Source organism: Hyperoodon ampullatus, assembly GCF_949752795.1.
Source record: "Hyperoodon ampullatus genome assembly, chromosome: 13".
Lineage (NCBI taxonomy): Eukaryota > Metazoa > Chordata > Mammalia > Artiodactyla > Ziphiidae > Hyperoodon > Hyperoodon ampullatus.
In genome coordinates this window covers 62,411,080-62,613,000 of record NC_136926.1, presented here as the reverse complement: position 1 = coordinate 62,613,000, position 201,921 = coordinate 62,411,080, and the positions used below count along the sequence as shown (strand labels likewise).

Genomic DNA, 201,921 nt, shown 5'->3' with positions numbered 1-201,921 from the left:
CATGGTTTTCTTGATTAGACAGAAATAATCAGAAAGTATGATTTATATTTACATGTAAGTCTTTAAATTGCTTAAGAAGTGTGTTTATAATATGTAAGGAACTTTGCTGCAAAAGACAGTGGATATTGAAGACGTAAAAAACCTCATCCTCTAACTATATATACCTTTCTGACCAACAAACAAATTGTAGTCTTTACAACCAGTCATCACCCCTGCTTCATTTCCTCATGGAAAGAGGCCCAGCCCTTTTTGGAGGTAGAGCAAGAACACGGGAAATCAAGTGACTTGGTGTTCAAAGGTAGAACCTGCTCTCTAGAACACCATGCAGTGATGGCTATGTGGTGGGGCATCAGCAGCTCCAAGAGTTTCTTTTTTATTTTTTTTTTAATTTTTTAAATTAATTTCTGCTTTATAACAAAGTGAATCAGTCATACATATACATCTGTTCCCACATCCCTTCCCTCATGCATCTCCCTCCCTCCCACCCTCCCCATCCCACCCCGCCAGGCGGTCACAAAACACCGAGCTGATCTCCCTGTGCTCTGCGGCTGCTTCCCACTATCTATCTACCTTACGTTTGGTAGTGTATATATGTCCGTGCCTCTCTTTCGCTTTGTCACAGCTTACCCTTCCCCCTCCCCATATCCTCAAGTCCATTCTCAAGTAGGTCTGTGTCTTTATTCCCGTTTTACTGCTAGGTTCTTCCTGACATTTTTTTTTTTTTTAAATTCCATATATATGTGTTAGCATACGGTATTTGTCTTTCTCTTTCTGACTTACTTCACTCTGTATGACAGACTCTAGGTCTATCCACCTCGTTACAAATAGCTCAGTTTCGTTTCTTTTTATGGCTGAGTAATATTCCATTGTATATATGTGCCACATCTTCTTTATCCATTCATCCGATGATGGACACTTAGGTTGTTTCCAGCTCCGGGCTATTGTGAATAGAGCTGCAATGAACATTTTGGTACATGTCTCTTTTTGAATTATGGTTTTCTCAGGGTATATGCCTAGTAGTGGGATTGCTGGGTCATATGGTAGTTCTATTTTTAGTTTTTTAAGGAACCTCCATACTGTTCTCCATAGTGGCTGTACCAATTCACATTCCCACCAGCAGTGCAAAAGTGTTCCCTTTTCTCCACACCCTCTCCAGCATTTATTGTTTCTAGATTTCTTGATGATGGCCATTCTGACTGGTGTGAGATGATATCTCATTGTAGTTTTGATTTGCATTTCTCTAATGATTAATGATGTTGAGCATTCTTTCATGTGTTTGTTGGCAGTCTGTATATCTTCTTTGGAGAAATGCCTATTTAAGTCTTCTGCCCATTTTTGGATTGGGTTGTTTGTTTTTTTGTTATTGAGCTGCATGAGCTGCTTATAAATTTTGGAGATTAATCCTTTGTCAGTTGCTTCATTTGCAAATATTTTCTCCCATTCTGAGGGTTGTCTTTTGGTCTTGTTTATGGTTTCCTTTGCTGTGCAAAAGCTTTGAAGTTTCATTAGGTCCCATTTGTTTATCTTTGTTTTTATTTCCATTTCTCTAGGAGGTGAGTCCAAAACGATCTTGCTGTGATTTATGTCATAGAGTGTTCTGCCTATGTTTTCCTCTAAGAGTTTGATAGTTTCTGGCCTTACATTTAGGTCTTTAATCCATTTTGAGCTTATTTTTGTGTATGGTGTTAGGGAATGATCTAATCTCATACTTTTACATGTAGCTGTCCAGTTTTCCCAGCACCACTTACTGAAGAGGCTGTCCTTTCTCCACTGTACATTCCTGCCTCCTTTATCAAAGATAAGTTGACCATATGTGCGTGGGTTTATCTCTGGGCTTTCTGTCCTGTTCAATTGATCTATCTTTCTGTTTTTGTGCCAGTACCACACTGTCTTGATTACTGGAACTTTGTAGTATAGTCTGAAGTCAGGGAGCCTGATTCCTCCAGCTCCATTTTTCGTTCTCAAGATTGCTTTGGCTATTCGGGGTCTTTTTTTTTTTTTTTTTTTTTTTTTTAAATTAGTTTCTGCTTTATAACAAAGTGAATCAGTCATACATATATATCTGTTCCCACATCCCTTCCCTCATGCATCTCCCTCCCTCCCACCCTACCCATCCCACCCCTCCAGGCGGTCACAAAGCACCGAGCTGATCTCCCTGTGTTCTGCGGCTGCTTCCCACTATCTATCTACCTTACGTTTCATAGTGTATATATGTCCATGCCTCTCTTTCGCTTTGTCACAGCTTACCCTTCCCCCTCCCCATATCCTCAAGTCCATTCTCAAGTAGGTCTGTGTCTTTATTCCCGTTTTACTGCTAGGTTCTTCCTGACATTTTTTTTTTTTTAATTCCATATATATGTGTTAGCATACGGTATTTGTCTTTCTCTTTCTGACTTACTTCACTCTGTATGACAGACTCTAGGTCTATCCACCTCGTTACAAATAGCTCAGTTTCGTTTCTTTTTATGGCTGAGTAATATTCCATTGTATATATGTGCCACTATTCGGGGTCTTTTGTTTTTCCAAACAAATTTTGAAATGTTTTGTTCTAGTTCTGTGAAAAATGCCAGTGGTAGTTTGATAGGGATTGCACTGAATCTGTAGATTGCTTTGGGTAGTAGAGTCATTTTCACAATATTGATTCTTCCAATCCAGGAGCATGGTATATCTCTCCATCTATTTGTATCATCTTTAATTTCTTTCATCAGTGTCTTATAATTTTCTGCATGCAGGTCTTTTGTCTCCTTAGGTAGGTTTATTCCTAGATATTTTATTCTTTTTGTTGCAATGGTAAATGGGAGTGTTTTCTTGATTTCATTTTCAGATTTTTCATCATTAGTGTACAGGAATGCCAGAGATTTCTGTGCATTAATTTTGTATCCTGCTACTTTACCAAATTCATTGATTAGCTCTAGTAGTTTTCTGGTAGCATCTTTAGGATTCTCTATGTATAGTATCATGTCATCTGCAAACAGTGACAGCTTTACTTCTTCTTTTCCAATTTGGATTCCTTTTATTTCCTTTTCTTCTCTGATTGCTGTGGCTAAAACTTCCAAAACTAGGTTGAATAAGAGTGGTGAGAGTGGGCAGCCTTGTCTTGTTCCTGATCTTAGTGGAAATGGTTTCAGTTTTTCACCATTGAGGACAATGTTGGCTGTGGGTTTGTCATATATGGCCTTTATTATGTTGAGGAAAGTTCCCTCTATGCCTACTTTCTGCAGGGTTTTTTATCATAAATGGGTGTTGAATTTTGTCGAAAGCTTTCTCTGCATCTATTGAGATGATCATATGGTTTTTCTCCTTCAATTTGTTAATATGGTGTATCACATTGATTGATTTGCGTATATTGAAGAATCCTTGCATTCCTGGAATAAACCCCACTTGATCATGGTGTATGATCCTTTTAATGTTCTGTTGGATTCTGTTTGCTAGTATGTTGTTGAGGATTTTTGCATCTATGTTCATCAGTGATATTGGCCTGTAGTTTTCTTTCTTTGTGACATCCTTGTCTGGTTTTGGTATCAAGGTGATGGTGGCCTCGTAGAATGAGTTTGGGAGTGTTCCTTCCTCTGAAATTGTTTGGAAGAGTTTGAGAAGGATGGGTCTTAGCTCTTCTCTAAATGTTTGATAGAATTTGCCTGTGAAGCCATCTGGTCCTGGGCTTTTGTTTGTTGGAAGATTTTTAATCACAGTTTCAATTTCAGTGCTTGTGATTGGTCTATTCATATTTTCTATTTCTTCCTGATTCAGTCTTGGCAGGTTGTGCATTTCTAAGAATTTGTCCATTTCTTACAGATTGTCCATTTTATTGGCATAGAGGTTCTTGTAGTAATCTCTCATGATCTTTTGTATTTCTGCAGTGTCAGTTGTTACTTCTCCTTTTTCATTTCTAATTCTATTGATTTGAGTCTTCTCTCTTTTTTTCTTGATGAGTCTAGCTCATGGTTTGTCAATTTTGTTTATCTTCTCAAAGAACCAGCTTTTAGTTTTATTGATCTTTGCTATCGTTTCCTTCATTTCTTTTTCATTTATTTCTGATCTGATCTTTATGATTTGTTTCCTTCTGCTAACTTTGGGGTTTTTTTATTCTTCTTTCTCTAATTGCTTTAGTGCAGGGTAAGGTTGTTTACTCGAGATGTTTCCTGTTTCTTAAGGTGGGATTGTATTGCTATAAACTTCCCCCTTAGAACTGCTTTTGCTGCGTCCCATAGGTTTTGGGTCGTCGTGTCTCCATTGTCATTTGTTTCTAGGTATTTTTTAATTTCCTCTTTGATTTCTTCAGTGATCACTTCGTTATTGAGTAGTGTATTGTTTAGCCTCCATGTGTTTGTATTTTTTTACAGATCTTTTCCTGTAATTGATGTCTAGTCTCATAGCATTGTGGTCGGAAAAGATACTTGATACAATTTCAATTTTCTTAAATTTACCAAGGCTTGATTTGTGACCCAAGATATGATCTATCCTGGAGAATGTTCCATGAGCACTTGAGAAAAATGTGTATTCTGTTGTTTTTGGATGGAATGTCCTATAAATATCAATGAAGTCCATCTTGTTTAATGTATCATTTAAAGCTTGTGTTTCCTTATTTATTTTCATTTTGGATGATCTGTCCATTGGTGAAAGTGGGGTGTTAAAGTCCCCTACTATGAGTGTGTTACTGTCGATTTCCCCTTTTATGGCTGTTAGTATTTGCCTTATGTATTGAGGTGCTCCTATGTTGGGTGCATAAATATTTACAATTGTTATATCTTCTTCTTGGATCGATCCCTTTATCGTTATGTAGTGTCCTTCTTTGTCTCTTCTAATAGTCTTTATTTTAAAGTCTATTTTGTCTGATATAAGTATTGCTACTCCAGCTTTCTTTTGATTTCCATTTGCATGGAATATCTTTTTCCATCCCCTTACTTTCAATCTGTATGTGTCTCTAGGTCTGAAGTGGGTCTCTTGTTTATACATGGGTCTTGTTTTTGTATCCATTCAGCCAATCTGTGTCTTTTGGTGGGAGCATTTAGTCCATTTACATTTAAGGTAATTATTGATATGTATGTTCCTATTCCCATTTCCTTAATTGCTTTGGGTTCGTTATTGTAGGTATATTCCTTCTGTTGTGTTTCTTGCCTAGAGAAGTTCCTTTAGCATTTGTTGTAAAGCTGGTTTGGTGGTGCTGAACTCTCTCAGCTTTTGCTTTTCTGTAAAGGTTTTAATTTCTCCATCAAATCTGAATGAGATCCTTGCTGGGTAGAGTAGTCTTGGTTGCAGGTTTCTCTCCTTCATCACTTTAATTATGTCCTGCCACTCCCTTCTGGCTTGTAGAGTTTCTGCTGAGAGATCAGCTGTTAACCTGATGGGGATTCCCTTGTGTGTTATTTGTTTTTTTTCCCTTGCTGCTTTTAATATGATTTCTTTGTGTTTAATTTTTGACAGTTTGATTAATATGTGTCTTGGTGTATTTCTCTTTGGATTTATTCTGTATGGGACTCTCTTTGCCTCCTGGACTTGATTAACTATTTCCTTTCCCATATTAGGGAAGTTTTCAACTATAATCTCTTCAAATATTTTCTCAGTCCCTTTCTTTTTCTCTTCTTCTTCTGGAACCCCTATAATTCGAATGTTGGTGCGTTTAATGTTGTCCCAGAGGTCTCTGAGACTGTCCTCTGTTCTTTTCATTCTTTTTTCTTTATTTTGCTCTGCATCAGTTATTTCCACTATTTTATCTTCTACCTCACTTATCCATTCTTCTGCCTCAGTTATTCTGCTATTGATCCCATCTAGAGTATTTTTCATTTCATTTATTGTGTTTTTAATGGATGCTTGATTCATCTTTAGTTCTTCTAGGTCCTTGTTAACTGTTTCTTGCATTTTGTCTATTCTATTTCCAAGATTTTGGATCTTGGAAATAGAATCTTGGATCATCTTTACTATCATTATTCTGAATTCTTTTTCAGGTAGACTGCCTATTTCCTCTTCATTTGTTAGGTCTGGTAGGTTTTTATCTTGCTCCTTCACCTGCTGTGTGTTTTTCTGTCTTCTCATTTTGCTTATCTTACTGTGTTTGGGGTCTCCTTTTTGAAGGCTGCAGATTCGTAGTTCCCATTGTTTTTGGTGTCTGTCACCAGTGGCTAAGGTTGTTTCAGTAGGTTGTGTAGGCTTCCTGGTGGAGGGGACTAGTGCCTGTGTTCTGGTGGTTGAGGCTCGATCTTGTCTTTCTGGTGGACAGGTCCACGTCTGGTGGTGTGTTTTGGGGTGCCTGTGGCCTTATTATGTTTTTAGGCAGCCTCTCTGCTAATGGGTGGGGTTGTGTTCCTACCTTGCTAGTTGCTTGGCATAGGGTGACCAGCACTGTAGCTTGCTGGTCATTGACTGAAGCTGGGTCTTGTTGTTGAGATGGAGATCTCTGGGAGATTTTTGCCGCTTGATATTATGTGTAGCTGGGAGGTCTCTTGTGGACCCGTGTCCTGAAGTTGGCTCTCCCACTTCAGAGGCACAGCACTGACTCCTGGCTGCAGCACCAAGAGCCTTTCATCTACCCGGCTCAGAATAAAAGGGAGAAAAAGTAGAAAGAAAGAATTAGTAGAAGAAAGAAAGAGAGAGAGAAAGAAAGAAAGAAGGAAAGAAAGGAAGGAAGGAAGGCAGAAAGAAAGAAAGGAGGGAGGGAGGGAGGAAGGACGGAAAGAAAGAAAGAAAGAAAGAAAGGAGGGAGGGAGGAAGGAAAGAAAAAGAAAGAGTGAATGGAAGAAGGGAGGGAGGAAGGAAAGAAAGAAAGAAAGTCAGGAGGGAGGGAGGGAGGAAGGAAAGAGAAAGAGTGAAAGGAAGCAGGGAGGGAGGGAGGGAGGAAGGAAAGAAAGAGAAAGAAGGAAAGGAGGGGCGGAGGCAGGGAGGGAGGAAGGGAAGGTAGGAAAAAAAGAAAGAGCAGGTAAAGTAAAATAGAATAAAGTATAAAATATAGTAGCGTTATTAAAATTAAAAAGTAATTATTGAAAAAAAAAAGGACAGATAGAACCCTGGGACATATGGTGGAAGCAAAGCTATACAGAGGAAATCTCACACAGAAGCATACACATACACATTCACAAAAAGAGAGCAGGGGGAAAAATCGAAAATCTTGCTCTCCAAGTCCACCTCCTCAATTTGGGATAATTCGTTGTAAAAAGAGGAAAAGGGGGAAGAGTCTGAAATCTTGCTCTCAAAGTCCACCTCCTTAATTTGGGATGATTCGCTGTCCATTCATGCACTCCACAGACGCAGGGCACATCAAGTGGACCGTGGAGCTTTAATCCGCTGCCTCCGAGGCTGCACAGAGACATTTCCCTGTCTCTTCTCTGCTCTCACAGCTCCCGGGTCTCAGCCTTGGACCTGGCCCCGCCTCTGCGCGTAGGTCACCGCAGGGCGTCCGTTCTTCGCTCAGACAGGACGGGTTTAAAGGAGCCGCTGATTCGGGGGCTCTGATTCACTCAGGCAGAGGGGAGGGAGGGGCGTGCAGTGTGGGGCGGGCCTGCGGCGGCAGAGGCCGCTGTGACGTTGCAGCAGCCCGAGGCGCTCCTTGCGCTTTCCCGGGAAAGCCGTCCCCGGGTCCCGGGACCCCGGCAGTGGCGGGGTGCACAGGCTCCCCGGAAGGCGGGGTGGACAGTGACCTGCGCTCGCACACAGGCCTTGTGGCGGCGGCAGCAGCAGCCCCAGCGTCCCACGCCCGTCTCCGGGGTCGGTGCCTTTAGCCGCGGCTCGCGCCCGTCTCTGGTGCTTAAGCAGCTCTCTTAATGCCCTCTCCTCGCGCACCAGGAAACAAAAGGGAAGAAAAAGTCTCTTGCCTCTTCCGCAGCTCCAGACTTTTTCCCCGGACTCCCTCCGGGCTAGCCGTGGTGCACTAACCCCTTCAGGCTCTCTTCCTGCCGCCAGCCCCAGTCCTCTCCCTGCGCTCCGACTGAAACCCGTTACCCGAGCCTCAGCTCCCAGCCCCGCCCGCCCTGGCGGCCGAGCAGACAAGCCTCTCGGGCTGGTGTGTGCCTGAGGGCACCGATCCTCTGTGCCGGAATCTCTCCGCTTTGCCCTCCACACCCCTGTTGCTGTGCTCTCCTCCGCCACTCCGAAGCTCTCCCCCTCCGCCACTCCGAAGCTCTCCCCCTCCGCCACCTGCAGTCTCCGCCCGCGAAGGGGCTTGTAGTGTGTGGAAACCTTTCCTCCTTCACGGCTCCCTCCCACTGGTGCAGGTCGCGTCCCTATTCCTTTGTCTCTGTTTATTCTTTTTTTCTTTTGCCCTACCCAGGTACGTGGGGAGTTTCTTGCCTTTTGGGGGGTCTGAGGTCTTCTGCCAGCGTTCAGTAGGTGTTCTGTTGGAGTTGTTCCACGTGTAGATGAATTTCTGATGTATCTGTGGGGAGGAAGGTGATCTCCGCGTCTTACTCTTCCGCCATCTTCCTCCGGGCCCCTCTTTTTTATTTTTTACCTTCCTTTTTTCCTCTCTCTCTTCTTCCTTCCCTCCCTCCCTCCCTTCCTTTTTTCCCCTTCCTTTCTTCCTCCCTTTCTCTCTCTCTCTCTCTCTCTCTCTCTCTCTCTCTCTCTTATTCCTCCCCACCTGTCCCTCCTCTCTTTTCCCTTCTTCCCTCCCCACTTTTTTTCTTCTCTTCTCTTCTTTTCGTTTCTCTTTTCCTTCCTTTCTTTCCCTCACCCATTTGGGTAAAGCATATATTCTAGTTGCTTAATAATAGCATTTGACCCAGCAACTGTGGTTCCTCAGAGCCCAAGAATCTGCTGTTTGAATGTAAGATGCCAATGCCAACACATTTACTGAAGTTTGGTCATTTCATTGGGCCTCATTAGTGTCTGTGCCAGCTCAAGGAGTAGGAATCAAACATGTATAATTGACTGAATTTAAGAGAATTTTAAAGAGGGAGTCTACCTTTATTAGTAACTAAGTTAAGCGACATCACAACACTTAAAATAGTTTGAACCTTTGGAATTGACATTTAAATAGGAATCTTTAGGAATTTGTGACTTGTTCTGCAATTGTTGATTTTAGCTGCTATTCTTGTTTTTAATTCTAATGTGTTTAGGTAAAGATAGATTATGACTTTTGAATTAAAAAAATTTATAAAAATATAAATATATGTGTTGTTTACATAAAGCAATGTTTTTATTCCGTTTTTCATCACTTGGAATACCCATTTCTCACTGTTTGTTTTCCTTGGCCAAGCACATTGTTCTTGTTGAATAAAATCTCAATGTAGGAGCAGGGTGCTGATATGAATAGTTAATTCAAATGAAACTTCTTTATTATTTTCTTTCAGAAAACAAAGCTTTTTGTGGTTGGCGCTTCTGTGGCATGGAAGGAGGCACTTAAAGCAGCAGAATCTGTAGAAATTATGTCAATCATGAAGACTTTGAAGTGAACCCTTGCTATAATTTTTTGATATTCTAAAATTTATGGTAGACATTTAGTTCAACTTAGCCTAGTAGAGTTCTGCAGTTTTTAAAAGAAGTTTGCAAATTGCCCAACACTGAAGAATTATCCTTTTCCAATCAAGTTACTAAAGTTGTGAATGAATTGTGTTTTCTGCTTGATTCAAGAAAGTCTGTGGATTTGAAGCCTTGACTCTTGGGGGTTGGGGCAGGGATGGCTGCAGAGAAGTCTGAGCCAGCAACTCAGCAACTCAAGAAGCTCCTTTGCCTTTTGGGGGCAGCATGGCAATGGAATTTACACAGTGACACATACTCAGTGGTGTAAGATTTAAAATCACCTTCCTTTTCGGCTGGAAGATTTAGAGGCCATCTGATAGCACTTTCTCATTTTACAGATGAGGAATTTAGTCCCAGAAGTGTGAAATCGATTTCCTTACAGTTCTCCCAGCTGACTAGGGACAGACGCAGAAGGAGAGTACAAGCTCATCCCACATCACCATCCTTCTAACCCTTCCTGAGACTGTGATGCACATGTTGAAATTTAAGACGCCAAATGTTTTTGCCAGCATCTTTTCACTTGGGAAAGTTACCAGGGCTAAAATGTCAGATTTATTTTTATATGGCTCACTGTGTGTACTGAACTACAGAGCACCATATTTAATCTCATCTAAGAAACCATTCGTTGTAAAACATCCCCTTACTTTATATACCACTAAGAAAGTCAGTGGGGGAGTTGACACTTGTGACAATTAATGGCCAAGCCCATTGGAATCTGAGATGCTAAAGTGTGGGAGAAAAAGTACATCCTAGAATCAATGAAACATGGTATTTTGACTTTATCCCTGAAGAGAATTTTAGACCTCCAAAGCCAGTACTCAATCTTTGGTCTTCACAGAGAATCTTTCCCTTGCTAGATCCTGGAATTTTTAAAGTGTCAATCTTACCCTTTCACAAATATTTGGGTCTTCCTTTGGTCACTCACAAACAGCAGGGAGATTGGTCTAATATTCGCACACTGAGCAAATGGTACATTTTAGTTAATGACAAGTTAAAATAGCACTGGCATTTATTTGGGATGTTGTGAAATTCTGGTACCACAAAGAGCAGATACCTTCCTTTTCTGCTCTGTGCATAGCTTCCCCAGAACTATGGACAAAGTGATTGAAGGAAGATCGATTGTTTCCCCTTTTCATATAAGGTGCTGCTGAAAGTGGCAGCTTCTTGTCATGACCAGAAGCTTGCATCAGTTGGATAGCCTTTTGAAAAACTGAAGTTTGCAAAGGGTCATTGACTTCCCCAGATTGAACAAGCTCAGGAAATTTTCCTTTGAACTCAGAACATTCTATTTTTAAGTATTTTATTTATTGTTAGCAATTCCATAGGGATTTTAATTTTCTCTCTACTGGTCAGTGTAACTGATGTAAAAATGTCTTAAGAATTGAAAATATTTTTATTTTATTGCTCTTCCAGTTCAATATGAAGTAAAATAAAGGTTCTTGGTGATTTCGGATTTATTTTGCATTTTTGTGTTAATTGTACCTCTCTTCCAAGCTCTATTTGACCCCTTGTCACATTTGCTATCATTAGACCACCATAGAAGGACAAATTGCCGGTCAGGGAAGCCAGGAGGAGACTGGCACCAAGCCACTTCCTACTAACCCTTCAGGTGCCAGATGCAGGGTCCCTTCAGCGGGGAAGCATGTTCCCTGCCTCCAGGCTTGGTGGGATCCCACTGCTGTCTCCTTCACCACTCTCACATTTTCCTTGTTATTACAGGATTCACTCTTGAAATTAATTGTTCAAAGTCTGGCTTCCCTCCTAGACTGTAATCTCCATGAGAGCAGGGTCCCTCTTATCGTTTTTCCTGCTACATCCCCAGAACTTGACACATAGTAGTAAATATGAAAGAAATAGTGGCCTAGAAGAAGATAACGTAGCTAGAGAAACGACCAGTTGAGAGAGAAGTAGGAGTGTAAAGGGAAGCCAGTCAAATAAGTTTACATGATGAATTTAGTAAGTATGAGCTGTTCTGCAGACTGTCAGAACCTTAATTTGGGTTCCAGCAGAAGCAGACCCTGGGATGAAGATTTGAATGCAGGTACTTTTTCTGGGGGGTGATCCCAGAATGCACCAGTATGGAAGTGGGGAAGTAAGACAGCGAAGGGAAGGAAAGCAAAAAAAAATGTTCATTATCAAGCAAGTTACCACTGTGGGCAATGAACTTCAGCTACTGGGACTCTTGGGTGACAGTGTGGGACCCACACCTCAGAAATAGCTCACCTGAGGGGAGGGAGCTAGGATAGTCATTCACCAACTCCCACCAGCAGTAGAGGGCTGCTCCTAGAAGGTGTTGGTTCCCTGGTATTTCCTTCTTGCCGTGAACACCAGCAGAGTGGGTTCCAGCAGGCCGAGTCCTCACGAGGTTCCTGGAAGTTGGAAGTTGGGCTGACATGTGAGGAAGTGATGGGTACTGAGGGGAAGTAGATGGGGTGCTGGCAGTGCTGACCCCTGCACGGCTCAGGTCCACCCATGCCCATCTGCACTTTACTGCATCCTGTCACCACTTGTCCCAGTTTCCAAAAGACACACACACACACACACGCACACACCCCAGGAAGTTTAGTAGGACGAGCTCTAGTCCCTGCTGCTACAAATGGTCCTGAGTCTGTAACTGATATTCATCATCTCCTTCCTCTACCACCCTGTTATGGAGTGAGTTGTATTCCCCCAAATTCATATGTTCAAGTCCTAGCCCTCAGCACCCCAGTGACCGTTTTAGAGATAGGGCCTTTAAAGAGGTGATTAAGTTGAAGTAAGGCCGTTGGGGTGGGGCTCTGATCCAGTGTGATTGGTGTCCTTGTAGGAAAAGAAGAGACACCGGGAGTGAGTGTGCACAAAGGGACAACCGTGTGAAGAGGGAGCAAGAGGGTGAACACCTGCAACCCAAAGAGAGAGGCCTTAGAGGAAACCAACTCTGCTGGCACTGTCATCTTGGACTTCCAGCCTCCAGAACTGCAGGAAAATTAATTTCTATTGTTTAAGCCACTCAGTCTGTAGTATTTTGCTATGGCAGCCTCATCAAACTAATACACACATATTCTATAGTCCCTTCACAATTGGCTAGTCTTCTGCTTGTCTAGGTTGCTTGACTGGTGGGGTAACCCAGACCCTCATCCCTAAGGGATCTTAGCCCCTGGTTAACAGGCTCTTGTCAGACTCTGCTGAAATTGGCAATTTATGTTTATTACCAGGCATGGCAACACCAAGAGGCATCTCATTGAAACTGCTAAGTTACAGATACATTCTTCCTTGCCCACCTTTCCTCATGGTAATCACCTTCTCCTGCCGAGATAGTTACTCCTTTCCTTGCTTGCTGGTCTACTGGCACGAGGACCCCCGAATGACCAGTTATCAGCCATAGTTTTGGTGGAACTCTTTTTATGACCATTGATAGATGTATCCCCTGCCAACCACCTAGAGCCAGGTGCTCTAGTCCACCAGAGCGTAATGTTGAAAGGATGGGGAAACAAATTCCCCAAGTGGGTCAGTGTAAGCTATGGTGACAGAGGCCAGTCTTACCTCTTGGTTCCCAGGCCTGTGTTTTCTACCTTTTGGAGTCAAAACATGTAGTACCATATTGTGACAATATAAACACCATATAAAACCATACCTCACAATAAAAATAAATGTAAAAATAAACAAATGAGACCTAATCAAACTTATGGGCTTTTGCAGAGCAAAGGAAACAATAAACAAAACAAAGGGACAACCTACAGACTAGGAGAAAATATTTGCAAATGATGCGACTGACAAGGCCTTAATTTCCAAAGCACAGAAACAACTCTTACAATTCAATAACAAAAAAAAACCCAATCAAAAAATGGGCAGAAGACCTAAATAAACATTTCTCCAAAGAAGACATACAGATGGCCAATAGGAACATGAAAAGACGCTCATCATTGCTAATTATTAGAGAAAAACAAACCAAAACAACAATGAGGTACCACCTCACACCAGTTAGAATGGCCATCATTAAAAAGTCTACAAATAGAGGGCAGACAGCAGAAGCAAGAAGAACTACAATCCTGCTGCCTGTGAAATGAAAACCACATTCATAGAAAGATAGACAAAATGAAAAGGCAGAGGACTATGTACCAGTTGAAGGAACAAGATAAAACCCCAGAAAAACAACTAAATGAAGTGGAGATAGGCAACCTTCCAGAAAAAGAAGTCAGAATAATGATAGTGAAGATGATCCAGGACCTCTGAAAAAGAATGGAGGCAAAGATTGAGAAGATGTAAAAAATGTTTAACAAAGACCTAGAAGAATGAAAGAACAAACACCTGGAAGAATTAAAGAACAAACAAACAGAGATAAACAATATAATAACTGAAATGAAAAATAGACTAGAGGGAAGCAATAGCAGAATAACTGAGGCAGAAGAACAGATAAGTGAGCTGGAAGACAGAATGGTGGAATTCACTGCCATGGAACAGAATAAAGAAAAAAGAATGAAAAGAAATGAAGACAGCCTAAGAGACCTCTGGGACAACATTAAACGCAACAACATTCGCATTATAGGGGTCCCAGAAGGAGAAGAGAGAGAGAAAGGACCAGAGAAAATATTTGAAGAGATTATAGTCGAAAACTTCCCTAGCATGGGAAAGGAAATAGCCACCCAAGTCCAGGAAGCACAGTGAGTCCCATACAGGATAAACCCAAGGAGAAACATGCTGAGACACGTATTAATCAAATTGGCAAAAATGAAAGACAAAGAAAAATTATTGAAAGCAGCAAGGGAAAAATGACAAATAACATACAAGGGAACTCCCAAAAGGTTAACAGCTGATTTCTCAGCAGAAACTCTACAAGCCAGAAGGGAGTGGCATGATATATTTAAAGTGATGAAAGGGAAGAAACTACAACCAAGATTACTCTACCCAGCAAGAATCTCATTCAGATTTGACAGAGAAATCAAAAGCTTTACAGACAAGCAAAAACTAAGAGAATTCTGCACCACCAAACCAGCTCTACAACAAATGCTAAAGGAATTTCTCTGAGTGGGAAACACAAGAGAAGAAAAGGACCTACAAAAACAACCCAAAACAATCAAGAAAATGGTAATAGGAACATACATATCAATAATTAACTTAAATATGAATGGATTAAATGCTGCAACCAAAAGACACAGGCTTGCTGAATGGATACAGAAACAAGACCCATATATATGCTGTCTACAAGAGACCCACTTCAGACCTAGGGACACATACAGACTGAAAGTGATGGGATGGAAAAAGATATTCCATGCAGATGGAAATCAAAAGAAATCTAGAGTAGCAATACTTATATCAGATAAAATAGACTTTAAAATAAAGAATGTTACAAGAGACAAGGAAGGACACTACATAATGATCAAGGGATCAATCCAAGAAGAAGATATAACAATTATAAATATATATGCACCCAAAATAGGAACACCTCAATACATAAGGCAAATGCTAACAACTATAAAAGAGGAAATCGACAGTAACACAAAAATAGTGGGAGACTTTAACACCTTACTTACACAAATGGACAGATCATCCAGACAGAATATTAATAAGGAAACACAAGCTTCAAATGACACAATAGAACAGATAGATTTAATTGATATTTATGGGACATTCCATCCGAAAATAGCACATTCTCCAGGATAGATGACATCTTGGGTCACAAATCAAGCCTCAGTAAATTTAAGAAAATTGAAATCATATCAAGCATCCTTTCCAACCACAATGCTATGAGATTAGAATGAATTACAGGGAAAAAAATGTAAAAAAACACAAACACATGGAGGCTAAACAATACGTTACTAAATAACCAATAAATCACTGAAGAAAACAAAGAGGAAATCAAAAAATACTTAGAGACAAATGACAACGAAAACATGACAATCCAAAACCTATGGGATGCAGCAAAAGCAGTTGTAAGAGGGAAGTTTGTAGCAATAAATCCTACCTCAAGAAACAAGAAAAATCTCAAATGAACTAGAGATAGAAGAACAAACAAAACCCAAAGTTCGTAGAAAGAAAGAAATCATAAAGATCAGAGTAGAAATAAATGAAAGAAAAACAAAGAAAACGATAGCAAAGATCAGTAAAACTAAAAGCTGGTTCTTTGAGAAGATAAATAAAATTGATAAACCTTCAGCCAGACTCATCAAGAAAAAGAGGGAGAGAACTCAAATCAATACAATTAGAAATGAAAAATGAGAAGTTACAACAGACACTGCAGAAATACAAAGCATCCTAAGAGACTACTACAAGCAACTCTATGCCAATAAAATGGAGAACCTGGAAGAAATGGACAAATTCTTAGAAAGGTATAACCTTCCAAGACTGAACCAGGAAGTAAAAGAAAATCTGAACAGACCAATCACAAGTAATGAAATTGAAACTGTGATTGAAAATCTTCCAACAAACAAAAGTCCAGGACCAGATGGCTTCACAGGTGAATTCTATCAAACATTTAGAGAAGAGCTAACACCCATCCTTCTCAAACTCTTCCAAAAAATTGCAGAGGAAGGAACACTCCCAAACTCATTCAATGAGGCCACCATCACCCTGATACCAAAACCAGACAAAGATACTGCAGAAAAAGAAAATTACAAACCAATATCGCTGATGAATATAGATGCAAAAATCCTCAACAAAATACTAGCAAACAGAATCCAAGAACACATTAAAAGGATCATACACCATGATCAAGTGGGATTTATACCAGGGATGCAAGGATCCTTCAATATACTCAAATCAATCAATGTGATACACCATATTAACAAATTGAAGAATAAAAAAAAACATATGATCATCTCAGTAGATGCAGAAAAATCTTTTGACAAAATTCAACACCGATTTATGATAAAAACTCTCCAAAAAGTGGACATAGAGGGAACCTACCTCAACGTAATAAAGGCCATATATGACAAACCCACAGCAAATAAAAAGAAAAAAAGTCTACAAATAATAAGACTGTCATACAGAGTGAAGTAAGTCATAAAGAGAAAAACAAGTACTGTATATTAACACATATATGTGGAATCTAGAAAAATGGTACAGATGAACCAGTTTGCAAGGCAGAAATAGAGACACAGATGTAGGGAACAAACATATGGACACCGAGGGGGGAAAGGGGGAGTGGGATGAATTGGGAGATTGGGATCAACATATATACACAAATATGTATAAAATAGATAACTAATGAGGACCTGCTGTATAGCACAGGGAACTCTACTTCGCCCGTAGAAACTAACACAACATTGTAAAAAAACTATACCCCAATTAAAAAACAAGTTTACAAATAATAAATGCTGGAGAGGGTGTGGAGAAAAAGTGGGAATGTAAATTGGTGCAGCCACTATGCAAAACAATAAGGAGGTTCCTCAAAAAGCTAAAAATAGAGTTGCCATATGATCCATCAATTCCACTCCTGGTCATATACAGAGACAAAACTATAATTCAAAAAGATACATGCACCCCTATGTTTATAGGAACAGTATTTGCTATAGCCAAGACATAGAAACAACCTAAATGGCCATCAGCAGACGAACGGATAAGGAAAATGTGATACACACACACACACACACACACACACACAGTGGAATATTACTCAGCCGTTAAAGAGAATGAAATAATGCCATCTGCAGCAACATGGATGGACCTAGAGGTTATCATACTAAGCAAAGTAAGTCAGAAAGAGAAAGACAAATACCATATGTGGAAGCACTTATATGTGGAATCTAAGATATGACACAAATGAACATATCTACAAAACAAAAACAGACTCACAGATATAGAGAACAGACTTTTGGTTGTCAAGGGGGGAGGGGGGTGTCGGGGAGGGAAGGACTGGGAGTTTGGGATTAGCAGATGTAAACTATTATGTATAGGATGGATAAGCAACATGGTTCTACTGTATAGCACAGGGAACTGTATTCAATATCCTGCGATAAACCATCATGAAAAATAATATATATATGTATAACTGAGTCACTTTGCTGTACAACAGAAATTAAACACAACATTGTAAATCAACTATACTTTAATAAAATAAAAACAAACCAAAAAAACACCCCATACCTCATTTTTAAGGCCAGCACCCCAACGCTGCAAGTTATCTTCAAGCTGCCACACCTTTAAAATGCCATTCTGACATTTTATCAGGACTGCAGCTTCTAGGTGATATGGTGTATAGTAGGCAAAGTGGAGCACATGGACATTTGCTCACTGTTGTACCACCTTCACTATAAAGTGAAGCTCTTAGTGTAAGGCATGCATTCTCAACAGGGGCAGTATTGCTCCCAAGCGGGTGAAAATTGGCTCTTGATGGGCAAAACAAATGTTATTCTTCTTATGTATAAAGCACAGCTATACGTAAAGCACATAAACAGAAATACAGTTTATCTGTGGTATTAAAACTTCACGGGAGCAGCAGTCAGGAAAAAAAATGTTTCAAAAGGCTCCTTAGGGGAGTGGTATTGAAAAGTGATTTGATAAACACTGGTCCAAGGTGATGTTATGTGGAATTTCATAATGGTACTCATATACTGTTAGCCCTGGGATGATGTTACTGGCCAAGGCACTGCTGGCAAAAAAAAAGGATAGTCTCTTCTTGGAATCAATTCCACTAGAGATGAATCTCTGCTCCTTCCAGAGTGGAAGGAGTTCAGTAGAATCAGCTTGCCACCAAGGGGCCGGTTGATCTCCTTGGGGGCAATAGCATATTTAGGGCCCAGATTCAGCCTCTAGGGATAACTGGTCAGACACCGAGCTGTGGGGGCCCCTGTAGAGTCTCCACCCCTGCCACCATGGCTACTCTGTTCATGAGTCCATAGAGTAAGCACTGGGTGGCCTAGGACAGAGGCTGGCTGGAAGCCACCGGACGTGTCATCCGAGCCACCTTGTTGTTCTGCATCTCCTCTTTAATGGGTACTCTCTTGCAGGCACTAATGTAAGACACGTACATTTACACATTTTGTTGCCCATTCCTTTATCTTCAGTCTTCTAATCTTGTTCCCTGATCAACTAGTCAAGTCATGCACCACTGCCCAGGAGTCTATTAATACACTTACCTTGGGCTACAGCTCCCTTCACGCCAAGTTGATGACCAGCTGTGTTACTTGATGTGCTATCCACTGGGAGTATTTTTCTTCACCATTGGTTTTCACAGTCACTTCTAAGTGGGGCAGTAGTGTGGCAGCAATCTACATAAAGACTAACAAAAATTAACATATAGAGCTGACCTATTTTTGAATCAGATCTGAATTTTTTTGCTCTTCTTCACCAACTGGGTTGAAGCAAACTTCCTCTGAGGCCACAGATCTGAGCTGAAGGAGAGGCATAGGTGCAATGAGGGAGGTGATGGAGATGTCTGCATTGCCTTTTTGTGTGATATATTTGGCTCTCTGGCTTTGCCCCATTTTTTCCAGAATGTACCAGTTCCATTGTATGATGGATTGCTGATGTGCCTGTCTGATTCAGGGGGTCTGAAGAAAGCTAAAATAGTTTAGTAGTAACGTTGTCTTTTGTTCATGTTTCCTTTATAATTTTACAAAATGTATCTTGTCGGAAGCCATCCTGGAGCCATTGTACCATGACAAAGTCATGAAGCAACGGAAGGCGAAACTGCAAGGCAGCGCCATGCCAGGAAGGTGGACTACAGCTCTGTTGTTATGTTTTATGATAATAAATTTACATATAGGGCCAGTTTTGGGGGGATGTTGCTCCACATGAAAGAAAAATTCCGCTAAGGACTCCCCCTCCTGAAACTACCACAGAATGGGAAGTACCCACTAAAGCCCTGGGGAAATGGGTAAAGAATTAAGAGCCTGGAACTAAGGGGATGTTTTTATGAAAAACACTCTCTAGTATGGAGTTATGGCCATGGGCCGGAGTTCCTGATGACATAGGAAATTTATGGTTCTATTATAAAGGAAGATTAATTATAGAAAAGCAAATGCCTAGAGCAGAATTGGTTGCTAGGATAGGGAGAAAACACTGTCTCAGTTGGAGGAAACAACAAGAAAGGGCATACAGAGTATATTGTAAATATTTTCATGGAACCATTGTAAAAGGTTGCCCATGCAAGAAGAGAAATAGGAACAAGTAGCTCCAACTTTTACAATTAAAATAATCATATAACTGCTTGGCTTGATTACTAAGAAATAACCTGTGATTAATGGGAACTTGGGGAAATATTTTCATAGGACATCCAGAAACTATGGGATATTTAAAAAAAAATCTTTATAGGACATTTTGAGGTTTGATTGTGCTAAGATTGTTTGGTCACATACCTGGTAATGTAATCAACTACAATATATAAACCTGTGATTGTAAACAATAAAGGTGAGAGAAACATGCAATGCTGATACTTTAAGAAGTGTAATAGATTTATTTCCTTCGCCGACGCTATCCATCCCTTGGGTATCCCTGGACTCGCTGGAGCTGGACTCCGGCAGTATCTCTTGAAATGCTACTACCATAGAGGCCTTTTGGCTTTCTTATTAGTCCCTACTGACCTGAGTTTATAATTTTTCTCAGTGTGACAGCAGCAGTCATAACAACCAACCTACTCTATGGCCCTTGTAACTACCTTTGACCCCATATCCCTCAAATTTACCTGAATTCATCCTAATTCACCACAGATGAGGCCTCCAATAATTGTGATGCTTCAGCTCAGAGGTTATCACCTTTCTGCTTCCACAAGTGGTGAGATCCTTGTTGCCATCTGGCTGGGAAGGGCTTTAATTCTAAAATCCCATCCTGACATCTGAATACCCTTTCTGATACTGTCATAGTTTGGGTTTCCCCAAAAGGAGGCCAGAGACAGGTATTTGAGATCAAGTAGTTTATGCAGGAGGTGAACCCAGGAAACACACCAGTAAAATTGGAAGTGAAAAAGGCAAGAGAAGGAAGTGAATAAAGAGTGTGTTATCAAGCCAGTTGCCATAGTGGGAAACGAGCTGAAACCCACTGGGTACTCTAGGAAATAGCACCGAACATGTATCTCAGAGTTATTCCACCCGAGAGGTGAGGGAGCTGGGTCTTTGTATTAGTTTGCTGAAATTGCTATAATAAAGTACCATAAACGGAGTGGCTCAAATAACAGAAATGTATTGTCTCACAGCTATGGAGGCCACAAGACAAGAGTCAAGGTGCCAGCCTGGTTGATTCCTTCTGAGGGTTGTGAAGGAAGGAGGTGTTCTAGGCCTCTCTCCTTGTCTTGTAGATGTGTGTCTCTGTGTCCAAATACCCCCATTTTATAAGGACACCAGTCATATTGGGTGAGGGCCCACCCTTATGACCTCATTTTACCTTAATTACCTCTGTAAACATCCTATCTCCAAATAGGGTCACATTCTGAATTACTGGGCCTTAGGACTTCAACATGTGAATTTTGGGGGATATAATTCAATCTGTGTATTTATATGCCAATTTATATATCTGTTCCTGGTTGAGGGTTGCTTTTGGTTTAGGAAAATATGTTATTTCCCTGGTACTTTCAGCCTGTCATACATGTGGTTAAAGGGATGTCTGAGGCAAAGAGGTGATAGTAGTTGGAATTTGGGTCTGCACAGTCAGAAATGTTAAGAGCCAAGGGGATTTGAGTGGGACACCTGCAGTGTCTGATACTTTGGGGGTGCAAGTAACTGTTTCTATGACTTATTTAAACTTTTTTTTTTTTTTTAGTGAGAAAGATCATGAGAGGGTAAATAATAGAAAAAAAAGATGTTTTATATGTTTTGCTTCCTGTGGAAGCAAAAGTCTGTTAACAGAAGAGACCTCATCTATACAAGAGTCTTTTGAAAAAATGTGGCTGGGAAAAAAGATGTGGCTGGATAGTTTTGGTATTTATTTGCACTGCCGGCTAATTGTCTCAAAAAACTGAAATAATTTAGAAGTAACATGATTTATTTATTTCTTAAATTTATTTTTAATTATTTAATTTTTAAAATTTTTATTTATTTTTGGCTGTGTTGGGTCTTCGTTGCTGCGCAGGCTTTAGCTGTGGCGAGCAAGGGCTACTCTTTGCTGCAGCGAGTGGGCTTCTCACTGCGGTGGCTTCTCTTGTTGTGGAGCACAGGCTCTAGGTGCACGGGCTTCAGTAGTTGTGCCTCACTGGCTCTAGAGCGCAGGCTCAGTAGTTGTTGCGCATGGGCTTAGTTGCTCCTCGGCATGTGGGCTCTTCCTGGACCAGGGATCGAACCCATGTCCCCTGCATTGGCAGGCGGATTCTTATCCACTGTGCCACCAGGGAAGTCCAACATGATTTATTTATAATAAAAATGCATTTAGTAATCATGAATGATGAAATAATTAATGTCTTGTACAGAGTGACATACAGGAAGTAATTGTTTTAGAAAGAACCACTTCTCTGAAATCTTGTCAGAGGAGGGGTCCCCAATAGAGAATTGCCACCAGATGGCAACAGAGACTCTGGAATCTAATTTTGTAAGGAAGTTTAAGAAAGGTTTACCCAAGGGGTTTTTACCCCTGTTATGGCAAACACTGTTCTAGATTCTGACTGATTTAGGAATGACAGTCATATTAAATTTTGGAATGCCATAATATAATACGTGAATTATACTCTTTTTATGAATGCCTGGTTCTTGTTTTTAATTTATTTTGATTTTTCTTAGGAGATTAAAAATTATTTTAAATTCTTAAAGCTGCAGTGAAAATTAATAACCCATTGGAGGGAAATTTGGTAAATATTTAATAAAATTTTAAATGAGAATGTCTTTCTGATCAGCAATTTCTCACCTAGGCATCCATCTTATAGATGTACTGATGCACAAAAATGTGTAAGTATGGTCACTTGTAAGCATTGTTTTCAAATAGTGAAGAACTGGAAAAAATTTATTGGCCTCAGAAGTCTGTTTAAATAAAGTTATGGAATATTTAATTAATTAAGGGAAAAATGAAGTTAGAGTTATCTGTCTTTACAAGGAACTCTCTCCAAGATTTTACGAATTAAAAGGACACAGGCAGGGACTTCCCTGGTGGTGCAATGGTTAAGAATCTGCCTGCCAATGCAGGGGACACAGGTTCGAGCCTTGGTCTGGGAAGATCCCACATGCTGCGGAGCAACAAAGCCTGTGTACCCCAAATACTGAGCCCACGCACCACAACTACTGAAGCCTGCGCGCCTAGAGCCCGTGCTCTGCAACAAGAGAGGCCACTGCAATGAGAAGCCTGCGCGCTGCAAAGGAGTAGCCCCCGCTCACTGTAACAAGACAAAGCCCGCGTGCAGCAATGAAGACACAACGCAGCAAAATAAATAAATTAATTAAAAAAAAAAGGACACAGGCAATCTATACATAGACACTGAGTATGTAAGCGTGTGATATTTGTACATGGGTAGGAAAAGTCTGAAAGGGTGCACACTGAACTGTTAACAATGGCTAACAGTAGGGAGAGAAGTTTTAACTTTTTATCATGTGTACTTCTATGTTGTTTGCAGACACACTTAAGAATATTATAAAAAGTATCATAGAAATGTTTGAAGGAAAGAAAAATTATGTAAACCAAATCCCCAAAAGTCGGCACTGTGATTTTTATGAATAATCCAGTAACTATAAAAAATATTTATTTATTTAGCTGCATCAGGTCTTAGTTGCGGCATGCAGGATCGTTCGTTGGGGCGTGTGGGCTTCTCTCTAGTTGTGGTGTGCAGGCTTCAGAGCGCATGGGCTCAGTAGTTGTGGCGTGTGGGCTCTAAAGTGCATGGGCTTAGTTGCCCTGCAGCATATGGGATCTTAGTGCCCCGACCAGGGATCGAACTCATGTCCCCTGCATTGGAAGGTGGATTCTTAACCATTGGACCACCAGGGAAGTCCCAATCCAGTAACTTTTAAATGAAATATTTCTGATATTCATCTTGGCCCCAGTGTATGAGTATAAAGTATTGTAAACATGGAGAAAGTAAACATGGCCTTCCTATCTTAAAAGCCCATTTATACTGTACAACTGCATTGGTTCAAATCCTGGCTCCACCATTTATTGTCTGTGTGAGCTTAGGCAAATAATTCAACCTCTCTGAGTCTTTGTCCTGGTCTGTAATATGAGAACAATGAAATTATTGACCTTGTAGGGTTGTTATGAGAATCAAATTAGTCATTATGTGAAAAGTACTCAGAACAGTTTTTGGCTGATAGTGAGGGCTCAGGAAATGCTGACTATTACTGCCCAGGGCTCAGTAGTAGCAAGCCCTTCACTGCTAATTAGCCAGTGCTTAACCCTGCTTGCTGACACTGTGAATTTTTTTAGAGTTTCTGCAGATAGAATTTATGTATAGAAAAGACATCTGTCATTACTTTGTTTTTCTGAAATTAATCTTTTGAATTATTTTAAAATTAATCTTCAATTTATTAAAGTCATACACATTTTAAAATTTAGCTTTTCTTAAGTCTTCAACTTTATAAATCTCAACATTCTATTTATAAATTTAAATAACCACTTTCGAGGGGGATCTTTAACATTTGGTCAACTCAAATTCAATAGACCAAACCTCCTTAAACAATCGATTCCATTTACAACTTAGATTCCATCAAATGTTTTAAACTACAGTATTAAATTTAATATATTTAAATTTCTTCTTTTCCCCAAACTGAACAATAAACCTAACTATTTACACTATTCTGCTAAGGTTTAACAATTTCTGTTTATAAAGTATGCCTCCTTTTCCCCATAGGCTGTGATATTTATTGCAACTTATCTATCCATTGTGTCTGCATCTCAACTAAGCTGTAAACCATGGGAAGTGGAGGTAGGGCCAATTCTGTTTTGCTAAGTAGTGACTGGCACATGAAGAACTTTGAAGGCCAAAAAGGATTTGAATTGGTATAGGCCCGAGAGAGTATTCCAGACTGGGAAAAATACCAGGAAAGGTTATGGATAGTAATGGTGGTATAAAGACTTTGTTCATATTTGCCAAGTCTTGCTCATGATAATCTTATATACATTTATATGCACACACATACCAGGGTATACAAAATGCAGGTACATTCTGAGTGAAATCAAGGAGAACCCTGTGGGGTTTTCCTGGGAACAGAACCTCCTCCTTCCCCCCTTCCCCAGTGTCTCCTGCCTTTGTTTGTAGAAAAACTTTAGCCTCCTAAGCCTTCCCTGAGTTTCAAAGAGCAAATTTAATCAGAGAAGTGAAAAACTGTAAAAACAAAGGGAAGCAGCCTAGCAAGACAAGGCTGAGGCCATATCCTTGAGTTGTTTTACAGACACTAAAACCCCCACCAGATGGAAGATGGTGACTGCATGCTGACCACCAGCATGGAGACCCCAGACCAGCTGGAACCAGAAAACTGATAATTAAGATGCCTGAGACAACATCACCTTGTTACCTCACCATCAACCAATCAGAGAATTGAGCATGTACTGATCATGTACCCTCACACTGTTTTAAAAAACCCTCCCCTAGGACTTCCCTGGTGGCACAGTGGTTAGGAATCTGCCTGCCAGTGCAGGGGACAGGGGTTCGAGCCCTGGTCTGGGAAGATCCCACATGCTGCGGAGCAACTAAGCCTGTGTGCCACAACTACTGAACCTGTGCTCTAGAGCCCACGAGCCACAACTACTGAAGCCTGCACGCCTAGAGCCCATGCTCCACAACAAAAGAAGCCATCTCAATGAGAAGCCCGTGCACTGCAACCAAGAGTAGCCCTGCTTGCCACAACTAGAGAGAGCCTGCGTGTGGCAACGAAGACCCAACATAGCCAAAATAAATAAATAAATAAAATAAATTTATATTAAAAAAAAAACCCTCCCCTAAAAGTCATTGGGGATTTTGGGTCTTTTGAGCATGAGCTGCCTGTTCTCCTTGTTTGGCCCTGCAATAAACACTGTACCTACCTTCACCACAACTGGGTGTCAGTAGATTGGCTTTGCTGTGTGTTGGGTGAGCAGACCCAAGTTTGGTTCAGTAACCTGAGTAGCTGGATAACTATTTTGTTGTTGTTGAGGATTTGGGATCAAAATACGTGAAACTGTGTTACTGGAAAACTGGGTTTGCCTCTTGGTGGGTGTCGAGCCAAAAGACACGCAAGCCAGAGATCAGGAGACAGAAGGATTTATTACTTGCAGCCAGTAAGGAGAACACTGGGGAACTTTCCCAAAGCAGTGTCTCCCCAAACAGAAAAACTGTGGAAATTTTAAGCTAAGGGATATTCAGGAAGGGGCTTGAGGAGAATTCAACATTAAATTGGGGCAAAAGTAAACAGATTCCAAGCTTTAGGTGACTGAAGTGAGAAGGGTCAGAAAACGTCAACATCATCATCACTTAGGTTCCAGTTGAACTGGTTGTTGAGCGCTGGGGCCCGGGTTGGGGGGTGTTTAAATTCTGCAAAACAGCTGAAGAAAGTGCTTCAGGCTTATCTTTACCTTTGAAACAGAACTGGGAGTCTTTACAGCTGATTTGTTACCTGTGCTATTGTTACTTTTCTTGCCTGATAACAGTCCTTTGTTCTTTTGTTCCCTTAGATCATTACTACTGAGACCTGATCAAAGGCAAGCACTGTGGCCAGGCTTACATTACAAAATGGGTTAGGCCTAAAATAGGTTCTCTAAAAAACGTGAATAAAGTATAATGCTGATTAAGTTACCCCCCCGCCCCCCCCCGCGCAAAAAGAAGTTGATATAAAAGTTTAAAAAAATAAAATGGCTCTGTCAAGTAAGCCATGCCTGGTTCTCTTTCTCTGGGGGACGCCCCCTACCCTATCTGCTTACAGCTGTATTTTATATGCTCAGTTAGCTCATAAATAAGGCACCGTGAAGACTCCATCTCTGAAGTCCTTTCCATTTTTCATGTCTTATTCTTGGATAGTCTCCCTGCTGGCCCCCCTCCATCTCAACTATTTTATCCCACCATCAGACAAAACTCACATACATTTGATTCATCAAAAATTTATTGAGCCTACCACTTACAGGCTAGTGTTCTAGAAGGCTCTTGGGATGCCTCAGGGAACAAAACAAAGACCCCTGCCCTTAAGGATCTCACATTCTGGCCAGATTGACAGACAAAAACATAAAAGCAAATTATAATAGTATTTTAAGAGGTACTAAGTGTTTTGGAAAAAAAAATTGTAGAGCTGGGAAAGGGAGATGGAGCCAAGTTTTCACATCTGGAATTTTTAAATGAAGGTGTGTAAAATCTACATGAAAAATACTTTTATTGGTCTTGCCTTTTTGCTTCTTTGTCTGCCCTCTTGGGCGCAGATGTCTCTTTGCTGCCTGGGAATTTGGACAGTATGAAAGTAACTACCATTTACAGATACGCTCGCGGCTACCAGGCACCTTTGACGATTAGTCCATTTAATCTTCATTATACTGGAAAAGGCAAGTATCATCTTTCCCCTTTACACAGGATGAAACTGAAGCGCATAACTGTATAGGCATCAAAGCTCTTGAGCGCAAAACAGAGATTGAGGTTGACTGGTCCTGGTGATCTAAGGGTCAAAACAAGACTGACAAGCACTCTCCCCGGACTCCTTTAAGTCAACGTGGGTGAGGTGTGCGAGCGCTCCCGGAGCCTAGACCGAGTGCAGCTCGGCGGAGCCAGCGAGAAGGAAGTGATCCCAGCTCGGGAAGTAACGCCGAGAACCAAGACGACCCCAAGCCATTGGCGAGCGTGGCCGGAGCCAGTCGCGCCTGCCGGGTCAGGGGGTGGGGCCTGGATGTAAGGGGGCGGGGCCACCATCCTCCAGTGGAAAAGGCTCCCGGAGTGGTTTGTCCTACTTTGCTGCCGGTAGAGGCTCCGAGTTGCCGCCCCTCCCCCGGGAGTGGTGGAGATTCGATCACGTGACAGTACGGAGGCCGGAACTGGGCAGGTTGTGGAAAGCGCAGAGTTTTGACAAAAACAAGCGGCGACGTTGCCAGCGCAGGGTCTATGGCCGAGGCGGTGAGGCCCCCGCGCCGGGCCAGGGCCAAGGCCAAGGCCAGCCGGACTAAAACCAAGGTGAGGGAACCCGCCCATCCTATCCTCCCCAGGCCCTGGCAGGTGCGCTCTCTTTTTTCTTCTCTTCGGCCTCTCCAGCCCACTCTGCCCGTCCCCTGAGCCCCTCTCATCCCCTGTCCCCACCTCCCCGTATTTGACCCCCCCACCCGTTGACACCAGGCTTGTTCCTCTGTTCCTCCTTCACGTTCCTCTACCGGACTTTGTCAGGAGCCCCTTTTTTTTTCTTTTTCCTCCTGTGACCTCACTAGGCTCTTCCTTTTCTGCTCCTTTCTTGACTTTCCTCACCCGGGTCTAGATTCCTATCGTGAAGTAGCTTTTCTCTTCCCAGTCTCATCTTTAACTCTCTTTTTCTCCTTTATAATCTGTGAACGTTTTCAGTCCCTCTTCCCATAAAGAGGAAAGGGACCCCTCCTCCACTCAAGAATGTATCCTTTGGAAGAGCTTTACAGATAGAGACAGAAAGCAGACTGTAGTGATGTGCCTTTTCAATTTAAAAATTCAAGATGACAGTGGTGCTGCTGCTGTTTATTTCTCATTATCCTGGTTGTTTATGATGGGGCATGAATGACCAGAAATTAAACCAGAGCGGGACTCATACAGCAGGGACAGATCTGAATTTTCTGGGTTTCCTGGATTATACTAACGTGTGGTATTGGTGTGATTTAAAGTTGATTTGTCTTGTTTTCAGGCGCAGTCTGGGCTTTCATTTCGTTCCCTTATGTTTTCTGAAATGACATTTATTTTACAGTGAACAGATTAAATGCTGCCCGTGGATAGCTGGACATATATAATTTTGGCTTACCGGAAACTGAATTTATATTAAGGAAATAATGAAGGTGGTATTAAAGATACAGGAAATTTCCTTTCCTACAAGTAGGTGATGTTCCAGAGCAGGTGTAACTTAAAAATGATCCGAAAATAGGATTTTCTCATGAGAACAAGATTTTAGCAGGAGACTGGTGTTCAAAGCTACCATATTTAATAAGCTGTAAATGACTTATGTAGATCCCTTTCATTATGATGCCTTAAAAAAAAACTGTAGTGGAGTTATGTGCATCCGTGTACCCAGGTCTGTGAGGAATTACTCTGGGGAGAAAGCCATTTTGCTACTAATTTCAGAAACATTTTTTTTTTTTGCGGTACGCAGGCCTCTCACCGTTGTGGCTCCTCCCGCTGCGGAGCACCGGCTCCGGACGCGCAGGCCCAGCGGCCATGGCTCACGGGCCCAGCCGCTCCGCGGCACGTGGGATCCTCCCGGACCGGGGCACGAACCCGTGTCCCTTGCATCAGCAGGCGGACTCTCAACCACTGTGCCACCAGGGAAGCCCCAGAAACATTTTTAAGAGGAGTAATTTTGCATTGTATTGGGCTGGTAAAGGACTATCTAAATAGAGGAGGAAGTAAAAAGCCATTGGTTAGCCATGCATAAGGTCCCTGAACCTAGAATACAGTAGTGTATAACATGTAAACATCCATCTATAGAGAGCAGAATCTTTTTTTTTTTTTTTTTGCGGTACGCGGGCCTCTCACTGCTGTGGCCTCTCCCGTTGCAGAGCACAGGCTCCGGACGCGCAGGCTTAGCGGCCATGGCTCACGGGCCCAGCCGCTCCGCGGCACGTGGGATCTTCCCGGACCGGGGCACAAACCCGTGTCCCCTGCATCAGCAGGCGGACTCTCAACCACTGCGCCACCAGGGAAGCCCGAGAGCAGAATCTTAATTCTCAATCTGTAGGGTTTTTTTTTTTTTCAAAATGAATGATGAAACTAAATCCTAGATAAATTAAATGATAAGCCAGAGTCATGCAGTTAGTAAGAGACTCAAGTTAAAGCCCAAAATCTTAATTCTCGGTCCAGTAGCTTAATAATTGTTCTACATATCTATGGGTATCTATAGATAGAATGTTATAAATACTTAAAAATGGTCAGTTAAGAGGATTCTCTGTTATTTGTTTAGAACAGATTTTCTAAAATAAAAAATTAAAGATCAAACTTAAATCCATCATGAAAAACCAATTGCTCATTTTATTTTATTTTTTTTAAAAGATTTATTTATTATTTATTTTTTGGCTGTGTCAGGTCTTAGTTGCGACACGTGGGATCTTTGCTGAGGCGTGTGGAATCTTTTCGTTGCGGCGCGCAGGCTTCTCTCTAGTTGTGGCATGTGGGTTTTCTCTCTTCTAGTTGTGGTTGTGGTGTGCAGGCTCCAGGGCGTGTGGGCTCTAGTTGAGGCCTGCGAGCTCAGTAGTTGTGGCGCACGGGCTTAGTTGCCCCGTGGCATGTGGGATCTTAGTTCCTTGACCAGGGATGGAACCCGCATCCCCTGTATTGTAAGGCGGATTCTTTACCACTGCGCCACCAGGGAAGTCCCCAATTGCTCATTTTATTGACACATTGTGGGCAACCTCCCTACACAAACATAAATTTATTTTTTGTCTTTTAAAATTTATAAAGAGGTCTTAATTCCAGAGGTATTTGATCAAACCAGAAACCCTTGACATACTTTTAGTCACCTTTCAAATCTAGTCAGTCACTAAGGCTTGCCAATTGTATTTTGTAACTATTCTCTTGATTCTGCCCATTTCTCTCCATCCTGACTAACTCAACCATCCTCCAAGGAAGATTTCTTGGATTTTTGCTAAAATGGCCTTTCCAAGTTCATTCTTGCTGCCCATTCTCTAAACTAAAGCTGGATTGATATTTTTATAAACAGACCCCCAAAATGATTGCTCTCCTACTTAAGGCCTTTCAAAGATTTCCCATTGCCCAGAGTCCAAGAGTCCAAAGTGTGGACTCAAGGCCCTAAACTGTCTGGATTCTGTCTTTCTCCTCAGCCTCTGGTCTTCACTACTGTCTCTTGATTCTCAGCCGTATACATCCTTTCCTGCTTTAGGGCCTTTGCTCATACTCTTTGCTCTGTGCTGACACCTCTTCCTGTCCCTGTTCACCTGCTCATTCATGAGGTCTCTGCTTAAACCTCATCACCCTCATCACCCACATTACCCCCCCAGCCCCCACCAGTAGCGCTCTACACCGCTTTGTGTCACTCATCTCACTTGCAGTTAGTTTGTTAACATCTCTCTTCTCCCTTAGACTGTGAACTCAGTGAGGGAGGGACCTGTCTTTTTCCTAATACCCTTTACAGCCCTTGTAGGCATTTGCTAATGTTTGTTAAATGAAGGAAAAAATACCAGTATTGAAGAATATTTCCAAGCTTTGTCACTCAGAAGAATTTACTCTGGTAAATTTCCTCTAAATAGTATGAGAAAACAAATGGAAAAAGTCCACGACATCATCAAGGCCCTCATACTTGTCAGTTTAGAAAATTGATTCTTCTCTTAGAGTAAATAGATATATTACTTAGAGCTGGTTATGGTTTGGTTATGATCATGAAGTCCTACATTAATGAAACCTTTACCATTGTGGTGTAACTTGGTTACTGTTAATGGAACCATAAAGTAGTTCCAAGGCTTATTTCAGGAAGTGAGGAGTGTCATGTGCTTTTGCCTTTAGATAGTTTGACCCAGCAGCTGACCTGTATTCCTTAATATTAATCATTTGGAAGATGAGCTCACATTGCTAGTTTTTGGTTTTCTGGTGCTTATCACTTGATACCTAAGAGATAGTCCTGATTAGTTTCACCTACCTTGGAGGACCCTGACTTCATTGATCATGGTAGATTATGAGTTAAGAACAGTAGATTTTTAGATTGGATGTACTCTGCAGAAGCAGTATATTTTATAGTCATGGAAACTATTTTTGCAGTTAATACTAAATTCTGAATGCCGACAACTCATTAATAGTAAGAGTATATTGTAATTGCTAAAGATAGACTGAGATGTGTCCCAGAAAACTGATAACAGAAACAGAGACCTTTAAATCCCCATCGCCTCTTGCTTCTTGGCCTAGATGATTTCTACCTCTTAGTCCCTCCTTCCCGTGAGTGATTATAGGAGTGAAGTTGGGGGATGTTCTATGTTATTTAGCTCCTGTTGTGCCTCCTAAGATGCATTTATTTGTTGAATAAACACTCATCGATCACCCACTATGTCCCAGAAACTGTTCTAAGCACTTGGGATGTAAACAGAGGAAAAATAAAAAATAAAAAAAAGAACCTGGCCTTAACGTAGCTTGCATTCTAGAAGGAGAAGACAAACAAACAGAAAACTCCATAAAAAAATAAATAAAATGTATAATATATTAGAAGATGACAAGTGCTATGGAAAAAGGAAAAGAGGAACAGGGTAAGGAGCTGAGTACTGGTGATTAGGATGGGTTGTGATTTTTTTTTTTTAAATAAGTTTATTTATTTATTTATTTTTGGCTGTGTTGGGTCTTTGTTGCTGCGCGTGGGCTTTCTCTAGTTGTGGCGAGTGGGGGCTACTCTTCCTTGTGGTGCATGGGCTTCTCATTGCGGTGGCTTCTCTTGTTGCAGAGCACGGGCTCTAGGTGTGCAGGCTTCAGTAGTTGTGGCTCGTGGGCTCTAGAGCGCAGCCTCAGTAGTTGTGGTGCACGGGCTTAGTTGCTCCGCAGCATGTGGAATCTTCCCGGGCCAGGGCTTGAACCTGTGTCCCCTGCATTGGCAGGTGGGTTCTAACCACTGCTCCACCAGGAAGTCCGGGTTGTGATTTTTATATAGGCAGTCAAGGTAGTCCTTACTGAAGGTGAAATTTAAATAAAGACATGAAAGAGATGAGGGAGTTAGCCATTTGGATTTTGGGAACACCTGGGGCAAATGCCTTAAGGCAGTAGCAGTGTCCTTAGGGTGGAGTGCGTGAGGGGCGAGTATTTGGGATGAAGTCAGAAGGTGACACAGGGCCAGGTCGTGTAGGGCCTTGTAGGCCATTGTAAGGATTCGTACTTTGAGTTAAACATGGAATCACCTCAGGGTTTCAAGCCGAGGAGTGATATGATCTAAGTTATTTTAAAGGGTCACTGTGCTTGCTTTGTTGAGAACAGACTGTAAGGGAGCAAGAGTATGAGCAGAGAGACCATCTAAGAGATTTTTGCTGTGATCCAGGCAGGAGGTGATGGTGGCTTGGACCAGAGTTGTAAAGCAGAGGTGGTGAGAAGTGTTTGCAGTTTGGGAATTTCTGAAGATCTAGCCAAGACTATTTGTTGGTGGTTTGGTTGGGATATGAGAAAACAGTCAGGGGTGACTCTGAGATGGGGGAGGCAGTGAGTAGGACAGCTTTTGGGGGGCAGATCAGGAATTCAGTTTAGGACATGCTAATTTTGAAATAAATGTCTGTCAGACATCCAAATGGATTGGCTATGTGGATCTAGAGTTTGGGAGAGAGAAAAGATTTGGGGTCATCAACATATAGGTAGTTATTTAAAACCAGAGACTGAACTAGGTTACCTTAGGAGCGAGTGTAATATAAACAGGTGACAAGAACAGGACCCAAGGGCACTCCAGTTTTGCGGGGAGAGGCGCAGGAATCAACAAAGGAGCTTGAGGAGTGACCGGTGAGGTAGGATATGTTTGGGGTCCTAGAAGTTGAGAGAAAAAAGCGTATGAAAGGAAGAGGAAGAGATCAAGCATGGAAAGTGCTGCTGATACGTGAAGCAAGACTGTTAAGAGCAACACAGAAGTGGCAGCCAGGAGGAGATGTATTCTCAGCAAAATATATAATCCCCATCCTTCTCCTTTTTACTTGTAAAGCATTCTTGTACATCCCAGGGAGAGTGGGTAAAATTGCCCTGAGAGCTCTTGAGCTGATAGTTGGACTCATGTGTCCAAGCCCTTTTTATCTGTTCTGTGCCAGGCAGTGTGCTAAGTGCCGTGGATACAGACATTCATGATAAACAGACCCTGCATTTAAAGTAATCCCATGGCCAAGGAGCTTTGCCTGTTTGGTTCACTTCATGTACCCCATGTACTAGAACTATGCCTGACATACAGTAGTAGTTACCTAATAAATACTTTCAGAATAATGAAAGAAAATAAAGTAATCCCACAAAAGTATTCTATGTAGTGTGTAAAATTGAACCTTTATCATTTATGAAGAAGTAGCTCATTAATATTTTTAAGGATGGAAAGGAGTTGTAATTTTTTTACTTAGTACAGTTTAAAGAGGAAGAACTGCAAGTGATGAATGGAAAGTGACCATTTATTTTCCAGAACTTAAAAAAAAAACAACTTTTTTTTCTGATTACAGAAGTGCTCATTGCTTAAAAAAAGTGTGTATGTATGAGTATATACACACACACAGAGAGAAGTATACAACACAGAAATGAAATGCCCTGAATTCCATCTCTTGGAGATAACTGTTGGTAGCAGTTTGTCATGTGCTCTTTAGGTTTTTTCCCCACACATACACCAACACTCTAGGGCATATTTACTGTAATGTATGGTTAAGTAAGTCTTTCTATGTTTATTAATAACTCTTCTGTTTCTGTATAACTTCTTGATTATTTTTTCTCCTGTGGAATTATTTTAAAATTGGTTCTCTACCTGTACATAACTTAGGTAGAGATAAAAAATAAAGAAATGTTAATCACGAGGCCATTTTCAGTTGTAAGAAACATGTCTTTTGGTCAAAATAAAATTATGTAAGCACTAATTTTTGCACACACAACTCGATACACATGGAGTTCTGTTTGAATTTTATTTTGTGATCTGTAATGATTGTTATATATACAGTAGGTTCTAATCTTTATCTCTGGTTAACTCAAGTAGGCAAAGTAATTGGAAGTTGGCTTTCTTTTTTGTTTTTAAATGAAATTTTGTTTCTTAAGTGTAAAATTTGATTCAGATTTTGGCATAAAAGTTCAGTTTCCTCTGAATTCATTGGATAGTCCCTTTGCTTTCTGCAAGGCATATAAAAATAAACTTCTGAATGTGCCAGATCACATTTGTTGGATAATTCAATAATTTCTTCATTTTAGGATGCTAGTACCTAGGAGCTCAGCATACAGTTGGTACTCAATAAATTCTTGTGAACTATAAGTCATCATTATTGTTTCAAGAGATGTTTATTGAACAGAGTGTTGAAAATCAGAGGCAGATCAGATCCCAAAAGGCATAAGATATATTCTCTGGTCTCAAGATATTTGTGGTCATTTGGGGGACACAACATAAAGATAAATAACCATATGTGGTAGCACGTGACCAGGGCCAGATGGCAAGTACACACCGCAGAGTTCAGAGTAAAGCATGTGCTGTGGAAGGGTTGATGTGGTCATTGAAGATTTTGTCTTGGGACAGGATCATAACTGAGTCATCAAAGGCACTGAGTGCCGAAGTTAAGAGTCAGACTTTCATTAAGTGGAGAGCTGTGATTGTTTTTGTGGTGTTCAGGGTAGTGTTTTAGGGGGACCAGTCTTATGGTGGTGTTTGGGATGAATTGGTGGGAGGGCAGAGGCTGGAGGCTAGGAGACCTTTCAGGACCTGCTCCCCTATTCTGTGCTTTGGAGAAGTGAATTGAGCCACAGGGAGCTCATCACTGTTCAGAGGCCATGCGTTGGTGATGAACACAGTGAACCCCTTCTCCTTCCGCATGTGCACCCCAGACGTCCTGTCCTATCCAGGGATCTGTGAGGGGCAGGGTCAGGCCTTTGCTACCCTCTCAAACAGTTGTGTGTCTCGCGGTTGTTCATCCTTTCCTTCTGCCTTCCTTCTCTGATCTGGCCAGTCCATTCTTTGAATCAAATTACCAGCTTTCCTCTCCTTTCCCCCACCTCCTTTCCTGGGGCAACCCCAGGTTAATTCCTCTTTGGACCTAACTTCTGTAACAACACAGGTGGAGAATTAAACAGAGAAGCACTGGGTTCCACCCCCAAGGGAAATAAAACCCGAAGTCTTATGTGTTCTTCTCTGGGAGCATTAGGAAGGTTTAAAAAATTCTTTAATTGGTTACCTAACCACATTATCTGTTGCTGTTATGGTTGTGATTATTCTCAGGAAGGTAGATCTGCTGGATGTGGGCCTGCAAGTTTGATAGTAGCAGCTGGAGACTTCATTTTGTTTAGCTGAGGGGAGGAATTTGAAATTGCAAGGGCAGTCATGGATTGGGAAAGAGAAAGTGGTTTGGTGGGGTCAGAGTTGGGCAACAACTTCCCTTGGCAAAGGGAAGTTAAAAACTATGTGAGGGACAGGCTGGAGAGGAAGCCTGAGGTGGCCTGTGGGTTGCAGGAGGTGTGTTTATTTGCTGTGCCCTTGATCTTGTGGCCCCTCTTGGCCTACTTCCAGCTCCCTATCTTCTCTTCCAGTTAACATTTAACACCCCCAGATGTCTCTTACAGTTTAAGAAAAGACGACTAAAATGTTCTCCCTCTATTTCACATTCCCGTCTCTGCTTCCTTACTTTTCATTTATTTCTCAACTCTCTGAGTTTTTAAAATCTCCTATCTTTGCATCTAACAGCTTTATTGAGCTATAATTCACACACTATACTTATTTAAAGTGTGTAATACAGTGGTTTTTGGTATGATCCAAGATTGTGTCACCATCACCATGGTTTGGAATGCCTAACTCTTTTGCATAGAGAAGCATCATGTTAGCTTCCCACCAGCAGTGTTTGAGGATACTAATTTTTCTACATCCTTGTCAACACTTATTATTATCTGACTTTAGTAATCTTAGTGGGTGTGATATGTTACCTCATTGTGATTTTGATTCGCATTTCTGTGATGACTAATAATGTTAGGCATCTTTTTATGTGCCATTTGTATTATCTTTGGAGAAATGTCTGTTCAGATCCTTTGCCCATTTTTTTTTTTTTTTTAATTTTTTTGCGGTACGCGGGCCTCTCACTGCTGTGGCCTCTCCCGTTGCGGAGCACAGGCTCCGGACGCGCAGGCCCAGCGGCCATGGCCCACGGACCCAGCCGCTCCGCGGCATGTGGGATCCTCCCAGACGGGGGCACGAACCCGTGTCCCCTGCATCGGCAGGCGGACTCTCAACCACTGCGCCACCAGGGAAGCCCTGCCCATTTTTAAATTGGATTGTTCATCTTTTTATTCTTGAGTTACAAGAGTTCTTTTTTTTTTTATTCTGTATATAAGCCCCTTATACGATAATTGATTTGAAGACATTTTCTTCCATTCTGTGGGGTTGTCTTTCCATTTTCTTCGTATTTTGATTTTCAGCACAAAATCTTAAAATTTTTATGAAGTCCAATTTATCTACTTTTTTCTTTTGTTGCTGTGCTTTCGGTGTCATGTCTAACAAGGCTTTGCCTAACCCAAGGTCACTAAGATTTACTCCTGTGTTTTTTTTGAAAAGTTTAAAAGTTTTAGATCTTATGTTAGGTCTATGATCCTTTTTGTTAATTTTTGTACATGATATAAGATAGGGGTACAATTTTATTCTTTGGATATCCAGTTGTTTAGCACCATTTGTTGAAGGCTGTTCTTTCCCCATTGAATTGTCGTGGCATCCTTGTTGAAAATCAGTTGACCTTAAATATAAGAGTTTATTTCTGCTTTATAACAAAGTGAATCAGTTATACATATATGTATACATATATCCCCAAATCTCTTCCCTCTTGTGTCTCCCTCCCTCCCACCCTCCCTATCCCACCCCTCTAGGTGGTCACAAAGCACCGAGCTGATCTCCCTGTGCTATGCGGCTGCTTCCCACTAGCTATCTGTTTTACATTTGGTAGTGTATATATGTCCATGCCACTCTCTCACTTTGTGCCAGCTTACCCTTCCCCCTCCCCGTATCCTCAAGTCCATTCTCTAGTAGGTCTGCGTCTTTATTCCCGTCTTGCCCCTAGGTTCTTCATGACCATTTTTTTTTTGCTTTTTTAGATTCCATATATATGTGTTAGCATACGATATTTGTTTTTCTCTTTCTGACTTACTTCACTCTGTATGTACAGACTGTAGGGCCATCCACCTCACTACAAATAACTCAATTTCGTTTCTTTTTATGGCTGAGTAATATTCCATTGTATATATGTGCCACATCTTCTTTATCCATTCATCTGTTGATGGACACTTAGGTTGCTTCCATGTACTGGCTATTGTAAATAGAGCTGCAGTGAACATTGTGGTACATGATAAAGCAGAAACTAACACACCATTGTAAAGCAATTATACTCCAATAAAGATGTTAAAAAAAAAAAGAACCTAGGGGCAGGACAGGAATAAAGACGGTGATGTAGAGAATGGACTTGTGGTTATGGGGCGGGGGAGAGGTAAGCTGGGACGAAGTGAGAGAGTGGCATGGACATATATACACTACCAAATGTAAAACAGATAGCTATTGGAAGCAGCTGCATAGTGCAGGGAAATCTGCTTGTTGCTTTGTGTCCACCTAGAGGGGTGGGATAGGGAAGGTGGGAGGGAGACGCAAGAGGGAGGAGATATGGGGATATATGTATACATATAGCTGATTCACTTTGTTTTACAGCAGAAACTAACACACCATTGTAAAGCAATTATACTCCAATAAAGACGTTAAAAAAATAAATAAAAAGCTCCCAACAACTTGAAAAAAAAAAGACAAGAAATAAAAAATGTTGATTAAAAAAAGAGTTTATTTCTGGATTCTCAGTTCTGTTTCATTGATCTGTTTGTCCATGTGCTAGAACCACACTGTCTTTATTACTGTAATTTTGTAGTAGATTTTGAAATTGCGAAGCGGGAGATCTCCAACTTCGTTCTTCTTTTTCAAGATTGTTTCATCTATTCTGGGTTCCTTGCATTTCCTTATGAGATTAAGGATCAGCTTGTCATTTTCTGCAAAAAAGGCAGCTGGGATTTTGATAGAGATGGTGTTGAATTTGTATATCAATTTGAGGAGTATTGCCATATTAACAATATTGCGATCTGTTCCATGAAAATGGAATGTGTTTTCACTTACTAGTCTTTAATTTCTTTCAAATTTTGTTTTGTAATATTCAGAGTATAAATTTTACACTTCTTTTGTTAAGCTTATCCCTAAGTATTTTGTTCTCTGTTCATTATAAATGAAACTGTTTTCTTAATTTCATTTCATCATTGTTCAGCTCAGTAAAATTTGGCCTCTGCCCTGACCAGTACACCAGCATTTCTCCCACTGTAGTAACCATTGGCCTCCCTCTCCTCATTTTCTTTTTTCTGACCTCTCAATCTGACAGACCTATTTATTATAGCTAGTGTGCTAAACATCATTGCAGTGTAATTGGACCCACTTTTTCATTTTCTTATAAATACTCATGTAATGCTTTCCTGGTATTCATGATTTTAGGCAGTTTGACAAAGTGGTTTGTATGCATTGTGTGGCTGTTCTCTGAATCTGATATCCACGGTGCAGATTAAAGTAATTTTGGAGGGACACGTTGCTTCTTGCATCACTACCATTTGTAAACATTTGGTAGTTCATTACCAACAAGCTGAGCTCAAATTCCATTTGAAAAACATTCATCTTTTCTTCCTAATACTAGGTGCATATAAATGTTTTACTTTTTTGGCTATTTACTTGTCAGCTTTTTGTTGCTGGACATTTGCTGGACAACATAATCCAAAATCACTGATAACTTTGTAACCATCATTTTGCCTTCATTAAAATTTCACAGTGGGAACTTCCCCGGTGGCACAGTGGTTAAGAATCCGCCTGCCAATGCAGGGGACACGGGTTCGAGCCCTGGTCTGGGAAGATCCCACAGGCCGCGGAGCAACTAAGCCCGTGCGCCACAACTGAGCCTGTGCTCTAGAGCCTGCGAGACACAACTACTGAGCCCGCGTGCTGCAACTACTGAAGCCCGCGCACCTAGAGCCCGTGCTTCTCAACAAGAGAAACCACCACAATGAGAAGCCCTCGCACCACAGCGAAGAGTAGCCCCCGCTCGCAGCAACTAGAGAAAGCCTACATGAAGCAACGAAAACCCAACACAGCCAAAAAACAGCCCACATTTAAAAAAAAAATTTTATAGTGAGGGAAGTATTTGAGTGAGTCAGTCATTTTTTAGTTTCTTTGGATGTAACAATTTTATTTAAATAAATAAATAATAAATATTTCCATATTTTTTCTTCTTTTTTATCCAGGCTTCTTTCCTGTGTGTCTAGTTTGTGTGTTAATGCCAGAGATACTTCATTAAAAAACCATAATTTATTTTATCTTATTTTTTAAATGGTTAACTTTTTTTGGTTTTTGGTTTTTTTGGAGTTCATTTTGGATTTAATAAGTTGCAGGTATAATACAGAGAGTTCCATATGCCTTTCATCCAGCATCTTCTTGTGTTACGTAACTGTAAATTCTATGTTGTAGAACATTTATCACAACCAACAAATTAACATTGGTACAATGCTATTAACTAAAATATAGAACTTTTTTGAATTTCACCAGTTTTCTTGCTAATGTCCTTTTTCTGTTCCAGTGTCCAATCCAGGATCCTACATTGCTTTCAGTTGTCATGTCTCTAATAGTTTTCTCCAGTCTTTTGATAGTTCCTCAGTCTTGTCTTTTCTTTGATGATCATAACACTTCAGTTATTTTGTAGACTTTCCCTTAATTTGGGTTTTCGTCTGGTGTTTTCTCATGCTTAGATTGAGGTTATACATTATTAGAAAGGGTACTGAAGAGGGGATAAGCCTTCTCAGAGCATCGTATGGGGATGTATTGCTGGTTATAGTAACCCTGATCACTTGGTTAAGGTGTTGACTGCCAGGATTCTCCACTGAAACTTACAATTTTTCCCTTTATAATTACTAAATATTTAGGGGATACTTTGGGACTATACAAATATTCTGCTTCTGCTTAAATTTTCACTCACTTTCATTACTTAGTAGATCTTGCCTCTTGCCTGTGGCAGTTAGTACCATGGTGTTCTAATTGTGATTTTCTGTTTTTCTCATACCATCTACATTTATTAATTGGACTTCTATAAGGAAGAGTGCCACTTCTTGTCCATTAAGAAAAAAAAGATACATATAACATATGTATATGTTTATATATTTAGTTATGTGAGTATGGACTCATGGATATTTATTTTATTCTGAGGTTATAATCCAGTACTATAGTTATTTATTTCATTGCTCAAGTTGTCCTGACTTTTTCTGCCTGAAATTTGAATAGATATGTTTGTCAGGATGCAAACCTGTTGAAGCCTAAGATACTTGGAGACTGTTCTCTCTTACTTAACCTCTAGCAGAATGAAGAACAGCCTAATTAAGACTTTCCTTCTCCATTCTTGAATCATAATTTGTTGCTTATTCTCATGTCTTCCTCTGTAGGGATTAGACTAGTGAATCTCCCAAATTCAGCATTCTCAAAATTGAATAATATGAAATATGAAACACACTGCTTATGAAGTGAACTTAGATTTTTTTATACAATTTAAAAATTCCTCATGTTGAAAGCATCAGTTATTGTTACATTATAAATTATTTCACTTTATAAATCTTGTTTTTAGGAAAAGAAGAAATATGAAACCCTTCAGAGGGAAGAGTCTGATGAAGTCTCCCTTCCAAAAACCTCCAGAGAGCTGGAAATCCCTACCCCACCTTGTGAATTCAAAGGAGACCATCTAAAGGAGTTAACCAATTCCCAGCTCCAGAATGATGCTAGTCGACAAGACGAGAGTGAAATGTTTGATGTACCACTCACCTCCTTAACTCTAAGCAATGAAGAGTCCCTGACATGTAAAACAGAGAGTCTAAAGAAGGGAGAGGAGATCAGAGCCTGTGCTGGGGATGATGCAGTCAAGCCGAAGGTCGATCCTGGAGGCAATGTCGGAACCACAGTAGAACCCCCCGAGAACATTACAGAAATGGAGGAAGATAAACTGGTACAATGTGGACCTTTGGAAAGCACACTGCAATCTAATGTTTCTTATATTCAGCAGGAAGTGGAAAATTTGAAGGTCGGAGATACTCAGAATAGGAGAGAAGACAAAGAAGCCTTGGGTCTCTCTTCAGAGGTGCTACAAAATGTTGGCTTGCAGAGTTCTTGTGAAGCCAAAGACATTTTTCAGCCACCTAGAGTGAAAAAACTGTATCCCCAGTTGCCAGCTGAAACTGCTGGGGATATACCAGCTTTGGTGGCAGTGAAACCCTTGCTACGTAATGAGCGACTCTACCCGGAGCTCCCATCTGAACCAGAAATAGTACCATTTACTGAAGAACAGCTAAAAGTCTTTGAGCCTGGTTCATGGCTGGAAAATGTTGAGTCATATTTAGAAGAATTTGACAGCATGGCTCATCAGGACAGGCATGAATTTTATGAGTTGCTTTTGAACTACTCACGCTGTAGGAAGCAGCTGCTGCTGGCTGAAGCTGAGCTCCTTGCTCTGATGTCTGATTGCCAAAATGCCAAAAGTCGACTATGGCACTTCAAGGAGGAACAGTTGCCTGTACAGGTATATTGACTGGTGTTTTGTAAAGCTTGCAGGAGCCTGGGGAATTTGCAGTGGAGCTGCTCTTCCTGTGATGCCATTGAGGTCTGGAGTCTGCTCCGTTTACCCGCACTGACCCTGTCTTAGCCCATAGTAATTGAGTGCAGGAGTCACAGTGTCATGTGCCCACAGGGGCCAGGCAGGTGACCTGGAGAAGTGAAACGGGTTGAGTGGGACGGTGATCACTGGGTAAGCTCATGCCTGGTCCATCATGGGGAGCTGCTCTTGTGTTATAGTTGATTGTTGCTGTGAGGTTATATTGGTTCAGCATTGCCACATCTTATGTTTTTCTACGAGAAGCTAGAAATCTGGATTTTTATGTGAGGGATCCTGATTTGTAAATGTTGGCAACTAAATACACACACACGCGCACGCGCACACACACATACATTCTCTCACTCACTCATGCACAGTAGATGCCAAAGCAGGTCATGTCTCCAGGTCAGATTCAGCCCGTGGGCCATTTAGCTTGTGACCTTGGGCATAAAGCCAGGAACATCTAATGGGTAGAGAGTGTCAAGGGGAGGATGATCCATGGAACAAGGTCAAGAGGAAATGAGAAAATAGGGAAGGCAATAAGATGTGACCCTATGGAGGCCAAGGTGCCATCAGGAAAGCCATTGCATAGTGGCCTGGGAGGGATGGCGAGGAAGAGAAGGCCACTCTTGACAAGTTTAGCAGTGAAGGGAAGACGGAGGAGATGTCAGGGAGAAACGTGTGATTTCCCCCAACCCTAATCCTCATTCCTTGGAGACCTGTGTATCTCTTTGTAGACAGGAAGGAGCCTGTGGAGAGGGAAACTTGAAAATACTGAAAAAGAGAGAATAGAATCAAGAAAACAGTTGGAGGGTTAATATTGGAAAGGAGGGGTTTGTTTTGAGCAGAATCACAAAGAATGGTGAGGGTCAGTACAGAGATGTTTTGAGGTCTCTTGAAGTTGAGGGGATATCACATTGACCTCAGTGTTTATAAAGTAGTAGGTAAGGTCATCTATCATGAGGGTCTTAGAGACAAGCTCTATTGTTTTCTTGCACCTTTCCCCACCTACTGCATTTTAGGGTTTCTCTTCTCGTCTCTGAACTTGTGATGCTTTTGTGATTGGTACCTGGTTGTATAGTAGCTTTATTGTTTTCTATGTGGTAGTATTGTTCCCTCACTGTGATTTGTAAGCTCTTTGAAGATGGTACTGAAGCCTGTGTATTGTATACAGGCTTCAAGAGCAAAGAGTAACTGGCTTCATATCTTACCTTTTGCCCACTGCTAGGGTATCTGTGCTGATCAAGTGAAAGTTTCAGGCCATCATCGCTACCAGAGAGTGGAGATGAATGAAAATGCACTGGGAGAGCTAAAAAAACTGTTTGATGCCAAATCTGAGCACCTCCACCAGACCTTGGCGCTGCATTCTTACACTTCTGTGCTCTCACGGTTGCAAGTGGAGTCTTACATCTACACGTTACTCAATAGTGTGGCTGTTCTGAGATCTTTAGCAATTCATCAGGAAGGCCAAGGTGTGTAAGTAATGAAAGTCTCACTCTTTCTTGTGGTCTAAAACATAAAAAGCATTGAGGGGTACAATCTGGTTGAATCTATTGTGTGCTGATATTATAAGGGATAATTTGTGCTTGCTGTTTTACCTTACCTCCCCCAGTACAGGACTGAGATCTGCCTTAATAACATTTCTTGGGAGCAGTGCCAGGTCTCCCTACCCCATGGGTTGTCATTCTCTCCTTCTCTAGGAAGCCAAAAGTTTGCTTTTTATCATTAATGTCTTACTGTCCTAATTTATGTGCTCGTTACCAATTCAAGTCCAAATATAGTTTTTGATTCTAAAACTAATAATCACAATACTTTTTCATTCTCTGTCTATTGCACTTTATTTTTGCTTGTCCATTTTGTTGGGGTGTTTAATTTTCATCAGAGCATTTATAATGTTCTGAATTTTTCATCGTATTTTGGGTTTTAATAAATTAGCCTTGGGCTTTCTTGGTGGCTCGGTGATTAAGAATCCTCCTGCCAATGCAGGAGACACAGGTTCTAGCCCTGGTCCGGGAAGATCCCACATGCCACGGAGTAGCTAAGCCCATGTGCCACAACTACTGAGCCTGCTCTCTAGACCCCATGAGCCACAACTACTCAGGCCTGCATGCCACAACTACTGAAGCCCATGCGCCTAGAGCCCGTGCTCCACAAGAGAAGCCACCGCAATGAGAAGCCCAGGCACCGCAATGAAGAGCAGCCCCCACTTGCTGCAACTAGAGAGAGCCCATGCGCAGCAACAAAGACCCAACGCAGCCAAAAATAAATAAATAAATAAATTTATTTATTAAAAAAAAAAAGAAATTAGCCTTTACTATATGATAAGTATTACTTATGCAATTTTTATTTCTTGGAGAAATATTAGGATCATTTAAAATAAAAAAATCCTTCTCCCTTATCGTTTTCGTAACTAATCAGAGAGCTGGGGCTAGGCCAGAGATTTGCTGATTTTTAAATAAAAAATTTTGATGAAGTTAATTTTTTCTTGCTTTGAAATACTTCACGAAGTTAAATACTTTTTTCGGTTTACATATTTAGTAGAAACTCAGATATTTTGATGTAACTTTTCTCCTTGGGTTTTCATCTGAATTAAATATTTTAAATAGTTTATTTATTTATTTATTTTAAGTAGAGACACTAAAAATTCTCCCACAAATACCATTTATATGGGACTCATTTAATCCTCTTTTTAATTTATAGCTTCTAAACAGGTAGAAAGCATTCCCTCTGATCTGTGTCAGCTAAAGGAGTGCATTAGTGTCTTATTCATGTTCACCAGGAGAGTTAATGAAGATACTCAGTTCCATGATGATATTCTTCTCTGGCTGCAGAAATTGGTAAGGAAATAGATATAGTATACTGTCCTGTATTTCCCTGATAATTTAAGAATTATCTCCTGTTTCCTTATAGGTTTTTCTTTAATAGCTTCTTCAGCTAATTTGTTTAATATGTTAGTGACGTTTTCTTTGCTCTTGACATGTGGAAATAAGTTATCCGTATCTAGTGCATTATTAAGCACACAGTGCTTTTCTCTCTGATAAAGTTTATGTTAAATGATCTTTGGCCTTCGACTTAGAAGGAAATGGAAATGTGGGAAGCATGCTAAATTTAAGACTAGATGTATATTCAGAATATAGGTATGTGAGCTAAAAGTTGTTCATATCACTTTTTTATCATCTTATGTTTAATGCTGTACTTAGTTATACTTTAAAAAAAATTTTAAGGGAAAAATAAGGAAGGAATCAGGATGTGGGAACTTTAGGAAAGATATCAGGTGTGTTACTGGGGGAGAGGTTGTTCATTTACTGGTTATGTTTCTCAATGGAGCTGCCTTGGGTGCTTTTTTTAGGTTCATGCTAGCATTCTTAGATATGGGCTGAGGTTCTAAGCATACTTACTTGGATTTGAGAAACTATTACAAACTGGGAATAGATTAAATTACTTGACTTATATCTATTCACGTGTGGCCAGGAACATTAGTGATTTGTAATTTGCCAGATAATAAAAATTGGGTTTGCAGAGAAACTACTTACGATATTTTTATCAGAGTGCTCTTAGGTTCATAGGCCTCTGTGTACCTCTGTGGTAGAAACTCAACCAGTCAGTGGTATATCTTATGTCTGGTTACTCTTTTGAAAGATCACATGTATTTAAATAGCAGATAAGTGATTTCATTAGACCCTTAAAAACATTCGTCTTTGTAAATAGTAAAACTATACATCCTTTATTGTTTAGGTATCAGTGTTACAAAGAGTTGGCTGTCCTGGAGATCACCTCTTCCTTCTAAACCATATTCTTCGATGCCCAGCTGGTGTTAGTAAATGGGCTGTTCCTTTCATCCAGGTATGATGAATGGCCTTCTAATGTTGAAGAGAATGGGAGGTGATTTTGTTAAACATTTTTCCTGAAGAAGTTGCTTTAAAAAATAAGCCTACTTTAAAAATATTGATATTTAAAATAAAATTATTGGGATATATCCAGTCTGTATTCGTAGGAGTTATTATGCTGCAACTTCTTGGACCACCCAAAACTGATGAAAACTGATGGAATTGCAAAAGTTCAGTTGTAGTCTGGCTTGGTAGGTTTAGTAGTATTTAATTCTGTAAAATTTCTGTGCAGTAAGGCTTGCTAGGACTTTTTTCTGTAATATTCAACACAACGTCCTAAATTAATCCATCTCACACTACAGTTGGTACAGATAAAAAAGAAGCCACAAGCATCTCAAAGTTCTTTAATACTAGCAGAGATCTCAGGTCTCTGTGATCAATTTAGGCATCTCTGCTGCTTGCCTTTGGGTTGTGTTGTTACTCATAGCAACCCCTCAGATGGGTGGGTAAGAGCTAGATGTATGCCAGGTCATTCTCCATGTTACCTTTTCTTTAGTATTTCTGGTGGCAAGAAATTTGAATCTTTCTAGGTAGAAGGAAGATTTTTTGTTTTTATTTATCTTTGGATTAAGATAGCAGTATACTCCTCCCGCCCATATTGTTTCAGGTAATTGATATAAATGGCTCAGCTACCTCTGTTCTCTGAGTACAGCCCAGTCAGTACTGCCAGGTGACCCACAGGTGTTCTCACTCTTGTGGATGAGGTGCCAGTTCCATCTTTGTTTTCTTAACAGCTCCCTTTTGTCAAAATTCTGGTGAACTAAGATTATGGATACTTGGGTTGTTCCTTGTTGGTTTTCTACAGTATGCCTTTTCCTTTTCTGATTTCAGATCAAAGTGTTGAATAACCCATCAGGGGTCTTTCATTTTATGCAGTCCCTTGCCCTGCTAATGTCTCCTGTCAAGTAAGTGTGGAAGAGCTTCGTGAAGTAGAAATGAAAATGTTCTATCAAACAATTGGCTTCCTAAACTACCCCGATCCAAACAATTGCTAAGGGAAGAGTCAGCATTCCAAAATTTAACATTGCAGGTTTTCTTTGGGTTTAATACCCTTTGTCCCAAAGTGACCCTTTTAACTGCTTTTTTTTTTAACTGATTAACTTTTTTGGGTCCTCCTTTTTAGTGGATTTGCGACTCCTGTCATGTATGTCATTGTGGTGCTGTGGGGAGAAAAAAAGGATGATCTCTTCCTTAGAAGGAGAGATTTAGTGGCAGAGGGAAAAAAAGCACAGTCAAAGAGATTCGAGTGCTAAATTGTGTGAAGCTATGATTGATGCAATAGAAATGAAGAGAGTAAAGAGGGTAGAGTGGAGTAGTCAGAGGGTTCCAGGTGGATGAGCTGGGTTTGAAGAATGGAACTGATTTCAGCAGGAGAGGAGTAGGGAGGGCACTGTAGGTGGGAGAACAGTGAGCAGTGGCCCACAGTACAGGGAAGGATAGCTGTGCGGGGGGCAGTTCGGAGAGCAGCTTGGCTGGAGTGAAGGGGTGTGTGTGGGGGTGATAATAAAGATGACCAACTAGGGTGAGTCTGATTATGAAGACCTTGAAATTAAGACGAATATTTGAGATGGTCTGGCCTGTGTAGCGATTGAGGGTTTTTGAAGAAGGGTAAAAGTTGTATTTAAGGAAGATTAGGATGGACTGGAGGCAGAAGGAGATGCGCTTTTGCTTCATTTCTTGCATTGAATTGTCTACGGTTGCAGACATCTGGCTCTCCTGGCTCTGGAACCGAATCCAGCATCAAGGGGGCACATCCTTAAGTGGGGGGAGAAGGCAGAGGTGTGTATAGGTGACCTTGAACTGTGTTACTACCACTGGCTCTTGATCTAGGAAAGCCTGTCTGCCCCCAGCCTGAATTGGTGTCGGTAGTGGGAAGGAGAAAGTGGGGAACGGGAAGGTCATCTTCCCAGGAGAGGATTAAGTAGCTGATTAAATAAGAAAATGTGGCCAAGGGTGGCTCAGACCGAACTCTGTAGACTCTGAGTCTGAGTGACTGAGAGGGTGTTGGCAGCCCCAACAGACCGAAAAGACAGAAAGGAGAGCCGTTGGGTAAGGAGGAAAATTTGAGGTCATTGGGGTTTGCAGGTGGACACATACGAGTGAGAGCTATCAGTGGACATGTGGAGCTGCAGGACTGGAGCCCCTCAGGTTGGAAATGGGAAGTCTTGGAGGAGAGCTTCTGGTGAAAGGAGGGAATGGATGAATTTTCAGGGTTAGGCCAGAGAGGAAGGAGCAGAGAGCTGAGAACGGGGTGGTGGTCTGAGAGGAGAAACGTCTCTGGTTACACTGACTCGTCAGGTCCAGCCAGCACCTTGTGAAAGCCTGGCTGGCAGGAATTCCCCCAGATTCCTCCCTCTCACCGCCTGGATATAGGGGCTGCTCCTACCCGTGGTGTTTAGGTGTACTTTTCCCCCTAAACCAGCTTCTCCATTACCTGCAGATTATCCTTTTTAATTCAGTAAAGCATGTTTCCTGAACACTTTGTGAGCCGGTTAGAGTTCAGGTACTGTGTGGTCCTGGGTGTACCGAGGCCCCGCTGTGGGCGGGCACTGTGCTGGCATAACTGCTTCTCTGCGGTTCCTCATCATTATTGGCCCAGAATGGCTGTGGTCTCTACACCACGATTAGCGAAGCTTTGGTCTCCTTGAGTTTTAGCCAGTTATTATTTCTTATTTACTAATTCAAACCATTTGAAGATTGAGTTGATGTCTGACTCTTCCTCAGCACGAGTAGATGATCCAGAATGCACGCAGTGGGCTTCCTGTGTTTACGTTTAGGTGATTGGAGTGATTTCCCTCGTCCTTTAGAAATCGAGCCGAGTTCCTGTGCCACATGAAGCCCAGTGAGCGGAATCCATCCTCCTCGGGGCCTGCATCCGGGACGTGGACACTAGTAGATGAGGGAGGAGAAGAGGTAAGTTGTCATGTCGACAGCATTTTGATTAATCATTTCTGAGCTCTTTTTACGTGCCAAGTATCGTTCTAAGCACTTCTTACGTATTAGCCCATTTAATTCTCCCAACAGCCCCACGAGGCAAGTACTGTTTTCATCCCCCTTTTAGAGATGAGGAAACAGGCGCGGGTGGGGTTGAGGGAATTTGTCCCAAATCACACGTCATTAAACGCAGAGCCTGTGCTCTGAGCCAGTGTCTCTGCTGCCACCCTTCTCTAGACCATCTCCCTGTGCAGCTGGGAGAGTCTGGAACCTGGAAGTGTTTACATATTACGTACACTTTCTATTAGGATTTTATTTTATGCAGCAACAGTTTTCTGGGCTTGAGGTCTCACCTACAGATACTCTGAGTCTGCATAACAAAGAGCTGTATCTTACCAAGGTTCTGCCTTAACGCTTACAAACTTCTTATCTAGATCTTCTCATTTGAAAGATGGAAGATAATTTTCTGTTTCTGGTGAGAATTTAATGATCAAAACCCAGTTCCTTGGGAATTCCCTGGCGGTCCAGTGGTTGGGACTCTGCGCTTCCACTGCAGGGGGCCCGGGTTCGATCCCTGGTCAGGGAGCTAAGATCCCACATGCTGCACAACATTGGCCAAAACAAACAAATGAAAAAGCCCCACAAAACAAACAAAAAACCCCCCAGTTTCTCAAGATAACATTTATTGACTTTTCTTTTTACTATATACGTGGTTAGTGTATTGGTAAGGCATTTTTTTTTCCAGCTAGTTATCAGCCCTATCTAATGCGTTTTTATGGTCCAAATCCTGATTTGATATGTTTGTCCAAGGTTGGCCAGGGACTAAATTTACTGAAACCCCTTCTCTTCAAAAGGAGTTGAAAGTTTGCAGTGGACACTCCTTAGAATGACAGCATGGCAGCTGTGGGATCATGTCTGTGTATTTACCCAGGTGTTCATTCAGAAGTAGGAGCCCCTTCCCACTCATTGTGCTCTTCCTGGGACTTGCAGGAGGTGGTGAGATGATGGTGAATGACGTGGCCATGCAGACTTCTTTGCTAGAGATTGAACAGTCATCTGGAGGCAGCTTCTCAGGAGCTGGTGCAAATTGGTTTTTTTTTGGCCTTGCCACACGGCATGTGGGATCTTAGTTCCCCGACCAAGGATTGAACCTGTGTCCTCTGCATCACTGCATTGGAAGTGCCAAGTCTTAACCCCTGGGTTGCCAGGGAAGTCCCAAATTGCTCTTTAAAGATTGTGATGGAGCAGGTTTTTTTTTTTTTTTTTCTTCCAAGACTGGTTTCTCCTAAGAGAGGAGTCTTTTTTTCTGGTAGGTTTCCTGCGTTTAATCCTAAAGACAGGTAATCGTTAAGGACTCTGGAATTGTGTCTGGCTCCTGGTTAGCACTCACTGGATGTTGAGTGGATTCAAGAGCCTGGGGAGGGAATGCTGGGAGTGCTGTTGACTCAGAAAAGGCCATGGGTGGAAGGCACTGTGAATCGTCCATGTCAGTGGTTTCTTGACACCGGCTGTATATCAGAACCACCTGGGCAACTTAAAAACCTCGCCCCGGCCCACACCCAGATGTACAGCTGGAGCTGAGGACTGCTCAAGGTAGAATTTCTGAGGCTCTTGTTTGCTAGCCATTTAGGACATGTAAGAGGGTAAAAATGAGTGGCTTCAGGAAATTATGAATGAATTGCATTAGTCCCTTGTTGAAACTGAGGTGATAATTCTTTAGAATCTCTGCGTCTTTTTATGGTATTCCCTTTTGAATGTAGCATATCTTAGGACACAAATCAGTTTGGTTTCTAAGGAGACTTCAGTGCTCTGTATCAAACAGAAAACTCCAGCTGTTTCCCTTATGTGATCCCTGTGTATGACCACTGTCATTTTTATCCTGGTTTCAGCAACACTAATTGACAACAGAACTTTGGTTATCCATAGCAAATGCTAATTGCTTCTTGGTAAGTCAGTTGAGTATGGCAGTAGACCTTAATTTGGGGGCAAGAAGAGCCTTGTAGATAAAATAACTTGGACTCTTAGTGAATGGTTCTTTAATTGATGTTGTCAAATCACTGAGATTTATAGTAAGATCCCTATTCTAGAGGAATTATTTTTCATCTTCTTTGGGATGGAAATTTAATTGAGAGCAGTTTCAGCCACTGAAGAATGGATATGACTCAGATACACATAAAATTATGCTTGCCATTTTAAGGGATTCACAGGTTATCTAATAGAACTGACAGTATAAATCTCTGTCCTGGAGGAGAAGTCCATGAGGACTCATGAGAATACCACACGTGTACCACTGAGATCTGTGGTAATTCAGCTCCTGTAACTCTAGACCATGGTGTCATCTGGTCAAATCAGCTGACATGATTCTGCATCTTCTCCCTTAGGATGAAGACCCTGAGACTAGTTGGATTCTCCTTAATGAAGATGACTTGGTTATTCTTCTATCACAGTTCCCGTTTCATGAACTCTTTCAACATCTCCTTGGGTTTAAAGCAAAAGGTAGACTAATTCGTTTTGTCATATGTAAAATGTGGTAGGGGCAAGCTCAAACACAGGAACTTAGCATTAAGTCTTGTCTCGTGCAGGCTCCTGATTCAGGTTCCCCATGCCTGGCTGTACTATACAGAGATGATTACGTCACCGTGGCGAGGCTTCCTTCCTTTCTCTTGTGATTGTAGTTTCCTCCCTGGTTCTTACATGCATAAGGTTGACCAGCTTGCACATAGCCCAGCTTTAATAAATGGTTTTAATTTTGCACTTTGTCTCAAGTTTCCCATTTTATATTGACATAGGAGCCAGAGCAATGGGGATTCTCTATCTTGACTTTCTTTCCTCATTAATGTACTGACATCCACATCTTTCAGTGTTTTTCCATAGTAATTATAATTTTTTTCCTTTTCTTTGATTAACTTCTAGGTGATTATTTACCTGAAACAACAATACCTCAAGAGATGATGAAAATTTTTGCCTTTGCTAACTCCTTAGTGGAACTTCTGGCTGTGGGGTTAGAAACCTTCAATAGAGCACGCTATAGGCAGTTTGTCAAGCGAATTGGTTATATGATCAGGTAATACTGCTCTTGATTCGTCTGTTTCTGTTAACTTTCACCCTGGTCAGTCACAGACACTGTATAATTGGGATGATGGGCATTGTAGTGGTATAGTTCAGGTCTTATTTCTCATAAAAGTAAGAATTTTTTTTCTTCACCATCTACCTCTTGGGAATTTTAAATAAATACTTCCAGTCAGAATATTTGGTTAATTACCTCAAATCTCAAACTGGTTTGCTAGACAGTTGTTCTTGGAATCAAGATCCTCAGAGCAGCTGGGTTGAACTTGGCCAGAGAGAAGGGGTCAAAGAAGGGGTCAAAGAAAATACAGGGTCTTTCCCCTTCCTTTACTCTCTTCTATCTCCTAGCTTTTGCCTGGGAATTGTCGTGTAGCTGTGGAAAATTGGCAGTAGCTCTTTTGCATTATTATTTCTCTGTTTTCTCTCTTATTTACTGTAATTGTAATTTCTATAAAATACCATTTAAAGAAAATTGCAAAGATTTCATCAGTGGCCACTGTATTTGAATTGGGAAAGCATTATCATTTATTTGCATGAAAGGTAGGTTTATGTTTTTACTATCAAATATGAGTAAATTCTGAGAAATGCACTGCTTTTCATTGAATTAATTTTGTCTCCTCTTTTCTGTATCATCAATTTTTCTGTCTTTACAGTGTATATAAATACACTGCTATTTCTTCCAACCTCCCTTACCTTGAAAGAAAACTTCCAAAAAACTGTAAAACTTCTCCCACTCCCATACTTTTGTTTCCAAAACATAATTGACTTTAATTATTTTAGATACGTATCCTTCAGCTTCATAAAGCCAGGTAAATGATATAGGATGCCCTGAAATTCTTGAACTCTCCACAGTCAGGCTTTCGCCCCCAACACTACTCAAATAGCTCTGAAGAATGAAGGTTGCTAATGAACTTTGTGCTACTAACTAATCCAGTGGCCGCCTCTCAGTCTTCATCTTGCTTTACCTCTCACACAGTTCACACAGAAGCCTTTGTCATGACTGGTCACTTTTCCTTAAAGCATTTTCTTTGCTTGACTTCCAGGATACCATGTTCTCCTGGTTTCTCCTCAGTTTCACTGGCTGTTCTTTTCTGCCTCCTTGGTTGTTTCATTCTCACCTCCCAGACTTCTTAATGTTGGAATGCCTCAGGGCTTCGTCCCTGGACCTCTTTATCCAAACTTGCTTCTTGGGATTCCATCTATTCTAATGTCTTTAAATATCATCTAAATACAGTTAAAATTCCCGGTTCTATTTCCAGCCTATGCCTTTCTTGTAAGCTTGTATATCCAGCTGCCCACTCAGCACCTCCACTTGGATGACTCATGATCATCATTATAGTTTAATAATCCCCAAATGGGCCCTCTTTCCCCACCTCTCAAACTGCTTCTCTCACAGTCTTCTCAGTCTCAGTAAGTGGCCACTTTATTCTTCAGTTGCTCGGGCCAGAGCACTGGCATCATCCCTGGCTTTTCTTTTTACACCCCACACCCAATCTGATGGTCAATTCTGTCATCTCTACCTTCAAAACACCATCTTTCATCAAACCTAAGGTATATTTTGTGCACCACCAAGAAGGAAAAAATGCTGCCAAATGATGGCATGTCATCAATTTTAATGACATTCCAGTTGTAGAGATTAAAGCATGAAAGGTGTGCATCCTTTGAGGCAATGAAACATGCTATTTCTAGAATCCAGCCTCTTCTCACCATGTTCACTGCTATCACCATAGTTCATCTTTAGTTATTTCTCACCGATTAGCACAACAGCCACCTGACTTGTTTTCCTGCTTTTGCCCTTGCTCCCTTGCGCACCCCACCCCCAGCTTATTCTCAGAACAGCCGCCAGTGTTTCTTGTAAATCACTCCTCTGCTCAAACCCTGCTGCTCCCAGGCTCATTCCAAGTAAAAGCCAGAGTGTTCACAGTGGCGTACAGGACCCTTCATGGTCTGCTTTCATGTCACGTTTTCGATTTCCTCTCCAGCCATTCTCTCCCTTACTTACTTTGCATTAGCACATTGGCTGCCTTGCTGTTCCTCCAACATACCGACCAGCCCTCGGAGCCTTCGCACTGGTTGCTTCTTCTACCTGGATGCTCTTCCCTTAGGTAGTCCTGAGACTGCGTTCAGTCTTTACTCACGTGTCCCTCTTCAGTGAGGCCCCTCCTCCCCAGCACTCCAGAGAAACTTCATTTCCCTCTCCTACTGATTTTTCTCAGTGTCATTTATAACCGTGTGACATACTGCATATTTTACTTTATTTGGTTTATTGTCTGTTTGCCCTCCACTAAATGTAAGCTCCATGAGGGTAGGGTTTTTTCCTTCCATTACATCCCCTTTAGAGCCTAGAAGATAGTGAGTGCTCAATAAATATGTGTTGAATAAAGTAATGCTGCAAATGTAATGTAAAGATGCTGGTGTTGAGTGCCTTCATGCAAAGTGCTGCATTGTCTTTCCTCATGCTCAGGATGATCCTTGGTTATGTGAGTGACCACTGGGCCCAGTATGTGAGCCACAACCAAGGCTTGGGATTGGCCCTGCAGCCCTACTCTGTGGAGAAACTACAGGTTGAGTTTGATGAGCTCTTTTTGAGAGCTGTACTACATGTGCTGAAAGCCAAAAGGTAAGAAGTTTGATGATAATTGTTGAGAAATAGCTCCCTGGCTAGTAAGAAAGATTGGAGTGAAAGTCATTGACTGAAATAGAACTCTTACAATAGTGTCAATGTATTTTATCTATTTCTTATCTTGGCTGAATTCTTGGGCTTTAGTTTCCTTTTGTGTAGTATTGCCTGAAATGATCTCTCTTTCAGGTTTCTTTCAGTTTCTCCTGAACTTTTGAGGTAACTTTGACCAGGGGATGAATTGTATTTCATGCCCAACTCTAGTGCCCCCAGTGAGGCAGAGTAGGCACTCAGTACATTGTGCAAGTTGTCTTACTCTGTGGGTTTTAAGGTCTAGGACTATCTTGGGTCCGGGTCCCCTGTCTTGGCTGTGTTCTGATCATGCCGTCTCTGCTGCTGCTTACAGCCTAGGATACATTTGAGGCAGAGGTGGGGGCATGGCTGCTCATCCTGCACTATCTTCCCTGAGCTCCTGGCCAAGTGTGGGAGCAGGTTCTGCTGCAGCACTGTGCCCTCCGAGAGGAGATGAGTGGCCTCCCGCCCCACCCGGCTCCACCCATGAACTGCTGCCCACCCCCACCCCCCACTTCTGCTGCCTTCTGAGCTGTTGACACTCTTGCCATGGGCCTCATAGTCTCAGCCCCTTATTTTTATTTATTTATTTTTTGCATCTTTAATATATCTTTATTGGAGTATGATTGCTTCACAGTACTGTGTTAGTTTCTGTTGTACACCAGAGTGAATCAGCCATGTGCATACATATGTCCCCATATCCCCTCCCTCTTGAGCCTCCCTCCCATCCTCCCTATCCCACCCCTCTAGGTCATCGCAAAGCACCGAGCCGATCTTCCTGTGCTATGCGGCTGCTTCCTACCAGCCAACTGTTTTACATTCGGTAGTGTATATATGTCGATGCTACTCTCACTTTGCCCCAGCTTCGCCCTCCCACCCCATGTCCTCAAGTCCATTCTCTATGTCCACCTCTTTATTCCTGCCCTGCAACTAGGTTCATCAGTACCATTTTTTTTTTTTTAGATTCCATATATATGCGTTAGCATACGGTATTTGTTTTTCTCTTTCTCACTTACTGCACTCTGTATGACAGACTCTAGGTCCATCCACCTCACTACAAATAACCCAATTTCGTTTCTTTTTATGGCTGAGTAATATTCCATTGTATATATTTGCCACATCTTCTTTATCCATTCATCTGTCGATGGACACTTAGGTTGCTTCCATGTCCTGGCTATTGTAAATAGAGCTGCAGTGAACATTGTGGTACATGTCTCTTTTTGAATTATGGTTTTCTCAGGGTATATTCCCAGTAGTGGAATTGCTGGGTCGTATGGTAGTTCTATTTTTAGTTTTTTAAGGAACCTCCATACTGTTCTCCATAGTGGCTGTATCAATTTACATTCCCACCCACAGTGCAGGAGGGTCCCCTTTTCACCACACCCTTTCCAGCATTTATTGTTTCTAGATTTTTTGATACTGGCCATTTTGACTGGCGTGAGCTGATACCTCACTGTAGTTTTGATTTGCATTTCTCTAATAATTAGTGATGTTGAGCATGTTTTCATGTGCCTCTTGGCCATCTGTATGTCTTCCTTGGTGAAATGTCTATTTAGGCTTCCGCCCATTTTTTAATTGGATTGTTTGTTTTTTGATATTGAGCTCCATGAGCTGTTGGTATATTTTGGAGATTAACCCTTTGTTGTTTCACTTGCAGATATTTTCTCCCATTCTGAGGGTTGTCTTTTTGTTTCGTTTATGGTTTCCTTTGCTGTGCAAAAGCTTTTAAGTTTCATTAAGTCCCATTTGTTTATTTTTGTTTTTATTTCCGTTACTCTAGGAGTTGGGTCAAAAAGGATGTTGCTGTGGTTTATGTCAAAGAGTGTTTTTCCTATGTTTTCCTCTAAGAGTTTTATAGTGTCTGGTCTTACATTTAGGTCTTTCATCCATTTGGAATTTATTTTTGTGTATGGTGTTAGGTAGTATTCTAATTTCATTCTTTTACATGTAGTTGTCCAGTTTTCCCAGCACCACTTATCGAAGAGGCTGTCTTTTCTCCATTGTATGTTCTTGCCTCCTTTGTCGTAAATTAGGTGACCATATGTGAGTGGGTTTATCTCTGGGCTTTCTATCCTGTACCATTGATCTATATTTCTGTTTTTGTGCCAGTACCATATTGTCTTGATTACAGTAGCTTTGTGGTATAGTTTGAAGTCCTCCAGCTCTGTTTTTCTTTCTCAAGATTGCTTTGGCTATTTGGGGTCTTTTGTGTTTCCATACGAATTGTAAAATTTTTAGTTTTAATCCTGTGAAGAATGCCATTGGTAGTTTGATAGAGATTGCATTGAATCTGTTGATTGCTTTAGGTAGTATAGTCATTTTCACATGAAAGACTTGTACTCAGAAAACTATAAAACACTGATGAAAGAAATCAAAGATGACCTAAAAAGATGGAAAAATATACCATGTTCTTGGATTGGAAGAATCAGCCCCTTATTTATGTGTGTTGTGTAGTGGGTTCGAGTACTGGTCTGCCAAGACTGTTACTGTTACTTTGGGCAAGTCACTTAATATTTGTGGTCTCACTTTGTTCATCTATAAATTGGAGATGATGGTGGCGATCCTACCCATAGACCTCATGGGTGTAAGGATGAAATGCAGTCATATGTGGAAAGACTTTTTAAACCATAAAGGATTTCTCAAATGTAGGTGGTGGTTGTTTTTGTGTAGTTTCAGATGAGGAACAGAAAAACTGCTGATTTAGAGAAAAGTCAGGACTCTAAGTCTTAAAGCTACTCTTAGGCACTCAGAAGGTATGGGTCTAAGATAAAGAGAACTTGGGCTTAGAAATTTATCTTTAGATTATTCTTGTCCATAATTTTGTGGTCTCACAAGGTGTACCAAATCCTGTGCAGAACTCTGCCAGGGGTTCAGCGCAGTAGCACCTGCTCACTGAAGCTGGCCTGGTGCTTGGGAAAAGTCTTCCATTTCTGATCTCCTGTCACCCGATCTTGTGTTTGTTTAGCTGAGAAGCAAAGCTTTTCTAGAGGAAATTCTCTGGTTCCTTACTAGGTCCTATACGCTGAGTTGTGAGCCCCTCCTGTAATATTATATATGTAATTCACACAGATAATTGTTTTAAATTTGAAAATGCTGAGAGCTATTGTTCTTGAGTATAGTTTATTTTAGAAATACGTCATATGAGAACCAGGTATTTAAAGCCATGAAATTTAAATTTATTTGGCACTCCAGTGGAAATTTCTGACAGTAGCTATTCCCCCAACCTAAAACAAAACAAACCCAAACCAAAAGATAGACAACAAAGACCTAAGCCAGACTTACTTCATGTCTGCCATATAGGAAATTTTGTAGCTGGAAATATTTACTGTCTTATGACACTGCTTTTAAGGCCTCATTATTTTGGGATCCTTTATACAAGAACATCAAGTCCCATGTGAGGTGTTGGGATAATTATTTAATAAGACAGAAGCCTGACCCACTTGAACTTAGAGAAGTTTCTTTAACTCTGGCTCAGTTATTTAGCTGTTGCTTTTCAGAGTCGAGGTCAGTGGTGGTTCGGACCACTAGTGGCCTGGTGGACCGCAGACATGGGTTAAGCATGCACTATTTAATTTCCTTTTTTCTTAATAAACATTATTTATAATTGGTTAAATTATAGTATTGCCCAAAATACAGCAACAGTTTTGAGAACCTCCCTTTTTTTCTTTTTTAGATTTTTTTATTGAGATAAAATTCATATAACAAAATATTATTAAGCATTTATTGAGTATTGATTGTTTTTGAGATACTGGTTTAGGTACTGGATAATGAAAACAAAGATTCAGGGTTACACACTGGTTTATGCAAAGACTTGGTTTCTGCTCTCAAATTGCTGTACACTAGTATGTGTACATAAATTACACATTTATGTTTCTCACTGTGTGGTTTAAGGACCACTTGAGTCCGAGTCATCTGCGGTGACTAAAAAAGTTCAGATTCTTGGGCCCCAGCTGTGATCTGCAAACTCAGAATCTCTTAGGTGGGCCTTAGGATTCTGCATTTTCCACAAAGTCTCAGGGGATTTTTCTGCCCACTGTGGTGTGAGAAACACTGATAAAAGGGTAATGCCATAGTCAAGTATGGTTAGAATTTCATCATAGTGCTGAGAAGGACATCACGGGAGGGCTTCACAAATGGAGGGATGGCAGCTTGGAGTTGGGGAGTTCTCTCCAGGCTTGTCCAGGAGTGGTCTGTATGAATGCAGAGAGGGCTGTGGTTGGGAATATGGGTCTGAGCTATTTTGTGGAAGCCTTTGAACTTGGAGCTTGAAGGAGTTTGAACTTCATTTAGTGATGAGTGAGGAGTCATGGAGGGCTTTTGATTCCCCTTCTCCCCCCAGCCCCCAACTGCACGTGTCTCTCTGTGTACACATGTACCTGTGCGCATGCTCAGACACATACATACATCCAGTCTCAGCAGCCTCTCTGTTGCCCAGATCTTAAAAGGATCTTTGGTTCAACACCCAATTCTGCCTCTTATTAGCCTCTGTGTGTTCTAGTAGCCTCATGTGTAAATTGGGGATAATGTTAATAATAGTGCTTGCCTTGGTTATAGTGAGGATGGAATGAGCTGATAAATAGATGATGTGGGGATAGAACAGTGCCTGGCACAGACTAAGCGCTTTATGTGTATTTGCTGTTATTGTTATCCATTCTTAGGTGTTTATGACTGAAGCATGGTAGAAAAATTGCTGTAGTGTGATTTAAGAATTTAAGAATTTTTTTGTCTACTTTCTCAGTATGGTGAAGTTGACTGATACATAAAATTATTCCTGCTTTTCTGAAAACATGCAGACTTGGCATTTGGCTGTTTATGTCGGAAATGCCCTTCGGGACACTGTCTGTTCAGATGCTCTGGAAGCTCTTCTACCTCATGCACCAGGTGGGGAGCGGGAATCTGGAAAAGCTCTGTACTGCCCTCCTGCCTGCTGAGTGTAAGAAGCGCCTCCAAGGTACAGCCAAAATATGCAGCATCCACCTTTCCTACCTTGTGTGCCTTTTCTCTTCATGGCTTTATTCTTTTTGCTTTCAGAAGGACTGAGAGAGAATGTTTTACTCTGTACTCATGTGTAATCATTTTGAAATTTAAGACTGCTCTGTCGTTTGACTTACTAGAATGATGATTCCAATTTCCATTATTCTTCAAATGCTCTGGATAGTAAATTCTATTATAAACCCAATTTGGGGATAGGAAATGAAAATTGGGTTGGTAAATGCCCCATGGAGTTATTTTGAAAATACTGGAAATTTGATGAACTACCTTTGATTTCTCAAATGTGTAAACATATGAAAGGAATTGTTGGCTTGTTGCCTTCTTTCTGTGAAAAGTTCCATTGGGAATATATTTTTTAAACAGACCATTTTCTTCCCTCTACACAACTTTGCCTTTGCAGCATTTAGTTTTCTGTCACATATAGCAAAGCTGATAATCAAGACTGCCCTCTAGTGACAAAATGTAGTATTGCTTACAGAGCATTCTCTGAGGAATAGGCAAAACATAGATATTGTTAATCATATTCATCAGTATTTCAGTCATGATTATAGCTAATATCATGCCCCGAATTTCCATTTATAAGCAAATATTTTTTGAGTGGAATGCCATGTTAGTACTGAGTAGTTTGCTAGTCTTAGCAGTTTCCATTAATAGGGTTGTCATTCATTTGGCTGACAGTTACCAAGTGGCTTTAAGTGTGCTGTTGAGGATGTCTCGCCTAGTGATAGTAGCAGTGCTTTGCAGTTGACAAAGCACTTCACCAGTCACATAGCATCTGATCTTAAATAAACTTTTGAGACAGATGAGGAAACAGAAGCTTGTTAAATATTCCCGAGGCAACATTATATTAGAGTTGGAATGTCATCTGGCCCAGCCTTCTTCCTGATGCCTATAGAAATCCATTCTGGAACAAAGATGTTTGGTATCTTTAAATATTTCTCAATGTCTTTTAATTTTACATCTTCTTCCTCTCTGGAGGAGTAGTTAAAGTGATATATGTTTATTCTCTCCCCACTTTAATTTTCTTGAACTTACAGACCCAGAACATTTTGTGAACTTTGAGCAGTGTCTTTCTTCCATGAATAGCTCGGAAGAGATTTGCCTTCTAACTACTTTTGCTCAGATGGCTCAGGCCAGGAGAACCAATGTGGATGAAGACTTTATAAAAATTATTGTTCTGGAGATATATGAGGTTAGAATATTAAGTTTTAGAAATCAGCTAAAAACATTTTCTTTTGGATTGTCTATCCATTGATTCCTTTGGGATTGCTTTTAAAAAAAAATGTGACAATCTTGTATTGTCTGCACTTGGGCAAGGGGATCGTCTCTAAGGAATACTGAAAATATGAATCATACCCGTTCCACTTCCCCCTGCTATCGCTCGTCATTTGATGTATGAGTTTTGGTAAGGAACAGACAGTCTGGCACTGCCTCACATTTGTAGTTTCTATACTTTTCTCTCCCCCTGCACCGGACCCGCCCCCCTCATTTCCACTCCTCTGACCCTGCGAGGAACATGGAAACCTAGCTTCCCAGACAATTTAAATGAGATGGTGGAAATAGTACTGAACCTAGAGTTAAACGATCTGGCTTTGTTTTAGCTCTGCTGCTCATCGTCTGTCTCACATCAGAAAAGACACCTTACCTCTCTGGGCTTCAGTTTCTTCATCTGTAAAATGATAGGCTGGGATGAGATCCTTGCTTTCTTCACTTTTTCGCTGAGCCATCCCTAACGGTGGAAGAGAGTGAACTTTGGACCCCATGAGTTGAGGGACATAACTCACGTGGTTACCAAAACATTATTTGGAGTTTTATATATATATATATTTAAATACACATTTTCACTGTAGGCTGTCATTTATCTGTTTATCTTCGTAAAAAAATTTCCTCCAAATTTAAGTAAAATTATGTTTGAAGATTTATCATCATCCCCCTCAATACTCCAGTTTGAGAATGACAGAACTGGGTAATCTAAAGTTCTTTACCAGGATCAAATATCCTATTAAGCTGTTCCTATTCTTGTACTTTGTAACCATGCATGAGATTAAGGCCTAGATGGATCTGGAATTCCAAACTATCTTCATTGTCTGTAAAAACTGAGAGGAGGATGTATATTTTCACGTATGCTGAATGGCATTCTCAAGATCCATTGCTAAAGTAATATTTATGCTCTTGAATGATATTTCAAGTGTTTTGACCAGTCCTCACAGTAAAAACTACATTCTGATCCTCTATGTGTGTGTGTACACACATATGTGAAATTGAAGCAATATTTAATCTTACTGTGATGCACTCTCATATTTTTCTGTTCTATTTTATTCTACTCTCTTATTTTTCTGTTACCTTCCATTGTATTAAAAAAAACCAAAAACTGCTGGCCATTGGCATGATTGGATTGTAACCTGTAGTTTCGAACCCATTGTTTAAGAAGAGTTGGTAAACATTGATATTTTAGAAGCTCTTGTAATTGAGGATCTCTTTTTTTTTTTTTTTTTTGGAGAGAATAGATATTTCCATGAAATGCATTCTGATTTTCATCATGTTATTGGTTTCCTCAAATTTAGAAAAGTTTTAATATAGAGGGATTACTTAATTGCTCTGAGGACTCTGGGAGCGCTTTCTGAATCCAGCACTTAAAGTCATTGTTAAACAGTTGCTTTTCCCCTCCATGCCCTCTTCCCCCACCTTCCAGACAGTCTGCTCTCTGCAGTTGTGCTCTCTGAAGTTTTGACATCTTTTTGTACATGGTGTGAGCCAAGGCTTCATCTGAGCTTCTTTCTACTTTACTTGAAAACCTCCTAAATAAAGTATGGAAAGGTTTTTTACTGATAAATTGGTATTAAAAATGCCATCTTCACCCCTTCCCACTTTAGGTATCTTATGTCACCCTGTCCACCAGAGAAACTTTTTCGAAGGTTGGTCGAGAGCTTTTAGGGGCCATCACAGCTGTTCACCCTGAGATAATTTCTGTCCTTCTGGATAGAGTTCAAGACACCATTGACCAGGTTGGAATGGTAAGAACACTGATTTTGTTTGTTTTGTTTCCATTTTTGTTTGTTTGTTTGTTTGTTCATTTAAACCCTGGAGTATTGGAGCAGTGGGAAAAATAGTAAGGTCGTTGGGATGACTGAGTCACACGGGCACAACAGGGTGAAGAAAACATTTATTGTGTCTCAGGTTCACTGTGCCTGCTTGGGGTTGGCCGCTGCTTATAAAAAACTGTGGGTTGTTTCTCTTAATCTCCTCAAAGTGACTTTCCCACCTCCTTCAGTAACAGGTTTTACTTTAATTATAGCTTATAGTTAATTCATAGTTTTTATTTCATAATTTTGTTTTGCCTTCATAATTCTTATGTTTTTTTCTTGGAAGAAACAACTCTGATTGAGAAAGAAGGCTTGCTTTAAATCAATCAAAAACAAAATTAGAAGTAATTTAAGCTGAGCTGGATGTATATCGTTTAGTTCTGTCATTTGTCACAATCCCTTTTGTAATCTTTGTATAGTTTTTAAAAACAGCTTTACTGTGATATAATTCACATACCATACAATTCATCTCTTTAAAGTGTACAAGTCAGTGGTTTTTAGTATATTCACACATATGTGTAACTGTCACCACAGTTATTTTTAGAACATTTTCATCACCTCAGAAAGAAACCACATACCATTTAGCTGTCAGACTTCCATCCCTTCCAGCCCTGAGCAACCACAGTCTACTTTGTCTCTATAGATTTACCTATTCTGGACATTTTACGTAAATGGAATCACAAAATATGTGGTCATTTGTGACTGGCTTCTTTCACTTAGCATAATGTTTTCCAGGTTCATCCATGGCCAAATAGTACTGTATGAGTGTATCATTTTAAAAAACATACACTTACTGAAGATTTTCTTCATCATCTATAATGCTGTAATGAATGAATTTTTCTAATGGCAGGTGGTCATGTGTCATAACTTCAGGAGGAATGTTTAAAGTTATAGTGTCTTTCTCTGGGCTTATGTTTGCACAGGGCCTTTCCATCTTACAGTCACTGCATCATCCCTGTAGGATAGATGACTGATAACTACTAATACTTCATCACATTCATGAGTGAGCAGATTCAGTGACAGATTGGTTTATGAGACATATTTTTTTCTAAATGAAGAATACATGATATATAATGCTTTACTTGGCAAAGTATATATATATATATATTTACATTAAATGAAATTTAATTGTGGTAAATTATACACAACGTGAAACACACGGTATTAACCATTTTTCAGTTAAGTGGCATTAAGTACGCTCATATTGTTTTGTTACCTACTATCACCACCATCCATCCACAGAACTCTTTCATCTTGTAAAACTGAAACTCTGTACCCATTAAAAACTAACTCCGCATTCCCTCCCAGCTCCTGGCAGCCAGTACTCTACTTTCTGTCTCTTTGAGTTTGACTACTCTAGGTACCTCATAGAAGTGGAATCATACAGTATTTGTTCCTTTCTGTATGGCTTATTTCACTTAGTATTATGACCTCAAGGTTCATGCATGTTATAACATGTGTCAGAATTTCTTCCCTTTTAAAGCCTGAATAATATTCTGTTGTATGTATATACCACATTTTGTTTATCCATTCATCTGCTGATGGAACTTGGGTTGCTTCTATCTTTTGGCTATTTGAATTATGCTGCAATGAACATGAGTGTACAAATGTCTCTTTGAGACTCTGCTTTAAATTCTTTTGGGTAGGTACTCAGAAGTAGAATTGGTGGTTCATATGTTAATTCTATTTTTAATTTTTTGAGGAAGCACCATACTGTTTTCCATAGCAGCAGTACATGGTACTTTTTCTATTTAAGTAAACATTGTATCCCACTGGGATACAATTATATTGAGATGAAGGGGTTTTCATTTGCAAACAGCAAGTTTTTGGTTGCTCCTTTTTTAGTGATCATCTAATGGAATGATTTCCAAAGAAGTCTGCAGTGGGTCATATGATTCTTTCAGTTTGATTGAGTTCATGACCTTTTTCTGACAAGTGTTTTTCTGGGTTTGGCTACACTTACATTTTTAATTAGGTCGTAATACTTTTAGTAATAAATTGTGCCCAGAAATATTCTTAACAGTGAGTGTACAAATTAGAACCATAATGTTTTTTAGAGCACATCTTTTAAAAGATGCGCCCACTCTCTGTTTAAATATATGGTTCCTTTGTGTTCTGTGAACTTGCTGACATTTTTGGAGGAACTTATTCAAGCCCCCTTGCCTTCAGATGAACATGATGGCTTTGAATATTTTTGCTGTGACCTTGGGCTAGTCTGAAATCAGCTCCTAGCTCCAGAGCCTGGGAATGAGCTGTGGCTGTGGACCTAAATTTTCATTGACACACCTGGGGTGTGTCTGAAGGTAACTTTTTCTGGAGGCCCAGCAGGAGAGGAACAGTCCTTTATGCTGTATGTAGATGTGTGGGTATTGCTCTGGGTTAGGAATAGTTGTTGATAAGGACCAAGCTTTTGGGGACATCTCAAAGTAAAGAACTCAGATAAGTTTTGATGACAACCTGCAAATGGATAACATATTTTCCTATTGGTCTTTTTTATAATTTGAAACATGGGTTCACTTCAGAGGACATTCTACTTTTGTTAGTGAAATTCATGCATCTTCCTAACATCCTCTTCAGGTAAAATTAGTGATCTGACTTTCAGTGAAAGCATAAATATATTTTAAAATATACTCTTTAAATTCTGTTTTGTTGGGAATTCTTATTAGGATTCTTTCTTTTTAATCATTTCTTTTTTTTGCCTTATTGAATGCACTAGGCTTTTCATTACAATATGGAATAGAGTTAGTAAAAGTGGACATCCTTGTCGTGTTCCTTATCGTAGTAGAAAGGGTTCCAAAGTTCACCATTAAGTATAATGCTAGCTGTAGGTTTTTCATTTATACTCTCTGGTAGGCTGAGAAATTTCTACTTCCAGTTTGCTGAATTTTTTTTTTCATGAATGGGTATTTACTTGTTTTTTCTTCATCCATTGAGGTGGTCATATGGCTTTTATCTTTTTTTCTGTTAACGTGGTGAATTACATTGACTGGTTTTCACATGTTGAATCATCATTGTTTCCTGAAATAAAAACCACCTGATCATGGTATATTATTCTTTTTATGTATTGTTAGGTTCAATTTGATAATATTTTTTCTTGAGTATTTTTGCATATATATTCATGACAAATATTGAGCTGTAATTTTATTTTCTTGTTATATCTTTGTTAGGTTTTGGATTTAGGGTCATGTTGGCCTTGTAACACGAGTTGGGAAGCATTTCCTCCTCCTCTGTTTTTTGAAAGAATTTTTTTAAGATTGCTATAATTCTTCCTTGAATGTTTGATAGAGTTTACCAGTGAAATCATCTGGGCCTAGGGTTTTCTTTGTGTTTTGATAACGAATTCAAAATTTTAAACAGATACAGATTTTTATTTTTTTCTGAGTCAGTTTTATTAAGTTATGTTTTTTTTTAAAAAACATCTTTATTGGAGTATAATTGCTTTACAATGGTGTGTTAGTTTCTGCTTTATAACGAAGTGAATCAGCTATACATATACATATATTTATGTTTTTAAAAGAATTTTTCCATTTCATCTAACTAGTTGAATTTACTGGCAAAGAGTTTTTGTAATGTTCCCTTTTTAATGTCCCTGAGATCTTTCTTGGTAGCTTCACTTTTATTCTTGATGTGTAGATATATGCTATACCATTATTTTGTGTAGCTGGGGATAGTTGGTTTTCTGGACAGATCTCATTGCTATACTCATTGTTCTAGTTCCATTATTTTGTTCATTTTGTCAGATGCTTACAGGCTAAAGAAGTATTTTTCTATTTGTTAGATTGCTAGTTTACCATTTTATTCAGCATATTCAAGACCTTTATTAACAAATCCTTGTGAAAATTTAGCTGACTGCACACACACACTACACATGCAAAGGAAAGAAAGGGTCTTTTTAAAATTCATTCGTTCTACTCGTCTTTCAAATTTTTTTTCCCGTTCTTTCAAATTTTGTTTTGCCTCCAACTTGGAGTAGTGCAGGAACCAGAAAAATGCTTGGTTTTATGTTCTGGAGCTGAATTGTCCAATACAGTAACCACCAGGCATATGTGACTATAGACCCTTGTAATGTGGCTCATCCAAATTATGATGTGCTGTAAGTGTAAAATACTCACTGGGTTTCCAAGACTTAGTATGAACAAAAGAATAACGTATCTCGGTAATCTTTTGTGATGACTACATGTTGGAATACTATTTTGGACATACTGGATTGAATGATATATATTGTTAAAATTAATTTTACCTGTTTCTTTTGACTTTTAAAAATGGCTATTAGAAAAATAAAAATTACATGTGTGGCTTGCATTAGATTTCCATTGGACAGCACTATTCTAGACATTATTTATGAACTGCTCTTCTGATTAGTCTTACTTAAACCAAACTGTATTAAGTGAACCCAGATTTATCTTAATTTGCACATGGATATGTTATTTAAAAGTGGTGCTATGGACTTTTTGTACAGGATTTTAAAAAGCTTTTATTATATAATCTTTCAAATATATAAAAAGTAGAGAACAGTATAATGAATTGCTATGTACCTATCATCCAGTTTCAACAAATACCAACTCTTGGTTGATCTTCTTTCATCTTTACCCCCATGCACTCCTTGTATCTTCTTCCTAGAGTGCTTTGAAGCTAATAGAAATAATTTTTTAAATGACGTAGAAGAAATAATTATTTAAAGTGCTAAGTCTTTTTGTAAAATGAATGACTTTCCACTGATTTATCATGACTTTAAATTTGGATCTTACTATGGTGATTTTTTTTTAATGGAAGTGTACCAGTTTACATACGAAAGAAAGCTTGACCTTTACAAAGGATTGCAAAATGTGCTTTTGGTGTATCATTAAATATTCATTTGATTTGGTTGTTCATTTCACTGTCTAAAAAACAAAACCCCACTTCCTTTTGGAGAAAAATTTTGTAAGCACTTTAATAACATAGTATTGTAGTAATACAGGATTGTCCTTAAGTCTTGATTTTAATTATTATCATTCTCTTTTAAATAAGGTTTCTTTATACTTGTTTAAAGAACTACCTTTGTATCTTTGGCGACCTTCTGCCTCCGAGATAGCTGTGATTCGGGATTGGTTACTGAATTATAACCTGACAACGGTGAAGAATAAATTGGCCTGTGTTATTCTAGAAGGACTAAATTGGGGATTTGGTGAGCAGGTATGTATTAAAACCGTTCCCTAGAGACTGGAGGGTCCACACACACATCAGTTTCAAAGAAACATTTTCTCAAAACATTAACATTTGAGTATCATTTGTGAGGTCTGCACATTCTTCTAGCTGCGTCAGAGTTTAGGATCTTCTCTAATTAGTTCTGTCTTGCAGAGTGGAGCATCCTCTAAGTGAAGATAAATTGCTCCACACTGAAAATTCTTCCCTTTTTCCTTGGATCATTTGTTTCTGTTGTTTTATTTCTGGATATTTACTGCAGTTCCTCCTAATTGCCACTCTTACCTCTGGTCCTTTTTCCTTGTACATTTTGTATTGTGTGTCATTGCCAGACTTGTCTTCCGAAACACTGTGCACTGGTTAAGAGCCTGAGCTCTGAGCCAGCCTGCCTGGGTTCTGATCCCAGCTCTGCCACCTCCTGGCTGTGTGACCCTGAGCAAGCTTCCTGAACTCTCTGGGCCTCAGTTGCTCATCTGTAAGCATTCACATTAACAGGCTTACCTCAGAGGGCTGTTGTAAGGTTTCAGCAAGCTAGGACATGTAAAACATTGAGGACAGTTCTAGGCACATGTTAAGGTCTTAGTGGTGGTAGTTTTTGTTCATAATAGTTTATTGTTATTAAGAGTTTGCTACCTATCATATGTCTCCAAAGATGCAATATCAAGGCATTTTGACTGTTAAGATCTTTCTGCCTTTTTACCCTAGGCCTTATTAGTTAGCTTCTTGATCAAAATATTTAAACATTTTAAAGGGAAAATGGAAGAGAACTCAGCCCTCTCTAACTATCTGCCAGCTTTTGTTCTGAGCGAGTCATCTAGCCCTCTCAGCCGTCTTGTGTGCTTGGCGTGAACATGACCCCTGTTGTATAGATGAGGAAACTGAAACCAGGGAGCTTTTCCTCCAGGGTGTCCCTGATCACCTGGTCTGCTCATGGGCTCATCTGGGTCTTTTCTCACTCAAGTGCTGGTGGGTGAGAGCTGCAGGGGGCTCTTCTCCACGTTCGCCTTCTCTGACTTGTGAACAGAAGCCCCAGCCCCCCTCTTCCAGAGAGCTGCATGCACAGTCTCCTCGAGTGTCTCCTTGTTCATTTCAAGTAGCAACTCTTTTTTTTTCAAAATAAATTTATTTATTTTATTTATTTATTTTGGGCTGCCTTTGGTCTTCGTTGCTGCACACGGGCTTTCTCTAGTTGTGGCGAGTGGGGACTACTCTTCGTTGCTGTGTGCAGGCTTCTCATTGCAGTGGCTTCTCTTGTTGCGGAGCACGGGCTCTAGGTGTGCAGGCTTCAGTAGTTGTGGCACACGGGCTCAGTAGTTGTGGCACGCGGGCTCTAGAGCGCAGGCTCAGTAGTTGTGGCGCGTGGGCTTAGTTGCTCCGTGACTTGTGGGATCTTCCCAGACCAGGGCTCGAACCCGTGTCCCCTGTGTTGGCAGGCGTATTCTTAACCACTGTACCACCAGGGAAGCCCTCTCCTTGTTCTTTTGTTAGTGTACGGAAAGTGCTCTTCTCTGGGAGGCTTAGGGAATGTATTTCTTCAGGCTGTAAAGGAAGATTGGGTGGGAAATTTGGCAGGCAACTTCAAGCTCCTGAAGGAGTATTTGTAGGAATACTGTGCTGTTGAGTATTTTTTATATTTTCACTGATGACAGAACAAGAAAAGGGAATGTAGACTTAAATTATTAAGTATCTTTCTGTTTAGTTAATAATAATTCAACATCTTCCTGGTTCTTAACAATGTCCTTAAACTTGTAACCCAAAGTATTTATGGAGATTTTAGGGTGGGGGTTGGGGGTTGAATTCAAAGATACCTTTTATGACTGGGATTGGGGACGACTCGGGCTCACACCTAGCTGGTGCAGTGTAGTGGTTCTTTAAAGATTTCAATTATTTTTCCTATTGTCATTTTATAATTTCATTGTTAGGGGGTGTGAGCTTTGGAAAATTAAACTTCTGCATCCAAGGTTCTTTTTTACTATCCTGACTAATCTTTTAGTTCAAAGGTATAACCAAAAAAAATCAAGATGACATGTTTGTGATGATTTTTCTCTTTAAAAGGGGACTCTTCATCTGGATCAAGCAGTCCATGCTGAAGTAGCTTTAATGATTCTTGAGGCGTACCAGAAGTACCTTGCACAGAAGCCGTATGCTGGGTTTCTTTCTGAAAGTATGAAGCAGGTATTTCCTTCTTTTATGTATTGAGGACGTAAACCTTTATTATAAATGACCTGGGTGGATAAAGTTACAATATTTACCCTTAGGTTTCCTAAGAACATTTCTGGCAATTTAAGATATTGAAATTGAGTTCTATGGTTGGAGAAAGATTTTTCTTTAAGAAGTAGGCGCCATATGACCATTTTAGTATTATGGAATTTGAGTTGAGCTATAGCAGTGTGCTGGTGCTGGCTCATACCGGCTTGGAGAACTGATTGTTACATTTTTAGGAACTTTGCAGGTCTGGTTGTTAACCTGCTGGTGGCTTGAAGTTGACCATGGTGGGAGTTTTTATGCTACCAAAGTGGGGAAACCCTTATAAATCAGCCCCCATGCTCCAACTGGTTGTTAAATTTTTTTACCAGCACACGATTTGTTGCATACCAACTTTCATATTATTACTCTTGCTTGAGCTGGCCCAGATCAGGTTCACAGAGTGACTAGCAAATAATCAGAAGTGGTCAGTTGTGAGTGAGAAACTGCTTTAATTTAGCACTGTAAACACTGAGTACCAGTAAGCATTATGTCCTTTCTTTTGATGGCATTGTTGATCACAAAAAGAGATGGGTGGGTGAGCTTACTGATTTAATGTGTATGTGACTAATGTGGTTTAAAATAAATAATTGTTTTAGGTTTCATATTTGGCCAGTATTGTTCGATATGGAGAGACACCTGAGACCTCATTTAACCAATGGGCGTGGAACTTGATCTTGAGGTTAAAACTGCACAAAAATGATTATGGAATACAACAGAATTGCGCAGCCGTTCCGTTCTCCAGCACTGTGCCTGAAGTGACAGAGTCACCCACGTTTCATCCTCTCTTGAAGGCTGTTAAGGCAGGCATGCCCATTGGCTGTTATCTGGCCTTAGCTATGACGGCCGTGGGCCACAGGTACAGTGTTTGTGTTGAACTTCTAGGGTTGCTGAACCTTGTAGTCAGTGATTCTGGAATCTCATCTTTCACATCCCAAGGTCTGAGGCCTCCATCAAATCTATCTAGGGGTAATCAGGGCCAAATAATAAGCCTCGATTAATAGCTCATCATGGGGAAGTGCTGCCTAAATTCATATAACATGGATTTGCAACAGAAAATCACCTTGTTGCATTATCAAGAGAGTTATACCTATCATCCAGCGTGGAATTTTTATGTCAACAGTAGACAGGGTCTCTTCCTCAGAATAGTGATCAAATAAAAATAATTGGTCACCTGTACTGAATTTTGTTTAAAGTGATGGCAGCCCAACCCAGCCTTCCCAGGTATAAAGGAAGCTAACCCTAAACCTACCCAAGGGGATGAAATGCCTTATCAGGTCACGTGCCTCTCTTGTATGAGCCCATAGCTGTGTCTGTTTCTTCCACTGTAGCATTTATCACACTATAATGTAGTTGTCTGTTTAATTTTATCAGAGACATTCTATGAGGTTAGGACTCAGGAACCATATTTGTCTTGTGGTATTTTATCCCTAGTGATGAAGACTGAATCTGGTGCAGTAAGTAACTGAATGCATGAATTCTCAGTTGGTTAAAAATCCTTTTCATTAAGGATCATTTTCCTACAATGTATTAATTTTATTTAGCCTATCCAGTTTCCTAAAACATCTTTGGCCGATACCTTCTCATTCTTGTGTTTTAGATTCACTGTAACACCTTTTTAGCAACCTGATTTCAACATCTTCTTCCACATTCAGTATGTTTTCAGTGGGATGCCAGTTGTCCTGTGAGCTATTAGTGTTCAGCCTGTGCTGTGAAGTGGGAGAGGTATGGAATTGTTAGATAGCCGTCCTCAGGTTGTTGACAGCTTAGTGGACACGGGAGACATAAAACAATTGGCAGCACTGAAGAATATAATCATGGGCTGGATGATATGAATAGAGCTCTGGTTCTTAATCCTGACCACCATTTAGAATCACTTTTGCAGTGATTCTAAAAATACCAATACAGGGAAGAGAGTGAGAATCCTGATCTAACTGATCTAGGGGGCCAGTTCTCCAGGTGATTCTAATGTACAGCCTAGATTGAGAACCTCTCAAGAGTATGGGCAGAAAAAATTTAAAGTAAGGAGAGATCACTAGAGCAGGATACCCTCATGGAGGAGCTAACCTTTGGAGAGGAGTCTTATTTTTTTTTTGCTGTACACGGGCCTCTCACTGTTGTGGCCTCTCCTTTGTGGAGCACAGGCTCCGGACACGCAGGCTCAGCAGCCGTGGCTCACGGGCCCAGCTGCTCTGCGGCATGTGGGATCCTCCCGGACCGGGGCACGAACCCGTGTCCCCTGCATCGGCAGGCGGACTCTCAACCACTGCGCCACCAAGGAAGCCCTGGAAGGCACGCTTTACATCATTTCTAGTAGCTCTAGTGTCATTCACAGTTTCCTGTACCTCAGGTTCCTCATCTATGAAATGGGAATAATAATAGTATTAGACTTACTTTATGAGGCTTAAGTGAGTTATAAGACGTTTAACATGCTAGAACAGTGTCTGGTATGTGGATTCTTTGAGTGTAGTACTCTGAACTTAATCGTTTCATGATTTCTCTATATTTATTCTGGAACTGTATGTAGCTCTTTATTCACTAATACTGCTGTGAGTCCTCTCTAAAATAAATACTGGTTTAGTGCTGATTCCTGAATCCTGAGTGGGTGTGAGGGTGAGAGTGTTTCTTTTTGGGGCTGAACTCCACTGTGGTCATCTGGGATGATTCTAGAACTAACTTAAAACAATCTTATGAATGGGCTTATGATTGGGGGCAGAGTGTGAAGGACATAAGTTGTACATGAATATAAAGTCATAGATAATACAGAGAACAATAGTCAAAAAAAGTCACCCAGAATCTTTCTCGTTGTAATAAAACATTGCTTATTTTTCTGTTTATTTTTATTCAATATGTTTTCCTTGGATCTTTTTTAGAGCTGTACTATATGCATAATTTTATATATCCTTTGTTTTTTACTTCTAATATTGTAAATGTTTCCCTTAGGGCGTAATCTTTGCATTATTACTTTTATTTTTTGAAAAGATTTTTCCCCCCAGAATTAAAGCAGTGTAACCAAACTATAGAATTAGGAAAATGGAGAAAAAAACCACTCTTTTTTACCACTCCAACACAATGAGCATTTTAATGTGATATTATCCCTGTTTTTTCCCTGTCTGTACAGTATAACTCTTCTTTACTAGTAGTTATAATTAGAAGTATAAAGTTTTATTTTTTCCTAGTACCATTTTAGCAGAAATATTTTTCCATATTGCCCTTAGCCATCATATGCATACTTTTAAGGTGATTCCGTAATATCCCCATTGAATGGACTTTTCCAGAATTTACATTAAGTCATTTATGCCTCTGAGTTTACAATTATGAATAATTCTGAAAAGTACATTTTTACATGGATCATCTGTCATATTTTCTTCCATATTTGAGATTATTTCTTAAGGATAGATTCTCTGAAGAGTGAAAAAAATAAGTAAATTTCTAGGCCACATTGATTTCAGAAAAATTCTGCCAGATTATACAGACAGATTGAGCTCACTTTTGAATCTTTGCTATAATACCTTGTGGGACTACGTAGACAATGAGAGCCCCGTGACTCTTAGAAGAAGCACCATTTGAGAAGCAAAGTGACCAGGGCTCTGGACTAGAAATTTGCAAACCTGGGTCCTCAATTTGACCCTATACCAGGAAACTGTGTGAATTGGGCCATGATACTTCACCTGTCTTTCATATAAAATGATAATAATAGATGAACTTTTAAGTTCCTTTGTACTTCTAGAGTTCTGACTCTAGCATTTCTGTGTGAAGTTTGGGTATGCATAAATGTGTTGGAGACCTGAGATAATCTGGGTAGTGTGTAGGATGATGGTGCATTGGAAGAACATCAGTTTATGACCTGGCTACCTCGTATGCTCATTGCCTTTTTCTTTTTCCATAGCATTGAGAAGTTCTGTGCAGAAGGCATCCCACTCTTGGGAATTCTGGTCCAGTCGAGGCATTTGAAAACAGTGGTCCATGTCCTGGATAAGATTCTGCCTTTATTCTACCCTTGCCAGTATTATCTTCTAAAGAATGAGCAGTAAGTGGAGAGCGGCCCAGCGAGTACAAAATGACTGTGTTCTCTGGTTTCTCAAGTATAATATAGGGAATGATATTTCAATAGTGTATTTTTTTTTTTTTTTTTTTTTTTTTTGCGGTATGCGGGCCTCTCACTGTTATGGCCTCTCCCGCTGCAGAGCACAGGCTCCGGACGCGCAGGCCCAGCGGCCATGGCTCACGGGCCCAGCCGCTCCGCGGCACGTGGGATCCTCCCAGACCGGGGCACGAACCCGCGTCCCCTGCATCGGCAGGCGGACTCTCAACCACTGCGCCACCAGGGAAGCCCTCAATAGTGTATTTTTTATGAGGCAGAAAACTTCCTGCCTATTTTAGAATGCAGAGTGATGAACAGTGACTCTAATAATGATTCTAGTTTTATTGTCATGAAAGATACTTCCCTTTGTTGTTTAATTTTGGATTGCTTATAGCTTTTTAGTATTGAGAAGGGTGGTGGTTTCCATGAAACTGGGAATAGTGCTTCTGACCTTGAGCAGCAAATGGCTTTGCTGTTGTAGCAGTAGCGAAACACGTTGCTTTTAGTTGCAGTGTGCATGGGGCAGTATTATAAACAGAGAAGATACACAGGGAGGTGCTCAGCACATGAGACACTGATAATCTTGTGGAGAAAATAAGACTTCTGAGGTAATCACAAAGTTATGAAGCAAAATATTGGCAAGGCCATGCTAGGGTGTATAGATTGCATTTGCATTACAGTTGACCCTTGAACCACACGGGTTTGAACTGTGCAGGTCCACTTATACGAGGATATATTTTAATAAATACACCGGAAATTTTTTTTGGAGATTTGTGACAATTTGAAAAAAACTCACAGATGAACTAATGTAGCCTATAAATATTGAAAAAAATTAAGAAAAAAGTATGTCATGAATGTATAAAATAAATGTAGATACTAGTCTATTCTATCATCTACTACCATAAAGTGTACACAAATCTATTATAAAAAGTTAAAATTTATCAAAACTTTCACACACAAACACAGACCATACATGATGCCATTCATGGTTGAGAGAAATATAAACAGACGTAAAGGTGCAGTATTAAATTACAACTGCATACTGTACTACTGTAATAATTTTGTAGCCACCTCCTGTTGCTATGAAGGTGAGCTCAAGTGTTGAGTATCCGCCTAACACGCTTTGTGACGCTAATCTTCTCCGACTGAGCAGTTTGTTTCTCCAGTAAATTGTGCATCACAGTAAAAAGTGACCTCTTGCGGTTCTCGCCTCATTTTCATTGTGTTTAGTGCCTTAAATAACACCATGGGACCCATATGAAGTGCCTCTAATGATTCTGGAAGTGCTCCCAAGAAGCAGAGAAAAGTCATGACATTACAAGAACAAGTTGAATTGCATGATATGTACCATAGATTGAAGTTTGCAGCTGCACTTCCTGTCATTTCAAGATAAATGAATCCAGAGTAGGAAGCATTGTAAAAAAAAGAAAAGGAAATTCATGAAGCTGTCACTGCAGCTACACCAGCAGGCTCTGAAATGTTGTACTTTTTGTGAAATACCTTTTTTATCTCATATTGAAAACGTAGCTTTTGTGTGAGTGCAGCATGGCTATAAGAAAGGCATACCTATAGACCCTAATATGATTAGAGAAAAATCAAAGTCATTATATGATAAAGCAAAAGGAAGGTGAAAGATCTAAAGCTGAGGAATTCAATGCCAGCACAGGATGGTTTGATAATTTTAGAAAGAAATTTGGCTTAAAAAATGTCAAGATAACAGGAGAAGCAGCTTCTGTCGACCAAGAGGCAGCAGACGAGTTCCCAGATGCCATTACAAAAATCATCGAGGAGAAAGGATATCTGCCGGAACAGGTTTTTTTTTTGCGGTACGTGCGGGCCTCTCACTGCTGTGGCCCCCCACCCCCACCCCGCCGCAGAGGACAGGCTCCGGACGCGCAGGCCCAGCGGCCATGGCCCATGGGCCCAGCTGCTCTGTGGCATGCAGGATCCTCCCAGACTGGGGCACGAACCCGCGTCCCCCGCATCGGCAGGCAGACCCCCAACCACTGCGCCACCAGGGAAGCCCCGGAACAGGTTTTTAACGCAGATGAAAGTGCCCTATTCTGGGGGAAAAAAAAATGCCACAAAGGACATGTATTAGCAAGGAAGAGAAGCAAGCACCAGGATTGAAGGCAGGAGGGGATAGGCTAACTATACTGTTTAGTGTAAATGTAGTCGGGTTTACGATTAGGACTGCCCTTATCTGTAAAGCTGTTAACCCCCCAGCCTTGAAGGGAAAAGATAAACACTAGCTGCCAGTCTCTTGGTTGTACAAGGCCTGGACAGCGAGAACCCTTTTTTTTTTTTATTGTTTCCATCAATGGTTTGTCCTTGAAGTCAAGAAGTGCCTTGCCAGTACAGGACTGCCTTTTAAAGTTCTTTTGGAATCGGACAGTACCCCTGGCCACACAGACCCCACGAGTTCAACACTGCAGGTGTCATAGCAGTCCCTTTGCCCCCACAGACAACGTCTCTAATTCAGTTTCTAGGTCAGGGGGTCATAAGGACCTTTAAGGCTCATTGTACATGGTACTCTATGGAAAGGATTGTCAACACTATGGAATAGAACCCTGATAGAACATCCTGAAAGTCTGGAAGGAATATACCATTGAAGATGCCATTGTTGTTATAGAGAACCATGAAAGCCATCAAGCCCACAACAAATTCCTGCTGGGGAAAACTGTGTCCAGATGTGCATGAGTTCATGATTTATGACAAAGCCAATCAAGGAAATCATGAAAGGGATGGTAGATATGGCCAAGAAGTTGGGGCTGGGAGTTGGGGAAGGGTTTCAAGATTTGGATCTTAGAGAAATTCAAGAACTAATAGTCACCACACCAGAGGAGTTAACAGAAGATGACTTGATTGACGGGAGTGCTTCTGAACCGGTGCCAGATGATGAGGAAAAAGACGTAGAAGAAGCAGTGCCAGAAAACATTAACATTAGAGACAGTCTGCCAGAAGGCTCTGATTATTCAAGACTGATTTTGATTTCTTTTATGACATGGACCCTTCTATGATACGAGCACTGAAACTAAAGCAAACGGGGGAAGAATTGATACTGTATAGAAACATTTTTGGAGAAATGAAAAAGCAAAGAAGTCAGCAATTTCGATGTACTTCTATAAAGTTACACTAGGTGTGCATCCCTCTCCTTCCCTTCCACCTCTTCCGGCCCTGCCACCCTGAGACAGCGAGACCAACCTCTCCTCTTCCCCCTCAGCCTACTCAGCGTGACGCTAATGAGGATGAAGACCTTTATGATGATCCACTTCCACTTAATGCATAATAAATGATCATCATGCTGTACAGTTGATAAACTTACCTGTTGTGTATATGTGTGTCTTTGTGTGAAAATCTGACAATCGTATGGCAAGGACTGTATGAGATGCTTTTGTGTCATCATCATCATCATCACCTAAGTATTCATCATGTAGCACATGCTGTGCCAGACTGGTATTGAAGTGGATAGCCTATCCTTACATAGGCATAAGGTGAGAGATATTTAATATAAAATTAATACTGTGTTTTCCTTACTGTTTTATAACTTTGCTTTCAAAGAATTATACTACTGCACAGTATGCCTCTCTCATAATCGAGAAACTATATCAGGCTGTCATCACAGATAAGTGGTTTTTAAAAAAATGTCACAGTGTTTCTAATACTGTATTATGAATATGACTATCATACTCTATGCCACAAAATTTTTATAACGATTCATTCATTAGTATATAGGCTAGATGATTGTGAAGCAATCGTATTGATTATACTAGGCTACCATAAAGCAATCATATTGCTGCTTCTTCATTATCAATGCAGGACTTGTTCTACCTGTAAATAGATAAGTAAATAGATATGAATTTCTTTTTCACATTGTCTTTTCATTTTTGATGTGTAGTGTTAGCATGTATAGCATCTACATGTTTTATAACATATAAGACAATATTGATGTAGGTACTGACAGGTGATTCGTCTTGTAAACAGATGATGTAAACTTACAGTATCAATAGATACAGTACGATACTGTAAATGTATTTTCCTTATGATTTTCGTAATATTTTCTTTTCTCTAGCTCACTTTATGGTAAGAATATAGTATATCATACATATAACATACGAAATATGTGTTAATCGACAGTTTATATTATTGGTAAAGCTTCTGGTCAACAGCAGGCTATTAGTAAAGTTTTGGGGGGAGTCAAAAGTTATACATGAATTTTCAACTACATGGGGGGTCAGTACCACTAACCCTGTGGGTTCAAGGGTCAACTGTATATGGTAAAAGTATATGGAATTAGGGTAAAAGAAATAGCTGCTGGGGGAGGCAAGGAATTAAGGATGGATACGAATCAAGATTCTTAATTACACATGATGAAAATTCATTGCACACTTGTTTTACCAGGAAGGGACTGTATTGGCTCATGTGATTGGGGAAAAAGGCTCCTGATAACAACAGGTCATTCTAAAGTGGTGGTCCTCAACTAGAGGGGTTTTGACCCTCAGGGGACATTTGGTAATGTCTAGAGATCATTTTGGTTGTCACAACCTGGTGGGGTGGGGCAGGTAGGGCAGGTGGTTGGGAGAGGGGGTTGTAAGGGGATTGAGGGGGGCTGCTGCTTAAATCTCATGCACAGAGGTCAGGGATAGTACTGAACATCCCACAGTGCGCAGGAGAGCCTCTCCCAGGAATCAGCTGTCCCAGCATGGCAGTAGTTGCAAAGCTGAGAGGCCCTGGGTTAGTGTTTCCCTTTCTGTTTATCTACCCTCCCAGGTCCCTTGGCCCTGCTTCTCTCTCTTTCAAGCCTTCTCTTGCAGTTGTACTTTTTCCAGGGGAATGAAAGTACATGCTACAGAGAGAACCAGGCATCATGCTAGTTTCCCATGGGAAAGGCAAATGTTTTTCTTTATCCTTGTTCCTTATAATGATTCCGATTGGTGTGACTTACTCATGTGCTCTCCCTGAGCCTGTCACCTTGACCAGTGGGATTGACCAGTCCTGAGAGGAGGGTGTATAGGGATTCTGTATTGAGAGACCCTCTCTTCCACAACTCTGTAGCGTGGAGGAAGGACAGTTCCCCTAATGAGAGGATGTGTTAGCAGAAGGGAGACAGAGGATGCTCAGTGAACAGAAGCAAGAGATGACCCACAAATATGACTTTGTGGGTTTCTTCTTTTTTTTTAATGAATTTATTTATTTGGCTGTGTTGGGTCTTCGTTGCTGCGTGTGGGCTTTCTCTAGTTGTGGCGAGCGGGGGCAACTCTTTGTTGCAGTGTGTGGGCTTCTCATTGTGGTGGCTTCTCATTGCGGTGCACAGGCTCTAGACACATGGGCTTCAGTGGATGTGGCTTGTGGGCTTCAGTAGTTATGGCTCATGGGCTTAGTTGCTCCACGGCATGTGGGATCTTCTGGCCCAGGGCTTGAACCCGTGTCCCCTGCATTGGTAGGTGGATTTTTAGCCACTGCACCACCAGCGAAGTCCCAAGAGGTGTGTTTCTAATTGAGCTTCGGAGTGCAGGTAGGTGTTGGGCCAGTGGAGGGGACATGGCAAGACAGGGCTTTTTCAGTATCTGTAGGGGGTGAGAGGAGGCTCTGGAGAGGACCAGGCTGGGGAGGAGCTGAGTGAAGGCACAGAGGTGGGAAGAAAAATACCTGTCCAGGGAGCTGGGAGGAGGTCATCGGGCTGGAGCCTTTTGAAGAGCGAGGAAGGGGGAGGTGAGGCCTGATGTGGAGGAGGCCTGTATGTCAGGGGACAGGTAGCACGTCCAAAGGCATGAGGGGGACATTGCGGTTTTCCCATTGTGTGTCATTTCAAACAGTGTGTCGCAGACTTGCCTGGGGATGAGAATCACGGGAGGGAGCCTATTAAATATGGGTTCCCAGCTCCTCCCCTGGAGAGTCTGCTTCAGTAGGAATGGGTTAGGGCCTAGGGACCTTTTTTGGAAAAATTAGCACTCTAGGCCTGAGCAAGTCTGGGACCACTTGTGTTCTGGTTGGCACATGGCTTTCAGGGTGGTCAGGCTTGAGTTGTGTCCTCACTCCATCGCTCTCCTAGTGTGAACACAGGTGAGTTCCTTCACTTTTCAGAGCCTCTGTTTCTGTATTTGTATGATGAGATAATGCCATTTCTCATACAGGATGAGCGTAAGGCTTAAGTGATACACAGGCAATTTGATGCCTGCCTGGAACAGTTTTAATAAATTGTCTTTAGATTTTTGCGATTTTGAGAGATTTTAAAATTAGATTGAATGGCCTGTTCCCATCCCCCCAACCCCTGCCCCGGAGTTGTTACATTTTGAGTAAAGGTAAATCTTTCTAGGCTCCATTTCAGATGTTTCCTCCTCTGTATCTCTCCCTTTGCCCCCTAATGCCTGCGCTAGCTCTGTCCTCTGAACTCTTACAGGGCTTCACTGCGCCTCTCCTGTCATAGCTTTCCCTTTCTACTGGAGTGGAGTTTGGCGTGTGTTGTATCTCCTGTGAAATGGGAAGCACCCTCACTCAGCAGTAACCTCTGTGCTGCCACCGTCTGTACGATGGGGAGCCAGGCGGGTTGGGCATTGCCCTCAGACACATAGGAAGTGGTCACGTCCTCAGGCTGCAGTTACCAATTTTAAGTGCCACGAAGGAAAGCAATGGTGCTATGAGGGAGGTTAATGGGTTAGACGTATTTTAGGTGGCGGGGAGGGGTCAGGAAGTCTCTGAGGAAGGGACATTGCAGATGAGATGGGAAGGATGAGTAGGAATTTGCCAGGTTAGATGTGGGGAAGTGTTTCAGGCAGAAAACCCAGCAGAGGCAAAGGCCCTGAGAGAGGACGGAGCCTGGTGCACCCAGGGAACCGAGGGCACGTCCGTGACTTAAATGTGGTGGTATCCGTGCCCGCCCCCTGCCCCCCCCACAGTGTTCCATATGCCACTTTGTGTGGAGTTGACACCCCATGAAAGATTGCAGAGTGATTCTGTAGACATCTCTACTCTCGTTAGTGGGGGTTGCGAGGGGATAGATCAGCGCTTTGGGTGTTTTCCCTCTAATGCTCTTTAACTTGCATGGGTTTATGTGTCAGGTCTGTTCACTACATGGGTAGATTTAACCCACGTCAAACTGGAAAACTTTATTCTTCTGAAATTCCTGAAGATTTATCAGAATGCCTAAATAGAGCTTTGGTTTAAAAATGGGACACGTCAGTATTTTTTGTTTCTCATAAGTAATTAGCCACTGGAAATTCTGTTGACTTCCGATTGGAAGGTAAAGTGCGTTGTCCTATGTGCTCGGCAGGTTTCTGTCACACCTCCTCCTCTTCCTACACTTGGACATCGGTGTCCCTCAGGGTGTCACGCAGCAGGTCACCCACAAGGTGGCACAGCACCTGACAGGAGCCAGCTATGGGGACAACGTGAAGCTTCTCAACAGCATGATCCAGGTCAGGACCCGGTCAGCCCCTAAGTACACCCTTGCCCACCTTCCTAATCAAACACCCCTGTGCTAACATGTCTATGTGTTGGTCGTTTCAAAGCACTTGGCACAGTGCTTTTGACCAAGAAGGTCAACAGATCTGGGTTTTGTAGTGGAGGTAGGTATTATTTTATTAGTGTTTTAAAAATGGGAGGCTGGTTATTACCTTTCACGTCACCTGAGCCCTTTCTCCGCAGGCCCACATCTCTGTAAGCACTCAGCTCAATGAAGTGGGCCCGGTTGCTGTATTGGAGTTCTGGGTTCAGGCTCTTATAAGCCAACATCTTTGGTACCGAGAACAACCCATCCTCTTCCTCATGGAACATTTGTGTAAAACAGCTTTTCAGCTGATGCAGGAAGACTGTGTGCAGAAATTGCTCTACCAGCAACATAAGGTAAACCTGTTAGAGAATTTATCTTTCAGTCATCAGCTAGATAGTAGTCTTCTAAGGAGGTTCCCCCACATGCACCCTTCTCAGTACTGCTCTGTGGCCACTGCCTTTTTATTTATTTATTAAAATTTTTTTTTTTTTTTTGCGGTACGCGGGCCTCTCACTGTTGTGGCCTCTCCCGTTGCGGAGCACAGGCTCCAGATGCGCAGGCTCAGCGGCCATGGCTCACGGGCCTAGCCGCTCCTTGCATGTGGGATTTTCCTGGACCGGGGCACGAACCCGTGTCCCCTGCATCAGCAGGCGGACTCTCAACCACTGCTCCACCAGGGAAGCCCGCCACTGCCTTTTTAAAGCTCTGCCTTAACAGTGTCTTATCCAGTAACCATAGTCTGCTAAGTGCATATCCTCATAAAGCCAAAGGAAGGACACCCCAGGAGGAGCGCTGCTCATTACATTTGGCTATAATGCGCAGCCTGGGATTGTAACTGCTGGTGGACTAATTATTGAAATCTGTGTCTTACCAGAATCTTCCATCGTAGTAAGGTAATTGCTGATATTCTTGAAAAGCTCATCGATTGTGTTTTTTAAAGCCTCCACTCTCTGCTCCACATGCTCCCCTGGTGTAGAATGCTTTGGGCTACCACTGTGACCGGAGTCTGCTCTCTTCTTTGGTGAGCTGGATCGTGGCAGGCAATGTCACTCCTTCCTTTGTGGAGGGCTTGGCGACATCCACTCAGGTAGGAAACCCACTGTGGACCATTTGCTATCTTTCTGAACTTTAATATTGTCATCATCCTTACCTACATTACTAATAGTCTAAAATAAGTAACATCTGTTAACACTTACTATGCATAAGAATACTTTTTCACTTAATCCTCACAGCAGCCCTCTGCTGAGGTGGTGCTGTTGCTAGTCCTGTCTCACAGGGGTGTTAACTGAGGTTTTATGGAGTCAAGTGGCTGGCTCAGGGTCAGACAGCTCATGATCAGACTCCAGCTGCCCGACTGCAGAGCCTGCGCAGCTTCAGGGCAGAGCGTTTAAGAGTGGACACTGGAGCCAGGCCACCCGGGGTTCAGCCTTGCTTCTGCAATTTGCTAGCGCTGTGCCTTGGGCAGCTGGCTAAACTCTTTGTCCTCAGTTTCCTCAACAGTCAAATGGGAATAATGATTGCACCTACATATAAAGCACTTAGAACAGTGTTCACTAGGTGTTGGCTGTTATAGTTATCATCATTATCATTCATTCGCAGCATTATTTTCATCGTTATCACCACCTCTCAAGACTTTGTGTGTCCCATTATGTCTCTGTTTTATCACTTAAATCAGTAGTAACATCCTTCAACTTCGTATCACACGCTTACCTCCTGCTCTTCCTCATACCTCTTGTGATCCAGCTGAAACACACTCCCTGCTGTTATCTGCATACATCTCCTAGCTGATTCTCTTACCAGGCGTGCCTTCCCCTCCAGTCTCTGCCTAGAGTCTTCTCTGGTATATTTACCTTCTCTGATCCCATCCTACCTCCTCTGGTTTCCCGTAGCACTTGATCCCTGATTCAGCACTCACACTTCTCACATTACATTTTGGTTACTTATGTTAGTCTTGTTTCCTCTGGTGAATGCAAACTTCTTAAGGGCAGAGCTCACGTCTGGCCCTCTTTCCTGTCCCTCGTGCATACGGAACCTGCCCACTAAAGTTGAACAAACAAACATCTTCTTTTACTAAAGTAGCCTTTCTAAAGTAATTTAACAGTTTTCAATGGCCTATTTCATGTAAATTTATATCTGTGATAGGAGTAGAAATAGGTATAAAAACTATGTGTTAATTTTAGGAACTGTAATGTGTATTTGTGGAATATGAGGATGTATTTTGTCTGCCTGAGTTAGTAGCTCATTCCCCTCATCTTTACCTGGTGTTATTGTAGGTCTGGTTTGCATGGACAGTCCTGAACATGGAATCCATCTTTGAAGAAGACTCCCAGCTCCGAAGAGTTGTTGAAGGGGAATTGGTTATAAACTCTGCATTTACCCCTGACCAAGCTCTGAAGGTGCAAATAGCAGTTCTGCATTTGAGTGGTAGAAGGTGGTTCACACTTTGATGCTGATGGGTTCACCTATAGCTTTTGGACTTCCGTGTTTTCTTTTGTTGTGAATGTTTAGAAAGCACAATAACCAAACTAATGCTTAACATGGTGTAGTTGAAGTGTATACCTCCTTCCCAAGGTTCTTTTAACACTGAGAGTCACAACCTAGTAATTTGAGGCTGTGTTCATTGCATGTATAAAGGGGATTGCCTTTGTTTTAAAGCATCAGAATCCCCTAGAGAGCTTGTTAAAAATGGGATTCCTGGACCCCAACCTCTGGGATTCTGAGTCTGGAGTGGGACCAGTAATTTATTTTGAAAAACTCCCTAGCTGATCCTTAGGCTAACTAAAGTGTGAGAAAGACTGGAATGAGGCTTTAGAATTAAAGACCTTCTATTTTCAGGTCCTATAGTGTAGACTTTGCTTTAGGATTTCAGAGACTGTCAAGGGATTTATCATTCTTGAACGTCCATTTAAAATCTAAATTTTCAGGACTTCCCTGGTGGTTCAGTGGTTAAGATTCTGCACTTCCAATGCAGGGGGCGCAGGTCTGACCCCTGGTCGGGGAACTGAGATCCCACATGTCATGCGGCGTGGCCAAAAAAAAAAAAAAAGTCTCTATTTTCAAGAGGTTGATAAAATTTACTTTGGCTTTTATATTATTCTTGCCCTATAGTGTTTTACATGCGAAGGAATGGAAAGGCATGGAAATGAGATTAGACTAGGTGATGCTTAAGACCAAGTCCAATTCTGGGGTGTGTGAAATTCTTGAAAAAAAGCTGCCCTACATGTTTTGCTACTAAGTGGGTTGGAGAAGTAAGGTTTATATAACTTTTCTTTTTTCTTATTGAATCGAAAACACCATGTTCAGCATTTCATTTGAATCACTTAGGAAGTGACTGTTTGCAATTGTGGTCATTACATGGTTGCTCAAAGCCCGCCTCTTTTGTAGAAAGCCCAGGCTCAGCTGAAACTCCCCATCGTCCCGTCCCTCCAGAGGCTGCTGATTTATCGTTGGGCCCACCAGGCTCTCGTCACGCCTTCTGACCATCCTCTTCTGCCACTCATTTGGCAGAAGTTCTTCCTCCTGTATCTTCACCGCCCAGGACCTCAATATGGGTATGGTACCCAGAGTAGTAGTAAGTTTCTGTGAATCAGTTCCCACCTTTGCATTGCTCTGCAGCTCTGTGTTCTCACACTGTGGCATGGGAGTTAGAGTCATTCTCTGGCTAGGAGCCTCCCTCCATTCCTGTTTCACGTCTATCAGCCTAGACCTTTTCTGAGTTCAGGGTATCTTGTGGCCGCTCTCTCTTTACCACCCCCCATACCCAGTTTGGTGAAGACAACACCCTGGGACCCTGCAAGGTTAAGCAGAGAGCTTCTGGAGCTGCAAAGGGAGAGACTGTCCCAAGCTGAGGCTGCTTGTGTGGCCATGGTGGAGCTTGTTCGAGGGGACTGGTGATGGGTAGTGCAGCTGTGGACAAAGGCCAGTCAGTGCCTGGGGGGAGGCCAGCATTTCCACTGGATGTGAAGGGACCCTGGCTGGCTGTGGCTACTCACTGTCACTGACCATCGCTGTCTGGCTCCAGCTCTGTTTCTAGTTCACCTGCACTCCCTTAACTCACCCCTTTGAAACATATGGATGTTGATTCTTCATCACTTCTGTTTTCTACCAGATTGCAAGTCCTTTAAGAAAAGGGACTGTCTTTAATCTCTTCTGTACCTCTAAGTGGTGACAGTGTCTTGAATTTGCATAGCATTTCGTTCTTTTAAAAACTGCTTTTATATGTGCCATCTTGTTGGAGCCTCATTAGAACCATTGAGGTAGAGATAGTATGTATTAATTTAATAAACTGACTTAACAGACTGTTATTTTGTGTCACATAGAAAGAGCATCTTGTGTTGATCCTGTTGTGATCTGTGCTTGCATTTTTTAAGGCTACCCGTAGATGGTTGTATTGGAAGAAGGTTTTTTCAAAGCCCTGCTCATATCAATTTGCTAAAAGAAATGAAGAGGCGCCTGACTGAGGTGGCTGACTTCCACCACGCTGCGAGCAAGGCCCTCCGAGTTCCAGCAGAGGGCAGTGAAGGGCTGCCAGCGACCCAGGCTGGCACCCCTGCTTACCTGACTTCACCAGAACTGCACACGGAGCTCGTGAGGTGAGGCATGGCTGTTTAGCCATTTATGTTGTTTGCAGCACAGGTACTTGTGCCGGCTCTTTGATTTGTGTTACAGCTGCAAGATGTTATTCTCTTAACCTGTTAGATTGAATGTGGAAGGTGGTTTTGACTATAGGTTTGCATCTTGTAATGTTTCTCTTTTGTGTTTCTTACGAGAGTGAATCAGCAATTTGGATGTACCTCTGTGAAGTGCCTGGAGTCTGAGTGAAAGCTCTTAAACTGGAGGGCTGGTGACCTCTTCTATTTCTTTATTTAATAACAGAAACAAACCAAAAGAAGTGATAATAGCAGGTTAACAACTAGTAAAGCCTGCTACGATAGTTCTCTAAAAGAAATAAACGACCCAGGCAGGGTTCTTGAAGTGAGATTCATAGGCCCTGTAGGGGATTGTGGGATCCACCTGGGGTGCGGTGGATTCATAATCTTCCAAAACTGCTTCTAAAAATAAGCTTAATATTTGCATCCCCTAAAAGGTTAAGAACTCTGAGGTAAGTGTGTGTTCCCTTCACACTGTTCTTTCACCTTTCATTTGTAAGCTTGATGTAAACGAAATATTAGTCTTATAAATAAGACTTAATAAAAACGGCTCTTAATAATGAACTCTGAATACAAAGTGAATACAAATGTCTCAGTGAGGAAACCCAGTATTTCGATCCAGCACTCAGGCTTCAGGCTTGACTGACCTCAAAGCCTTAGGACTTCTCTCAGCCTCCAGAATGATTTCTCCCTTTCTCTTCCTTGTGAGAAGGAAAATGTATTTTTATCTGGGCTTAACCATTGGGAAGGCTTTATCTCTGAACATTTAGATCAGCTAAGAAAGCCTTTGATGTTCCCTGTTGCCCTCCTTTGGCATGTTGTGAGGTAGACGTATAAGCGAGTCAAGCTGGAAGAGAGCTCCGTCCCAGCCTCTCCTGTTTAAAAGCCTCAAAGCTCTGTCCCAGAGTCTCTTTCTACATAGACTGCTGCCAGGGTAAAGGTGGTATTTTTCCACTTTATTGAGTAAAGCCCAGCCACACCTCCTGGTCCCCACCTGGTACTTTGTAATTTGTGTGCTGTAGACTACTCTGGTACCTGTTGCTGCAAACAACTGCTTAAAATTCCAGTGATCTGAGCTAAATGGACTGTCTTCCTTGTAAAAACAAAACAAAATAAAAACAAAGGAAGCATCATTAAATTTTTAAAAAAGTTTTTACTGGAAAATAGAGAATTTGTTTTTCCTGTTTTTAGCTTTCTTCTGTTCCTTCTTCATGGGAACAGGGTGCATACATGCTATGGGTTCTATTTGTGATTCCTTGAGGCAGGGGATTGTCATTGAGCCTAAAGCTGGCAGGTTCTTCCAATGCATAAGTTTAAAATGGCTTTTAATGTTTTCTCTGAAAGACAGAAAAGGTGTTTATTTGAATGTTATATAAACTTTTCCAAGCACCAAGCCTCACTGTGACTGATTGTCCAGGAAAGAAAAGCATAAAATTCAGATCCTTGGTCTGTGTTAAAGTCACCTTCTCCAGTTATTTTTTTCTGTGTACTGTATTTAACCCTCTTTAGTAATAGAGTTCACAGAGCCCTTTCTTCACACCTTTTGTTTTAGCAATTATTGCATCGTATTTAAATGATTTGTGACCTTTCTCCCTTGCTGGCCCTTCTTGGGAGTGTGGTGGTTGGAAATATTTTCTGTGTTATGTGCTTCTGAACTTTTATCTTTTAGTGCCAGTGCTCCTAGAGGTGTAAGAAACTTCATTTGCCTGCACATCTTTTTGTATTTTATGTAATTATGTTTTTTTCTTTTAGGATCTTCAATGTATATATATTATGGCTAGAAGATGAGAATTTTCAAAAAGGAGATACGTATATCCCTTCTCTGCCAAAGCATTATGATATTCACAGGCTAGCAAAAGTGATGCAGAATCAGCAGGTAACACTATGGCAGTGTCTCTCTTAGCATATCTAACTGTAATTTGAATTGGTCACTTTTATAACCTAATGGTAAAACCACTTGTTGATACAGAAATCGGGTCACTGGGATGGTCATTGTTTTTGTGGTTTTGTCAATATATAAGTGATTTTTTTGTAGGAGTGTTTCCTTTTGAATCTCTGACCCCACTATGGCCTCACCTGAAGGCTTGAAGCTCATTCTGGAACCTTCTACAGCCTCGTAAACGCAGCCTTTCTCTGACTGTATTCTTCCTTGTTTTAAATTGTCAGCAGCTGAACACTTTTAAGCAGTCATCTCTACTCCCATAAAACTGTGTAAGAATTTGTTAAGATTGTTAAGATTCATACGTTGTATAGAAAGTTAGTAGCCTGGAGCTAGGGAGTTCACCTTTGTTTGCCTTTGGAGATGACTTACTTGTAGCTATCACAGTCTTGGTTGCCCTTTTGGAGAGACTCAATTCTAGTCTTCACATATCCTAATTTGTTCTCTCCCTGGTACCCAAGCAAAGATGTCTGTGGTCTTTCTTAGGCCAAAACTTCTGAGTTTTCTCTAAGCTTCTGTAGCTATCATTTGTGTGAGTGTGTGTGTGTGTGTGTGTGTGTGTGTCTAGGCATAGGCATATCTCTCCTGTTGCAGTTTCTTTTTTCTAGGGGCTGAACTCTACTGGGCATTGACCCCCAACATTGGATGGGATTTAAGATCCTCTAAGACTTGAGAGACTTCAATTTGGGTCTTTAAACCTAGTTGCTTCCACACTGTATATACTATTTCATCTCTAGTAGGTGTCTTTCACTTTCTTCTGTGTTCTTTGTCTTTCCTTCCTCTCTTTTCTTCTTTCTTCTTTCCTTCCCTTCCTTCTTTGAGTATCTATTGAATGCCTTTAAGGTATCAGGCATCTAATAACAAAGGTGAAAAGAAACTTGATGCAGTCTGCCTTTAAAGTGCTTACTGTCAAATGGGGGACGAAATAATTATTGCATCCAGTGATGAAGACTGTGGGGGTGGAATGCCCAGGGTGCTGTGGAAACATGCACAAATGGCACCTGATTCAGACTGAGACTGGAGTGTGACCTTTGAACTGAGCCCTACGGGACAAATGGGAGTTCTCAGGTTGATAGGAAGATATGGTGATGTGGAGTGGCAGAGAGGATGTTACCAGCAGGATGTCTTTTTCCAAAGTCTTTGTTTGAAGAGCTATTGAAATAGCAGGAGTAGTTAAATAAATGGATGAATTAAAAATATATTGAACTTTCTATCCTGTTCCATTGATCTATATATCTTGTTTTTGTGCCAGTACCATACTGTCTTGATTACTGTAGCTTTGTAGTATAGTCTGAAGTCGGGGAGCCTGATTCCTCCAGCTCCATTTTTCATTCTCAAGATTGCTTTGGCTATCCGGGGTCTTCTGTGTTTCCATACAAATTGTGAAATTTTTTGTTCTAGGTCTGTGAAAAATGCCAGTGGTAGTTTGATAGGGATTGCATTGAATCTGTAGATTGCTTTGGGTAGTAGAGTCATTTTCACAATGTTGATTCTTCCAATCCAAGAACATGGTATATCTCTCCATCTATTTGTATCATCTTTAATTTCTTTCATCAGTGTCTTATAATTTTCTGCATGCAGGTCTTTTGTCTCCTTAGGTAGGTTTATTCCTAGATATTTTATTCTTTTTGTTGCAGTGGTAAATGGGAGTGTTTTTTAATTTCACTTTCAGATTTTTCATCATTAGTGTATAGGAATGCCAGAGATTTCTTTGCATTAATTTTGTATCCTGCTACTTTACCAAATTCATTGATTAGCTCTAGTAGTTTTCTGGTAGCATCTTTAGGATTCTCTATGTATAGTATCATGTCATCTGCAAACAGTGACAGCTTTACTACTTTTTTTCCGATTTGGATTCCTTTTATTTCTTTTTCTTCTCTGATTGCTGTGGCTAAAACTTCCAAAACTATGTTGAATAATAGTGGTGAGAGTGAGCAACCTTGTCTTGTTCCTGATCTTAGTGGAAATGGTTTCAGTTTTTCACCATTGAGGACGATGTTGGCTGTGGGTTTGTCATATATGGCCTTTATTATGCTGAGGAAAGTTCCCTCTATGCCTACTTTCTGCAGGGTTTTTATCATAAATGGGTATTGAATTTTGTCGAAAGCTTTCTCTGCATCTATTGAGATGATCATATGGTTTTTCTCCTTCAATTTGTTAATACGGTGTATCACGTTGATTGATTTGCATATGTTACTGGCACAAAAACAGAAATATAGATCAATGGAACAGGATAGGAAGCCCAGAGGTAAACCCATGCACGTATGCTCACCTTATCTTTGATAAAGGAGGCAAGAATATACAGTGGAGAAAAGACAGCCTCTTCAATAAGTGGTGCTGGGAAAATTGGACAGGTACATGTAAAAGTATGAAATTAGAACACTGCCTAACACCATACACAAAAATAAACTCAAAATGGATTAAAGACCTAAATGTAAGGCCAGACACTATCAAACTCTTAGAGGAAAACATAGGCAGAACACTCCATGACATAAATCACAGCAAGATCCTTTTTGACCCCCCTCCTAGAGAAATGGAAATAAAAACAAAAATAAGCAAATGGGACCTAAGGAAACTTAAAAGCTTTTGCAGAGCAAGGGAAACCATAACAAGATGAAAAGACAACCCTCAGAATGGGAGAAAATATTTGCAAATGAAGCAACTGACAAAAAGGATTCATCTCCAAGATTTACAGGCAGCTCATGCAGCTGAATATCCAAGAAACAAACAACCCAATCCAAAAATGGGCAGAAGACCTAAATAGACATTTCTCTGAAGAAGATATACAGATTGCCAACAAACACATGAAAGAATGCTCAACATCATTAATCATTAGAGAAATGCAAATCAAAACTACAATGAGGGCTTCCCTGGTGGCGCAGTGGTTGAGAATCCGCCTGCCGATGCAGGGGACATGGGTTCGTGCCCCGGTCTGGGAAGATCCCACATGCCGCAGAGCGGCTGGGCCCGTGAGCCATGGCCGCTGAGCCTGTGCGTCCGGAGCCTGTGCTCCGCAATGGGAGAAGCCACAATGGTGAGAGGCCCGCGTACCGCAAAAAAAAAAAAAAAAAAAAAAAACTACAATGAGATATCATCTCACACTGGTCAGAATGGCCATCATCAAAAAATCTAGAAACAATAAATGCTGGAGAGGGTGTGGAGAAAAGGGAACCCTCTTGCACTGTTGGTGGGAATGTAAATTGATACAGCCACCATGGAGAACAGTATGGAGGTTCCTTAAAAAACTAAAAATAGAACTACCATACGGCCCAGCAATCCCACTACTGGGCATATACCCTGAGAAAACCCCATAATTCAAAAAGAGTAATGTACCAAAATGTTCATTGCAGCTCTAGTTACAATAGCCAGGACATGGAAGCAACCTAAGTGTCCATAATTGGATGAATGGGTAAAGAAGAAGTGGCATATATATACAACGGAATATTACCCAGCCATTAAAAGAAATGAAATTGAGATATTTGTAGTGAGGTGGATGGACCTAGAGTCTGTCATACAGAGTGAAGTAAGTCCGAAAGAGAAAAACAAATACTGTATACTAACACGTATATATGGAATCTAAGAAAAAAAAAAAAAGGTCATGAAGAACCTAGGGGTAAGACAGGAATAAAGACACAGACCTACTAGGGAATGGGCTTGAGGATATGGGGAGGGGGAAGGGTAAGCTGTGACAAAGTGAGAGAGTGGCATGGACATATATACACTACCAAACGTAAAATAGATAGCTAGTGGGAAGCAGCTTCATAGCACAGGGAGATCAGCTCCGTGGTTTGTGACCACCTAGAAGGGTGGGATAGGGAGGGTGGGAGTGAGGGAGAAGCAAGAGGGAAGAGATAATGGGAATGTGTGTATGTGTATAGCTGTTTCACTTTGTTATGGAGCAGAAACTAACACACCATTGTAAAGCAATTATACTCCAATAAAGATGTTTAAAAAAATAAAATAAAATTAGCCTGTTCTTATCATAAAAAATATATATGTATTGAAGAAGAATTAGTAGAATCAATAGGATTTTTAGATTAGGATTGATACAGTTGTAGGGCAGGTTAGATAGTACAAGGACTTCCAAATTCATAGCTTGGGCAGCTGCTGTTTACAGTACTGGAAGAGGAAGTGCCTGAGGGGCTTCAAGGAAAGCTCTAATTAAAGGGTTGGTGGGGAGGGGATGTACAGGTCTAGAGTTCAGGAATGGGGTAGTGTAGGAAACGTGGGTGTAATGGTAATAGAGTATTTGGATTAAGAAGAGGACTGAAGATGGAACTCTGAGAAGTAACATTGAAAGGCACAGAGAAATAAGGCTGAGAATACAGGACCAGAGAAATAGGAAAAATACACAGATGATCATGGTGTCCTGAAATCTTTTGCGTGCAGGTCCATAATCATCTCTTGTTTATACTCCACAACCCAAAGCCTTATCTGAGAATTTGCATGTAGTAGGTACTTGGTCAGTGTTTTAAAAAATTAATCATAGCTTTCTTGGTTCTTTAATATTTATCTTGGTTCCCCAGCATCTACACAGTTAATTGCTTTCTTTGTTTTTTTAAAGTCTTTGTTGCCATTTGATTTTTTAAAAATTTTTATTTATTTATTAAAATTTTTTTTTTATTGGAGTATAGTTGTTTTAAAATGTTGTGTTAGTTTCTGCTGGCCATTTAATTTTATAGCTAGTATTTTGAATCAGTAATTCAGGTTCAGAGTTGTTCTGTCTTTTAGTGGTTTCTGAAACATCCCTGCTTACCCACTGTTAATTCTCAGTATTCTTTTATAATTGTTAGCTTCTGTCAATAGTACTTTAGCACAGAGGTGGAGAAAGTGACATCCAGACCCCAATTAAAGGAGATGTGTATACACAGTAGAAGCGTCTGGTACAGCACCTCAAACAGTTTGGTGCATCCAAGATCCAGGCTTGTGATCAGGATGACTTTGGAGTTCCTTCTCTGAGTCTGGAATGCCTTGTGCCATGATTGGTTTGGAAATAACGATTTAGGACTTCATGGGAGTGTGCTAATTGAGAAGCCTGAAACATTTTTACATTTATAGGTATCCTTTAAACACTCAAAATCAGAAAAAAAAAAAGAAAACCATCGTCCACAAAACCACAGTCCATATCTGCTCATCAGCTATTTCTGTTTGAAGTAGTTTTTGGTGTTCATTGATAGTTGACTTTCTTTTTTACTAATGGCAGTCCACCATTCTAATATGTAGTCATCACCAGAGTGAAATATATGCCAGACATATACTTTATGCAAGACAAATATGCAAAATATGCAAGACAGCTCACTGGAGAGTGGGAGGAAAATACTGGAATTTCTGTTTCTATTTTTTTTGGTCAATCATATCTATTTACTTATTTATTTTACCTTTTCTAATGAAAAATTCAATCATACAGAAAAATAGAATAGTATAATAGACATGCCCTTCTCCCTCTGCCTGTATGTATCATGTGTCGTTTCACCTATAGCCAGTCCAGTCCCACCACCATGTTGGAGCTAATCCTAGAGGGCATTCGATACATATTTTAAAAGACAAAGATTTAAAAAAATAACAGGGCTTCCCTGGTGGCACAGTGGTTAAGAATCTGCCTGCCAATGCAAGGGACACAGGTTCAAGCCCTGGCCGGGGAAAATCCCACATGCCATGGAGCAACTAAGCCCATGCGCCACAACTACTGAGCCTGAGCTCTAGAGCCCGCAAGCCACAACTACTGAAGCCTGAGCGCCTAGAGCCTGTGCTCTGCAACAAGAGAAGCCACGACAATGAGAAACCCACATACCTCAACGAAGAGTAGCCCCCATTCACCACAACTAGAGAAAGCCCGCGTGCAGCAACGAAGACCCAACATGGCCAAAAATAAATAAATAAATAAATTTATTAAAAAAAAATAATAACATAACCCAAGAGCATTTATACCTGAAATATATTAACAGTAATTTCTTAATATCACATATCTAGACAGTGTTCAAATTTCCAGTGCTCTTACAAATGTCATAAAAGTTTTGTTTTTATTTGCTCTTACAGTTTGTTTGAATCAGAGTCTGCATTTTGTAATTGGTTGATAGTTCTTATTAATCTGTTTAAATCTATAGGTCTCCCCTTATCCTTTTTTTTTTTAATTGCAATTTATTTGTTGAAGAAACTGGGTAGTTTGTCCATAGAGCTTCTCCACAGTTTGGATTTTGCTGATTATATCTTTGTGGTGTAGTTTAATACGTTTTTCTGTCCCCTGTATTTCCTGTAAGTTGGTATTGGGACCTAGGGCTTGATATAATCCAGATCCAATTATTTTCAATATATTTATTTTTTATCTCTTTAAAATTTGTTTTTGTTTTTTTTTTTTTACCTATGTCTTATATTAGTTCAGTAGTATATGTATGTAATATATAAATATACATTTAGTGAGGCTATTGTAATAATTTTTTCCAGTCCTGGTACACAATCAAAAAGTTTTGAGATTCCTAAGGTTGTTAGACATTTTATTTTTTAATTTATTTATTTGGCCGCACCACGCGGCTTGCAGGATCTTAGTTCCCTGACCAGGGATTGAACCCGGGCCCTAGACAGTTCAAGTGCCAAGTCCTAACCACTGTACCGCCAGGGAATTCCCTAGAGTGCCCATTTTAAATGTGATTTATCCTAATGCTTGGAGAACTTGGAGTGGACCACCTCATGTTGAAACTTATGGGTTCACTTTAAAGTTAAATATACAGTTTTATATGTGAATATGTGATTCATCTCTGAAAGTTAAAGTCGTGTGGTTCCATTTTAGGACCTGTGGATGGAGTATTTGAACATGGAGCGCATACATTATGAATTTCAGGAAACCATTAGTCTGTGGATGCAGGCCAAGCTTGAGTCCCATTCTACACCCTGCAGTTCGTCAGTGCCGCTGGACTTCACTGATCCTTTGTTGGGTGAGTTGTGTGAGTGAGCATCAGACCCTTTGAATGAATGGGTAAGTGAATGAATGAGTGAATGAATGGTGGGTGAGTGAGTGAATCAGAGCCATTGAGGGTTAAGGTTCACAAAGTGTACCCCTCAGTGAGAACTGCTTTTTTAGGAGTTCATTGTTAACTTGTTAACCACTTGGGGTTAGGTTATGCTTTGAATGAGAGAAATTCCAAAAACAGTGAGGACTTAAATAAGATAGGGATTTTTTTTCCGTGTAAAAGAAGTCTGGAGGCAGGCAGTTCAGAGCAGTAGCTTTATGGCCTGAAAGCCTTCAAGGACCCGTACCCCTCGTATCTTGCTGTCTCACTGTGTTCACATCTGACATCCACTTATGGTTCAACGTGGCTGCTTAAGCTTAAGCTGTCTCATTTGCATTCCATTCAGTGGGTAGGGAAGCCTCCCTCTTTCAAGGACTCTTTCAAGAAGCTGCTCATAGACTTTCCAGTTACATGTCATTGGCCCACACTGAGGCATGACTCTTGCCATGGAGTTTCCCACTGTCTGGATGTTGCTAATTATACCTTTGTGGTATAGTTTAATATGTTTTTCTGTCCCCTGTATTTCTTGTAAATTGGGAAAGTGATTAGGTAGTTTGTGGTTCATTTTCTCCATGATGCTTTAAAAAGATATTTTAATTGACTTAAAACATGTAAAGTAGAAGCTAGAATTTAATTATTTGGGGTTTGCATCGAGCAGATAAGGAACCTGAAGTGTATGGTGGTTAGGTAACTTTCTGAAGTCACAAAGCTGGGGCTTTGAAGAGCGGGCTTCAGAGACCCTGCTCTTCACCACTTGTCTTGTTTCTGGCGATCAGTACAGGTTGCAGTTCTAAATAAAATTACAGCCTAAATTTTTAAATAATTAGTTTCAGGTTTTTCTCAGATGAGAGCAGGTTAGATGATGATTATATCAAACGATGGAACTTGTGATTGTGATTGTAGGAAAAATATCAGCAGCTCTTCATAGGTTACTGTATACTTACGACACCAACTTCTTTTTCTTAAATTTGTTGGCTTCGTAACTTTTTGTCAGTTGTGGTCCAGAGTTGTGATTATAGTTAAATATGCTCTGAATTAAGTTTTTTTCTGTCTTTTGTTTTGTATTTAAAGTACCACCCTTGATTTTTCTTTCGTAATAAGTTATATTGGGTTAGAAAAAGACCCTCCCCACCTCCCCCACCCCCATTTTCCTTTAGAGTCATGACCTAATATTGCTTGAAAGAAACTTGAACATAGTCAGGAGTCTTACCCCATGGTGAATATCCAGCTTTGTTACATTCTGTGCGTAGAGTGGTAGTTCTAGTGGAAAAACCCCAGCTATAAGGGACGGTCCTGGACTTGACCTGTTTGGAATGTTAAATTCCATCTGTTTGGATTACAAACAATACAAGTTTTCGTATGCCAAGTAAAGTCATGGCTATTAAGTTTTCTTTAATTTTTCTTAACAAGAATAGAAAATTGAATGCTATATCTGGAATGAAATCGGAAATTCAGAGTAGTCCCTTAAGTACTTTGTTGACTTACTGACTTGAAATTCCCTTGACCTCTCCCGACCTCTGTTGTCTTACATGGCAGCATTTTTCTTCATGTTCTTCAGTCCCTATGAGCTGTGTGGTATGTGGATAGTGTAATGAAAAGAAAGGAAGGGAAGATAGGAATTTATTGGACACCTACTGTGTATTCAGCTGTGTACTAAGTGTAGAAATATAAACATTTAAGTTGGATTGAGCAGTATGAGATCATGTGAAATCTAGTGCAAAGTTGCATGGTACAGATTTACTGTTTTTTACCTTTATTTTTCTTATATGGTACGTGATTTCTTATTTGGACTCGTAAATCAGTTTTTGAGTGAATGAACAAATGAATGAATGAATGACTATGACTACATAAATATAAGTTCTGTAGGAGTTCATGCCCATGTCTTCATTCATTTTAACTCTGCTACTCTCCACCCTCCTGTTCAAACCTTGACCTAATGTAGGACTTTTCACTCAGCTTCATTCCATAATGCCCATTCCTCTTTCTCCTATTCCTATGAAGTTTATTTGGATGATTGCATTAAACTCTTAACTGGGCTACCCGCCCCATTTCCCCAGTCCACTGTCCAGATGATAGCTACCATCTTTCTAAAGCTTGCTTAGAGTTATTCACTAGATCCCTTTTACACTAGTATCAAGTCCAAACACCTTAGCGTGTCATGCAGAGCTGTCTAGGTGATAATTTAAGATTGTGAGCAGTAGGTCTTTAACTGTCATCGAGACTTTTTGAGGATAGGAATTCTATTTAATCATATCACATGCTCCTGAGCTCTCAGCTCCTGGTAGAGTATTCTTAGGCTAGTGGGTGATCCCTCAAAACTTGCAAGGAACAAAAGATAATTTTATTCATTTAGGCCTCTGATGATTTAAACAACTATTCTTCAGATCTCTAACATTCTTTGTGAAGGTAACAGATTAGTTTTGTAGTACATTATGACCTAGTAGTAGCCATTATTCAGTAAATATGACTTAATTTTTTTTTCAGCTAAAGAAAGGGTTTTAAGTAACCTGCGGAAACATGAGGACCCCCAACCTCCCCTTGTTCTGCAGCCAATGAGGCCTCCTGTGCCAGTGTTTTCCTCAGCCTCGATCCTGAGTCAGAAGGACACCATCCAGCTGGTACGCACAGATCTGAATCTGCTGCGGCAGCAGGCCAGGTAAGACCACAGGCCCTCCAGGATCATGCTTCTGTGCTTGCTGCTTTGACGGCCTGATGAGTAGCATCTAGAAGAGCTTCTTCATTAGCCTTCTCACCACCAGGGTAATTTGACCACACTGGCTCAGCTGGTTACCTTAGTTAACCAAGTTGTGACAAGTCTTTTAATTTCATGTGGAAATTATGTGGTGCTTTCATGAAGTATATAAATTGTACAGTTTCTTGTGGCATTTCCGAGTGTCAGCAGTGCCAGCTAAATTTTTTTCTTATGCTTTTCCTGAGGAAATCTTCTGATACTGGAAAGATGGTGTTAAAAGGGAATGAAATGAGATTTACTCTCTTTTCACTGCTTTGCTCTCTAACTCTCCATATTCTTTTAAAAATTGACACAGATACTTGATCGAAGTGTGGGAAAGTCATTTTAGTATTTTGAGTTCACGGTGGATACAGAATGATCATATATATAAGGTTTTGATTGTAGCTTGTGATCCTGTGAGGAGGAGTGCGTGTAGAGTCTGTTTTATTTATCAAGTGAAAGAGTTTATCTTTGCAAAGCCCAAGCCCATGGGAATCAATCTCTTATTGGCCCTTTATCCCTTGGTTGTCTTTGGTTTAGTCAGGTATCGTATATGTGTTGTTTGCACATGCAACACACAGGCTGCCTGCACATCACTGTAATAATCAATACAGTGTTGACACCCATGTAAACAACTAGCTTTTCATGTCTTCCACATCTCAGTTTGAGTTGCTAATATCTAAGAAGTCACTGGTACTTACAAATAAGGTATGCCTTTAGGATGATTAAATCAGGATGGAATTCTCATTTGCTCTTCTGCATTTAAGGGTTCATTTAAAAAAACATTGTTGATATAACACAGATTCTAAATGGAGCTTTGTTTCTGGCTAAAAAGTTGTCTTACTTTTCCTTCCTTTTTTAACTCTCTGACTGCCAGGGAGAGGGTTTGGGTAAGTCTTGGCACACACACCTTTGTTTTTTTGTTACTATGGAATTCTTGTGCCTTATCGTTCTCTAATGCAGGCTGGGGGTGACTGGAAGCCTTTATCACTTATCATAAAATCTTTCCTAAGACTTTTTTTTTTTGTAACCTACCGATGATGGTTTTCAGAACTGCAGCTCTTCGGGAAGCTCAGCAGGTTGTGCTGGACAGTGAGCTGTTGGACACAATGCCCAAGCAGTATGTTAATCGAGAAGAACAGACCACGCTGCATTTGGAGTGTAGAGGCAGTAGTGGCAAGAAGTGCCAAGGAGCCGGAGTTGTAACAGTTCAGGTAAGATTAAGTCTCTTCATAATTCAGAGAGTTTCATTTGAGTCCCTAATATTGGCATATCATTGAGAAAGACTGAAAGAAGTATTTAGTACGTCATCCATGTCCCAAAACATTTAATAGTTCTGGGGAGAGTGAAGATACATACAAAGCTAATCACTTATTTCCGTAAGTGCTGATGAGTCTTATAAGACAGATAGTCAGATAGAAATGAAAAGGAAAGGGGAATAATTGAGATGATTCTTGGAGAGAGGGGCTCAAACTAGTGTTAAAGATTTTGGTGATGATAGCTTGGATTCAGTTAGAAGGAATGTGGGAATGGGGTCACCATGACTTCATCTAGGGGCCAGTGGCTCAATCGATCTGTTTCAGTTGTTTTTTTTCGGAGGCGGGTGATTCATGTTGGAAAGGTTGGAACTCACATTGGAAAAGATCATCATGTGGGGGTTCTGGCTGAATGCTGCGGGTGGTGGGGAGCCACTGAAGACAAAGGTGGGAGGCACGTGTGAAAAGCAGATCAGTTGGGTGGAGCTTGCCAACAGGCCAAAGTTGGGTCTATGACATCATAAGGACTTCAGAATGGAAGGTTAGCCTTAGCCAGTATGTCATAGCACTCACTTTATGCCAGGTAGAGTCTAAACACTTTACAGAACTTGTTTTATTCTCACCACAATACTATAAGGTGGGTATCTTTATTGTCTGTATTTTCCAGATGAAGAAATAGAGGCATAGAGAGCTTAAGTTACATATCCAAGGTGACGCTGCCAGTGAGTGGCAAAACCAGGAAGGCCCTCCAGCTGCAGAGTGCATGCTCCTTAGTCACTGCACGGTACTCTTTCCGCAAGTGAATTCAGTATTCCGTGAGCTGGGAAAGAAATGATTGGAGACAGGCGCTACCTGCTCCTTGACTACACTTGCACAAAAATAGCTTCTCTTTTTTTGTTAGCTTTTACAAATTGGGGTATTTATTTTACTGACTCTTGGTTGTCTTTCAAAAATTTCCCTTCTTTTTGTGCCAGTCCATATTTTAACAGTTCTAATGTATTTTTCATCAGTCTCTTCTAGGAGACTGTTTTCTTAAAATGTCTTCTTTGAAATAATTTTTTATACTCATATTTTTTATTACCTTCAAAATTCATTTCTAATTTTTTTCAACATAGTTGTATGCGTCTGTTAAGAAATTTGGCCTGGGATGTGAGATTCCTAAATACTGAGATAATATCTTTGGCCAGGTACCTTATGAAGTTAATTTTCTTTTGGTGTGTTTTTATTCCCCCAAGACTAAGGTAGAGGTATTTAAGAAGGATCACTTGCTAAAACAATAAAACAGGAAGAAAAGTTTGCCAGCTGAGGGTGGAGTTTGAGTTGATGGGGAAAAGGCTGAAAATGTATCCAGTTATAATAAAAAAGGGACATTTTATTACCAATCTGTGTTTTTACAAATATGGTATTTTTCCATATTTTGAAATTACATATCTTTGTCAGGCTGTTAATTCTATATAGAGAAGGGAATTCTCCTAAAATGCATTTTTTTAAGTCACTACGGAGATAAGTACAAAGAAATGTCTTTCCAATTCTGGCTAATAGCTTACTGTTTGAAGACTTGTAAATATTTGCTGTCCCAGCCAAAGAACAGGTCTGATTGCTTGACCTCCTATTAAATTGCAGGGTCTTGCGGTGGAAAATACCACTAGGCAGACCTGGGAGCTTTAACTCTAAGCCTACCAGTGACCTGTTTTTTTTTCCTTTTCAGAAAATGGGATCATAGTCTTGATTTATCTGAACCCTTGAATTCAAATTTCTTTTATAACCTTTAGTTCGTTAATTCTGAAATAAAAAGGTACACCTTTTCTAAAATACCTTCAAAATAATTTTGATTATTATTTTGAGGAGGGAGATCAGAAAGATGATCTATGATAGGGATTAAAATGAATATGCCTTAGATTTTGCTTTTACAGACAACACAAAAAATACTTTTCAAAAGAAAAATTGGTAGATGCTAAGATTGCTTGAAGAAAGAAGTAAAAAAACAAGAAAGGACACACAGCAAAAAAAGAGGAGATTTTATAGAAGCTTAAAGAATTTGAAAAATAGCTGTGTTTTGTGGCCATAACCTCATTAGAAATATCCAAGTTTTCTTAAAGCACATTTTAATTTTCTGCTGGCCTTACTTGTTGCCCAGTACCCTGACTTTCAGTTTAGGAAGTCCCGTCATTTGGAAAATCAAGAAGCTTGGGAACTCCCGCTGATGGCTCCTAGAAGTATCAGTATCAATAGTACTACTCCAGCCATTATTTTGCCTGATGATGCAGATGTGCCAGGGGAATTAAAAATGTAAAGACAGCAAGCAACTTTCATAGTCTGAGACTTAAATAGGATTTCTTTGGAAAATTATACAGTAGTTGCTAATTCCAGATGTCCTGGGCAGTATTTACTGGTTGATACTTCTAGGAACTGAAGATAAAATTTTTTTTTGCTACTCATTAATGGCTAAGAGCAAAGTGGAGGAAGGGTAAAACCCTAGCTGCCATGAAGCTTGGGCTTATCTAAGCAAGTCAGTTAGGTTTGCTCTGATTTTTTTTTTTTTTTTTGTGGTACGCGGGCCTCTCACTGTTGTGGCCTCTCCCGTTGTGGAGCACAGGCTCCGGACACGCAGGCTCAGCGGCCATGGCTCATGGGCCCAGCCGCTCCGCGGCATGTGGGATCCTCCCAGACCAGGGCACGAACCCGTGTCCCCTGCATCAGCAGGCAGACTCTCAACCACTGCGCCACCAGGGAAGCCCCTGCTCTGATTTTTTGTTAAAGATTGTACTTGAGTCTAATGCTGTCCATTACACAAATGGATGACTTTAGTTTGTAGGAAGAGAGGTGTTTGTCAGGGGTGGGGAAGGTGAGTTCTGAGTGTTCATGGCTCATCAAGAAACTGTCACTGGGAGACAGTATTCCTGAAGAAGGTAGATTGTGTTATTCTTACAATGTAAAACTGTAGCCCCTCTATATACAGGTGTCCAGTGCCCACCTCATGGTTGTGATTAGTAGTGTTGATCCTGTTTGACATCATTCTATCTTCTGGTGATACTGAACATCATGAGGCCTCTTCTGGATTCCTCAGGTCTCCAGCCACTTCTCAACTTCCTCCAGGGTTCCTCAACGCTTGGATTGCTGGTTGTGCTTGGCTCTACTCCTGATTCCCTTCTTCACTGTGATACCAGCTGCTTTTGCCTTTTGTCTGTGCTAGAGTTCATAATCTGGGGTTTGTGAAGGGTCTTTAGTGGGCCAGAGAAGACCCTGAAAGTGTATAGAAATGTTTTTTTCCTGAAGAGTTCATAGATTCAGTCGATCCTCAACAGTCCATGACCCCCGAAGGGTCAGTCCATATGTTGATGACTCCTGTTCTGTTTGTCTAGTCCAGAATTCTCTCTTGAGTTCCAGGTCTAGACTTCTTCTTGCTTACTTAACATTCTATGAATGTCCCATAGATACCTCAAACTCCGTAGGTCCTAAACTAAGCTCATCTTTACCTGTCAAACCTGTTTTTTCTGTAATTCCACTTACCTGGGCTCCCAAGATGGAGACCGAGGCATCAGTATCCATATCCTCTCCTCCCCCCCATACTTCCTATCTAGTTGCTTTCCAAGTCATACTGGTTCTGCCTTTGAAATGGCTTTAAATGTCTGCCTTTTTCTGTTTGTATTGCCATTGCCCTATGGTTGGCCCACATCACTTCTCCCCTGAACGAATACAGCAACCTTCCTGTCTCTATCTAGTTCATTTTCCACCATTCATCTTTTTAAACACAAATCTGATCACATTTCCGGGCTAAAAACCCACGTTGGTTCTCTAGTATCTAAAAGGAGTATGTCTCTTAGGACCCTCCATAATCTGTTCTTAATCTTTTTCTAGCAACATCATTTACCCTCTCTCCCACTCCCCAAACCTTCTATTTTCTAGCAATTTAGACCTTTTCTGTTCTGCAAACATGACATGCCTTTGTTCTTAGCATATGCTGTTATTTGTTCTCCCCCACTCATTTCTGAGCTTCTGCTCATCCCTTCATTCCTTGGTTCAGGCAGCATCTTTTCTTGAGGTCTTTCTTGACTCCTCTCATCAAACTGAGATATATTCCCTCCTCTTATCGCAGCTTGAGCATAAATGCTGTCGTAGTTACCTGCTATTTTTCCTACCAGACTGTAACCTCTTTGGGATTAGAGCTCCTGTCCTTATTCATCTGTATTCATCTGTATTACCAGTACCACCTAGAATGGCTCTTGGCACATGATAGGTACCCTTTAACACCCCCGAATCAGTCAGGGAGAGCCACAAGCACACCACCTGTTAGACTGCATTACAGCTTGTTTTGTGTTATGATTACTTCTGTAGGCTTTAACAGATTTTGAGTTATCTGAGGGCCAGGATCTTGTCTCTTTCCTGTTTATGTTGTCAGTGCTTCACACAGTCAGTGTCACAGAATGGATGTGTTTGAAGGAATGAACGATGGATACATACTCTTCATAATAATCTCCCTGAAGATATTATCTGGCTGTGGAAGACATGGAAGTTGGAACTTTTTCCTACTAGAAATTGGCAGTCGTTTTTGATCCTGCTTACCTTTGGCCAATTTAATGCTTAGTTGGCCAGTTTAATGCTTTCCATACAAAATCCTGACTTAAATACCACACACTGCTCCACTTACCTTTTTACTCTAATACAAGTGTCTCCTGGGCATTCGATCTTGGAAAGCGGTAAGGCTGGTCATACTTCAGTGCACTACTTTATTTCTCAGCCCTGTTCAGAGTATTTCTTATCCCTTGCTTGGGCACTCTCACATTCCAGGTAATCTGCTAGGGGCTTTGCTTACGTTTTTCACTTAGCTTCACAGAATGAGGAAGAGAAAGCAGGTTCAGAGAGACTCAGAGACTTGTCATCCTCACACAGCTAGTAAGTGGCTCAGTTGGAATTCAAGCCCGCATCTATTTAAATTCAAGAGTTGTGCTTTTCCATTCAGTATTGGGAAATGGCCAGGCCATTTGCTTTGGCTCTTTCAGCTCTGATTTTTGAAAACTAGCTGATCATGACGGTCAAATCTCATTTGAATTAACGTGTACCCCTTTCTTTCTGAGTTAGTGTGGTAGGAGTGCTTCTTTTTCAGTGATTAGAGAATTCCTGGATTGGATGAATTTTTAAAATCAACTTCATGGAAAATAATTTTATATTTCAAGTGTGAATTTTAAGTTCTAAAATTAAAACATGTTAAGCGTATTTTAAATATAAATTTCAATGGCTCTTTTGTAAAGATTTCAAATTATATCATGAAAATATCTTATTGCTTAGTAGAATTTTTCTGTGAGGGAAAGCCCTGGAAATTTCCAGCCATCTGCAAATGTTTGAACTATGTATAGCTTGTTTGGGGTATACAAAAGCCAAAGATATTTTCTGGGAAGTGAGACGTGCCTCTTCTGTGGTCGCCTCTCCTAACAGAAGCCTCTAATAATTTGGTGATATTCCCTGAGGATATGGGGTGATTTATAATAGGGTTCCTTTTGTTGTTCTTTGGTATTGTGGGGCATGTTTGCTGGACCCAGGACTGATTTATTATCATGTGAAAAATTGCTCATTCCTAGAAATGAAAGATGGAAAAGACCCCCTGAGGGCCTCACATTATTTTAACAACTTGCTGAAGCACATGCTTTGTGCAACTTTTGTATTTTTTTGTCTACTTATAGTGACTCAAGGGGACGGGCTTCCAGCATGCTGCTTTGTTCTATTGTCTACAGCTTCTTGTAATTATGAGCCGGTAGTCATTCAATCTCTCTCACCTCCCCTCTAGTAAGAAAAGAAAACTTTTAACAGTGGTAGGAACAATGAACAAAAATAAGTAGACAAGGAAATTATGATAATTTTGGGTTTTTTTGTGAGAAAGTTTAAACTTTCCTAAACTAGTTGATTTTCTTTTATTCTTCAGCATCAGTAGTTTCTACAACATGGGGTGGCAGTTTTAAAGTTCAAGTTACAAAGTGATTTTAGTCTTGTCTCTCTGCGTTTCCCAGTCAAGTGAGCCTCTCTTTTTTTATTACCCATTGTCTTTCCACTTCCCTTCATTCTTACTGTCTTCCTTCCTCCTCTCAGGTTCTTTCTTTTCCTCTCTTTGATGCTTTCTCTCCAGGTCAGCCAAGGGCTGTGACTCAAAGACCCAGTTTAACTGTACTTGGTGACATATTGGGCACTGCACGTACTCCTGATCACATTTTGGGCTATTAAACATTGGCCTGTTATTTGAAAGATTTGAAATAAAATATTTGAATTGATTCATTATGTGGAAGTAATTTACTTTTTTTAATCTTTTGTTTCTCCAGTAGTAAAAATTGAAGTAATTGTTGTTAACATTATATGCTCTTGGATATTCACTTTTATGCCTTTTTTTAAAATTAAACAATACTTTATTGCTAAAAAATGCTAAGCATCTTTTATGCCTTTTGATTCATAGTCACAGCTTATTTTTTCTGTAAAACAAGAAGTTTTATAAAGATTTTTAACACAACATTGGTGAGTTTTGTGGAAGAAACTTATTATCATGATCATAAAAGTAGGGGCTCAACATGCCATCTATCAGAGTTGTGCTGCACTGAGCTGCTGTGTAAAAGCAAAACAAGCAAGACCATTGCCCTTCAGGAGCTTTTGATCTGGAATTTATGAAAATAACTCTGGCAGGGATATAAGGAATTCATTTGAGCAAGTTTGTGAATTAAGTAATTACATTATTTATAAACAAAGGATACCTGTAATCACTGCAGTGGTGGCTGAGGCCTGGGTTTGGGCAGGTGCATATAAAGGAAAATGTAGACTCTACTGCTCACCCAAGTGATTGGGGAAGACTATGTGAAGAGAAGTAGGATTTAAAATTCCTGCTTTCTAAATGTTCTGGTCTCTTCAGCGTTTCCTGCCATGCCTGCAAGATAAGTCCAAATCCCCTAACCTGCATTAAAGGTGTCTCTAAGACAGGCCCCTCTGCTCCCCAGTCTGATTACACTGCCCTCTTCAGCCCTGACCCCCTAGTTGGTTGAGCTCCTCTTGGCTGTCCCTCTGTCCTGTCCCCCACAACTGCCACACTGTGTTGCAACCTGGGCCTAGGATGTTCTCTGTATCTGTCCACAGGCAAACAAGGACATTAAAAATGTACATACAAAGCAGTTATCATATAGGTCACCATCAATTAATTAGAGAAAGGGATATTAACAACCCCCTCAAATAGGAAACACATAATCTTAAATAAAGTATAGTTTTAAAAAAATTAAAATAAATTTAGTTTTTTTTTTTAAAGCTCAATAAATTCTTCTTATGTTTCACATCTTTACTGAGAACCAATAAAAATTTTATCAAAGACCAGCTTTTAGGAACCACTGAATTAGTCAATTGCACTTTCCTAGGCACGCAACTGGTTTGGGCACTTCTTGTATTTTATCTTATTTTTGGTGTTTCTTTTATAAGTATATATCTTTTCTTCCTTTCAAAATGGCAGTTGTTTTATTAACAGATGTGTGTCATCCTCTTTTTATGTTTGGTGCAGATGAAACGTGCAGCCACAGTGTCTTGAGTCAAATTATATGTGCTTCTGGATTGGGAGAACAGAGAGGAGTTATGGTTATGGGGAGGGATGGCCAACAGAGGGCGGCTTGATGTGCTTCAAGAGAAGCCCCAGTGGTGGAAGACCCTGAGTTTATTTTTGATCAGAATTGGAGCATTGAAGCATGAGTGACGTAGAACATAGCCTACAAAAGGATCTGAACCAGCAATGAACTAATTCAAGTTTGATTCTTCATGAAAAGCCTGAGATTCTCGTATAGGTTTTTGACGTTTTTTTCCCCATCCTTCTCAGGTTCAGCTGAGAGTTTTGAGTTACAATATTAGTTGTAATAATATTCTCTTTATCGAATACCCAGGACATTTAAAATAAAATATCTGCTCTAGAAAGCTGTAGGGGCAAATATGTCTGTTGACCACTTTAATTTTTGTTAGTTTGAAGGGTTGCATAAGAATGGAGCAATAAGCCAACAGCTTCATGTTTTGCGAAAAGAAGTGAAGCAGTTGCAAGCAGAAGCTGCTAAACCACCATCACTTAATATTGTGGAAGCCGCTGTGCATGCTGAAAACTTGATTACGTAAGTTTTGAGGGCATTATAATTTAAAATACTATTTGTTATTACTGACAGTAATCATACATGCTGCTATACCCACCAGTCACCCACTAATTAGTACAGGAATCAGCAGTCTTTGGGCCAAATCTGACCTGCCATCTATTTTTATAAGTAAAGTTTTATTGTGACATAGCCATGCCCATTTATTTACTTAATGTGAATGGCTTTTATGCTACAATGGCAGAATTGAGTGTAGTGACAATTTATAGCCCATAAAGCATAAAATATTTATTATCTGGCCCTTTGTAGAATAATTTTGCTGACCCTTGAATTAGGAGGTGATACATTGCATTAGAATTCAATCACGGAGAGATTTAGTGCTTAAGTTTTACATTAAAGTCACATTTACCCAGGAAGTCATCATTGTCCATTCAGATTATGGAGCAAAGTAGGCAGTGGAATTGCTCAGGGGAACTAGGGCTCTCAGGTGTAGTTGCCAACCTGCATTTGACCATTGTGTTTTCTCTTAGAGCTCTCCTTTTTCTTCCCAAAGCCACCAGGACATTACCTGGGAAAGGGGAGGTTGACTCTGCCTTTTACTGCAGAGGTGACTGCACGTTCTAGTACCAGCAGCTAATCCCCCAGTAGATTAGGATGGTGGTGTGGACAGGGGAATGGAGACCTTTTGTGGGTTGGATTGGGGGTGGGGGTCTGGGAAGGAGGAGGAGATAAGGTGAACAAGAGATTGATGTTTCTTTTACTAGGAAAGAAACTCAAAACAGAGTAAGAATTAGAAGAGATATCTTTTATTCTAGGATCTTATTCTATACAAAAATCTTTTTCTTCAACCTAAGTCAGTATTTTGGATTTTAAAATTTAGGGAAATAGAGGTTCTTGTGTTTAAAAATATGTATTTATATTATAATACATGACATTGAGTAATAAATTATGAATTACATACAATTATGAAAACATTTAATGTTAATAAAGGCTGAATTTTTTCCCCCTAGGAGGACATACAATCACTTCTGTGTATTGAAAAGTTGTTGGGTCAAGTTAGAAGCTGTCCCGTGAAATATTTCTAAAGTGACATTCATATGGGGCTCTGAGGACTCTTAAGAATATTGCCTGAGAAATGTAGAGTATCAGGGAAACACTGTGGGTCTGGATTCTCTTACTGTAGACCAATAGCCTTACCTACATTTTCCCACAGGGCCTTAGTGAATGCCTACCAGTCACATCCCACCCCTGGAGTTCAGAAGGTTGGCATCAGCCTCTTCTTTACTGTTGTGGATTACGTCAGCGATGAGACCCAGCGTCATCCTCCCACAAGGCAGTTCTTTACTTCATGCATTGAGATCTTGGGACAGGTAAGGTTATCCTGTGTTTTTAGCCTTATTTACATATGATGAGTCCCTACAGTGTCCTCATTAGATATAGGCACGGTTGACTCCACACTAATATTATAGGTTCAGAGTCTTACCTAAGTCAGAAGCCCCTTTGAATTGTTGACTTCTCAAGATGTCGTTAGAATTGTTGGTATGGAATTCTGCTTTTCATACAAGAGATATTAAATTATTAATATATGTAAGTTTCTGGGGAGACATCAGATTCTATCTTATGCTGTTTCTGGTAACAGTGGTATTACCAAAGCTCTTTATTGTTTATAAAATTCTTTTTGATTCATTATTTTATTTCACCCTCGCAGTAACTCTGTGTGATTGATAGCATTCCCATCTTAAAGATGAGAAAACTGGTCTCTAAAAGATTAAGTGACTTGCCTAAGGAATACAGCTGGTGAGTGCTGGAGCTGAGAGTGACCCCAGGTCTTCTGACTCAACATTCTGTGCTTGCTCCACCTGTCCATTGCTGCCTCCCAGTTGCTAGTCACCATTTATTTACTTATTTGACCTACTGTTAAATATATGGATATTTAACAAAGGCAAGGGCATTGTATCCATGCAGATTTAATGAAATGTGTCATAAAAGCAAGAAATGCCACTTGCTGGAAAACATATAAATACTAATTAATCATGTACTCTCACCCAAATTCAATTAAATAAGTACCTATTTATTTGGATACTTATAGGGAGGTGATACTGAGCAGATATTAAAATAGATGTTTTAGAATAGATTTTTGCCTGATTATAAAATTGTTGAATGCTTATTGTAAGCAATACAGACAGCATAAAAAGTATAAAGAGGGGGCGGAGTCAAGATGGTGTTCTAGGAGGATGCGGAATTTGCGTCTCCTCACAACTAGGGCACCTACCAGGCACCAGAGGGGGACCATGGACACCTAAGGGGATGGGAGGAACCCCCAGTGACTGGGTAGGACGTGGGACGTGGGGGGAGTGCAGGGGGAGGAGAAGTGGAGGTGGGACGGGAGGGGTGTCCCTGAGGGGCGGCTGGGGGAGGGGAAAGGGGGGAATTGGGGAATGATTGGGAGGGCAGAGAATCAAAAGGGAGCGTGGCCAGGTTTCCGCTGCCCACTTAGGACCCCAGGAACCTGCTGAGATCCCGGGCCTGATCTTCTGCTCACCTAGGCCCCCTCCAGCCACGCGGGTCCTGAGGGAGTGAGAGGGAGGGAAGGGGGAGCAAAAGTAAAGGCCAGACCTCCGGGACCGGCATCCCTGAGGGGTGACTGGGGGAGGGGAGGAGTTCCTACATCCCGCGGGACCCACCCACGGTTAGGGGTCCAGTGGTGATGGGGGCCACCCTGGGGGAGATGGTGGGGGAGGGGCATGAAGGAACGGAAGGGAACGGGACCAGTGCTTTCCCTGTCCACTTAGGCACCGGGAAGCCTGTTGGGCTCCCGGGCCTAATCCTCTGCCCTCAGAGCCTCCCTCCTGCTGTGCAGAGCCCAAGCCCCGCCCCTACACCCCCACCCAGGACCCCACCTCTGCACTCGGAGAAACCCTCCAATGCTCTCGGTCTAAACCCCACCCACACACCCTCACCCAGGGCCCTACCTACAAACTCCAGAACTCCACACTCCACAGGCCCTCCTTTCCAGGTGCTGACTCTCCCCTTCTGCTCAGGTCCTGAGCAGAGGCCCCGCCCCACGCTCAAACGTCACCTCCCACCTGCCTAGGTCACGCCCCACCCTAAACCCCACCCCTGACTAAATTCCACCCTGCCTAAACTCTGCCCCCATAGCCAAGACTTTGTTTATTTATTTCCTCTTTTAGATTGGGGTTCTGTTTTACCTTGTTGATTCATTGTTGTTGATTCTTTTATATTCTTATTTTTCCTAATAAATCTTTCATTTTTCTATTTTTCTTTTATTCTTTGTTCTTTGTTATTGTTCTCTCCTTTGGCTTGTTTCCCCCTTCCCCCCCACCGCCCCCTGCCCCCCTTTTTTTTTTTTAGTTTTTTTTCTTCTTTCTTCTGTTGTGGTTTTATTTTACCTTGTTGCAGTTGTTTCAGTTATAGTTTTATTTTTCCTAATATAACTTTTGTCTTTCTAATTCTGTTTTGTTTTTTATTCCTTGATATTGTACTGCTCCTTTTTTTCTTTTTTCTTTTTTACTGCTCCACAAAGCTTGTGGGATCTTGGTTCCCAGGCTGGAGGTCAGGCCCGAGCTCCTGTCGTGGGAGCTCCAAGTCCAAACCACTGGACTAAAAGAGAACCTGAGACCTCAGGGAATATCAATTGGGGTGAGGCCTCGCGGAGGTCCTCATCTCAGCACCAGGACCCAGCTCTATCCAACTGCCTGCAAACTCCACTACTGGACATCTCAGGCCAAACAACCAGTAAGACAGGAATACAGCACCACCCATCAAAAAAAAAAAAAAAAAAAGAAACAACAAATAAATATGTTACAGATGAAGGAGCAGAGTAAAAACCTACAAGAACAAATAAATGAAGATGAAATAGGTAACCTACCTGAAAAAGAATTCAGAGTAATGATAGTAAAAGTGATCCAAAATTTTGGAAACAGAATGGAGAAAATACAAGAAACATTTAAAAAGGACCTAGAAGAACTAAAGAGCAAACAATCAATGATGAACAACACAATTACTGAAGTTAAAAATACTCTAGAAGGAATCAATAACAGAATAACTGAGGCAGAAGAACAGATAAGTGAGCTGGAAGATAAAATGGTGGAAATAACTGCCAGGGAACAGAATAAAGAAAAAAGAATGAAAAGAGTTGAGGACAGTCTCAGAGACCTCTGGGACAACATCAAACACACCAACATTCGAATTATAGGGGTCCCAGAAGAGGAAGAGGAAAAGAGAGGGTCTGAGAAAATATTTGAAGAGATTATAGTTGAAAATTTCCCTAACATGGGAAAGGAAATAGTCAATGAAGTCCAGGAAGCGCAGAGAGTACCATACAGGATAAACCCAAAGAGAAACACGCCGAGACACATATTAATCAAACTATCAAAAATTAAATACAAAGAAAAAATATTAAAAGCAGCAAGGGAAAAGCAACAAATAACATACAAGGGAAGGGAATAACAAGCAGTAACATAACAAACAAAGGAATCCCCATAAGGTTAACAGCAGATCTTTCAACAGAAACTCTGCAAGCCAGAAGAGAGTGGCAGGACATACTTAAAGTGAGGAAAGGGAAAAACCTACAACCAAGATTACTCTACCCAGCAAGGATCTCATTCAGATTCGATGGAGAAATTAAAACCTTTACAGACAAGAAAAAGCTGAGAGAGTTCAGCACCACCAAACCAGCTTTACAACAAATGCTAAAGGAACTTCTCTAGGCAAGAAACACAACAGAAGGAAAATACCTACAATAACGAACCCAAAACAATTAAGGAAATGGGAATAGGAACATACATATCGCTAATTACCTTAAATGTAAGTGGATTAAATGCTCCAACCAAAAGACATAGACTGTATGAATGGATACAAAAGCAAGACCTGTACATATGCTGTCTACAGGAGACCCACTTCAGACCTAGGGACACATACAGACTGAAAGTGAGGGGATGGAAAAAGATATTCCATGCAAATGGAAATCAAAAGAAAGCTGAGTAGCAATTCTCATATCAGACAAAATAGACTTTAAAATAAAGACTATTACAAGAGACAAAGAAGGACATTACATAATGATCAAGGGATCAATCCAAGAAGAAGATATAACAATTGTAAATATTTATGCACCCAACATAGGAGCACCTCAATACATAAGGCAAATGCTAACAGCCATAAAAGGGGAAGCCGACAGTAACACAATCATAGTAGGGGACTTTAACACCCTACTTTCAGCAATGGACAGATAATCCAAAATGAAAACAAATAAGGAAACACAAGCTTGAAATGACACATTAAAGAAGATGGACTTAATTGATATTGATAGGACATTCCCTCCAAAAACAACAGAATACACTTTCTTCTCAAGTGCTCATGGAACGTACTCCAGGATAGACCATATCTTGGGTCACAAATGAAGCCTTGGTAAATTTAATAAAATTGGAATCGTATCAGGTATCTTTTCTGACCACAACGCTATGAGACTAGATATCAATTACAGGAAAAAAACTGTAAAAAATACAAACACAGGGAGGCTAAACAATATGCTACTAAATAACCAAGTGATCACTGAAGAAATCAAAGAGGAAATCAAAAATTACCTAGAGACAAATGACAATGAAAACATGATGACCTAAAACCAATGGGATGCAGCAAAAGCAGTTCTAAGAGGGAAGTTTATAGCAATACAGTCCTACCTCAAGACACAAGAAAAATCTCAAACAACCTAACCTTACACCTAAAGCAATCAGAGAAAGAAGAACCAAAAAACCCCAAAGTTAGCAGAAGGAAAGAAATCATAAAGATCAGATCAGAAATAAATGAAAAACAAATAAAGGAAACAATAGCAAAGATCAATAAAACTAAAAGCTGGTTCTTTCAGAAGATAAACAAAATTGATAAACCATTAGCCAGACTCATCAAGAAAAAAAGGGAGAAGACTCAAATCAACAGAATTAGAAATGAAAAAGTAGAAGTAACAACTGACACTGCAGAAATACAAAGGATCATGAGAGATTACTACAAGCAAGTATCTGCCAATAAAATGGACAGCCTGGAAGAAATGGACAAATTCTTAGAAAAGCACAACCTTCTGAGACTGAACCAGGAAGAAATAGAAAATATAAACAGACCAACCATAAGCACTGAAATTACACTCTGATTAAAAATCTTCCAACTAACAAAAGCCCAGGACCAGATGGCTTCACAGACAAATTCTATCAAACATTTAGAGAAGATCTAACACCTATCCTTCTCAAACTCTTCCAAAATATAGCAGAAGGAGGAACACTCCCAAACTCATTCTATGAGGCCACCATCACCCTGATACCAAAACCAGACAAAGATGTCACAAAAAAAGAAAATACAGGCTAATATCTCTGAACATAGGTGTAGAAATCCTCAACAAAATACTAGCAAACAGAATCCAACAGCACATTAAAAGGATCATACACCATGATCAAGTGGGGTTTATCCCAGTAATGCAAGGATTCTTCAATATATGCAAATCAATCAATGTGATACACCATATTAACAAATTGAAGGATAAAAACCATAGAATCTCAATAGATGCAGAAAAAGCTTTTGACAAAATTCAACACCCATTTATGGTAAAAACTCTTCGGAAAGTAGGCATAGAGGGAACCTACCTCAACATAATAAAGACCATATAGGAAAAACCCACAGCCAACATTGTTCTTTTTTTTTTCTTTTTTTTTTTTTTTTTGCGGTATGCGGGCCTCTCACTGCTGCGGCCTCTCCCACTGCAGAGCACAGGCTCCGGATGCACAGGCTCAGTGGCCATGGCTCATGGGCCCAGCCACTCTGCAGCATGTGGGATCCTCCCAGAGCGGGGCACGAACCCATGTCCCCTGCATCGGCAGGCCGTCTCTCAACCACTGTGCCACCAGGGAAGCCCCAACATCGTTGTTAATGGTGAAAAACTGAAACCATTTCCTTTAAGATCAAGAACAAGACAAGGTTGCCCACTCTCACCACTATTTCAACATAGTTTGGGAAGTGTTAGCCACAGCAATCAGAGAAGAAAAAGAAATAAAAGGAATCCAAATCAGAAAAGAAGAAGTAAAGGTGTCACTGTTTGCAGATGACATGATACTATACATAGAGAATCCTAAAGATGCTACCAGAAAACTACTAGAGCTAATCAATGAATTTGTAGAGTAGCAGGATACAAAATTAATGCACAGAAATCCCTTTGATTCCTATACACTGATGATGAAAAATCTGAAAGAAATTATGGAAACACTCCCATTTACCATTGCAACAAAAAGAATAAAATACCTAGGAATAAACCTAGCTAAGGAGATGAAAGACCTTTATGCAGAGAACTATAAGACACTGATGAAAGAAATTAAAGATGATATAAACAGAGGGAGAGATATACTATGTTCTTGAATTAGAAGAATCAACATTGTGAAAATGACTATACTACCCAAAGCAATCTGCAGATTCAGTGCAATCCCTATCAAACTACCAATGGCATTTTTCACCGAACTAGAACAAAAAATTTCACAATTTGTATGGAAACACAAAAGACTCCGAATAGCCAAAACAATCTTGAGAAAGAAAAATGGAGCTGGAGGAATCAGGCTCCCTGACTTCAGACTATACTACAAAGCTACACTAATCAAGACAGTATGGTACTGGCACAAAAACAGAAATATAGATCAGTGGAACAGGATAGAAAGCCCAGAGATAAACCCACACACATATGGTCACCTTATCTTTGATAAAGGAGGCAAGAGTATACAATGGAGGAAACACAGCCTCTTCAATAAGTGGTGTTGGGAAAACAGGACAGCTACATGTAAAAGAATGAAATTTGAACACTTCCTAACACCATACACAAAAATAAACTCAAAATGGATTGAAGACCTAAATGTAAGGCCAGATACTATAAAACTCTTAGAGTAAAACATATGTAAGACACTCTATGACATAAATCTCAGCAAGATCCTTTTTGACCCCCCTCCTAGAGAAATGGAAATAAAAATAAAAATAAACAAATGGGACCTAATGAACTTTAAAAGCTTTTACGCAGCAAAGGAAACCATAAAAACGAAAACACAACCCTCAGAATGGGAGAAAATATTTGCAAATGAAGCAACTGACAAAGGATTAATCTCCAAAATATACATGCAGCTCAATATCAAAAAACCAAACAACCCAATCCAAAAATGGGCAGAAGACCTAAATAGACATTTCTCCAAAGAAGATATACAGATTGCCAACAAACACATGAAAAGTTGCTCAACATCATTAATCATCAGAGAAATGCAAATCAAAACTACAATGAGGTATCACCTCACACCAGTTAGAATGGCCATCATCAAAAAATCTACAAACAGTAAATGCTGGAGAGGGTGTGGAGAAAAGGGAACCCTCTTGTACTGTTGGTGGGAATGTAAATTGATACAGCCACTATGGAGAACAGTATGGAGGTTCCTTAAAAAACTAAAAATAGAACTACCATATGACCCAGCAATCCACTACTGGGCATATATCCTGAGAAAAGCATAGTTCAAAAAGAGTCATGTGCCACAATGTTCATCGCAGCACTATTTACAGTAGCCAGCACATGGAAGCAACCTAAGTGTCCATTGACAGATGAATGGATAAAGAAGCTGTGGCACATATATACAGTGGAATATTACTCAGCCATATAAAGAAATGAAATTGAGTCATTTGTAGTGAGGTGGATGGGCCTAGAGTCTGTCATACAGAGTGAAGTAAGTCAGAAAGAGAAAAACGAATACCATATGCTAACACATATAGAATCTAAAAAAAAAATGGTTCTGATGAATCTAAGGGCAGGACAGGAATAAAGACACAGGCATAGAGAATGGACTTGAGGACACGGGGAGGGGGAAGGGTGAGCTGTGACAAAGTGAGAGAGTGGCATGGACATATATACACTACCAAATGTAAAATAGATAGCTAGTGGGAAGCAGCTGCATAGCACATGGAGATCAGCTGTGTGCTTTGTGACCACTTAGAGGGGTGGGGTAGGGAAGGTGGGAGGGAGACACAAGAGGGAGGGGACATGAGGGTTTACATATGTATATAGCTGATTCAGTTTGTTATACAGCAGAAACTATCACAACACTGTAAAGCAATTGCACTCCAATAAAGATGATAAAAAAAAAAGTATAAAGAAGAAAAATTTCTCACAATCCTCATCTCCTGGAGATATTGGTTACATAGCTAACATTTCATTATAGTTTGTCTTGTGTATCTATGTCTATTAGTTTATGTGTGTATATGTAAAAATACACAGTTAATAACTAACACATGCTGTTTTATAACCTGCTTTTTTCATTCAAACGCATGTTTTAGACATTATTCTTGATAATAAATACAGACCTATATCATGGTATTTAATATATAGTGTTCCATGGTATAGATATATTGTAATGTATTGAGCCAGTGCCCTCTGGATGAATATTTAGGTAGGTTGTTTGTTTTGCTACAGTAAGCCTGAGCTAAATATTCTTACATATCTTTGTGAAATTATTGTGCTATTTTTCCTAGGATAATTTCCTAGAAGTATGATTGCTATGTCAAAAGGATTAGCATTTGATGTATATTGTTATACTCTCCTCCTGGGAAGTTTGTACCTATTTACATTATAATAGCAGGGTTTGAGTTTATTATTCTCCATATTAGAACTAACATTAGGAATGATCATTCTTTATAAGTCTTGCTAATCTAATAGGGGAAGTGGTACTTTGTGATTATTTTAAGTTGTATTTCTTTTAAGTACTTGTTCAGTTGCCTGACTTTTCAAATGATTATTGGCTGTTTAATAATTTTTTTGTGTGATTTTTCTAGTATTGTCCTTTGCACGTTTTCTGCTGGAGAGTTTCTTGTTTTTTGATTGTTTTGAAAGAGCTCCTCGGAGTGCTAACCTGGTATCTGGAATGTGCTATAATTTTTCTACTTTGTCATTTTTCTTTAATTTTTTGATGCTTTTTGCCTTATTGAAGTAAAAATTTTTATATATTCAAATCTATCAGTCTTGTCCTTTATTATTTCTGCCTCTGGTCAAGCTTATCAAAGCTTTCCTGACTCTGAGGTTATTTAAATATTCACTTATATTCTAGTACTTTTAAACATTAGAACCAAGTTACAAGAAGGTGAGGTTATCTTGAGTGTTTATTAGTTGTGAAAATTAGCTTTTTAAAAGTATTAAAAGCACATCTCAATAAAATATGTAACCTAGAAGTTTTTTTTCTTGACGTAATGCAGAATCACTTTGAATACTTAGCAGTCATGGTGGGTACGTTGCAAATTTCCAGATTCAGATCATCCTAATATTTTAATCTTTTAAACATTTTATTTGGTGTGTCCAAATGAAATGAATGGATTATCCAGAATTTTTAATATCACTTACATTGGAAGTGACAGGTTTATTGACGTTGATTTTATATTTCTTTTGATTGTTTCATATTCTCATTTAGAAAAAATTCTATTTGCCTTATGTACTATTCCTTAAAACTTGGGTGCTTAAGTAAAAGTTGGGGAGGGGAGAATTTAGTGACATTTTCCCTTTTTAATTCTTTCAAGGTGTTTATAAGTGGCACTAAATCAGAATGCAGAAAAGTCCTTCAGACCATTCTGAAGAACAGAAGGCTCTGCTCTCTCTTGTCTCCTTTCTTCACTCCCAACGCTACGCCTGCGGAGTTCATACAGCTGTATGAGAAAGTGGTGAAGTTTCTGAGTGAGGACAACAGTGATATGATTTTCATGCTGCTGACCAAGGTGAGCTGTCATTCAGTCCTGATGTTGTCATTGAAATGTAGATACTGCTGTTGTTTCCCAGCTCCACAGAAATGCACGGCCCTCGGAGCTCTGTCTCCAGGTGGACTGGAGACTGACCGGCCGTTTTCACATTTGATATCATCTTCAAATAGCATCCCAGAGCTGCTGCTTCTGGGGGCGCTGATTCTGTTATATAGGACAGTCTTACTCATGTAGTATAAAAAGGACGAGCTCCCAAACTCCCTTTAAAAACTTCATACAGTTTTGAAATATTCATAGTAATAATTTAGTACAGCCTTCTTTTGAATGTATGCCCTAATTGTGTTTGATAATTGAGTTGTAATATGTCAGAGTCTCTCATATTTAGAATAAGCCCAATCGAAGCAAATTGCCTTTGTTTTATTCCTAATAGAATATTAACTCAGACCAAGGCAATGAATTTACTTAACCAGTTGAGAATTTCAGAGCCTTAGCTATTTTGCCTTCAGTTGTACTTCTCTGACATCTATGAGTCATAAAACCTGGACATTTTTTAGGACCTGGAGACTGATCTCAGTTTGTAATGGGGGAGACCATGTTTTATAGTTTGGGATTCTGGAAGGTGATATCAATACTCTGAATTTTCACTAATTGATGCACTCTTTGAAACATGGCCATTAGATGGAGATAGTTCCATAAAGTGGCCGCTTGTTTGTGGCACTATGACCAGTGAAGAAGAACTACGAAGTTCTGATCCTTGTGTTGTAGGGAAAACTTACCAACAAGATTTTTAAATTGCAAAAAAGCATGCAGGGCTGAGAAAACTGCCTCTGCAATCCCAGAGACTGAAGTATAGATAAAGGCATAATGGTACTTGTCAGTTACTGAACTGCCTAGATTCTTTTAAGTATATAAATTTTAGTTTCAATCTTTATAAAAAGCTAAATGCTAGGTAAGCTTTAACTTTCAGACTAAATTTGCACATAATTTGCTCTATTTCAATTAATTTTCTAGTATAAATAAAACTCCTTATTTCCTTTTCTTTTTAGTTCGATCTTAAGCAATGGTTAAACGCCACTAAACCTCCTCTGTCTGATCGTACCAGGCTTCTGGAGTCCATTCATTTGGCACTTACTGCCTGGGGCCTTGAACCAGATGAAGATATTTTGATGCCATTTAATCTTTTCTGTAAGCACTGGACTTACCTTCTTCTCTACCAGTTCCCTGACCAGTACAGTGACATTCTGAGGCTGCTGATGCAAAGTAAGTGCCTTAATTGTGACTGATTAGATCACAGTGAATGTTTAATATGACATTTACCATTCTACAGATGTCATCCAAAAATGTAAAAATAATGCAAGTATGCAGGAGTTTAGAATCACTAATCTTCACCCAGAGTGCTCAATGAACAATGCCCAAAAGGTTGCTGTCTGTAAAAATGGTCAGTTATTGTCCTAAATGTCAGAATGGACCCTAATTGGGCAAGACAGCTCTTAGACATTGGGGTTGGAGTCGTGCACCCACCTGTTTACCTTGACTTTGCAGCTGTCCTGAACTGGGGTTTACAGTATGCTTAATTTGCCAGTTGGTTTCTCTATAATTCCAAAATGGTGGATAAATTTAGTCTTTTTCCCCCCTAATTTTTTGACTCTTGTTTTTTGCAAATGAATTTTATCCCTGTATAATGATACGCTGTATTTATATTATCCAAGAGAAAGAGAGCAGCATTAAATTTTCCAAGTTCCCACTGTTTCTGTCCCTTTCCTGCAGTTTTCCATCAGAGTGTTGGAGATCAGAGGAGAAATAAAGAGTGTAGGCTTTTTTATTTTTGGAATTTCACTAGGCAGGAATTTTATTGAAATTTGAAAAATGAGATAGTATTTACTTTTTTCATGTAAACTTCATACTGTTTATAGATGTAATGGAAAACTAAATTTTGCTTTATGTCAAATCTTTGTGTTACATCATAGAAATAGTATAATGAATAAGTTAATGATCTTATGTATTGGACTACCTGAAGAATACTGAAATGTATGGTCTCATTTTCAAAGCACTACAAAACGTTCATTGTTTCCTATAGAGGCAAGTTGCAGGATGCGTGGAGAATGGTGGTAGGGGAATGTACTTGTATAATTATTTTTTCTTTTTTATTTTGCGGTACGCGGGCCTCTCACTGTTGTGGCCTCTCCCGTTGCGGAGCACAGGCTCCAGACGCGCAGGCTCAGCGGCCATGGCTCACGGGCCCAGCCGCTCCGCGGCATGTGGGATCTTCCCGGACCGGGGCATGAACCCGTGTCCCCTGCATTGGCAGGCGGACTCTCAACCAGTGCGCCACCAGAGAAGCCCTACTTGTATAATTTTTAATGCATATTTGCATAGCTAAGTTTTGCCCTGAATTTTCAAAACTGGTTAAGCATATATTGTGGGGTTTTTCCCTGAAACCTTTTAAAGAGAGTATAAATTGTTTATATAGGCAACCATTGACTTGGATTTAGCAGGAAATTTTTATTTCCCAGGAAAAGTAATTCAGTTACAGGCTTAAGAAAACACTACCACCTCTGTCAGATTCCATAACCTCCAGCCTCCTGGTTTCCATCCCTCCCTGGCCACCATATCGGTGTTCCCAGGGCTTCATCCTTTGCTCGTCTGATTTGCCCTGGGTGAGCCCATTGCAGTCTTCCCTGGCTTCACTGACATCTTCTAGGCGTGCATGACTCCACACCTGTAGCTGTGTTCCAGGCCTCTACCCTAAGATCCAGACCGCAGTAGCTATTGGGACACAGACCCTCCACTGTCCCCGAGGTACCTCCCACCCACTAGTGCAGCTGATCTCATCATCCTTCCCCTCAGACCAGCCCCTATGATGTTGGCCTAGTTGATCCTTGTGCCACCTCCGGGGGGAAAGGACCTGAGGGCGTATAATTCCTGTCCTCTGGGAAGTCAGTTTTGCAGGTAGAGTGCTGGTTGGTAGTCTCTACTTTTGCATACTGTTTCTGTGTTGCTTTAGGTTTTGCCCGGTGTAGGAGTGGACTTTTAGGGGCGAGTAAGAGACTCCTTCTGAACAGAGCCTAGACTCTGCAGTTGCATTCTGCACCGTGGGTCCTTTGTTGTCTCTCTCACATTGTCCAGCCAGGAAAATGGCACCTTTACTATTCCCCAGTCAGGGGCTGGTAGGTGGGAGTCCCCCCGCCCCAGATTGCAGCTCAGATGGCTCGGCTGTGCTCACTACCAGTAGGGTTACCAAGAGTACGGAAAGTCAAGTGTCCATGTGGACAGATCTTTTAATAGTTTCTCTTAACTTTGGTCTCTTCACAACAGATTTTTTTTTTAATGTTTTTATTGGTGTATAATTGCTTTACAATGGTGTGTTAGTTTCTGCTTTATAACGAAGTGAATCAGTTATACATATACATATATCCCCATATCTCTTCCCTCTTGCATTCTCCCTCCCTCCCACCCTCCCTATCCCACCCTTCTAGCTGGTCACAAAGCACCGAGCTGATCTCCCTGTGCTATGCGACTGCTTCCCACTAGCTATCTATTTTACGTTTGGTAGTGTACATATGTCCATATATACACTACCACTCTCTCATTTTGTACCAGCTTACCCTTCCCCCTCCCCGTGTCCTCAAGTCCATTTTCTAGTAGGTCTGCGTCTTTATTCCCATCTTGCCCCTAGGTTCTTCATGACCATTTTTTTTTTTTAGATTCCATATATATGTGTTAGCATACGGTATTTGTTTTTCTCTTTCTGACTTACTTCACTCTGTATGACAGACTCTAGGTTCATCCACATCACTACAAATAACTCAATTTCGTTTCTTTTTATGGCTGAGTAATATTCCATTGTATATATGTGCCACATCTTCTTTATGCATTCATCTGTCGATAGACAGTTAGGTTACTTCCATGTCCTGGCTATTGTAAATAGACCTGCAATGAACATTGCATCACAGATCTTTATGATTTGTTTTGGATTTTTATTTAATACTCATTCATTTGTAAAGTACATGTGTTCTTTGATTCAAGTTGAAAGTTAGTTTGTGAAGGATGCTGACTTGCTGTCCTCTGTCCCTGCCTGGTAAGGCTCTGCTGAGCAGCTGCTGAGCCCCGAGTGTTGGAAAGCCACCCTAAGAGCCCTGGGCTGCTGCGCCCCAGGCTGCCAGCAGGGGGCAGTTTCTGCTGAGACCTCGGTGCTTCAAAGCTCTCCGGATGTTCTCTTGTCAGACAAGCAGGTGTGTAGCTCTTGGTCTCTGAAGTTTTTGTGCGTTTCTTTTCCATTTCCTTTTAGTTTTTTTTTTTTAATTAATTTATTAAAAATTTTTTTTTCTTGGCTGCGTTGGGTCTTTGTTGCACGCTCGGGCTTTCCCTAGTTGCAGCGACCGGGGGGCTACTCTTCCTTGCGGTACGCGGGCTTCTCATTGCGTTGGCTTCTCTTGTTGTGGAGCACGGGCTCTAGGTGCGCAGGCTTCAGTAGTTGCGGCACGCAGGTTCAGTAGTTGCAGCCTGAGGGCTCTGTGGCACACAGGCTTCAGTAGTTGTGGAGCACGGGCTTAGTTGCTCTGTGGCACGTGGGATCTTCCCGAACCAGGGCTCGAACCTGTGTCCCCTGCATTGGCGGGAGGATTCTTAACCACTGTGCCACCAGGGAAGCCCTGTATGTTTTTTAAACAACTGGGAACACATTTAAAATTTATATCTAACAAAGCATCTTTTTATCTCTAAGAGCCCTGTGTTTTCCTTTGTCAGTCATCTCCCATTCCCTCTACCCCCACCCGCCTCCTGTGCCTGGAGCAGCTTTCTCTCATGCCTCAGAGTCTGATTCTTGCCTCTCTGTTCAGGAACAGCCCAGCCCCAGCCCCTCTGTGTACCTTGCCTCCCCGCCTTAACCCTCCTGCTTCACTGGCTCCTTCGAACAGGTTTTCACACAGTGTCCCACAGAGCTCTCAGCTTCATCAATTTTATATGATGTGGGTCCACATGAATTTAGTTGAAAAAATGGTTCTTTTGCTTTAGAAAAGGAGTTTGAAATCTGCTGATTTACTTTTCATATGCTATATACCTTTGCAACTCCATACAAAGTCAAAGCCCTCTGTCACAGTCTACTGTAGTATTCTACTGAAAGTAGATATTCACTAAGCATTTTTTAAACTGGTCATTCTTTTCCAGGTAATGGAGACTATACAGTGGCTCTCAGACTTTTTTTATAAGCTTCGGTTATCCACGTTGGACTTTAAAAGTTTTGGTTTATTCTCAAAATGGAGTCCTTACATGGCAGATATGAAGACACTCTTGGGCTACCTTGTAAAAAGACTGCTTGACTCAGAAATGGCCTGCTTGGCCCAAGATCCATCTGCCAGCAGCAAAACAGGTAATATGCCTTTAGTGCAACATGGAGCTTAGGTGTTCTGACCTTCCATTAGAAGAGACTTGAATAGACACATTAAGAGATTTAAAACTTGGTGATAAATCTGTATATCTGAGTGTCATGAAGAAGAAATAGGAAATACAGAGTACAAGTGTGAACCCATATATGTGTCATACCTATATTCACTTACCAGTGGGTGCTTGCTTCAGCTTGTTTCTGCTTCTCCTTTGTAAGGTGAAGTACAAAGAGATAGGTTTCAGTCTCCAATTCTTTCTTCCTATTATTTATCTCATTAAGAGTGTTTAAGTTTTTATTTTTTAAAAATGCGTGTTTTAAATTTTCCATGACATTGTGTTATAATAAAACTTCTTCAATTTAAGGAATTTCATTGCAGCAAATGAAAACTGAATCATGTTTAGTTATATTAAATATGTTGTTTGTATATCACCATAGGTTTATGAATCTACAGATGATAAGATTTTCTATATAGTTATCAATGATCTTGACAAAAGGTGGACTTGTTTCTTCTTTTTCTTAATTGAAGTATAGTTGATGTACAATATTATATAAGTAACAGGTGTATAGTATAGTGATTCACAATTTTTAAAGGTTGTATTCCATTTATAGTTATTATAAAATATTGGCTATATTCCCTGTGTTGTACAGTATATCTCTGTAGCTTATTTTATACCTAATAGTTTGTACCTCTTAATCCCCTACCCTTATATTGCCCCTCCCCCTTCCCTCTCCCCACGGGTAACCACTAGTTTGTTCCCTATATCTGTGAGTCTGCTTCTTTTTTGTTTTATTCACTAGTTTATTTTTTAGATTCCACATATAAGTGGTATCATATAGTATATGTCTTTCTCCGTCTGACTTATTTCACTTAGCCTAATGCCCTCCAAACCCTCCATATGTTGCTGCATATGGAAATTTTTCATTCTTTTTTATTGTGTGTATACGTGTGTGTGTGTGTGTGTGCGTATGCCACATCTTCTTTATCCATTCATCTGTTGATGGACACCTAGGTTGCTTCCATATCTTGGCAATTTTAAAAAATGCTGCTATGAACATTGGGGTGCATAATATCTTTTTGAATTAGTGCTTTTGTTTTTTTTGGATATACACTCAGGAGTGGAATAGCTGGATCATATGGTAGTTCTATTTTTAGTTTTTTGAGAAACCTCCATACTGTTTTCCACAGTGGCTGCACCAATTTACATTCCCACCAACAGTGTACAAGGGTTCCCTTTTCTTCACATCTTCGCCAACATTTGGTATTTGTGTTCTTTTTGCTGATAGCCATTGTGACAGGTGTGAGGTGATATCTCATTGTGGTTTTGATTTGCATTTCCCTGATGATTAGCAGTGTTGAGCATTTTTTCATGTGCCTGTTGGCCATCTCCATTTGATGGGCTTGTTTCTTGTCTCTAAAAATTTTGCTTTGTTTTAGTGCTAAGATCCCTACATTCAGTAATCATCCAGCTCTTTAAGCCATGGATACTGGTTTTAGAGGACAATGAAAGGTAAATAGTTTTTCTGATATTCAAATTTCTTTGAAATTTATAGACTTAAAGTTCTGATGGTGTTTTGGTCCAGCTGATGATTCACAGATTTGATTTTAAATTTAGAGAACGCTTCTTTACAAAGTAAACTTAAGACATTTTCTGTTTGTGGAATTGTTAGTCTGATTGATCAAAGCTATTGATTTTGAAGCAAAACTGGACACTCATTTCCAGTTTTCCACAATAAAGAAGTTGAATGAGGTTGGTATTTAATTTCAGAAAAACGGATGTTGTTCTCCTGAATTAGGTTTTGATAATATAACACTGCAAAATATGAGGCTAACTTGATTTTACCTAGGTAAACCTAGTATCAGTTATTTTTTGGAACTAAGTTGGCTTTCAAATTACTGGGTGGGAATTGCTCTTTTAACGTGAACTCTGCAACTAAATGAAAGCATTATTTCACAAGCATTTAAAACAGAGGTGTTGAGCTGTCCGAATGCAAAGAGTTGCCTTACGAGTCTTTTTTCCTCTAAAAGCATACAAACAAAAGGTAGATGTCCAGAGTTCTGTAAGAATTACACAGTATATATCACAGTATTTAAAGTGTTTTCATAAGTATGAATTAATCTGATCCTGAGATTCAGAAAACTTGAATGTCTTGCTCAAATCCCACAGCTGGTGAGGGCTAGACTGGGACCAGGGTAGAGCTTTGACCCCCATGTCCAGATTGTTTGTATCATCCAGGCTGCTTCAAGAGCCCATTGAGGAAGACAGAAAAAGTTCTGGGTCTTTGCTTTTCCCAGAGGGCTATCCTTAGACAATCCACAAGCTTCAGGATTTTGTGGTGACCGTGAGACTGCTTACCATAATTTAGACTTCCTGTCTATTTCCAAGAAGAACTAATGGAATTTATTTTTATATTGAACTTTCTATACCAGATTCAGAAACTAAAAATTTCATATAAAGAGTTTTTCCTTTGGTTATTTCCTCTCTGTTCATTTTTGACCATCTTTTTTTACATGACTTTTCACCCCCCCATGCTTTAGGTAGAGAAAACTGTCTTCTAAGGCATTCGAAATGTAACCAAGATACACAAGGGATGGGTTTACAGGCATAAATTGGATGTGTTGTAAAAGGTGTTAATTTAATAGTTATTGAGATAGCACACTTCTGAAACTTAATTACATTGGAATAAAGGTTAGGAAGGAAAGTAAATAAAATTATATGATTGATATTAAAAGCTACAATTCACCTCCAGGAATTTACAGTCTTTAAAGTGCTCTAAATATGTCTTAGGGCTACATAACACAGTTTTCTAGAACTTAGGCAAACCCCAGACTCTGGGACGTACAGTAATTTAATCATAGTGTTTCCTTTCTAAGTGTGTGTTTCTTTTATTTAAAGCAGCCAACGACATTACCCCTGGCTGGAGAGTGATGCTGTGGTGGCCTCAAGCATCGTGCAGTTGTTCACTGATTGCATTGACTCATTGCACGAGAGTTTTAAAGGTAGGAAGATAGTATATCATGTCTCTGGTTAGTTTTCACTTTTCCTTAAGTAATTCAGTTAATCTTTTTCCTCTGCTTTTCTACTTTATTTACTTTTACTTTATTTGTAGGCTGTCATCTTTGACCAAAGAAAGGTCACCCATACAATTATTTAGTGTGAAGTGTGTAACTTATCATCTTTTTCGGGAGATAGTGCTGAGTGTCATCAGTTATGGCTTTCTCTTTTCAAATATTGTCTTTCCCCCATGGTGACCCTCATTCTATCTTCTGTGACTTTTCACTTTTTTGGTGTGTTTTCTTCTGCTTCATTTTGGGCAAATTCTTTTTTTTTTTTGCCACACCGAGTGGATTGTGGGATCTTAGTTCCCCGACCAGGGATTGAACCCGCACCCTCAGCAGTGAAAGTGCAGAGTCCTAACCACTGGACTGCTAGGAAATTCCCCTGGGCAAATTCTTGAGATCTCTCTTCCAGCTTACTCCATTCCATCTCTTCAGCTATGTCTAGTCTGCTTTAAAAAAAAATCCATTGAATTTTTCATTTCAGTTTCTAGAAGTAATGTTTGTTTATAAAATTTATCCAGATACTTTTTAAAAATATTTATTTATTTATTTTAAAAATTATTTATTTATTTATTTTTGATTGTGTTGGGTCTTCATTGCTGCACGCGGTCTTTCTCTAGTTGCGGCAAGCAGGGGCTACTCTTCATTGTGGTGCACGGACTTCTCATTGCGGTGGCTCATCTTTGTTGTGGAGCACAGGCTCTAGGCGTGTGGGCTTCAATAGTTGTAGCACACAGGCTCAGTAGTTGTGGCTTGCAGGCTTAGTTGCTCCGCGGCATGTGGGATCTACTCGGACCAGGGCTCGAACCCTTGTCCCCTGCATTGGCATGTGGATTCTTAACCACTGCGCCACCAGGGAGGTCCCTATCCAGATCCTTTTTGATCGTATCTTCTTTCTTTAATTTAAAATTTCAATTTTTATTATTTTAAAATGTTTAAACATACTTCCTTTCCTTTATGAGCTGTATGCAGTAATTCCATCATCTCAAGTTTCTGTTCGGGGGTGGCTCATGCTTCTATTTGATGTTCCTTCAGAGGCTTGTTTCCTTGTGTATTTTGTAATTTTCTATTGTGAGCCCATATTTAGAGAGACTTTATCTGTGAAAATTCCATGAGGACTAGGATGAGGGTGTATGCCTCTAGAGAAGATCTGCATTTGTTGCCATTTGGCTCTGTGTAATTCCTTGGCTTTGGGTTTCTCACACTACACAGATACATGAAATCAAACCCCATACTCAATTATCACAATCAGCTTTCTTGCCTCCCTGACTCCCAGTCCAGGCTAAGGCAGAGAAGATCCGTTCCCCTCCCCCCTTATCTGCCCTTTCAGTGAGAGTGTAGCCCTTAGAAGATCTTGTTTTCTGTTTCCTTGTGCTGTTGAAAACCCCACATAAGCAAACAGCCCCAGGGCAACTGAGGCTTCCGCATCAGTTTAATACTCTGCTTTCCTAGTCTCTCTGCTTCTGACCTCTTTTCTTCCACTGAATGTATGTAGCTGTGCATTTTCAGAGTTGTTGTATTTTACTTAGTGTATCTAAATGTTTTGTATTGGGAGGCTTGTAAGGATATTAGGTCCACCCAACCCAGATTCTTGCAAGAGCCTCCTAACCTTCCTATCTCATTTCTGTTCCTGCCTATTTACTAGATTGATTTTCCAAAAATTCTGTTTGTATGCTATTATATTCTTATTCAGAAACTTTTAAATGTAATAATGTTTTAGCTCAGCATTCAGATGTGTCTGGCTCAGAGCACTTCAACATGATGTGATGGTTTTTTTATGGAAGCATTCCATTCAGCCATACTGTTCCACTCACTGTTCCCTAAAAGTCCTTGGATCTTCCCTCTGCCACTTCTTTGCTTATGCTGATTCCACTACCTGGATGAAGCCTCGGGCCCTTTATATTCTCCTGCATATCTGTTCATGTGCATACATTTCTCTCCTGCCTCTAAACCTTTATAGCACATTGTTGCAGTTTGAATCCTTGGGAAGCAGACGCCATGATGGAGCCAGAATGCTGAGATTTATTTGGGATAATGCCTGTGAAAATAAGAGGGAGAGGAACAAGGGTGCGCAAGGAAAGCCTTCAGACCCTGGTGCAGGCCTAACACCCGTGAAAGGAGAGTAGGAAGAGTCTCAGCCTGCAGGGCAGCTCTGAGAAAGTATTGGCCGGCTGGTTAGGGAGTTCTAGAGCGAAGATTCTTTTTTGAGGATCCTACCTTGGGCGGAAGCAGCCAGGTCTGTGCTTAGTTGTTGGCTGAGGGCTACCTGGGAGGAGGATGGCCTCCACTCTGGTGCTAAAGGTGCTGTGCTCTGATCTGTGGCAAGTTCTGTTTGAAGGGAGATCTGAGTGGCGCACCCCCGTGGCTACCATGTGTTTATGTGGCACTGAGTCCTGGAGTTAACAATATGTCATCCAGTATTTTATATACAATATATATAGTAGATAACATATCAGATAATAGACTATATATTATAATAATATGTATAAATATATATAGCAATAATATATGTGTTATAATATAAAACAATATATCATCCAATATTTTATATATATACAAAAATTGACTTTTTTTTAGTGTAGTTTTAGGTTCACAGCAAAACTGAGCAGAAAGCACAGAGAGTTTCCGTACACCCTTTCCTCCCTGCTCCGCATGCATAGCCCCCTCCCCACCCACTATCACCATCCCCCACCAGAGTGGTACATTTGTTATAGCCGATGAACCTACACTGACACATTATTACCCAAAGTCCATAGTTTACATTAGGATTCATGCTGGGGCTTGTACATTCTCTGGGTTTGGATAAATGTATAATGATGTGTGTCTACAGAGTATCATACAGAGTAGTAACAGTATCATACAGAGTAGTTTCATACAGTATCATACAGAGTAGTTTCATACAGTATCATACAGAGTAGTTTCATACAGTATCATACAGAGTAGTTTCATATAGTATCATACAGAGTAGTTTCATACAGTATCATACAGAGTAGTTTCATACAGTATCATACAGAGTAGTTTCATACAGTATCATACAGAGTAGTTTCACTGCCCTAAATATCCTCTGTGCTCTGTCTGTTCATCCCTCCCCCACCCCAGCCTTTGGCAACCACTGATTTCTTTTACTTTCTGCATAGTCTTAGCTTTTCTAGAATATCATGTAGTTAGAATCATTCAATATGCAGCTTTCCAGCTGGGCTTCTTTCGCTTAGTATATGCACTTAGGTTCCTCCATATCTTTCATGACTTGATAGCTAATTTCTTTTTAGTGCTGAATAATATACCGTTGTCTCGATGTACCTCATCCAGCGGTTTTTTTTTTTTTTTTTTAATATTTATTTATTTATTTGGCTGCATCGGGTCTTAGTTGCACCACGCAGTATCTTTTGTTGCGGTGCGCGGGCTTCTCTAGTTGAGGCGCACGGGCTCCAGAGCACACGGGCTCAGTAGCTGCGGTGCTCATGGGCTCTCTAGTTGTGGTGCACGGGCTCTAGAGCACACGGGCTTCATTGCTCTGCAGCTGCCCCGCGGCATGTGGGATCTTAGTTCCCTGACCAGGGATCGAACCCACGTCCCCTGATTGGAAGGTGGATTCTTTACCACTGTACCACCAGGGAAGTCCCCATTTAGTATTTTTAATTGACCTTTTACATATCTGATCTCCTCTTTGTTCCCTCTCCCCACCCCGCCCCCGTTACAAGATATAAACTCTAGGCACAGAAACATTCTTCTTTTTATCTCTCCCCAACCCAAGACTTAGGACAGTGCCGTACTCTGAGTGTCTACTTGATAAAAGTATTTGTTCAGTGAGTAACACATGAAATCCTAATAGCACTCAGTTTTTTTTTTTTCTCTTTTTGGAAAGGTAGACTTCTAGCTGCGTATTCCCATCCACAACATATTTATAGTGAGACAAATATTTCAGTATAAAATTATTGTCACGAAGGCTATTATTTAGTTTCTTAGTATAAAAGGGCAGGCACTCTCACAGGCCTGTGTATATCAAATAAAAAAGTGGCCTAGGAATAGGAGAGTACACAGATAACATTAAGAATTGGCAGCTCAATTCAGAGAGAGGAAACAGAAGAACTGTGCACAGCAAGATGTAGTATTAAATTATAGCCTTTTATTGAGATCGTCTGATTCAGCTCTCTGTTTTTATTGATGAGAAAAAATGAGGATCTGAAAGCAAAATGGATTCATCTGAGGTCACAGAACTTATTTGTGTCTGGGCTGGGACTAGAGACGCTCGGTCTGGTCCTAAGAGATTACCTCCTAGACATCTTCTCCTACGTATCCATCCTAATTTAAACAAAACTATCTTTTTTATCCATATTTAAACAAATGCTACTCTTCACCCCTGTCTTAAAAGGTTGTTAAAAACATACGTTACTGTTTCATGAGGACTGGGGATTGAGGGCACAGGAATGTTAGCAGTGATAAGTCCACTTGTCGTGTGTTGATGCTCATTAGTCATTTTTCAAAAGTCAGTGTTGAGAAACTCCCATCAGGTTTCTGCTCTCGTTGTATGTGGCTCTCTCTTCTTTGACCAAATTCCATTCCTTTGCTTAGAACCAGAAAGTCTGAAAAAATCTGTTTCAGACTAGATGCTCCTGAGGGCACTAAAGTAATTGATACTCGTGAGGATAATACTGAGTGATTCAGGTCACAGAAGAGTGTGAAATTTGTTTTAGAATGACTTACTTGAGTGACAGTTAACAGTCTAGTTTTACTGCACCAAGGGTTAAGATTTAGTCATTTGGAACATTTCCTTTTTTTTTAAAATAAATTTATTTATTTAGGCTGTGTTGGGTCTTTGTTGATGTGCGTGAGCTTTCTGTACTTGTGGCGAGTGGGGGCTACTCTTCGTTGCGGCGCATGGGCTTCTCACTGCGGTGGTTTCTCTCCTTGAGGAGCATGGGCTCTAGGCGTGTGGGCTTCAGTAGTTGTGGCTCGCGGGCTCTAGAGCGCAGGCTCAGTAGTTGTGACGCACTTGCTTAGTTGCTCCGTGGCATGTGAGATATTCCCGGACCAGGGATTGAACCTGTGTCTCCTGCATTGGCAGGCGGATTCTTTTTTTTTTTTGCGGCATGCGGGCCTCTCACTGTTGTGGCCTCTCCCGTTGCGGAGCACAGGCTCCAGACACGCAGGCTCAGCGGCCATGGCTCACGGGCCCAGCCGCTCCGCGGCATGTGGGATCCTCCTAGACTGGGGCACAAACCCATGTCCCCTGCATCGGCAGGCGGACTCTAAACCACTGCACCACCAGGGAAGCCCGGCATGTGGATTCTTAACCACTGCGCCACCAGGGAAGTCCCTGGAACATTTCCTTTTGAGGAACATTCGATTTCTCCAAGGTGCCAAATGAATGAGGTGTCAAATGCATGAGACTGAATTTATGCTGAAGGCAACAGACTGAAGGGATGCCTAGAGTTGGTTGTGGTTGTGGAAGTGTATTTGAGTTAAAAAGTCATATATTTAGGAGTTTTAGAGAAAAACTGTTCACGCCTGCTATCTCCCTCACACCAGCTGCTCTTTCCAGTTGCCCTAGTAAGTAAATTACCATTCTTTATTATTGCTCTGCCATCACTTTTTTCCCTGGTATGTGAAAATCTTTGAAACTGGGTAATTATTGAGAATGTTAGGTTTTTAGACTTTCAGTTCAAATTTGTGTTTTGTGTTCGTTTACTTGTTTTAAAGATAAACCAAAAGGTCTTAAGCTATATTTTCTTTTTCAATTTTAGATAAGCTCTTGCCCGGTGATGATGGAGCCCTTCGGTTACACCTGATACATTATTGTGAAGCATGTACAGCACCCAAAATGCCAGAGTTCATTCTGTATGCTTTTCACAGTGCCTACCAGAAACTCCCGTGGAGGGACCTGCATCCTGACCAGATGCTCATGGAGGCCTTCTTCAAGGTAGGCCCTTTACTCTCTATGTCACAGCCTGGCTTCTTGGTAGCAACCTGTTCACCGTGGGTTTCAGGCCCAGTTGCAGTGGGTGACAATGTGGACCCTGCCCAAATTCTGTATCGCCCAGACAGTGCTTGTGTAAAGCAGCATCCTATGGACATCATTTCACTGTGTTAGTAGATGACTGGACAGCATTTACAGAAAACCCAGAGAAAGATTTTTGTCTGTAATATGACAGTCATCCCCTAGATTTTGGTGATATTATCATGTAAATACATAGTTTAATCACTTTGTCACACTCAATCTTGGTGTTTCTGTGAATGCATGTTTTTCTAGGATAGTATCATTAAAACTGCTTCTTGTTAAATGTTCTATTAAAGTAGAATGTAAATCGGTACTCAAACTATTAGTTTCTTTAAGCAGTTATATAAGGGGATATTAGGTTGTAGGAGACAGAAGTACATTGTAACAACCAGTAATGCATCATCATCATATAAAAGACCTGAAATGGCCTGGAAAAAGTCCCAATAAGTGTGCGGAGTTTTTGCAGTAGAAGCAATAGTTACAGAAAACAGGTACAGTAGTGTCACTTGCATACCAGTCAGGCATTTCTGTTGTTCTTAAGTTTTTGTTTTTAAAAACCCTTTAATCTTGTCTTAGCTTTTTATGATCATTTCAGTTTATTTGTTCATAGTCACCAGTCATTTGTGTTTACTCATAACCTAATTCACATTTATTATTGAGACACTTTAAGTGCTTTTCTTTAAAAAAATTATTTATTTGTTTATTTTTGGCTGTGTTGGGTCTTCGTTGCTGTGTGTGGGCTTTCTCCAGTTGATGCGAGCGGGGGCTACTCTTCATTGTGGTACACGGGCTTCTCATTGCAGTGGCTTCTCTTGTTGCAGAGCACGGGCTCTAGGCGCGTGGTCTTCAGTAGTTGTGCACGGGCTTAGTTGCTCCGCGGCATGTGGGATCTTCCTGGACCAGGGCTCGAACCTGTGTCTCCTGCATTGGCAGGTGGATTCCCAACCACTGAGCCACCAGGGAAGCCCCTAAGTGCTTTAATTACTGCAGATCCATAGTTATTTATGACAATTAGTAAAATGTACTGCAGTCTTTTAGTGCTGTAAGTGGAGACCCCACCCACTGCTGCTCTTGTCAGCCACTCCTCTGTAGCTGAGCTTTAAGGAAAGCTGAGGACAGTCATCTTAGTGAAATACAAAGTTAAGAATGATTTTATAGCTAGGTTTAGCCTATGAGACAGGCACAAAGTAGGTATTCATCATCATTATGAATATGGAATTGAACCTTTGTTTAAAGAGCTGTAAGAGAGCGTTTAAGTAACAGCACAGCTTTAGCTATATGACAGATTAAATAGATTGGTCTATAAAGGGATGCTATAGACTTTGTATCTCTAGGAGTTTTAGTCTAATGATAGATAACTTTGCCCGGCCCAGAAGCTGGGAAACTTTCAGTTCCGTGAGTCTTGCTGGCATAGTAAAGTATGTTTGTGAGGGGGTCGAGGGTGAAGATAGAGAACAAATTATAAAGGAGGATGAAGAATCATTTTCTAAAAGGGAAAATGAGCAAATAGCATGATATAATGATGGTACTAATTGGAAGACATGAATCATCAGATTCCACTGATTGCGATTTTATAAATGGAGTTGAGCTTTTTAATCTTCTTTTTAAAGGAAAAATTTATAGCTAGCCATGTTTTATTTTAAACAGACTTGAAATAGGCTTATAAGAGATAACTTTGATATTGATTATATACTTTAAAATACATTTGCCCCCCATCCCCGCTATATTTTAAATGGGATAATTAAACATTATGTAGTCATCAAAAATTATAAAGACTAATGATATGGGGATATATTTATAACATAATATTACACTAAAAAAGCCATATAAAATTATATATGCTAATATAGTAGATCTCAAAGTATGGTCCTAGGGCCAGCAACATCAGTACCACCTGGGAACTTGTTAGGAAGACAAATTCCTGCTCCTACTCCAGATACAGGACATTAAAAATTCTATGGGTATCCCCCCAACCCCCATCCCACGCAAGTCCTCCAGGTGGTTCTGATGCACGCTCGGCTTTGGGAACCAGTGACTAGTAGATATATCACCTTTGTCTTTCCCAGCACATTTGAGGACTGTGGTAGGCTCCCTCGAGCACCAGTGACTTACTGCGGCAGGGATTTGCCACCCTGGCTGTAGCTAGGGAAGATCATTCCTTTCCTGTTAAGAATTAGTGGAATAGGGACTTCCCTGGTGGCACAGTGGTTAAGAATCGCCTGCCAATGCACAGGACACAGGTTCGATCCCTGGTCTGGGAATATCCCACATGCTGCGGAGCAGCTAAGCCCATGCTCCACAACTACTGAGCCAGCGCTCTAGAGCCCGCGAGCCACAGCTACTGAGCCTGCGTGCCACAACTACTGAAGCCTGTGCGCCTAGAGCCCGTGCTCTGCAACAAGAGAAGACACTGCAATGAGAAGCCCATGCACTGCGACGAAGAGTAGCCCCCGCTCACCGCAACTAGAGAAAGCCCACACGGAGCCACAAAGACCCAACGCAGCCAAAAACAAAAATAAATAAAGTAAATTAAAAAAAAAAGTAGTGGAATAAATAATGAACTCCAAACAAGCTGAAAGTTGTGCCATACATTGAACATGGAAGGAAAAACATTATAATCTAAATCTCTGAGGGCCGAAGGGTTATGAATGATTTTTATAATCTGGGAAAAAAGTATAATTTAAAAGATATATAATTTAGAAAACATTGATTTCTATACATTTTTAGGATACATAGCTAAAAACATTGTTTCCTTTTAGGTGGAACGAGGAAGCCCCAAGAGCTGCTTCTTGTTTTTGGGGTCTGTCCTCTGTGAAGTCAACTGGGTCAGTGTGCTCTCTGATGCCTGGAATCCCAGTCCCCACCCAGAGACCCGGAGCATGATTGTCTGCCTCCTTTTCATGATGATTTTATTGGCAAAGGAAGATCAACTGGTGGATCAAACAGTAAGTTTGGAGAGCCTGTGATAAAGACTTGGCAAGGCTCTCTAGATCCTCACTCTGTATGAAGTTGTGGTTTTTAAGTTGTTCCCCTCGTGCCTCTTTCAGTGTGAATATATGCATGGCATACGGGATGTGCCTTCAACTAGGTGTCTGATTTTCTTATATAGTTCATAGTCTAAGGGAACCACACCAAATATAAAAATCAATTTCAATTTATATCTCCTTAATTGCTTGTTCTACCACCAGATCATAGAGTTCCTTTGAAAATCGGGTTCTGAATACTTATAAATCTTAATGTGTTTTGCCAAAACTTTGGTTATTACTTTCACGAGTTCTCCTAACTTGAGCAGGTACTTATTTGACTTCTTAACTCTTCTCTGCTCATCATAGGCCATGTTAGTGGTCACTCCATAGACTAGGTAGAGATGCATATTTCTGGAAAAAATAGGAGCTCTGGAACTAAAGGAATGTGTGTTTCATTTTTAGGATTCTCCTCTACTTACTCTCCTTGGACAGACAAGCTCACTCTCGTGGCATCTTGTGGATATTGTGTCATATCAGAGTGTGCTAGGTTATTTCAGCAGCCATTACCAGCCATCCATCATCCTGGCAAAAGAATCTTCTGCTGAGTTAATTGTGAAGCTCCTAAAAGTATCTGCAGGTCTTTCCGTTCCTACTGACAGCCAGAAACATCTTGTAAGTTAAGTGGGTCCTTTAGAAGACAGAGTGTTCTTCAGGGCTGGTAGTAGTGTAAGTGCTACTGAGGACTGTCTCGAATCCTGCGATGGCTCAATAGAAAAAGTTGGAGAATGTATATCATTTTGGCCTCTTGGGTCTTTCAGTTTCATTTATTTCTTCTGATAAGCCTTTACCTACTAGCAGTGTCACATGCTAACAAGAGGTGAAAAGGATTGAGGGCCGACAGTGAGCTGTGGGTTTACTGATTTGAATGTCATTGGCAGCAGAATGGCAGCAAGTTATGAGCATGAGTTTGAGGTCTGACAAACTCAAATCCCCAACTCACTGCCATTCTGACCTTGGTTTTCTCACCTGAATTGGAAATAATAATACCTTGCCTTCAAAGTGTTGTGAGGATTAGATCAGAAAATGAACATAAAAGTTTTTGGAAAAGTTCCTGGCAAGCACTTAGTGTGTAGTTAATGTTGTTATTAATGTAGTAAAAACTACTACTGGGATTTGGGAGAACATGGGTTCTGGTCTAAGTATTACCAAAGATTTTTATTTCCCCAACACAGGGTCTGTCCTCATATGACTCACTGCTCTGTCCTCTTCCAGTGCAGTGCTGTGCTCCCAGGGAATATCCAGTTAACACTGCATGCATGGATTCATTTGAATGATCCTTTTTTTATTGTCAGGATGCAGTTCCAAAATGCCGAGCCTTCACTCATCAGATGGTACAATTCCTCAGCTCCCTGGAACAAAATGGAAAAATCACGTTAGCAGTCCTTGAACAGGAAATGTGTAAGCTCTTGGATGATATCATTGTTTTTAAACCACCTGGTAAGTGACTATGGTGGAGTCATGTATTCACTCAGTAAATGAATTCCTGCTGTGTATAAGGCATCTTGAGATCAGGAAGATGGTCGGGACACTGTCATTCCCGTTTACAGAGAAGCAGTGGTCAGAGAGATGACGGGACCATAGGGACACTTGTCATCTCAGCACTGGCGGGGGTGGGTGGCATGAATGGTAAGCACTTGAGGCGTAGACACTGTCAGTTGCTGGTGTGGGGTTAACTGGACTGAGGGCTAAGTTAGATGACTAGATATAATGATTAGGAGATAACCAGAGACCATCCATCGAGCAGCATTCCTGGATGTTTTGGCTCCTAACTGGGAGGGCACTTCAGAATCACCTGTAGGCTTGTAAAGAAACTTCATATGAGAACTTGTGCTCCTAGCAGTTTGGTGGACTGGACATCCTGATTGCCTCTCCTGCTGAAAATAACTAAGGATGCTGGATAAAATGTTTTTAAGAAGCCAAAAATTAAACTTATTGACAAGGTGGCAGAAAATCTCAGAAGTCAGAAACTAAGTAAAAAGAGGAACACATAAAAGTAGATGGAGTACTGAGGCTGGCTTTTACCTTGAAGGCTTTTGCTGACACTCCTTAGATTAGGGGAGATGATAAAGCCCAGGGCCTGCCTAAGATGGGAGCCTGAAAGGACCTCCCGTGCGTTACCACACAGGATGGCATACTCAGGGTAAGGATGAGTTAGACATGAACCTGCCCTGAGAAAGGAAGACAACAATCCTTAGATTCATTAAATCCAGCAAATCCCAAGCAGGGTAGATAGAAAGAAATTCACCCCTGTATATACTGTAGTGAAACTGCAGAAGCACCGGGGACAAAGGAACGACATTCAACATTTACAAGGACAGCCAGCTTCTCATTGGCAACAGAGGAAGCTGTAAGATAGTGGAACAACACCTTCAATGTGCTGTGAGGAGATGACTTGTGTAACCTGGGATTGTAAACTAAGAACAGCCGTCTTTCAAGGATGAGGATGAAATAAAGATGTTTTCCTTGAAACCTGAGCGTGTTTGTCCCAGTGGACATCACTAAAGGAAATACTAAAGAAAGCATGTTCTTTAGGTAGAAGTAGAGTGATCACAAGTGAAAGGCTTGAATTGCAAGAAGGAAAAGTAAGCAGAGAAAGTAGTGAAATGTGGGTAAATATAAACAAAAACTGCCTATGTAAAACTACAGTAATCATCATTTAGGGGTTTAAAAAGCAAAAGCTAACATTAAATTATATGACCACAGATATATGTAAGTTAAGAAAGAGGTTGACTTAAAAGCATTCTAAGGTTTTAATATTGTTTGAGGGGGGTCAAGAGGTTGATTACATTTATGTCTTCATAGAATATGAATGGTAAAAAATCTAAGTAATTCACCAAAAGAATAGAAATAAAATATGTAAGTTCTAAGTTAGTAGAAGGAGATAGGATTGGCCTGGTGGCACAGTGGTTAAGAATCCACCTGCCAATGCAGGGGACACGGGTTTGATCCTTGGTCCAGGGAGATCCCACATGCTGCGGAGCAGCTAAGCCCATGTGCCACAACTACTGAGCCTGTGCTCTAGAGCCCGCGAGCCACAACTACTGAGCCCACATGCCACAACTACTGAAGCCTGTGCACCTAGAAACCATGCTCTGCAGCAAGAGAGGCCACCACAATGAGAAGCCCATGCACCACAATGAAGAGTAGCCCCCGCTCTCCGCAACTAGAGAAAGCCCACACACAGCAACGAAGACCCAATGCAGCCAAAAAAAAAAAAAAAAAAGGATTGGCCAAATTTTGTTCAATCCAAAGAAAGCAAGAAATGTGGAAAAGGTAAGAAAAATGGCCAAAATAAAAAGATAAAATTTAAATATATCGGTAAATGTAAATGGACTGATGCTCAGGTTAAAAGATGAAGATTGTCAGACTGGATTAATAATCAACAAAATCCAGTTTTTTATATATTTATTTTTTAAAATTTTATTTTAGTTGTGGCATACAGGCTTAGTTGCTCCGCGGCCTGTGGGATCCTCCCGGTCCAGGGCTCGAACCTGTGTCCCCTGCACTGGCAGGCGGATTCCCAGACACTGCACCACAAGGGAAGCCCCAACATCCAGTTTTAAGCTGTTTATAAGAAGTATATCTAAAGCATAGGATATAGAAAGCTTTCTACAAGGCAGTCACATTAGATATTAAAATAGAAAGATGGTACAGCTGTATCAGTATGAGACAGATAGGACTGTAAGGCAGAAAGCATTACCAAGCCAGACAATCTCCTGTGTGTGTTCCTGCCCTGAAGTTGCATGAAAAACACATATATACATAAAAAACACATATTACTTACATAAATAAATAAGAAAAAAGCATTATTAAAAATGAAGAGAGTCGTTGGAAATTGATAAAAGGTTCAATTCACCAGGAAGAAAATGCATAAGGGGAAAATTGACAGAACTAGGAAGAGAAATGTCAGTTTTGCTCACAGTGAGGGATTTTGACCCATGTCTCGCAGTAACTGATGGATCAGGTAGACAGAAAATCAGTAAGACTATAGGATGTCTGAATAGTACAGCTGGATGTAATGAGTATGTAGAGAATAATATACCCTGTAAATGCAGAATGCACACTGTATCAGTCTCACATTGAACAGTTAAGAAACAACCCATTACTAGGGTTAAAGCACATCTCAATCAATCCCAAAGGACTGGTATCAGATAGACCACATATTCTAACCACAGTGCAATGAACTTAAAAATCAGTAACAAAATATAACCAGGAGGGAAAAAACTATACATTGGAAATTAAGGAGCAAACTTTTAAATAACTGATGACCAAAGGAACAATAACAACAAATTTAAAATATTTAGAACTGAATTAAAAAAACAGAGCATCAAAACTTGTGGGATTCAGCTAAAGTGAAACTTAATTTCATGGCCTTAAATGTTTATATTAAAATTTCTAAAAGCTGAAAATTAGATAAACACTGAGCTTAAGAAATTATAAAAAGAACCACAAAATATAACCAAAATTTGCTTAGAAAGAAAGAGATAATAAAGAGAAGATAAATAGGAGGAGACTAAGGGTGAACAATTGAAACTGGTAAATGTATAGGAAAATCTAAAAAATCTGACTCTATAAAACAGTAATAGTAATGTGTTGTTGGGTTATGGTAACAGTAGGGAAGGTAATAGGAAATTAGCATTGTCTGGGAACCAGTTAACATCAGACTTTGAAAAATCAAGAATGCATGTTGTAATTTGTAAGATAACCACTATGAAAATGTTAAAAGAATATTTGAAGAGAGAAAAAGGAATGTAGAATTGGAGGGACAAATTGGAAGCATATAGTAAGATAGTAGATTTAGACCCACTCACATCAGTAATTACATTAAATATGAATGACTAAGATTGTCACACTGGATAAAATAAGGAAGAAAAAGACAATCCAGTAAAAAAAATGAACAAGACCCTTAAATTGACATTCTACAAAAGAGAATATTCAAATAACCAGTAAACATATGAAAACATGCTAAACCTTGTTAATATTTAGGGAAATGCAAATTAAGAACTTGATGGCATACTCTATCACATCCACCAGAATAGCTAAAATTAAAAAGTTTTCAATACCAAATGTTGGTGAGGATGTGGATCAGTGTTAACTCTCATATACTGCTGATCACAGAGTAAATTAGTACAACCATTTTTAAACGTTTGACATCATCTACTAGTTTGCATATCCCTCGGCTTGGGATATGCAAACTAGTTAAAAAAAAAAGAAGAATTAGCAGGCAATACTGGAGAAATTGATTTAGAGTTGGTCGTATGTAACTGGGCCATGAAGATTGAATAATAGCCAGGCAATGGAGTGAAGGGCGTTCTAGAAAGATCTTAATCAGAAGAGTGATGGGATCAGTTCTGGTTTTTAAGAACAACATTTGTTGGCTGTGTTGATGAATGGGAAGGGGAGAGGCTGCGATCTATTAAGAGGCTTATTGCAATCATTTTTTGTTCCCATGAATCATAACTAAAAAATAGATTAAAATCGCTATTCACAGATGCAAACTGTTATATATAGAATGGATAAACAACAAGGTCCTACTCTATAGTACAGGGAACTAAATTCAATATCCCGTGGCAAACCATAATGGAAAAGAATATGAAAAAAATGTATATATATATGTATATATGTATAACTGAGTTACTTTGCTGTATAGCAGTAATTAACACAACATTATAAATCAACTGTACTTCAATGACAAAATAAAATTTTTTTTAAAATCAGAAAAAAAATTTATTCACCTGGAATTCAGAGATAAGGCCTTTATTACCAAGAATATTTATACATAAAAAAGTAGATTCACAAACATATAATGCTTAAAAAATTCCTTGCTTGATAATCAGTAGATCTTATGATAACATTAAGTTAGGGTTTATTGTACACTGTGCAAGTGGGTGAATTTGGTTTGATGGGTGTGATAAGACCTCCCCACTCGTGTTGACATAAATACCAAAGCCTGGAGGTGAGAAAGCCACAATTCTATTCCCTTAAAACAATGAACCCAACTCAAGGAGAATTAGAAATAGTTGGCAAAAATTATGCCTGATGAAGGGAATTCCCTGGCTGTCCAGTGGCTAAGACCCTGCAGTTTGACTGCCGAGGGCCGCGGGTTCAATCCCTGGTCGGGAAACTAAGATCCCGCAAGCTGCACAGCACAGCCGAAAAAGAAAAAAACAAATTATGCCTGATGAATAGTTTTCTCAACACACCCTCACTGAAAAATATTTTCTATTCTTGGATGTGAAGAAGGAATCTACCTCAGTCACTTATTTGCAGTTCTCTTTTAAAATGAATTTGCTCTTTTTCTTGTGTTGTATTCTTTTTTTCACTTTTAATATTTTGGAGAGACCCAGTCTGTCCATTTTTCTTATCTAAAAAATAAAGAAATAAAAGAGCTGCTGTTAGGAGTCTGTAAAAAGGTTTTTACTTTCCTTTTATATTTAGTTTTAAATAGTAGCCTTCATTCTGTGTAAATCATTCTAGAATTATTTACAACTTTGGCATTGGTAGGGGTGGAGGTACTGTTTCTAGTTTACCAAATGACTCCTGAGATCTATGTATTTTGTCTATTTATTAAAGTATCGCTTGGCCACACGCTGTAACCAAGGATCTCGCAGTAGTTCCTGCTTTGCTCTTACAAAGTATGTATGTGCCACATCCTATCCTTAAAAGCTAAACACAGAAGGATTTTCCTTCTGGCCCCTGGAGAGCAGCTAGCTTGAAGCACCATTGTTCCCTTTATCACATTCACATCGTCATACCAGCAGCCTTTTGCAAACATGTTGGCTATGTTCCCCTTCAGATCTGGACAGCCAGGCCCGCCACATGGCCCTCAGCAGCCTCTTTATGGAAGTCCTAATGATGATGAACAACGCGACTATCCCAACAGCAGAGTTCCTCCGAGGCAGTATCCAGACCTGGATTGGGCAGAAAGTGCATGGGCTGGTGGTTCTGCCCCTGTTAACAGCCGCCTGCCAGAGCCTGGCTTCCGTCCGCCACATGGCCGAGACGACGGAAGCCTGCATCACTGCTTACTTCAAAGAGGGTAAGAGGACCGTCATGTCAGGCTCTCAGTAGACCCATCTTTTCCAAGAAAGATTAAAGCTTTGTCTGAAGGAGATACCTTTCCAGACCCTTCCTGTTGAGGGATTGTACTGTTCTAATATCTCTGTAAATGTTGTTGATGTTTCAGAATATAGTTTGTTTTTTTCATAAAGATGTGCAGTTAGCATGAGAAATTTTGGCCCATGTTGGTACCATCATGTTTCAAGAGAGGGAACCTCTAATTCATTTTATGTGGGCTTTGGAGTGTCAGACCAATCCTTTTATGGTAGGCAAATTGTGTATGTCATAGGCCTAGTCATAGTCCTAAAAGCAAATGCTATATACCAGAATCTTTATAATAATGATCCACTGTATTAATTTTCTCTATTTTGTCACTTGTTAAAGATTTTCATATGTCCTCTTACTGCATTTTGTCATGTGTTCTAAACTATTACGGAGTTCTCTTCCCACCTCCCCTCCCGCCCCCCACTCCCGCTTTGTCTTCTTATTTCCTGCCTCTAAACTCTCAGATTCTGGAAACAGCCTGATCTGGTTAAAAAGAATTCCTCAGAGCAGTACTTCTCGACTCTGTTACCCAGATATACGTCATAGTGCACACAATAGGGGAGAACGAAGGGTACTGGAGTGAGAATGCTAGGAAGTGCCTGCAACCTGCCCATGCCCTTTCTTAACAACATGTGAATAATCCATGTTCCCATGTCCCCCTGTGGAAGGTGCTATGTGTGTCACCATGTCACCCTGCTCCCATTCCTCCCAAAAGAATTGAGAACCATTAGGATAACACTCTTGCTCCAAGTTTATTTACTGTTTGTTGCTAAAATTAAATTTGTTTTTTTAATTTGTGAAACATTTTCAAGAATTTCTGTCAAGATATGAGTCAAACTAAACTTTGATAATTAAAAAATGCTTATGAAGGATAGAGTAATAATAATACCCCTCGGAAAAGCATAAGTATTCATAACATACTTAAAAATGGTATTAGGTAAAGTTAAAATTCTTAGATAACTGGGAGAGGCGGTGTCTACATGTGATTTTAATGATCATAATATGGTGAAAGAGGTGATTTATGAAAATGCAGCCATGATACCTGACTTCATTGTACCCTCTGCACTGGCAGCCAGGACAAAGGCATTTAGAGTGAGGGCCTCCAGTCCAAGCCATGAGGCATTGTCAGGCCCTCCAGGGTCAATGTGAGTGGTGTTTTCTCGACATGAAGCTTTTAAAGTGAAAAGGTTCATTAGGTAGTTAAATAGTTTGATTCTTGCTCTTACCTTTCTCTACCTCTTGGTGTTCTTTTCTTAGGCTCCCTCAATCAGAATTTAGGTTGGGGCCCCATTCTGGTGTCCCTTCAAGTTCCCGAGCTCACCATCGAAGAGTTTCTGCAGGAGTGCCTGTCCCTCGGCAGCTACTTGACTCTCTATGTCTACTTGCTTCAGTGTCTAAATAGTGAGCAGACGCTAAGGAACGAAATGAAAGTGCTGCTTCTCTTAAGCCAGTGGTTGGAACAGGTGTATCCAAGGTATACTGGCCCTCCGGTTGCCTACAGCCGACCCATGGGATTGGGGTAGCTTGAATTTGGGTTTAAGTTAATGTCCATTTAAGTGCACAGACCCAAGTGATACATAAGAAACAAACAAGGCTATGAGGTACAGTGACACCTATTTTAGAAAGATGTTCCTTGCATGGGCCGATCTTCTGAGCAGGCTTTTTATTTCCTAAAACAGGTATTTTGAAGCACCACCTTTAGCTTCCGTATCCGTTAAGTAGGGACAACAATGTTTACCTCACTTGATTAAGTGAAAGGACGTCGAGCTCATATATGCTGTCTGGCATGTAGAAGGGGCAATAAATGTCAGCTGTTCCTTTATTGTCCAAATACTTTATTAACAGCATTACCTGTCAGCCTAAGCTTTGAAAGTACTAAATGTCCCTTACACTTAAAACTCACGTGTGGACTTTCAGTTAAATGAGAGTGGAAAGAATCTACTCTGAATCTGATTTTCCTCCCCCCTCCCCCCAGCTCTATGCAGGAAGAAGCAAAGCTGTTTTTGTGGTGGCACCAAGTCCTGCAGCTGTCCCTGGTTCAGACCGAGCAGAATGACTCGGTCTTGACGGAGTCTGTCATTCGAATTCTGCTCATGCTTCAGGCCCGTCAGAGCCTGCTGGCCGAGGAGAGGCTCAGTTCAGGGATTCTCAGGGCAATTGGGCTGGGCCGGAAGTCGCCCTTGTCTAACAGGTGAGGAAGCACCTGCTCTTGCTTTTCTAAACGGGCCACAGACACCTGCACATACCTAGGGGGTGTAATACTTGGTAGATTTTCTATTTAGGAGCTGAGCTAGGGTCCTCCCAGAGATTAAGAAGAAAACAATCAGAGCCTGATTACATCTTTACATTTTAAAAAGGGTGTTTATTTTTTCCGTTTTAAAACAACTTTTATGTTCAAAGACTTTTTTTTAGCAGTATCTCATTGTATCTTGACTTGGTAACCTGACCACACTACACATTGCTTTTTGTCTTTGAGCCAGTGACGGTGTGCAAGTTTAGGTTAAAATACCCCGGTCAGCTGCTTCACTGCCAGCACTTTGTCAGGGAAACCCAGGTTCCATGAGGGATTTGGTCTAGCAGAATTGTTAAGTCAAGATGAGTGGAAGTTAACTGATTAGAAGGATAAGTAATGAGAAATACATTCAAGTTTTTGTTGCTAAAAATTCCAAGGTGTGAAAGAATTTGCCACTAGCCCCAGTTTATCTCCTAAGACTATCTGCATCATGGTTTTCTTTTAAAGGCCTTATCTGGTTTGAAAGGAATTCTTACTATTCTGATGTCAGCATTCTTATGGAATAGCCTGCTGCAACTTTGGGAGCCACCCAATCCAAACCAGTTAACGTCGTACTCCTTTGTGGTAGAATTTAGCAGGACTGTGTGATTTGATTCACTTAAATTGTAAAATACACATCACATAAAATTATCATGCTAACCCTTTTAAAATATACAATTCAGGGACTTCCCTGGCAGTCCAGTGGTTAAGACTCTGCGCTTGCACTGCAGGGGGTATGGGTTCGTTCCCTAGTCGGGGACCTAAGATCCCGCATGCCGTGTGGCGTGGCCAGAAAAAAAATGATAAAATGTACAGTTCAGTGGCGTTTAGTACATTCACAATGTTGTTGCAACCATCACCACTGTTTTGTTCCAGAACATTTTTGTCATCCCAAAAGGAAATCCTGTAGCTACTAAGCAATCACTCCCTCTTCCCCTCTTCCCCACGTCTCTGGCAACAACTGATGGATTCCTGACTTTATGTATATCCTGTTCTGGGCATCTCATGTAAATGGAATCACGTAATACGTGGCCTCTTGTGTCTGGCTTCTTTCACTTACCATAAAGTTTCAAGGCTCATCCATATTTTAGCATGCACTGGTACTTATTTCCTTCTTATGATTGAATAATATTCCATTGTATGGACACACCACATTTTGTTTTTCCATTCATCAGTTGATAGACATTTGGATTGTATCCACTCTTTGGCTATTGTGAATAGTGCTGCTGTGAAAGTTATTTACAAGTTTTTGTTAGAACACCTGTTTTCGGTTCTTTTGGAATTGTTGGGTCACATGGTTACTCTATATTTAACTTCTTGAGGAACTGCCAAACTGTTCTCCATAGCACCTGCACCATTTTTAACATTCCCACCAGCCGTGGCTGAGAGTTCCAGTTATTCTGTATCTTTGCCAACACTTTGATTCCTGAGACTGAATTATGTTTTCATTGTTTGGGTGGTGATAATGGAAGGGCAGATAAAGACTCCTTGATCATATTTACAGTTTTCCTGAAGAGGCTAACAACAACAGTAGGTCTGGAGATGTGTTCATCTTATTTTCTAACAGAAAATATGGTATTTATTTTAAAATGCTTACTTTAATAGTCATTTACTTCTTCTAATCCCTCCCTAACACTTAAGGTTCCGAGTGGCTGCCCGAGCCATGGCTGCCTTTCTTTCAGTTCAGGTTCCTGCCAAGGATCAGATCCGTTTGAAGCCGGGCTCTGAATTACATCTGACCCTGAAAGCTCAGCAGGTCAGTAAAAAGCTTTGTGGTTAAGGGCTAGAAGTTTTCCACAGGAGGAGGGAGGTGGCACCTGTACTCTTTACACGTGATGACCTGGTGATGATGACCTGGTGGGCTCTACTAACTGGAAAATGGTTAACGCATGTATCTGCCTCGGATTTTAAACCAGTTTTTGTAGGCACTTGCCCAGAGCCCTGTTACTAACCTTGTAGAAGAAGCAAGGCCATGGGCAAGCCAATCTAGGATCGAATTTGGTTCTGATGACATGACTGTGTGCTGACCTGTCACAAGCTGGGGCTGGGGACAGGCACAGAAGATGAGACTACAGTTGAGACCAATAGAGGTTAGCTGGGCTTTAACTTGGAGCCAAGGCGGTGGTTCTGTTTTGTGAGTCTGTGGGTTGACCAGTGTTGGCTGACATGGACAAAATGGTAGCTGTGAAAAATAGTTTGTTCTAAAAACATGGAAGGCTACATGGTAGTGGTCCCCCATTCCCATAACTATTTTCACCCATAAACAGGCTGGCCAGGTACAAAGGTATATAATATAAAATGATGGCTGGCATTCTTGAGTGCTTACTGCATGCCAGGCACTGTTATAAGTTTTAACTCACTTGATGTTAACGAGTTAAAATTTTAACTCTTCTAATTCTCATAACAACCCTATACAATACGAACTTTTATTATCCTGGTTTTGTGGATGAGGAAATGGAGACAGAAGGAGACTAAGTAATTTGTCCCAAATCACACAGCCCCTGAGGGCTGGGGCTGGGATTCACTGGGCCTGTCCGGGTCCAGTGTCACGCTCTTGTTGCTCTGCAGTACCGTCTCTGTACACGGTAAATGCTTAGATCCCTCAGCTCTTGTCTTTTGCGGCATTGTCATGTCTAAGCCAGCCGTGTACAGTGTGATATCTTGGTATTAAGAGCAAAGGTGAAGCGAAAAAATCAGCAGGTTCTTCACAGGCATCTTGGTTTTTACAGTACCCGATACTTGTCACTGGCTGATTAGACAACCACCATTTGCATCCCTAATGTCGTCTAAGAGCCGTCACAAGTGGGCAGATGAGTGTCCCAGGGGGCGGTTGTGAAGTCAGTGCCCTGCATTTCAGGCTGCATTTGAGAAGTCTGCTCTCCTGTGCCCACCAGCACCTGGAGCATAGCTTTGCTTTAGCTGCGGCCGGCAGGTCGCCCAGGCCTTGCCAGCCTTTGCCGGCCTTCCTTTAGACTTAAGTGATGACATACTTGTCATCAGGGTTTTCAGACTGGAAAGAAGTCAACTTTGTATAAAATGATTATTCTTAGGCAAACTGTCAAAGTAGACTGTTCTTTTTACAAAAGAAAGGGGAGAGAGAGAAAGAGAGAGACATATGGACGCTATGGTTAGTGGGAGTGCCTGTTCCCACTGATTCTTGTTCTTAGATTGACTCCGTTCATACAGCAGTTAGCTTGGTACCAAAATCCCTTCCATTGTTGATTTTCAACCCCAAAACTTCTGTCTTAAACCACTTGGTAATTTATTTCTAAGCTGCCTGTTCATTTACTATCCTCAAAAAATCTTCTCCCTCCTTATTTACTGAGCCAAGCAAATTCCATCTTTTAGTCTCTATCCTCTAGTGCAGTGGTCCCCATAAATGAGAGAGGCAGGAGAGTGGCACTTCACAGTTCACACTCAGAATGCTCGGGGTGGGTGAGCTCGTATAGCTGAAAAACAAAACTCCCTACCCCCCAAGAACCGTTGTTCTGATTTTTTGTTTGTTTTCTCTAAATACAGTCTTTTTCTCTTCTCTTCTCCCAGTATGAAGGGAGGAAAAATTAAAATTATGGAAGTAAAGAATGTTTTTCTTTCTTTATTCCCGAAGAAAAGCATGGGAATAAGTCAATTCTGTTGGGCGGAAGCCAGAGGAACTTGATCTGTCCGTTGTGTTTGTTGGCTGATAGAACAACCTTATCCTTCACCCTCAGCAGCACTTAACCACTGGCTTCTTCTGAATTCCATCTAGTTACACGGTTTAGTACGACATTACTTTGTAATCTGAGAACAAACCCAACAGCAAATTAAAGCTGATGCCCGTGGTTTCCGGTTGAGTCTCCAGGAAGAGAGGCAGTAGATGATCTGGCGGGGAGGGCTGCAGTGCTGGCACCGGGGCGAGGAGGACAAAGCAGGAGGACAGCCTGGCTCAGCAGTGGCACTCTGGGGGAGGGGTTGGGAAACAGCACAGGCCAGGCAGAGGGAAGGCTGGATGTGGAAGGCGGCAGACGCCAGAGAAGCTTGGGTTGCCGGCCTCCTTCTGCTTGTGGTTGATCAGTGCCTGCCTTTGAGACATCTAGTTCCAGTTCTGTAGGCTTCCCCGGAGGCTCACAGTTGCACCAGATGATGTCGGCAGGTGTGCTACGCCTGCGGGAATCATGTTATACGCATCCGTGGGTTAACCCTCTTGTCTTCCATGTCTTTTAGGCTCTGAATGCTCTTGAATCCTTGACAGCAAGTAAGCAGTACCTTGAATACCAGGATCAGATATTGCAAGCCGCACAATTTATAAAGCGTCCTGGCCATTGCCTCCAAGATGGGAAAAGCTTCCTGGCTCTTCTTGTGAACTGTCTCTATCCAGAAGTGCATTATTTGGACAACATACGATAGTAACACTGAGGCTCTTGATAAACCTGTTGCTTTTTATGTTTACATTTAACTTTGCTGTTGCACAAATAACTTTGCTCAATTTCACTTCAGTTTGGCCAATGAATTAGTTGACTGAGATGCAAGTTGGTGGGCACTAGATAATTGTTGTGCATGTGCACATGTGTATGTGTGTGTTTCCTTAGCTCTTTTTTTTTTTTTTTTTACATCTTTATTGTCCTTAGGTCTTAAAATGTTCCAGGGACTTTGTAATTTTTATGTTCAGCCAACAAGAGAACTTACGAAGTTCTCCTTGGGTAGAGAGCCACTCTCAGTTGCCGAATATCCAGTCATCTCATGAGACCCCAGGTGGGGTGCTTTCGTATGTCTCCACTTCTGTCTTCTCCTGTTTCATTTAAATGTCAAGACTCCTGTGCCAGATATAACTACTTTGGGAATCGTGTTGAACCCTCACTTTTGAATCCCAATTGTGTTCCTTCAAAGTAAAAAAGCTTTGAAAATTTCTGCATTTCTCAAATGTGGGGAAATATACCAGCTTAAATTATTATGTTTTCCTCTCAGAAGGGAGATAAGAATGCTGAATCAAAGTGAGTCGTTGTCTAAAATGTGACCACTCGATCCTGATTATAGTGGACAGCAGAGATGGTGACAAGTCCATTTCCATCCAGCCATGTGTCCTCATAGAGAAGGAGCCATTTGTCTACATTGGGGGTGCGTGCTGGCGGTCTGTGGGGAGCATGTCGTGCACAGATGTGTTTTGTTCGATCACCACGGCTGAGAGTGTAGACAGGGCTTCATCTCTCCAGTGCACTGTAGACGTACATTCCCTTTGGTCATACCCCAGCCCGCTCCTTCCTTCATGTCTTATTTGGCCCCTGTAGACATGTACATTTGCAGCTCTTTCCAGACAGCAAGTTTGATATCTGAAGGTCCTGCTGTTGAGAGAGACGGAGACAGAGAACTTGACTCTCTGTTTCCTGCTTGTTTTATCACTCCAGATTTAAACTCAAATGAAGCTAGCAAACCTGCTGAAACACTGGTCGGTGGAAACTGGGTCAGGTCAGGAGACTTAACTGAAATTGGGCTTTTTTTTAATCGTCACGTGCCTTCTGTTGTTAACAGTTTGTTCTTTACCAAAGCCTGTCTGCAATGTTGCCGTGTTTTGCTGCCATCTGCTTGCTCTTGTCATGTCCCCCCCACCCCCCGGAATTCGCACCTTGACTTCTGTCATCATATTCATAATTCTGTTGGCTCAAAATTGATTTGTTTGTCCAGCTGGCATAACGTGTCTTTTGCTTGCAGGTTATCTATAGCCCGAGGCTATTTACCTAAAAATGTCTTGGTCACTGAGAGCTTTTAGCAGGGGGATTGGGGTATAAATTAACTGAGTGATAATCTCTTTCCAAATATCGTTTTGGGGTGCTTCCCCCAACATTTGGAAGTGTGTAGGAGCTGTTCTTTATTTTGAATCTTTTTAGTTGGACTGAACAGTTCTGCCCCACGGAAATGCTCTGGTAGAGATCATCCCTGTTAGCCTCCAAGTTCTGTAGGCCACTAAGTGTCCATCTCTGAGGGACGCATCTCAGAGCTTTCCTTGTTACACGTTTTAGAAGCTGTGAACAGTTCCATGGCTGATTTGGCAACAAAGATTTTATGACAGGAAATATTCTGTGTGCTGTTTTCTTTGAGGAGGATATAATTATTGGTATCCTAAAATGAAATTTTTGAGTGACAGTACATACATTTAAAGAAAATTATGTTTAATCTTAATGTTTGAAGGTTTATAATATTTATAATGTATTTGCTCTGTAAAAATTATAAAAAATAAATCAATCTTTGGTTGTAGCTGGTAAGAATCTGATTTTTAGGGATATCACACTATCTTGTAAAGTATTTCAGTTGTTAAAGTTGATGCAGATTTTTTTATGCCTGATGTCATCTGTTTTTTTTGACACTGTAACTTGATCATTAGAGATGGTCGGTAAAAGTACTTCCTCTCACGCTTAACAGTGGAAGGTTTACTCACCACATAGGTTCCTATGAGAGGCTCTGGGCTAAGAAATTGCTTTAACGACACTAAGATAGTTCAGAAGGTGGCAATGTTGCTGTAGCCTCCTGGGAAAGAATAGACCGGTCTGCCCACTGGCTTTCAGGAATAATGAGCTTTGTTGGCAAAATAGTCACCTCCAGAGAGCGCAGGGCCTGTTTCAGAGACAGTTACCAGTGCTGCATGTTGATACCTGGGTCAGTAAGACCAAGGCACCTATGTGCTGGAGCGGCGTTGAAGGTGCCCTAGTGCAGACTTTCCCCATACGTGGCCAGCAGTGGCTTCTGGTTCATATGGGGATGCAGAGCAGCTTCCTGGGCTTGATGAAAAGCACCTCTTCTCTTCTCCACTCTCCTTTCTGCAGTTCACACAGGATGGGCCAGAGAGGCACCCTTGACCCCCTGATCTCCTGGCTCCCGTTGCTAACTCTGCAGAAAGCTGCAGGCACAGATGCCAGGGAGGGAGGTCCTGCTGATGTGTCTGCTCAGCCTAATGGGGCCAGGGCCCACCCTCCATGTTCGTGAAGCTCCTGGCACGAGTCGCTGGTGGTTTCACGATCAGCCTGTTGGCACAGTCACGTCTGCCTCCTCGAGGTTGACTGAGTCTCTCAGTTCTTCGAGGTGGGGGAAGCTGGGTCCAGAAAATGAAAACCCCTGAGCAGCCCACCCTCTCTTTAACCAAGTGCCAACCCCCTTCCTCCCAGTCAGTGTATCCACGTTGTGCAAGTGAGAGTGTCCATGCCCTTTCTTCCTTTCGAGTGAAGGTGAGACACAGTTTTCTATTGGATTTTTAAAACTAATTAATTAATTAATTTTTTGGCTGCATTGGGTCTTCGTTGCCACGCACGGTCTTTCTCTAGTTGTGGCAAGTTGGGGGCTACTCTTTTTTGCGGTGCATGGCCTTCTCATTGCGGAGGCTTCTCGTTGCGGAGCACAGGCTCAGTAGTTGCGGCACATGGTCTCTAGAGCGCAGGCTCAGTAGTTGTGGCTCACAGGCTTAGTTGCTCCGCAGCATGTGGGATCTTCCTGGGTCAGGGCTTGAACCCGTGTCCCCGGCATTGGCAGGTGGATTCTTAACCACTGCGCCACCAGGGAAGTCTCTCTATTGGATTTTTAAACCTGAAATGAATAATTTCTGGAGCACGAAGCAGATGTTATAGAATCATGACTTTTGAAGTCAGTAGAGGCATTAAAGCTCATCTGGTCCCATCTCCCACTCAGCAGGGATCCCAGCCCTGATCCTCCAGCCTCTCCTCTGCCCTTTCCTGTGGCCACTAGTCCCGCCCCTCATGGACAAGCCCAAGTGGCCATTGGTGAGCTTGGTTGTAGTTCTGCTTTATACTGGGCTAAAACTGGCTTCCTGGTGACGCTGGTCATGGTTCTGCTGGAGCTGTTCTCCTGCCCCCTCCTGACAGACCTTCAGACCTTTGGAAATTTTCATACCTCATCACACCTCTGACCCTGCCCGTCTGCCCAGCCCTCAGCCTTCATCAAACGAAATGCCTAGTGCTTTTAGTTAGTCCTTTGCCCCCATGATGTCTGCCAGGGCTGCCCTTTGGGAAAACTGCCCAAATTAGCCCACGTTATTAGAAAAGGGCCATGCCCAGAAATAGTAGGGTCAGGACTTGGGTAAAACAAATGAGGCACCCAGGGCACACATGTAAGGTAGCACTCACCTGCTGGCTCCGAGAGAGTGTGCCTCCTTAGGTTATGTGCCCTCAGCCTGGTCTCTGCTTTGGGAATTAGCCACACTAGTGTGGGTCACGCAGCAAAGCTTGCTCCCCTGGACATGTGGGCAGCATCAGCTCTCAGCAGCTGTGCCCTCTGGTTAGCACATTCAATCAGTGGTGAGTCAAGCTCCAGAGCTCGGTTTGTCATCAGAGCTCAGTTTATCATCAAAGGCACTTTGCACTTATCCTTCAAAACTGTCTGCTCTGCATTTTGGACCAACTTTACTCCTTCTTCTGAGCTAGTAAAATTTTATTTTGAGCTGAAAAATTTTCTGCTTAGTTAACTTTGTCTTATTAAGCAAAGTGGAGAGTATAATGCTGCAAATAAGCATGATGCTTTAAAAAAAAAAAAAAGTTCCCTCCTGTCATCTTCCATTTGCATCTGGGTTGTGCTGGGTAAAGTTCTTGGCGTCCAGCCAAGAACTTGCCTGCACGAATACTGACCTTGTCCTGGTCTGTGATGATCCTGGTCCGTGGTGACTCTCTCACATTATAAAGGCATCATGTGTCCTATAGAGGCGGTAGTTGAAGTTTCCTTCAGTCTAGATAGGTTCCTGATTTCTGATGACAATAACTTGAAAAAAAAACTACTGACCCTATTTTGGGGTAATGAAACCACTAAGGAATGTTGTTCATTATAACTTTATTTTTTAATGTACTGATGTAATATCTCCTGAGCACTGAGGTTTAGGATTTATTTTTCTTTCAATGGCTTAAATCACTCAAGTGGCAGCAAATACTTCTTAAATGTGTTCAACTCTTTTTTCCTACCCACATGCCTAGTGTGGCCTTTAAAAACCACAAGTTATTTTGGTCATTAAATGTGCAATATTCACTTCTTATTCATTGTTGGCATTTTACTTGTTTGTACAAAGGATGAGTTTTTATATAGTGATGAGACACAGGAAGAAATGAGAATTGGTTAAGTAAAATTCTGCAAATAAACGAGATTCAAATTTAATTTACGTGTGGTAGACATCTCATTTTTGGCAAGTTGGTTGGCAGGTCTTTTCATTCAAAAATCACAAAAATAAAAATTGTGAAATTAGAAAGCTTATAATGGGTAGAATCTATATTCTGTGACATTTCACTACAATGGGTGAGGCCTCTAGTTTCAAAGAGAACTTAAAACTTGGGGGTTTAAGAATTGGCATAGACGGGGACCACCTGGTGACCCCAGAGAGTTCAGGAGAGCCCTGAGGTCTGTAATGTGCTTGTGATCCCAGTAGGAGAAGGTACATGAAGCTGCATAAAGGCTTCCACTGCCTGAGTTCCTGGGTGGGGGCAGGGCACCTCTGGGAGGGCAGCCAAGCTGCCAGGGAGGTCAGTGCAACCTGAGCTTGGTCACAGTCTGCTCCAGAAATCACTTCATGTTGGAATGCTAGGGAATTCTTCCTTAGTGTTCATTTCCATTACATTAAGACACATCTTGAATGGGCCAAAGTATGGTGAGAGGGCCCGCACATTTGATTTGGGATTACATCAGTTTGGGATTTCCCTGGAACAGCGCCCTGTGTGTCTCCTCAGCCCTTGCGCCCTTGTCTAGGTTTGGCTTCTTTCTCCAGACAGAATCACAGGATTTTGGAAAGTGGCTTAGAGGCAAGTTGTCCCACCTCCTACTAGTGTAGGAATCAGGTTACCTGTCTCTAGACAGGTGGGCTTCCTTGCTGGGAAACGCCCAAAGAAATGCAGCTCCAAAGTGGTCCATGTCACCATGGGGCAAATGAGAATCCTTCACCTAAGGAGAGGGAGCCAAGATCTTCCTCCAAAACCTGCTTCTCTTCTGAAGACAGCCCTCTTCCCTCTTGGTCTTCCTTTGCCAGCCTAAACCCTTTTAGGAGACAGACCCACATTCCCCGTCCGTTGGTCAGAGGGGCCAACCTGGCCTCTCTCCTGGACACCATATTTTAATAATGGCCTAAATTTGTGGCTTGGACCAGACTTACCTTGGACTCTCTCAGCCTGCTCTAGTTGACCTGCTCCCCGACACGTCCTCCTTAACCTTTCTTAAGGCCCCTCTCTCTACCTTCCCTCCCTTCACTTCCTCTTCCTCCCCCCTTCCCCTTCCCCCCATCTCTCTGCTCCTCCACCTGAGGTCACAGCCAGCAGCCTCTGGTGGAGGTGTGGAGGTGAGTGTCCCCACAGGGGCTCTCCGGGGAAATCTTTAGCCCTGCGGCCCCTCTGAGTTCACTGGCATGTGGGACTTGGGGACAGAGAAGGTCTGGGGGCCCAAACCCTGGAAAACCAGAGAGTTCCAATCCCAAATAATTCTGTATCTGTGTATTGGCAGACCGTGTTTTCTCCCTTTAGCTCATAAACTATGACAAAGAGGAAGGAGCACAGGAGAGGAGGAAAGACATGTGAGAACCTGGGAAGGAAAAGGAGGCATGCGTGTGGAAGGAGCTGGCACCAGAGCTGTTCTGTCACAAGCACGGGTGACCCTGGCCGGGTCACTTTCCTCCCTGAGACTTTTACCTCATTTTAAAATGAGGCTAATTGCAGCCTTGCCTGTCTCCTGGGTTTTTAGTGAGAACTACCTGGGATCATGGAAGGGAAGGAACTCTGATGATCACAGGGGCCCTCAGAAAATGAGGGGTATTGTTGTGGAGGGCATGGAACTGGACTTAAGTGCCAGGCTGGAGGTGCGACAAAGCTCAGGACCCCAACTCATGGTCTGTAAGGTCCCTGGCCTGAAGGCCCTGTGGCTGGCTGAGCCCTGCCTTCACCTGGCTCTGTCATCCAGTCTGGTGAGGGGGCATATGTATATATGTAAAAACTCAGCCCCACTCAGTGTCATTTCTGTCCCAAGGCAGGCCTACCTTCATTGTATATTATCTCGTGGACGGTCCTCATGGAGCTACATCTCAATTTAAAATTGAGGACATGAGCTCCTTGAGGGCAGGGAAGGTGTGCTGGGCTCTTGGTGGACCTGGGCAGTAGTGGCCCTCCCTCCCGCTGCTTACCTCCAGGAGCAGCCTGCTGGGCGGCTGGGAACAGAGGGAAGCTGCAGGGTGTCAGAAGCCCCTCTCACCATCCACAGAGCACTCTGCCCTGCACCACACGGCCATAGTCCTGTCTCCACAACACCAAACCTCCTAGGTCACTTCTCAGGCCCGGGACACTGTGCTGACCGAGCCTGCTGCCTGTGGCTTGGTCCTTGCTTGCCACCGATGGCATCTGGGTGCTCTGAGAGGGGAGAGTTGGGAAGGACTCCCGGGCTCTGTGGTGAGCCCAGGGGGTCTGATGATGGTCAAGTGCAGTCCCCTCACCACCTTCCCCTTCTCCCCCTAGCAGTTGCTTTATCCGGAGGCTGAGCAGGGGGCTGCCTGGGCACTGTGAGCAAATTGGTAGAGGAACTGTGCCTGTCCCTCCTGAACTGTACCTCCCCACGATCCACCTCTGTGTCCGAAACCTTGCAGCAGAGAGGAATGCTGCTGCTCCAGCCCGCAGGAAGCCCTATTCCAGAGTGCAAACACCACAGGAAGGACCACGGGGTTGGCAGCCAGCACCCTTACAAGTCAGGCTGACTCAGAGGGAGTTTCCAACCTATGTTGCCTAAAAATCACCTGGAGTCGACTGGACCCTGGTTGGAAACAACAAGCTACAAAAGGACAATTGGGGAAATATGAATGTGGGCTGTACGATGATATTATTGAATAATTGTTAATTTTCTCAAATGTGATAATGGCCTTGAGGTTATGGAGGAAGAATGCTCTTGTCAGGAGACACAGCTGTGGTATTTAAGGGTAAAGTACTGTGATGTCTGCAGTTTACTCTCAGTGGTTCAGCCAAACACACACACACATAAACATATACACACACACATAAACATATACACACACTTGTGCATTAAGCTAATAGGGCAAAATGTTAGTAAGTGTTGCATGTAGGTGGTGGGTACCTGGGTGATCGTCTTGCTTTTTCAGCTGTGTGTGTGTATTTGAAAAATGATCATAATACAAAGTTAGGGACAAAATCCCCTGGATAATGTGTCTAAAGACCCTGCCCTCAGAGCCTGTGATTCAGGTGGTCCAGGTGGTGCTGAGGATGGGGAGTTGAGCAAGCGTCCCAGGTGTTCCCGATACAGGTGATCCTTGCGACTCACCTGGGAAATGCTGCTCTGGGAGCCCAGGGTCCGAAGGTGGAAACCCCAGCCCCAGGGTGTCGTGGGTCTGGAGCAGAGCAGTGGTCAGACAGTGAAAGCAGCCGAGCAGCCAGTGCAGGGCGCCCTGACTCCCTCCAGCTGCTCATCCCTGCGGGGGCCGAGCCCTCCACACCCAGGAGCCTCCATGCTGTGGCCTCGGCTCCAGCCACACCTGTCCCTACCCTGGTGCTCCAGCAACTTTCAACTGCTTCGACAGCACCCTGTGTCCCACCTCCCGGTCTTTGCTCAGAATGACCCTTCTGCTTAGAATGACTTTTTTTTCTTACCGCCCAACCTCCATTCTCCCCCATTTGTGTGGCCAGTGTGTACCATCTCCATGTCCCCTCCTCCAGGAAGCCTTCCGAAGACTGGGTCACTCACCCCTTTGTATGTGCTCCACAGCACCCCCAGCAGACTGATGCCCTCACGTGATTTCCCACTTACTAGTCTGTGTTGCTCACGAGCGTGAGAACCCCTGGAGAGTCCTCCTGTGGAGTTGTCAGGGCTGTTCCCCAATGCTCCGGCTTCCCTTCTTCCAGGTGCATTGAGGGTCACGCTGCCCAGCCCCTCCAGGAGAGTGGGGCATGTGGCTAGTTCTGGCCAGTGAACTATGATCCCAAGTGGAAGACCCTCTAGAGCTTTCTTTGTATCTCCAACCCAGCAATCCACATTAGAGAGGGTGGATCCCCGGGAGCCTGGGTCCCTGAGTAAGTACAATGCACACAGCTCTTTGCCGATCTGTGCCGGGCATGCAGCTATGGAGAGAAGAAACCCTAATTGTTCTCGGCCACTGTGATTTGGCTTTGTTACTGCAGCACGACCTAGGCCAGCCTTATTCATTTCTATATCCCCAAACACCTGGCCCAACTGCTAGCACAAAATGATGCATAAGAAATAATTCCTATCACTTTTTCTTGGCTGTGGAACTGGCCTCAAAGACCAAGCGGATGGTATAAGACACATCACCCCTGACGATACAGGACTCTTAATGGAGGTGCCCAAAGTATCCCTGCACAAAGAGGTACAAATGCCAACTCCATTGACCTCTTAACAACTCAAGACAGGCTCCTGGATGGATCCCAGGTTAACCATGAGCCGCCATCACCCCTTTGCTCTGGCGAAGGCTCCAGTGAGGAGACTTGTAACCCACCACCCTGCTTATTAACCTGTGAAGATCCTTCAGCCTTCATGCCATCTCCCCGGAAAGCATCAGAGAGGACCCCGTGCTCACTGCAGGTGACTCCAATTACCACTGCAGCGTCTGGAAAAGCTCTGGAGGGAAGAAAGTCTGTTCCCATTGAAGGCCATTATCTCTGTGGCCCTTTTGCCAGCTCGCCTGGGTCCCAAGCATGCCTCCTCCCCCTCTCCCTGCCCCCAAAGCAGGAGCTGAAACAATCAAGTGTGAGGATGGAAGGCAGCACCCTGCAGTCAGCCTGGCAACACTCGGGCAAGTGGGAAATGGCCGGTGCTTTTGGCCAGTGCACATCCAGGGAAGAGGCAGGTGGTAGAGAGGTCAGAGCTGCAGCTGCTTTATCCACGGACACCCTGTGGCCCAGACTTGCCCTCACATCTCCCAGATTTTGGTCCTTAAGAACAGTGGGTTCCACATGCTTTGAGATGATGGGTGTTTTGTTTCTTTTTCCCAGAGGTCCCAGCTGAAGGCAGTGCAGAGAGCCGATGGGGTAAGAGGAGGGCAGAGTGTGGGACAGTCACAGAGGAGACCCCAGGGGCCAGGGATACCGGGCTTCTCCTTGTTGCTGATTTGATGTTCCTGGGACCACAGGGTGGCACAGCCCAGACCCAGGCTTGCCCTCTGGAATCCTTACTCCCAGCGAGGCCGGTGTGGGTGCTATGCTTGTCCAAGTTTAGATGTCCCAAGGTCGCTCTGCAAGGAGGAGCCTGTAACACCGCTCACACCTGTAGACGGCTTTGTACTGCCCCAAGTCCCTTCACATCCACTACTTCCTCAGACCTTGACAGCCCGAAGCCAGGAGAGAAGACTGTTACTGTCGGTGTTCAACAGTGGACGAACAGAGACCCAAAGAACTGAAAAAAGTGCCTTGGTCCACACAGCAAGTCGGTGACAGGATGGAGTCTGGGCCTGGAGACCCCTCTGACCAGGGTCCTGCCTGCTTTACTATGGTGTTCTAGGTAAGCAAAGGCAAGACGAGCTTTGCAGAAGTGTCACCTGGGCTCATGTGCGAGTGCAGGCACACACACACACACATGCACATGCAAAATGCCGCCCCGTTGACAGAAATATCTCTGGGGCTTGGAGACAGAAGTCCACGTAGGAGACCTCTGAGTCTCTGTGAGTAGGGTCCTGACCTCAGGGCGCCGCCAGGCTAGGGCTGCCAAGGTGCCTGGGAGCCAGGAAGGGCCGTCCCAGCCAAGCCACGTGTTGGCCTTCATTCCTCATGGTGTCCAGGGGATGCCGGTGGCCAATGGGCTCCTCAAGGTGAACACACGGCTGCTGGTGGGCCCTGAGGACTCATCTGGCTCAAATTTTCATAATTGGACTCCTGAGCTTGGGGCCTGTGGACAGGAGAAAGTTGGCTGACCACCCAAACAGGAGGGGTCTCTGACTGCCCAAACCACAGCCCAGGAAGCGGGGGAAGGAGGGACGAGAGGGGATTCGGGGGCCTGCATCCAACAAGGCCTGGAGACTAACCGAAGCTTGGAGGCAAGGCAGCGGCAGAACTTGCAGACCAGGGAGGGGACCACCTGGGTGACAGCATCCCAGGGTCTGTCTTCTCAAAGGGATCTCATCTGTGGCTTCAAAAACCATCTCTGGGGTCCTGACCTCCGGGCCTCCTGCTAACTCTAACCGCTTTCCTGACTTCTGGGACATCCTCGTGGCCTCTCAAACATAAACAGTCCACAGAGCTCGTGTGATACTCACCGCACACCACCCCCCCATCTTCAGCTCAGTAGGTGGCACTCGGGGCACCAGCTCCAGACCTGCTGGCCCCCTCCCTTGCTTGTGCTGCGCACTCTGGCCATCCCTGCCTCTGTCTGCCCCATCTCCCCGCCCTCTCTATTGCCACCTTCAGCCAAGCAACCTAGCCAGCTGCAGCCTTGGTCAACAGCCCTCACAGGTCTCCTGGCCTCCACGCCTGTTCAGATGGGGCCACTCATCTGCTTAAACCATTCACTGACCTGCCATCACACTCCGAATAAATCCCACAGCCTGCCTGTCCTCTGTGCCCTCTTCCTGGGTCACGCGTGAGCCTTTCTAGAGCCTTTTCCTCCTGGGTTGCCCCACCACCCCTGCCTGCCCATTGAGCACCTGCCTCAGGTCTCCTCAGTGTCCTCAGAGAGGACATCCTGGTCTAAAGCAGCCACAGCCCACTGGCACCTCCCTCTCCTGGGGCTTTACTCCATCGCCTTGTCCATTTTTTTCCCCCACAGCTCTTATTTTACAATCTAAGATCTCTTGTTTATATGTTTATTGAAATTCTCCATGTTAAGGTGTGAGTTCTCTGAGGTGGAGGATTTTTGCTGTACTTTTAGCATCCCAAACAGTACCCAGTGCATGGTAGGTACTCAACAGATATTTGAACAACCATCAGCTTTCTGATTAGGTGCCCTGGTGGGGCAGTGAGTTAGCAAAGAAGAGGGACTGTGCACAGGTATTTGAGAATGTGGGGATCACTGAGCGAGCAGCTGCAGAGAGGGGCCTGGGCTGGTAATGTGGCTCTTCCAGCCCCCAGGCACAGGTGGGAATGGAGCCATGGGAGTGCCCGGGCTTGTCTAAAGGGTCCTAGAGAAGGCTGTCATCCCCCGCCTGCCTCTCCCAAGCATCTCGGACAAGGTCTTGGAATTGGATGCTTTCTTTTTCTACACAGGCCTTCACTTGGACAGACACCAAGAGGGGGCAAGGTCAATGCTTCCTAGCTGAGTCTGTGAGCCCTCAACCAAGCCCTCAGAACCTCTAATGACATTTTGCTTGCAAAGCCTTCAGCAGGCTGTCTGGGAGAATGATTGCCTAATGGTGGCTTTTGTCTGGATCTGTTCTAGATCCACTGTGGGCACTATGAGAGGAAACACAGCTTCCAGGGATCACAGCTAGGTGCAGAGATAAGGCAGACCCAGAAAAATGACCCTTCAGCACCACGGACACCAGGCAGCTGGTCCGGAAGACAGGCCAGTGTGAGGCCCACAGTCAGTGCTGGGAACGTGGGGAGCAGGTCAGCGTGGCCTGGTCTGGCTGCCAGGCTTGGTGGACTGAAGTAGGGGGGAAGGCTGCAGGGAGGGCCTGGACCGTGATCAGGGCTGGGACCCCAGCCCCAGCCCTTTGCCCATTCTTCCTTCTCAGGCTGCCCTCCATGAGAAGCCTGCACCCCTTGGCCAGGGGGGGACTACAGTGGGGCAGGGTGGGGGTGGGCAAGCTTACTTACCGTGGTGAGGCGTCCTGGGTGACTGGGTACTCTGTGTGAGGGATAGAGAGAGAGGAGGCATGAATCTCCATGGTAGCCTCTGGGCTACAAGCCCCGCTGTCCAGCCCGCCCCACCGAGGAGAGTGGGCTGGAGGGAACAACTAGCCAGCAGGATGCGAAGAAGTGACCTGAAAGATGATGAGTCACCAGGGTGGACAGGGAGTGAGGAGCGGACTTAGCAGGAAGACCTGCTTCTCTGAGGCCCCTGCAGCACAGAATGCTTGGTGGGTTTGAAGACGCTGCCGGAAAGCCAGTGTGGCCCCAGCAAAGATGGTAGCCAGAGCAACTGTGACAAATTTTGGATTTCATCCCAGGAGAGTTTGAGGCTGGTGCTACTCACCTGGGTGGTCTGAGAGGCTCTGGGAAGCCTCCTCTCTGGGGCACAGAGCAAATTTCCCAACCAGCTTAGTGACAGTAGGGAGGGGTGACGGCAGCTTTCTGAAGACGGCCTGCTAGTTCGAGCTTCTACTCTTTTATACATGCTGTTCCGTCTGCTAGGAGTACTATTAGCTCCTTGTTTTCCTAGCTCACACCTGCTTATAGCTTTTGATTTAGCCTCCCCTTACTTGTGTAAAGCCTTCCCTCCCAGCCCCCGTCTGGATGCCCCATCAGAGAGAGGCCCACACTCTCTGGGCTTCCGTAGTATGTGGGCTGATAGCACTTCTCTCTGCAGACTGCAATTATGCGCTTACTCCTCAGCACACATTCATCAGGGAACCATGTCGTATTCATCTCTGTATTCCTAGCACCTATGCAGCACATAGTAGCTGCTCAGGATGCTTGTTGTGACCGAATGAAATGGTGCTATTTGGGAAAGCCTGTGTGTGGTCAGAACCCTTCCGGATGAGTCATTTATGGGGTGCTGGTAAACAGGTGGGCTCAGAGCTATATCGTCTGGGTCTATATCTCTGTGACTCTAGGCTAGAGGCAAGTTCCCTAACCTCTCTGGCCTCAGCTTCCTGATTGTAAAATGGGCTCACGCTGGTTCCCACCTCCTGGCCTTGATGCAGGGAGAGGAAAGTGAGATGATCCACAGGTGCATAAGTGATGTTTTGCTTGTGTCATGCCAGGTGGTCAGCCTGGAGGAGAGCCCCGGCCGCCCCTCGCACCCATCCTGGCCTGGGGCACACCCACCTAGGCGGCGGCGGGCGGCGGCGTGGGCGGCCAGAACGCCGAACAGCAGCAGCACCTTGAGGCCAAGCGCGCCGAGCAGGAGGGCAATTGCTGAGGCCCCGGAGGCGCCGTGGAAACGGAACAAGTAGACACTGGCTTCGGCGCGGCCCAGGCTGTTGGAGGCCGCGCACGTGTAGCGGCCGTCGTGGGCCAGCGCGGGCAGCTCGGCGGTCACCTGGTGGCCGTGATCTTGACCTGGGCTCGGCACGGCGGCCGAGCCGTTGCCCAGGGCCGGGCCGGACCAGGCGAGGGCGGGCGGCGGCTCCCCTTCAGCCGTGCAGAGCGCGTGGAAGGTGTGCGCCGGGCCGGGCAGCACCGAGATGTTGACGATCCGCGGGGCGGCTGCGGGCGACGGCCGAGGAGGAGCGGGAGGAAGCGAAGTGCGGTCAGAGCAGCGGCAGGCAAAGGGAAAGGCAAGGGCAAGGGGCAGCCCTCCCCGTCCCCTTGGCCCAGAGGGTTGGAGAAGGGAGGGGGGCGGGGCGGGGGGGGCGTGATACGGAGAGGAAGGAAGAGGCGCTCGGGCGCCACGATGCCAGGGTCCCAGTACCCGTGTGACCTTAGGCAAGTTATTCCGCCGCTCTGTGCCTTAGTTGCTTCACGTGTAAAATGGGGATCCCTTACATTACGCGGCTGTTGAGAAGATTTGACAAGTGGGGTGCCTGGGCAAGTGCTCTCTAAACGTCGTTACTATTGCGGTAGCACACGACTGGGGGCAGTCTGCTGGAGTGATTTCAAGGGCACCTCTCACTCCCAGACAGCCTCACCAGGACCTAGACTTGAGACGATTCACTGAATCGGTGGGACTGTGGGACTGGGGCGGACAAGGGCGAAGAAACTGAAATGCACTCAGAGAGGCGGCCCAGCCAGCCCAAGGGCACATGGGAGGTTCTTGGCAGCGTCAAACTCAACCCAGAATGCCTGGGTCCCCCACAGGGGCGCTCCGGGATTTTTACAAAGCTCCTTAGGTCATTCCAATGCTCAGCCAGGGTTGAAAACCACGGCTCTAGGATCCTGGTTCCCACACCTTTATACCACAGGGTCTAGAGAAGTGCCGGGCACTTGGTGGGCTCCCTGTGCACCCCCTCTGTGCACACAGCCCACTGCAGTCCTTGCCATATTTAAGGTGACCGCTCCTCGTTTTTCTCCCCCCTAGTCTGAGAGCTGTTCGGGCATATTCACTCTCCACGAGCTTCATTACAATGCCCAACCCAGGCCTCCCCCAGCCCTTCCTGGGGCCATGATTCGGGGGTATTTTTAACAGCTTCCCGGGTGGCCCGTAGCCATCGCCAGGCGTGAGACCCCCTGCTCTAGAGAAAGGGGTGTGCCTGTTGTACCCCTTCCGATCCCAGCACAGAGCCCGCACCTAGGGAGCCCTCGGACGCGGCGGGGAGGCGGGCGGCGCGCTCACCGGTCACGCGGAGCCGGACGCCGTGGCGGCTCTCGTAGCGATCGTGGACTTCGCCGGCGAACTCGACGCGGCAGAAGTAGCGGCCGTCGTCGGCCGGCGTGAGGCGCTCGACGCGCAGCGACAGGTCGTTGCGGCGCGGGTTGCCGAGCAGCCGGAAGCGGCCGTGCAGGCTGAGCGCCGTCTGGCAGAGCTCGCTGCTCCGCGCCGCCGCGCACCGGAACACCTGCGGGCCCGTGTACGGCTCGCCCGCGCGCCAGATGGCCGTGAGCGGCCCGTCGTAGTGGCGGTGCGGGTGCGTGAAGGTGCAGGGCAGCACTGCCGCCTCGCCCGCCGCCGCACTCACCTCGGCCGGCACCTTCATGGACCAGCGCTGCGCCGGCGCACCTGCGGGCGGGCGGGCGGGCGGGCGAGAGGCAGGCGGCGTGCGGCAACCCTGCCCGCGCCCTCGGGGTGTCTGGAAACCTCAGGAGTCGGGAAGCGCCCTCCCTGCCCTCGGGGGTGGGGGGAGTCTGGAAACCCACCCCAGGACTCGAGAGGCATCTCTTGGGACTTTGACTCCCGTGACTTTGTAGGTGCCTGGACTCTCCTCCCCATTTCCCTGGGACTATTTGCCTCACTCAGGGTGGTCCCACCTCACTTACAGGCCCAGTGACCCCAACCTCTTTCCCATCAAAACTTGCCCTGCTGCAGAAAAGCCCTGGGATCCTATGGTTACAGTACAGTCCCAAGACCACCCCCCACCCCCGCCCCAGAAGGTGACAAAAATAAAGGCACTTACTGTGCAGCTCTGTGTTGAGCAAGTTCCTGGTGGTATCCCTTTTAGTTCTCACAAATGATCCTAGAGGTAAGCAGAGTTATTCCTGGGTTACATGTTATAAACCGAGGCACAGAGAGTTTGAGGCCTGAGGTCACACAGCTAGGATGAGGCAAAGCTGATGTTCAACCTCAGGACTGCCTGACCTCACTGTGGCACTCTAATGCACGGAAACTTGGGGCTTATCCAAGGAGAGCAGCACTCCCATTGACAGAGGGGAAACTGAGGCCTTGGGAGGCGGTGGTATGTTTTGAAGCTGGTGTGTTGAGTTGGTGGCTGAGATTCCTCTACAGTCAACCCAAGTGGGCTTCCCAAAAGGCCAGTGCCCAGACAGGGAGCTGAGGGAGGGGTGGACCGTTATGCTGCCTCCTTGCTTTGCACAAGTGCCTCTGGGCTCAAGTTTCCTCACCTCCCATGTCGTGAGCCTCTGAAGTATGGTTGAGCTGAGGTCTGGAAGCTGCACTCTGCTTGCAGCTTACGGAGGGCTAGAGAGTCACTGCCTGTCTTGTTGCAGGTGTGTGCTTCTTTGGGGGTGGGGTGAACGGGGTGGGTGGATGGGTGTCAGTGCTGGGAGGATCAGGTAAGGGGGCCTGGGAGCCTCCTCCAGAAGGGAGGGACAGGCTTAGCCTCTAGTGCCCAGGTACAGTTCAGGAAAGGGATCTTTACAGGGAATACTATACCAGCCCCTATATTTCCAAAGGGCTTTGCAATTTACCAGGTTCTTTCACATGCATCACATCACATGACTCCAAGTCCAGTGCTCTTGGCTCTGTGGGGTAGCCCCACTTGTCTCCTGGGCAGGAATCTCCTCAGCCCACAGCTGGCAGACCATCCTCCAGGGGACCCGTACCATCTATGAGTAATCTACAGGTCAAGGCATTCCTCCTGCTCAGAACCAATGGTTCCCGCCCCTCACATGACGGCCCATCGCTCTCTGGAGCCTTCGCCTTCCTTCCCTGTGATGGCCCTCCCGGGATGCCATCATGGCTACCCTGGACCCAGTGAGCCTTCCCTTCTCTGGCAGAGGTCTTAGTCCTTCACCTGCCCCTCTCCATCCTCACTGTCCGCTTGGTACCCTCCTTGCAGTGTAGTGTCCTGACCCCGGGGGCTCCAGGTGTGTGTTCCAGATGTGCTGGGCCAGGTAGAGTGGGGTATGAATCGGGTTGTGTGAGCTGTGCCTCATAGAAAACCTCACTTTGGGATCGTGCCGAGCTTGCAATGAAATAAAACCACACAGTCTGCTTTTTTTTTCACACAGTCTGCTTCTAAGCCAAATCTCCTTTCTTCTGGACAAGTGGAAGTATGCTTTTGAACCCAAGCGGGGGACTTGACATCTTTCCCTAGTAAGAGCTCGTTTGTTCAGTTGTTAATAATCAAAGGGCCTAGTTCCAAATTTGAGAGACCCTTCCTGAAGGTTTTTCTCGTTCAGTCAGTACTTCTAGCTGCAGAAAGCATCTCCCAATCTTGAGGCTCAGCCCCTGCCTCAGTTTCCCTGCGTTCCCACCCTCTGTGACCTCAGCCTCCTCTGACCTTCTGCATTTTGCAGGCATCACGGAGCCAGGCATTGACTCCCCAGGGACTGTTTACTGTTGTGCATTCATCAACTGGCCAGCACTGATCGGACACATTCCCCACTCGAAGCCAGGCACTGGGATTAGAGCCAGGGCTACAAAGAGCAAGAGAATAATTTGTCAGCCTGTTGGAGCTCACAGCTCAGAAAGGGTGACAGATCTGGGAGCCCGTAGTTACACTAAAACCTGCCAGGTGCTCTAATGAGGGACATGAACAATGTTCCCTCTGTCTGAACATGGTTCCTGGCGCCTTTCACTCACCAGCTCCCTCCTAGTCGTCCCCGGGCCTCCGCTGAGTCATCCTACAGCGGGAGGCCTTCACTGAGCCCTAAGCCTGGGTCTGGCACCCCTTCCCCATGCCCCAGGGCTGGCAGAAGTGCTTCCTCTGTATGGGCATTGCCTGTTCAACTGTATGTCTCGTCCAGGCACCCAGAAACTCCGGGAGGGCAGGGAACATGTGTGGGGGTCATATTTGTGCAGCTGTTGCCCAGCACGTGCCTGCCACATAGTAGTTGACATTGAATTGAATTGCTGAGAGAGAGCAGAAGGGAGGGTGCCCGGGCTGGCAGGAAGGGTGGGTGGGCAGGGGTTGATTGAAAGTCCCATGAGAGAGGGGCTGCCGCCTCAGCAGAGCCTTGAGAAAGGAGTGGGATTTGCTAAGCCCTGAAGTAGGCTGAAGGCATTCTAGGCAAAGGGTAAAATGGAAGTACAGACATCAGCATAGAGGTTGCAGGGCGTGAGAGGATAAGGGTGTCAGAGTACATGGTGCTTCGGGGGCTCGTTGGGAGACATTGCTAATCTTATTCCATAAGCGATACAATCCATGGGGTGCTGTCATTAGCCCCCCTTTCGGAAAGGGGATCTGAGGCTCAGAGAGCCTGAGGGACTTGGCAACGTCATTTGGCCAACCAGGCAGAGCCAAGGCTTCCCCTCGGAGTGTAACTGAGCAGGAACCTAGGAGGTCTTCCCGGAACAGATCCCTACCCATGTCCTCCGCCTGCCTTTCGTCTGTAGAAAAACTGTAGTCAAAGAATCAATTTCATCAGAAAAGTGAGAAAATGCAGAAAGAAAGGAAAACAGTCAAGCAACACAAAATAATTATACTTTAGCCAGGAAACAAAGTCAAGGACCTCTAGTTCTTCCTCAAAGACCATAGATAATATTCTGAGCCAAGTCCTTTGAGCTGTTTTGCAGAGACTGAAACCGCCACCAGGTGGGAGAAGTTAACTGTATGCTGCCCGCAAGCATGGAGACCCCAGACCAGCCGGAAGGTTGATGATGCTGACTCCTGATGACCTCACCACCAACCAATCAGAAGAGTGTCCGTGAGCTGACCACGCCCTGCTCCTTGAACACTGTAAGACTCCTCACTACCCGCTCCAGGGCGGGACACACAGTTTTGAGGGCATTAGCCCACTGTGGCCCCCTTTGCCTGGCAAAGCAATAATGCTATTTCTTTCTACTTCACCCAAAACTCTGTCTCCTAGAGCAGAGCCCCTCCAGGGGGGTTTAATCCGGCACCAGTGAACAGAGGCTGAATTTTGACAATAGGTGGGTCATGTTCTGACCTTGTCCCTGGACTCTGTGCTGCTCGAGGATGACAGCCTAGATTAGGAGCATCTGACGTGTGGTACAAATGACAGGTCAGGGCCCCTCCTCCCTGGCTGGATGCTGCTCTGGGAGGAGAGAGGGCACACAGAGGCCCTTTCACCAAGTGTGACAGTCTTGGCTCCCATTAAGGGAAGATTTGTGTTTCCTGTTTGTCTGCTGCATGGTGTTCCAAGAGGCGGGCACCTGGACTCACTTTTACACAGAGACCTTTGGTTGAGTTCACCCAGGGGACTTGAGGTGAAGGTGGGAAGTCTCAATAGGAATTACCCAGGGAGCAAATGCATTTGCTTTGGCAGGAATCCAAGCTCCCCAGCCTCCTGGGACATTTACTATTCCCTCTGGGAGCTCCTGCATGTCTCTTAGGACAGGGCAGGGACAGCCCCTGGAACTGGAACCACAGCTCCTTTTGACAGGGTCTCTACTCTTCCTGCTTCACGTCTATCAACCCCCGGGGGTCAACAGGAGGCCCACATTCTTCCCCTTGTCCGAAATCCCTCCTCTCAATGGTGGGCCACTGGGCACGGTGAAGAGCGTTCCAGCTTTGGTGCGGCTGGACATGGGTGACATTCTTACTTGTATCAAGCACCCAGTCTGTGCCTGGCACTGTTCTAGGCTCATCCACTTACAGGGAGATCTTTGGGCGAGTTGCTTAATGTTCCAGGTCTCAGGATCCTCTGCTGCAAAATGGGGTACATAGTACTTTCCTCATAGGATTGAGGATGGAATGAAGTCACATGTGAAGGTCACCCGGACGGTGCTGACACTCAGCAAATGCTCAGTGATGTTAGTTCCCTCCTTCACTAGCCGTGCAAAGAGAGTGGGACCAGGAGGGAGCATGGGGGTGGTGCTAACCAGTGGTGGGGAAGGAGAAGGGCTCTGGACGGACAACTCAAGGCGATACAGGGTGAAACGGGTGTTCAGGACACTGATGCCAGAAACTACACCATCTGTGGCTCAACTTGGCACCTTAGACCACATGTCATGCAATAGCGCAGGCCTTGCCCTTAGCTCACCTGAAAGCTAGTCATAGATTCATGTACTTATTCACTCAATAGATGTTTATTGAGGGTCTGTCTTGTGCTTGATACCGTGCTGAGTGTTGGGGATACAGCTATGGTGACAATTAGTGGCTGCCTCAGTGTGTTTACAGCCTGTCCATTGCTCAGCCATTGTTTGTTTTTCATTTATACATGATTCTAATGAGTTTGTTTAATTAGCTTCCCAGACTTGGGAAATACAGATTGAAAAGCTAGAAAGTGTCTTCAGTTTGTAGTGCATTGAAAGCAGCAAGGGATGATAATCAGCGTTCAGTCAGGGAGGCAATTTCAGTAAAAATAATGTGACAATCAGGACAGAAATGATAAAAGTACCCTTTAGGGAGGGGTAAGTGCAGAGGCCCTTGAGGCATCATGACACTGCAGCAGGCTAGTGAAACGTTGCTCGCGGGGATGACCTGAGTCACCTTGGAAAGGTTCATTGCCATGAGAGACGTGCCCCTCGCATGGGGTCTCAGGCGCCTGTCTGGGGTTGTAGCCCTGGCTAGACTGGCCCTGACTTTGTGACCATAGGTGAGTCCTCATAGCTCTCTGGCCTCAGTGGGCTCATCTGTCAAATGATGTCTCTAGATACTTACTAAGGAGAATTTTTATTATTTTTTATTTTTTTTTTTTTGCAGTACGCGGGCCTCTCACTGTTGTGGCCTCTCCCGTTGCGGAGCACAGGCTCCAGACACGCAGGCTCAGCGGCCATGGCTCACGGGCCCAGCCGCTCCGCGGCATGTTGGGATCTTCCCGGACTGGGGCACGAACCCGCGTCCCCTGCATCGGCAGGTGGACTCTCAACCACTGCGCCACCAGGGAAGCCCACTAAGGAGAATTTTAAATCTAAAAGTCTGTGTCCAAAAATGATATTTGGATAAAAATGACAAGGAAGTCTGGCAAGCATTTTAGAAATATGTCAATATAAAATTAACTGAAAGGCTTTTAGGTACTTAAAGTAAGCCATTAGCTGTTGAGAAAACTCAGCTACTCGGAAAGAGGCATCCACTCTTGATGGTCCTGTGCAGCCGTTTACTAAACTCTCCACATTGCTCGCTCCTGCCTCCCGTGGTGACGATGCTCATTGAGGGGGGGCTGGGGCTGCAGCACTGGGTACCAGCTTCCACGTAATCATAAGCACGAGTCAACTGAGGGGGAGTTAACTCACCCTGGACCTATTATCCCAAAGCCCCTGTGCCAGTGGTGTCAGGGTGGGACGAGAACTCGGCAGTAGAAACATCTGCAGAACCTGGATGGGCAGAAGTGGCATCTGGATGGATCAGAAATAGAGACCTTGGTTTTGCCTGCAGCTCAACCAGATTCCCACCAGCTCCTTGGTGAGGAAGGAGGCAGGGATGTGCATGGGAGCCTCTCTGTAGCTCATGTGCAGTGCGTTCTGTGTGATGGCATTTATGTGAACTAGCGAGAAAACTGTTTACGATTTTGTATCTGAGCATGCGGCAGTTGCTGTCCCTGGACCACAGAGAGGAAAGCAAGCCAGTAGTGGCGGCTGTAATGGGATAATGGCCAATGGGGGTGTCCTCAGAGAGTGGCGCTTTAACAAGAATTAGGTCTGCTGGGGTGGGCTTTTTGTGACAGGTTGCTGGAGGAAACAAGCATGGGCACTGAGGGGGAGAAGGATGATGCCAGGCAAGCGCTCACCATGGACAGACGATGCCTCGTGGAGGGCTAGACTTGTGGCCCTCAGAGGTGGAGCCCCTCAGAGGTCTGCTCCCCACCCCCTAGGAGGGCTGACAGTATCAGCTGACGGGCAGCCAGTCTGATGAGCCCAGCTGTCTGTAAGGGGCTACCCTCCTTGGGGACAGCTGGACATGTTAGCAGGGGTGTTCTCAGCGAGTGACTCCAGGGGTGGCTTCTTGGGCATTGCGGCCCCTGAAGGGTCAGGAGAGGGTATTTTGGGGCAAAGACAGATGTTCGTCTTGGCCACCGGACTTCCCCAGTTAGGTGTGTGGCTTGAGCTGGGGCAGTTGCCTTTCATCCGATTCCCTCTCGCACCTCAGTTTGCTCTCAGTAATTCTTCCTTCTGGGCCTGCATATAGTCCAGACAGGCTATCAGGGGGAGAAAAAGTGAGAATGAGGCAGAGACCAGAGGGGAGAGGAGGCAGCGGAACCAGGAAGTCCATCCATCGGTGGGAAGCAGACCCCACAGGCTCCAGGGAGCTGGGAGACGCAAGTCAGTGAAAGGCCTGACTGTTCCCCTTCTGCCCTCGGGGTGTCCTGTTTCCCCTTTAACCCTTGCCTCTCTGACCACTTGGTTGTGGAGCTGGCCCCTCTGGCCTGGGCTGACAAAGATGCAGAGCCGCGGGTGGAGCCTGCCCCGGGGCAGTGTCCGCGCAGCGTACTGCTCTTGGGAGTTCTGATTCCACCTGTCCCTGCACCCCTCCTCCTCCCGGGTAGGACTTCTGGGTCCCAGCTGCTCGCCGCAGGAGCCAGCAGGGGCAGCAGTGTCCCGGCTCATTCAGCCTCCATTTCCTTCTGGGCCCACGGCAGCAGTCCCTGACCTTTCCCCGCGGCCCAGATAAGCGCCCCATGTCCTTGGGTGACTGCTGTGAATTGTCTTGCCTTCTCAGTTTGTTTTTTTGCAGTGGTTCAGAGCTAACCAAGTAAGTTCCTCTGAGCCCCAAGCTTTGCCCCAGGCTCACCACCCACTGCACGTAGGCGAGCTCAGGAGACTCCAGTTCACATCCAGCCTGTGACACCCAGAAGTGCCCTGACCTGGTTGAGCCTCCCTGAAACAGGGAAAAGGGCCCCCACTCTGCAGGGTTGTGGTGAAGAGTAAATGAGCTGGCCGTTAAAAGCCTGGCACGACAGTCCTCAAGGATAACAGCTGCTGTGATTGCTGCGCCAGCTCATCAGAGATGTGGGGACCGGTGGAGGTCTTGTCCAAGGTCACTAAGTGGCCAGAGTTCCCAGACTACTGCTCTTCCCACCACCCCTCATCTCCCGCTTTCTAAAAGCAGATCTGGGGGGAGACAGAAAGGAAAGACAAAAGAGAGTGTGAGGGCCCCTGGGAGATGAGGGGCTGCCCCAGGGTGCTGGGTGGTGGGGGGTGACGCCTGTGTGAGGGAGAAGTCACAGAAAGTGGAAGGGTGGGTTTCCTGGATGAATTCCTCCACTTCACTTTTGCCAAAGGCCAGCCCTGGGCCCTGTGCTCAGAGGTGTGACAGGGATGGGACCGTGACCTGTGGCCACCTTGCTCTCCGGTCCCTGGGCTCCGGCTGCTTCCAGGCCCTCTGCCACATGGAGAGGCTGCAGAGGGGTTTCAGGAAGAGGGACGCTGCTCACCCTGGTTTAAGAGCTCTTAGTCTCAGCGGTGAAGCAGCTGCCGACCACGAGAAGAGGGGTCCCCTCGCTGACCCAGCTGCATAGATCCCACGTGTGCCCCGCCTCCCTGGGGAGTCGTGACACGCAGCTGGAGCATTTGTGTGGTCTGGGTTTTGTACTTGAACATGTGACTACTCATGCTTCCTGTAAGTTTTTTTTTTTTTTTTTTTTTTTTTTGTCTTTCACTGATTCATAGCTGCTGACTCTTAGCAGGAGAAAAAAACCAAACCAAAACAAAAAAAGAACCCAAACCTAGTGTCCCTTGAAGCTATATGACTCGAGCCACGTTTCACTACCATTTACTGCACAACCGCTGAGCGCCAGGACTGTGCTGGGGGCCTTCCACCCATGATCTAATTCTCCTTCAAGCACCCACGAGGTCATGGGGACCCCCATTTACCGAGGCTCAGAGAAGTTAGGTAACCTGCTCAGGGCCACACAGTTAGGAAATAGCAGAGCCAGGATTCGCAGCCTCGTCTGACCTGTTCTCCTGTCTGCCCCAGTTGTGGGCAGGGTCACCTCTTCCAGCCCCACCCTCTATGTGGGACCCAACCCGAAATCATCCAGAAAGATGGCTGAGTTAAGTCAACGTGGGAAAAGGAAGCCCCTCCTCTATCAGCCCCCACCACAGGACTCTGTGGGTGGGACAGTGGGCAGTATGGGGTCAAGAGGTGGTGGTGTGGTCCCGACTTGAGCCACACACCCCCAAGTTCAAATCCCAGTTTCACCCTGCACCGCCCACTGAACCTCTTTGTGCCTCAGTTTTCTCATCTGTGAAAAGGGACTATAATAGTTCCTTTCTCATAGGATTATGTTGCTTACGTGAATTACTAATTAAAGTGCCCAGCACTTAATAAGAGCTATGTAGGCACTTGCTGTTAGTATTCAATGCAGCCTCGAACAGAACTCCACTCTGTGTTGAATGCTAGAGAGGAAGGATCAAAGGCCTGAGGAGTGGGAATTTATAATCCAGTCGTGGAGATAGGACTCCACCCAAGGAAGATTGACTAACAGCTTGGAACACCATGATGTCAGTGCTGTCACCATGTGGCACGTGATGACCAATGGCTGTGCACATGGAGGCCTGGATGCCAAGTCCAGGAACACAGTCATGAGGATGTCTCAGGCTGAGTGGGGTCAAGGAGAGGATTGGGGCCTGGACAGAGGGGCTCATGAGGGTTGCCTTTGTCATTATCCCAATGGCCCTCAACTGCATCGTGCATCACAATCACCCAAGGTGGTTGAACATGCAGATTCCTGGGCGCTGCTCCTGACATATTCGGATTCTGCAGATCTGGGGTGGAGTTGAAGAACCTGCTTTTTTTTTTTTTTTTTTTTCTTGATGTGGTCCATTTTTAAAGTCTTTATTGAATTTGTTACAATACTGCTTCTGTTTTAAGTTTTGGTTTTTTGGCCACGAGGCATGTGGGATCTTAGCTCCCCAACCAGGGATCGAACCCACACTCCCTGCATTGAAAGGTAAAGTCTTAACCACTGGACCACCAGGGAAGTCCCAGAACGTGTTAACAAATGCACGCCACTCCAGGGATTCTGATGCAGATGGTCCATGACCACCTTTTGAGAAATACTGTTCCTAGGGCCACCGACTCCTTGAGCTAAGTGACCTTAAGTGAAGTGACATTGATACTTAAGCCTGCAGCCAAGGGTTCCCACTCACTTCTTGGGGTTCCTGCTGGGCGGTCAGGGTGCCCTCGATCACTTGCCCTACTCCCCAAGTGACGGCACCCCACCCTTACCCCAAACAGCCATGGGCTCTCCCCTCTTTCCCGGGGCTGTGCCTGTTAAGAAGCAAAGCACTTGGATGACAACAACACCCCCAGTCTGTCAGAGCCTGCGCTGTCCTCCCCAGAGCTGGCCTGTTACGCCCCTGGATCCTCACAGCAAAGGCCTGGGCAGGAGGCCTTTCTACAGGTAGAGACACAGAGGCCCCGAGGAGTCCAGGCACTGCCTCAAGTCACCAGGAACCCAAGGCAAAGCCTGGACTTGAACTTCTGGCTTCTGTCACCGCAGCCTCCCAAAGTGCAGCTCTCCCTTCCCCACAGGCCTGGAGGCCCTGGCAACCCAGCTGCCCTGAGTGCAGGGAGAGAAGACCGTACCTAAAATTTTGTGAGAATCTATTCTGTTCTGAAAATGCACCAGAGAGCAGAGTGGGAGACTCACCCATCAGGATGACGCACATCAAGGAGGCCAGGAGTTGGAAGGAACCTTCCATGTTGTGAGGTATGGAGCCCCCAGGCAGCCCCACACTCAGCCAGGCCACTGGCGAGACCCCTGCTTGGCGTGGGTGTGGAGGAAGGAAGGTGAGATGGGGTGGGTGGTGTGCCCAGGTCTGCACCCCCGCCAGGCTCTGCGGGTAATGGAGGAACTGGGGAGAGGCAGCCAGGCGGCTCTAAGTATGATTAGATGAGACCCGTGGGGTTTAGTCATGTGGAAAACCAAGAGAGGAACCACTCGGATGATTCTCCAGGACGGGAAACAGAGAAGTGGACAGGGAAGATGCAGGATCCTTCCCTGTGGCCGCTGTCCCTTTGAAAAATCTGCTGTTCTTTTGCTTCCTTCACTCCCTCTCTCCCTCCTCCGCTCTCCCTCCCTCCTTCTATCTTTCCTTCCCTCTCTCTTTCCCTTCCCACATGTTTAGTGTGCCAGGATGGGTTTTCATCCTGGTGAAGCTCTTTTACTGTGGCCACATAGGTTTTGAAGTGGTGATTATGGATGGAAGGAAAAAATCGTCTCCAAAATGTAATCATTATTGACAATTTATACCAAGCAGCATAAATGGGAAATAGTAAAACTATTAAGCAAATCAACCCAGACAAGCATGTCAAAATGCTCAGAACATCAAAATGCCAGATTAAAATAGCCTGCTACAGGGTCAGAATCTCAGTATCTGTTGCAAGGAGATAATGGGAAGCTGAACAAAAAAGTGGCCAGGTTGGGGGCTGGCAAGGATGAGCCAATCCTAGAGTAGGAGGAGGTGTTTTAGTTCAGATAAAGGTTAACCTACTGGGGAAAAAAATGCGATTCCCAAATATAATGGATTAAAAAAAAATAGAAGGTGACTTCTCTCCCATGTATCCGTCCCACGGTGAACTGTTTATACTGGCAGGTGGCCTTACTTCTCATGGTCATTCAGGGATCTAGGTCCCTTCATATCGTCACTCTGCTACCCTTCCCCCCAGGGGGTTGTTAAGGCCTTCAAGGTTGAAGCTGGCTTGTTCAAGGTCTAGCTTGTGTGAAGGGGAAAGATAGAAACTCTAAGTCTTGTCTAAGGCTCGTCTTTTCTTTATCCAGGATCCAAAGATTGTACACATCACATCCACTCACATCCCATTGGCCCAAACTTAGTCATACAACCACACCTACTGCAAGGAAGGCCTGGAAATGTGGTCACTACTAGGTAACCATACGGTCAAGTTAAAATTTTATTACCACGGAAGAGGGAACAGATGTTGATGGATAGTTACCTATCTCTGCCACAGATATTTGCTATAACTCCAGAAAACTAAACTTTGCAGAATAATTTATTCCATAAACTCTAAAATGTCATTGAAAGATGCACCCTTGTTTTATATACCACTAAGAGAGAAAAAAATGTCTAGCTTTTTATAAGATGCCACTGACTGCAATATGTATCCTGATCTCAGAAATGTTGAAGTGTAAAAACAGGTACATCCTAGAATTGATGAATGTAATTCATTTTTAGCTGTTTGCATTTTTTGGTAATACAGTCTCAATAAGAAAAGGCCAGCCTATCTTCCCTATGCTGAGAGGAGCCATAGGAAAGAGGCATGTCTATGCTTAGGCCAGGGTTTTAGAGGGAGGCCAGGCATACGGATGGTAGCAGGGATTGAAACGAGAGGCTCCTGTGGGGAGTGGGGCCTTTGTGAGAGTCTCTCCTCTGCCTTCCTCTTTGACTGTCTTGACTAACCTCTGACCACCTGATACGTTCCCCTTCCATGGCCACTTGTCACTTCCTGTGTACCTCTTGTTTCCTTAACATAAGGATCCAGCCAGAAAAATGAAACCCCTGCGAGGTGTTGAACATGGAGAGGGACTGGATATAGGTAGCTGGTAATACAGACAGTTGAAGGATGAAAGAGAAAATAGAAGATTCTGACACAGCCCAGATATTAGTAACTACAGGAAGTAGCCACCACTCCTAAGGTTGGGGGGGGTGGGGACGCAGGTGGGAAGAAAGGAAGAGATGAGGTTACTGAGGAGTCGGAGCTTAGAAGCAGGGCCCCTGCACAGCTGCTGGTCAGATGGATGAAGGGGACACCGTGCGCCTAATGCTCAGACTACGGGATGAGGAGCGGCAGAGACACGGCTGGCTGATGCTGTACCTCTGAGGGGGTTCTGCGGGTTGGATTGCCAAAAGAAGCTGAAGGCTGGACCTAGAGCTTTTGCAAGGCGCTGGAGCTATACTAACAGGAGCTGGAAGCCCTCCTCCCATCTTCTAACCTCTCTCTAGTGCCTTGCATCAGCTAGCAAGTGTGTCTGAGAAATGTGGTTTGCAGAGTCCCAGCCTCAGCACCTAGAGCAGAGTGTAGAAATGTAGGCTTGAGGCTGAGAGCTGAGGTGTAAATACACAGTACTCAACTGGACTGTAAACCTTTCCTGGAAGCCCTTCTTCCATATATCTGGGGCAGTGTCTAGCATAGCTCCTGGCACATGATATGGGTTCAAAATTATTTGAATTTGAGCTGTTGAAAGTACTGTTTAGTTAATTCAGGAATGAAGAAGGGACCTTACTAGAGAATTCACAGACATTAAAATAAAAACGAAGATATTATGAATAATTCCATGCCTGTAAATTCAACAACTTGGATGAAATGAACAAATTCCTTGAAATACATGAACTATCAAAACTTACTTGAGAAGAAATAGATAATCTGAATAGTACTATATCAAGCTAATTAGATTCATAGTTTAAAACCTTCCAACAAAGAAAACTCTAGGCGTAGATGGTTTGGTGAATTCTACCAATATTTAACAAAGAGCTAATACCAATTCAGAATCTCTTTCAGAAAATGGGAGAGGAGCACACATTTCCCAACTCATTTTATCAGGTCAGTATTACTCTAATGCCAGAAAAAGACACTACAAGAAACAAAAACTACAGATCAATATCCCTCATGCACAAACAATTCTAAAACAAAAGTGTTAGCAAATTGAACTCAGCAATATACAAAAGGGATAATACATCACAACCAAGTGTGGTTTATTTTAGGAATGCAAGGCTTATTCAACTTTGAAAAATCAAACAATGTAATTCACTAAAGTAACAGACTAAAGAGGAAAAATCATATGATTATTTCAATAAATGCAGAAAAAGCTTTTGACAAAATTCGACACTAATTCATGATAACTTTCAGCAAACTAAGAATAGAAAGAAAGTTCCCTAACCTGATAAAGAGCATCTACAAAAGAACTATAGCTCACATCATACTTAATAGTGAAAGACTGAATGCTTTCCCCCTGAGACTGGAAGAAGGCAAGCATGTCTTTTAACCACTCCTGCTCTACCTTAAACTACAAGTCCTAGTCAGTCTAATAAGACAAGAAAAAGAAATAAAAGATACACAAGTTGGAAAGGAAGAAATAAACTGTCTCTATTAGCAAACAACATGGTTACTTACATAGAAAATTTTAAAAAATGGACCAAAAACCCCTCCCAAAACTAATAAGTGAGATTAAAAAGGTCACAGTATAAAAGGCCAATATACTGAAATCAATTGTACTTATATATAGTAACAATGAATAGTTGGAATTTTAAATTAGAAAATCCCAGAATCATTTACAATAACGTAAAAAAAACCCAACAAGTACTTACATAAAAACCTTAAAAAAAAAACATGTGCCAGATCTGTATGCTGAAAACTATGACACACTGATCAGAGTGTTTCAAACAAGACTTAAATAGGTCGAGAGATATACTGTGTTCATTGTTCAAAAGTTTCATTATTGTTAAGAAGTCAGGTCAATTCTGCCCAAATTAATCTATAAATTCAACACAATCTTAATCAAAATATCAGTGGGCTTTTTTTGGTAGATCTCTATAAGCAGATTCTAAAATTTATATGGAATGACAAAGGAACTAGAATAGTCAAGATTTTTTTTGAAAAAGAGAACAAATTATAAGGACTATCATTATCTGAGTTCAAGACCAAATATAAAACTGTAGAAATTGAGATAATGTGGTACTGGTGTAATGATAGCTACAAAGATCAATGAAACAGGGTAGAAAGTCCAGAAAAATAAATAGACAACTGATTTTTGATAAAAGTGATAAGGTAATTTAATGGAGAGAGGATAGTCTTTTCAGCAAATGCTGTTGGAACAGTTGTATGTCTGCATACATACATACCTACACACATAAATAGAACCTTGACCCATAACTCACACCTTATACAAAAATTAACTAAAAATACATCATAGATCTAAATGTAAAATGTAAAACTATAAAATTTCTATGAGAAAACATAGAAAAAAGTCTCTGTAACTTTGGGTTAGGCAAAGAGTATTTAGGTGCAACACCAAAAGGATATGTTAAAAAATTGATAAATTGGATTTTGTTAAAATTAAAAACATTTGCTCTCCAAAAGACCCTGTCAAGAGGATGAAAAGATAAGCTACAGACTAGGAGAAAATATTTGGAAAGCACATCTCTAACAGAGGCTCTATAGGCAGAATGCACAGAGAACTCTCAAAGTCCAACAATAAGAAGATGATAATGATGATGATGATGATGATCATCATCATCATCATCAACCCCAAATGAGAAGATTTCAACAGATACTTCACCAAAGAAGATATACACATGGCCAATAAGTACATGAGATTATGCTCAACATCATTAGTCATTAGGGAAATGCAAATTAAATTCATAACGACTTAGCACTACACGTCTTTTAGAATGACTAAAATAAACAAAACTGATAATACCAGATGCTGATGATTAGAAGAACAGCTGGACACTTATACTTCACCGGTGGGAATGCAAAATGGTAAGGCCACTTTGGCAGTTTGTCAGTTTCTTAAAAGGTTAAAAATACACTTACCATATGACCCAGCAATTCCACTCCTAGGTATTCACCCAAATGGGATGAAAATTTATGTTTACAAAAAGCCTGTGTGAAAACGTTTATAGCACCTGTATTCATACTCACCCCAAACTATAAACGACCAGATGTCCTTCAATCAGTGAATGATAAAGTGTTGCACATGCATACAAGAGAGTGCTACTCAGAGGTAACAAGGAACAAACTACTGATTCACACAACAGCATGGATGGATTAAATGCATTTTGCTAAGTGAAAGAAGACAGACTCAAAAGGGTACATATTGAATGATTCCATTTATATGATATTCTGGAATAGGCAAAACTATAGGAATGGAAAACAAATCAGTGGTTGCCAAGGGTAGGGACTGATTGACTACAATGGAACTGCATGGGGGAATTTCATGATGATGGAACCGTTTTGTATAGTGACTGTGGTGGTGAACACATGACTCTATGCATTTGACAAAATACATAGAATTATACACTGCAAAGAATGAATTTTACTGTATGTAATTTAAAAAGTCAGTGAGGATATGGAGGCAGAACCCAAAATGGAATATAAGTCACAACAAGAAATCTAAATATGTTACAGAAGAATAATCTAACCAGCTGGAGAGAATAAAGAACTAGCTTAAATTACTTTGGAAAACAGTTTTGACTGAATAAGGTTAAAGACAAAGAACTCTACATAGATAATGTACTCCAGTTAGTAAATTTCTCATAGGGATATGGGTTAGAGATTCTGAAACTACTTATGTGTACTCTAAGATTGAACAAATAAGTAGATAATGAGAGATTTCTCTCTGCTGGAGAAAAAAGTTACAATTAAGAAAGGGGGAATACTAGAATGAACCTTGTAACATTGGATTGGAATTGGAGGTGTCAGTATGAAATCTTGGTTTAAAATGTATATATACAGATAGATAGATAAAAATGAATGTGTGTGTGTGCCTGGGATAGTAGCGGTCTAGACACCATGATACCCCTGAATCAACAGGCACACCTAATGTCCATATCTTGGTTTCTAAATAAAACTCTCCAATATAAGGAAATCAGGGATCTTTGAGAGAAGAAGTTGATTCCAGGGCAGGGGAAATACAAGATGTGTCTGGGTCATCTGGTAGTACCAGAAACTGAGGACGTGCTAAAATAAAGGATGGGGACAAATTGAAGGAACTCTTAATGTCCAAAGCTAAAATAAATTTGAACAAAATAAATAACAATAGTATTAGGCTATAATCCATAGAGTAAAATAAATATGAGTCTATACTGATATAAGTGAACAATTGAATAACTATATATATATATATGTGTGTTTTTTTTTTTTTTTTTTTTTTTTTTGCGTTAGACGGGCCTCTCACTATTGTGGCCTCTCCCGCTGCGGAGCACAGGCTCCAGACGTGCAGGCCCAGCGGCCATGGCCCACGGGCCCAGCCGCTTCGCGGCACGTGGGATCCTCCCATACCGGGGCACGAACCCGCCTCCCATGCATCGGCAGGCAGACTCTCAACCACCACGCCACCAGGGAAGCCCTGAATAACTATATTTTTAAAAGTTCTCTCATCCTTATCTTTTGCTCTTTGGAGTGAGAAGTGAGAAGTTGTCCTCTCCAACCATGCAAAGACCTGCATTGGGACTTTCTCATTTCCTTTCACTTCTGCTTGTAATCTGGCTAGTTCTTTCCTGAGTTCATATCTTCCTAGTAATACCTTGACCTTGACAATGAAGACACACTCTACTAATGCTCTAATTTTTTAAAACCTCTTTTCCTAGAGCAACAAGTACATTAGGTATATGACCTGTCTACCAAGTTATCACCGTTAAAAACTGACCATCTTTCCAGTCTCCAATATCAGTTTTTCAGCCTATTTACCACCAAACTGCTAAGCCAATGGCACATAATATTAGGATTGCTTTTTTTTTTTTTAAAGGAAGCTCCCTACTTCTAGTATCAATTTCTGCATCAATCATGCCTCAAAGATAAGCTGGGTTATATGTGGTAACAAATAGTTCCTGCATCTCAGTGGCTTAAAGCAACAAAGGTTTACTTCCCACTCACTCTACCCTATTGACCACTGTGAGCTGGTGGTGAGGTACTCTGCTCGGCATAGACATCACTCAGAGATGAGGTTGACAGAGTCAACCGTCTTATGATACCTACACCTCAGCACTAGGCTTCAGGGTTTCCCGATACAGAGGAACAGAGGTCCAGGTTCTAGAAATTAAATTCTTCAATTCATTGGCAAGAACTGTCATCTGGCCACATGTAACTTCAAGAAGGCAGGAGACTACAATCTTTCATGTACCCAGAAGGAGTGCTGGACCAGATGAATGTTAGTATTCTGCCAATAGAATCCCATTGTTTTTCCAGTTGACAATATGCCTAGCCCATGGCAATTCTAAACTACTTTACCAGATATTTATCATCCTTTCTCCTCCCTCTGCTTTTGCCTCATAGTGCATTTCTGACAAATGAAACACAACAGAAAGTCTGCTGAGGAACTTCTGGGAAAGTTTTTGATCCCTGGATAAAAAGAGAAAAACTGGTGAAGAGAAAGTCTTTAACCCTCATCTCTTTTTTTCCTAGTATTAGGATGTGATGTCTGGAGCTGTGGTAGCCACTTTGCAATTATAAGGCCCTAACTACCAGCATGGAAAGCCAACATGTGGAGAACAAAGTGGAAGGATAGAAAAGACATGAGTCTTTGATGACATTTGGATATTTTTAAATTGTATTTCAGATTGATTTTCACAGTGTCTGGCATACCAGTGCACCATAAGTGCTTGCTTAATTGAATCATACATTTTACCCTCTATCATAACACTATTTTTGTCTGTGTCTGTGTGGGTCTTATTACCTCAACCATAGTTTACAGCTCCTCCTTTGCGCCCCTTTCTTAGCACCCTTTGCTTTCCTTATAAGAGCTCTTATCACCCTGGTTTGACATATTCTCCTTTTTTTCAATCTAATATTTATTATTTAGGCTAACCAAATGAATATTAGAATATTTCTTTGTGTCTTTGGGATTAAAAATTTTGCTTTATCTTTCTAAGGGCATTTTGTTATATGAACACCTGTGATTGGTTTCATAATGATATAAAAAGACAGAAATAATTTTAAGCCAGCATGGTTTTTAAATTTTTTAAAAAAATATTTAAAAATTGAAGTGTAGTTAATCTATAATATTGTGTTAGTTTCAGGTGTACAGCATGGTGATTCAGTTATTGTTTTCAGATTATATTCCAATATAGGTTATTACAAGATATTGATATAATTCCCTGTGCTATCAGTAAATCCTTGTTTCTTATCTATTTTATGTATATTAGTTTGTGTCTGTTAATACCATACTCCTCATTTGTCACTCCCACCCTCCCTCTCCCCTTTGGTAACCACAAGTTTGTTTTCTATGTCTGTGAGTTTGTCTTTGTTTTGTATACAGATTCATTTATATTATTTTTTAGATTCCACATATAAGTGATATCATAGTATCTGTCTGACATCATTAAGTATAATATTTTCTAGGTCCATCTATGGTGCTGCAAACCTTTTTTTTTTTTTTAGCCATATGCCCCATTTTATGATACTCCCCCAAAGCAGAGGCCATCTTTTTTCATTTTTTTTCTTCTGCAACATCTAGCACACAGGACCTCAAGACCATGGTTATCTAATTACTTAATATAAAATACACCTGTTTTCCCTTGTTATTTTTACAAGACATGGTGCACTCAGGAAATGCTTGTGGGATGCCCATCCTCTGGTAGTGTGAGCTCCTTGCTCTCAAAGAACAGGTTTAGATTTTAATCTATCGTTCACACTTTCTGAAGAGCCGAGTGCCTAAGCTAAGTGTCTGAACAAGTGAAAATATAGCCTATCTTTGGACTTTGGTTTCTCCCCTCATTGGAATTATCAGCTTTCCTGTTCATGGCTGAGCTCGAAGCCAGGAGTCTTCAGGTCTCCAGAGACTTCAAAATCAGATGCTTGCAAAGTCCTACTGAGTCTCTCCCCATGATCATGGGCCAGGATGCTGGCACAAGTCCTCTGTCAAGGACCTATTGTGACAAGATGTGACTTTCTGCTCCATGAGAGGCTGGCCAGTGAGCCTCCCAACCTAGCCTCAAAGGCCAAAGGGGGCGGCAGAGCTTGGCTCAAGGGCTAATTAGAGGGCTGATGGTGGGGAGGACAAGGCCCAGGGTGGTTGGAAGCAGGCAAGACAGGGTGGGAGACCTGGGAAAGGAGTTTCCGAAGAGGCAGATGGGGCAGCAGCAACTGGAAGCCTGATGGGACCAAGCTGTCTCCTGTTGCCCTGTGTTAGGCCCCAGTGCCTCAGGACCAGAAAGACGTAAATCAGGGCCAAGTGTGGGCAGGTGGTGCAGGAAGAGCTGCTGTCCATCCACACATCACAACAGGGCTTGAGGAGGAGCAGGAAGACATACACACACATGCACACACGTTATATCTATGCATATGTATATACGATAACACATATACATATATGCATAACATGATGTACATACACATAATAGCTGCTCAGTTAAATGGTTCTTCACTTTTTTGTTTTGTTTTTTGTTTGTTTGTTTTTATTTCCATTACTCTAGGAGGTGGATCAAAAAAGATCTTGCTGTGATTTACGTCGAAGAGTGTTCTTCCTATCTTTTCCTCTAAGAGTTTTATAGTGTCCAGTCTTACATTTAGGTCTCTAATCCATTTTGAGTTTATTTTTGTTTATGGTGTTAGGGAGTGTTCCAATTCATTATTTTACATGTAGCTGTCCAGTTTTCCCAGCACCACTTATTGAAGAGACTGTCTTTTCTCCACTGTATAACCTTGTCTCCTTTGTCATAGGTTAGTTGACCATAAGTGCATGGGTTTATCTCTGCACTTTCTATCCTGTTCCATTCATCTATATTTCTGTTTCTGTGCCAGTACCATATTGACTTGATTACTGTAGCTTTGTAATGTAGTCTGAAATCAGGGAGTCTGATTCCTCCAGCTCCGTTTTTTTCCCCTCAAGACTGTTTTGGCTACTCGGGGTCTTTTTTTTTTTTTTTTTTTTTTTTTTGTGGTACACAGGCCTCTCACTGTTGTGGCCTCTCCCATCGCGGAGCACAGGCTCCGGACACACAGGCTCAGCGGCCATGGCTCACAGGCCTAGTCGCTCCGCGGCATGTGGGATCTTCCTGGACTGGGGCACGAACCTGTATCCCCTGCATCGGCAGGCAGACTCTCAACCACTGCACCACCAGGGAAGCCCTCCTCGGGGTCTTTTGTGTCTCCATACAAATTTTAAGATTTTTGTTCTAGTTCTGTAAAAAATGCCATAGGTAATTTGATAGGGATTGCATTGAATCTGTAGATTGCTTTGGGTAGTATAGTCATTTTCATAATATTGATTCTTCCAATCCAAGAACATGGTATATCTCTCCATCTGTTTGTATCAACTTTAATTTCTTATATCAGTGTCTTATAGTTTTCTGCATACAGGTCTTTTGTCTCTCTAGGTAGGTTTATTCCTAGGTATTTTATTCTTTTTGTTGCAATGGTAAATGGGAGTGTTTCCTTAATTTCTCTTTCAGATTTTTCATCATTACTATATAGGAATGCAAGAGATTTCTGTGCATTAATTTTGTATCCTGCAACTTTACCAAATTCATTGATTAGCCCTAGTAGTTTTCTGGTAGCATCTTTAGGATTCTCTATGTATAGTATCATGTCATCTGCAAACAGTGACAGTTTTACTTCTTCTTTCCCAATTTGTATTCCTTTTATTTCTTTTTCTTCTCTGATTGCCATGGCTAGGACTTCCAAAACTATGTTGAATAATAGTGGTGAGAGTGGACATCCTTGTCTTGTTCCTGATCTTAGAGGAAAGTATTTCAGTTTTTCACCATTGAGAATGATATTTGCTTTGGGTTTGTTGTATATGGCCCTTATTATGTTGAGGTAGGTTCCCTCTATGCCCACTTTCTGGAGAGATTTTATCATAAATGTATGTTGAATTTTGTCAAAAGCTTTTTCTGCATCTATTGAGATGATCTTATGGTTTTCATTCTTCAATTTGTTAATATGGTGTATCACATTGATTGATTTGCGTATATTGAAGAATCCTTGCATTCCTGGGATAAATCCCACTTGATCATGATGTATGATCCTTTTAATGTGTTGTTGGATTCTGTTTGCTAGTATTTTGTTGAGGATTTTTGCATCTATGTTCATCAGTGATATTGGCCTGTAGTTTTCTTTCTTTGTGACATCTTTGTGTTGTTTTGGTATCAGGGTGATGGTGGCCTGATAGAATGAGTTCGGGAGTGTTCCTTCCTCTGCAATTTTTTGGAAGAGTTTGAGAAGGATGGGTGTTAGGTCTTCTCTAAGTGTTTGAGAGAATTCACCTGTGAAGCCATGTGGTCCTGGACTTTTGTTTGTTGGAAAATTTTAAATCACAGTTTCAAGTTCATTACTTGTGATTGGTCTGTTCATATTTTCTGTTTCTTCCTGGTTCAGTCTTTGAAGGTTATACCTTTCTAAGAATTTGTCCATTTCTTCCAGGTTGTCCATTTTATTGGCATAGAGTTGCTTGTAGTAGTCTCTTAGGATGCTTTGTGTTTCTGTGGTGTCTGTCATAACTTCTCCTTTTTCATTTCTAATTGTATTGATTTGAGTCCTCTCCCTTTTTTCCTTAATGATTCTGGCTAATTTTGTTTGTGTTCTCAAAGAACCAGATTTTAGTTTTATTGATCTTTGTTATTGTTTTCTTTGTTTCTATTTCATTTATTTCTGTTCTGATCTTTATGATTTCTTTCCTTCTGCTAACTTTGGGTTTTATTTGTTCTTCTTTCTCTAGTTCCTTTAGGTGTAAGGTTAGATTGTTTATTTGAGATTTTTCTTGTTTCTTGATGTAGGCTTGTATAGCTATAAACTTCCCTCTTAGAAATGCTTTTGCTGCATCCCATACATTTTGCATCATTGAGTTATTGTTGTAATTTGTCTCTGGGTATTTTTTGATTTCCTCTGATTTCTTCATTGATCTCTTTGTTATTTAGTAACGTATTGTTTAGCCTCTGTGTGTTTGTGTTTTTTTAAGTTTTTTTCCCTGTAATTGATTTCTAATCTCAGAGTGTTGTGGTCAGAAAAGATGCTTAATATGATTTCAATTTTCTTAAATTTACTGAGGCTTTATTTGTGACCCAGGATGTGATCTATCCTGGAGAATGTTCCATGTGCACTTGTCTTCATTGCTTTTCATTCTTTTTTCTTTATTCTGTTCTGTGGCAGTGAATTCCAGCATTCTGTCTTCCAGGTCACTTATCCATTCTTCTGTCTCAGTTATTCTGCTATTGATTCCTTCTAGTGTAGTTTTCATTTCAGTTATTGTATTGTTCATCTCTGTTTGTTTGTTCTTTAATTCTTCTAGGTTTTTTTTAAACATTTCTTGCATCTTCTCGATCTTTGTGTCCATTCTTTTTCTGAGGTCCTGGATCATCTTCACTATTATTATTCTGAATTCTTTTTCTGGAAGGTTGCCTGTCTCCACTTCATTTAGTTGTTTTTCTGGGTTTTTATCTTGTTCCTTCATCTGGTACATAGTCCTCTGCCTTTTCATCTTGTCTATCTTTGTGAGTGTGGTTTTTGTTCCACAGACTGCAGGATTGTGGTTCTTCTTGCTTCTGCTGTCTGCCCTCTGGTGGATGAGGCTATCTAAGAGGCTTGTGAAAGCTTCCTGATGGTAGGGACTTTGTTCTTCACATTTATGTTTGTGTTATTGGACAATAAGCTGATGCTGCCTTCTCCCTGTCTCTCTGGCCTGGTCCATTTGTTGTTTATAATGAGGGTGACTGTAGAATTTACTAACCAAACTGGGATTCTTTTGTCTGGGACAATTGCTAAACTTTTGGGGCCATCAGTACTATAGTCATCAACTGGGCTGTCCCTGGCAAACCAGATATGTAGCCATTTGTTTAGACACATCCTGTACTATGAATTTCTTGGTAGGATATCTCAAAGCCTTTATGGATCTACATAAAAATACTGGGGGTGTGGGAATGGGGGATGGGGGAAGGCCTTGGTATTCCCAGTTATCAAAGGCAGAATTTTGCCCTTTTGTTCTGAGTTCCCTTGCCCTGATTTTCCCAGGAGTCACTGGCAGAGGGGATTGGGGTGTATGTACACAATCTCTGAGGGTGAGCTATAAGTCAATGCCAGCATCCTCAGAGTTGAGCAAACAGTGAAAGTATGTGAATCAGGGGTCACTGTGCTTTACATGCCCAGTAAGATTGTGCAATATACAACCTGCACAACTGTATGTGGTCACCCTGTTTGAATGCCCGGGAGAAGGTAAGAAAGGGTTGGAACATGAAACCAGGATTGTTTCCGGGGACGTTAAGGGCCCTCTCTGCAACCTTAGACTCTTAATCAGGTTTAATCTGAAAAGAATTCCCAGCTGGTTTCTAGGTCAGTGGAACCAGGGCATAAACCTCAGGAGTGGTGGTGGGTGAAAATATAGAGGCAAGCAGGAAAGGTAAGTGGAACATGCAGGAATTTCCAGTCGAAAGGCTCAGGGTTACAGGCTGATAGGAGTTTCTCATTCCTTAGCACCAGCTCATTTCCTGCCCACCCCAGCTGAGTAAGGGCCCAATTCAGGGAACACCGGACAGGGTCGGCTGCAAGGCTTCCAGAGAGGAGGGCATGATGTGAGGAGCTGGACTGTGGGTGGGGGTTGGTGGGGCCCCAGGTCTCACCACGCTGGGAGAAGGGACAGAAAGCCCGATTTCCTCTGTCATTCTGTCCGGGTAAATGAAGCCATGTCCTACTGCTGGCTCTGAATGAAGATGGGGGGCTGGTTGTTCCTTTCTGTGTCTTCTTTCCATTTCCTCTTCTCTGGAAAACCTGGTCATTTTCCTCTTTCTGTGTCATTTCCTACCTTTGCCCTCTAGACCACGGGGGAAAGGCAGTGTGGTATCCCATTGGGAACACAGCTTCTGCAGCAGATGGTGCTGCGGTTGAGCACCAGTCTTGCCACTAACTACAGTGAGAGTTTGTATACTCCTGACTTTCTACATAACATGTAGTAATAGCGGCTCTCCTGCTGCTGCTGCTGCTGCTGCAAGGGCCACAGTGTGAGGTTTACGAGGGATAACATCCAGGGCCTGGCTCGTAGGAGGAACCCAACTGATCTTCAGAATGGCCTGCTATAAACTTTCTGTTTTGGATCCCGCAAATGTAGAATACACATATATTCAGATTCTGATGAAGCAACAGCCTGCTTCCAAGAGTGAAACAGAAGATAATAATGGAAAATAGATACCTATGAGAGGTCAAAATGATTTCAAGTGCTTTAGAAACATTTGGTGAACTGATTAACAAACCCATTTTCTGTTCATTAAAGCAGGTCCTCTGAGAACCTGGACAAGTGTTCATTGTTAGTTTTGGTCATTTGGGGAGGCAATACTATTGCTTTTAAAAATATCATTGTGTAACATAGACACCTATCTTTGTCCTGTTCTGCATGCCTAGTGCTCCCCAAATCTTCCCCTTCCTCCTGCTGCTCCTTCCCAGCAGCTCCAACAGCACTCCTGACCGCAAAGCTGTGCTTCCTCCCTGGCGTTGAACTCCAAAATTTCAGACATGTCTCTTCCTCTCTATGCTTTTAAAATCTCCCCTTCCTCAGAGAGACATTGCTGATTGATGAAACAAAGCAGAGAGTTCATAAACCACCTGCAAAGCAGAGGGAACACAGCATATATAAAAAATATTTCATATATTTCAAATCACTGGAGAGAAATCAATTCTTTAATAATCGATGCTGGGAAAACCAGTTGAGTCATTTGGATAAAAAATAAAGCTGGATTTAGTCCTTAATTCTTTTTTTTTTTTTTTTTTTTTTTTTTTTTTTTTTGTGGTACATGGGCCTCTCACTGTTGTGGCCTCTCCCATTGCGGAGCACAGGCTCTGGACGCGCAGGCTCAGCGGCCATGGCTCACGGGCCCAGCCGCTCCGCGGCATGTGGGATCTTCCTGAACCGGGACACGAACTCGCGTCCCCTGCATCGGCAGGCAGACTCTCAACCACTGTGCCACCAGGGAAGCCCTTTTGTTTTTTTCTAATTGAGGTATAGTTGATTTACAACACTATATGTTTCAGGTGTATAACATAGTGATTCATAATTTTTAAATATTATACTTTATTTATAGTTATTATAAATATTGGCTATATTCCCTACACTGTACAAGATATCCCTGTAGCTTATTTATTTTACAGTTTTAGTTTGTACCTCTTAATTCCCTGACTCTATCTTACCTGTTCTTCCTTCCCTCTTCCCACTGGTAACCACAGTTTGTTTTCTATAGCTGTGAGTCTGTTTTTTTAAAAATTATATTCACTAGTTTGCTTTATTTTTTAGATTCCACATATAAATGATATCATACCGTATTTGTCTTTCTCTCTCTGACTAATTTCACTAAACATAATACTCTCTAAGTCCATCCATGTTGTTACAAATGGAAAATTTTCATTCTTTTTTGTGGCTGAGTAGTATTCCATTGTGTATATATACACCAAATCTTCTTTATGTATTCATCTGTTGATGGACACTTAGGTTGCTTCCATATCTTGGCTATTGTAAATAATGCTGCTATGAATACTGAGGAGCATATATCTTTTTGAATTAATGTTTTCATTTGCTTCAGCTATATACCCATGAGTGGAATCGCTGAATCATAGGGTAGTTCTATTTTTTAGTTTTCTGAGGAACCTCCATACCATTTTCCATAGTGGCCAAATCAATTTACATTCCCACCGACATTGTACAAGGGTTCCCTTTTCTTCACATCCTTGATAAAATTTGCTATTTTTGGTTTTTTGAGGATAGCCATTCTGGCAAGTATGAGGTGATATCTCATTGTGGTTTTGATTTGCAGTTCTCTGATGATTAGTGATGCTGAGCATCTTTTCATGTGCCTGTTGGCCATCTGTATGTCTTCTCTGGAAAACTGTCTATTCAGGTCTTCTGACCTTTTTATTATTTTTTAGCTGTTTATAATGGTTTAATCCATGTCAAATGTAGTTTACAAAGGGAAAGGACAAGTAGCTTTGTATAGAATATACAGATACAGCATCACACCATGGGGCCCACAAGAAGGGCTGGGGAGACAAGAGTTTCCCCTGGGAACAGCAACTCTAATCCCAGGGAAGGTTCTCTGCAGAAGGCTGGGTAGCAAGGAGCACCCTCATCCAGCCCCAGTCTCAGCCCCTACTTCAGCTTGGTTCCCATTTCCTGTGCCTCCCTCCTCCCCCAACTCCTTATGAAGAGTTCCAGGAGCTAAGACTAAGGAGAAGATCCTGTCACTTGGAGCATGTGCCCCACATCTGGGAGAAGACATATACACCACTGAATACTGAGCATATGGGAGAGTGAAGGGAACCACGGGAGAAGGAGAGGGAGAGGCAGGCACCCCAAGAGGTGGATAAGCAGAGCCCCCAGCCAACCCTGAAGGAGGCACTGCTTCCAGGTGTCCTTAACAAAAGAAGAAAATCATACAACCAGAGGGAAGGGGAGGGGGTAGAGGGCGAGGAGTTGTCCCATTTATATACAACAGTGTAAACATACACAGTCTACGTTATATGTGCTTCAGTCTGGTTTTTACATGTCTGTCTGTCTGTCTGCCTGTCAGTCTGGGGGCACAGGGCACCTCAGTGCTCAGTGGCAGCAGTGGCCATATTGGCCTTGATCACGTGGCCCCCTTCTGCCCATTTTTTAAATCAGTTTTTTCTTTTTTTGATGTTGAGTTGTATGAGCTGTTTATATTTTTGATATTAACCCCTTACCAGTCATGTCATTTGCAAATATTTTGTCCCATTCAGTAGGTTGTCTTTTCATTTTGTCAGTGGTTTCCTTTCGTTGGTGGTTTCCAGTTTAATGAGGTTCCATTTGTTTGTTTTTGCTTTTGATTCCTTTGCCTTCAGAGACAGATCCAAAAAATATTGCTATGACTTATGTGAAAGGGTGTTCTGACTATGTTTTCTTCTAGGGGTTTTATGGTTTCTGATCTTTCATTTAGGTCTTTAATCCATTTTGAGTTTATTTTTGTGTATGGTGTTAGAGAATGTTCTAACTTCATTCTTTTAGATGTAGTTGTCCGGTTTTCCCAACACCATGTATTGAAGAGACTGTCTTTTCTCCATTGTATATTCTTGCCTCCTTTTGTCATGGATTGATTGACCATAAGTGGGTGGGTTTATTTCTGGGCTCTCTATTCTGTTCCCTTGATCTGTGTGTCTCTTTTTGTGCCTGTACCATACTGTTTTGATTACTGTAGATTTGTAGTACAGTCTGAAGTCAGGGAGTGTGATACCTCCAGCTCTTTTCTTCTTTCTCAAGATCGTTTTGGCTATTTGGGGTCTTTTGTGTTTCCATACAGATTTTTTTTTTTTTTTTTGGTGGTACGTGGGCCTCTCATTATTGTGGCCTCTCCTGTTGCAGAGCACAGGCTCCAGATGCACAGGCTCAGTGGCCATGGCTCATGGGCCCAGTCACTCCATGGCATGTGAGATCTTCCCAGACCGGGGCATGAACCCGCGTCCCCTGCATCGGCAGGTGGACTCTCAACCACTGCACCACCAGGGAAGCCCCTTCGTAAAGATTTTAAACATTATTTTGTCTAGCTCTGTGAAAAATGACATTGGTATTTTGATAAGGATTGTAGATTGCATTTGGTAGTATGGTCATTTTAACAATATTAATGCTTCCAATCCATGAACACAGTATATCTTTCCCTCTGTTTGTGTTGTCTTTAATTTCTTTTTTCTGCATCTTACAGTTCTTTTACCTCCTTAGGTATGATTATTCCTAGGCACTGATGCAATGGTAAGTGGGATTGTTTCCTTAATTTCTCTTTCTGGTAGTTCATTGTTAGTGTATAGAAATGCAAGAGATTTCTGTATATTAATTTTGTATCCTGCAACTTTACCAAGTTCATTGATAAGACCTAGTAGTTTTCTGGTTGCGTCTTTAGGATTTTCTATGTATAGTATCATGTCATCTGCAAACAGTGACAGTTTTACTTCTTCTTTTCCAATTTGGATTCCTTTCATTTCTTTTTCTTATCTGATTGCTCTGGCTAGGACTTCCAATACTATTTTGAATAGAAGTGGCCAGAGTGGGCATCTTTGTCTTGTTCCTGATCTAAGAGGAAATGCTTTTAGCTTTTCACCATTGAGTATGGTGTTAGCTGTGGGTTTTTCATATATGCCCTTTATTATATTGAGGTATGTTCCCTCTATGCCCACTTTCTGGAGAGCTTTTTTCATAAATGGATGTTGAATTTATCCACTCAAAAGCTTTTTATCTTTCTTTGCATCTATTGAAATGATCATATAGTTTTTATTCTTCAGTTTGTTGATGTGGTGTATCACATTGATTGATTTGCATGTATTGAAAAATTCTTGCATCCCTGTGATAAATCCCACTTGACCATGGTTTATGATCCTTTTAATGTATTGTTGGATTTGGTTTGCTAATATTTTGTTGAGAATTTTTGCATCTATGTTCATCAGTAATATTGGCCTGTAACTTTCGTTTTTTGTGATATCTTTGTCTGGTTTTGGTATCGGGGTGATGCTGGCCTTGTAGAATGAGTTTAAAAGTGTTCCTTCCTCTGCAGTATTTATGAATAGTTTGAGAAGGATAGGTGTTAACTCTTCTCTAAATATTTGGTAGAATTCAACTGTGAAACTGTCTGGTCCTGGACTTTTGTTTACTGGGAGTTTTTTTTTTTTTTTAAAAATGACTGATTCAATTTCATTACTGCTAATTGGTCTGTTCATATTTTCTGTTTCTTCCTGGTTCAGTCTTGGGAGATCATACATTTCTAGGAATTTGTCTTAGAATTTGTTTCTTCTACATTTCCCATTTTGTTGGCATATAGTTGTTTGTGATAGTTGCTTATGATCATTTATATTTCTGTGGTGTCATTTGTAACGTCTTTTTAATTTCTGATTTTATTGATTTAAGCCCTCTCTCTTTTTATCTTGATAAATCTGGCTAAGGGTTTATCAATTTTGTTTATCTTTTCAAAGAACCAGTTCTTAGTTTCATTGATTATTTCTATTTTTTTACCCTGTATTTCATTTATTGTCCTTAATTCTTAATCTATATTCCTCTTAGTACAATTACCTAAAGGTAAAAATTGAAATAATGAAAATGTTAGAAGGAAACATGGGTGATTTTAAAATGAGTCATGAAGTAGAGATCTTTTTAAGTTTGGACAAAATCTTAGAAACCATAAAATGAAATTTTCATAAATTTGACCTTTTAAGAACTTCACTTTAACATTGGCTATCTGAAAATTTAAATATTTTGCATGAAAAAGAAGTCAAAAGGCAGATGACAGAGTGAGGGGAAACATTTGCAGCACATATGTAGATAAAGACTAGTTTCCTTTGTTTCACATATTAATAAGATATAGGACAGTTCTCAGAAAAGAAATAAAAATGGCTGACAAACTTAATGGTAACTAAAAGATAAGAGATTAAATAAAAAATGAGTTACCATGTTTCACCTATTAGATTGGCAAACATTTTAAAACTAGATTAAAATTTTCGGTTATTGAGGGTAGGTAAATGGGCTATCAATAATACTGGTAGATGTATCAACCAGTCATCTTTTGGGAGACAATTTGACATAATCAATCAAGATTGCAGTTGTGTATATTCTCTTATCCAGCAATTCTACATTTTCTAGATGTTCCTACAAAAGTTGGAAAAAATATACATACAAGACTCTTCCTTGCAGAATTATTTTGTTGTAGTAAACAACAGTTATCCCCCCCATTTCTTTTATATGACATCTGACATATAAGACTTCTTTTATATGACATATGACAACTACAAAAGTTATAAATGCAAGTCAGTATTATAATTTTTGCTTTGAATAGTCAAATATGTTTGAAAGAATGTTTAAGAAGTCTTTTATAGATATTCGTGATTTTTGATGCTCTTAATTCCTTCCTAAAGATGCATATTTTCATCTGGTATCATTTGTCTTCAGCCTGAAGAACTTCCTTTAGCATTTCTTTAGTGCAGCTCTGCTGGTGACAAATTCTTTTAGTTTTCTTTTATATGAAAAAATCTTGATTTTGTCTGAATATTTGATGTATATTTTTTGCTGGATATAGAATTCCGGGCTGACAGTTGTTTTTTTTCTTTCAGTACTTGCAAGATGTTCATCCAGTGTCTACTGTCCTCCACTCTTTCTGACATGAGAAATCAGTGGTCATTTGAATCATTATTGTCCTCTTTGTAATATGTTGCTTTTCTCTGTGTGCTTTCAAGATTTTCTCTTTATCACTGATTTCCAGCAGGTTGACTCTGATGTTCTTTGACATGGTTTTATTTTAGTTAAACTGCTTGAGGTTTGTAAGATTCTTAGGTGTGCAAATTTATGTCTTTCACCAAATTTGGGGATGATTTGGTCACTATTTCTTCAAATATTTTCTTCTACCCTATTTCATCTCTCTTCTCTTTCTAGGACTCCAATTGCATGTGTGTTAAGTCTCTTGATATTATCCTATAGGCTCTATCACTTTTCTCTCTACTCTTCACATTGGATATTTTATGCCGATCTCTCTTTAAGTTCACTGACTCCTCCCTCTGTTTTCTTCATTCTGTTGATAAGCCCATACAATTAATTTTAAATTTTAGATATTGCATTTTTCAGTTATAGAATTTCCATTGATTCTTTTTTTTAAGAACAGAGGTTTTATTTTTTCTGTTTACACTGGTTTTTTTTCAGTTATACATATATCTATTCTTTTTCAGATTCTTTTCTGATATAGGTTGTTACAGAATATTGAGAAGAGTTTCCTGTGCTATACAGTAGGTCCTTGTTGATTATCTATTTATATATAGTAGTGTATATGTTTTAATCCCAAACTCCCAATTTATCCCTCTCCCCCTTTGGTAACCGTAAGTTTATTTTCTTTGTCTGTGGGTCTGTTTCTGTTTTATAAAGAAGTTCATATGTGGAATCACTTTTTTTTTACATTCCACATATAAGTGATATCATATGATATTTGTCTTTCTCTGACTTACTTCTCTTAGTATGATAATCTCTAGGTCCATCAGTGTTGTTCCAAATGGCATTATTTCATTCTTTTTTATGGCTGAGTAATATTCCATTGTATATATGTACCACATCTTCTTTATCCATTCATCTGTTGATGGACATTTAGGTTGCTTCCATGTCTTGGCTATCATAAATAGTGCTGCTATGAACATTGGGGCACATGTATCTTTTCTTTCTTTCTTTTTTTTCTTCACTGTAACAGCTCCTTTACATTGCAGTGAAAATTGATTTGTATATTTTTTGCCTCTGAGTCCTTGTGGGATTTTTTTTATTCAAACAGAAAGTCACAAAAATTATAATCACCCTCAGCAGTTCACTCAGTCCCATGTGATTAATTTTTAAAAATCTTGATCTTTTGTTAGCACTTTTATGAGTTCATCAGTTTCCCATTAGAGTTCTGAAAATGCTTATTCATTCAGTTCAGCAGTATAGTCAGTTACCAGAAACCTGTACTTGTCAGTCTTTTCCATGAATTCCTTGAAGATGAAACACTTTTATAGGAATATTTTAGCAAAAGAATCAGAGTACACCCAGAACTGTCTGTAAATGACAAAAGACGTAAAAATGACAACAGTTAAAGATTTGATGAAAGTTCATAATGATGCAATTGAAAAGGAAATTTAGTTATTTATGAGATATACATTTTAAAGTAATAACTAGAATTATGACTTATAACATTATACCAGAACATATAATATTTTTAGAAATTTCATGTAATGTCTGAAACATTTATATTAACATATTTCCATACAAAAACCCACAGAAAGTTTAGTATTAGTTGTTTTGTCTGTTTGTTTGCTTGATTTTTTATACTGCAGGTTCTTATTAGTCATCAGTTTTATACACATCAGTGTATACATGTCAATCACAATCGCCCAATTCAGCACACCACCATCCCCACCCCACCGCAGTTTTCCACACTTGGTGTCCATATATCTGTTCTCTACATCTGTGTCTCAATTTCTTCCCTGCAAACTGGCTCATCTGTACCATTTTTCTAGGTTTCACATACATGCGTTAATATACGATATTTGTTTTTATCTTTCTGACTTACTTTACTCTGTATGACAGTCTCTAGATCCGTCCACGTCTCAACAAATGACTCAATTTCGCTCCTTTTTATGGCTGAGTAATATTCCATTGTATATATGTACCACAACTTCTTTATCCATTCGTCTGTTGATGGGCATTTAGGTTGTTTCCATGACCTGGCTATTGTAAAGAGTGCTGCAATGAACATTGGGGTGCATGTGTCTTTTTGAATTACAGTTTTCTCTGGGTACATGCCCAGTAGTGGGATTGCTGGATCATATGGTAATTCTAGTTTTAGTTTTTAAAGGAACCTCCATACTGTTCTCCATAGTGGCTGTATCAATTTACATTCCCACCAACAGTGCAGGAGGGTCCCCTTTTCTCTGCACCCTTTCCAGCATTTATTGTTTGTAGATTTTCTGATAATGCCCATTCTAACTGGTGTGAGGTGATACCTCATTGTAGTTTTGATTTGCATTTCTCTAATAATTAGTGATGTTGAGCAGCTTTTCATGTGCTTCTTGGCCACCTGTATGTCTTCTTTGGAGAAATACCTATTTAGATCTTCTGCCCAGTTTTGGATTGGGTTGTTTGTTTCTTTAATATTGAGCTGCATGAGCTGTTTATACATTTTGGAGATTAAACTTTTGTCCATTGATTCATTTGCAAATATTTTCTTGCATTCTGAGGGTTGTCTTTTTGTCTTGTTTATGGTTTCCTTTGCTGTGCAAAAGCTTTGAAGTTTCATTAGGTCCCGTTTGTTTATTTTTGTTTTTTATTTTCATTACTCTAGGAGGTGGATCAAAAAAGATCTTGCTGTGACTTATGTCAAAGAGTGTTCTTCCTGTGTTTTCCTCTAAGAGTTTTATAGTGTCTGGTCTTACATTTAGGTCTTGAATCCGTTTTGAGTTTGTTTTTGTGTATGGTGTTAGGGAGTGTTCTAATTTCATAGTTTTAAATGTACCTGTCCAGTTTTCCCAGCACCACTTATTGGAGAGGCTGTCTTTTCTCCACTGTAAATTCTTGCCTCCTTTATCAAAGATAAGGTGACCATATGTGTGTGGGTGTATCTCTGAGCTTTCTATCCTGTTCCATAGATCTATATTTCTGTTTTTGTGCCAGTACCATACTGCCTTGATTACTGTAGCTTTGTAGTATAGTCTGAAGTCAGGGAGCCTGATTCCTCCAGCTCCATTTTTCATTCTCAAGATTGCTTTGGCTATTCGGGTCTTTTGTGTTTCCATACAAATTGTGAAATTTTTTTTTCTAGGTCTGTGAAAAATGCCAGTGGTAGTTTGACAGGGATGCATTGAACCTGTAGATTGCTTTGGGTAGCAGAGTCATTTTCAAAATGTTGATTCTTCCAATCCAAGAACATGGTATATCTCTCCATCTATTTGTATCATGTTTAATTTCTTTCATCAGTGTCTTATAATTTTCTGCATACAGGTCTTTTTTCTCCTTAGGTAGGTTTATTCCTAGATATTTTGTTTTTTTTTGTTGCAATGGTAAATGGGACTGTTTTCTTAATTTCACTTTCAGATTTTTCCTCATTAGTGTATAAGAATGCCAGAGATTTCTGTGCATTAATTTTGTATCCTGCTACTTTACCAAACTCATTGATTAACTCTAGTAGTTTTCTGGTAGCATATTTAGGATTCTCTATGTCTAGTATCATGTCATCTGCAAACAGTGACAGCTTAACTTCTTCTTTTCCCGTTTTATTTCCTTTTCTTCTCTGTTTGCTGTGGCTAAAACTTCCAAAAGTATGTTGAATAAGAGTGGTGAGAGTGGGCAACCTTGTCTTGTTCCTGATCTTAGTGGAAATGGTTTCAGTTTTTCACCATTGAGGATGCTGTTGGCTGTGGGTTTGCCACATATGGCCTTTATTATGTTGAGGAAAGTTCCCTCTATGCCTACTTTCTTCAGGGTTTTCATCATAAACTGGTGTTGAATTTTGTCAAACACTTTCTCTGCATCTATTTAGATGATCATGTGGTTTTTCTCCTTCAGTTTGTTAATATGGTGTATCGCGTTGATTGATTTGCATATATCAAAGAATCCTTGCATTCCTGGAATAAACCCCACTTGATCATGATGTATGATCCTTTTAGTGTGCTGTTGGATTCTGTTTGCTAGTATTTTGTTGAGGATTTTTGCATCTATGTTCATCAGTGATATTCGCCTGTAGTGTTCTTTCTTGGTGACATCTTTGTCTGGTTTTGGTGTCAGGGTGATGTTGGCCTTGCAGAATGAGTTTGGGAGTGTTCCTCCCTCTGCTATATTTTGGAAGAGTTTGAGGAAGATAGGTGTTAGCTCTTCTCTAAATGTTTGATAGAATTCGCCTGTGAAGCCATCTGGTCCTGGGCTTTTGTTTGTTGGAAGATTTTTAATCACAGTTTCAATTACAGTGCTTGTGATTGGTCTGTTCATATTTTCTATTTCTTCCTGGTTCAGTCTTGGCAGCTTGTGTATTTCTAAGAATTTGTCCATTTCTTCCAGGTTGTCCATTTTATTGGCATAGAGTTTCTTGTAGTAATCTCTCATGATCCTTTGTATTTCTGCAGTGTCAGTTGTTACTTCTCCTTTTTCATTCTAATTCTATGGATTTGAGTCTTCTCCTTTTTTTTCTTGATGAGTCTGGCTAATGGTTTATCAATTTTGTTTATCTTCTCAAAGAACCAGCTTTTAGTTTTATTGATCTTTGCTATCATTTCCTTCATTTCTTTTTCATTTATTTCTGATCTGATCTCTATGATTTCTTTCCTTCTGCTAACTTTGGGATTTTGTTTGTTTTTCTTTCTCTAATTGCTTTAGGTGTAAGGTTAGCTTGTTTATTTGAAATGTTTCCTGTTTCTTAGGTAGGATTGTATTGTTGTAAACTTCCCTCTTAGAACTGCTTTTGCTGCATCCCATAGATTTTGGGTCATCGTGTCTCCATTGTCATTTGTTTCTAGGTATTTTTTGATTTCCTGTTTGATTTCTTCAGTGATCACTTTGTAATTAAGTAGTGTATTGTTTAGCCTCCTTGTGTTTGTATTTTTTACAGATCTTTTCCTGTAATTGATATCTAGTCCCATAGCGTTGTGTTCAGAAAAGATACTTGATACAATTTCAATTTTCTTAAATTTACCAAGGCTTGAATTGTGACCCAAGATATAATCTATCCTGGAGAATGTTCCATGAGCACTTCAGAAGAATGTGTATTCTGTTGTCTTTGGATGGAATGTCCTATAAATATCAATTAAGTCCATATTGTTTAATGTATCATTTAAAGATTGTGTTTCCTCATTTATTTTCATTTTGGATGATCTGTCCATTGGTGAAAGTGGGGTGTTAAAGTCCCTTACTATGATTGTGTTACTGTCGATTTCCCCTTTTATGGCTGTTAGTTATTTGCCTTATGTATTGAGGTGCTCCTATGTTGGGTGTATAAATATTTACAATTGTTATATCTTCTTCTTGCATCGATCTCTTGATCATTATGTAGTGTCCTTCTTTGTCTCTTGTAATAGTCTTTGTTTTAAAGTCTATTTTGTCTGATATGAGAATTGCTACTTCAGCTTTCTTTTGATTTCCATTTGCATGGAATATCTTTTTCCATCCCCTCACTTTCAATGTGTATGTGTCACTAAGTCTGAAGTGGGTCTCTTGTAGACAGCATATATATGGGTCTTGTTTTTGTAATCATTCAGCAAGCCTGTGTCTTTTGGTTGGAGCAATTAATCCATTCACATTTATGGTAATTATCAATATGTATGTTCCTATGACCATTTTCTTAATTGTTTTGGGTTTGGTTTTGTAGGTTCTTTTCTTCTCTTGTGATTTCCACTTAGAGCAGTTCCTTTAGCATGTTTGTAGAGCTGGCTAGGTGGTGCTGAATTCTCTTAGTTTTTGCTTGTCTGTAAAGCTTTTGATTTCTCCTTCGAATCTGAATGAGATCCTTGCCAGGTAGAGTAATCTTGCTTGTAGTTTCTTCCCTTTTATCACTTTATGTATATCATGCCTCTTCCTACCGGCTTGTAGAATTTCTGCTGAGAAATCAGCTGTTAACCTTATGGGAGTTCCCTTGTATGTTATTTATCATTTTTCCCTTGCTGCTTTCAATAATTTTTCTTTGTCTTTAATTTTTGCCTATTTCATTTCTATGTGTGTTGATGTGTTTTTCTTTGGGTTTATCCTGTACGGGACTCGCCGTGCTTCCTGGACTTGGGTGGCTATTTCCTTTCCCATATTTGGGAACTTTTCGCCTATAGTCTCTTCAAATATTTTCTCTGGTCCTTTCTCTCTGTGTTCTCGTTCTGGGACTCCTACAATGCGAATGTTGTTGCATTTAATGTTGTCCCAGAGGTCTCTTAGGCTGTCTTCATTTCTTTTCATTTTTTTTTTCTTTATCCTGTTCCGTGGCAGTGAATTGCACCATTCTGTCTTCCAGGTCACTTATCCGTTCTTCTGCCTCAGTTATTCTGCTATTGATTCCTTCTAGTGTAGTTTTTATTTCAGTTATTGTATTGTTCATCTCTGTTTGTTTGTTCTTTAATTCTTCTAGGTCTTTGTTAAACATTTCTTGCATCTTCTTGATCTTTGCCTCCATTCTTTTTCCGAGGTCCTGGATCATCTTCACTATCATTATTCTGAATTCTTTTTCTGGATGGTTGCCTATCTCCACTTCATTTAGTTGTTTTTCTGGGGTTTTATCTTGTTCCTTCATCTGGTACATAGCCCTCTGCCTTTTCATCTTGTCTATCTTTCTGTGAATGTGGTTTTAATTCCACAGGCTGCAGGATTGTAGTTCTTCTTGCTTCTGCTGTCTGCCCTCTGTTGGATGAGGCTATCTAAGATGCTTGATGAGAGGAATTGGTGGTGGGTCGAGCTGACTGTTGCTCTGGTGGGCAGAGCTCTGTAAAACTTTAATCCACTTGACTTTTGATGGGTGGGTTGTGTTTGCTCCCTATTGGTTGTTTGGCTTGAAGCAACCTGACCATGGATCCTACCTGGACTCTTTGGTGGGTCTAATGACACACTCTGGGAGGGCTCATGCCAAGCAGTACTTCCCAAGACTTCTGCTGCCAGTGTCCTTGTCACCACAGTGAAACAGAGCCCTGCCTCTGCAGAAGACCCTCCAACACTAGCAGGTAGGTCTGGTTCAGTCTCCCCTGGGGTCACTGCTCCTTCCCCTGGATCCTGATGCACACACTACTTTGTGTGTGACCTCCAAGAGTGGAGTCTCTGTTTCCCCCAGTCCTGTCCAAGTCCTGCAATCAATTCCCAGTAGCCTTCAAAGTCTGATTCTCTAGGAATTCCTCCTC

At 41.9% G+C, this 201,921-nt stretch overlaps 2 protein-coding genes across 3 annotated transcripts; one reads left to right on the top strand and one right to left on the bottom strand.

The window, feature by feature from the left end:
• Positions 1-27,328: 27,328 nt before the first annotated feature.
• On the top strand, positions 27,329-149,066 carry EPG5 (ectopic P-granules 5 autophagy tethering factor; the record flags this gene model as incomplete). 2 transcript variants are annotated; one of them, XM_079717931.1, is made up of 44 exons in its annotated part: positions 27,329-27,397; positions 40,741-41,685; positions 42,986-43,229; positions 44,458-44,594; positions 45,493-45,600; positions 46,476-46,549; positions 48,452-48,557; positions 50,960-51,074; positions 51,492-51,642; positions 54,109-54,264; positions 59,130-59,287; positions 60,366-60,520; positions 62,202-62,342; positions 67,419-67,583; positions 69,648-69,767; positions 70,436-70,695; positions 73,726-73,866; positions 81,191-81,335; positions 81,565-81,762; positions 82,386-82,496; positions 83,683-83,805; positions 84,794-84,960; positions 85,780-86,001; positions 87,811-87,934; positions 94,782-94,926; positions 97,486-97,657; positions 98,784-98,946; positions 106,957-107,099; positions 108,289-108,445; positions 117,663-117,857; positions 118,886-119,099; positions 121,923-122,071; positions 123,006-123,207; positions 124,658-124,730; positions 126,120-126,220; positions 132,025-132,200; positions 135,038-135,223; positions 135,707-135,916; positions 136,597-136,741; positions 142,101-142,343; positions 143,666-143,882; positions 144,384-144,599; positions 146,322-146,436; positions 148,884-149,066. In XM_079717931.1, 44 exons carry the CDS (start codon positions 27,329-27,331, stop codon positions 149,064-149,066), a joined length of 7,740 nt encoding a protein of 2,579 aa, XP_079574057.1. The 2 variants fall into 2 exon arrangements, with proteins under 2 accessions (XP_079574057.1, XP_079574056.1); XM_079717930.1 differs by having other exon boundaries at positions 126,117-126,220.
• A 10,370-nt stretch (positions 149,067-159,436) lies between these two features.
• SIGLEC15 (sialic acid binding Ig like lectin 15) lies at positions 159,437-171,515 on the bottom strand (the record flags this gene model as incomplete). The annotated part of the gene is made up of 9 exons (XM_079718182.1): positions 159,437-159,518; positions 161,384-161,414; positions 162,557-162,937; positions 164,004-164,387; positions 164,782-164,845; positions 166,348-166,483; positions 168,422-168,620; positions 170,028-170,184; positions 171,297-171,515. 9 exons carry the CDS (start codon positions 171,513-171,515, stop codon positions 159,437-159,439), a joined length of 1,653 nt encoding a protein of 550 aa, XP_079574308.1.
• Positions 171,516-201,921: the final 30,406 nt, after the last annotated feature.